This window comes from Apodemus sylvaticus, chromosome 1, assembly GCF_947179515.1.
Source record: "Apodemus sylvaticus chromosome 1, mApoSyl1.1, whole genome shotgun sequence".
Classification (NCBI taxonomy): domain Eukaryota; kingdom Metazoa; phylum Chordata; class Mammalia; order Rodentia; family Muridae; genus Apodemus; species Apodemus sylvaticus.
The window spans coordinates 12,765,954-13,054,311 of NC_067472.1; the positions used below are offsets into that span (position 1 = coordinate 12,765,954).

General features: G+C 39.4%; 1 protein-coding gene across 1 annotated transcript; it reads right to left on the bottom strand.

Annotated features, from left to right (window-relative positions):
- Positions 1 to 46,800: 46,800 nt before the first annotated feature.
- Positions 46,801 to 233,156, bottom strand: Sorcs3 (sortilin related VPS10 domain containing receptor 3). Its single transcript, XM_052182067.1, has 23 exons — positions 233,059 to 233,156; positions 208,846 to 208,910; positions 200,911 to 201,029; positions 171,275 to 171,364; positions 158,945 to 159,124; positions 148,130 to 148,276; positions 146,247 to 146,349; positions 141,252 to 141,328; positions 138,262 to 138,353; positions 129,943 to 130,050; positions 106,583 to 106,700; positions 105,508 to 105,641; positions 96,507 to 96,620; positions 90,720 to 90,891; positions 87,863 to 88,049; positions 82,621 to 82,754; positions 63,934 to 64,057; positions 62,275 to 62,387; positions 58,016 to 58,147; positions 56,133 to 56,232; positions 55,114 to 55,219; positions 49,386 to 49,546; positions 46,801 to 48,610 (listed from the first exon to the last, which is right to left on the bottom strand). The coding sequence occupies exons 1-23, from the start codon at positions 233,154 to 233,156 to the stop codon at positions 48,546 to 48,548; spliced, it is 2,739 nt and encodes a 912-aa protein (XP_052038027.1). The 3' UTR covers positions 46,801 to 48,545.
- Between the last annotated feature and the right edge of the window lie 55,202 nt (positions 233,157 to 288,358).

Here is a 288,358-nt window from a genome sequence, read left to right on the forward strand (position 1 = left end):
TTGATTCTGAGATTAAACTTCATATTTCTAAGAGAGAGTTTGCAAAATATATTTTTAACTTAATGCTTGATATAAATCAGTAAGTAAATAATCAAATACTCCTGAATAATCTGAAATTCAGACTTCAGTACTGAGTATAGAATATTACTTATCTATTTCTTATGTATTATACATTAGGTATAATATAATATTATACATATAAATTTATAATCACACACACACACACACACACACACACACACATATATATATATATATATAAGACTGGGTATATTGAGGGCAGTAATATAATTTATGCACAAAGTATTGATTCTAAACTAACAGAACATAGTAATATAACAATAATATAAAATAGTGTCTTACAGAACATTATTTTTAACATGCATATTTATGCTCCAAGTGCTTCCTCTGTAGCTGTATTTAGAAGAAAGTAAATCAAGCACAAAAATAATTAAAGCTTCCTAACATTTCTAGGATATTTCAAAGGAAATTATACTATAAATAATGTCTCCAGAATCTCCTCATTCTGTTTATTCTGTCACTCTCCAAAACTCCAAACTTTTCCTTTTCACATAATTTCTACAACAAAAGTCCTGAGAGAGAGGGGGGGGGGAGAAAGAGAGAGAGAGAACCATATAGTTCGAATTCAGTTAGTGAAACTCCAAAAACAAGATCTTAGCAGACAAGACTACATAATAAAGGGGAAAAAAGAGACTTGGTTGCATTGGATTATATTTCTTTTTTTTTCCCTCATGACATGTATAATTAGGTGCTTCAATGAGCTTGTTTTGGGCACTGAAATCTGACAACGCACACCAGATGTGTTGTAAATGTGTTGGATGAGGCTCACGTGGGAACTGCGTGAGAGGAAGCTGGCCAAAAAAGCTCATTGAAATTCAAGTTCACAGACATCCAGAAATAGGGACTGAAAATTATTAAAGTCATCCCACTTTTGATTTGTCTTTATCTTCATCTATCAATTCAAGATAAATAAAATTAGTGCTAATATTCTTTGCCAGATGGTCTAGAAAGGACTTCTTGAGTAACAGTAGGTGGCCCTTGATGTCACTGGACTTTTTTGATCTCAGCTCTCCCTGCCCCCATTCCCCATTCAGTTTTTTGTTGTTGTTGTTTTGTTTTGTTTTTTTGTGGATATGCTACTGGTTTTTGATTACTAGATACAGTGATGTCACAAGTATTCAAAGAAACCCAGTGCCTTATGAATTATAACATCTTTCTGTTTTGGTTTTAGGATGCCTCTTAATTTTTGTTTCCATTCTGTGACTGCTTCTTGATTTAATAATCTATGCTTATCAGTATTATTAGAGGCAAATACTGATTATTACTTGGAATTGCAACTATTTAAATTCCAAAGTACTTCAATTAAGTACCAGGCAAAAAAGAATCTTGAGCACCAGTGTACAGCAAAAGTTGTAAATATGCATATTATCTGGAATGACCAACTGTCCTGGGTTCCACTGGTCTATGTAGGTAGAGAGTGCTCATGGGATGAAACAATTCTGAATTGCTAGGACATTTCTAATCAAACTGACATCATCAGGTATTATAGAGTGGGCTATTAATGTTTACTGTGAATAGTCTTATATTTTTTACTTCTGTTTTACATCATTGAATATCTATGAAGAGTGGAAGATAATTTGTAAAATGTTCTGTCTCTGTCTTCATTTCTGGCAGTTACTGAGAATCAGTGTCTTAGTCAGTGTTCTACTGCTATGACGAGACACTGTGACCACAGCAACATTTATAAAGAAAAGCTTTTAATTGGGGCTTGAAGACAATTCCAGAGGATTCGTCTATTACCAGCACTGTGGGAACGATGGTGACACACAGGCAGACATAATGCTGGAAAGGAGCTGAGAGTTCTACAGATGGATCTCCAAGCAGCAGTAGACAGGAGCCACTTAGCCTGGTTTAGGCTTCTGAAGCCTCAAAGTTGCACATTTTCTCCAACAAGATTGCACCTATTTCCAAAACGGACATACCTCCTAATGGGTCCACTCCTTCCTGACCAAACACTCGAATTATGAGCTCATGGGGATCATCCTTATTTCAAATGTCCAAAATTACAAAGTGTGATCTCAAAATGGTTTGATACTGTTGCCAAACATCCTGGTTTCCATTTTTACTAGTAGTGACAGAGATGCACAAGATAGATTCTCATTCACACAGAAGTCATGAGAAAAAGTGATGTAGGAAGCTAATGTGACAACTAGATCAGAAAAAGAATGGTCTGCTTTGCAGAATACAGACTGTGAATTTCAGCATGTGCTGAAAGCACCAGAGCTTTGCTAGATACCAAGAAAGATGAACTCAGCCAGGTTAGGTGCTCTCTAACCCTCACCCCTTCCTGAAGAGGAATAAACATTATTTTTGATTTTGTGACCTTTGGTATGTTTCTCATACTCCAATAGATAGTGCTACATTCATGCACATACAGGCAGAACTAACTAGGGTTAGATGTTAACAAAAAAATCAAAGACAAGGAACAAAGAGAAGAGGGGGAGGAGTTGAATAATGGGTACTTAGGAAGATAATATGTTGAGGAAAATATTGGGAAGGTAAGGAAAACAGGGTAAATGATCATACGTGTGTATATATATATATATATGTACATATGTACACATATACATGTATACATATGCACATATATAATGTGTGCATAAAAATTAAGAATGAAAAATTATTTAAGCAGAAAAAGAAGTACAAAACAACAAGCTTGTCCTAGTGCATTTACTACTTAGCTGTAATAGTACTCAACATAACAAGGATGGATTTTAAAGGATGATTTTAAAGTAGTCAGATAATATAGATATAGACTTCAGACAATTTATTTTTATATATCAGAGAAAAAATAACATGTCAAGCACACAGTGTGCATTGTGTAGTTGTGAATGCATGTATATGTGTAATGATGCATGTGCCCTTGTGACATTGATGTTTTATGTCTTCCTCTATCACTTTCTATCCAATTTTGATAGTGTGTCTTGCTGAAGCTGGAGTTCATTGTTTGAAATAGTCTAGTTTTCCAGCGAGCTCTGTTCTGGGGATCCTTCTCTTTCTGTTATTCTCCTCCCTTGTACTAGATAATAGGTACACGCTTCTGCATCTAGATCTTTATGTGGGAGCTTTAAATCCAAGCTCCGATTCTCTTGTTTGTACAGCCAGCAATTTACCCACAGCCCCGTCTTCTAAAATTACTTTTTATTTACTATAAATCTTTCAGTGATGTACCTTCCATTGAGACTAATAGAAAATGCTAGGCTTTGGTTTCAGATAAACCTGGATTTTCTAACCTGAAAATGATCTACAAGCAGTGAGGCCTTGCAATAATTTCTTAATGTGATTAATCTTTGTCTTTATCAATAGTCATATAGGTCAAGTCAGCTTCATATATGAACATTTTGCGGCCAGCACAGATCCTGAGGCACATATCAAGATCATTAGATGTTAATCCTTCTTTTCCTAAACTTACATTCTGGAATCTTCTTTGGACTCTATGGCTTGTGAACCCTTTTGCCTTCCCCCTGTCCATCTCAAATTTTAGTCTCCATAGTTAAAAAAAAATGGCATTGAGACATGTACTATGTACCTAGTAATTCTCAAACACAATTTTCTCAATGGATACACTTTGATCATGAAATCAGAACCTACATTTCAAATATCTCCAGGACTTCTGCTTTAGTCTCACAAGAAGCATTCAGATGCATTCCTCAACCTGTCTTCACTTTTGAACATTCATGCACTAGCATAACCTCAGAGAAATATAAAAACATCATATGACTGTCTTTATAAAATATTGCCATGAAACACAAACTCCTACCTATAGATAATTCTACTACTTTATAACTAAATATACACCAGATATCGATGACAATGATTGAAACAGACTCGGAAACTATGAATCACACCAGCTAGGCTCACGTCCAGGTTTCGCTTAATCCTGTTGCCTGGGAAGCAAGCAGGTTACCGTTTGTGGATGTCCCTTTTTATCACATGTCCACTGCAGATGCCACACACAAGTCCTTCAAAAGCTGTTTTTTTTTCCCCCAACGGTCACCTTAAGTTAGGGTCACATATCATGATTGGTTTGTTGTTGTTGTTGTTGTTGTTGTTTTATGAACTGAGAAGCAGGGGAAACAGATTTTTCTTATTATTTATGTAGGTGCACCAAAGCTGGGGAGCTACATAAGCCAAATGGAATGGAAAATAATATGCTGAAAAAGAACAAACAAAATGAAAAAGTGAATCAGTATACAATGCATTTCCAAGAAAAATAGTGTGTGGGGTGTGTGTGTGTGTGTGTGTGTGTGTGTGTGTGTGTGTGTGCGTGTGTGTGTGTGTGTGTGTGTGTGTGTGTGTGTCTATATATACAGTAAGAAAAATAGGTAGGAATTTTCTTTCAGTGTGAGCACATCTCTCCGCCTCTACTCCTCCTTTCCCCCCTTTTTAAAATATGGAAACTATATGTCAGTGTTTTACTCTGATTAGAAAAAATATGATTTTCCTAGATACTCTTCCAAGGAAGTTGTAGAATATTATAATACAGTCGCAGTAGAGGATCTTTCCTAACTAGCTCTGAAGACTAGGAGCACCTCAGCAGTTACTCCCTATGAAAACACTAGGATTTAAAATCAAAACTCTTGCAAGGAGAGCTTGGTGACTCTGTGATTAGAGGTTGAAGGAAAGAAAGTTGCCCCCTGCAAACACAAAACTGCTCTCTGCCAGAGAAAAACAGTGGTTTTTAGGCTGTTACTACCTCCATCATCCCCTCTTTTAAGACACATCTTGAGTGCTGAGACCAGGTCAGGACATTTAAAGGACTCTTATTTCCTGCTGAGCCCCCGTTTCTCCTCTTCATCTCCGATCTCACACTGGAGTTTCCAATGAGAGCTAATACTGTTGCAAGCTGGTGGCATCCAAAGACTGCTGAGAATAAATTTCCACATCTTTTACAACCTTAGGGAGTGGTGTGTAATTGTTGTTATAAAGTAAGGCACAGCAATAACCTTGGGAATTTGAAATCACGACAGGAAATTGAAGAGTAAATTCCTCTTAATAAAGCAGTGTGCCACAAGACGCCAAGGAACAAGAATTTAACCCACGAGGCAGTTGTTTAGTAGAGAAGAGAGATCCCCAGCTGTAAGAACTCAACAGGGTAGGCTTGAGATACTTTACCCAATAGGTCCCTGGGCTGTTCCAACAGTGATAACAGTGAGTTCTCAGGGAAGAATTTAGAGAACAAAATTACTACTCTGCCTTAAGTAGATAAGTGAGTATTTTGGAGTGTGAAGGTTTGGGAGGTGACCCTGAGAGGCAGAGTTGAACTTAAGGTTATCTTTTGTCCATTGGTCCGTGATATTGAAGGGTTAGATCATATCATGAAAGCCTCAGATTCCCAGCCTGGTGTCAGAATCTTGGTGATCTTTACTCCTCTTTTCATGCAGGGAGGTATAATGCTTACCTATGGAGTCTACAAGGGAGAAAGTATGATATGTGAAGCTTCAGCTCAACGGCCTTTCATTAATACAGGTACATCAGTATCATAGCCCTGCTGTTTCAGGTGCTTTGTATGCATCCCCTTTGTCCTTAATATTTTCTTTCATTAAAAGCCAAGACTGGCCAACTCATCTAAAGAAAAATATAAGAATAGACTGCAAACAGCAAGGTGTTTCCTGGAAAGAACACCACTGTAAAAGTGTCTTGGATGAGTTTGTTCTAAATGCTTCTTATGTTTTGACTAAAGACATACCAGAATCAGTAGCCATGTCCTAGCTCTCCTGGAACAGGCACTGCTCTCCTGTCTAATCATTCCATCCTGACCATCCATATCACTTATGTCTCCAGTGCAAGGTATTGTTATATATTTTAGATGTTTCTCCTTGTGCAAATGTCATTCTTTTGGGAGCCCCAGTGTCCCTTCCCTCCATTTTACCTTCTATAGTCTCACTCACCCTATATTATCAGAGCCAACAGCAGCTCTTGAATCTGTTCTATATGTCTGAGTCTTAGTTGAGCTGAGTACAAACAAGGTATTGAATTAACCCCCTTAAATTCTTGCTGTACTCAGTGATACCATAACATACCACACAGGCCAATCCTTTATCTTGCCACCCCTCCTGCGAGCATCCAAGGAGCTCATCACCTGCCCCGTAGCAGTGCATGTCATCTAAACTAAATAAACTGGTTTTATTTTTCATCTCATATTTCAGTAATTATAATATGAAAATCTTTTTAAGCTTTCTTCCATCATGGCGTCCCCTTTCTAGATAGCTTGATAGTATCTGTATAACATTTTGTTGTGGTAATAAAATTGTATCCAATAGTAACTTAACCTGTATAGTAAGGCTATAGCAAATATTTTTACACGGAGACCATAGGCCAAGGCTGCAGACAAAATATATGTATATATATATATATATATATATATATATATATATATATATATATATATATATAATGTGTATATATATTATATATGGGTATATGTATTTATGTTATATATCAAATATATACAATAGTTGAACTTAAAATAATTATATGTTCAATACTTAATGAGTATATTCAATACTCGATAAAATAAAATAAGAATATAAACAAATTTAAAATTTGTATGGTGTATAATATTATACATAGATATATACACACATTCAACATATTATATATAATATTATATAGAGATATATGCTCTGCATTGACAGTTCCTGGAGACTGAGAAACTCAAAATCAAGGTAGCACATCCAGTATCTAGTGAGGAGATCCTATTCCTAACTATGCCATTGATGTATCTTTCTCATGTGCCAAGAGTAACAAAGAAGTTCTCTGAAGCCTTTTTCATAAAAGAGTCTGTTGACCTACAAACCTTGACCTACATCTTAACACTGCATTAAAACCATACTGGAGACAGGCTTCATGTGATGATGTGGAGAGGGCTGTGAGCAAACACGGAAACCATAGAACACTTCCTCCCATGAATAGGCAGTCCAGCTAAGGAAACTTTACACATTGTCTCTTTTCATCTAAATCCTACAGATGTGACAGGAAAACACAGATTTCATTAAGTTTTTGATCCATTGGCTTATACCTGTTACCTCATTCTGAGATTCTGACCAATAAAAACCCTGACATAAAAAGGTTGGGTTTTATCCTCCAACTTCTGTATTCGTGTAGTTTATATTCTGAATGCAACAAGAACGATTTCAATTTCATTTACACTGTTTCCTTTTTTCAGTTCAGACCATCATTTATCTGGTGAATATTTTGCGACAACTGATCTTTTCTCTCATGTGTTAGCTCTAGATTCCACATTGTTTATCCACAAAGTAAGGGAGACGCCCCTTCCATGTTGGCCAAGGCTGCAGACAAAATACATTTCTCAGAATGAAGAATGGAAGTCATGTACCAGGAACTTTCTTCCCATTTCTCCCTTGAGAAATCCTCTATTTGTTTTTACACACTGCATCATTACTCTATTATAGATACAACTGTGACCTAATGGGACTTGCTATGGAGTTTTTGTCTTTCCATATGCCTTTTCTACCATATTCTCCTGGGGGCAGTAATCCATCTTATAAACCTGAGGATTTGAATGAGGCCGATGTGTGTGTTTTCAGCATCTACTGTGCACTAACTGAATAACCCTGGGCAATGCGGTTTTTATTTTGATATCAAGATGATAGTATACTTGGCAGAAAAAAATCTTAAGGGAGAGAAGATTCAGTTTGGCTCACAGTTTCATAGGAATCAGTCCATCACAGAAAGGAAGCCAATGTGGAGTAATGCTGTGGAAACGTGTGACAGAGTTTGCAACACAACAAACCAGGAAACAGCCTGAACCGAACCAGTTCCAGGTATAATCTTCAGAGTTCCGCCTGGGTAAGTGACTTCTGCCCACAGAGCCCCACATCTTGATGACTTCAGAGTGCCCCCTGTTAAGCACTACCAGCTAGGGAAAACAATTCAAAATATGATCATCTGGGGATGTTTCAGGGTCAAACCATGGCAGACAGAATGAGGTGCAGAACCTCATTCTGTTCACAACCCACAATTGCAGAAGCTATACTTTCATGGTGGTGACTCATAGGACTAATGTGACTTCTATGCAGCTATAGTAGGGTAAAGCATATGCAGGGCTCACAGAAAACTACTTGAATATACCAAGTGCTGAATAGTATCTGCTGCCTTTACATTTGCAAAAGTTATAACTTTACCAGAGTCAAAATAAGTTCACCTAGCCAGGTCACTGGTGATTCTACTGATCCGTTATTTCTCCTGCATTCCTTTCCTTCATAGCCCTGATCACTAATTGCAATCGTATATTCATGGCTACGATTATTTAATTAAAATTATCTCGTTCATTAAATCATATGATCTACAGGGACAGCATCTATGTCAACTTTTGCTCAGCTTTGCATCTTCAGGACTCTATCTAGCGCCAAACAGGAACTCTATGTGCATTTGGTAAATAAACCAAAGTAATCCCCATGGAATTGTATAACACAGACACACACACACACACACACACACACACACACACACCTGAAACTCATTACTAAAACACCAAGGAAGGCTGATTCCCTGCTTCACCTACTCTCCCACAGGTTCCTCTGAGGAAAAGCTAGCTTTAATTGGAAAAGTAAAGAGAATGTATTGTACTCCTTTACCAAGGGGCATAAAATCGGGAACAACATCGTATCACCTTTTGGATTTTCTCCAGCCTGGGGGGAATGTGACTGTTCACGGAGACACAGATATTGGGCAGAGTAATTCTGAACCCAATGCTGCTTGGAAACAGAGCTTATTTTCAGTGTTGGAAGGCCTGAAAGAGAGCAATGCAGAACTGGGGGGATCTGGTCCTGAGTGAGAGACATAGAGTTGTAATAAGCAGAGGCATTAAAGAGAGATGTGAAGAAGCTGCCCCAGCACAGTGACAGCACCTTTGCCATCACGGGAAGTTGATGCTGGACTTAAATTTAGGTTTAAGTCCAGATCCTAGACTGGGATGGAATCTAATCCCAACTCCATTACTAGTACTTGTATAAACTCCAGTAGGCCATTTGTCCTACAGTGACATCACTATTTTCAGTCCTTACAGTGACATCAGATGTCTCTCAGTGTTGCATCATTGAAATCATATCATTTGCCACATCACATATATGCACATATGTGCACACATATTTGATGCTTCATCAAATAATGAAGCAAGGTCACATGCCCAGGCTTCCATTTTTGGCTTTAAAAAATAAAAGTGAGAAATGCAGTTTAGCAAGAATCTTACTGACTGTAGTGAGCCAAAGAGGGAGGGAAAAAGACGGAAATCAAAAACAAAAGGTTAAACCTCACCACCAACCAAATTATGGTAAGAACAATGATGTTGATCACCCAGATGCCCCAGGACTCCCAGGGACCAAACCATCAACCAAGAGGTACACATGGTTTCAGCCAAAAATGTGGCAGAGGAATACCTTGTTCAGCATCAGTGGGAGGAGTGGTCCTTAGTCAGGTGGAGGCTCAATAGATGCCCCAACAAAGGCAAATTGAGGGGTGGGGGAGGTGGGACTGGGTTGGGTATAGGGGCATATACTTGGAGGCAGGGGTGGGAAGAGGGGTTGGGGTTTTCAGGGAGGGGGGAAACTGGGAAAGGTTTTAGAATTTGAAATGTAAATGAAGATTATTGTCAATAAAAAAGTAATGTAATAACAATTTGATAATGTAGGAGGTGTGAGGGAAGATAATTAATTGGTAAAGTTGCTTCCCATTTAAGTGTTAGAATGGAGTCTAATCCTTCCATCAAAAGCTGGACAAGGCAACACCTGCTTATAATCGCACAGCTCAGAATATAGAGACAATGAGCACTGTGGTGTTTACTGGCAAGCCAGAGTAAGCCATAGGTGAGCCACAGGTGAGAGGTCTTCTCTCAAAGGAATAATGCAGATAGCTACGGAAAAATGACACTAGAGCTGTCCTCTGATCTCACACATGCACACACACACATGCACTCACACACACACACACACACTTCGATGATTAACCTTTCGGGGAAAAAATAGCAAATTAAGTAGATAGTGCTAGGATTTTTGCAGAACCAGATATGTTAGCAGTCCTGGAGAATGCAGAAGGGGAGTGAAGAAGCCCAAAATGGAAAGTGCAGTATAACATCAAAACACTCATTAGAAAGGTGAGGAAATGCACCCAGTCCCTGTCCCTTGCTGTCTGAGACATCCAGCAAGGCATAGAAGAAATGCCATGGCTTCTTTCCCTTCCTCCTGCCTACTACCCTCCTACAGTGCCATCTGCTGTCTGCACCCAGCTTGGAGACAGGGGACCCAGACACCTGGGCAATGCAACTTCAGAGAAATGAGAGATACACAACACTACACTACACTACACTACAATACTAAAAGGATGCAGTAGCAAACAAGAAGCGGGCAGGAGAGAAAGCAGAAGAGGGAAAGCAAGCAGAGGAAGAGTGCAAAGGCTCAGTGAGAGAGGACGCATAGCAGACACTGCTCCATCAGAAGAGGATCCCAGAACAGACACGCGTCTCAGCCCCAAGCCTGGAATGCCTGGACTCACTCAGATGGTCCAGGAGATTGCAGAGGATCCTGGACACACCTCTGGAGAGTTTGATCTTTAAACGAACTCCACATCTCACGTTCGGCATTGAGAGTATCCATACCCTTCTGGCTAATGTCTGCATCTGTGACATATGTGGTAAAGCCTCACTAATTTTGAATAATGAGGCTAATATGATTCAGTAGCGAAACAAAATTACAGTCATTTTGTTAACAAAATGCATTTTTATTACTCTCAAGTAAGGAATATATTATAAACCAAGATATAAATGGATATTATTAACCTAAGCAGAATAAGTTTATGTAAAATTACAACTCACCATAGGCCTACATAACATGATCATTTGTCACAAACATGTAAATCGTTAGGTGCAAGGGAGCTAATTGTTTTGGTTAAGAAATTAAAGGCAGAAATTAAAGGATCTTTGATTTATTGAGTCTTTGGTTTTCACAAAAACTATGTACAGTTTAATGTGTCCCTTAAACATGACCCAGAAGGTTCAAAAGTTTTTTTAAAAATAAAGAAAAAAAACACCCATTTTGCTTCAACAGTTGCTTGGAAAACATACGGTATATAAAATTACTGAAAATTTGAAGCAAAGAAGCTGAAGATCATAGAAATACACATGTGTGGTAAATGCTACTTGCTTTATGCTATTTTAAATGCACTAAAGCAAAGCTGACAGGTGCTATACTAATAAAAACAGATGCTTTATATGAGTGAGGGCTCCTTCAAACTTTAATAATCAAGGGAGAGCCCATCAAACTTCAAGACACCTAGGAAGTATGAATTTAGAAATCATTTCTGAAGTTACAGGTCTGGGTTAGACAGTGTGATTCTGAATTCCTCTGTGGCACCAACACTGCAGGTACAGAGACCACACTTTGGAAATGGTCTAAACTCCTTCTAAACTTCTCAAGAAAATACATCTTGATTTATGTGAAAGGGATTTTATCACAGCATTGAAAACCCATAGCATAGGCTTAAACTTTACTAAGCAGAATGCTCCTCTAATTTCAGCCCTTGTCTATGTTTTTCTATCTATACTTAACCCTCAGCACTTAGTGGTAATCCTTCCTTAAAATAAATCAAGTAGAGAATTCCATAGCCCAACTCTCTGTTGTCACTGGGTCCTTGCAATCTTTTTCAGATTAAAACAAATGCATATCCACACACACAAGCATATACATATATATGGTCATATAACACATATTAAATAATTCTCCCTAGGCATGGTGGTTTGAATATGCTTGACCTAGTGAGTGGTACTATTTGGAGGTATGGCCTTGTTTGCAGTAGGCGTGCCTTATTGGAGTAAGTATGTCACTGTGAGGATGGGCTTTAAAACCCTCATCCCAGCTGCCTGGAAGTCAGTCTTTTCCTATTTGCCTTTGGAACAAGATGTTGATCTCTTAGCTTCTTCAGCACCATGCTTGTCCAGATGCTGCCATGGCCACACCTTGGTGATGATGGACTGAACCTCTGAACCTGTAAGCCAGCCCCAATTAAATGTCATTATAAAAGTTACCTTGTCATGGTGTCTGCTCACTGCAATAAACCCTAACTAAGTCACTAGGTAAATTTATTCTTGTCAGTAATTTCAGTTACTGGTTTTAGCGAAACACTCTTTCACAAACCTAATGTTTTACTGCTCTAAAAGCAGGCAAAAGAACACCTTTCAACTTTTGCGAAATCCACAGCTATTAGAAAGTCTAATAAATATCATGATATTTAAAAGCAAAACAGCAACAACAGAAAACAAAAGCAGCAATAGCTCTTTAGAGTAAGAGTTTCCTGGAAGTGGTTAGCGTGAGGGACATCCAAAACTTTTGTTATTTCTCTATTTCTGTGATAAAATACCATGACCATGGCAATCTGTGGAAGGGAGGCATTATTTGGGCTGATGGTTCCAGAATAGTCTAGTGTGATAGGGGGCCCAACAGCAAGCGCACACGCAGGGCAGAGCAAGAAGCTGAGAGAGCAAAGATCACACCCTCAACAGCCAGCAAGATGCAAAGAGTAAAGTGGACACAAGTCAAACTGTAGCCTCACAAAGGCCACCACGGGAACACGCTTCCTTTAGCAAGCACCAGCACCTCCCCCACTGCCGCCATTTTCAAACACTAGAACCTATGGGACATTCCTATTACAAACTACATCTTGTGAGAAGGCAGAGATACTACCAGCATATTGTGTAATAATGTGAATATGATCCCATTATTCTGCAAAAATGTTCTCTGATAAAGCCAATATTAGGACCAGTATCTTCAGTATTTCTGTATACTTTTAAATAAAACTGCAAAGCTTAGCACCTAAAACTTGAATTCAGATATTGTTTATCTTGTGGACTCCTGTCTTATTAAAATATCATATGTTTATCACAATCACATGTAATGAGTGAAGAATGCACAAGTGCTCCGTGCCTCCTTGTGATATTTCTCTGGTTTCCTGACCCTTGAACTGTTTCCGGATGAGCAACTTCCAAGTTCAGTGTGGAATCCCTTTACCTTGTTTGTCCTGGCTCATGATTTGGGTCCAGATGAGCCTTTGATTCCAAATAAGCCTTAACAGAATCACTGTATCATCTTAGAACAGTCGCAGGGATGTAATGTGGGTTCAGGATCACAGATTTACACAGGATCTTATTGTTCACACAAGGCGATGAGTGTCCCTGTAATGGTTGAAATGCTCAGGAAGTCGCTGTCCAGCTGGAGCAGCTTCCTACGTAGCCCTGGTGAGTTGGCTGCCTTCCAGGTCAGGTAATTGCATCCTGTCTTCTCAAATTTCTTTAGCAGTTTCAATCAGATATGTTAGACTCCACAGCACGGCTACCAGGAAGGAGGTTCAGGATTCCCTTGCATTCAGTATTTCTGTGTACTTTTAAATAAAACTGCAAAGCTTAGCACCTAAAACTTGAATTCAGATATTGTTTATCTTGTGGACTCCTGTCTTATTAAAATATCATATGTTTATCACATGTTATGAGTGAACAATGCTCAAGTGCCCCGTGCCTCCTTGTGATATTTCTCTAACTGGTTTCCCAGTTAGAGACTACATCTGTTAAGCCCAAGAGGAGACTACACCTCAATGAGTCTTTGAGTTTTTGTTTGGTTGGTTTTGCCATGTGAGGGATTTGGGGATTTAACGGACAGCTTTTTTGATGCCAATTTGGGGATAGATGAAAATAAGCACCATTGAATACTTTCAAGGAACCATAAAGCCACCTTCCTCCAGGAGTGGATCTTAAGTATGAAATTATGTTGCAGCAGATAGCACTTAAGTTATTGCATGATCTACTTAAAGTCAGTAAGAGTTGCTAGAAGCCAGATTGGTTGAGTTTAGAATTACATGCCATTACCTCTTTCTATGACTCTAAATGAAAGTCCTTGGGCCACGTAGTAGTGGATGACTAACTAAACTTTGCACCCATGTTTTTACTCTATTAATTGCATTAGAAAGATATTGACTTTATTGTATCTAGCAGTTCCCTGTATGAATGTCTATGGCTGCTTTTTAACCATAAAAGAATTCTGCGCAGAATCACTTCACATCTAAGCAAGGTTGAGGTGTGTTTTGTCACATTACATGTTCTCTGTAAGTCAGGGACTTGGTAAGAGCCGGAAAACCTGCTCCACCTAATACAGACTGGAGTCCCTCGACTGTGTTCAGGTGATCTCTATGCTGCTCCAGAGAGTCCGAGACAGTTTTATTTACATGCTTGGTGCCTTGGCTGAGTTAGAAAAAGTCAGTCACTCTTCATTTAGAGTCCAGGCTTTTTTCGTATAAACTCTACAGCTGGGTAAATGATTGCATAGAGAGTAATCCCTTAGGGAGCCTGAGACAGGAACTGCAGGTTTTCTAAAATGCTGCATCTGAAAAATTCTCTGCTTCATGCTACTTGTTTGGTTTGAACAGTCACAGATTCACTGGGAGGAACAGTAGTTCTACATGTCAATAAAAAGAATGTTAAAGGATTATGAGCCTCTTTAATCCACCGTAATGGCCACATTAACATTGCTCTTATACATGATCGTTTCAAAGAGATCTGAACTTGGCACAAGAGAACACTCTCACAATTAAGTGCCCAGGCTTCGAAAGGAACTCACTACTATCCTTTTTATCATTGACCTTAAAATCCTTTGGGAGACACCTGTTGAAAGGTGCTAACCGGTATAACTCTTATTTCTATTCTCTGAATCAGAGAGTGCCACCAACCACGCACTATCATTTTAAACAAAAGTACTAGAGTTTTGTAGCTGGAATTATTTAATTAATAGAGTACAGCCAAGCCTCTGCACCAAGTCCCAGTGGGTCCAGCACCTACTCCTTCCAAGTGTCCAGTAGAGCAGGACTCTTAAACTTAAATAGTTAACCAAATATATTTATGTATATAAAACTCCTAATTGCCAGTTTACTATGATAAAGTCTTATCCCACTATTTCTAACCTCTCCAAAACACCAAAACACTACCTCAACGTGAATGTATAGGAAATATCTTGCAGCATAGTTTTAACTATTTGAGTGCATTTCACCTCAACATTGCAAAAGACTTTTCAGGAGAAGTAGGCATGGCAATATATTGTTATTTATACAGTCTTGTTGAGAATCATGGGGGAGAGATAGAGGCTGCCAGTTTGCTGAAAGTTTCTAGTTCTTGAGTGATGGTATCTTTCATGGAGTCCATCCCGTACAGGACTTCTTTTACTTTACTGCACATTCATTGAGATCTTATGCTCTTAATTCATATTTCCCTGGTAAAGTTCAGCATTCTTAATCTCACTACTGTGGCAATGCTTTGTTCCAGTGAAGAGACAAATGTTGTCCAGCTACATTCACATTTTCATTGCAAAACACCCAGGCTAGATTCGCTGGTGGTATGCCCAGCTTATCTATTCTACTGGGCACAGAGCCCATAGTATTCAACTAAACAGAATCTCTGTATAGTTGAATACTATGTTGTCGGCTGTGTCTAGCTACATCACAGGCAAAGATGTAAGGTTACTCCAGGTCTTTAATCTCTTGCAAAATCAAAATTCATCGTCTGCATCATCCCCCTGCCCCTCAATTTCTGTATCCACGCATGGTCTCCCCACTTTTGAAAACTCAGACTTCATTTTTCCAACATCTCTTGAAAATACCAAACATGACTTCCATTCACATTTTACTATTCATGAACTCACAGAATTTTACAGGTAGGGCATACATGTGTTACTAAAAATCATCTTATTTATTCTTTTTGCCCACTAAAATATTTTAGCGCCAATCTTCTTCATGTCTGTGGGTTATAAATAAACCTGTTGGTATAAAATGTATAACACACAGATGATGGCTCAAAGAATTAAAGGTAATTGGAAAGCAATTTAACAGGGAAATCACTACTGGTGGGAAACACTGTGGGTTTCACGGTAGGGCTTCACATACATTATTATCTTGATACATCACAATAAATTCAAAAGAATTTAGAATGGACAAAAACATCTACTGGATTCTGCAGTATTAAGTCAACTGCCAAGATTACATTATTAGCAAGTTCCAGAGAAAGGATTGAAACTGAGAATTGACTTCCTCAGTGACAAAGTGTTAGCTCCAGGGTCACACTTCCTTCCGGATAGATTTGTTAAATGCACATTTTTACATGTTGGTATGTATTCATGGATAGTCATTCAGGATAACTCATGGTGTTATTTTATATTTCAGTGTCAAATGTAGCATGCAAAAGTCACAAACATAAAACCTTAGGAAACTGGGTGTGGTGATAACCATTTCATCGCAGAAAAGCTTAGACATGGTATTTGTCCAGGGCCTGGGTACCTTGTTTGAACCTAATACAATAGTATTCGACTACAAAGATAGATAGATCGATCAATAGATAGATACAGATAGGTATAGATAGATATAGATATATAGATATAGATAGATATAGAGATAGATATAGATACAGAGATAGAGATAGATATTGATTAGATACAGAAACAGATAGCTACAGATACAGATATAAATCAAGATAAACATGAGAATAGTGAGGTGTTTGATCTTTGTCTTATAGGCATTGCTAAATTTTAAACAATATATCATACTAATGGATGAGATCAGAGATGAACTTTCAGAAGCAGGAGGAGGCTGAAGACAGACTGTGAAAATTATATGGGTTGAACCTTGCCCTTTCAACTCCTTCTAAGAACAGCCAAGTCTCCTCTTAAACACCAAGTAAACAATGACAATATGAGTCCTTTATGTGGTTAATCTTGACTTGTTTTGATGACTTTAAGAGTCTAATTATTGAACCATCAATGATTAGTTACAAAGACAACTGCGAGTTTTTGGATTTATGCATTAATGCTCACATACATTATCTACTGAGGTGTAAATAGTTCCCAGAGTCTCAAAACTAAGTATCTTAAGTTAGTAAGAACTGAGGACTCCGTTGGCATTCAGAATATTTGGTTAATTTACACATGAATCTATGATCACCTATAATTCTCCCTCTGTTCTTATTGCTATTTCTTGAGTTACCTATATTCAGTTATCAAAGCATAAATAATAATTATAAAGTAATAGTAATTTCTAATATACATGTGTGTGTGCTCAACATGAGCAAATTCAGTAATTTAAGTACAACAATATAAGCTGTATATTACTATTTCTAGCTGACACATTAAAAATGGGCAGAGAAAATAAAATGATTATTCTGCCTTATATATCCATGAGGCATATAATGTGTAATTCATATGTCAACAAGATAACTCTTGAGTTTCTGCACTTCTATCTGACTACTTCCCAAATCTATCCTTTCTTTTTTTTTCTTTTTTTTATTCGATATATTTTTTATTTACATTTCCAATGGTTTTCCCTTTTCTAGTCCCCCACTCCCCAAAAGTCCCATAAGCCCCCTTCTTTCCCCCTGTCCTCCCACCCACCCCTTCCCACTTCCCTGTTCTGGTTTTGCCCTATACTGCTTCACTGAGTCTTTCCAGAACAAGGGGCCACTCCTCCGTTCTTCTTGTACCTCATTTGATGTGTGGATTATGTTTTGGGTATTCCAGTTTTCTAGGTTAATATCCACTTATTAATGATTGCATACCATGAGTCATCTTTTGAGTCTGGGTTACCTCACTTAGTATGATGTTCTCCAGCTCCATCCATTTGCCTAAGAATTTCATGAATCCATTGTTTCTAATGGCTGAATAGTACTCCACTGTGTAGATATACCACATTTTTTGCATCCACTCTTCTGTTGAGGGATAACTGGGTTCTTTCCAGCTTCTGGCAATTATAAATAGGGCTGCTATGAACATAGTGGAGCATGTATCCTTATTACATGCTGGGGAATCCTCTGGGTATATGCCCAGGAGTGGTCCTTTCTAATCCTGGCTCTCAAATTTCTTTTTTTTCCCCCATTTTTATTGGTGGCTTAGCGTTCCCCTATCCTGGGTCATCAAGCCTCTACAGAAACAGGGGGCTCTCCTCCCAGTGATGCCAGATAAGGCAGTCCGCTGCTACGTATTCAGCGGGAGCCATGGGTACCACCATGTGTATTCTTTGGCTGGTGGTTTAATTCCTGAGAACTTCAGGGGTCTGGTTGGTTGATATTGTTGTTCCCACTAGGAGGTTGCAAACCCCTTCAGCTCCTTCTGTCCTTGCCCTAACTTCCCCTACTGGGTTCCCCACAATCAGTCCAATGTTTGGCTGTGTACATCTACATCTATATTGGTTCAGATCTGGCAGTGCTTCTCAGGGGACAGTATACAGAGGTCCTGTCAGAAAGCATTTCTTGGCATCAGCAACAGAGCCTGGGTTTGGGGTTAGCAGATGGGCAGTCGCTAGGTGGCCTTTTCTTCAGTTTTTGCTCCACTCTTTGTCCCTGCACTTCCTTTTGATGGGAGGAATTCTGGATTAGTATTTGTTGAGGTGGGTGGGTGGCCCCATCCCTCAACTGGGGACTGTGCCTATTCACTGCATATAGTCTCTACAGGTTTTATCTTCTCTTTGTTGGGTATTTCAGCTCAAGTCCTCCCAGCTGAGTCCTATGGAACTCTTGGGTCCCTAGCATCTGGAACTTTCTAGTGGCTACTCCTATTTCCCCCTCCCCCACTACTAAATACCTACTTTCAAATTCCTGACCTTCTGTATTTCTCTCCCATCTCCTCCCATATCAGAACTGCCCCACTTCTCTCTCTCTCTCTCTCTCTCTCTCTCTCTCTCTCTCTCTCTCTCTCTCTCTCTCTATCATTCTCTGTCTCTCTCATCTCTCTCTCCCTCTACTTCCAGAGATTATTCTCTTCCCCCTATTGAGTAGTACTGTAGCATCCACACTTTCTATGAAGATGTTTCACTAAGAGGCCTGAGAGAGAAAATATAGAGTTTTGAGTTAAATTTTAATCTTTTGTATGGCCTGCTGCAAATAAAGATATTTGTAAATTATATTTAGGGTACACTGTAAAGACTTTCTACATGACAAATCTAGAATTTAAAGCTACCATGCTTTAAATTCCCAAGTCTAGCATGCCTAGTAACAAAAGGGAAACTTAAAAGCCACTAGGTGGAAAGAATCCAAATTCACTAATCCAAAATGAGACTCATTTCTAAATCCCCACAGGTTTTCTTCCTCTTAGCAGCTGGCTGACAGGAAGAGAGCGCATTCACCCAAGTCCTGCATAAGATTTAATGGGGTAATTAAGAAGTATGTTGAGAATTTGGCTATAACTTGGTTTTGTTTTGCTCTGCAGATTTTGTGTTGGTGGAAACAGTCCGGGCATCCATCATCTGTGTGCTTGGCAGTGACAGTGACAGTCAGTTCTTGGAATGCAGTAAGGGACAATGATACCACTGAGTGTGTAGCCAAGGTTTGGCAGCAATGTATGGAAGCTTTAGGAGCCTTGGCTAGGTTTAGTGTTTTGCCTCAGATATCTGTTAAAAGCAAGTGACAAGAGAAAGTGGTACAATGATTTTCCTCAATCTGCATAGAGTTGAGGTGAATTTCTTTTTTCTTGTTTTGGCTTTTTTTTCTGCATCCATAGACAGACTTGTATTTGTAAGAAAAATTCACACACTACTACTGATCTTATTGAAGAGAGATGTGGTATATTTAGTACATATGAATATTATAAGCCAGGTAAATGTTGGCAGAGTATTTATAGTTCCTTTTCTATGAAAGATCTGTTCATTCCCTAAACTAAATATCCGTACACTACTATGGTTCCATCACAGATTTGTATTTTAGCATCATTCATCAGGATTTAATAGTCATGTTTATATGTCCTCTGTGTGTGTGTTTGTGTGTGTGTGTATGTGTGTACCCGCATGCACACAGATTATGTTTGGTCAGATGTATGCCTCTATATGAAAGCCAAAGAGGGATGTGGGGTTCTCCTTTACCTTTTGTCTTCCTTGATCACTCTCAACCTTATCCCTTAAGACTGGTCCTTTAACTGACACTGGAGCTTCTTATTCTTTCAGACTCTATGGTTCTTTACTCTCCTTACCTCTGGGATTGCAGGTGTGAGTGAAGTCATGTCCAGTTTTAGTGTGGTACATAGGATCCAAACTCAGGTCTTCCTGCTCCTGCAACAAACACCCATCCTCACTGATATTTACTCTTCCTATTTCCCTCTAGTAAAAATTTTAAAGTGCTTATTCACAAAATGTATACCTCTATGTATTTATCATATAGACAGATTGTCATCTGAACAATACAGCTTATTACAACATCTTCATTGCAAAATGTTAGGAAAGGCCAAGAAAAAATAACATGTGGATTAAATAAATTGTGAGAAAGACATTAATTTCTAGCCTCATGGCATAACTAAAAAGAATTATTTCTACACCCATTAAAACCTGAAAGTCTAGGAAAATATGTGAAACAATATTTTGGTACTGGAAAACATAGCACAAAATTGTGATCACTAAGAGAAAGGAAATTAAGCAGTAAGGTCCATGACTGTCCAGTTTTGTGTGCTGAGGACTTGGGGTTATAGCAGGACATTATGTTATGCAGAGATGAGGGGACCGATCAGGAGATCAGACAACCTACACAGCCAGAATGCCAAGGACCAGCCTCAGCTTGGAAAGGGATTTCTGAGAGGAGGGGTATCTGAGAGCAATAGAACCAAGTATGCAAAGTCAAATCATGGATTACAAGCTCAAGGCCTATGTTCTGCTTTCTCTTGCTATGCTAAAATCTCTCTGGTTAGCTAATCCCTTGCAGACCAAAATTCCAGTCTTCTATTTACATATCAATTCAGTTATTACCCCAGGTTCCCTTTTGATTATCCCATGAATCAGAGCCACATGACCCAAATCTCTCGAATCTAAGAAACAGCAAGCATATACATAAAATTTAAGAATCTGCCTGCCTTTGTTAAACACAGACAATAAGCCAGTTAGGGAAGACTCTACCCTGAAATTGTGATTCTTACCAGTCCTGTGCCTGGACTTTAACTTGCTCTGTCCTAGGCTGACCTTGAACTCAGGAATCTCTCTAACTTTATAAGCACAAAAACTTACCTTATTGGGATCTTGCCCTTTGATCACCATTCCCTGAATCTTGTTATCGCCTTCCATACTATCTTTCTAACAAGCTGGCTCATAGTGAAGCTGCTTCTATTCTTTTATATCTATGAATCTTCTTATATAATTCATATTGTATCTTTATATTTTGCATACTTGAGAAATTTTATATTCTTAAACTCATGTTTTCAGAGCTCTTTCCCACAGCCTTAAGAGCTATCCTGCAGGTCCCAGTGTTTACCGTTTTACTGAAACATTAGCCGTACACTAGCCTCACTTATGGAGACCCATACACTACTCACTCTGTTCCAGGAGGAGGAAGCATGTCCTGCCATGGCCAAGCCAGACTCCACACCAGAATTTATAGAATAGAGCACCATCTTTGAAAGGAGAGCTGTATGAAAAATCATCCATAGGAAAACTACATATCCTACATGTCCTAAAAGAATCCATAGGATAACTACATATATGTCCACATATATAATGAAGAATAGAAATAACACAAAATGGCATAACTAAAATCATAAAAGTCAAAATATTTAGTTGAAATATATGTAATCCTTTTTGACAAAGTACAAAATATTATTGAAACAAATATAAGAATATTTTTAAGAACTAAAAGATAACAAATTTGACTACAAATATTAAGATGTTGACTCCAACAGATGCTGAATGAATAAAATGTTATCTGATCATATTGATGCAAGAACACTAAAAATTATATGAACAAGGAAAGGAACTTTTAAAGGCCAAATAATAACAGAGAACAAAGTTGATAATGTTATACTTACAACTATACCATACTATAATTTATACATATCCTCAATTTTAATGTATTTCTCACAATGCCAATTAAACTATATTTATAATTGCCAATATCATATTATAGTCATGATAGCATAAGATAAAGGAATAATGTCTGCAGTAAAGACAGCAGTACCTAGTCAAAATAGTTGAGAAAATGACTAGTGTAGTCCAATTAAGAAATGACACTTTTCACAAAATGGTACTAGAGCAATTTAGTATTCATATAGAAGAAGAGATAAAAATACCTAAGCCTATATTTAAAATTAATATAAAATGTAACTCAAAGTTAATTACAGATCTTAATATGAAGCTATAAATCTTTTCATAATAATTTGGACAACCTTTCTTTCCTTAGGTTCCGTTCTATTGATAAAAAACCAAAGCATAAAGATAAGAGAAAAATGGATATATTATATGAATATATTGAAAAGGCAATCCATAAGTAAGCAGAATTTATGTAAAATATAACTGAAATAGCAGATACAGCATGTGCCTAAGGCATTCTCATAAAACAGTAGTTAGTGAAGTAAACTAGACATTGCTATTCTAAATAGAACTTGAAATTATCTTTAATTAATATTGCTGGATCAACTATATATTGGAAAAGAGGGAAGAAAATTGACTCTACTTTTAAATCACACTCAAATTTTAAAGTAAGGCATGGACTTAACACTATAAAATTTCTAGAGCAAAGTAAGGATAGACATCTTTGCAACTTGAGGTATATAAAGATTGCTAAGATCACAAGGAATGGAGGATGTTGAAAGGCTATCTATAAGTTTAACATCCCTTTTCCTTTGCAAAGTGTCATGGTGCAAATAGCTATAACCTTTCTCCTGCCTCAAAAGATTTCATGCTCCAATGCTCAGGAGGACTGCATACATGTTATCTTACAGACAAAGGGAGACCTTGAAGATTTGATATAGCCTACTCCTATGCTGAATCTCAAGTAGGTAGCTTGCCTTGAATGATATGGATGGGCCCAATAGAATCACATGAACTGTTAAAAGATAAATAAAAAGATAAAAGGAAAAACTGGGGAGAATCCAAATACAAGAATTTAATATTGTTGCATATAATATAAAGAAGCCTATGTATCTAGGAAATACCTCAATAAACTTGATAGAAAAACTTCTGGAAGAAATTCGTCCCAGTGGAATCTTCATTGTTTCCTTGTGAGACCAACCATGTTAAAGGTACCACCCTCAATATCCAGAGAACTGATAGGAACTACATAATGCAGTTATGCAAAATGCAGACACAGAAAGCTAATGTGGGTAATATTGAGAAATCAAATACAGCCATAGAAAAACTTGATTGATAAAAAAATTTACGTTAAACATTCACAATGATGAGCTGGAGTGATGGGTAATGGTTAGGAGTGCTTGATGCTCTTGTACAGGGCTGGGTTTTTGTTTGCTGCACCCTTACCAGGCAGCTCATTACTATTTATAACTCCAGTTCTAGAGCGAGAACACCCTCTTCTGTCCATCATTGATACACATGTGATACAGATTCATAGAGTCAGCCACAGAAACATATAAGGCAAGAATGAACATATCTTAAAAAATACATAAAGAACTTTTAAATTAACATAAGAAAATATTCCATGTTTAAACTGTGTTCAAAGATTAAAAACAGGAGAGGGTATACAGATGCCCAATAAAACCAAGGAAAGATAAATATTCACTTCTAATCTTTAGGATTCAAGTTTAAAACCACTGAAAGTTACTTACTAGGTTTTTGAACACCTAGTAAGATAATTTCACTCCTAGATACCTTAATAGTTAGAAACCTTGTCCCAGGTAGGGCTCTACCCATTGCAAGTAGAGGAGCAAACAATCTGCTTTGGAAAATGATTTGTTGGTTTATCACAGCGGTAAACATGTGGGTACCTACCATATCACTCTGGTAGCATCACTGAGGATTTATTCAAGACAATTGAAAGCATCTAAAGTCTAATCCACTGATGCTTATGGCAAATATTTGTGAGAGTCAAAACCAGAACACCTATTGGCACTTTAAAATTATTATATATATATATGTGTATATATATATATATACATATATATATATATATGTGTGTGTGTGTGTGTGTGTAAAATGGGTTATGGTATCTAATCCACATCCATAAGTGTCTGTCTAATTGAATCCATTATATATATATATATATTATATGTATATATTTATATACATTACAGTCTATCAATATAATGGAATGCTACTCAGAAATTAAAAGGAATTGCCTTCTAAAGCATACAATAAAAACATTTAAATCTCAAGAGTCAAATAATGAGTATTTATTTATATACACAAAACAACACATATTACAAGTACATGTATATACATTTAGACAAGATGTATTTTAGTCTGTAGTGACAGAAGTAAGTCAATGTTTGTCTCTGGATAGAATTGGGGTTGGGTGATGAATCTAAATTGGCCCAAGTAATCTCATAAGAATATTTATTATCTTAATTGTGATGATATTTTCTTAGGTTTAGACAGAGGTCAAAACTTACCAAACTGTAGACTCTAAATATATGTGTAATTTATTTTACCTCAATTATGCCTCCATAAAGTAATATAAACAATTACATGCCCCACAAAGCATGTCTGCCAGTCCCAGAGGCCTGGCTGTTGACCAACTGCTGAGCTTCTCTTATGAGGTGATCTTCACTGAAGAAAGAGAACTCTATGATAACTAAGACTCTATCTCTGAACATTTGAACTACGTGCCTTAAGAGGGAGGAGAAGGAAGAATGTTTCCTGCTGCCCTACCCCTAGGAATGATCCCCTACCCCCAGGAGAATTTGGTCTCTGGAGGAGAATTTCCCTCATCTCACTTAAATCCCCCTTCCTCATCATCACTCCCTTTTACACTCTCTGCAGCCTTCCCAACCTCCACTCCCACCTCAGCCACACCAGGCTTTCCAAAGTCAAAGGGGTTCTCAGTTCATGGGGCTGTGAGAAGACTTCCTGTGGGGAAGCCCTGATGTTCCCATCCATTGTAGCTAAAACCTCCTATAAAATTCTTTAGTAGCTTATAGTATCAACTCCAAAGACATTCCCAGAACTCCTTTGGTTTAAATATGAATCCCTAGTAGAAGACATTTTCTATACAGAGTCACATGATAACTGTATCACCTCTGGGACAGGTAGAATATTATTTTAATTATATCCTTTGACATACATACATATATATATATATATAAACTTTTTTTACAGTCCAGTCATTATCCTCTTCCCTGTTCTCCCTACAACAGTTCTCCATCCCATTCCTCCTCCACCTGTCTCCAAGAGGATGTCCTCACACCCCAACACCCCACCCCAACCTAACAGGACTCCACATTCCCTAGAGCCTCAGGTCTCTCAAGGTTTAGGCCTGCCTTCCCTCACTTAGAACAGACCAAACTGTCCACACCTGTGTATATGTCAGCGGCTTTGGACCAGCTATTCAGAGGCATAGGACCAGCTAATGTGTGCCACCTAGGTGGTGGCTCAGTATCTGAGAGATCTCAGGGGTCCTGGGTAATTGAAACTGCTGGTCTTCCTATGGTATCACCCTCCTCCTCAACTTCTTCTGGACTTTCCCTAACTCAAGCACAGTGGTCTCCAACTTCAGTGCAATGGTTAGGTGTAAGTATCTGCATCTGTCTTAGTCAGCTGCTTGTTATGCCTCTCAGAGGACAGCCATGCTAGGCTCCTATCATGCATTTCCTTTTGCGCTTGAGTTACCTCACTCAGGATATTTTCTAGTTCCATCCATTTACCTGTAAAACTCATGATGTCCTCATTCTTAATAGCTGAATAGTATTCCATTGCATGAATGAACTACATTTTCTTCATTGTCAGACATTCGGGTTGTATCCAGCTTCTAGTTATCACCAATAAGCCCAATATGAACATAGTTAATTATGTGCCCCTGTAGCATAGTGGGGCATCTTTTGAGTATTTGTCCAAAAGTGGTATAGCTGTGTCTTCAGCTAGATCTATTTCCAATTTTCTGAGGAATTTCCAAAGTAGTTGTACAATTTTGCAATCCCACTATCAGTGGAGGGGTGTTCATCTTATCCACATTCTCGCTAATGTGTGTTTTCACCTGAGTTTTTGATCTTAGCCATTCTGATTGGTGTAAGGTGAAATCTCAGGGTCATTTTGATTTGCATTCCCCTGATCACTAAGGACTTTCAATATTTCTTTAAATGCTTCTCTGCCATTCAAGATTCCTCTGTTGTGAATTCTCTGGTTAGCTATCTCTGTATACACCATTATTTGATTAGGTTGCTTGGTTTTTTGGAAGTTAGCTTCTTGATGTCTTTATATATTTTGGATGTTAGCCCTCTATTGAATGTGTAGTTAGTGAAGATCTGTATGTTGCAGATTTGTGAATATCAATGCAAAAATTCTCAATAAAATTCTAGTAAACCAAATCAAAGGATATATCAAAACCACCATTCACCCCCATAAACTAGGCTTTATCCCAGGGATGCAAGGATGGTTCAATATAGGAAAATCCATTAACATGATCCATTATATAAACAAACTCTAAGAAAAAATTAGCATGATCATTTCATTAGCTGTTGACAAAGCATTTGACAAAATACAACACCCCTTCATGGTAAAAGGATTGGAGAGATAAAACCCATACCTAATCATAATAAAAGCAATATACAGCAAACCAACAGCCAATATCAAATTAAATGGAGAGATACTTGAAACAATCCCACTAAAATCAGGGACAAAACAAGCCTGTCCACTCTCCCCATTTCTATTCTATATAGTACTCAAATTTCTATCTAGAGCAGTAAGACAACAAGAAGAGATCAAGGGAATATAAATTGACAAAAAAAAAAAAAAAAAGAAGTCAAAGTATCACTATTTGTAGATGATGTGATAGTATACATAAGTAACCCCAAAAAATCTAACAGAGAACTTCTTCAGCTGATAAACAACTTCAGCAAAGTAGATTGATATAAAATTAACTCAAAACAAATCAGTAGCCTTCCTTTATGCAAATGATAAATGTGCTAAGAAAGAAAATAGGGAAATAACACCCTTCACAATAATCACAAATAATATAAAACATCTTGGGGTAACTCTAACCAAACAAGTGAAATATCTGAATGACAAGTAAAATATCTGAATGACAAGAACGTCAAGTTTCTGAAGAAAGAAACTGAGGAAGACCTCAGAAGATATACATGGATTGGAAGGATTTACAGTAAAAATGGCCATCCTACCAAAAACAACCTACAGATTCAATACAACCCCCTTCAAAATTCCCACACAATTCTTCAAAGACATAAAAAGAGCAATTCTCAGTTTCATATAGAAAAAAAACAGGATAGCTAAAACAATTCTTAACAATAAAAGTACTTCTTGTGGGTGGAATCTCCATCCATAATCTCAAGCTGTACAATAGAGTAATAGTGATAAAAACTGCATGGTATAGGTACAGAGGCAGACAGGTTAAACAATGGAATAGAATTTAAGATCCTGTGAGATTTTAATGCCAAGTCTACTTAACTTTGTAGATCTGTTTCCTGTCTGTGCTTTCCTGTTTGGGGGCCCACTAGGCCTAACTTGATAGTTGGACAGTTCCTTCAAAGAAGAGGAGAATCTTTCACCTGACAGAAGCAGCCAAAGCACAGCTTCACAGACAGTCCTAGCAACAGCCATGTATATGAGCCCTAAGTCTTCCAGAGCTCAGCTGACCAAACCAGTGCCAGTCTGAGGAACAAATAGGAATTTATATCATCAAAATACATTTGCTATATAGGTAAAAATATCACAATGAAGTCTTTTATAATAAATATAATAAACATATGCTAATTACATTTAAAAAGATTTTACTATTGGATGAGGCTATAAAAATGGAAGTTAGTCTTTGTCATTAGCAGCTCCCTCAACAGGTATTTCCAATAAAAGTTGTCATGTGACATCATTTTTGTTAGCCTAAGACAATCTTCACTTTCCAGAAAGAACACTTCATTTTACATTAAGACCTGTCAATTAACCTCCTAGTACTTAAGTCCCAGTTTTTCATTCACTCATTGACTCATTAAGCGGTCAACTGATACTTACAATGTACAAGTCACCTCTGCATGACTGGTAAAAATTATGACTAACTATAAATCTACTAGAATCCAGGGCAATTCTTTTTCTCTGTTTCATTAATAATATGTACTATCTTTCCTAAGTTATGGTTCCACCTCTGTGTCATATAAATTATACCCTTCCTTCACCATGCAAACGAAATACTACAGGAAGCATTATAGTCCAATCAAAAACAAAGGTGAGCAAATTCACTCATGGCTACTAGATCCAAACCCACCCTCGATAGAACTTGAACACATACAGAAATCCTTCCCAACTGTAATCCTTCTCCCTGTTGGGCAGCAGCCTGTCTCAGTGATTTTAATATGCTGACGCAGAACTGTATTTTAGCACTTTAGCAAACATGTTGACATTTGCTGCCTCGAGCAAATTTTATAGAGAATTACAATAGTGGTGACAGGCAATTGCCCAGGATGTTGGTGCATTCCCACAGTCCTCTCTTGGGCACTCAGCCTTTAAGTACAGAAATCAATTTTGTTTATCATCAGAAACTAATTTGCTAAATGCTCAGGAATCTGATCTATACGGATTCTAATTCATTATCTTGTTTTAAAAAAAAGTACCTTCTCCTCCACAGTCTCCTTAGCAAAGTGTTTATAGACATGCAAAACTATCTGCATGTCCATGTGGTCTCCCATAACACCCCTGCATATTGGTCCTAATGTTTTATGCTTGACATTGCAGATTGTGCACTATTTCTAGCTTGAGTCTAAGTTGTGGGGCTAAGATAGTGAATATCACTAGTGAGGTGCCAGCAAACATGGCTATGACATTGTCAGTGCTATCCGCAGTTTGTTTGAAATGTCACAGATCTAGCTCTCCAGGTAAAAGAAGCTAACTCCGAAAAGTTCAGGAATATTGAGAATAGACCAATGCCAAATTATAAAACTCTAGATCAGTCACGACCAGTGCATTTACATCAGGAGGAATGACAAAGTCTATTTTACAGAAAGCATCTCCGTAAGAGCAGATGTTGGAGGGTTGTCTACCAGTGGGTGGAGGAGGAGAGGGTCATATATGTTGACTAGAAGAAAGCCCGATATTCCGAATCTGGTACACCTCTTTGGAGTTATTGTACAAAGTATGAATCAATGTCTTGGCATGAATTTGGTATCTTTGGAGAGATTGATAAAAGCAGATAATCAGGAAAAGCTTTTTAAATAATGAAATGGTAATTACCAAAGGTGAGAACAAGCCACACAAGGAGCTGTATGAGTCTGGCTCTTAATACAACAGAAGAAATTCCCCAAGGAAAGTGGAAAAGGGGAGTTGATGTTCCTTTTTAACGTGTCGGCTGAAGTTCGGAAGCGTTCTAGAAACTGTGTGGCTGCATTGGGCCCCTCCACCAGAATTTGGGAGAAACATTTTCAAGATCTTCCGGGAATGAAATCTGACGCCGGAAGATGAAGGGTAGATGGCGCTCTGTGGTGGCACCATAGCTAGTTAGTTGGAAAGCTTATGTCTGGGGAAACCTTCTGTTCTGGCTGGAAGAAGCTGGGATATTTTCTTCACAAGGCTCCCCCATGGTGCATTGCCGTTTGATTTTCCTCATGGATAATATCTGTTTCTGTCAGCTTGTTTCTTTTTTCCATGTGGGAGGCAAAGAAGTCAACAGCTTTAGCTCTTCTGAGCACCTGCATTCTCCTGAGATTGATGTCACCCAAGTTATCGAACCCGGAAGTTCCACGGCTTACTGGATAGGAAAGGTTTTCTACAGATGGCTAATTTTCATTTCCTGCATGTTGAGTTTCTTAGGCTTCTTCTCAGAGAGCAATCTTAATTTCATGCTTAGAGAGTGTCTTGCTCTTACCCCATGAACATATGGTCCAAGAGGGAATATTTTTTCTGCTCGTTTTTAATTCATAAGAGATACTGCAGCTTGTGGAAGATGGAGTGAGTTCAGAACAGAGACCCCATCTCAGAGCAGCTGCCTCACTTACAGGCACACTGAATGAAAGCAGCCAAGGGTGCCATTCTAGTCTGGATGTTAGCCTAGTCTGGGGAAAGACCCTCTGTAGAGGGTCATTTCCACTTCTGAGCAGAAACAGTGACCTGTTGGTTCAGAAGGAAAAGGGGGGATAGTCACAGTCAAATCTTTTAAAGGCTCTGATCATTCCAAGCACAAGAGGAAGGAACTAGAAGCAAGAAAGAATAGTGTGTAGCAAGCACAGAATATCTGAGCAGAGAGAAGACCGTGGAGTCTCCTAATAGCTCGTGAGGTTCCAGCTGTGCCTCATAAGAACTGTAGGTATCTTTATAACTGTGAAGTTAGAGGTCTTAAAAATAGACTTCACTAAAACAGAAATGCATGCTTGTTAAAATGTACCTGGGTCAAAACCACTGTCTCCTTAGGATTGTAGCTTTAGTACTTTTAACAGATATTTAAGAAATACCTGGTTGTATCAGGTGCAGGAGAATTGGGGCCTTGTCTCTGCTGTCTTTAAATAGCTCCAAATTAACGTTGGAAAAAGAAAATCTTAGTAATCAATGAGGACTCACTGGAAAAGGGGCTGTGGTAGCTTGGAACCATCAGGTAAAGTCACAGTTCAAGCCTCGAACATTTCTGAAGCAGCATGAATTTCTGTCAGCAATTTGATGTCAGGTAAGATATAAACATCTGCTCCGAGGATCCTTATACCTGCGCCATGTTAATAGTTATTGGTCATTGTTTCAGATGGTAGGTAGAGGTCTTTTAGCCTAACAATCATACAGACAGAAATTCTATGGGGCCATGGGAACACAGTATAAATACTTATCCTTTGTTTTGCCCAGTGGGTGATTTTGAGTTGGCTTGGTTAACCCATACAGCAAGCTGTTTTTCTTTTTTTCAAGACAGGGTTTTCTCTGTGTAGTCCCGGATGTCCTGGAACTCACTCTGTAGGCCAGGCTGGCCTCAAACTCAAAGATCCACCCTGCCTTTGCCTCCTGAATGCTAGGTAGTGGTATGTGCTGCCACTACCTGGCAACGTATTTTTTTTCTTAAGAGCTCTGAATCAGGTAACATCATTTTAATTTCACTAATAAGGGCTAACCTGATTTGCATTTGAAAAATAAAAGCTCAGTGTGATGTAGAAAATTTTCACATAACCACAAAGAACTAACTTATTATTATTATTTATATTTTGAGATGAAAGGAAGACAGGGTCTGCTGGCATTAGATTACTTGTCAGGGTCACTAGCTTGAGGTTCCAGATAATATCAGTTCTAATTCCAAGATCTCCACAAGGATACCAGGTGAGAGTAAATAGATGATCTATTATCCAAACTACACCATACCATTGGTGATAGCAATGTAGGCGACAGCATTTTCTCTGCTTACTCCAAAGTAGCCACAGTCTTTGTAAAGTGCAACTGCAAAGAGTAAAATTAAAATAATGTCTGAATGAATCGATGGAGGTTCTCATCTATGAGAGATCAGGTACACAGCTCCATACATCTTCATATACAGAACAATGTGGTATGCGTATGTGCATGTGAAAAAAGAATATGTGTGCAATAGATGTGCACATAGAGATTCAAACAAGAAAGAGAAGAAAAGGAAAAGGAAGGAAGGGAAGAAGGAAACCTATTGGACTGAAAGTCACAGCTGGGAATGGTAAGGCAACGATGTATTACCAGCAAGGACTGAATAGTGTTACATGTCATTGTTTTCTGTAGTAGAGATTTTTGGAAGTTTCAGTTACCAAGAGAGACTCATGCCCATCCTACCGTGCAAGGGCTCCATGGAGCCATTTCTACAGTGATGAAAATACAAAGTTAAATAATGAAGAAGTACTCCAGCTGTGGGGGAACAAAGCGGGGCAGCCTTTTAAAGTATTCACTTAGTTTTGGCTGTGGGGAAGAAGGAACAAAAATATATGCGCCTTCCATTTACACACCAGATGTTCCCATGAACAATCACTTTCAAGAAAGCTCTGCTTGTAAGGAAGATAATTATTGTTGAGTTTGGAGTCTTAATAGCCATGGAATCACACTCCCACAGGAGGGAGATCTGTCTATTGCTGTGACATTTAGTCTCAGGGGACCCCACTGTGTTGGACATCTTATGAACCATAAGAACCCCCTGCTCCAGCTGCTCCATCTCCCAGAAGTCCTTTACTGTGGCTCACTACATAGGGAATATGACTCTCAGCTGCTCATATTAATGAGCTGGACCCTCTGTTCCTTCTGGTATCATACTTAAAATGAACTAGGTGGCTTATATGTGTTATAGCAATAGGCACTTTGAAACACAGGATATGGTTGTAATCTTTGTTTCGTGATCTGATTACAAAGGTCAGGTTTCTTAGGAGCAGAAACCAAGACAAGGATCTGTAGCATGTGGTGCATTTATTATGAGACTGCTCTAGGGGTCAGAATGAAGGCAGAGGGAAGATGGACAAAGAGTTGAGTCAAGATGTCATGTAAAGTCTGCTTTTGGACACTCCAGAGCCTAGACCACTCCACAGTGTTGTCCCATGGTGGGTTGGGATATTATTTTTGAAGAGTTGGAAACTCTCACAGCATGATCTGTGAGACATTAGCAGCCGCCCTCATAAATGCTAGTGTTGAGCACATGGCGGCAGACAGAAGTGCAAACACAGTGAAGGGAGAGGCAGGAAATTGCCTTCCCTCTCAGCTCTTTGTGATAGCTCTAAGCCGGTTTATTAAATTCACTACAGAATACAGCATCTCATTTGATACATATAATGAGTTGGTGAGATAGGCCAGGTGGATGTGAACTCTCTTCAGAACCGACTCCTGTTTTGTAGAGTTGGGAAGGTTTCCTGAGAGACTGAATTACTAGATAAAGAGAGCCAGATTGTGTGAGAAGATAGGAAGCAGAGCGGAGGGCATTTTGACTTTGAGATCTACATGTTTGGGGCTTTATCTCTCTGTCTTACCTAGTAAGGGTGTGCAGGTGATAGAAAGAGTACAGTCAGGACAGGAAGCATAAGACAGCCAAGCAGAGCGGGGTAACAGAAGGCAAGCTGGGCTCACTGGGATGGGCCATTGGGGAAATCACATATAGGATGAGCCCACTTCTCCTTGGGTTAGGATTTGAATGGATAACGGTGGAATGTAACAGATAGCTGCTGTGCTAGTGCAAGTGACACAAATCTGGTGGGACTGTCTATCCAGTATCTGATTGGATTTATGGTCTATTCCATGAGATAGAACCCATGCCCAACACTATGTGGGTGAGCAAGACTGAGACTTGAGAGGTCAGGGACTTAGGAGAAAACCAAATACTACTCTTTTGCTAAAGGGATGTAGCATTGAAATGACTCCTAATGGCATTCTGCTATATTCATAGATCAGTGTCTTGCCATCATTGAAGGAGTTTCCTCCTACAGCAGATGGAAACAAATACAAGGACTTAGAACCAGACAATGTGCAGAGAGTAGGAGACCCTGGAACACTCAGCCTTAAAATGGGATGTCTCCATCAAGTCTTTTCTCTCATGACTAAGAGACCCTGTAGAAGAGGAACCAGAAAGCTTGTAAGAGCTGGAGGGCATGGAAGGCAAAAAAAGAAGAAGAAGAAGAAGCAAGGTCTTTTAAACACATCAGGACCTTACACCCATATGTATTAACAGAGACTGTGGTAGCATACACAGGCCCTGCACAGGACCTGTACCACATAGGAGTCCCAGCACTGAGAATAGAAATGAACGCAGCCTACATCCCTATTGCTGAAGCTATCTCCAGTTGACAAACTGCTTACAAATGAAAAATTATCTTCAATGACATGTAGCTGCGTTTTCAGACAATTCAAGGGCAAGCCCTATGCTCAGCAGAAGATGGACGAGGTTCTTTGTCTCATAATGATTTGCCAGGGCATTTTTGTTTCTCTTTATAAATCCTTTGTGTCCATGCTATAGTTTTTCTTATGTGTTTTGGGAGATTTCTCCGTGTGGACATATGTGTGTATTCTGCATCTGTATGTTTATTGAGCTTTTCCTTTGTCTTCTTTTCTTCTGCTTCTATTTGTTTGTTTTGGCCTCTTCTGGCCTGTTGGTTTTTATTTTATCTAATTTTATTTGAGTATTATTATGTTTTTCAGATGCCTGTTTGTATTATAATGAGAGGGACAAAGATAGAGTACAGATATGGATGGGTGGGGAATAGGGACCATACCAGGATGGTCTGGGGGAGGGGAAACCATCATCAGAATTATCGCAAATAAAACTCTATTTTTGACAAACACATAAAATAAGGACATTAAGAATTAAAAAGAAAGATGCAACAGTTTTCCTGGCTAATATAGTGAAGTCAAGAGGGATGTAGGACACATCTAGAGTATACCGTGTATTGTCCATTTTAGGCAGGGCTGTTACTGGGACAAAGATTCTTGATCCTTTCAATGTGTCTCTCTTCACTCCGTTCCATGTTCTTTTCTGCTACTGGCCCTGCATCTTCTTCTAGTGTACAAATCAGTCTTGGGTCATTCAAAAGCCCCATTCCAACTTAGATAAGGAGAAGTAAAGCCCTTGAATCTCATTATATGTCTTCTATGAAACAACAGAATGGATTTAGAGAATTAAATCAAGTTACAAGAGATTAGCTTATTAAAACATACTCCAAATTTATTTCAGACATTATGCCAACTATCAACAGGGTCCCCAGGAATTCAAAGAGAAAGACAAGGAAATAAATGAGCATATCTTGTTGATAAGATGAAACCACAAAGCCTGACACAAGATGGTTTGAGAAGTCTGAATGATGCATCTGACCCAGTGAAGTCTAAATGATGCATCTGACCCAGTTTAGAAATATGTGAAGTCTTCTTCTCCAACATCCAAACCTATAAACTACAAGGCAGATTACAGGACATAATGATGCTATTTAATAAAAACACAGAATGCTGTATTTGAAAAAAACTCTTCCTTTTACAAGAGGATGACCATATCATTGCAGTACAACAGCCACTATAACCAGAAAGAAACCATATATGCCAATTGTATCTTAGAATCTGAGAAGTCAGACTACCCTGAGAAGAGGGAAGTCAGACTACATTTTTCTCCTTCATGTGGAAATGGGGATAGAAATATAGGTGAGAATTTTCTTATCTTGGGAAAATAATAATAGGCCAATGGTAGTTCTTGTTTAATTGTAGGCTTGACACAACCTAGAGTTATCTGAGAAGAGAAGACTCACTTAAAGAGTTGCTTCGGTCAGATTGGCATGTAGGCATTCTGTAGGGGATTGCTTCCATTGCTAATATACAAAATGGCTCAGTCCACGATGGGCAACAACATTGTTTAGTTGGCTCTATATTACACACACACACACACACACACACACACACACACACACCAAATCAAAACAACAAAAAATATTTTCTCAGTGTGAACGTAGGAGAGACTCCTCAAGAAACATTCTGCCATAGCCTCCATTTTCTGCCTTGAGGCCCTGCTCTAGCTCTCCACAATAATGGACAAATATCTGGTGATTTAAATTATGACCAAAGGTGCAGTCCTTCAGAACTGGTGACAGTAACTGCTTCTTATTTGGTAAAAGAAGCTATCCAGATAATTGTAACCAAGATCTTGAGATAGGCACATGCTGGGTTGCTACATAGATCTCAAGCCCAAAATGATATGTGATCATGGGAAACGTAAGAGCTCACAAGGAAGATAAATGAAGGATGTAAAGACAAGAAAGATACTGACCAAGAATTGCCAGAAAAAAAAAAAAAAAAACAGGATCTAAGCGACAAACACAGAACAAATTCTACTTCAGTCCTCTAGGAAACAATCTGACCAACATTTTAAAACTGAGTTTTTACTTCCAGTGTCTTGAACCATGACTCAATTTATTCATATTGTTTTAAACCATTCAGGCTAGGTAATTTGTTATAGGCACCTTGAAAACCCAATATGCATGTTGCTCCTTGGGGAATGCTTTCCAATAGCAACAGAATTGCAAAATGATGAACTTCTAGGTTCTTCCCCCAGATTAGGTGTCCAAACTCTGAAGAACAAGGCCTACACCAACATTCTAATCTGGAATCTATGTTGGTAGCTTCCATTGTCCCTGGGGCCAGAGATTCCACACAGAAATTTCCACTGTGGGCCCATTAGTCAGTATCCATCTGTACTCAAAAGCAACCTATTAAACCCAGCTAAGGGCATCTTAGAGCCCCAGGGAATGGAGCTCACATAACAAAACTGCACTTCATTCTATAAAGCTCTTTTTATTAAGCAATAGAGCAAGTATTTTCAGTCTTCCCTGAATCAGAATGAAGAGACAAACTTGTTAGTATATCTTCACAGAGGAAGAATTTTTAAAAATGAAAAGAAACCAAATGTAAAATGCTATTGGTACATATACCCAGGGACAAACTGGGGCATTGAGATCCAATGAATCTTAGCAGTTACCCTACAAAATATAATTCAATCTTTTTAACTTTGTGATATATATTCATGTCAGTGGGTAAAAGATAAGGAAAATATTTGAGTGAAAAATGAAAATCTGGGGAATAACTTGGGGAATTGATTCCTAATATACAAATATGTCTTCCCCCTCTGTCAGAGATATCCTGAGCCCTGTTGGGTTTTAACCCCTGTCACTGATGTTTACTTCTCCAAAATAATTGAAAGGAGGAAAGAAAAAAAATATTGATGCTGGAGAAGAACAAAAATGTAAGGGGAGAGAAGAGACCAGTAAGATGAAGGTGGTGGTGGTGGTGGTGGTGGTGGAGGTGGTGGTGGTGGTGGTTGGGGTGATTCCATTTGTAGAAATCAAAAGATCATAAAAGGCACAAAGAAGTTACTTCATCGATTGAGAATAGCAATGCAACCGGGCAGTGGCAGCCCATGCCTTTAATCCCAGCACTTGGGAGACAGAGGCAGGCTGATTTCTGAGTACAAGGCTAGCTTGGTCAACAAGTGAGTTCCAGGACAGCTATGGCTATACAGAGAAACCCTGCCTTAGAGAGAGAGAGAGAGAGAGAGAGAGAGAGAGAGAGAGAGAGAGAGAGAGAGAGAGAGAAGACAGAAAATCAGGTGGTGGGGAAGGTAGACCTTGCTTAGCCTCTGCATTTATTTTATTTTGGGGGGGAGGGTGGATTTTATATTTACTTTACATTTTCTTTTTCTATCAGATATTTTATTTATTTACATTTCAAATGTTATCCCATTTCTCAATTTCCCCACAGATACCCCCATCCTATATCCCTTCCTCGGGCTTTTATGAGGGTAATCCCCTTATCCACCCACCAACTCCCACCTCCACACCCACACATTTCTCTTACACTGGGGCATCAAGCCTTCAAGGGACCAAGGGCTTCTTCTCCTACTTTTCCTACTGATGCCAGACAAGGCTATCCACTGCTACATATACACCTGGAACCATGGGTCCCTTCATGTGTACTCCTTGTTTGGTTTGGTGGTTTAGACCCTGGGAATTCTGGTTGGTTGATATTGTTCTTCTTCCTATGGGGTTGCAAACCCTTTCAGCGCCTTCAGTCCTTTCTTTAACTCTTCCATTGAGGATCTTCCAATGATCAGTTCAATGGTTGGCTGTGAGCATCCACCTCTGTATATCAGGCTCCTGTCAGCATTGACTTATTGGCATCCACAATAGGGTCTGTATTTGGTGACTGTATATTGGATGGATTCCCCGGGTAGAGCAGTTTCTGGATGGCTTTTCCTTCAGAGAAAGGAACACATTATGTTGGCAAGATCTGATGCCTTTAACTATTCAGATTCATCTGCAAAAGCTCTATAAATCATCATGGGCCCAACCTCACATTGCAACTCCCTGATGTTGCCTCTATAAAAATATTGGCTAATCTTTTAATCTTGAAAAAAGAACAGGTGTAAACATAGTGTGATAGACATTTGTCATAATTTCTAAATGTATTTGCTTCCTGATGAACATAAAGGCTCTATGGAGTTGTTGAGTTGGCTTAAGTAAGGTCCTTGTCGCAGAGGGGACTGAAGGGAAACCTTTGGGATGGAGCTTTCCTGTGTATGGGTCCTGTGTTCAGCTATATAGACATGCCAGAAATACAGAAGGATCATGGGATGGAGATAATGTCTGGTTATACTGAGCCTATCCTATTCTAGAACTATCTTTTTTTCCACAAGAACAGAGATAAAGTTGACCTCTGATGAAATTAGAAACCCAAGGCATCTCATTAAAAAAATACAGTAGTTGGAGACCATCTAGATCTACAGTGCTTCAAAAGTTAAATTACTTTTGCAACAATACATTTCTGTCCTGAGATGGCTCAAATGAGGTGGGGTGGAGAGGTTTACATGAAGTCTGACAGCAGAGAAGACAATGCCATAGACAGTAGTTGCATGGCATGTCAATAATCATCCACTAAAAGGAGAGCCTGAAAATGGAAACCTATTCCAGGATCATACCCCTTTCCAAAGCTATTGAGATTTCTTTGAGTCCTCCTGATGCTCCAGGATACTGGGAGAGAGTTGCATATCTCTACCTGTAGCTATAACCCAATACCAGAATCAGGTGTGTGCTAAATCTTAGAGAGGAAACTCATTGCGAAGTTTCCTGATTGTTTAGGGTGTTTCTCAGCACCAGTGATGTTTTCCTCACGCTGCATCCTTCACCTCTGAGTTCATGCAGAATCTCTTGTCATGTTTGATAATCACTTAAAACCTTAATTGGTGGTGTTCTGTTCCAACATTCCTTAACAATGGCAAATTACTTATGGATGAGATGTTCCCAACAAAACTGCTACACAAAAACTTTCTCCACTTTTGTGGAAAGGAATAAAATAAAACAATAGCAGAGAGCAATAGAAGAGCTGCTTCCTTTGCCAAGAATCTTGCATAGTGATTTCCTGTATCTTTAAAATTCATTGTGAAGGACCTAAGTAATTATAGTTTCTTTTCTCTACTTGTACGGTCCAATAGACATCTATTTTGTGGCAGATTTTATGCTACCACAAGCTTTATTTCAAGCCACAGTCTATCTTGACCTATGGATATACCTTTCTTCTAAACTGTGGTTAATAATTATATTGCAGAATAACCTCATTGTGTTTTCATTTCAAGCTTATTAAAAAAACTCATGAACAATATCTGGGAATCCATTAGACCCCCAAAACATTATATACATTAATGTGACCTTTTTTCCTCTTTCTTCATAATTATGAAACCACTATAAACTGATTTTAAAAACTTGAAGCAACACGAAAAATATAAACTCCATGATTGCAAAGTAGATTAACATTGTAAAAAGTATACAGTAATTTTGTATTTTATTTCATATATTAGCTTTCCCACCATTTTCTCAGCATCTCCCCTTGGCATTCCCATGCAACCTTTAGTTGTGAAGTGTTCCGAACTTCAGTACCTCCATCCTCTTGCCAGGGAGATAAGGGAAAGGGATATTATACATGGGGGGGGGATGAAAAAAATCAACATTTTTTAATCCTTATGTGAATGTAATAACCATATTTGAGAGTTCTTCATTAGCTTTTACTACTACCATTCCTCAAAGAAAAAAAGACTAGAGTTTCTCTCTCCTCCCTGTTACATTTTAATACATTATCAAAGAACATTGTTCCATGAGAGAGTTGATGTACAATTAAAGACTGGTTATTTATTGGGATACTTTTTAATTTAATTTCTATGAGACCAGCATTGTAGTGTTTTGTATTTGTATCTGGAATTCTTCCCATAGAACAATGACAGATATTTCCTTTAGTCTCAATGAATATTCAATAGTAATTACAACATCTGTCAAGGGGCTCTTTAGTGGACAACCAGCTTCCAGCATCAATTCTACTTTCATAGCCCTACTCATTTTCTTTGGTGGTACAGAGCAAGAGGATACGTGTTCCTCTGCTTCAGATAATCCAATGTATAGGTAACCTACCTCTGCTCCTAAATGCAGCATCTGATCAGTGTCAAATTTGCTGGTACAGGGCTGGAACGAAGCATTGGCTGGCTCAAACAACCGATATTTATTTTAGTAATTTTCTCTAAGTTAAGAGCCTAAGTTCAATTCGCCAGATGGCTGTTATCACATGGCTGCCACGTGGCACTCAGATCCTGGTTTCTTCTTCTTTGAAAATGTTTATGGCATCTTTATTAATTAACTTATATTTGTAACATAGTGTGTGTATGCATGTACACACCCACACATATGTGTGTATATGTAGTGTATTATGTGTATATGTACATGAGTTCGATGGCACACATATGATGGTCAAAGCACAATTTATACGAGTTTGGTTTTCTCCTTCTACTATATAGGTTCTTGAAATTGAACTTGGGTCTGCCTTCTTGATGGCATGACTTTACCCACTGAGCCACCTCAGTACCTTTCACTTTTTTATCAATATACCATCAATATCAATATCAATTCATTTAAACTTAGTCACCATTTGAAATCCCAATCCTCAACCATTTCCTATTCAGACATGGCAGGTATTGAGAGGTTCAGTGCCTCAACCTTGGGAAACACACTCAGCTCACAACACTAGCTGGACAGCTGTAAAGACTTATGAGCTAACCATCAGTTGGGGAACTCATCTGGAAGTTTATATCATTAGCCACACAAAACCAGAATATATGATTGGAACCCCCTCATCTTGGAGGCAGTTTCTGATGGCATTCTATGAGGAAAATCGTTTTGATCTTCCCTACCAGTTCCCATCCCTCCATGCCTGCTTAAATGCATTCCTCTTTCCAGGCTTCATTCTACAAACATGATTTAATGTCATGACCTCCTGATATCTTTCTGATAATGTCCTTCGTGCTTGAATTAGTCAAGGGATGTGTCTATTTTCCACATCCAAGCACAGGAACAGATACAATATTTAAAATATCTTTTATAAAAACCCCTCAAGCTCTGGTCACTGATCCTGGGAGGGACTCACCACCCTAGAAAGAGGTTCTGGAGGACTTCAAAGCAGAAAGTCAATTCCCACAAACCGTTTTGGGGATGAGAATTAGAAGATCATTCATTGACCTGATCTGAAGGGATAAAAATAATTCAAGTGTACAGGGAAGAAATACAGACATAATTCCTGACTAGACAAACCCTATGGTTTCTAAAGCTGATTTTGCATGCAATTTCCTTGCATATTCTGATTTCCCTTGTTATGCTTTTCCTCAAAGGAGCTATTGCAAGGGCTCCATTCCTCTTCTATGGGGTCCCAGTTTAAGAAATAAATAATATGTTTCTAAAATATATCTTGATAATTAGTGTACCCTCCCCCAGGCCCACAAAATGAGCTAGCAAGAGTAATTACATGTATATGTATAATTACTCCTCTTTATTCTAGAGTATCTAGGTGATTTTTGAAAGAATGGCATTTGCTTGTAGATAGATCCAATATTGAAAGGAGATAGGATATTGGAGTCTTTCCATGTTTCTGTTATCACTGATGGGAATAATGGCTGCCTATTTAAGAAACATTTCATTGCAAGGTGTGAACCCCACCTGTTGGTAGAAACTCTGCCAATAGCAAAGCTCTGCTGGGCTCAGTTCTTAATCTTCCTATCTGTCCTCCCTGTGCTTACTGTCTGGATGAGTCTCCCAACCTGATCAGTAGGCAAGCAACATCCGCTAATTAGGACACACAGGGCATAGCAGAGCATGATGAGCTCATGATGAGCATACAGTGCCTCCAGTTGCCTTGTTACCATTAGAAATAGATTAGAAATCTGGGGAGCATCTGTATTTTCCCCTCACAGAGAAGCGTCTGAAATTGACATGTTGAAATGGGAATGTGTCAAGTAGAGCTTTCTAATTGACAAAGATTAACTAGATTTCTCAGAACCCCACCTTTGAAAAGTTCCAGCTGTCGATAGAAGAAACCCAACAATCTTCTAATTGAAGCATACTATTTTGGAAGGATAGGATGAGAACATCATTTTGGCACTCCAAGACACAGCTGCATTGTTCTGGGAGACAATGAAGTGCTTCCCAGGTAATCCTGCCCAGAAACCAAAAGGTACAAATTGGGACAAAAGAAAGAATGTTGCATTCTCTCTGTTGCCACAACTTCTTTTCCTCCTCTCACCCACCATAGTTGTATGGCTGCCCCCACCAGCCAGTTCCTGGTCACTGCAGCTACAATCATTTGTAAGTGATATGATGACCAAGACACTACATCTTAAGGATATCTTGGGAGGGGTCCAAAAGGTGGAGAATCGGGTCTTTTTTGTGGGACATGGGAAACTTTGGACATAGGTGACACAGATTCAGGAGTCTCTTTCCCAAGGTTTTTGGGATGCAAATCATTGAGGGTCTCAAATTATGTGTTTAATCTCTTATAGCTACAAATACCACCGCTTCCCAGAGACTAAGCAGCAATGACAGACGTGAGTATAACTGTCATTATATATTTCTCTGGTTCTTGATGGCATTTTCAAAAGACTTTTCATTTTCTGTGCATGGCCTGGATCAAGTCCTCCCAAGCAATGGCTTAGACAACACCAGTACTTGACAGTCACTTGATCTGCATTCCAGGCTCCAAAATGGCGCATTCTCACATGTTATTATTTTATTGTACTTTTTCTCAAAATTTGTGAGGAGGAAAAATATAGCAGTGACCAATAGCAAGGCTTTGAGGGATTCCAGCACTGTGTCTCAGAGCATTGCATGAGAAGGCAGTTCCAAGAAGCAAGTTATATTACAAATGCCTGAGCCTGAGGGAGACATCAGGCTGGTTTTGCCCCATTGATATGGCTGACTCTGACACACCCATAAGGTAAGGGTGAGCATATTTCAGAACCTAGGAGCTTTGGAGCTTTTTTAGTGCCATGGATTTCTGCTACCCATGAGGACAGAAACCCATCTCCAGCGCCTCCTATGTAGCATAAGCAAAATAAAACCAATTACATTAGGGGAGAAAGCAATCAAAGAAAGTGACTTTGGGGATGAATGTGTGACCACATATCTTAAACAAAATTCTGGTCATTTTTTGAGAGACATGCCATAATGTTTCTCTAGAAAACTCTGATCATCTTCTTTGTAGCATAGACAAACTGAGAAGCTAGATAACTTTTAAACTGTTATGGACTAGGAGCCAGGGCAATAGGAGCAGTCTTTCCGAACAAGTTCATTATCTATATGTATGTACCCACATGGCAGCTTTCAACCTAAGTACCAATCTTATGAAACAAATACCTTTATCTTCAACTTAAAATAGGAGAATTGGACCATATTTGTCAATTTTTCAAATAATTGGAAAGTGAGCTCTAAGTTCTACAGAGACATTTAGTTTTCATGAGAATTGGAATTTGACCCTGTGGTTTCTTTTCTTCTTCTGTTGTTATTGTTACCGTTGTTGTTATTGTTGTTGTTGTTGTGTTTTGGCTATTGTTGCTTGGGGTTTTTATTTGTTTGTTTTGTTGTTGTTTTGTATCCAACACTCCATTGCCTTTGTTAAATGAATGTATATACCCATGATGCATGGATCAAAAACGCAGTGGGGTTTTCAAAAACATCCTGCTTCTCCAGCATAAAAAGGTAGGGAAAGAGAAGTTAAGGGGTTTAAAGATATAGTAGATATTTAGGAAGTCATAGTTGGGCACCTTGGTAGTGCTGTGAAAACAGACAAGAACACTTAGCAGAATCTGGTATGTGTCAGGACATGCCATGCCTATTTTGTTTGTTGTATCTCTGGCCTTTTCCCCCTGTGAATAGTGCCAACCTCTTCAATAGGCAAGTAGCAAGCATGTGAGACCTGGGGAGGTTGGTCAAGAAGCTTTATTTAAGTTTAGTGGGGAGAAGCAATGGACACAGGCTGTCAAGCAACTGTGTTAACAAGGCAACAGAATAGGGGTGCAAGAAGCTGCTACATGAACACACATGGACTAATAGTCTAATCACTCTAAACACTGTGAATACGGAAGCCATACTAGCATACAACCAGGTTGTCTGGTGATACCTGGTAGTCTGCAGGAGTGAAAATATAATTTTATAATTTTAAGAAGTTATGGAATGATTCTGACTTTCTAGTTTTATAAGAGACATAGAGTTTAGGTCTGCTGCGATATTATGTGTAGAAATAGGAGAGCCACATTCCTCATTGAATCCCAGTTTATCCCTTCCAGAGCTAGTTCTTTTAACACGTCCTTACCTTAAAACATTTAGGAAACTGAAAATGGGCCCTTCAAATTCCTCAAGATCCACATGTCAATAACTAGGCTATGAAGTGGTATGAATGTACGGTTTGGGTGTGTGTTTGCTTGTATATATGTATCCATACATATGTATATCTTATATATGAAACTTATGGCTTGAAATAAGCTGATTATGACCAGAAATCACTTAACTTGTACCTATTAAAGTTCTTTGTATAGAATAATCCACTGATACATTAATTTGCAATGGTTTTACCTCAGATAATACAATTGGGCAACTTTTGATATTTTAGTTTCACCCAAGAAGAAAAGGACAAATTTGGAAGCTATTCTCATGTCTGTAGATTAACGTGCATCAGTAGGCAATATGTAGGACTCCTACTCATACCCTCTCTCTGAGCTAGTTCAGAGGCAGAGAAATCTGTGATTCCCAAATTTCAATGTGCAAAAGGACCTTGAGAGAGTCTGCTGATGGAGTTGACAGCTGGGCCCTGGATCTCAGCATTTCTTCAGACTTAGCTGTTGGGTCTAGACTAGCCTTAGAGAACATAATTCTAATGCAAAGAGATTTTTAGAATGGAGAATGCTATACAGAAATAGGTAAAACCAGCCATAGTTTCTACCCTCTGCCTGTCTCTTAGTCTACTACTGAGAAATCTGAAAGACACAGGCTGGTGGTGATTCCAGAGTCTTTCTTCTTAGCCAGGGATTGGACTGAAAGTCTTGACTGACTCAAATGTTCTACTGTTTTTATTTCATTTTGGTTCCTTGTTAATCTGGTGGAGTAAATTCATTTACCCAGACATAAACAGGAGAACTCAAATCCTCCTTTCTGGTGAGGTGGGATTTTAGATACTTTACACAATTTGAGAAGCTCTACATTTAAAATTCATTAAAGAAGTATACGTAGGTGAAAGTAGTTTCAGTTGTAAACTGATAGACTAAAAAGCCTACTGCTTCTTAAGGAGATTCCTAAGGAATATTTGTGATAGTTGATGAAGAAAAAAAACCTAACTATCTAACTTCACAACTTATGGCCCTGAGCATGTTGTTTGGTGAGAAAATACTGGGTCAGCATGTGTAAGACAATAGGTTCAATCCTCAGGCTGCATAAAAGAAATGCAAAGATGAATATGACTCAAAAAAAAAGCAATGTGAAGAATTGTGCATAATTTCTGAATACAGTGGCATCAAAAGAAAACTACATTTGCCTAATTCCTTGTCTTCAAATACAATTCCAAAATAGTTGATTAGTTTCTAAAACATGATCTAAATCATTGGCCAAATACCTCTGGTTTCTTAGGTTTCTGAGACTCTCAGAAATATATTAGATATTTTACTTACACAAAGGAATATAAACAAACCATCTACATTCCTTAATGTAGGGTATAGTTCACATGCCCTAAGAACCCAAGTGAAGGAGAGAACTACCTACCCATCTAAGACCAAAGGAAAAAAATTGAAGTTGAACTTACACTCCAAACTGCTATCAGGAAGAAGGGGCAGATCAAAGGGCGGACCTATTTCTTCACAGTTATCCTTCCTGTTGTTCACATCTTCTAGTGGTTTGAATGATAATCTCCTCCATAGGTTCATATATTTGAATGCTTGGTCAGCACTTAGTGGAACTATTTGCGAAGGATAAGGAGGTGTAGCCTGGTCAGAGGAAGTGTGGCTTTGAATTTTTCACAAGCCAACTCAATTTCCTGTTATTTCTCCCTCTCTCTCTCCCCTATGCCTATGAACCAGAATATAAGCTTTCTCATTCTGCCTCATTCTTGTGGGTCAGAGGTAAGCTCTTAGTTACTGCTACAGTACCATGCCTGCCTGCCTTCCTGCCTGCTGCCATGCACACTGCCATCCTCCCTGCCTCCAGGGCCATAGAACTGAAAGTCCCCAAATTATGTCAATTCTTTTACAAGCACTCACTGGCATAGTGTCTCTTCACCACAACAAAAAAGTATCTAAATAAGACCTGAGTGGCAGTTCCAGATCAGCCACTCATTGGAAATTGGTATTCAAAGTCTTTGTGGTTGTTAATATCTATGCACAATGACCTGGCCATTCACATTTGAATAACAAACATGGACTCTGATTTAAAGAGAGCATTTAACAGAAGCCCTACCAGGGCTATAGAAAATGAAGAAGGCTAACAAATCACTGCTGTTGTAAGTTGTTCATTCCCTCCTGTACTGGCAATATTTATCCACAGCTTGTTCTATGTAATGTAGTAGTGACCACCAACACAGGAGGAAGGGTATATTCCTTGGGCCTTGATGTTAAACATGGCAATGTGAGCAAAGGTAAAGAGACAAAACAGCTAAACATTCACACCAGGTTTCAGCATGTCTCGTGTGGAATGCTGCAATTTTCTTACAGGGCAGACTCAAAACACCTGAAACCAGCTTGCAGGGAATTCCCACCTAGCCATCAAGGCCTGAGCTCACCCAACCACAATCTAGCCAAAGGCTCATAAACAAAAGATTCACACATATGTATTCCAATAAGCCTTCCCATTTGGGGGGACGAGGGTGGGGTGGCTATGTAATATTATTGCTGTCATATCTTATGGATACTGTATGTAAAAAAATAAAAACATTGAAAGAGAGAATTCTCCGCCAAGTAAACAGCTTTGATGTACAAAAATACATTTATTTTCAACAATTTCAAAACCACTGTCTTTTTTACAGTAGAAATATTCAAATGGAACAGTAAAACCAAGAACAGTATATGTACATATACTGTATATATATATAGATATGACTCATGCACTGTATTCCAGTGTTTAGTACACATATTGCAATTGTCTGCCCCATTTAACCCTTGAAATGAAAAAGAGGGATCTTTAGAAACCCTTCTCATACTGATGTACGCTGCAGTCAGCTAGATTTCTCTATCACATTCTCCCTGTGTCTCACAAAGAGGAATATGAACAGCATCCCATGAAGGTTAACAGGTACAAAATGTGGCCTTTCTTCTCATATATATATATACAGTATATCATTCTTTGAAACAAGTGTGCACAGGCAGAGCCTGAAAATGAAAATGATGCTTGAAGCATGGTGTAAAGTGATCCTACTGAAAAGAATAGGCATGTTAAACAGGGGAAGAGGCTGAGGTGCTAGGAAAGCAAATACAGGTTTGAAAGCCATTCACCCCAGAGGCGAGAGAACTACCTTAAGGGAACTGAAGGCCGACATCTGACTTTAAGGAAGTTGTGTACATCTGACAAGCAAATAGCACAGCTTTGCTAAAATCATTTTGGCTAATATCATTAAAGACTAGACCTCTGGTTGGCCTGCAGAGTTTGCACAGACTCGGGATTCCACAAATGTGACCTCCCTTCCAGCCTCTCTGATTCTTGTCATACCAGAAGCTGCTCATTGGACATACTGCCCAGGGGATGTTCTGAACTCAGAACAGCTGGGCAGCTCACCATGGGCAATGCACATATCCACAAAATCCAATTAGAAAACAGAGTGCCAGGGTCTTTAGATTCCTTGCTGCTTCTTTAGAGAGGGCTGCTTTCTCAGGCTGATAAATATCTTTTTTTTCTCCTTTTTGAGATAAAGTCTTATCTCCCCAACTGAGTCTCAGTTTGAAGTCTCTACTAGTCTTTGTGATTCCTTCCATGTTATCTTAGGAAGAAAAACAACCCTCATGTTCTTCAATGCCACTGAAGTCCTTCCTTTGTCAATTGTCCTGAAGAAGCCCTCCCCCACCCCCTATATATACATAAGCAGAAACCAGCTATGGTGTGGACAGAGACGCAAGAGTTGAGTGTGACAGAGAGCTGGACAGCATCCAGAATCCAACACATCAAGCAGGCTGGGGGGCAGTCAGCTCTGAAGGTGAGTGCGGAAGCCAACACACACACATCTTTCTTTTTTTCTGTTTTCTTTTTTACTAAACATTAAATTATTTCTTAGGAAATAAAAAGCTATTTACATTGTGGTTATATACAATACAACATCTTTAGCCTCAGTTTTGACATGCACGAGGCAGGGCCTCTTTCGGAAAGGTGTGCTTGCCTTTGGCAGCTACGTCCACTTCCCCTCAACCTACGTCCTGCAATTGAACTGGGGAATGGTCTGCGTTGTATGTGTATGTAGTGTGGAGCGTGAGAGGGGCAGGGGAAGATGAAGTTAACAAAAAAACAACTCAAAAAAGACAGAACGACACAAGAAGAACTTTGCTCTACTGATAGCAGAGTAAAGCAAGAAACCCGTGGGAAGATGCATTCTTAATACAAATATAACCACATATTCCTTCATCCCATTATGACCACTGTAGAATGCCTCTTTTTTTTTTCCTCTCAAAGCTAAGCATCTGCCCACTATTTATGAAGGAACCCTTGGTAAACAAAAGATAAAAAAGGACATTTTCATTTTTCCATAATAATAGTAATAGTAGTCATCAAAAATAAAAAGTCAGAAAGGTGATTGCCCATGTGGCTGCTTGGTTAAACACTAGTACAGTTGGGTATCTCCTTTGTGCTCTCACTGCTTGCGATGGTGGCAATGCTTCCTGTAGAAAAAGAGAAAAGACACAGAGAGGAAACTGAAGAAAGTTCCATTAGAGCGGCAAGTCTTTTTACCCACTGCCAAATACCGACCTGCTTAGATTAGGTTGCAATCGGTTTTAATGAAGGAGGGAATCTCAATAGTCCTACCAGTTCGCAAGCTTCTCCTCCACCTCCCAAAATATCATATAGGTAGAAGCAACAGACTGACAGTCATTGTATTCTGTACTCATCATTATGACAATAGCATGTAGCAAGCACTGTGGCGCAGGCCATGCACTAATTAATAAGATCATTTAATGAGGGGAACAATTTCAGAACAGAATTCCAGACAGCATCTGACAGTTAGACAGAATCCTGGTACTATTATTCCCATTTTACAGTTGGGGAATGTGTAGTACAGAGCATTCACAACGTTAACAGATTGGCCAAGTAAAGGTAGTTGATACTACACTCTGCATTCATGTAAGCATTATTAAGGACTGATACAACTTTGGGTTTATGGACTTAAAAAAAGAGAAAAACTCCCAATAGAAGTCAATAATTGAATTTATCTTCCACGGGGACACCCAAGATTCTAATCTTTATTACATTCTAATGGAAAAAATATATAATCTGTCAATTTCATATGGCTAGAGGTGGCAAATGAATTTTAAGAGTATGACACTGTAGCCAAGTCTTTCCCCCAGCCTTGCAGCCCAGCAATGACACACAATGCCAGCAAATAACTGGTAACTGGAGGACAGAGGATGCTGAACATGATGACACAGGCACACATACCTATGACCCGCGTGTCCAGCTCTTTGTCCAGCAGCTCTTCGGGCTCGGTGAAGTCACTGAGTGTGATTTTGGGAGCGTTTTCACTTTGGCTCACTGACCCGATCATCTCCTGCTCCTTGTCATGTTGAACTTGGGCATAGATGTTAATCCAGGGGATTTTCCTACATGAAGTAGGAACAAAAGCAGAGTGAGATAAAAGCACTCCTGATGTAGGCAATAAGATGTCCTGGGGAAGAAGGGGAGGAAAAGGTATTAACAGGAACAGCCAGTGTCAGGGTAAGGCCAGGCCACACAAGCTACCGAGGCCAAGGATATGAGGCCAGCCAAAGATTCCCAGTTAAGATGTTAACCACAGAACTTGTTGTGAAAGGAATGGTGTTGATCGGTTACTCAGTAAAATCGGAAAATATTTACCTGTTATTACCTTTTTCAAGTAGCTGGACTTTGGGTCCAGAGTACAATCTTTCCTTAAGTTGGCATGTGTATAATTGATTCCTATTGCCATGTTTTATGAACAACTCCAAACAACACACTTATAGCCATTGTTACACATTTTATAGTAACAAACTTTGATCAAATATGTGAATATTTTGTTAGTTTCCTTCTCTGCTCGGTGGGAATAACAGTAGCTTCACTGTAAGATTGAAAGTGTATTAAGGGAAGGGTTAAGGGAGACCAGATATCTCCCCTGAAACACATCAAAGGAATAGATTTGAAGACATAAAACAGACAGCTTAGAGTTGGAAGAAGGCAAGTGAATATTAAAATCTTAGTGAGACTGGCTTTTCCCTCTACCCTGCCTCCATGATCTCCTCCCAACTCTCTTTTAGTTTCAGTGGGCTCCTCCCCATGACTGAATGCTAGTGCTCCCCATATGTATGCTTATGTGGACATCTTTCCACCATGCTCTTCAGGAAAATGTGAATTGTGATTTCGTAGATCCAAACTGGATGGATTTGGGATCTTTGTTCTTCCAAGGTCTCAGGAGAGGCTGACACCAGTGCCACTGGGTGCCTATCAATCTAAAAGTTCATCTGTGAGAATCTACAGAAAAGACTCTTCCCCCTAGGGCCTTTTCAAAGATACAATGGTTCCCTCTGCCTTTACAAGGCACCTATGGTTTTCATGGTGATGGTTTAGCCCTGTCCTTCAGAATTTGGATTATGTGCTACTTCTGAAGGGGCCCCTGATCCCTGATCTCTCCTGGATCACTATATAGCTGAGGATGACTTTGAACTGATTAATCCTCATGCTTATATGTCCCAGCACTTAAATTACAGGCATGCATCTTATAGCCAGTTTATGTGATGCTGGAGATTAAACCAAGAGCTTTATGAATGCTGTGCTGGCACTTCTGTCAACTAAGTTGATACTATAGCCAGTGAATCTTCCATTTTGTACATTAACAGATCGTGTGGGTCATCTCACAGATCTAGTACATTTAAGGTATAGTAAGTTGGGTTACACTGATATTGGCCAATAGGAAACATGAGAATATACTTTTTTCATGTATGGAAAGAAAACAAAGACATAGAAATGGAACACAGAGACAAGTAGAGGTAGAGACAATCGTGTGTTTAAAACCTATTTTCAGTTCAAGGTCATCTTCAGCTATATAATGTATAAGGCTGGGATAAACGAAAAAAATGAAGAGAGAAAAGTAAATAGATGATTAGATAGATATATAAATTATAGATAACAGATATGGATAAATAGCTAGGTGATAGAGAATAGATCACAGATAATTGTGTGTGCGCGCGCGTGTGTGTGTGTGTGTGTGTGTGTGTGTGTGTAGAGAGAGAGAGAGAGAGAGGGAAAGATGATAGATATGTGATGAAGGCTAAATTTTATAGATAGATAGATAGATAGATAGATAGATAGATAGATAGATAGATAGATATAGTAAGAGAGACAGAGACAGAGAGAGACAGAGAGAGAAATAGAGAGATATTAGATATTCTGAGTTGAGCCTTTGATTTTATTTTTAGCTAAATACAGATGTAGTCTAATGACTTACATTTTTTCTAATTAGAAAATTATAATTGGTTGTGCATGTTAAGTTCAACTGTGAAATTAATATTCACTATGTCTGGGGACAGTCAAGCCATTCTTGTTCTTACAGGCCTGCATACTTCAGAGCTATAGCTAGAATGTGTTATCTATCCCTCCTGTTTTGCTGAAGGCACCAGTGAGTGTTTGCACTCATTAGGCCTTACAACGACTGCTCACTCTATTTCAATCCCTGAAAATAAGCATGTTTTCATCTTTTATAGATGGCTGGAAGGATCCGACTTTGACATCACAATTTGTAACATTAGAAAAAGCTGTCAAGTTGCTTTTCATTACTTAACTCATCCACTTGTGGAACTTTTGAATATGTCAGTCAAGTCTGAGCTCTGTGTTTCTATAAAAAGATCAATGGATGTGTCTTGGGCCACATATCCATACAGGTTTAAATAAGAAGAATAAAATGAAGAACCCAAGTATCCCTCCCCCAAAAAAGCAAGCAAGCAAACAAAATCCAAGAGCAGTTTATATTCATTTCCTCCAGCTATACAGAAAACAGACTTTGAGCTATAATGAAAATCTTATTTTAAAAAAAGAGAGGTAGAAAGAATTGTAGGGGCTCTCAAATTTTCTTGAATAACCATAGAAAAAGATATACAAGGACAGAAAAATCTTGTTGGGATTTTTCAGAAAGTAAAAGTCACTTCACAATCATTTTGAATTATAGTGCTAAGATGTCTGGAAATAACACTTGCTATCTATGAGGCTGATGTAATGTGAAGGGCAGGGTGATATTTACTTGAAGGATTTTAGGAATCCAACAACACTCTTAAACTTGTTGGGTGGTTTTCAGTACACAAAATGTAGTAAGTACTCAAAATATATTTGTCTAATGAATGGATGTTTAAATGATTTGTTCTGGTAGCCATAAAGAGAAAATTTTGCTTGTATAAACAGTATAGCTAATAATCTAGAAACAAAAATGAAATTGTCCTTATTGCCTTGTCTGAGCTGTTCAGCAGTGTTTGCTAGCCACGTGTAACTATTTGTATTTTCAATTAAGTCAAAATTAAAAACTGACTTCCAGTCATACTAGGGGCTTCCATATCAGTGCAGATTAGGATGCCTGTTCATTATTATAGAATACTCTGTTGAATGGTAATGAATTGGCAAAGAAGTGTGGGAGAAACAGGAAGCAGAGCCTGACCTTTACTTATTTGCTAGGTGGCATACTTTGCACGACTACCATTGGGTTGCTGCAAGATGGGGAAAAAAGAAAAGGCCAGAGAAATAAAAGAAAAGTCATCAGAGTATCGCCCAAAGGCCTGGAGCTTGGGGAGAAAACCATCCAGGAACGTGGACTAGAAGAGAAAAGGTTAACGTTTGGTTTAACAATGTTTAACCAATTTTACCGGCACTAATCTGTCAGAGACAGAAAGTTCTGGTTGATAATTGAGAAATACAAAGTGGACTAATTCTGAGATCTTACTGTATAAGCTTATTCAAGTACGAAACACTACAAAGTTAGAGTTGTCTACAGAAAGAGGTTGTCTGTGTAAGGAGTTTAGGAAGCTTTATATAACTAAAGAAAAGTTCTAAGTTATACGTTGTCTTTGTTTTGATTTGGACATGTATGATAAACAAAAACCTGCTTATTGCAGGACTTTGATTGACTCTCCCCTTTGTTTACTGTAGGACTAAAGGTCAGAACAAGATAGGCTACAGTTTGCTCAATGGATATTCACACCCCAGTCTTTATGTTCACCACAACCCAGAAATTCTGACAAACAATTCCTTGGATGACTGACATTCATTTTTGCTTATAATTTAAGTACATCCATAAAATGGTGTTTTTCTTTTCCTATTAAACATTTTGCTTTAATTATACCCTAAGGGTTTTTCCTCCATTCAAAGCAGCCAGGACCCACCTTGACCCAAAAAGCAAATGAATCACATTCAGGTTTGTAAATCTACTAGCAAAGTAGGTTAAGTCTGTTCTTCCAGTGAGCATGAGAGAGGGTTGAGAAATCCTTGCCCTTGTGAGTACCAATCAGCTTTATATAAAAATAATAAAAGATGTTTCTAAGCAACTGAAATATCCACTGGAGATGAAAAAGTGGGTAGAGAAGAGTAAAGCCACCTACCATCAAACCCTCTACAATCATCAAAGATAATCTTCTCGTCCTGGGAATACTAGCGTATGCCTTAAAAATTCAATGGCTGGAAGAGGTCGAGGAAGAGGGTGACCACATAGGAAGACCAGCAGTCTCAACTAACCTGGACCCTCGAGATCTCTTAGAGAGTGAGCCACCAACCAGGTGACATACTAGCTAGTCCGGGGCCCCTAACACACATATACAGCAGAGTCTGCCTGATCTGGCCTCAGTGAGAAGACACACCTAACCCATGAGAGACTTGAGGCCCCAGGGAATGGGGAGGCCTAGCCAGTGTATGGAAAGGTGTGGAGGGTGGGGACATCCTCTTGGAGACAGGGGAGGAGGAATGGGATGAGGAATTATAGGAGGGCAAAATGGAAGGGTGATAATGACTGGACTATAAAAAAGATTAAAGATAATAAAAAAATCAAATAATAAATTATGTTCTTTTACTTTTCCCAGGATCCCAAAAGTATGTCTATTCTTCATAATGTTTGAGAGGCTATTATGTTACCTGTCAGTTTATGGCTCACAGACATCACTGGAATACAAGGTTGCTAGATATTTGTTATTGGTAATACCTCAGTTTTCTTGGCCACTTAGTATATGGTAGCTACAGGAACCACATTATTATTGTGATATATAAGTATATAATTATCAAACATGATGTGTTTAATTCACACACCAAAACCATGAGATCTGATTGTTTTTCACATCTTACAGATGAGGAAATGAAAGCACAGAGATGTAAATACAGTTGCCCAAGGGCATAAATGCCAGAAGTGAAACTGACTCTGTCTCATTTCAGTGCTTATAATTTGTGTCAGTAAACCTCTCTGGAGCTTTATGTACTTTGAATATTAGTGCATAATTGTTCATTCCAGCTTCATTCATTTTGTTAATAACCCTATTATTCATGGGAGTTTCAAAAATAATTTCTAAATACATGTGTGGCTTTCTTTCCCTGAAAATTCTGTTTTAGAAACAAGAATATATGAGCAATATATAATGTGCAATATTTTTCTTTTCTCTATTTTTTAAAAATTTAATTGTATTCTCATATAGCCCAGGTTAGCTTCAAACTGGTAGCTGGGGATGATCTCAACCTGTTGATATTCCTGCCTCTACCTTTCAAGTGCTAGAATTACAGTCATGTGCCATTTTGTCTGGTATAAGGTGATGGAGACCAAAGCCAGGGCCTTGAGCATGCCAGACAAATACTTTACAAATTGAGCTATCTGCCCATCACTCAACATGCAAATTTACAAAAAAACACTACATAGCTGCAACATGAGGTAAAGAGGCATATGTATACAGACATGAGAGTGCATAACTAATCCTTATTTTCTTAATCCATTAAGCCTACAAAGAGAATACAGCTCTGATTCTATAAACATTCATTCCTTGATCCTCAGTCACTCCTGATTTTTTTTTCCAGTGCCAAGGAGAACTTCAAAGAAAATGAGGATCATATTGTTTATATGAGTTAAGGAACATTGGTCATAGGAAGAGTCAGCTGCAGTGATCCTAGCCTGGAGATAAACCCGACTGACTGTAGCACATACCTTTTAAACTTGTAGATCAGAAACACAGCCAAGCCGACAAATACCACTGAGAGGAGCATAAGCATGGCAGAGCTGCTGTGCCCAGTGCTGGAGTCCACCAGGGGAGCTAGAAGAGAAACAGAGACTGCTCACTCTGATGCTGGAGCTAAGGCCGGAAGCATTGGAGACCAGAGGCTGGCTGTCTTCCCTCATTTAACTGCCACAAGAACTGTTCTGAACCTTCAAGGAAACTTATCTCCTCTGTTATGTCTGGGAATGCCTGCTTGTGAGGGTGCAGTCTCAGTGTGTGTGACTAATTTGAGTGAGTAGGGGTCTTGAATTCTTTGTCTCCTTAGTCTTCTTAACAATATGGCCACTCATTAACAGCCTTTGATTAACCACAAATACAACCTTGAAATGTTTGACTCTCCCTTGACCGCACTCTACTGGTACAAGTTCCCTAGGTGGTGAGTTTTAGATATTCTTGACCAGAAAATTCTGAGATCAGTAAGACCCACTGAACAATCAATCAACTTCTTGGGGCTACATATCAATTCCAAATGCAACATACCAGTTCTATACCTTCTTCCCATGTGAACTCACATACGGTAAAAAGAATGTATCTAAAAGTTTCCTAAGCTGACCTCTAAGAAAAATTCAGAAAATCAAAGACTTTTGAAGAGTCCAAGTATTTACCCATAAAGCCCAACCATCTCAAATATAAAGTCAGAGTTTAAAAAAGAAATAAAGAACTTTTTCTCTAAATATTTTGCAGGTTTTCACTGCAAAGCCCCTTGTAAGAAATTCCTCCAAATTTCTGTAGTACCTTCCAAAATACCCTCAGAGACATGGGGCTTGCTTTTCTCAGTCATTACCACATGTATAGTCTGAGTTATTGCATCATGTACAGAAAAGGTCTGAGAAATTATCTACTCCCTTTTCTGCTTAAAATAATAGCCCATCCATCCTCACATCCCCTGACTCCCACCAAGCACCCACCCATCCATCCTCACATCCCCTGACTCCCACCAAGCACTCACCTAATGTCAGCTGTGTGACATAAACAACAACCTGGACACCTGGCTTTAGTTCAAATTGGACCAAGTTTTGATTAAGTGCATTGAATAGTGTCTCTACAATCTGTAAAACAAAGAGAGAAGTATCATGGATAGATGTGGCCAGTGATAGCACTCCCTCAGGAGTCAACTGGCAAAAAAGGAAAAAGAACCAAGTTCATTCATGGGATAGGGACATCAACTTGATGCTCACATCCTTCAGAGCTGCGTGAAACCCAGAGGTGAAGAGACAGAAGGGGGCATGTCAAAGAAGAAAGAGCAGCTTTCCAATTCTCCCCGTGAAGGAGAGCTCTAACAGACACAGTATTTCACTCAACTTCTAGCTTAGAGCTCTTTCATCCCTGCCTTTATAACCAGAGGCATGTTGTGGGTTCAATGAAAGAATGTCAACTTATCATTAGTTCTTTAATCCGATCAGGTAACATACTGGGTACAGAGACACCTGCAGGGATTAAAGCACATTCAGAGCCTCAGCCCAATCTTGTGTGCATTTCATCCCAGAGACAATGGGAAGCACACATCAAAGTACAGACTGCCTCCTTTTATGGGATAATTTCCTCTTTATTTTTCCCCCAGCAAGTCTCATAACACATAACATTGATTTTATCATTGTGATTCCCACATGAGAGCTGAGACTCCGAGAGTGTTGTCCCCAACTCATATCTGGCTGTACACACCTTAATATCACAGCTGCTCTTCATCACTGTAATTACCTATTTCCCTAAATGAATGGTCAATGTAGCTTCCAAAGGCAGCACATGAGTGCTAATGTCATTTTGTGATAATGGACACTAAGGGAAGGGGTATGTGCACCAGGAAGATGGGCTCTACTTGGTTGACTTCAACATGCATTCCTGTGATGCAAAGAATCTCTTCAGTCCAGAAAAGGAAAATAGCAGTTCTGTCTGAGCCCTGTGGATGGACATAGAGATGGGCGCCATCCAGGCCGGGTGACAACCAGAAGGATGCAGAGTCTCAGCAATTGTTGCTCCACATAGAAGCAATAACATTTAAATCACACAGCCTTTAGGCAGCTCTGTCCCTTTGCATTTCCTCCTCTCCTGACTTAGTATCACAAGAAGATAGGAGTGACACAGTATCACTGGAAATATCCCGGTAGAAACAGAGTTGAGAGAGAGAAGCAGACTAGGGCCCCATTGGCTTCCAGGACTATGTACAGATCTCATGAACCATGTGTCCAAATAATAATGACAGTCAGTTACAACCCGTTTTGGAAATACTGCTCCCTCTGTCAAAGCAAAATGAGGCAATCCATCTCTCTCCAAAGAAATGTATCTGAAAGCAGTTTAGTTTGTTTTCTCTCTGGAAACAGTAGTTAAATTGACCAGCATCTCTAGGGCCCATGCAGCTTAAAGACAAGAAGCCCTCATTTCCATAAACAGATAGAGAAACCCAAGCACACCTTGCCTGTCTCTGTCTCTGTCTCTGTCTCTGTTTTCTCTCTGTGTTTATGTCTCTTCCTTTTACCCTGCCTTTCTCCTTCTTTACCCCTCTCTGAGTCCTTGCTACCCAGAAGCTATTGAAAAGACACATGAGTGAGTTTCAGGGATTCCACCTCCTGTAATAAGAGGACAGTCACACTATTCTGTTTTTATTTATTCTGCTCAGGGTTGTTTAAAATCCTGGATGCTGGTGGAAGAGTCAGTGGGTAACTGGTAAACTTTTCTCTCTCGTTGGCTAAAAACAACTTTGTATAACTCAGAGTCTGGTGTGGTGGCAGGGATTTAATTCAGAGTCTGGTGTGGTGTCAGGGACATTAACTCAAGAGTTTGGTGTGGTGTCAGGGCATTAACTCCAAGTCTGGTGTGGTGGCAAGGGACACTTACTTGTTCTAGATCCCCTTCGTGGCCTTTCCTCCTCTCTGTCAGGTTCTTAGGTGGGAGGATAAAAAGCTCAGCGGACGTGGGTAGACCTGGGAACACAGCCACAAGGATCTGCTCTTCTGGGACACTGGTCACCTGCAAAGCATTCAGAGCAAACAGTGAGGGTTCAGGGGCCAGGCACCCACATTATTAGCCAGGAAAAAAGAGTATTATTCATAGTTATACAGCCTGTATGAACTTTTAAACACACAATATTTCAGTAGCAAACCGCAGTGAGCACCCAGACATCTCTCCTGCTTTCCCCTGGTGCTGCCGGGTAATGAATCATTGGCTCCTCTTCTCCTCTCATTTACATTTATACTGAAACTTTGAGGGTATTCCAAATGATTTCTGAAATAAGTTCCTCTCGTATTTTCTACTTTTTTTTTTTCCATTGAGAGAACTAGAGCAGTGCACATTCAAACTTGATTTGAATATACTGGCTCCAAATGCGGAGCAAGCTGTTATAAACAAACACAGGGCAGAGCAAATTCAAAGTAACAGCCAAAGAGCACTTGTTTTCTCCAGTTACAGGAGGAATGTGTTATGTTTAAGAGTGTTCTTGGTGTGACTGGAGGGGAAGGGGAGCCACGCAGTGGGGCTGGCAACATGAAAAGGTATTGGTACCCTTCATCAATTTGCTTTCCAAAGGAATCTCTTTCAGGCTATAAAAATATTCACATTCTTCAGTCAGCAATTGCAGCGTGTTTAGTCCTAAAGAAATAGTTCAAAATGTTTTAAAACCCTTGCAAAAGAAGAAATGCAATGTTGTGTAGAATAAGAAATAAATGGAAAGATTAAACATTCAAAAATTAAGAAGGCACTGGTATAATCATGTGGAAGAACATCACTGCAGTGTATTTGAAGCTGGTGCTGAGCACTATAAAGTCACATGGCTGTTTAGGATGACTGCAGGCTCATCTATTTTATAAATGTTTTTGGTTACAAGTATATAAAAATATAAAAGTATATAAAATTAAAATGCCAAATGTTAAAATGAGATTATGAGTACATTTTTTTTCTATTCTTGAATGGAAGATTTTATTGATTTCTGTGATTACAAATTTAAAAGAGGCCAACTTCTGACTGAGAAATTGGGGGTGAGTCATCTGAATTTTCCCATGGATTATTCTTTCCAGTGTGCATTGATGGCCTTTCATTCAAAACCCTGTCTGTTCTCTCAACACAAATATGACGGAGGATGTGTGATTCAGCTGAAATATCACCTCTCTCCCAGGAGACTCATGTGACCATCTGCCTACAGTAAACTTTTCCAGATTATTCAAATCAGCACGGCCTCCCTCTCCAGGGATACAGATCATCTCCACTGTTTTCTAAAATTGCATCTAAACGGTGCTGAAAGGTTCTGAAAGGTTTTTTAGAAAACAGTTCTTGCTGTGTGCTTCCCTGGGAATTCCTGAAAATCTTTGAGGATACTTTGCTCTTTCAAAGTTTCTTGGCATGGTAGAAACTCAACAAACCAATGAATGCTTGCTAAATTGAATAGAAGCAAGAGGGTAGATTGTCTCCTATTTTCTCAGCTCTGATTCCCATGTAGAACTAGGCTTAACGATTGGAGTGAACGCTCAGGGATGTTATAAAGAACAAAAGAGAGCCAGGAAGAGAGTCAGAAAAGGCAATCAAGTCTAACAAATCTACCAACCAATAAGGCATTGTGTTGCAGTTCCAGATGTCTCAGTACCCTGCAGGGAGGCATGACCACCAAGTATCCGGAACTCTCTGAGTCCTAGTGCATACATCAGAGAACTGTGTACTGTGCTGAGGATTACATAATGGAGCAAAGGGGTGAACCCATCAGTGACTTGGCTGGTGTGATCCTTGATTCAAGAACAGTTATATCAGGGTGTCTCAGAGGTCATAGTGGGACCCTGAAAGCTGTGCTTCTACATTCATTTAAAGCCATCTGAAGGGCTGCTTGTATATTTAAGGTCTAGGCACCACCTGGCATGACATCTTCTATAGGTTATTTCAAAAGCTGCTAAGTTTTTAGTAGCTAAAGGCACATGGAACATGACCCCATCCTGGATGAAATGGTAAGCTATGTAGGCTATGGCCTAAATACTTGCGCGCTCCCAACAAGTTTTGTTTTAAGCCTCATCACCAATGTGATGATACAGGAAGGAAAGGTTTGGGGAAGGTGATTAGGACAGGAGGGTATGACACTCATGAACAAAGTTCATGCCTTGATTAAAGTAGTCTGAGATAGTCATGCTGCCCTCTTCCCACCATGTGAACACAAAGTGTGAAAATGTCCTTGATCTTCAACTTTCTAATATCTGTAGACTTTCAAGAGTTAAACAGTGGTCATTTATAAGTCCAAGTATCCCAAGCAGAATAGAGAAGCATAATTCAGCTATCCTGTTCATATCTCTATGAAACATCTCTTTAAGTATGAAGGCCCCTTGACATAATGCCTCTAGGAATTCCCCTCTGTGCTCCTCGCTTTCTTATTCTGCTTCCATTCTGTCAGCTCCTTCTCCAAGTCTTTCCCTGTGTCTCTTTTCCATTTTCTTTCAGATATTTTAGCAATCATGATACCCTGCCTCTACTTTCCTCCAAAGCAAGACTAAAGAGTTCCAAAGCATTGGCTCTGACATCTCCCTTCTAGCCTGAACCTCTGCTTGACCCTCAGATCTCCATTTCCAACTGGTCATGTTAATATAGTCATTTCTCATGTCCTCCAAACTCACATGGTTCCCCAACTACACTTTTCCCATATAATGCCCAAGTAGGTAATGAGGAGGACACCTCCTATATATTGTCTGAATTGTAGAGTGTTTCTTTGCCTCTACAATATGTTCTTATTTCTATCATTCATTTCTGAATGAGACTTTGACCCTTTAGCCATGACATTTTTATTGTCCATAGTCAACACAGCCTTTCAATTTGTTTTGATATCATCCCCACACTCTACCCTTCCTACTCTGGCAGCTTTTTTTATTTTTTATTATTATTATTTTTTTGCATTGCCACCACAATAGGTACCTGGAAAATCTATATACTGACAGCATTTTCTGATGTAAAGAAGATACCATACTTTTCACATACTCTGATGCCTACAGTTTAGCTCTTCAGAATCTTCACACTAGGACTTAATCACTCTAGCCAATCATTGCCCACTTTGTCTTCCTGTCAGGCAGAGATTGATCACATCAAACCCTATGTCATTTCTGTAACGTAATGAGCTCTTCCAGCAGGCTATGCTTTGCATGGAGTGTTCGTTCTATCTTAAAGGCACCATCTCTTCCCTTTTAACTGACAGATATCCTTTAAAATATGTTCAAATATCTCACCCAACCCATTCCAATGGTTCAGAAATTATCAATTGAATTTCATATCTGTATCAACCTTGTAATCCCTAGGACAGGGGAGTTATAAATGTCTCAGTGCCTTTTGGAGATGCTGGTTATGCCTCGGTCACAGAACTAAGTGTATATTAGACTTCTCTACTCAACGGACTGTTTCATTCATCTAAATATTCTAGTATATAGATAGCTCTGAGAATGCTTAACAATGTTATATTTTCACCAAAGAGAATATGACCTTGGTTTAAATCTATAGGTCTATTTCCCTGGTGGGTTGCTCTATTTCCTAAACCTCTGGGTTCATCTGTGGTCAGTAGTAGTATTGTGAAGTTAAATGTCTATTCAAAAGTCTGTGATTATAGGCAAAGCGTAGATAAATGCATAAAATTAGTATAGATTCACCAAGTGGTTTATCCATTTTTCCTTAAGAGGGTCAACCCATGTCTCAGAATTTCTTGGAACAACACTGAACCAATTTCAATTTAAACACTAGATTACTCTCTCTTCCATTCTCAGATTTCAGATTTCCTCACTCATTTCTCCTCTTTTTCTCCAGTTTTTCTTTTCTTTCTTTCTTTTCCTTTTTTTCTTTTTCTTTTCTTTTTTTTTTAATTTGTTTTTTTTTGAAACAGAGTTTCTCTGTATATCCCTGGCTGTCCTGGAACTCACTCTGTAGACCAAGATGGCCTTGAACTCAGAAATCCGCTTGCCTCTGTTGGGATTACAGGTGTGCGCCACCACCTCCCGGCACTATTCTCTAGTTTTTCATGCTCTTCTTTTCTGTTTTTATATGGAGAAATAATCCCTACTTGTCCATAGAACAGCAGCTTCAATTTTTGGCACGGCCATCTATTTTTCTTAGCTATAAAATAAGCAATTCAAATACAGCCAACTTACTTTAATCAGAGCTCGCTTGATGACATTACCAATGTCTTGCCTCCACTCAGGGATGTCAGGATTGTGGTAATCCAGATTTGGAGAGAATGACAAGAGCTGTGACTGGAAGTACTCTGCAAGGAGACAGAGTGTCAGAGGAAGCTAGTGGACTGGGGTAAGAGAGTGTTTGATGGGCCCTGGCCCATAGTCATGTTTATTAGGAATCAGTTCCCTTCACGGGCTTTGGATACCTTTCCTTATTTTTAGTCTCTCTTTGGTTTCTGAAAAGAAGGAAGTTTTCCTACCAGGAGTAGTTTTGTGCTCTTTCTCATGTTTCTAACTTCTGTAAAGAATATTGGTTGAAAAACACCAAAAGGAGATCTGAACTCCCTTCTGTGGATATCTCAGAACCAAACTGAAACATAACAACCATGGCTTCCCTGGAATGAAAGCTTTTCACCTCTCTGTCTTTCAGTTCCATTGTTGATTATGCTATAAAAGCCTCACAGGAGAGGAAAGTAGGTTAAACCTTTTCTCTAGGGATGTAAGGTAATGCTTGATTCTTGATTGGTTGGTGAGTAGACAAGCTGTCTTCTTGGTGCTCATCCATGAAAATCAGCATTTCTTATATGCACCAGTTTCAGTGTAACATTTATACTCTGATAAAAATATTTACTTCAGGTCCTAATACGAGGCTCCAGTGACCAACTGGCAGAGAAGTAGGAAAAATATCACCAGGACAATACTGTAGAAATTACCTTCATCAGAAACTCACATATACTTGTATGACTTTCTAGACAATTACAATGATAGTGGCTGTCTGGGAACTTACGGGACGTCTGGAGGAATGGCAGCAAAAGACCATCAATTACATTTAAAAGAAATATAGTAATCAAAACTATTTTTTTAGAACAAGTGACACCCCTGCTCATCACCTTCTCTGCCTTCATTTAAGCTTATATTTATTTTTATTGCTGCACATTCATAGTACATGGTATTATTAAACTTCATAATGACATTTTCATACATGAGTTATCCTTCCCATAGCCCTCTATAGGAACCTCCTTTCTACTGCCTCCTTTTACTCTGCTTTATTCTCCTAGACAGTTTTGCTTTAACTTTCCTGACATATATCCTTATATCGTGTTTATAAAGCTACATAAGCTTATGATTTTAGCCTCATTATAAAGCCTTCACAGACAATGATGCTGGAACTTCCAACAATAAAAAAAAGGAAAACCACATTTTCTCTGTATAGATCATCTCATTACCCAAGATATGAGTTCTATAGAATGGGAGCATTACTCCTCTCACATTGTAGATAGATCATTTGTCCCATTTCACACAGTTAATCCTGCATGCATGTTGTAGATGACTTAGCAGATCATCATATTATGCTCATTCGTCTACTTTAGCTTTCCTTGTCTAACAAGTATCCCAAATATATGGTAATCTAGATGCATCACAAGATTCATACCTGTATAAGGGAGAGCAGATGCCTACCAGTGATCTGTTTATTTTTCAATTTAATGTCTTAATCCAATGAAGTCTACATTTGCAGATGTCAATCATCTCCCTATTTACTTGATGAATTCTAAAGCAATTTATGTTGGTGCCAGGATAGGAAAAGGGAACTCCATGAGCAGAAGAAAACATCACATGACCATGATCAAAACTTACCATGTACTGCTATCTCTTTTGTGTCTTGGATGAGGGCATTCCCAGCAGCTACCTGAACTGTGATGGTGTTGGTTCCCTCTGCAAGGAATGTGAAAGAGATGCTGCTGTCCAAGGTGATGAGGGGCTGAAAGAGAGAACCGACACCCTTCAGTCTTCCCTAGTGTACAGTCTGCCTCTCATTCTTGTAAATCTGAGAATGTCATACATATGCATAGCATGGCAATACCTAAGGGCTTTCACTTAAAAAATAAGAAAAGAACCAACAATTTTATTTAGTTTCTCCAAACTATGCTATTTTTCTGGGAACTAGTACGAATATTAATCAATTTAAAATTCATAAAATTTTAATCCTGAAAAATGAGCAACACTTTGGAGTTGTCATGTCAATTTGTTCTTTCTTCTGGGCAAAATCACATCAACTTTTAAATCCTGTACCCAACGGCTTCTGTTCTATACTCCACTGGGCTTCAGGGACTTTTCCAGAAGTGACCTGTTACTTACTTCAGTATCACCCAATTTAAGTACAGTGTCATTCTTACAACAGAAACACACATAAAGCAATGCAGTGGCCTTAAAATGGATTTTTGCTGAATTATGTTTTAACTTGCAAGGCATTTTTTGCTATATTTTATTAGTTTGAGAATATTCAAGAATTCTGCTGGCAGCCTTAAGATGAAGATGCAGAACTCTCAGCTCCTCCTGCACCATGCCTGTCTGGTTGCTGCCATGTTCCTGCCTTGATGATAATTGACCAAACCTCTGATCCTATCCTTCCCAGGTACTCTACAGACCCAAATTTATGAAATTTCGGTCTCGTTAAAAAACACAAAATGGTGTGATCAGTGGAGCAGCTAGCACTGAAGTCTTCTTGCTGCCATTTGCATCAGGGAGCAGGGAGACTCCACAGCCCTCTGTGCATAGCTCTCCAGGAGAGAATGATATCCCAGCAGTGCTTTCACTTCTGAGCACAGAGAAGTAAGGACACAGGCTTACAGGTACACAGGAGGAATAAACTCCTGGAACAGACAATAATACCAACTAGCACCAGATGGCAAAAGGCAAACATAAGAACCCTACCAACAGAAACCAAGGTCACATGGCAACATCAGAACTCAGTTCTCCCACCATAGCAAGTCCCGGATACCCCAACACATCAGAAAAGCAAGAGTTAGATTTAAAATTGTATCTCATGATGCTGATAGAGGGCTTCAAGAGAGACTTAAATAACTCCCTTAAAGAAATGCAGGAGAACATCGGTCAACAGGTAAAAGCCCTTAAAGAGGAAACACAAAAATCCCTTAAAGAAATACAGGAGATCATGGGTCAACAGGCAGAAGCCCTTAAAGAAGAAAGACAAAAATCCCTTAAAAAATTACAGGAAAATACAAAACAATCACGTGAAGGAACTGAACAAAACCATCCAGGATCTAAAAGTGGAAGTAGAAGTAATAAAGAAATCACAAAGTAAGATATCTCTGGAGGTACAAAACCTTGGAAAGAATTCAGGGGTCATAGATGCAAGCATCAACAACAGAACAGAAGAGATAGAAGAACCTCAGGTGCTGAAGATACCATAGAAAACATTGACTCAACAGTCAAAGAAAATGCAAAATGCATAAAGCTGGTAACCCAAAACATCCAGGAAGACCAAACCTAAGGATTATAGATATAGATGAGAGCAAGGATTTACATCTTAAAGGTCCAGTAAATATCTTCAACAAAATTGTAGAAGAAAACTTCCCTAACCTAGAGAAAGAGATTCCCATGAACATACAAGAAGCCTTCAGAACTCCAAACAGACTGGACAAGACCAGAAAGTCCTCCCGGCACATAATAATCAAAACACTAAATTCACTAAACAAAGAAAGAATATTAAAAGCAGTAAGGGAAAAAGGGCAAGTAACTTATAAAGGCAGACCTATCAGAATCACACCAGAGTTCTCACCAGAGATGATGAAAGCTAGAAGATCCTGGCCAGACCACAAACAGACTCTAAGAGAACACAAATGCCAGCCCAGGCTACTATACCCAGGAAAACTTTCGATCATTAATGGAAACCAAGATATTCCATTGTAAAACCAAATTTACACAGTATCTGTCCACAAATCCAGCCATCAAAGGATAATGGGTGGAAAATGCCAACACAAGGAGGGAAACCACACCCTAGAAAAAGCAAGAAAGTAATCTTCCAACAAACCCAAAAGAACATACCCACACAAACATAAAAATAACATCAAAAATAACAGGAAGCAACAATCACTATTCCCTAATATCTCTTAACAACAATGGACTCAACTCAATAAAAAGTCATAGAATGACAAAATATTTCTCATGTAAATTTTCAGTTTTATCAGAAAATGTTTGTAATTCCCCTTTTAATTAATTTAGTAATGTTTTTTCATGTCTACCATTTTATCTGCATTATTTTTCATGATAATATTCAAATTTAATGTCTTTCTATATACTTTTTCTATTTTATCAGAAATGTTTCCAATGTAAATCTTTGATTTTATCACAAATGTTTCTAATTCCACCTTCAATTAATTTAGAGTTTTTATATGTACCATTTAATATGTAAAATTTTCCATGAAATAGTCAATTTTAACATCTTTGTCTATATATTTCTTGAATTTTCCCAGAAATATTTTCCATATAAATCTTCAATTTTATCTTAAAATGTTTATAAATCCACCTCAGTCAAAAAAAGAGAATATTCAACATGCATATATAATAGATTGTGAATCAGTTTTCTATTTTCTTCCTCCTGATGTAGCCAAATATATGAATTTATGAAGGATAAAAAGAGAAATATAAGTATTTATAGAAGAAAAGGCAGATCCTGAGATGGAAGAGTCAATATTCAGTAGTTTTCTTAAAGCGCATATTCTCGAATGTGCCTGTTCTGTGGAAGGTAATGTATAGAATCTGGAGGCTGAACGAAGGCATATAAGGAAGATAATGACTCAAGCACAGATGAGCAGACTCCTTCTCCTCTCCACACACAGAAACAATAAAATGCAGAATAATAATGTGGCTTGTTGAAGTATGCGCAGAACTGCCCCTTTACAGGGTTAAGTTTGTGATAGCTCTCACAGTGTATATCCATGATAGGATGGATATATTCACACAGAGAGATGCAAAGACTTGAAGATGCAGTTTGTACAGTGTTCCTTCTATAAAACTGAAATTCTTTTCTGATCAACAGATTTGACAGGATTTCTGAGGAATTAATTTGATTTCCTCTGTTTCAAATTCTATAGGCTTCTTTGATGATCAGGCTGGTGGTAGTTGGGTAGAGTTAGAGATACTGCCATAAGCTTCTGATATCTTTTCCCCAAAATGAGGACATCTACTATGGGATAGGGGCCATTTGCTCTACATATGGCTTTATAATATACACAGATGTACCTTTGGAATTGAAAAAAGGATAAAATAGGAGTATCTCTATTATACATACCCTGATAACCAGCTGTTTAAAATCCTGTTTTTTAATATTGTACTTATTTTTATTTTACATGCATATATGTTTTTCTTGCATATATGTCTGTGCACAACATTCAGAGTCCAAAAGAGGGTATCAAATAACCCAGAAATGGAGTTAAAAATGTTTGAGTGCCACCATGTGAGTGCTGGGAATTAAACTCAGGTCCTCTGAAAAAGAACAGCAAATAGTTTTAACTGTATTAAGTCTTATCATTCAAAGAGCATCCCAGAACTTTGGAAGCAAAATGAGACATCAAATTTGATATTGTAATGGTTAAAAGTTGTTTTAAAATGATACTCTGATGCCATGAAGTTTGTATCACTATTGCTTTGTAGTACAGCTTAAGGTCAGAGATGGTGATTCCCCCAGATGTTCCCTGACCTCAAGCTGTACTACAGAACAATAGTGATAAAACCTGCATGGTATTGGTACAGAGACAGGCAGGTAGATCAATGGAATAGAGCTGAAGACCCGGAAATAAACCCACACATCTATGAACACTAGATCTTTGACAAAGAAGCTAAAACCATCTAGTCCAAAAAAAAATGACAGCATTTTCAAGAAATGGTGCTGGTTCAACTGGAGGTCAACACATAGAAGAATGCAAATTGATCCATTCTTATCTCCCTGTGCAAAGCTCAAGTCCAAGTGGATCAACAACCTCTACATAAAACCAGATACACTGAATCTAATAGAAGAGAAAGTGGGGGAAAAGCCTTGAGCAAGCACATGGGTGGAAGGAAAAATTTCCTGATCAGGATACCAATAGTTTATGCTCTAAGATCAGAAATCGACAAATGGAACCTCATAAAACTACAAAGTTTCTGTAAGTCACAGGACACTGTCAATAAAACAAAATGGAAACCAACAGATTGGGAAAAGATCTTTACCAATCCTACATCTGAAAGAGGGATAATATCTAATATATACAAAGAATTCATGAAGTTGACTCCAGAGAACTATATAACCCTACTGGAAAATGGGGAAAAGAGCTAAACAGAATGCTCAACTGAGAAAACTCAAATAGCCGAAAAACACCTAAAGAAATGTTCAACATCCTTGGTCATCAGGGAACTGCAAATCAAAACAACCCTGAGATTCCACCTCACACCAGTCAGAATGGCTAAGATCAAAAACTCAGGTGACAGCAGGTGCCTGGCAAAAATGTGGATAAAGAGGAACACTTCTCTATTGCTGGTGGGATTGCAAGCTGGTGCAACTACTCTGAAAATCAGTCTGGCAGTTCCTCAGAAAATTGGATATAGTACTTCCTGAGGACTCAGCTATACCACTCCTGGGCGTATACTCAGAAGATGCTCCAACAAGTAATAAGGACACATGCTCTACTATGTTCATAGCAGCCACATTTATAATAGCCAGAAGCTGAAAACAACCCATACATCCCTCAACAGAGGAATGGATACAGAATATGTGATACATTCACACAATGGAAAACTACTCAGCTATTGAAAACAATGACTTCATGGAATACAAAGGCAAATGGATGGCTCTAGAAAATATCCTGAGTGAAGTAACTCAATCATAAAAGAACACACATGGTATGCACTCACTGATAAAGTGGATATTAGGCTATGAGAGTGGAATACCCATGATACAATTCACGGGCCACATGAAGCTGTAAAGGAAGGAAGACCAAGAGTGGATACTTCAATCATGCTTAGAATGGGAAACAAAATAATCAAGGGAAGTAGAAGGTGGGACAGACTTGGGGAAAAGAGAAGAGTGGAGGGGAAAGAAGGAAGAATGAAGTATGGGAGGAGAGGGAGATGCACAGAGGGTCAGGAAATTGAACAGAGATATAGCAATGGGGGTGGGTTGGGGAACTGGGGGTGGCAACCAGAAAGTCCCAGATGCCAGGATAACAAAAGCCTCCCAGGACCCCAACGGGATGACATTTGCTGAAATACCTCACAAAGTGGAGGTGGAAACTGTCGAGACCATATCCAGAGGTTAGGCATGGGACCACCCACCCATGTCCAAAATTTTAAGCAAGAATTGCTCCTTTCTAAAGGAAATACAGGGGCCAAGAGTGGAGCAGAGATTAAAGGAAAGTACATTCATAGATTGCCCCACATGGGGATCCATCCCATATGCAGACACCAAACCCAGATACTATTGCTGATGCCAAGAAGTGCTTGCTGACAGGAGTCCGATACAGCTGTCTCCTGCGAGGCTCTGCCAGATCCTGACCAATACACATGTGGATGCTTGAAGCCAACCATCAAACTGAGCACAGGGACACAAATGGAGTAGTTAGGGGAAGGACTAAAGGGGCTGAAGGGGCCTTATCTGGCATCAGTGGGAGGGGAGGCTCTTGGTTCTGTGAAGGCTTCATGCCCCAGTGTAGAGGAATGCTATGGTAGTGAGGGGGGAATGGGTAGGTGGGTAGGGGAGCACCTTCACAGAAACAGGGTGAGGGGGAATGGGATGGGAGGTTTGCAGAGGGGAAACTGGGAAAGGTGATACCACTGAAATGTAAATAAATAAAATATCCAATTAAAAACAATAATCCAACTAATGTTGAAAATGCAAAATAAAGTGGAACTCCCATGCTATTTTGGTAGGAATATAAAACCACTGCAACCATTTTGGGAAAAGTTTAGCTTTTTAGAAATTGTGAGAACCTTTTCTAAAATGGCTGTGCCATTTCACACTTTATAATTTGCAACTGTAGTTCCTGGAATTTAGTTAAGGTAAAACATACATGTGCATCTAATGAAACTCATAGCAGCTATTCACATCAGCTTAAAATGTAGACAGTCTTGAGATTTACCAATGAGAAAATAAAAATTAGCCACAGAATTTTCATAAAACAGATAGAAAACAATATTAATGCATGTCTGTACATAAATACATATAAAAATACAGATTGTGACTTCCAAACCATGAGAGGTGAAAGAGGGCAGTTTTGTTATGTGATTGCACTCTTATGATGTTCTGTATCAGGCAAATCCAATTTATGATGGGGAAGAGTCTGGCATGGGGACTGTCTGAGAACAGATAGGCAACTTGCAGAAGAATGGTAATATGGTATTTCAACAGGTGGGCTACCCAAGTGACTGCTTGTCAGACTGTAAATATGCACTGCAGATTCATGTATTCTATTGTTGATATATTTTATAGTATCCAAGGAAGAAAAACTTTCAAGAAATAGTTAACTATAATCAATGATTTGCAAGCTTAATGTTTTAGGGGAAAATCACACAAGCTTTGATTTACTTAAAAAAAATTAAAGATCTTGAGTAATGGATGGATAGATTTGCAGAGATAAACTTGGGACATTTGCGCAATAAATATTATGATGAATATATGGACATTCCTTGAAAAATTCTGACCATTTCACTACATATCTGAATATTTTTATCATAGGTACTATGTGAAAAAATTTCAGAAGGGATAATAAGAATGCTTTTATTTTTCCAGGTTCTGAAATATTCCCTCAGGTGGTGACTATCTTAACCTGTCCATCTGTCCAGTTTCCTGCCTCTTAGTTCCTCCATTGCTCAGAATCAAGCCTTTACGCCTCTCTTCCTATTTTTCTCAGGAAAGCTTCCTCAGTCCTAAGTTGGACATGCTGCCCTCTTCCCTGCCCAGAAGATTCTTTATATCCAAGACTTATCTGGTTATGGCAATTTTATCAATAGCATCATGTCCTCTGAGAGGGGGCTTATTTCCTCCTGCTCTAGCAAATCTTATCTCATCTTCATCTGGCTGCTTCCCCAAGTTCCAGAGCCAAGAGAGGGTGCAGGGCTGAAGGACAAAGGGAACACACCACAGAGGTGGGTGAGCACAAGCCTCATGCCAGCCAGTCAGGGCACAGAGCCACCGCAAACAAACTCTGATGAATGTGGAAGCTTGGTCTCTGGGCGGCAGCACAGACAGGCATCTATGCTGGATAAATAGCAGGAGCTAATTCTGTTTTCCAAATTGCTTTTGTTTTTCATCACCACTTATGGTGCCATGGTTGAGTTCACCTTCCCCAGAAAGCCGGAGCAGTCAACAGGATCCTTGAGTTCTTCATTGGCCACTGATACAGAATGCTCAATGCTAAATTAAATCAAGTATTTTAAGGTTCATTTACTCAAATCTATTAGGCATGCAGACACATTTATTAAGCCAGACCTCTGTTAATCCCAGCAAATTGGCCATTCAGAGACCCACAAACCCAGCAGGCAACAGATTGACTTCTCGTCTCTGCTTTGTCCGAGCTTCTGGGCCAGCTTACAGTGTAGCCTCTTAGAACAATACTTCCTGCATTGCCTAGACATTGGGTTATACTCCTCACAATGAAGAGTCCTTCACATATGACAGGTCACAAATTATCCAACTGAGCCTGGCAAGAAATAATAAAAGCTCTGAAAAACTAGTTATAAGATTTCCACTTGACTAGTGGACAAGCGAGCAAACTGCAGGGAAATCTCTGGGTGCAGACTACACCAGCAGTCTACACAGCAAGTCATGAGAATGCTGCACGTCATAATTTATCCACGGTTTAAAATGTGCACCTCGATCAAGGCTACCACTGCCAAATTGAACAAACAATGCAATCATGTTTGCCTCACTTAAAACCTTCCATATAGAATGTGTGAAAAGTGCTTATCATATGAAATGAAAAGGCATAATATACAATTGTGGAAATGCCATGCTGAGAATTATGTAAAAAACCTTAAATATGCATAAAGGCAAGAAAGAAATAAAGGAAAATAGTATTTATAGCTGTGCTATGGATTGATAGCGGAAGTTCAGTTAAAAATGATTTAACATGTATGCACAAATACACCAAACACACATACACACACACAACACATAGACACACACACAACACACACACACACGGAGAGGGAGTAAGCAGATAGACAGACTGAGAGTGCAGGTGGAAATATTTCTGTTGAATTATCACACGCTCATGGTAGTTCTGCCTAACTTTATCTCATATCATCCTACCTTAAATATAAATTTTATAACAAAACTCAGACATATTTGGACAGTCTAAGAAGTCCATCTCATCTTTCCACTTTAAAGTGTTTTTCTTCCAACATCTGCTGAAAAGAATGCTCTACTTTGACACAATCAACCCACAGAGGACACAGACATTTGCAAGGATTAACCTTTATACCTTGATTTTTTTTTTCATTTCTGTCTCAACTATGCAAGGCTAGCTTGGCACTCTGTGTCTCCCAGGCCGGCAGCCATCACTCTCTGGGTTGTCCAACTTTACTTGTATGTATATGCTTAGAATGCCTTCCCTTTTCATGCAATCTCCTGGCTGTTAAACTCATATTATCAAAAGAATGTACTTCCTGAAGGTGACAAATGAAATTTATCTTGTGTTTTAGTCTTCACATCTTGTAGGGAAAAAAAAGCTTCTGAAAAGGACTTATGGGGGTCCTGATAAAATTTCATGTACTTCCCAATAGGTTTGTAGGTATGTAAGTCAACAGCTGGATTTCAGGAATGCTTATTATTTTCTATTTATCTGTACATTATACATACAGATCAATTATTTTATGTGTGTTCATATTGCCTTTTCAGATGGGACACAATTTCTTTAAAGGTAGGGGTAACGTTGTATGTGCCTTTTAACCCTGATATTAATAGCATCAAGATAGTACTGGCTATAGAGGTAGTGAATCGATTTATCTGTGTCAATATTTTTATTTCATTCAACCACCTGAGTAAACTTTTCTTCTTCATGTAGTGTGTAATAAACACACACACACACACACACACACACACACACACACACACACACATATACATACATACAGACCAAACTACCTTCTGAGGTTACCAGCCTAAGTGTCCTCTGTTTATTAAATCAATAAAGCTGTTCTGATGATTAAATAAAATAATGGATTGAGAAAATACAGCAGATGTTAGGAATAAATAATTAAAATTAGAAATAGTTCATTTTAAAGAACAGATTGCCAATCAAAGAGAGTCAAACACCTCTGAAGGTGACCACACTTACCAGCACACTCAAAGACACTCATGCCATTGTCAACCAAAAGTGATCATTTAATAAACCATGGGATCATGTGACCCCCTTCCCCACTGATGTGTTTCTATCACAGCGATAACACAAAAATTCTGGAAATTGTGTCTCTTGCAAATGCAGAAAGTTTTTGTAAACATGACCTGTAGAATCATGTCAGACTTTTATCACTATATGTAAATGTATCCGTGTTAAGCAACACCTGATGTTCCCAAATGCCTTGTCATGTTTTGTGTCATTCATGAGTATTCTTTAGCTGATGTTCATGGCAATGGTCAATTGTGGTTACTACTTTTAATGATCAATTGTAGTAACGACTGTTAGTACTTAGATTTGACAGTTAGTAAAACTCAATGAAAGTTAAGTGTTTTGACGAAAGCACTAGAACAAAGAAAAATATATCTGTATTTCAACCCAGGTTTGTCATCTTCTGAAGCTATTTTTATGCTTTTCCCTCTCAGGCATTGTTAGCCTTGTTCTTTGGCAATAAATATTAACTGGTAAGACCTTTCTGTCTGGGGTACTTGTATGTTACACTCAATTCCTTAGCTTGTAGATGGGAATTTTTTTAACCAAAGAAATACTTCCAGTAATCAATTAAAAACTTAAAACTAAATTGCCAGTATGTACTTTAAAATCTCATAATATGTTATAACATCTATATATGGGAGAGAGATTTCAGTACATAATTCCAAAATGTTCACATGTTAAATATTAGTTTCCTGGCTTCTGACAAAGACTATATAAGACAAGGTAACATATCAATATCAGGAAAATGAAAACTAAAATCTTCAATCTCTTTTTCCATTCATTTGTTACATTAAATCAAATACACATAGGCCATTATTATGTACTCCATATTTTAGAATCAGCTCTCAAAAAAAGCCACTGCAGAGACATATTACATTTGCAACATCAGCATCCCATTGGCTGCCAAGCAAATTTCTATGTTGAGACCCATCCAATAACTGGCCTCATAACATACAGTGGATTATCAGTAAAGATGATAAAGCAAATGTACATTAATAGAAAATAATTCCCAAATACAAACTGACTTCTCACTTTCTCAGGGGAAAAAATAAACTTTCCCTCCAATGATTTCCTCATTCCTCTTCTGCGGATATCTCATGATTTTTAAAGAAAAATGACTGCTCAGTAACACCAAGGGGAGAACCATTCCCAGTAATGCAGCATTCTCATGTTGAAGAATGACCTACGCTGCATTGATTTAGGAGTCCTGAGCCTAAGGTCCGTTTCTACAGCTAATCAAGTGTTTCAAACTGGGATGCTGATTGTAGACTGTGAGCGACTTTTCTACTGCACCAAGTGTAGACTTATTTGTTTCCCTAGTTAAAATTATGCAAAAGCATTAATCTCCTATACTAAGAAGTTAAATTAAAGCCACTGGGCAGAAATACTACAAACGGAGATTCCCCTGGGTTTGTGAATCTTTCTCTTATCTTTCACTATCCCATCTAACAGACCAGTTTCAGTGATGTGATACAATGCAAACAGTTGCAATGCAAATAGTGTGTGTCATTCAAATATGTATTATCTTACTTCATACAGGAGGCAGTATGAGAGAGTGAGTGAATAGCATCTCAGGACAAACAATTTGATCAAGCTCAAATATTCAAGATTATCTAAGACATAGCCATCCTAGTTACCTAACTCATGATTCTCAATCACATGTCCAAGCACTCTCTATTGTATCATGCTGCCATCCTCCACAAGATCAGAAGTGGGGCACCTCACAGCCTTACCATTCCAGAATGAGGTCAGCAGTAGACTTCACATCATCATTCCTGGTGTTCAACTACACCGTCATGATTTGGTACAGTTCTTATATTATTTTTAAATTAATACCTTTGTCAAGAGAAGCAATGCCAACTACATAATCTATTTTTAAAGTAAACAACAGTCAGGGAGAGTGAAAACCACAGGGAGGATCCAGTGAGTCATAGGAGCCTTCATGGCTTTGTAAATTTTATAGCCAGGAGCTGACCAGGTTCTCCCATAAATACTGGAGAAATGTGTCTTTGTGCTTCTTTCAGAGAGAGGGGATAAGGGATCATTTATAAGTACATCAGTGCACTGTGGCTTAAAAAAATCTTTCCCTAGAAGAAACTATTAAATCAGAGCCTAACTTGTAAGGGTTTTATCTTAGTCTAACAGCCATAAGAAAAAGAGATACTATCTCAATACAAATCTCCCTCTCTCTGTCTCTCTGTGTGTGTGTCTTTCTCTCTGTGTGTATGTGTGTGTGTGTGTCTGTACTGTGAAACATCTAGGAAGTACAAAATGCAAGATCATAGGATCCCTAAAACAGATGGTTTTCATAGCCAACTCTCCTCTATACCCCAACATGATTACACTACACACAGAATTCATACTCAGGACTTCACCTTCAAGTATAATAAAATATCTGCTGAAATGAAAGTACAATACAAATTGGGAGATTGAAATCTTAAAATAAAAGAAGAAGAAGAAAAAGAAGCTAATGATAATAACACAATAGAAGTCAAACCTGCCTTTAGATGGATTTAGTAGTAAAAGAACACCTGTGAGGAAAAAAAAAATCTCTAAAACTGAGACTAAGTGGCTGAAACACCCAAGATAAAAAACAAAGAGAGCAAAGAGTGGGAGAACCTGAAAGATATAATAAATAAAAACAGAACAAAACAAATCCAAGAATGTGACTCAAGTACAAAAGGTATGGATAGGTGTACTATATATACACATATATATGCATATATATACATATGTATGTCTGTGAGTGTCTGTGTGTGTGTGTGTGTGTGTGTGTAAAATATGATACCAGAAAAAGAAAGAGTAAAACATGTAAGAAATTCTTGGAAGAAATAAATCTTGAGTCTCACTAAATGGTTTTCAGAAAAAAACTACAGTTACTCAAAGGTCAGTGTCCCCTAAATCACATCAATAATGAAGACCCCACACTCAGGAATGTAAGTCTCAAACTATAGGAACCAAAAATATCATTCAAATCCTAAAAGAAGAGATATAGGAAGAAAAATAACCTGATATAAACAACAAAAGTGGTAAGACACATATCTGAAACATCTCAAAGACTATACAGTTATAAAGAATGTGTTATGACATAACTAATGACTTCAGAAAAATAGCAAACTTCCCTAAGAGAAAAAATACTTACTTTGTACCCTGAATAATTATCCTGTAAAAGCAAAGGAGAGAAAGGACTTTCTCAAACTGTAGCAACCTTTTTATCAGTAAACAAGCTCAGCATGAATTGCTAAGGTATTTTATAAGATGAAAGATAATGTCATAAACTCTAAAAAACATATAGAGCATTCACTGAAGAATGAAGATATTTTGTTGTTCCTTTTAATTGTTAAACATAACAAGGAATGTTTTCTTCAAAACAATAACAGTAACAATGCATTTGATCCCATAGCTTAAATTTGTTGAATGATGATTGTGACATGAGAGGCAGGGGAGGATTTATGATTATCTCATTATTATTAAGTATAATTAATAATTATATGAGTCACATGACTCATAGATAAAGCTTTTAAAAGTACATGTGATAAGCTAGAAAAGAGAGAAAATCAAGGGGACATTCATGAACTCAAGAACCCAATCAACGATATACTATTGCATATATAGAAATTACTAAAATTACAGCAGAATACAATTATGTTCAAACCCACATAGAACATTTACCAAGGAAAAGACTATTCTGGACCATCAGATATTTTAAACAAATTGGAAAGACTGGATATCAGGCCATCCTGTTTTAAGACCATAATATGATCAAGTTAAAAATCAGTAATAAAAAGATAACTAGAAAATCTCCAAATACTGGGTGTTAAACAAAATACTTCTAAAATAAATGAGAAATCTGAAAAGAAGCAAGCTCTAAATTAAACAAATAGGAAAATATTACTTGCCACAATGCGTAGAGTTCACCAAAAGCTGCGCCTAGGACAACTCTGCTAACACTGAATGCACTTGTCAGAAAAGAAGACCTAAAACTAGCTAGCTACACTTCTCCCTAGGAAACTACAGAACTAAGAATAACTTGATGCCGAGTAGGCAGAGGGAAGTAATGACATGATCAGTAAGGAAAGCAAAACCACAGAAAACAGAAAACAGGAAACAGACAACAGGAAGTCAATAAGAAAGGCCAATGAAATTGAAGGCTGGCTCTTAGAGAAAACCAGGTTAAGGGAAAACAGAAAGCATGCTCAAGTTGTCAATGTTCCAGATGAGTAAGACCCCACTACAGATCTCATGGCTAGCGAAAGGACAATGAACTGACCCAATGAACGCTTCTATCTCTTCAAACTTAACAAATAAAGGCAACAATCTTAGAAAGACAAAATTTTCCAAACTCACACAAGCAGATACTTGAAATCCAAACAGTCCTTTGGATTTTGCACCTTTGAAGTGAAGCACCAATGACCTTGGAAAACAGAAGACACAAATTCCTGAAGGTTTACGAGTAAATTCTCCCAAACACTGAAAGAAGAAATTATGATGGTTCTTAATGTTTAAAAAAAGATTTCCTGATCATGTTGTCTCCCCTGTCAGGTAAGTTTTCTGTTATAGTTGTTAGCTTAGTATTTTTGTGGCACTCCTATGAGTGTGTGTGTGTAGGGGGGAGGGGTGTCTCAGACTCTTTCATCTGCTCTTGGAATCCTTTGGTTGCCTCAGCCAGGCCTGATATGAGAGTTTGTTACTAGACTTCTTCGTATCTTTTTTATGTCATGTTTGATTCATATCTTTGGGAGGCATGGTATATCTGAAGAAAAACAGGAGGAATGAATCCTGGCAAGATGGATGTGTGTATGTGTGTGGGGAATTGGGAGGAGTGGAGGGAAGGGAAACTATGATGGGATATATTGTATGAAAGAAGAATAAATGTTTAGAATGAAATCGGATTTCCAATAGAATTGAAAACCCAGAAATGAATCCACACACCTATGGTCACTTGATCTTCGACAAAGGAATAGGAAAAGTCCAGTGGAAAAAAGATAGCCTTTTCAACAAATGGTGCTGGTTCAACTGGAAGTCAGGATGCAGAAGAATGTGAATTGATCCATTCTTATCTCCTTGTACTAAACTCAACTCCAAATGGATCAAGGACCTCCACATAAAACCAGACACACTGAAACTCATAGAAAAGAAACTGGGGAAAAACCTTGAGGACATGGGCACAGGGGAAAGTTCCTGAACAGAACACCAATAGCTTATGCTCTAAGATCAAGAATTAACAAATGGGACCTCATAAAATTACAAAGTTTCTGTAAAGCAAAGGATACCATCAAAAGGACAAATGGGCAACCAACAAATTGGGAAAAGATTTTCACCAACCCTACATCTGACAGAGGGCTAATATCCAATATATACAAAGAACTCAAGAAGTTAGACCCCGGGGAACCAAATAACCCTATTAAAAATGGGGTACAGAGCTAAACAACGAATTTTCACCTGAAGAAATTCGGATGGCGGAGAAGAACCTTAAGAAATGCTCAACATCATTAGCAATTAGGGAAATGCAAATCAAAACAACCCTGAGATTTCACCTCACACCAGTCAGAATGGCTAAGGTTAAAAACTCAGGAGACAGCAGGTGTTGGTGAGGATGTAGAGAAAGAGGAACACTCCTCCACTGCTAGTGGGGTTGTAAGATGGTATAACCACTTTGGAAATCAGTCTGGTGATTCCTCAGAAAACTGGACATGACCCTTCCGGAGGACCCTGCTATATCTCTCCTGGGCATATACCCAAAGGATTCCCTGGCATGCAATAAAGACACATGCTCCATTATGTTCGTAGCAGCCTTATTTATAATAGCCAGAAGCTGGAAAGAACCCAGATGTCCCTCAATGGAGGAATGGATACAGAAAATGTGGTATATTTACACAATGGAATACTACTCAGCAATTAAAAACAATGAATTCATGAAATTTTTAGGCAAATGGTTGGATCAGGAAAATATCATCCTAAGTGAGGCAACCCAATCACAAAAGAATACACATGGAATGTAATCTCTGATAAGTGGATATTAATTAGCCCAGAAGCTCTGAATACCCAAGGCACAATTAGCATAACAAATGACTCCCATGAAGAAGTAAGGAGAGGGTCCTGATCCTGGAAAGGCTTGATCTAGCATTGGAGGGAAGTATCAGGACAGAGAAAAAGGAGAGAGGTGATGGGAGAATGAGTGGAGAGAAGAAGGTTTATGGGACATATGGGGAAGGGGGAACTGGGAAAGGGGAACTCATTTGGAATGTAAACAAAGAATATAGAAAATAAAAATATATAATTAAAAAAAAAGATATATATGTTTCAAGATTCAGAATAAACGTTAAGTCTGTCATTTTGTTAAATACCAGTAATGCACAGGTTACATCTTAATTAAAAATCATGTCATCTGTATCATTACTAGTAAAAGTAATTAGCCATAAGTCTGATAAAATATCTGCAAGATCTGTATATGACTAAATTCTGTTGAAAGAAATATAAGCCTAAGTAAATGAAGACAGAGATGATCCATGTCAATGGATAGGAAGACTCAATAGGCTTGGTTTTAGATCTTACCACGTTGACTTATCGATGTGATACAAAACCAGCATAATGTTCTGGCAAGTTAATTTTTAGATCTCAGCAAACTCATTCTAACTTTTATAGAAAAGAAAAATATGTATACATAATATTAATATATTATTAATTGTGCTCAACTTCAGATTTATAACAAACTTATACCAATCAAGATGATGTGGTAAGAGTGAAGAAAGACCAAAGTCAAAGGGAAGGAACACAGAGTCAGAGTTACACACGGTCTTTGCCAAAGAAGCATGGGTAACAAACATGGCAAAGACAGAGCTTTGGCAAGTGTTGCAGAAAATAATAAAAAATTGACCCTCCAACTCTCCATGGTGTCAGACCACGTTCCTGCTATCCTGTCTGCCCACCAACTCTCCAGCTCCCACCTGGCCATCTGTCCAGTGGGAGTCCCAAGCTCCTCTAGCTTCTATACAACACCCCATACACCCCACAATGGATTATTAAAAGAGCTGCATATTCAAGAAAACTAATCCAGTCACAGGCCTTACTCCGTTCAAAGATGGGCTAAAATGGACTATAAGCATAGATATAAAACAAAAAGGTTATTTTTTTCATTAAAAAAAAACCTAGACTATCATGTAAGATAAAATTCAGATGGCCTTGTGTATGCCAGAGGCATTGAAGATAGACATGAAAGTTACAAAGCACCCAACAATTGATAAGACAGATGTTGTTAAATTTCAATGTCTCTGCTTTGAAAGAGACACTATCAAGACAATGAAGAGTGAAATAGACTCAGCCTGTATATCTGAGGAAGGTATAAGAACTGTTATTTAAAATATATAAATATCTCAGAAACAATAAACAGTAAGTTTATAGAACAAGGTTTTTAGAACAGGGAAAAACAACTGGATACATTATCAAATACAATATGAAACTGGTACGTATATTCTCTACATAATATATCATCTGGGAAATGCACAATTTAAATGAGATAGCACCACAGTCCTGGTACAATGATCAAAGTCCAGAAGTTAATGCCACCAAATGCTGGGGAGGCTATAAAGTGAGGGAAGATGTTCTTCATCGCTGGTGGGAATGCAGAGATGATTAGTGATGAGGGTCAGTTCATGATCTTTCAAAGGACCCAGTTTCAATTACCAGCATCCACATATCAGCTCACAAAACAGGTAACTCCAGTTCCATAGAAATTTGATTCAGTCTTCTGGATTCCATGGTCATGAGGCACTCACATAACACACATAGATATATCCAGGCAAGCACTTATATAGCTAAACTTTTAAAAACCTCTTTTAAAACCGAATGAGTTGTCGAGTGATGTAACAACACAGGGATCACTTTAATAGATATTCTTAACTGAAAAATAATTCAACCTGTAAACAAAGCATACCAAGTCTATATGCTAAGGAGTCTAACTATATGATATTGTCAAATGGGAAACTAGATGTCCATGGTGGACATTGAGGAAGAGGGAGAGATGAATAAGTAAATCACAGACAGTTGGAGAGAACACAACTATTTTGTTTCATACATTGTTCAAATCCAAAGAGGACCCCTAATATAAACTCTGTGTTCTGAGTGATGATGTCCTGCTTATAAAGTACAGTAACTATATCAAATGCATTATGTGTGTAAAGAGGAAAGTTATACAGGAAGGAAGGGTGGAGCAGAGTGCATATGAGAAATCTCTGCACATCCCTCTGAATTGTTCTGTGAACCTGAAATGCATTAAAAGTTGAGTTTTGGGCCTACAAGAGGGCTCAGCAGAAGGAAGGGCTTGCTGCCTGATAACTGACTGACTTCAACTGCTGGAATCCACATGGCATGTGGAATGAGGAAAGCAACTCCTGCAAGCTGTCCCCTGAAGTCTACACAAAGATACATGTGTGCATCTACATAAATAAATAAATAAATAAATAAATAAATAAATAAATAAATAAATGTGGTGCTTTTTATCTTAATGTTGATTTTTTAAAACAATAAGGGAGAACATTAATGCAACTGATGATCGCTCAGCCTAATTTTTCAGAGTCTCAACTCTTGACACAGACGTCATCAACAGGTTCTGGGAGTAAGAGCTACTTTAAGCGATCCAGTAATTGATGCTTCTAGTTTCTTACTCTAAGGCACAGCAGACTCATCACCGGGCCTAAGAAGACGAGTGTCTGCAGAACACCAGACAGATGTTGGTGGAGATTCTTTATATATCATCCAACTTTATTCTCCACTCTTACAACTCGGTAATCAGCTCATGTTTGACCAACGTGAATTATCATTCTTGGAGAGAGGTCAAGTAATGTCCTTGCTATACAGCACTTTGGTAGAAATGCCAATAGGAGAAAAATGGAGTCGATGACACTTATTTTTAAAAAAATTAGAAGAAAAAGAGCCTGCAAATGTGTACTCTTTCCCAAAGTACTCTTTGTTTCTAAAAAATGATTTAAATTTCACCACTGAGGTAAGGAACTGACCTTGGGAAGCAGGTGTTATTCATATCTGTGTGTCCTTAGCTTCATTATATTCTAGAACTTCAAGCCCAGTTCCCATAAAATAATTTAGAATCTGGAGCATAGGAATCTAGATCAACTTTAATATTGAAGAGAAAGAGCCAAACCTTTGTGCTATTGCCAAACCACCAGAAGTAGGTAAGGGTCCCGAGCTGACTGGGCCACACAACTGCACTGATGTTGACATCTTTATTTCGTATGGCAACGAATGGAACTCGAAGGTGAACGTGCTCCACCGGACCTGAAGGGACAGAAGGGAGGGAAGACAGTGTTAATTTCCTAGAACAGATGCTCAACTTTCCACAACCTCGACTTTTAATCTCCATCTTCTTTATCATGCCTGTAAGAAAACAGAAAACAAAACAAAACAAAACAAAAAGATCACAAATGCTAAAATGCTGGGCAGTGTGTGTGTGTGTGTGTGTGTGTGTGTGTGTGTCTGTGTGTCTGTGTGTCTGTGTGTCTGTGTGTCTGTGTGTGTCTGTGTGTTCAATTGTAGCAGAAAGTGTAACAGGAAATTCAAATCAAGTTTCTGACTTCTCAGGGACAGGTGAACTGAATTTACATCTAGTAGCCACCTACCAGGAATACTTATGAACCTCCAGGCCAAGGGACAAAGCAGGTTTACTAGACACTTAGTGGTTAAATAGGACGATAAACAGCAGTCTGTTTTATTTCTGAGAATTAGCCCTTTTGTGACTTGTGGTCAATGAATTATATAGAAGATTCTTCCATTACCCTCAGTTGCTAATTGGTTTCCATCTGCTTTAACAATTGGCCATTGTGTCTCATCATCAGAAGGGCATTGTGAGTGCCATTCAGAGGCTTTGCAAGGCTACTTGACAAAGAGAGAAAACATAGCTGCATGAGCATCAGGTTCTAAATTATAGTAAGACCGCTTTTCCTCTTTTCTCAGAAAACATGTAAACATGATTGCACTCGATCCTACACCACCCACTAAAGGAACAACCATAAACACAGCGGAGGTGTCTGTGAGAATCTTCACTTCATCCAAAATAAAAAGAGGAGAAGAAAATGTTGGCAGAGAGTCATTTGTACATTAATTTCACATCTGGAAGATTCTGTTAATTTGTAAGACTTGCTGAGATTCCCTTCCTGTCGTTTGTGACATGTATGTGCACAGATGACAGTATCTTTTGAGAGTTGAGCTAAGCACAGAGTGGATATCACAGAATCTCTCACACATGTGGGACCTAAAATCTTGAGCTCACAAAAGCAAGCAACAGAATACGCGTTGCCAGAGGATGGCAGAGGTGGGTGGGAGGGCCGTAGGTCAAAGGATATGGAATTTCAGTAAAGTAAGAAGAAGAAAAGGTCTAATGTACTATGATGTAAATCACAGTTAATTACTTGTGCTGCATTTGGAAAATCCTTAAAAACTAAAGAGTTTTCACCATTAAAAAAAATGTAAGTTTGAGATGTAATATTTATGATAATCAGCCTGATGGAGCAATCACACAACTTATGTGTGTAGCTTAAAAATTATCATACTGTACATGATTAACATATGATTCCTGTCCATTAAAAAATACAATGAAGAAAAATTGGAAACATCCATTCATCTATAGTTGTAAAATACGTTGTGCCTTCAGCTCTCTGCCCTGATGTCAGACATATGGCAACTCAAGATTCTTTACCAGCACATGCTTTCAACCTTGGCATTTCATATATACACATGGCTGACACTTTATTTTAAACAAGCAAATCTGTATTACTTTTACATGTTCTGCCTGATGTCATCTACAAAAACACAAGGTGCGAGAAAACATTGACAAGCTCTTCAACGCTTTATTTACTCATATTCAAGGGTTAAGTTAATTAAAATCTCACCATGACTGTTGTTCCTCTGGTCAGGGAGAACACACTAGAAAGGGGCTAGCCCAGGAGTGCTAGGAGAAGCATGGCTGTATCAGCACTGGCAGAGTCCCATGCCTGGGTCCAGGCCTCCCATTCTTCCTCTGTTGGGAAGAAGGTTCTTTCAAGCTGGAAGCCATTGGCCCTATTTGTATTCCAGTCTCCAGATGGAAGGGAATTCCTTCCCTAAACTGCCTCATGAGAGCCTTAGGCAGTTCATAGTTTAGCCAAAGTGTACATGGCTATAATCCTAGAAATCCTTTCCCACCTCCTGCCACTTGTAGGTGTTGGAGTGTTCTCTGACACCAAAGGCAACAAAAGTTCCTAAGATTCCTCTTCCTAAGATCATGCCAGACATAAAATAGATGTAGTTTATGTGAATTGGCTAACATGGTCATGTTTATTCCAGTTTCAAGCCAATCAGGTTTGGCTAAAACTAATTACAACAAACAATACCTGTGGCCGCTTTTAGTACAGAGTCCCTGAGCCAGTTCCAGGCTTTAGCACTGGGATAGGTATGGAACAAGGGGAAGAGAGCCAAGTGGATTGGACAGAACATGGCAAACTCTGAAATCCTTCCCGTCACACGGTATCCCTTTTGATAGAAGTCCAATAATCTGTGTGAAATTGGTTATTATGGGTGGCTAACAACTACTTTTGTTAGTTAATGGCCCAAGGTGAGGCCAAGAGCAGTTTCCACTGTACTAACTGTCTGGTAAATGCAGCCGTGATTGATTTGTAGCGAATTATGAGCACAATAAAAGTTTCAAGGAACATTTCCTCTTCCATGCACAAAACCCAGAGTATAAAGTATAAAGCCATCCCTGCTGCTCTCTTTCTTTCTCTCTCTCTCTCTCTGTCTCTCTCTCTCTCTCTCTCTCTCTCTCTCTCTCTCTCTCCCTCCATCTCTCTCATGTGTGTATGTATGTCTATGTAATCATGTGTGCATGTTTTATTTATGTGTTTGTATGTCTATGCATGTGACATTCAGTTATGTGTGTACACGTGAATGAAACATAGTTGTGTGTTCTGACATCAGCTGTGTTCTTTGATTTTTTTCTTTGAGACAGACACTCCTTGAACTTGTCACTCACTGATTTGGCTAGGCAGACTTTCCAAACAGTTTCCTAGATCTACCAGTGTCCATGTGCTCCCTCCCCTCAGTGCTAAGTTACAGATGTATACTATGGCCACAGGCCATATTATAAGGATTCTGGAAATCCAATCTCAGGTCCTAATGTTTGCCCAGGAGACACCTTGCTGACCAACTCTCCTCTCTAACTCAAGCCATTTCATTTGCTGGCTTTACTTTGGATATGTTCTCTGGAAGAAACACTAGCCAAGGACAAAGTCGTGTGCTAACCTCTAAGTATCATCCTAGTGACCTGCCACACCTAGAAGTGGTCTTGGAAGGCCCTAGCATGGACATCATCCAGTTTGATCCCTATAGCTTCCTCGTAATCTAAGAGATAAGATGAGTTCAATTTTTATAAGGGCTAAGGAGATTGGGAAATATTAGACATACAAAGGGTTATGTTCAGAGTCTGAACACTCCAAAACCTGGCCCACGAATAAGCCACATATGGTTCCTATGGGCTCCTAATCCAGTGTTGCTGGCAGACCAAGACTGCAGTGGCTATGTGTGAACTTCACGACTCTGTCTGTTTGTGACCCATCTCCTAAATAAAGTAGCTCTCCTCTTTCAATCAGGTGAACATACCACAAAGGCAGGATTGCACTTGTCTTGATGACTCTCTAAGTGCCTGGAAGAATCCCTTACACACATTAAGAACTCAATAAATATTTCCTGAATGACTTAGTGAGTGGTTGGGTGCTTCTTCATAGTTCAGTTTTATTGGTGCCAGAACCCAGTGAAACCAGGCCTAGACTTAAGCCATTTCAAAACTGGAATTAATGTAGGGGTAATCTGTTACAGGTTGACATGGTAGGAACATCATTTGTCTACAGTTCGGGTTCCTTCCTATACATGTTTAATATATGTTCTCTTTAATAGAAGACAAAATAGCTCACAGTTCGCCAGGAACTTCTTAAGAATGTGCTATTTACATGCAAGATTTTACACAGTGACTAGGTAATTAACAGGAATGGAGTTTTTCTTATTCACCTCAACTCTTTCATAACATGTAATTTTCATTTTATGTGGCATATTGCTAGAAAAACATTATGGGGTATACAGAAGTCCCTGCTGATCCATTTTTATTTGGTAAAATTTCAGTTACTCAGCCAATTATAGACTGAAATTCTTAGATGGGCAATACAAAAGTAAACAAAAATCATAAGTTTTCAATAGCACACTGTTCTGATTATTATGATTATGTGTTGTGCTTTGGCTGACCCAACCATGACATGAGTCATGCATTCATTAAATTTATCAGTTTATATATATATATATATATATATATATGTGTGTGTGTGTGTGTGTGTGTGTGTGTGTGTGTGAGTGTGAGTGTGTGTGTGAGTGTGCGCACATATATATTTATCACAATATATATGTATCATATATAATGCTCAAATTTGCAAATTAGCATTAGAAAATAAATGGCTTATTCAGGGTTTGTTACAACTTGCAGTTTTAAGAATCCTTTGGATCTTGAAATACTTTCCTCATGTATAAGGGAAAGGTTTTTGAATAAAAACCATAGACATCTTTAAACCCATAGATTTTGCGGACACGGTATGTTATATATATGTATATAACATATAGTCAGTATATGCACACATTAACACCCCCTTAGCTCATAATACAGAAGCAGTAGTATTTATGTTTCTGTTAACACCATTCAAATCTCAGGATGGGTGAAACATAAAAACATCCAGAACAAACAAGACAGCCTGGAATCTTAGTGTCTCTTCCCGCCAAGCAGCAGCCAGTATCACTGAAACTATGGCACAATCCAAAATTGTTATTATATCACGTACTGGAAATAACCTTGGATATATGAAGATTTTATTTTTTTTTTAAACATAATACAATTCTTGGAAGCAACTGAAACATGTGCTTTTAAAATCTTCCTTGGACTCTTCCAACCAAAGCAAACATTTAGTTCAATTTATGCATTTTTTTCACTCAAGAATGAACCTAGAACCATCAACTAGATGGCTTCCGTTTTTATTTATTTTTTAGTAATCTCTAAAGCAAAGAAAAAAAGACATTTTATCTACACCCAAGTCTGCATGTGCACACTTATGTGCACCAACCTTTCAGAATGGAGTTACAAAGTGAAGAGCCTTGGTAATGTTACCTATACATTTAAAATAAGTAATCTATTTCTGCGTGGTGAAATTGAATTATAATTGAGCATGCATTTCGGCATTTTGATGTAGACAATTTTTAGGAACCGCAAAGAATTTGGCTTCAGCTCTGAATTGTAGAAAGTGAAGCCTGAATAGATGGAGTTGCAGACTGGAAAAAAATGAGGGGGGGGGAAGAGGAGGCCGCTTATTGCTACTTACAAACCACATGCAGGAAGAGGAAGGCTGTGTCAGAGCCGAGGTTGTTCTCTGCATACGCTGTCACCTGGAAGATGCCCGCACTCTTATACACGTGCCTGATGCCATCCTCAATGGGGCTGAAGTTGGCATAGGACACAGCCACCCCATCCCCAAAGTCAAGCTGGATGTTTGTCCTTTGGAGGTCACCCTGCAAGGGAACAGAAATTGGTCTGGTCCCCTTCACAAGCACCTGATAGACATTTATCTGACACTAATTCGCAAAGTGTCAACATGACCTTGAATGCTTCCAGTGCTGTCTATTTACCACAAGATAATTTCTATGAAGAGGTGTGGGCAAGTGCTGGGGACCTGCATGGCCAACCTTGGGGCTACTTGGTTTAGTATGATTCTGGCTATAGTGTTAAGAAAGAGACTCTCCAATGGGAACTATCCCATTGGATATCCCAAGAGACTATCCACACAGACCTGACCCATCACAACCATGGCTTAACTCTTCTGTGGCATGATAATTACAGCAATAAAGTAAAGCTATTACTTTATTATTACAGAGTTTCAGCAAGCCAAAGAGTTAATCCCTTCAACTTTATATTGTAGAAAGCTTTGATTTGGGTGCAGTACCTATTTCTCTAGACATGTGTATATATGAACATTCAGAGAAAGGTAATGAAGGTTTTAGTAATCAAAAGTATTACTTTCTATTTATAGTAATAGAAAATGTTACTGACCCTACTTTTAAAGTGGGAGTATAATACACACAAAAACACTACACTAAAGCCACATGGCTAGCAGCAAGAAGATCCAAGTTTTGAATCTAGACAGCCTCCTTTCGATACTAATTCCTTTAATTGCCAGACCATAATTTTCATTGTTCTTATTTCTGGATATCTTTTATTAAATGTAAGAATTAGTCACTTAACATTTATGAAACACCATCTTCCAAATATCAATAGGTAGATCATTATTCCCATTCTACAGATGAATACTGCATGCAATCTAAAATTACTTGCTTGTTCTTACCTAGGATTTACGAAAGCCGCTTAAGCAATGCTCTCTCTCTCAAAGTGATTCAGCTCACAGATGTCGCTGCCCTTGGAAGTCCAAGCACAGCTCTGAGATTGCCTCTAACTTGAAATGCATTGGCTCAGCTGAATACACTGCTACCTCAAGCTGACTCTCAAAGCCACAGTTAAGCCTCATGCTTATTATATACCCACACACTGAATCAACACTTCAGATAAATATATAAAGCAGACCATAAAAATAAAGGTCCAGAATGAAGGTTTAAAATGTCTATTAATGAATATGTGGCAAACAGACTATGGGTGGAACTTTCTGAATCTGTGACCCAAAAATCTTTCCTAGAAACCAAACATCAAAAGATTGTGCCTCAAAATTGGGCGCTGACCACAGCTTCTCTTCACACCTCACCTGCCGTGGTAGTGCAGATGTGAATGAAATGCTGATGGGTGCTCTCTTGACCCTCTCATGACGTCGACTACCCTTGAGTTTACAAATGTAAATGAAAGTGGAAATGAACTACCAGCAATTGAAATGGATAAGATCGCGGCTCTTCACATCCATTTGAGAAAGTTTTTATAGCTCTGGTCCTGAAACCTCTCTAGTGGAAATGTGATAATGACCTCCTCTCTGTGAATCTTAAAGTCCTCTAATTCAAGCATCAGTGTGAGCGAAGGCTGAGGTATCTGCCAGGTCAGGATAAGAAGCCCGCACCTTTCCTCCCAGTATGGTTTGGACTTTAAAGACTCTGAGGTGTTGAGACTAGTGAGAGAAAAAAACCTCCTGACTTGCTTTGCTCCCTTCTCAAGATATCAGGAGCCCAGAGCAGTTTGCATATAAATTTACAGGGCATTGTCAATCGGGCAAGCCTTACCAAGTTCTGCCAGGGCAGCAAAGAGTGCTAGGAAAGTCCCTGGTTCGGGCAGAAGTCACATATCACACAGGGAACAAGAAGCAGATGAGTGGACCAGAGTGACAGCACACAGTCCAGTTTGACTGCCTGAATTGCAAGAGTCACTAAGCAATGAGTTAATGAAGCCTCTTGCCGATGGAAAAACCACCCATGCTGTTGTGTTCTGCATAAAGTTAGCTTTCAAATATATTTCAGTCATCTTCACTGTCCTCACATTCATTGGTTCAAGACTCTTTAAAGGCTTGAGGGCTTTTCTATGTAGTGAGGGTAGGGGTTAGAATAAAGCAAGAGAAGCTCTGAAAATCAACAGCTATGATTTGAATGTCATCTCACTATTCATAGTCCATAGGTTGAATCCTTATGGTAATAGATATTTCCAAAGCAGAAACTAAGGAGAAGCCTTTAGGGTGTATCCAGGTAGGTCATAATGGCACAAGTGAGAATCCCAGTTCTAAAGATGTAGAAGCATGGGGAACACATGTTTTAATGCAGTGTGGGCTGCACTGTGACTTCAAGTCAGGCTTGAATGAGTTCCTATGTCAAAAGAGAAAAGGAGAGACTGTCTCAAAAAAGGAGGGGGCGGAGCCTAGGGCTCTAGCTCAGAGCCAAAGTCCTGAGTACAAGGCCAAACATAAAGGATGTGGCAGGGAGGGAAGGGGAGAAATAGAGAGAAGAGGGAAGGATGGAGGAAGAACAGAACGAGTGAGCAAGCAAGCAGTCTCTCCAGAGCCACTGTGGGCGGGGCTCCTTACATGTGACTGGGGGGGTCTGCCTGAGTATTACTCCCTCCCCTTCTTTTCTCACTCTTCAGTGGGACAGCTGGGCAGCTCCTGAGAAGGTGAGATTTCTGTTTCCTTTTTTCCCTGAGATCAAGGAATTGTCAGCATGTGGTTCTGACGGCAGACACCCAAGTAAGTGGTCACCTACCTCCTCCATTAGAATGATGAAGGTTGCATTATGGCCCTGTTCTGCCACCAGGCGCCCATCAGTGGTCACCACATGGAGGCCCCGAGGAGCTTTTCCAGGACACAACTGAGTCTTAGCAGAATACTTATCCCTTAACCCATCTGTGCAGTTGTTGGATACAATCCTCCGGTACCTAAAGAGATTTGACAAAAAAAAAAAAAAGTTTTGACACAATGGTGTAGCTTCTAGTTTGTAGTGTGTGTGTGTATATGTATGTGTGTATAAATATAAGTTTATGTCCACATGCATATGTATAAGCATAAATGTGTTTATGCATGTGTATACATGTATGTACATATGTAAATATGTATGTACATATATATTCATATATATAATGTTTGTGTATATGTATATGTGTATGGGCATGCTTAAGTATATGTGTGTGTATCATGTGTATGCATGGGTATGCTTATGTATGTGTATGTGTGTATATGCATGTGTGTTTGTGTGTATGTATATGTATGTCTGCACACATGTGCATGTGTATGTGTTTATGTGCATGTATATAAGTGTTTATGTGTGAGTTATATGTATATATATATGGGTATCCTTGAGTGTATGTGTACATTTATGTATATGCATGTGTGTGTTTATGTATGTATATGTGTGTATATGTATATGTATGTGTATGTATATGTATGTCTGCACACATATGTACATGTATTTATATGTGTGTATGTGTGTGTATATATATGTATATGTGTATGTATATATGTATGATCATGTCTGTGTATATTTATGCATATGCATGGATATGTATATGTATGTGTGTGTGTGTGTGTGTGTGTGTGTGCATGTGTGTTAGGAGTAGAAGGAGGGCAAGAGAAAAGAAGCAAGCAAAAATAGACACTGTTGCTCATAAAAGGCAAGTCTCAAAACCTACAGCTACTCACAAAGATAAACAATGCTCACGAGCTGCTATCCCCACATCTCAGGAAGGCTAGCTCCTTAAACATTATTATTGATCCCACCTAGTGCACCAGGGATCTGATCAGTGTCTAAACCAGCCCAGAAAAATCAATGTCTGACTCACACACAACAGAGGAGGCGAGCACTGGACAAGAGGAGCAGGGAAAAGCGAGCAAGTGAACCTCTGTCTGTCAGCAAGAGGCTGTTCTGTTTCCCCAAGGCTGCCTTCAACTTTCTCAGTTCCAGGAAGCAGTTAGAACATCAAACTTTAACTCCCCATAATCAGATAGTTTCTCCCTATCTTCTCTCCATACCAGGGTGTCATTAACAGACTGTCTAGTAAAAATAAAAATAAAAATCATAACTTCAATCTTGTACTCACTAGCCTATTTTACAACATATTTTCTCTGTCTTCTAAAACATTATTTCCTCAAAACAAATGTCACATTAGAAGCACAGTCTTTAACTTCTATTCAACTCCACTAAGGTAAGTCAATCTTACTAAAGGGGTTTTCCTGGGAAACATCCCTACAAAACACTGACAACTTCTATGGTAATGTCATCAAATGTGTGGCAATGTCCCGGTAATTGTTTTGACAGATGATCCAAGTGCTTGCTTTGACCTCTGACCTGCCACACAGCCTTCCAGAAAGTCCATGATCTATGCATCATCACTAAAATTGATGTTCTAAGAAAACCACATAAAAATATCCCAGTATTGCCACTCTCTGAAGAGCACTACCAGCTCTACCACCATCATCACCATCAAGTCTTGTTTTCCTTTACCCTCTCAAATAATCAGCAGATCGATGGTATCTCATTCTGAGAAACCTAAAATCACAAAAGTCTAGATGACATCAGTCCTCCATTATATCTGACTTTTCTTTCCTAACACTGCCCCACAACTGGATCACACCCACCCTCTATTCCTTCTTCTGAGATCACATGGCGATGCAAATCAAATGTTGCAGATAGCTCCTGGCTCAAATGAAATTATAATACATCATTATCAACTCTCTACTGAAATATGTCCATATCATTGCTATCCAGTATGGCAGCGGCTCTTCACACATGGCTATCAAGGTTCAATCTATAGTTAGCATAGCATGAAGAAATGATAATAGTTATCTTATATCACATTAAACAAAGTACAATATTACAATTATTTTCACCTTTTAATTGGTTTAATATGAGAAATTAGTTATACACATTATATTGCACTTTTACACATTTATAATATACTGCAGTCCTTTTGATCATCACTGATTTAATTAAATCAAAATATTCTACGGTAATCTTTCTGGGCTATTTCTACTTACAAGATAGTTTTTAGTCATGATTAGCATCTTAGAACTGTTGTATCACAAGGCAAACTTTATGTCAACCTCTTCCTTTTTATATGGCTACCAAGAAAACTCTCCTGGTAATGTATGATATTGGTCAAAGTTGGGAAATCTGAAAGTGTTTATAGATACCTATAGGATATCCTTCAAAGAAAAAAGTGAATAGAATTATTTTTATCTTTTTCTGACTTAGCTATTTTCTGCTTGCATAACTATGATTCTTAAAATTGCATCTAGCTTCAGATGCCATGTGCTTATGTGATATGTCCTAAGAGTATTCATTTCTAATTGCTTCCAAAGGATGTGGAGGTAGAAGCTGCCTTTTGCAGATCATTCCATGTGACCATTGTGTTTTCTTGTTCTCTTACAGTATATCTCCTTACATTCAAAGCATTCAATCTGCATTAAATTATTTAAATCTTTAAAACATATTCTTACAAAAACACTATGGTAAATCATTCAAATGCCCAGCCTAGCATCTAGGAATACCAGCCTCCAATCAAATGTTTACCTAAAAAAGCAATAGTTTAAAAATATTTCAGATGACTCAACATAGCCATCCATGTTTAAGTTTCCTTAGCAGATGGCATACATTTATATAGTACCCACTACGTTCTGCAAGCATCGAAGTAAAGGAGTCTGGAAAACTTGGCTAATACGGTAGAAGAAACACAGGCAGCCATGAGAATGGAGCCCAGAGCACTCAGGGTCTTGCTTCTCTGAAAGTGGTCTGGGACACCTGCCACCTCTCCACCATGTGTGAAAAATTGTTAAAAATGAAGAAATTAACATCAGAAGCAGAATATGACTCACAGAAACCTAGATAACCATAAGACCCATCAAAAAATGAGGAAAGTGTAATGGCGACACCTGCCCATTCTACACGTCTCTACTGGGTCACAGAAGCAGTAAAGAAATGGCTGAAAATGTGATTTTTTTTCCCTTGAGTTGTTTATATAGTGGATTATGTTGATGGATTTCCATATATTCAACCATTCTTGCATCCCTAGGAAGAGGCCTACTTGTTCATGGTAAATTACTGTTTTGATGTGTTCCTGGATTTTATTTGTGAGAATTTTGTGGAGTATTTTTGCACTGATGTTCATAAGTAAAATTGGTCTGAAGTTCTCTTTTTTTTTGTTGGGTCTTTGTGTGGTTTAGGTAGCAGGGTAACTGTGGCTTCATTTAACAAATTAGGTAGTGCTCCTTCCATTTCTATTTTGTGGAATAATTTGAGAAGTATTGGAATTAGGTCTTCTTTGAAGGTCTCATACATTTACACAATGGAATACAATTCAGCTATTAAAAATCATGACTTCTCTGAGGTAGTGTTTGTCTTTGTCACTGAGGTGTGTATCCTATATGAGGCAAAATGCTGGGTTTGTGGAGGGGAGACCTGGAAGGGGGACAACATGTAAAATTTAAATAAGTAAAATAAGAAAGAAAGAAAAAAGAAAGAAAGAGAAAGAAAGAAAGAAAGAAAGAAAGAAAGAAAGAAAGAAAGAAAGAAAGAAAGAAAGAAAGAAAGAAAGAAAGAAGGGAAGGAAGAAAGAAGGGAAGGAAGGAAGAATGATAGATAGATAGATAGATAGATAGATAGATAGATAGATAGATAGATAGATAGATAGAAGGAAAAGAACAAAATAACCCATCTCCAGGAAGACCTCTGCTAAGTATCTGAGGGTAAATAGATGGGCAGTGAGAGGTATCAGACAACTAGACAATGACTGACAGTGTCCTGAGTGTCCTTATCTTCTTCCAGAAGTGGCTAGAATGGGACTTGTGTGATGTGTCAAGTGTTAAAGAATGTGCATTGATCTTCCACTAGGGAGCACTATAGTATCTACACACTACAGTTGAAGCTGGAAAAGTAAGCCAGGTAATGGAGGTTTTAAAAAACAACAACTATAATTTTCTAGAGATCAATTATAAATGGAATTTCTGGCTGATAATTTCTTCTGATGGTTTCTAAATAAGCTATCCTTGACAAAATATTTCCTCAGTTTCCCTCAAAAGCCTTTTGATACAAACTTACCCAATCTATACTTGTTCTTTTTTTTTTTTTCATTGTATTTTTTTTTATATTTTCCATTTTCTTTTTTTTTCTTTTTTTTTTTTACTATTTTTTTATTCGATATAATTTATTTACATTTCAAATGATTTCCCCTTTTCTAGCCCCCCCACTCCCCGGAAGTCCCGCAAACCCCCTTCTCTTCCCCTGTCCTCCCACCCACCCCTTCCCACTTCCCCGTTCTGGTTTTGCTGAATACTGTTTCACTGAGTCTTTCCAGAACCAGGGGCCACTCCTCCTTTCTTCTTGTACCTCATTTGATGTATGGATTATGTTTTGGGTATTCCAGTTTTCTAGGTTAATATCCACTTATTAGTGAGTGCATACCATGAGTCACCTTTTGAGTCTGAGTTACCTCACTTAGTATGATATTCTCTAGCTCCATCCATTTGCCTAAGAATTTCATGAATTCATTGTTTCTAATGGCTGAATAGTACTCCATTGTGTAGATATACCACATTTTTTGCATCCACTCTTCTGTTGAGGGATACCTGGGTTCTTTCCAGCATCTGGCAATTACAAATAGGGCTGCTATGAACATAGTAGAACATGTATCCTTATTACATGGTGGGGAGTCTTCTGGGTATATGCCCAGGAGTGGTATAGCAGGATCTTCTGGAAGTAAGGTGCCCAGTTTTCGGAGGAACCGCCAGACTGATTTCCAGAGTGGTTGTACCAATTTGCAACCCCACCAGCAGTGGAGGAGTGTTCCTCTTTCTCCACACCCTCTCCAACACCTGCTGTCTCCTGAATTTTTAATCTTAGCCATTCTGACTGGTGTAAGATGAAATCTTAGGGTTGTTTTGATTTGCATTTCCCTAATGACTAATGAAGTTGAGCATTTTTTAAGATGCTTCTCTGCCATCCGAAGTTCTTCAGGTGAGAATTCTTTTGCCACCAAAACCTGCTGAGCTGAGATTAATGCCTGAACACGCTCTCTGGAGAAAACAGATTGCTCCAAGTGTTCCCCTGGCCTTGTATCATGACACAGAACTCCACTCCTCCACAAAATAAATATTAAAAAGCACAAAACAAGATGCCTAACAGTCAAATATTCTCTTTAGTGACAGAGAATTACAGACCATTGAAGTCTATTCATTCTGGCACCTGTTCTTGAGGCAAGAAACTTGAAAACCCATCAGCCTTGCTAACTCAGGATCAGCACCTCATGTTCTTTTCAATGAAGGTACATTCCCTTTCATTTCATCATTGTGAATGGACAACAATGAGTTGTGAATGGACAGCAAGGAGTTATGAATGGACAACAGTGAGCTATAAATGGACAATAATGAGTTGTGAACAGACAATAGTGAGTTGTGAATGGGCAACAGTGAGTTGTGAAAGGACTACAATTAGTTGTGAGGGTATAACAAGGAGTTACGAAAGGACAATAAGGACTGGAGGTCCTTCATGCATCGGGCTTACCCAGTACTGTTAAGGTAGCTTTGACCAAGGCTGCAGTCCTTTGAAAGGGAAGCTGGGTTGTACCAGAAAGCTGGGACACACTGGCTTTCTCCATGTCTCTCATAGCCATAGTCACTATCAAGAAAATAAACATGGTAGAATGATATGTGTTAAGAAATGTTAAAACACTCAAAGGCATCCATCCATGAATAGACACAGGTCCCAGTTGCTCCCCAAAGTCATAACTCATTGTTTTAATTAGCCCCAGCGAGGCAAATATGCTTGTCTTAAAAAAAAAATACATGACAAATACAATGGCTTGGAGGTGAGAGCTGGTGGGAGGGGACACTATACATTTAAAACTCATACTTTGAATCACAAAATTAATTAAATAAGTAAATGGCAACCAGAAAGATGTCTTTAAAGGTCACAATACATTTCTACGTAATGATTCAATATGTACTGTCTGAAAATTGATTTCACAGAATTTATATTCATTCTTACATTAAATTCAACTGCTTTCAAGCATGTGAGTGTTTACATGCCCACTGGAATTCAGACTTGTTTTGTTAAGATAGCCTATACATTCTTAAGCATAAAACAAAACCAGACTTCTTTTCCATGCTCCTACAGGATCACAGCCACAACACCCGAGGCCAAATAGCATGTCCCTCCTTCTTGGAATTTTGTAAGGTTTTCAGATGTATAAATGTCAAAATATAAGAGTAATAAAGTGGATGGAGGAGATTAAATTCTTAGAACCAGCCAGAGCTGAGGCTTACTGAGAGCACTCTCTCTTGGTCCATGCTTCCAAAGTACATATCAAGAGAATCCTGAAACAACAACCTCAGTGTCTGATATCAACCCACAGAGTGTCAAGGAAGAATGGGAAAAGGCAAACCACTCTCTGACCTGCATTGATTCATGTTCCTTTTCTTCTTACATCGTCTATGAACTAACAGTTTGTGAAAGTCCATTGAGAACACTGGTAAAATTCCCTGAGCAAATGCAGGACAGAAATGGAAGGAGATAGGTATACAAACGCAACAATGCCTCCATTTTTGTTCATCGTGTGCTATGACGCATCAAACAAATGTGGCAAGACCTGAACTCAACTATTTCTTCATTCCTTTGAGGATATATCTCACACTCTAAACAAACCTAACACAGCATAAAGAAGTATTGACTGATGAAGACTATCCACATAGTAACTTCTAGCTACACATGTAACCCTCTTCCTTTCTGTCCTTCTCTCTCCTCTCTCTCTCTCTCTCTCTCTCTCTCTCTCTCTCTCTCTCTCTCTCTCTCTCTCTGTCTCTCTCTCATGATATGTCATGGGTATGGATCACTACTCATCTTTGTGTTTTGTGGTCTCTTTCTTATTCTCTAATACCTAGGTTATATGAGCCTAGCACTAGTCTACTGCATGCAACTATCACATGTTAGAACTGAAATGGAAATTATATATGTCACTGATTTTTCAACAATTGAATCATCTACCATAAGTGCTATTGAGTAGAATAATTTCATAGGTGCATTAAAACACAATCCCTCTAATGACCCTCCCAATGAATTGTGTCTATTTCTGCAAGAAGGTACTCTTGTCCAAGATACTAGAGGGTTAACTGCAGAAAGTATCTCCAAATGCTCAAGAGGTGATTGCAGTGGGTGCGGGCAGAGTGGGAAGTCAATGGAAATGCAGAATCAAGAGCAGCATTGATACAACCATGGTTTGGTGAAGCTGGGAGAAAGGAAAATGAGAGAGATGTGTCTGCCAGGTGAATCCTTTGACAGGTGTCTGACTCATGAGTACAGAGCACCTGGCTCATAATTCATCTGGACTTAGTATAGCTTGTGATAATCCATGAAGTCTGACTTTGAAAACTGTGGGACTTTTGCAAGATAATTAATGGTTGTTAAAGCCGTTATTAAAATTTAAATTATATGGCATTTTATTCACATAAATTATATTTAAAAGTCATGAATACACAAAACATAATCTACTTCTTTACTGCATTTTAGTATATAACTATAACATTGTATATATGTTATTACATAGGCTAAGTAACATATGAATATTGTTATTTTGTTTATGTTCTCAGGGTCTTTTATATCTATGTATGTGCTTAGTAGGAATACTATAAAAAGCAGAGCTACTGGCCATGTCTGCTCAGTTCTTCATTCATTAGGACAAGGCTGAAATCAGACTTTGTGGGAACATGTGCAGCATTCAGTGTTTGTTCCCAACGAATTAAACATTTGTCAGCACAGCACTGAATGTTGAATTTCAAGCATTATTTATGCATGAAACATTGGACTATGGTATGTGTATACTACTAGAAAATTCCCATATGCCTTTATAAAATGAACCTGTTGACCAGTCCTGCTGACCCTAGAAAATACTGGGAATCTGTGAAGGGAGGATGTTTCTCTTAAGTAACCATGGGGAGGGTAGAAATGGTTTTCAAGGTTCTTGGCGAAATGTAGCCATCTTCAGCAATTCTGTTCAGCTCTGCTACCTGTTAGCGCTGCAGTAATTAAAAAAAGGTGCATCAAGCATGCTGCTCTGCCCCAAAGAGCAAAAGCACCTCATTAATATTTAACAACACTTGCCGAAACTGGCTTCCTCCAAGCTGTGGACTTCTTCATTAATTTCTGCTAAATGCATATTAAACTCTTTCACACTGTCCAGCCTTCCTCCCAGCTCATGAGTCTGCAGAATTTAAACAAACAAACAGCCTGTGTTCCAGCTTCCTCAGAAAAGGTGGGAGCTGATGATTGTGAGATTTGAACAAAATACACTAGAAAGACTGATTGGCTTCAGAGAAGTGTGCTACCAGATTCTGCACACACACAAGCATTTCACTTTGAGATATAATTCATGGTGCTTTATTATAAAAGCAGTTGAATGTCTACCTGCATAGGGAAAAATCTGTCCATTTCTAACAATATCCATATGGTCTAACACCTACCCCCAACCCTCAAGGAAAAGCCTCAGATTGAGAAAGAGAAATGGCAAAGACAGTTCAGAAATTGAAAAGTGTGTGCGTGTGCCTGTGCGTGTGCATGTGACCATAGGAAGGGTAGTGTGCAGCATGGATCCAAGGATCCAATCCCCTCAGCTCTGAACTGTAAAGAAGCATAAGAAGATGAATGACTTGCCAAACATTACACAAGGCTACTCCTGGCATGTAGTGGTGATTAAGACCGCTGATTTGTGTTCAACATTAGCATAGTCCTGAGGGTTCCCACTTAATCAGAAGGTGGACTCTGCCCTGCAAGAACATTCTGAAACTTTAAAAAAGAGATTTATTTTATTGTCAAGTGTTTGTGTGCACACACATGTGAAAATGCACATGAGTACAGTGCCTATGTAGGCATTGGATCCCCTGAAGCTGGAGTTGCATGTGCTTGTGAGCCACACAATGTGCTAGGAAATAATATCAGCTCCTCTGCAAGAACAGTGTGTGTTCTTAACTGCTAAGCTATCTCTCTAGCCCCATTCTGAAAGTCCACCAGTCAGAAAGCTAAGGTCTCTTCCCTATGAGCCTTAGGGTCTGTGTGTATGTCCGCCCAGGCACTGGCCAGCCTCTGACCTCATTCTCCCTCTACTCCTCTACCTTGAAGCTGACATTGCCTGACAGGTGCTTTCATCCCGTTCTAGGGGTGCATTGGGGTGGGCTTGGGATTGGGTGGCTCTTTTTGGGCACAGTGGGAACACTCACAAAACTGAAGCCGCTTCCACAAGAATAACATTCACCATCCACATTGGGTAAAGCATGAACCCAGACACAGTCATAGGAAAAGAGACCATTATATCTTTAGCCAAAAATTCCTCAGAAAACCAGACAACCATGTCTTAAGCATTTCCTTTGATCTAATCCCATTGTGGTTATCTGTCTTATCCTCTCTGCTAACAGATTGCTTATGTATCTGCTCTGTTTAAGTCAGTGTGCTGCTCACTTCCCTAAAGATATGCTTATTTTATTTAGTTAATTGGTATAGCTCCATTACTACTCACAGAGAGAAGCCACCCATAATTACACGTGATCTATTTGTCCAATGATCTCCTTGCTCTAACTACCTTTCCACCTGTGATAAAACCAGCTCTGTCTAACAGAACCCTCAACACTGACAATATTTCATACAGTTATGCTCCATTATGATAACCACTAACCAGGGCAGCTAAGAAATTGCATTTTAATTTAATTTTATTTTAATGCCAACAATCACATGTGACTAGCAGCTACTGTAATGGACTCAGTACTGGATTATAAAACTCAATACTTTATAATATTCTTTTTTTCTATTATGTCATATTCTGGGACAGTAACTCTTATTTATACATTATTTATTGCCCTGCTTATACCTTAGCTTGTGTACTATTGAAAAAATCATACTCATTTATATTCCATATGCATAAAACCAAAGCCCAATTGGACTGTGGGTTCACCTGCATGTGTGGCACCCCGAATCCCTTTCTCTGTCTCTTTTGCCTCTCGACTGGATAAACTCACCCTGTGGATATCAGTCCATAGTGAACATGGAACTATCATGACATTCTAAGTCAGAAATTAGAATATTATTGCCTCTCTATTTATTTCATCTATAAAATGTCTAACTCTTCTAAGAGATAGACAAGAAAAATTAAGATAATTCCTGTAAAAGACTGTTACTCTGCAAGAAAATACCCTATCTGCTGAGCCATCTCCCTCAGCTGTAAAAAAACTATCTTTTTCTTTAGTATGGAATAGAGTTTATTGAGGGCATAAGAAGGGCTTGGGAAGAGAGGAGATAGATAGATAGATAGATAGATAGATAGATAGATAGATAGATGATAGAAAGGGAGGAGAGAGAGAGAGAGACCAAGACAGAGAAACAGAGAAAGAGAGAGAGAGAGAGAGAGAGAGAGAGAGAGAGAGAAGAAGAAGAAGAAGAAGAAGGAGGAGGAGGAGGAGGAGGAGGAGGAGGAGGAGGAGGAGGAGGAGGAGGAGGAGGAGGAGGAGGAATGGAGAGCCTGGCCAGCACTGAAGAGACAAGGGGAAGAGGAGAAAGGGGGAGGGGAGAGAAGGGACAGAAAGTAGGAGAGTAGAATAAGAGAGTAAGAGAGGTGAAAAACTATCTTAAGGTCAATACTGATACTTGAGAAGAATTTCAAACATTAACTCTAAAACCACTGTTAATAATCCTGGCATCGTCATCAAAAATTGCTGCTTCCATACACTGAAACAGCATAAGCACACAATTAGGTCACATGACCTCTGTTGTTGTTGCTATTTGATATGATGACCAATCATCAAGACTTCTCTGCCTTCTTTTTAATATAAGGTATGATTGATAATAGAAATGCAAAAATTTAGTAGCTTATATATACAATTCTATAATGTCTACTTGGAGACTATATACCAATCACAACTCCACTAACAATGGTAAATTTTTTTTATTTGAAATTGTCTTTGAAGTTAATGAAATAGTCTATATTAAGTTTCACTTAGAGCAATCAGCCTAGGTCATTTGGAGATGAGTTTTAATTTTAGAGGAACTTAATGTAGAGATCCTATCCTTCCTCAAACATAAAAGAAATCTCTAGTAATAAGGCCTATGTGGTTTCCTTAGCAACAGATGACATAGAAAGCCACAGATAAGGTTTAGCCACACCTGCATTTGAACCTCGACTCTGCCTCTAGAACTTCTGTAACTACAGCTAGGTAACTTATGAGCAGACTGGTCATTTGCTACTCATTAAGAAGATGATGGTAAAGATACTGACATCACAGTGTCTTGAATATGGGTGAGACCTCTAACAGCACCAATGTAAGAACCACGGAATGCTTTGAAGGGTTCCCTCCTCTTCCCTGTAGCCTGTTTTCTTAGATTCTAATAGCAGTCTCCAAAGAAGGGCTCAAAACTACTTCAAGTATTGTAACTAACATTAAAATAATTGCACAACACCCAAAGGTACGGCTTGGAAAACAGTGCTCACTTGGACAAATCAGCTCAGATTTATGGGATATGAATCCTAGGAGATCACTTAAACTCTGGGTTACAGATCACAACTCCAGCAGCCGCAACAACTACCATATGTTGTAGGCTTATGTTGTAAACAGCTTGGGTAAGCAACTTATCCATATTAATGATCTACCCTCATTCATTTACTAATTCATTTATTTCTCCCTAGGACTTGATGAGATGCATATTATGTATTTTTATCTCTTGGCCAAGGAAAGAAAGGCACAGTAATTAAGAAAATTTCCTTAAATAAAACCTTGTGAATGTAAGTGTTGGGATTTTTATACTGGCCAGTAAATAGAATCAGTTAAGGAAAGAAATGCTACTTTACAGTCTCGAACCCTGCTCGTGAGTCCTCATGGAAGTGGGTAAAAGCCTACTTTGGCTCCAGGAAACACAGTGGAATCTGTAGCGTGACTTGTTCGAAGGGAGTAGCGCTCAGTGGACCCCATCTGGGAAGGACTCGAGGTACGCTGAGATTCATGGTCTGAATACATTGATTGTATTGCGCTTTGAATATGAAATGTCTCATAGGCACATAAGCTTAAACATTTTGTTCCAAGCTAGTAGTGGTGTTTGGCAGGCAGTGGAAACTTTCGGAAGTACATCTTCTATGGAAAAAGTGAGTCACTAGGGGTAGGCTTAAAGAACTTTACAGCCCTGCCTGACTTTCTGTCTGCTTTCTTTTTCCTGCCCTCCTCTTATTTGCAGAGACCCAGTGCATATTACTGCTCAAGATGAGGAGCCCTGATGACAGCTCCTTTATAGTGGCTTCTTTCAGACATTTTGTTACCACAGTGAGAAAAGTAGGGAATACATTACCCACATCATACTTCTAAGGAGACTACTATATCTACTTGATATGATTATATGCTGGTCTGTGGTTCCTAATTAAAAATATTTTTCCCAGCCATAAAATAGTCTTACTTTCAAAATATCTCATAACACAAACGGGACACTGGTGCTAAATGTTAGCCTTCATTTGGTACATCTCACTTTAATGAATCTCACCAAAGTCAGGTTCTGAAAGAATGAAGAACAGATAAGGAAGGGGCATGATCACCCTCCACAAGTGATTTCCAGTTATCCATTAGAATTCTAGGAATTCAGGAATAAGAAGGTGGCATCTAGGCCATAGCTAGATAAGATGGAGATGGGAGGAGCGAGGCTGCTGCACAGAGCTAGAGGCTCTGACCACTGCAGTATACTTTGCTATTCTGCACCAGAAAACACCAAACACACCTCTGCCACTGCCACAATCCTGCCTTGTCTATGAACTGATGTCTGAACACTAGCTGTCCCTTCTAACCCAGGAAAATTGAAACAAGTTATCAAATGGAACTTCTGCTTCTGATTAAGTACAGAGGCAGCATTCATCTACCTGAGACCAGAGGAAGAAATGCTCCCAGAATTGGGACCCTCTTAAGAACAACATTCAATAACATGTCACAGCTCTTTACTGAAGGTTTACTGTGGAGTCGGCACTGGGATTTTAACAGTGAGGGAGGTCAAAAGCTCCTGCATTCATAGCACTCACATTCTACTGGGGAAGGACAGATGATAACAAAACATTCAAAAGCACCATCACTTCATAGGGTGAAAGTTAACAAGACAAAGTAGAGTGGTGTGCTAGAGAGCACCGGGGAATATACACGGAACAAGGCATCTTCAGCAGCTCGAAGGAGCTAAAAATTGTGAAAAACCCGAGTAACTGAAGTGTGTCAGGCATGCTAAAATGTGGGGGAAAACGTTGTAGTCCCCATTCCTTCTCCCAGGAATGAGCTTGAATTAATTAATGACTGCAGTAGGTCGGTCATGTGGCTTTAAGAAAGCAAATGAAGGAAGATGAATTTTAAAAAGTAAATTAGATAGAAAACGACACTAGGCCAAAGGTCTACAACAGTAGAGTACTTTAAGGGAGAGAAAAATCTACCAACTTAAGTACAGGAATAATAAGGTCTGATATATATATATAATCCAGTACCTAGGCCTGCAGACACACATCCTGGATTTTAGGGGCACAGTGGGGAGTTAGGGTGATAATAAGAGCTATAAGAAGGCAGAGATGTGCTTATAGGGGCAGCATTTTTAGAGGGAGAACCTGAAAGTGTTTGCGGATGGCCTGGACTTACAGGCAGGAGAAGAGAGGTCAATCCCTCCTGGGTCTTTTCTCTCAACCACTGTCTAAGTGGCTCTGGGTTTGCTTGAAACTGGAGAAACAGGGCTAGGATTATCTTCTAGCCAAAAGGATTCCTCAACCACATTAACTATGCCACCTCTCTGAGAAAACAAAATGCATGTCATGAAGATTAGACAGACTTATCTCCCAGAGGAGAAAGAAGTCGGCAGCTGGAGGTAAGTAGTTTTCATATTTGGGACTCATCAGCTGTAGGAAAGATTACATATCAGAATTCTTTATATAGAAGTTGCACTTTTCCCATTGCCATTAGAGGCAGAATGGTAGTCTAAAAATGAAAGAATCCAAAGAATGCCAACACAAAGAACTGACCAACCTGTGAGCAGACGGAAATGCTAGTTACCTCTACATGACCATCACAGTGTTATATGTACACAAATTAGTATGTTGACCTATAAATACATGCAAATATTATATGTAAGTTAAAAATGAAAGTCAGAGGAAATGAAGACAGTTTACTCACATATAGGAGTGCAATTTGAAAGAAAATGTATGAAGGTAACTGCCTAAGACAGTAGCTTTTAAACCACATCAGTGTCCTTCCCCCACTCCTCCAGGACTATCTAATATAGCTGAAGAGATAAGAGAAAGGCTGTAGGCAGTGCTGCTCAGACAGCACTGAAATTCCCATCAGTGTGCCCCAGTCCCCACCTCCAGGGGATGCAGACTTAGTGCCTGGTCCAGAAACTAAGGATCATAGATGTACATCCTACATCCTGCACCTGCATCTAACTTTCCTCTACTAATTCCACCAGCCACACCCACAAGCAGATAAATATCTAGTTGTAAGTCAAGATGAAATTTCAAAGGACTCACCATTCGAAGTCCCAGTCCGCACAGACACAGGGTTCTGATACCACCGACCCAGAGTACTCTCTGCCAAGGGCGCACTGAGCGCCTGTCTTGCGTTTCTTGAATATTTTCCTTTCCCCCATGACACAAGGCTCTCCCTTAAAGAGAAAGCCCATAGTGAGACAAGCAATAAAATACACAGGGGGTGAAAATAGCTAGTTGGTCAATAAAAGTACTCTCCTTTAGTATTCAATGTAGAAATCTCATTTCTCAGTAACCAGGTAGGAGTTAAAGGACAAATGTTCTAATCATTTAAGACTCAATGAAAGGATCACCAGGTCCACCTCTCTACACATCTTATCTGCGGTATCTATGCAATTTTGTTTTTTCTCCAACTTTGTGGAAAACACAAGAACTTCAGACTCAACAGACCAGAATGTCATTTTCCAAATGGTTTTGGCAGCTAAAGGAATAAGAAGACAAAGTCTGGTATGCTGTTTTAACTGTTAATATTATTTTCACAGTAAAATTGAGGTGGACCTCATCTGTATAATCTCTCCCTCTCTGTCCTCCCCCTCCACTCTCATAAATTACTATACTAGAGTCCTAAGTCTTAGAAAATGGCAAAAAGACTAAAAGATGGTTAAAAAGTGCCAGGACCCAAGGGTTGAGAAAAATAGAGAAGTTTGCCTATTCTGCATGATGATAAATATCTGCTATCACTAGACCTATGCACCATGCATCTTTTCTCAGTATGTTTTTGCCAGGTGCTTTAGGACCCTTACTCCAAGCTGTCCTGAGACAAACTCTTACCTTCCAAAATGGCAGGGCAGATAAGCACGCTATCTTCCTTCCTAACTGCCTGGCATGCACTTTGCAGGGAAGTTCGGTGACCTAATGAGTACATACAATCCTGGAATGTATGCTATCTATCCCTGTTGGTCCTAGATATTTACAATTATTTCCCTTAGTAGTCACACCCACATGTTCAAGTGACACACTGCCTCCCTTTTCTAAGACAATCAGATCAAAGAAGACTTAAGCCAGATGGCAGCAGTTCTACTGCTAGAGAGGCCAGCACATCCCACGGTAGGGGTACCTGATTGAGCAGGTGCCAAGTCTCAAAGTCCTCCTTGGTACAGCGCCGGCTGAAGATAGACTTGTAGTCCACTTTCACCAACTGCCATTCGGAGCGCAGGCTGAAGTGGCCAAAAACTCTAAGTGTTGAGGGAAAGGATGTAAAAAAACAAGCCCAATGTAAGTGAGTAAGATAGTAGACTCCAGAGGGGGCTATCGAAACAGCCTAGACTCATTTTATCCCTCCACAATGAAGCCCTTAAAAGAATGGTCTCACTATTCAATGTACAGGAGGTTCACATCTCCAGCCAAGTGGCTGTCAATCACAGGAGGTTAGGATCGCTCATTTTTATTGCAAAATTACTGTGTGTGATTTATAGGGAGTGTTAAAACAATTTACCACCCAAGTGAAGCCATTCTTTGCATTTTGTATTCCAGAGATTTTACATTTCTTTGTATGGACTTTGTCCACAGGAGGATGGGTAGTTTGTCCAGGGATGGGAACAGTTTCCTCATCTATAAAAACAATGTGTGTCTGTGTGTGTGTGTGTGTGTGTGTGTGTCTGTGTGTGTCTGTGTGTATGTCTGTGTCTGTGTGTGTGCATGTGTGTGTGTGTGCATGTGTGTGTGTGTGTGTGTTTCAGAGAGAGAATGTATGTATGTGTGTGCTTGTTCAGATGCATGTCTACATATTTGCATATACTGGAAATAGTAAAGTATATTAACCTAGCTATGAGCCTACCAATGCTAAAATCCTGTGACCATCTCTGTGCATTTTAATTGAAACGCTCACTATATGACTCATGTGAATGCTTATTCTCTTTCTGCCTTCCTTGAAAAGTCATAGCGTTCCAATAAAGGAAAGTCATATTTATGTATAGTAATGAAGAATGCCATCTGAGTGGTCCAGATAATCAATACTGACCTTTGTAAAGCCCAGTGGTTGATAGGCCTATAAATATGAATGATCAATCATTCTAGAAAAAATGAAAAAAAAAAACAGACTGACCATCAATTCTCCACTAGGATGGTGTGTCGTGAGATTATACTGTGAGGCATCTATCACTCTGATGGAGAGGAGGTGAGGCCGGTCATGCTGGGAGCTCAGAACAAGTGAAGTCTTTCAAACAAAGAACTGGAGGCCATCCATTTTAGAAGCTCAAGTCACATTGCCAGCCTTGTACTCTCCTCTGCCCTCACTTAGATATTCTTATCCTGATAACCAAGGGACTTCTCCTTGAGATGTTTCCTTTGACTTTCTGGAAGATGAAGATGCTTGCAGAAGAGGGGTAAAGACTACGATAAATTGTAAAATGTGGGAAAAAAATAAGATTGGTTTTGTAGATCATCTAACTTAAAATAAATCTCGGGAAACAGTTTTGAATGTATTATCAGATAAAAATTAAATGAAAAGTTTACAGTCTTATCTAAAAGATTAAACAGACTTTGATGGAGAAACTGAGAGCTATGCTTTATCAAGACTGCTTGTCTTTTTTAAACCTTAGATTGGTTTAGAAGTCTAGAAGCTTTGACCCTAGAATAATACACATATATACTGTATTTTTCCTAAAATTTTTATGTCTTTTACTTTTTTATTCTTGCTAAAACATTAGTTTCTAAACCCAATACAGAGACATTGTGTCATCCATCTAAGGCATTCCCATTATTTAGTTCTGAATCTTTTCAGAGGGTGCAAGTCAACCATTTACTTTTTTTGGGTATATTTTGGGGTTTTTGTTTGTTTGTTTGTTTGTTTGTTTGTTTCTGAGGGAGAGTTTCATGTCCCTCAGACTGACCACAATATACTTAGCCAAGAATGGCCTTGAACTACTATTTTACTGCAACCATCTCCTCATTTTACAATTATATTATATCCCCACCTCTGTGATTATATGAATGTGTCACTACATCAGCTCCATTAAAATTTTGTAAACAACTACCACTTATGAAAAGGTTCTACTTGCTTGGGAAATGCAGATCAAAACAACCCTGAGATTTCACCTTACACCAGTCAGAATGGCTAAGGTCAAAAACTCAGGAGACAGCAGGTGTTGGCGAGGATGTGGAGAAAGAGGAACACTCCTCCACTGCTGGTGTGGCTGTAAGATGGTACAACCACTGTGGAAATCAGTCTGGAGGTTCCTCAGAAAACTGGACATGAGACTTCCAGAGGACCCTGCTATACCTCTCCTGGGCATAGACCCAAAGGATTCCCCGGCATGCAATAAAGACACATGCTCTATTATGTTCATAGCATCCTTATTTATAATAGCCAGAAGCTGGAAAGAACACAGATGCCCCTCAAAGGAGGAATGGATACAGAAAATGTGGTATATTTACACAATGGAATACTACTCAGCAATTAGAAACAATGAATTCACAAAATTTTTAGGCAAATGGTTTGATCTGGAAAATATCATCCTAAGTGAGGTAACCCAATCACAAAAGAATACACATGGAATGCAATCTCTGATAAGTGGATATTAATTAGCCCAGAAGCCCTGAATACCCAAGGCACAAATTGCATAACAAATGACTCCCCTGTAGAAGGTATGGAGAGGGTCCTGATCCTGGAAAGGATTGATCTAGCATGGGAAGGGAATAGAAGGACAGAGAAAAAGGAGGGGGGTGATTGGAGAAGGGATGGAAAGAAGAACGTTTATAGGACATATGGGGAGGGGGGATCCAGGAAAGAGGAAATCATTTGGAATAAATTAAATTAAAAAAAAGAAACTAAAATAATGAAGATGATTTTGACAAATATCTCCTTTTTTGCTCGACTGAGATATCAAAATCTTTCCCCATTTACACCTGATTTGCTGCATTAAGCCTTCCTTGATAGAAACAATCTGAGTATCAGGATCCTAGTCATGTTAAAGCAAATATTTCTCCTTACTTTAAATATTTAGTTCATGGCTCACAATATACACCATGTCAAATTAATCCTATTCATTTCTATAAGAAGATTACTAGGCAGAAAGAAGAAAATACAAAGTACGTGATTTACCTGGATGTCAACAAGGCAGATGACAGGGTCTGCAGAGCAGTTTTGAAGAAAAATTTGAAACGTGAGCCAGCTGCTAGTAAAATGATGTGATTGAACAACACCTAATTAATGTATTGAAATCAAGAGGAGGGAGGTATGGGTAGTCAGCCTGCAAGATTCTGTTGTCTGCTTTTCCTTATTCATCATCCTTGTTAAATGGCTTAAAGATGTGAAAATAATGCTTATCCACAGAAATCTAACTTTCTGGTGACACACAGCTAGAAATAACAACCAAAATGCTTTATGGTAGAATCAGGACCCAGTAGGTTCTGACAGTCTTCAGACAGGAAGAGTTTAATAAGATAAGATGTAATAGGGAGAAAGATCAACTCCCCTTCTGGTACCGGCATCACGACTGGATAACAGATATTAGCTTCAGACAGCTGAATACAATATAATAGCAGCTGTTACAGGGTTTCTATCTATATGCATGTGGCCAATGTAAGTGACTATTTCAACACTATCAATGATCCAGAAATAAATTAACAAGATTGTATGTGTTACCTAGAGCAAAAGAAGCAATACCCAAGATTAGTCTAAATTAGCCAGATCACAAGGAAAAAATCACAGTTACTGTAAGTTGTTACCATTTTAAAAGGACCAAGACTTTGTTAAAGGAATTAACTTCAGCTAACACATAGGCTGCTGTTGAATAATATAAATTTTAAACAAAATCACATATTTATTATGACATATATATTTATTTCTATGTAAATAATATGTTTTATCAGACCATCCAAAGATGTCTGTAGTTGCCAAAGTTAGAGCATTATTGGAAAGGAGTGAGAAATACTATAGGCTGGATTGAATGTGGTCTTCAATGGGACATGAACATGTCCTTATCCTTGAAGCTATGATGAAACTTCATTTGGGAGAAGGAGCTTGCAAACTTAAGTCAACAACAATAAGATGAGAGCGTCTTGGACTGAGATGAACCTTACTGAGATGGACCATAAAAGCAGAGAGATGTCTTCTATAACAGGCAATGAAGACTGGCAATGCAAAGGCCCTATGAGGACAGAAGTATAAATTGGAGGTAGATAGGAAAAAGCTAAGAGATGCCTAAAGTCACCAAAAAGGGAAGCCGGGATGAATACTGTCAAAGTACATGATATAGCTGTATGAAAATTCCCATAGTGTGCATAAGTATGCACCAGTAAAATGTTGTTTTTTTAAAAAAAAAATAGAAATAGACACAAAGAGTGAGTTCTTCTAAAAAATCCTTTGATTTTAGAAACTGGCTTCCAGAATTGTAAAATAACAAATATGTTTGAAGCCATCTTGTCTGCAGTTTGTTACAGAAGCTGTAGGACACTAATGTTGATGTCAATAGGATTCATGGTCCTCGTCCATCTTTGTGCTGAAAATGGTGTCATCCCAGATACATCTTGGGAAAGGGGAGAAGAAATAGGTTGGCATTCTAAGGAGTTCACAAGTTGGAAAGTTTGTAATGTGTGAGGTGACTCTTAGCAGTGATGGTCAAAGGGCAAAGGGTGCAGTAGTTAGTGACCACGAGGCTGCAAGCGGAGCTTTATCATTTCCCAGGGTTGATGCTGAATAAGAACTGACATTGGTCCAAGCATTCAGCCTATCAGAAGGCTAACTACCAAGGTTCTCATGAATACGTCCTGGGTGCCTAAATATCTGTATTTCTCTTATGTCCCTGATGATGACAATGCTGTCCCCAGACCACACTTTGAACAATAGATAATAGGTCTATAGATAATAGATAACAATAGCTCTTCCAAAGAAGACCATGAATTATACAGGAAGCAAAGGGATGCATAGGAGGAACTGGAGGCAGCCAAGGGAAGGAGGGAAATAGTGCCATTGCAGTACAGTTTTAAAAGCAAATATTCTAAAATTACCCTTATATTTTCACAACTCCACATGGGGTCATAGCCCTGAATCTGAGACTCATGAATGAGCTGGCAGCAGCAAAAGGCTTCTGAGTGGGTAATAACTAGAAATTAATTCAGAATCAAAGGTTTAGTGAACCCAAGGTCTTTCTGGCGGCATTTACCCTGCAGCCTTGGTTTGGAACATAAAAGGTGCATTCTTTGTACTGAGCATGTCATCACACTGTGCAGTAGCACCTGGAGCAATGCTGCCCCAAACACCTCAGTCCAGACTGGCAACTATAATCCATCATGAACTGAAGTGTTTTTACTGCACAGAGTTTTCTGACCTTGCAACAGCATAACACATTATTTTAAAAAACAAAAACCAAAGACTTTAATATTCTCCCTACAATCATTTCTCAGCACATCAGTATCATGGTGGTTTATCTGTGGATTATATTTTGATATACTCTGATTTTAGCTATTGCCATTGGGTTTGAGTTACTAAAGAGTTTCATACAAATTTGAAAACTGAATTTTTGCTTAGGTTTGTGACAAAATTTTCAACAGTTTCAGAAATAGGCCTAAATGTACTTATGACATTTAGTTCTATATATTTATGTGAAATAACATCCTCAGCCTTGAGGATTATAAAAGCAGACTACCAAACTCTAGAAAATGCTGAAGGTGTAAAAATGCTCTCTACATCCTACAGTGCAAAAATTTCAGTTAAGATTTAATTCTTCATGTAAAATAAGCACCATATCCGACTCATTAGTAGGCAAATTTGTTTTCATCTTTATAAGTGGTAAAATTATATGTGTATCAAAGAATTGTATTGAAATAAATTTCTTCTTGATTTATTATCAGCAAGCACTTAATTTGTATTCCTACTTTATGTGCCTGTAAACCAGGGCTTCATGAGCATATTTTAGGTGAAAGGGGCCTTCCAGAAGTTCTTCATTTTCAATTTTTATTTTTATACTGTTTACAGTTTGCAATTTTACTCAAGGTTATGTGTTAGTTTTTTAACTAAGTAGAAACTTTTAAAGGTTAGGGGTGGATGTATTTGTATTCTATAGAAAAGAGCAATTCCTAGCAATACTCATTGTTGGCTAAGGAATGGAAAGTGGATGGTGGGGTTGACTGAAGGAGCATGGGGATCTTGCAAGGTGAAGTTAATTTTCAAGATTTTTGCAAAAAGAGCTGGTCCTTGTCATCTTATGAAGCCCCTCCATCTTGGTTGAATTATGAAAATGCCCCAAACTAGATTAATTTGGTTTCCCAAACTAAAGCAATTTTTTTACTTAGACTCCTGCCCTTTCTGTCTGTCCTCACCACTAGTCCAAAGACAACCAGACAGCATGGATTGTGGCCTACACACCCGTCAGGTAGCACATGACCTTCCATTCCTCTGAAACACATAAGAGGGGACTTCTGTCCTGCTGTGTGGTCCTGATCACTCCTCATAGCTCTGCAATACTGTTTCCTGTCTGTCTGTCTGTCTGTCCGTCTGTCTGTTAGTCTATGCATTATATGCTTTCTAAAGAGAACTAAGACAGAGAGAATATAAAGCTGGGGCAGAGAAGTTGGAGGAATTAAGGAAGAAGGAAAACCTGATCAAGTATCTTGTATTAAAAATTGGTTTTCAGTTTTAAAGGTTTTCAAAAGATCTTGCTGCCAAAAGCTAATCTGCTTCACAGCTTTCCTTGAGTCCCAAACCTGAACATTCTTCAGTTTCCAGCTTGGCTAAATTTACTGCTACCAAGAGAACTTCCCATCCTTACATTGTCACAACAAACCATTTTGGAACCCCTTTTTCAGAATTGTAATATTTGTCTCTTTGTTTAAAATGCATTTAAAATTACTGTTGTTATTATTATTTATTAATTAGTATATATTAACATTATTTATTGTTAATATTATTATCATTATATTATTATCATCATATATATCAATCATGTATATCAAGTACATTATTATATGTACTTGTATATGTGCCTGTGTGTGCAAGCAACTTGGAAAAGTTGCTTCTTCTCTTCTACTACATAGGTTTCAAGGAATCAATCTTAGATACTTGGTGGCAAGCTCCTTGACCTGGTTACCATCTCACCAGCTTTTGTTATTTTCTTCCTTTTCTTGACTCAAAGAAACACAATAACTAATATAGTCTTACTCTCATTAAGTTAAATAATGCATGCAAAATATTTAAAATCCTGTAGACAGCAAAGGTACATTTCCATAAACTTTTCTTCTCATTGATAGCATTTCTGTAGACTCATTCAATGTTTAGATCAAGGTCTTTCAATGGTTTTGACTCATAATCTGTTTTCCAGAGTATGCACTATCCCTAAATGTGGGAATCTGTTTTTTTTTCCCTTCACAATGAACATTGAAAAAATTAGACACCTCATTCATAAATATAGATGACTGCCTGGAAAGAGATGCCCTGCTCTTTAGTTCCCCGAGTAAATTCTCCTAACCACAGGAACAAAATAAATGAATCCTCTGAGCCATTTCTCATTATATGGATTTTCAGTGGGAAATCAATTAAATTTTATTACTTCTGTTTTCCTTTTTACCTTGCCATATGCATTTTTTCATATGTTTGTCTCTGTACTTCAGATTCATCCTGGATTCTATGAACCTAAGAGACCAGCGTGATCTTTGTTATAAACTCCTGTCCTGACTAATGTCTATAATACTAACAAGACCCAGGTCACAGACTGTCCTGTACTTTGCTGTCTGTGTTTTGCAGAGACATTAGAAGGACTGATTTTTTTTCCTAATATTCCTTTGCCTTGCGATTAATTAGATGAACTTGAATAAATACCTTACTGAGTTCTTCAACCTTCTTTTAAAAGATGACTCTTGTTCAGTGGACTGAATTCAAAGTGATGGGACACAGAATACGGACCTCTCAAGATAACTTCTGAGATTTTCTTCCAGTCTTGGTGTATATCTCTAGACAAACAATTTGGTCATCTCCTGGTAAACTTCTAGTCAATGGATTTATCTATCTATTATTGTCATCCATCTTTGTATTCACAAGTGCTTCTTTCATACAACAGGTACTAAATTAATATAGTTCTTGGTTGATTAATGAATAGCATTAATCACACAAAATCAATCACATTTTTCAATACTGCTACCATAGCTTTATCTCCTTTTATTTCTGGGTCAAAGAATGTGATTGAGTCCAATGTCCCTTGAGATTTAGAAGAATTAAAGCAATCTTTGGAGGAGCAGGGGTAGAAGCTACTCTATCTTTCATCATCCTAGACTGTGTTAGGGTTTCTATAACAAATGTAGTTTCCTGGGACATTAAATAACACACTTTGTTCAATCCACCATCCAGACAGAGTAAGCTGTTCTGAAGGGAAAAGGGTGATTAATTTGAGGAGGGAGGTGACTCACAAAAAGAAAAGACCTCATTAGAATTCCAAACACACTGGGAGTTAGCTACTCATTAATTAAATGATTTCAAATGGGATCAGGTTATATAATTGCTATAATTTAGGTGGAAACAATGCCACAGTTAATGTAATTAGAGAAGTAGGTTCTATAAAGATGTTTACCTCTTTCCTGGAGAAAAGTTCTGAGTCACCTGCTTCTCCCCTGCATAGACATTTGGTACATTTGGATCTCTGGTTAAAGGGCTTTTATTCATAGTTACAGAAACAGAGAAGTTTTAAGACAGTGGTTGGCCACAAAGGAGAACAAGGAGTTATAAGCAAAAATGCCTAGAAATGTTCAAATAAAAGAATTTCCTTTGAGAAGTAATGGTTGGGAACTTAGCTGGAGTGACTTTTGGAGGACCTCTAAATTGAACTCACTGACTTACAACAGGTTATCTCTTTTTCTTTCAAAAGAAGCTTTGTTTTCTTTATGAATTCTTCTACCCACTAAATCCTACTTTTATTTGCCTGAGTAACATATTAAACAAAACATGAAGGGTAATGCTGACTCTGTAATTTTCATTTTTTAAGTTGACTAAGTTATTTATTCACTTCACATCTTGATTGTAGCTTTCCCTCCCTCCTCTCCTCCCAGTCCCTCCCTCTCACTCCTCCACACCACCATCCACCCCAGCTCCCCTCCTTCCCAGAGAAAAGCAGGCCTCTCACAGATATCATCCAACCCTGGCATATCAAGCCTCAAAAAGACCAGGCGTATCCACTTACACCAATGCTACACAAAGCAGTTAGGAGAAAGGGATCCAAAGGCAGGTGATATCAGAGCCAGCTCCTTCTCCTCTTTTAGGAGTCCCACATGAAGACCTACCTGCACAAGCTACATTTGCACAGAGGGGCTTAGGTCTGTCCCATTCATGCTCCAATAGGCCCTCATGTTAGTTGACTCTAGCTTTTTCTGTAGTGTCTTTGACCCCTCTGTCACCCTCATCTTTCTCCCCTGTCTTCCATAGGATCTCCTAAGCTCCACTCAATGTCCAACAGTGGCTGGGTGAAGCCTCTCTGATGACATTAATGCTAGGCTCTGGTCTGCACATAGAGCAGAATATCATCAATAGTGGGGCAGGCTCCCTTTTATGGCATGGTTGTCAAGCTGGGCTGGTCATTGGTTGGGATCTCCCTCAAATTCTTATCCTTCCCCTACCCCTTACATCCTAAGCTTTCGTGGCTGAGTTGTCATCCCAATCATTCCATTGGAAGTCTTGCCTGGTTACAGGAGATGACTGTTCAAGTTCCATATCTCCCATTGCTAGGAGTCTTAGCTAGGGTCACCTTCATAGATTCCTGGGAGTTTCCATTGTCCTGAGTTTTTAGCTGGTCCCAGAGATTCCCCCCTGTCCAGTCTGGTAGTCTATCAGTTATCCTCTCTCTCCATTCTCCTCCAAATTCATCCTGTTTCCATCACCTACCACCCAGTCTCTTCCTTCCATTTATCCCCAATGTCTAATTTGCTTCCAACTTTCAGTGATATTCAAGCGTGTCAGCTCAGACACTCCTTGTTACTTAGCTTCTTTGGGTCTGTGGTTTGTAGTATGTGGTTTGGGTCTGGACTTTATAACTAATCTCCACTTATAAGTGAATGCACACCATGCTTATCTTTCTGGATCTGGGTAACCTCACTCAGAATGATCTTTTCTAGTTCTATCCATTTGCCTACAAATTTCTGGTGTCCCTTTGTTTTCAATCGCTGAGTAATGATTCATTGTGTAAATGCACCATAATTTCTTTATTCCTTCTTTTGCTGAAGAACATCTAGGTTGTTCCCATTTTCTGGGTATTACAAATAAAGCTGCTAAGAACACAATTGAACATGTGTCCTCATGCTATGGTGGAACTAACTGCTTTGGAGTATATACCCAGGAGTGGTGTAACAGGGTCTGGAGGTAGATTTAGTCCCAATATTCTGAGAAACTGTGAAATTGATTTAGACTTCCTCTGTTATTTACTCAACTGTGTTCTCTATCAGGCTAAAAAATCTTTGTATCAACAGAGATCTAGTCCTCAACTCTGGCTTCTCAGTTAGCACTAGATATATTTTTTGTCCTTTGATGGGACTTCTACAAATCTCCCATATTCACCAGCTACATGTAAATTCCCTTTGATTTCTTGATAAAAACAGTAGTCACTAATCTCATTTCTATCTACAAATTCAATATCTATGTAGGAGACTCCCAAGATAGATACTGCCACATAACCTAGCCACAAACTCCATGCAAAGAATTATTAGCTTGACCCTCTGAACACTAGTTTCCTTCTACTGTTGTGTGTTGTAGGACCTTGTACCTATTATAATTCTATTTCCTTGACTAAGGGAAGCATGACTCCCTTAGCTTGTTTATCCTCTATCTAGGATGGTTTATCAAACTCCTACAGGGATTTATCTAAGTCTCTATAAAGGTGGGAGAACTAGCCTCATAGCTTGCCATGCAAGTATGAAGACATGATTTAGATCACCAGCCCTCATATATATATATAAAAAAAAAACGGGGTATGCTAGAACTCACTTTAATCCCACACTCGGGGAGGCAAAGGATCCCTGGGGCTTGCTGATCAAACTACATAGCATACATGAGACCATGTCTCAAAACAGTATGTGGACATCGAAAGAATTTCCATCAAGAGTTTGTCTTCTGGCTTCCACATGTATTCTTATACACACATACACAAACACACACCAATTATGGTATGATAATTGTGATTATTTATAGTATCTATTTAACTAGATGTCTGACAATTTAAGGGTTCTACAGTATACCAATATATACATATAACCTCTAGTGTGAGAGTTGGAGAACCCTGAATAACCAGCAATATTCAATCAAATAACAATAATTATTCCAACAAAAAGGAAGATTTATCAAACTTTTGGAATATGATAAGCACTTTGTGTATATTTATTCCTGTTTAACAGAAGAGGAAACTGAGATTCAATAAAACTAAAGGAGTTATCCAAGAATGCATCACAGCAAGCAAATGATAGGAGTGAAGTGTACATGTTGCTCGCCATTGTTCACACATATCTCCTAGCACTGTTCTGAAGTGTTTTGTTAGGCATTAGCGGCCATTGGATTGCACAGTGAGGCACCCAGGCTTGGGTAGAGGAAGGAATTCTTACCTCCAGCTCTAAATAGCCTGTTTGCACAAAAAGCAGAAAAATCATGAAATTCATAAACCTGAAAGCAAAATTGTAGGAAGAAAGAAGGAAGGAAGGAAGGAAGGAAGGAAGGAAGGAAGGAAGGGAGGGAGGGAGGGAGGGAGGGAGGGAGGGAGGGAGGGAGGGAGGGAGGAAGGAAGGAAGGAAGGAAGGAAGGAAGGAAGGAAGGAAGGAAGGAAGGAAGGAAGGAAAGAAGGGAGGAAGGAGCAATCTATAGGATGTTTATAATTAGAAAGTCCCAATTATGATCCTATTTGTCTCAAGGTCTAAAACCTATAACGAGTGTAGAATTTCATACTTGAACTTAAACTGGCAGTCACTGTTGGCCTGTGGAAATTGTTAGGATTTTTGTCTAAGTGCTACACAACAGTTACCTGACAACAGCCAGGTAGGCCTGGCCAACTATAAAATCAGATGCTTGCCCCCTCCTCTCTATTACTCTCTTGTCTCTTTCTCTTGCCTTCTTGGGCTCTCCTATCTCTCCATTCCCTTCCTCCCCTCTCTCCAGGTAGCCTCTCCTTCTCTACTCTCTAATTCTCTCTGCTATTCTCTGTCTTTAATATTCCTTTAACTCCTCTTCCCATGCCCTAAAGAATGTCTGTTCTACACTATACCGTCTCGTGTGTGTTATGTACGTGTGTGTGTGTGTGTGTGTGTGTGTGTGTGTGTGTGTGTGTTTGTGTGTGTGTGTGTGTGTGTGTGTGTGTGTGGTCCCTCAGGGGGAAGGGATGCCTCAGCATGGGTCCCCTGAGGCACGTTCCCTTCCCTCACACATTACTGCACACCCCATAGGACATATTCTTTACCCCTTTATCTTTTTATAAACACATCAGGAACCCCTGAGGCATGAAAGCGAACAAACAGGATTATAAAGTACTAGAGTCAGAACAGTCTTAAGAGATAAACTTTTGGCCTAATTCCTTCATATAACAGAAAGAAAATTAGGCCTGGACACCTCATATAGAGAACAAGCTAGAAACCAAGTCTTCTGAAATCTAATTCTTCCCATGATGAAGACTTTTCATTGGAAACTTTTCCATCATTCTGATTGAGTCACAGATATACATTACTACAGCACCAATGGTGTTTGCTTCAAGAGGAGTGCAGAAAGGATATGTGACAGTGTCTAGGGTTTCCAGTAATCCCAGAAGCCTTCAGCTAAGACCTGCTTTTCCAGTATCATTGCTTATTTTTTCCAGCCTCTGGCACTTCAAGAGTGCCCTTAGATTTTCAAACTCTAGCTTTCCTTGCAACTGCAACTGTAAACCATAATCTTTTCTAAGACCAAGGATCTTCTTGGCTATGCGCAGATGCAGTATTCCTCTGTACTGCTTTTCTCTTGACCCTGTTAAATCAAGTAACTCGACCACATACAAGAGTATATTCTGGTCTTAAGTGAAATGAGATTCTTCCCTTGAGACAGCTTAGCTGTTCCCACTGAGCTTCCGCACAGGGTGAAGGTCAGACATTGATAATGTATATGTTGAGCTTCACAGGTGAGCAGAAAGCTGAAGGGTAAGTGTAGACCCCTCCTTTAGAGATACAAAGGAATCTCTGTCATTTTACAGTATAATCGGAGGTATCCAGTTGGTCCAGGCATTCCCTGCCACTCACATATAGATAAGTGTGCCTCAAATTTGAAGTAACACAGTTGGGATACATACAATTTCTCCCTTATTGACATACTGGATTTATTTCTCATTCCTCCAGGTAAATATTTAAACCTGCTGTGTATTCTGGTGAGTCACACACCATCTTCTCCAGCACCTTCATCCAGGACTCAGAATTAGCCATTGCTAGGAAACCACAAATCCCAACACAATCTTGTTAACCAGCCTCGACTTCTTTCACTGCCTGGATGTCATTAATTTGAGAGCAAATTATTAGAAACCTGGAAAACAGTTCTGAAATGCCTACAGATTTATGATGAAGTCATTCCACAAAAGGTCACAGGCAACCCTGCCATAATTAAATCTTTCATTAATTTTTAAAATATACAATAACTTACAAATGCAGCATAAATTAACCAGATGACCTTGAAGAAATTATTTAGAGCACAGTTTCATCAGAAGGTACTATCTAGGGACTTGCTGAATTTGTATTTTATTAGTAGGATTGATCCATTTTTCCATTCTTATCTTTTATTGGCTGCCAACAGAATGTTTATCTGAAATTATGAGTGGTAAGTGACTCCAGGCAATTCTTAACTCAGGGTAGTGATGGTGCATAGGTGAGATTCTCCCTTTCATTAAGTCATAGACTCAAAGGTACAGTGCACATAAACCACAGCATTCAAAGCACTAGTGCAAAAGTAGCTCTTCCTTTTTGCTAGCTTCATGATGCTATATGTACAGTTTGATAAATTATTTTCCTTTTGTTTATTATAAAGATTTGTTCTCATTATATAAACACTTGAAAGATATAAAAAAATCTATAGATGAGACTATAAATCCCCACTGCAAGCACTGTTTTCATTCATATGCAATATTTTTTCCATTCATTTATAATATTGTCCTTTCACATTTTAAGATGCTAGTGAGAAACCACAGTCAGGACTAGAATCTTCAACGGGCAGAAGTATTTTGAGGCCCAGGGTAATGATAAGACACCCTTCTATCTAACTTTCTGTCTGTCTATCTCTTTCTGTTTCTGCCTCCATCTGCCCCTGCCACACCCTACCTACACCCTTACACCACCAGCAGCACCAGCACAGAAACTCAGAAAACAGACACAATATATCCTGGAGATGTTGATCTATCTTCACAGAGGACCGAAGAGGTGTAAGAATATACGCTTCCACTCAATACAGGATTGACTACTGTTAAACCATTGGCTTATTAATAGTTGGCTATCAATATATGTAGTCAAATAAAGCAATAACAAGTGTTCTTACAATAATATTAAGTGTGTGTACTCTTCTCAAAAGGCATGGTTCCCTGTGTGTATTCTTGCCTCTTGCCTGGAGAATCCTGCCTCACCTATTTCTGTGAAGGAAACAGATAAGAACGGGTTTCAAATCAAGGACAATCGGTGTTCTGGGAAGGCCAGCCATCACTGGGCAGCAGCTGCGGGTTTCCAAATATCCAGGCAGCATGCATGGTTGCCGGTGTGCATTCAGGATACCTGATTGTTTTCACATTAGGGTGTAGATGGGATTAGCAGTAAAGGAGGTCAGCGCCTACGAGGGAAATTGTATTGAGCGAGAGTGAGACATGAACTAGATCCTAATAGGAACAGGCAGGGGATCAACAGCACAAACCCTGCAAGTGGACTCTGTGTTGGCTGCTGATACAGTATCAGCGAGATGGCGGAAAGAGTGGGGAATCAAAAGCCTTGAAAATAGAAATGGGGAGAGGTAGAGGGAAGAGCCAAATGAGAAAGAAACTAAAACCATTGGAACTGACACAGCAAAGTAATAAAGCTAAAGAAAATAATTTGAGGAGGAATGAGGGGGCACTTCAGGAGATAGAGAGGCATCAATGATTTAAATACTGTACTAGCATACAAAATTCTAAATAGAAGCATTAAATTAAAATTTTTTAATTAAATATATTTTTTTAAAAAAGCCAAATTTCAAAACAGAAGTTAAAGGGAATTATTGTCCAAGCAACTTGAACTAAGTCCTTTTGTGAGTTAGAATAATTACAGTCCATGATGGTGACTGAGAAACTATAAACCTATAAGACTTGAGTCAGGAGCCAAGGGAAACACGGTGTGGGAAGACAAGGGGGTTGATTAAGGAAGGATCTTAACAAGAAGAAAAAGGGTCCTGAACTCGGAAAAGCCCTGAGAGAAATGCAAAAGGGATAGCTGTTTTTAATTTGTGTCATTATAGTTCCCTTTTTGTGTCAAACCCTGAACCAAATAAGACAGTAGTAGAATCAAAACGTGTGGAAACCCAACACCTGCTCTTAAGCAGTGTCCACTCCAGTCTAACAGCATCACTTCGATGCGTGATTGTGCTCACGGCTGTGAGGGAGGATGTTAAGATTGTTGCAAACCTGCATCTCTCCTACTGAAAAAGCCCTCTCATTCTAACTACAAAGACAATAAATACAAAAAAATGCTGTGTACAAATCACTGTTGCATTGTCAGGATACATTAACAGGACATTAATGGTGACAGTAACTTAGCAACTTCACCTTTAAGTTTGTGTGTGGATCATAAATTTTCTTCCATTAACTGTACTGCAGGCACGTGCACAGGTAAGGTGCTGTTTGCAATAGGACAGAACCAGAAGCAAATATATAGTACCATGGATAGATTAAACATATTCATTTAATGGCAAAATGGCATGTAGCGTGAAGGATCCTTGGACCACATGAACAGGTCCCAAGTTAGGCAATAATTATTGAAATAATTAAGTCATTTATGTTGCCTATATGAATTATATTTTAAAATATATAAAAGCACTATGAGCTCACATTCACAGAAATTACCAGAAAGTGTAAAAATACTTATCACATATCAATATCACATATATAGTTAAGCATAAAACATACGAACGCTTTAGAAATGTCTACAGAAGCAGCAAGTGGAATGGATCTGAGATTGGCAATAAATGTTCAGCTCTGGATCCCAAGTGACAACAAAGTAGGCCTCATGAATTTCAAGTGCTCAGTGAGCAGGACCGTAGGCTGTAAACTCTAGACTTTTCTGTTTTTAAAATGAAGTAAAAAATATATAAAGTAGTTATGAAAGTATAGATGTGAAATCTAAATTCTGAATCTTATCCAAGCCAGGAGAGCAACTTCAGAGGACTGTGCAGTGAAATGACTCTGCTGGAGAGAGAAATGAGAAGGCAAGGGCAGGTTCTGGCTGAGGTGTTTGCCTTGAGATTCTAGCATAGGTTTAGAGTATCCTTATGGAGTCTCAATGCTGCAAAGTCTTTTAGGTGTGCGGCATTTGAACAAGAATGGCGGCCTCTGCTTATAATACCAGAATTTGAGATGCTAAAGCTGAAGCCTTCCCTTGAGTTCAAAGACAACCTTGGCTCCATAGTAACTCCTGGGTCAGGATACTCTGGTGTCAAACATAAGACAAACAGGTAAAGGCAAAGGAATAAAAGAGAAGACTTCTATTTTAATGACAACTAAGATTTTTATGGCAACTCTCTAAGAACCCAGAGGGCATTGTGCTAAATGAAAGTTCCTTCACAGAGAACTTGTTCCTCACAATGCCATTCGCAACAGGTGTCAAAAACCATCAAGCTCATAAAATAGAGAGGAAAAATGACCAATGCCAGGAATTTGGAGGAAGAGATTGGAGAATTCAATAGGTATAAATTTCAAGTTTCGTTAGGCAGGATGATTGATTTCTAGAAGCTCGTGTAATACAACTTCCACACAGAGTACCTAGAGGTAGCAAATGTTATTGCGTATTTTATGTCGAGAGTGTACATCTCAAGTGTTCTTCCCTCAAAATCCACAGAACCTTTTTGTGGGTTACATATCATAATGTATATACAATAAGTATGTGTAAAGTTTGGTATATACTTTATACATTGGTAAAATTTAAAAAAGACATGAGGCAGATTCTCAGTGATTTCTGGAAAGTATGTTTTCAATAGGGTAAGGAGACACATTTGAAGAAACGATTTAAAGGCAGAAACAGTGTCTGATTAATTAGATCTTTTGACACTGAAAAGCCAACTGAGTGATGGTGGGAGGGAACAAAGAATTATTCAGGCCCATGGTTGCAGAACTATCCATCAGACAACAGCAGGCTCAACTGGCTTGAGGTAAAAAGTGCAGCATGGCAGAAGGGCTTGGTGTGTGACTAACGTCGTCATCCATTTTTTAGTGGAGAACAGGAAGAACAAGCGAGGGCCTACCTTAGGGCATGCACTGCAGTCTCTCTGCAGCCAACTAGGCCCCTCTTCTTGCATCCCTTCACCTTCTAATGAGACATCAAATTACAGCTATGAACAGATTCGTACGTAGCCTGATGAAGAAAGAGTCTTCATAATTCAGTCAGTTCTCAAAAACACTGCTGGCCACATGGGCCTCTCTGGGAGAAGCCTCAGAGCACCACAACTCTGTCAAAAGCTGCGATGCTAGTTTTCAGGCAATCGCCTGGACAAAGCTCCCAGTGCACACTTGTTCAGGGTCAAATCACAACCTGAGGGATCCCGCCCCTTTAATTAGCCTGCAAGGTTTTCAATGTTAAAAGGAGTAAAAACATCAAAACATTTTAATTTATGGCACACAAAAAAACTGTTTGAAATTAATTATTTTCCCCCTTAAGTTTTAATTGGCACCCACTGCTTCCCATTGGTCTCTGAGGCGATCATCATGAAATGACCTGAGGCAGCTGAATAGCTGCGAGAGAAACACTAGAGTCAGCAAAGCCTGAATTCTTCGATGTCTGGAGAAATGGTTTTTTTTGATTTCTACTCTAGTTGGCCAAACATTTTCCAGTAGGTAGCCATTATTGGAGGATTAGATTTTGAAGATTAAAGCCACTTATGTGTGAACTTGTGGGTGAATGTATGTGTATTTCTGTATGTGTATATGTATGTATGTGTGTGTGTGTATGTGTCTACATGTATGCAAATATACATGTATGAGTGCATATGCATGTCAAAGCTGGAGAAAAAAAACTCCAGTGGCAATGAGGTGTCAATCCTCAGGTTCCACTTACCTGTTCTGTGTTTTAAGTCAGCATCTCCCTCTTACTTTTCAATACCCAAGTAGCATAGGCCAGCTAGTGACTGAGCCCAAATGTCTCTCCTTTATCATCTTTTCTTACATTGGGATTACCTGTGCACAATACACTGCCTGGCTACTTATGTTGGTTCCGGAAATCAAACCCAGGTCATTGTTCTTGCAATGTAAGTACTTTGCCAACTGAACCATCTATGGAATCCTACAATGGAGGCTGTTTCTTTTCATCCTCACATCCAGGTGAGGAAACTGAACCTCAAGGGGACCTCACATTGGTGGTAAGTACCATCCCTGAGATGAAGTTCTAACATCTGGCGTCAAACTCTACACATAACCCTTTGGAGACTCCATGAAAATCTGTTGGTTAGAATCACTGTTCTCCTTTCAGGTCAGGGCCAGCCCCAGCACATCCCAGTGTGATGCAGAATCCCTGCATCCTAGCATTCAGCACTTGCTTCCCTTGCCCCAAATGGAAGTTATGTCTCTGAATGGCAGGAAGCCTAGTGATAAACTGAAGACTGGGAATCAAGCCACAGTGTGAAAGCTGTGACTGAGGAGTTTCACTGGATTTGCCGATCACTCGAACGACTTACTTTGGGCAAAGTCAAGTCAGGCTCTTCCAGCAAACAACAGAAAATTGAAAAACAGATCAATGGGAACAGCTCTGGTTCATTTCCAGACACGTTATCGGATGCAGTTACTAGACGCTAACAATGCATTTACAGCTTAGAGTTGGGCCTCCACAGCACACTCAGGCTATATATACTTAAGTGTCTGTTTCCCGCTGAGCATGTAGCTGCTGGCTCTTAAGCAGAAAGGAGGTCTTTGCTTCCATTCAAACCTCTGCAGCCTTGGGGTTTGCATAATTTTCTAGGCAAAATGTTATCTCTCCCCTTCACTTTGGCTATTAGTTCTGCTAGTAGAACAATGGATCAGAGATTTATGCCAATTAGAGGGGGATTTGCAAGGGGAGTCAGCAAGACAGTAGAGTCTAGCCAATTTGCTAAAGGCATTTGTAGGCTTCCCTACTAAGCAGCCTCTTTTTGACAAGCTAGGCACATTCTTACCCTTCCTCTTTGCTCAGACTGTATGACCTACCTGCAGTGACGCCTCTGCACAGCCATGAAGCCTTTGTTAATACTCCTCTGTCTTTCACCACCTGTTTGATAACATCCAATGGCAAAAACCAATTGCCTCACATCTTGCCTTTTAATTAAGCCTTAATTCTTTCATGTTTTCATTGTACCCTTTTCACACAGACTGTGACATAAAGTTCTGGGACAGGACTTCTTTGGCTTAGGAAGGGGCGAGCACAGAGGGCCACCCATCAATGCTTACTAAATCATTAGAATCCTGACACTTTCCTAAAAACCCTCATGCTTCTTTGTTGGCAAACCTTAGAGATTTCTTGTCCCTTCCTCCATTTGAGTTCATAGTCTTTGCTCTTACGTTGTCTGTTTTAGACATTTCTTCGAGCTTTGGCATCCTCATCTGCTCAAGGATGATAATCCCTTCTATACTGCAAGGAGTGCTGGGAAAATCCCACAGAATCACATTTGAGAAAATACCCCATGCTGACACCTGACCTAGAGAAGGTGAAAGATGTATGCAAATTGTCTGCAGATCTTTGCTGGATTCTTGCGGATTAGGCTGAAATCTCCTCAGGTACTGTTATTCTGCCTGCTCCTATAAGTGACTGAATTTTATTCAAGGGAAATTCAACTATGCTTGCCTTAGATATCTTTGTATTTTCCTGAGAGGCTGCATAGTGGTCCCTGTAAAAGATTAGCTATATCATAGTGAATTGGTTTCAATTTTTCATATTAGTAAAGAAAATCAAATACAGTATTGAGAATGTGGGAATGAAGCTTTTCCATCTGATTCTTCATCTGAGCAAAAAGAAAACGAGCTCCCTTTAAAGTGTTGTTTTGGAGAGCAAACAACCTTTTGTAGAAGTAGTGGTCCGTAAGGGGCTAAATGCTCTAGAATCCGCCAGCACCTTGTCACCCCCAAGAGCCTCTGCCTGAGACCACAATAGCCAGTCTTGGCATGCCAATCACCCAGTGTATTCTCAGCCTTAAGTAATAAGAATGGTCACATTTCATTGTGAATTAGGCTAGAATAGATGGCTGCTGTCAAGGTTACCAGGGAGACATTGAAATAATAACATTTGAAATGACAATAGAAAAAAGAGCAATAAAGGCAAGCAAACCGAGGCCCTCCAAGCAGCAGAGACGTTCTTGTCTCTCCCTGGCCTACTTCCCAGCAGATCACAGTGCGCGGCTGGACACATCTCACAGGAGCTATTTGGAAGCCATTCTCTATAGGTTCTCATTCGCCAGCTAAACCTTCATGCTATCCTGCTGATGCTTCACTGTTTTCAGACACACCACTCTGCTTGGAGCATAGATAAAACTAGTTTGATCCTAACCCAACTACCAAGCACATTACTCTTAAGCAATGACTAAACCCTAATCCTTGGATGGCAGAATTCCTGGAGTTGTAAAATTGACTAAAATCCCAAAACCAAAACTAAAAACAAAAGGACTCCCAGGGATATGGCTGAGACCAGACATGAAGGTCACAATATAGTTATGATCCTTCCGACTCACAGGATTATCTGGTCACTCATTCATTCATTAATTCACTCACCCAATAAGAATACATGGCTAAAGTTGGTGTTTGTATAAACCTGATAGATACTATCAATACTCAAGAGATAAGATGTAGAAACATCTCCCCTCATAGGAACTTAAATTAATAGAATGCCCCTCTGTACATGTATGTGCCTGTATACATGTGTGAGTGTGTGAGTGTGTGTGTGTGTGTGTGTGTGTGTGTGTGTGTGTGTGTGTTGAACTCCACATGTCCTAATGCTTACTTCCTGGCATAAAAGCCAGGATCTCCTGCTCACAAGGATCCTACATTTACTCTCAGCATCTGCCCCACATAAGAGCTGCTCTATTGACATTTCAGCATGTACACAGGAGTGGTTTGAATAGGAATGACCTCCATAGACTAACATGTTTCAGTGCTTAGCCCATTAGGAGAGACCATGTTGGAGTAGGTGTAGCCTTATTGGAGGAAGTATATCACTCTAAGGGTGGGCTTTGAGGTCTCCTAATGTTCAAGCTCTGCCCAGTATGATACATGGTTTCCTTTAGCTGTCTGCAGATCAAGATGAAGAACTCTCAGCTACCTCTATAGCACCAAATCTGCCATGCTTCTTACCATGATGAAAATGGACTAAAGTTCTGATAGGTAAGCCAGCCCCAATTAAATATTTTCTTTTTTAAGAGTGGTCATGGTGTCTCTTTCCATCAATAAAATTCAAACTAAGGCACAGCCTCACTCCAAGAGGAGGAACTACAAGGCAGTGGCCAAGCTGCTAGTGGGAGGAGAGTCCATTTTCTTCAGTGATATGGTCCTGGTAGGTTGCCTTTTCACCAGTAGACAGCCTCATACCCATAGATACACATGCTGTCCCAACTGGACTCGGTGAACTATGTTTTTAATAATTAAAAGAAACAGTAGAAGACATAAAGATGGGAGGGATGTATGTAGAGAGAGCTTGGAGAAATTTCAGGAGAGGAACAAGGGATGAATATAAGCCAAACATATGATATTCAGGTTTAAATTTCTCAAATAAATAAGTAAACTTTTAAACATTTAAAGCAAGAACCCAAACTTGTATAGTTTTGTTTTGATGAAAGTTTCTAAAACTATCTTAATTTCATGAGGCAAGAATGTTTTTCAATCCCCATCTCTTATATAAAATACTCATGCTGCATATCTGAAGCAAGACAGAAGATGATGTACAGAAGCTTTGCTGAGCACCTCTGCATGGAAGGGAAGGATGACAGAACACTATCTGATGCCTTTGTAAGTGATTTGGCTCTGAGTTCAATCTCCCATCATAACTATGTAACAAGCTCAACTCCACATGAAGAGGGAAAATTATTACCATTTAACATTAGATGTATACAACATTTAAACTGTTGCCTTAAACAGGCTAAAGAATATCAGGCCAAGGACATATTACTGGGTGCATGGTGTTGTTCAAAGCCATGCCCAAGAGAAGTACACAATAAGTTAAAATATATCTCACAATAGAGCAGAATACATCAGGCTATGAGTTAAGAGAACCAAAATAGACAAGCCTCTCGACACCATAAAAATAAATGAAAATACAGAACAGTTGGATTTGGGATGTTTGACCAAGATTTTGGGGCAATGTCAGACTTGAATTGGAAAAGTAACAACATCTGGCTTATATATCATCAGAAAGTAGCTCATAGCATGTAGAATTTAAAACTAGAACCTAAACTTTGTACTGTATCACACTAGAGAAATCCTACAAAGAAAGAAGCCTTCTACTTTGTACCTAACGAGGAACTAAAGGACAGGGAATGATTTTGGAAAGTCATCTCATCTTGATTTAAAAAAATAATGTGAATCCTTGGCGTAGTATTCTGGGTACCAAATCAGAGTTGTTTGCCCATCTTATTTATACAAGTAGGGATAATAGAATGCAGAAATTTCTTTCTGGATTGTCTCTCTGCATATTATTTGGCACATGGTAGGCACTATCAATGTTTTTGCTTGTTTGTTTTGTTTGTTTTGGTTTAGTTTGGTTTGTTTTCTTTTGGTTTGGTTGGGTTTGGTTCTCCCTGAATGAACCCTAGAGGAACTCTTTATCTATACCACATGATACATGTCCCCAGAAAAGCTGCACTGTAGCACAAGTCCAGCTTAAAGATATTTGTCATGAATGTGTCCTCTCTCCTGTCTTAGCTGACATGTAGCAGTTCTATACTGGACTTGGCATCTGGTCTTTCAGCTCTGACAAGAGTGTCAGGCTAGGTCCAAGTTGAACACTAAGCAGATACTCATGTGTGAATGCTAATCTCTCAAACACTTCACAGACTTAACTTCTTATGTTGTTGAGTTTGACATAAGGAACACACATCCCTGTGTTTAAATTGTTAGAAATATCACTAGCCAGTTAGGGTACTAGTCTCTGTGATTCTGTCAGGAGCTCTGTGTTTTGATGGGTTCAAATTTAAACATTTCTATTTCATAGATGAGGAAACTCTGACTGGAAGAAATGATTTCTTGTACTCCCCAGGGAAATGCTGAGTCTATCAATGAAGGGGAAATGAGGTCTCCAGTGTCTTTTCTGCCACAGTAAGGAAGTACTCACGTCATGATGTGGGTCTCTACTCCTGCCTCCACCAATGCCCCATCCACGAAAAGAGGTAGCAATGTGAAACCATATTTGTCCCAGGAATGGCCTTCATCAAAACTCACCCTAATACAGAAACAAATACATGGAAGACACAGCTCAAAACACAGTCACAATCTTTGACAAGAATATTTTAGGTTATTAAAGTTTCCTCTATATCTTGCTATCTGGCTATTTGAATAATCAATACTTAATCCTCAACATCTCCCCATATCATAAGATTTGATCAAAATTTCTCTTCCCAGAACAGGCAGAACTGGCATCAGACCTGTAGAAATATTTTAGCATGTTAGAATTGAAGAAACACACACACACACACATACACATACACACTCACACACACACACACACACACATACACATACACACTCACACACACACACACATACACACACACACATACACACACATAAACATAGACACACACAAGCAGGGTGGCTCAATGGATAGAAAGTCACATTTCAAATACTAAGAATGAAACTGGAGTTTCAATTTACAGCACAATCAGCTCAGCCTTTTGAGTTTCTGACACAGATAAATTGAGAACTGTGGGTATGCCTTGTGGAAAGGAGGTGCATATGTCTTTCAGATCAAACATAAAAAAAAAGCAATTTCCTATTCGTTCAGAAGGGATGTTGGGACTATTCTACCTTTTCAATATCACTTTAAAGGATTGGAGAAATGGCTAGTGTGTGTCTGACCTGCTCTGAAATGTCCTGTTCCATCTTTTGTCCAAGAGTAACATACAGGTCTGGTCCTTTGTGAGTGCCGAGCATGCACTTCTTTAAAGGGTGCTTCTAGTGGAGGGAACTGCAACGATTCCATGTGTCTGCTTCCTTCTATTTCTTGACAATATCAAGTACCTGTCTACATTTTTATTTAAACAGAGAACAGAGCCCAGAGGTGTGTTCTTGGCTTCTTAATCTCCTAGGATCATTTGTCAAGTTCCTAAATCTTTTCTAGGTACAAAATTTAAGATGATTAAACTCTTCAGATATATGGGACTTTCCATATATTAACGGTTTTAAGCTCTCGGGGTTAGAGAATATACTTATTTTAGTCTTTGAATGACTCCTTACACGTCTCATGTGCATCTGGGCTACTTGTTTTGTCATTTATATTATGCATCATTTCATAAAATGTGTCTGACTCTTACTAAACTGTGAACGTTTTGAGGTCGAGGACTGTCCCATTAATCATCATAGCCCTAATACTCATCTGGACTAAAGAAATGATAAATGATAATTCATGGAAAGAAAAGGAATGTGAGAGGCCCTCTTTTATTCTATCCACTCAATTCTTCCAGTATGATTTTATTAACTCCATATATTGGTTGTAGGAATCATCTTTCCTATTAACAGCAAGCCACACCATTCCCTTTTCTATTCACTTTTGAATTTCTCAATTCTGCTGCCCCTCCCTCTCTGGGTTCCTATCTTGTCATTCTTCCCAAGTTTACAAATTCAAAATAGTATTCAGAACAAGATTTTAACTCATCTAGGGTAGCCAGTCTGACCACAGTGTTAGGGTTATGGTATATCTTGATCCACAGCCATAAAGGAAAGTTTGCATGAATTTCTAAGTTGTCAGCATCTATCACTTACATTTTAAGGTCTCTGTTAATTCATCCATTTTTTTAATTTTTAAATTAAGTTGAAAGCTAAGCTAGTTTACACCAAGATGGGAAGAACTTTTCTGTGAAAAGGGCATGATTCTAACTTCCTTGGTCCTGCATTCTACAATTTCCTATAATAATAAAGATACTTGTAGAGTTTCCCATGGCCACTGACTAGTTAGCTGTGTTTAGTAACTCCAGGGGTTAAGGAAAAATATCGTAGGTTTTATGGCTTCTCTTTTCAAGCCTTTTTGTTGATATGACTCTAAGCAGATTGGTTACTGTTTCCATAGAATAATACCAACATGGGATCAAGGCCTCTTCCATTTCTTCATTGAGAATTTCCTCCCAGATAAAGATGAACAAGCAGCAAGTGCAGAACTAACTTCACTGAAGGCCACATGTATCTCAAGATGAGAGGTGCCCTCGTCTTATATGCTTGCAACAGTGCAAAGGGCCAGATATTTTTACTTTACCAAGAGAAGATGAAACCATAAGGCAGAAGATGAGGTCACATTGTACTTTCCAGCATCAAGACTGAAGCTTCAAGACAGAGCTAAGTGCAAATAGAGAGAGAAATTATCAAAAACTGAAGCCCTGCTGTATGGCACAATCTCCATGGAAGGATCTGATTCACAGGCTATAGGAAAGAATGGTGTTAGCAGATACCCGAAGACTCGTCCAGGAAGTCAGGCAGCCTATGCAAGTGGAGTACAAGGATGAAATATACTAGTGGGATCAAGTGCACAGTTTCTAGAGGAAGAGTGACCTTCATTTATGATTGAGGGGATATTGGATACCCACAATTGTGTCATGTAGATGCTTCCTGAGAAGAGTAATTTCTAACAGTTGGCTGTTTTAGGCTGAGACAGTTAAAAGGAATAAAACTCCTGAAAGAAACTCCAGAAAACACAATAAAAATCTTAATGTCCTTTCTATAAGAACTTTGGGCCTAGATTGCCTATCCTTAATGACGGCTGGGACTTTGCAAATATTCAGAGATAACTGCATTGAATGTCATTCCCAAGGGATTTTCATTTTCCTCCCCACATCAATAGCTCATTAATGTCCATGACAAAGAAATTGGGAATCCCATACCAAGTCTATATGCGAAATTGAAATCAGTAAGGCTGCCAATAGTCAAGGAGAAAGTAAAATTCTGAATGACCTCCAAATAATGGCAGTACATGAAAACAGATAGCAAATGATATAAACTCCCCTGATCAAACGATTCACACCTACTATGTGCCTCAGTTAGCTGTGTCCTCAGTCATAAGAGTAAAGCAGTATTTACAAAGAGGGGAGTAAAGGAAAGACACAGCATCAATGCAATTTTTAGTTGACTTGAGGGGTCAAAAATATGCCAATTAATTGATGCAAAGACAAGCTAGAAATGAGGCATGATAATGTAAAGTAGCTGGCGACTAAAAATCCTATTCCAAAGTGGTGGTATAAATGGGTATATAAAATAACAGTAAAGAAAGAGATATGGAAATGTGTAGAGGAGGTATATCACAGAGGGAACGCCTAATGTCGTGTGGACCTGTTCCCCCAACACAAAGATGGTCAGTGGTAATGCAGAGTGGAAAGGAGGAGTAGAATCTGTAAATGAGGCCAGATGCCGTTATAGAGGGCTTTGTCTCCAGATGAAAGGCGAGACATATGATGTGATGCAAACTTTAAAAGACAGATTTTACTTCTCTATGGTGACTACAATGTCAGGACTCGAAGTGATTACAAGTAGATGAGTGACAAGGGCAGACATTGATAATTACAAAAGGCCAAATAAGACATGGGTCTAGAAAAAGGTTACTATAGAGAACAGACACAGCAAGAGGGAGAAGTCAACAGGGTTTGGTGATGGAATATATATAGTCTGAGTAAACATAATAATTAAGTTATGGAAGATATTTTTGCAGTATTTCAATGATCAAAAGAGGAAAGAAGAGAGTACAGGAGACACAAAGATTTGGTTTGCCATTTTCAGTTTTGGTCCTTGTTTAAATGTTTTGTAGCCTTCTGTTTAGACATTAATATTGTCAGGGAGGCCTTTTGGATAGATAGCTATGACTTTCTCATCAGGGATGTGATTTATAAGATAGGTTCAAGCTAAAAGTGGAATATGTAGAGACTGGAGAGATGTCTCATTACTTAAGACCACTGGCTAGTCTTCCATAATACACCAGTTTGATTCCCAGCACCCAAAAGGAGGCTCAAAACCAGCTATGACTCCAGTTGCAAGGAATCTGCTGCCCTCTTCTTGCCTCCTTGAGCACCAGGCACATACATGGTACATAGGCATAAATGCAGGGAAAATACCCATACACAAAACAATGATAGAATAGAATGAAAAAAGATGTCTAATAGGATAAAAAGCTGTACACCTGAAGAAAGGATAAGATTAATCAATGAAATAATGGTTTCAAGCAAAAGCAACCACATTCCTTGTCAATCACAAGTTAAATTATTATCAAACAATAGTGATACTACAAAAGCTGATCATAGTATAAAGCCTAGTACACACCCATAGACTGCAAACTCAGGGAAAGAAATAATCCTTCTGCCATATCTTAAATACTGTGCTCAATTTCAATCAGAGATTACTTTTTTTTATATAAAAGACCTGCCAAACAGTGTGATTTAAGGTGGAAGACAAACTGGTCTAGAAACAGATTATATGAATTTTAGACAGCATGGTTAGCAAAAGAAAGAAAGAAAAAAACCCCAACAGACAGAAGCTGAATTAATTACCATTTCATTTCAACTTATTCTTTTAGCAAGTTTTTTTTACATATTTCAAAGAATATACTAGTAATTCACAATAAAAGCAAGATGATGTCCATGAATGAATTTAGAGGGAATGTAGAATTTCGTTAGAGGTTAGAGAGAATTCATGAACCCATCAGTTTTTAAAGAGAGAATAAGGAAACATAATTTTACATTCCAGTGATGCTACCATAAATAGTCCATAAATAGTGCAGAATGTAAGCTCTCCTGTTTATTGCTCTGCTCAACTGTGTATCCTAGCCCCTGTAGTAGTGCTAGAACTATACAATAAGCACTCAATGATGGGACAAATGGATAAACTGGTAATATTTTCTTGAGTTGCATATTTCTATATTCATGAAAACTTATAATGGCTGAATACAGAAATATCTGAATGTCCTTCCAATTGCACAGTTCTAAAAGTCTATGTATTTTTGACTAGGACATTGGGCAAAAATCCTAAGTCAGTTTATTTCTTCTCAGAGTTAACATTTTCCCCCCAACTAAAGACATGGGAAAAGATGAGAATTCTCTATCTTGAAGACTTACTAACTGGTCTTCACTGTTTTATTTTCCTGGAATGTGGTTTCTCTTAAGGCATCAGATATAATCATACACCAGATATAATGTTATATTATATAGTTCCTGTAGAATCCTTTAATAATCTATGTATTTTTGACTATATAGTATCGACGTGAGGGAAGAACAGAATTTTGGAAAGAAAATAATCAATGTCCTTCCTGAGGTCCAATACAACAGGAGAGGCCAATGGTCGCTGAGAGTCAGCTTTCTTTCCCCTTCTAAGACAGATTGCTTCCTTTTATCTTAGTGTATATGCTGGGGGTATACTGTGCTGGGTGCCTGAAAGTTCTTCAGAACATGCAGAGGCATGCACTGGCTAGAACTTTTGCTCTCATGGAAATGTTTCTCTGAACAAAACAAAGCACTGGTGCTCATAACCATGGATGGATGAACAAAACACCACCAAAGACCAGGTGATGTTTCCCTTTCTGTTTCCAAGAGCATCACATTGAAGGGAGACTGGAACAGTCTGTCGGGGCTCATCAAATTATCATACCTCAACCCACCTCAGCCCACCTGCCAGTTACACACTCTGAGTTTTCACTGGAAAATTGCATTCAGTGGGACTCCATGGCTCATTTCTCTCTAGTATTCCCACGACACAGTGGTAATACTGGATGGAGGGCTTGCCTGAAACCGTACTCAGGCTTTAATCTCTGTGCATCCAAAGTTACAAGGTCACAGATGGATGGGTCAATCTGTAAAGTGTTATGTCTTCATGCCTATTTAACTACATATCATTTCAATTTGTAGGAAATAGCATGCCTTGTTAGCCTAGGTAAAGTTTCCCTAGCTTTTCTTTTATGATTCCTATTTTCTTTGCAAAGCAATTTAGTTAGTATTTAACTATAAGAACATCTATAACATTGGGCAAGGTTGGGTAAGGTGATTCTTTTATCTTGTGCATATATACACATCTGTATGCAAACTAATGTCAATCTGAGGTCCATAAGAAAAGAATCACAAAGACCCAACTACTTAATCTTTCTTGATCTTAAAATATGGGTTTTTAAAAAAACAAAACAAAACAAAACAAAACAAAAACCTTAAGTTTTCAACTTAATGGAACTAGTAAGGAAGGAACTATATTTGAGTTTCAAAAGCTTGAAAGAAGCAAAAATTAGCCAGCCATTTTTATAAGAAAACACTCAAGATAATGACATTATCAAGCCCTTACAAAAATATTTCCATCACCTTCAAAAACAAACAAACAAACAAACAAAACAAAACAAAACAAAAAAGCAAGCAACCAACCAACCAAAACAACAGATACCAATTAGCTTTGAAACTTGGAGGGATGACCTACCAGCCCAACCTTAACACCTTGAAGTTACACTTAGCACCTTCTCAATCCTGCCCTATTTTTCAGTTCCCATCCATTTCTAATCACCCTGTACTTTTCCTGAATTGTAGCCTCAAGTCATACTTTTCGTTTTCTCTAGTTTTCCTCTCATCACTTCTGCTAGTAGCTCCGAGCATCCTTAATCCAAACATCAGCTTCACGCTACCTGCCTCAAGAAGACTGCTGTCTAGTATTACACAGTTAGCATCTAATAACAAACATCCCTTTGGGGTTATCTAAATTCATATATCAACTCTAATCTCTCATCAGGCTGGAACCATGTCACAGACTCTGAATTCCTTATCATGCCTAAAACGTTAACAGTTAACATGCAGGAACTCAAGTGGTCCCTCCAATTAACACCTGTACACTAACACTTTTCAAAGGGTATTCAATGTACTTGTGTTTTAAAAACCATTATATTGGTGATTAAAAAAAAAAACCTACACATGTAGAGTTGAACTGTATAGCTCATTGGAGCAGCTTAGAACAGTGCCTGGAATGTAACACTCCTTCAACAAATCCAGGTTATTATTAAGCAGCAAATGGATGATAATTATATTGGGAATTTTCACGGGCTCACCCTTAGGCTAGTATATCAATTTTCTTGGAAGAAACTTTACATATCTCTAAAGATTATTTTTACAATCTTCTTGTAAAATATGGTATTGTGCTAATGAAGCTCTAACAGACTGACAACATTTTAGCATGCTTCAACCTAAATGTGACAATTCCTTATGGTTTAAAACACAAACTGAAAACAGTCTTTATCGAGGTGGCTTAAGATCAGACTTGGCACCAGGGCATCAGCTGGATTTCAGATATAGCCAGATGTTTTCCACTAAATTCTTACTCTAAAAGTGTTGTCCTTACTGATATTCAAAGCCTAGGTTAAAGCGGGGATTCAGTTTCTGCCCCTGGTGAATGCTACCATTTGCATCTTAGTTGGCCTCACCAACAAATAATTATTTAGCTGAATGTGAACCTTCCCCTTCAAGATATTTGCATATAAGACATTCATCTACCCATTGTCGAAATCCTAAATCATCACTATATCCCCTCAACATTTATTCTTCCTTCACTCTTTGTCTAACTAATGAATTAGCATAAATTTTCTGGTCCCCATTACACTCATTTATTCATCCATCATCATTCGTTCATTCACTCATTCATTCATACATACAGTCATAACTGCTACAAAATCTTCCAACTCCACTTCTACTTTAAATTTAATCTGATAATGGCTTCCCAAGTCACTTAATCCCTTAGTACTTTTTGCTCCATAACTGATTTGATCTGATTAAAGATTTTGATTCTATAATCATCTATCTCCTTAGCATTCACGAAGACATGGTCTCATGGGTTTCTACATCCTTGTCTATTTCTCTTTCATATATTCTAAAGACTGGTGTCACCATGGCTCTTCTTCCCAGAGGAGTTCCTGGTTTCCCCTCATTGTCCAGACTCTCTTACAGTTTTAAGCCTACACAATGGCTTTAACTACTCCCAAGTTATTTATAGTTACAAACCTAGAGTATTATCTCAGTTTACTCCATTGATCACTAGATGCATATACATTACACTCATCTATGATGGAACAGCCATAGAATCATAAACTAAACATTTTTTTAGAACTGAACTCGAGATCTGTTACATGAACCCAAGTATCCCTTCAGAGAAATTTCCATTTCTCATATTTTGCATTCCAAACCAATGCTACCTGGGCTTGTTGATCCTTCTCTTCTTTTCTGTGTACCTGACTACCCATTCCTACCACCTGACCTCATTCATCACATGGCCCCATCTGAATTATCTGGCATACTATTGCTATCTATGAGGTAGACGATATAAAGATATTTAATAAAAATACAGTGTGCTGGTGAGAAAATAGAAGAGAATGTAAAACCATTCAGAATAACTTGTCCCAACCTTCTACATTGAAGAACTGCTCATGGTAGGGAGCCATCCTTACCACAAATGCCTGACTGGCAGAGGTGTGTGTTTCATGGCCACCAGGGCACCACCCCAGTCTAGGAACCAGACATTGTATTCTTCATCAAAGATCTGGAACAACAACAATCACAGCAATGGTTTACATTTGCAGTGCTTAACAGTTTGCAGTCTTTCACACACATTGTTTCATTTAGATTCTGAGCCTTCCAGTGATCCTAGTAGATGGTCTGGAAAGCATTATCTGCATTTGATAGATGAGAAACTAGACTTACAGAGAACAAATGCTCTCCTCATCCCACTGAAATGGCATTTCTAGGACATTTGCCACGAGCCATGTAAACTGATAGACTATAAGAAGGTGAAGTGATATGGTATATGCTCAACTAGGTAACCGTTTCCACCCCCAAAAGATTATGATTTCAAAGAAATTTCCCTATCTTTGCTTCTTTATAAGCTACTTATATGCCCTGTGTTCCTCTGCCTCTATGCCCTTTTAATGTTTATTTTTCTAGGACTCAAAAGGGAATTTTTCCAAAACCCTAAAAAATTGAATATTTAGACCTTGTTACTACCTCCTACATTCTTCTATAAGTTGGAAGGAAACCCAAAGTTGGTGTCCAGGAACCACTTTTACAAATGCACCTTAAATTATGGTTCTTCCAGGGTCTTAAGACAAGTCAGGACCTGAGCTATTTATCCATATCTTATTAACCTGTTCATTCACTGGTACATGTATTCAGTGTTATGCATCTCTATCTTTTTATAGATGGTTATTAAATACCAGCAAAATACAAGGTTGCTCAGATTTAATTCTACATATACCAAAGCTTATGCCATATGATTCTAGCTTGAGCAGGGACAGTATTTAACAAAGAACTCTAGTTCCAGAGTTTATAGTGGAAAGCAGACATTGGGAATTCTGCTGCTGGCTTATGTGGCCTAGATGCAGAACTTAGGATGGTGACTTGGGGGAGGAGGACTAGAAGAGTGTAAGCAGAAGTAGGAAGATGGAGGCTGGAGAGATGGCTCAGCAGTTAAGAACAATGACTGTTCTTCCAGAGGTCCTGAGTTCAATTCCTGGCAACCACATGGTGGCTCACAACCATCTGTAATGATATCCGATGTCCCCTTCTGGTATGTCTGAAGAGAGCAACAGTGTACTCATGTAGATAGAGAGAGAGAGAGAGAGAGAGAGAGAGAGAGAGAGAGAGAGAGAGAGAGAGATAGAATAGAATAGAATAGAATAGAATAGAATAGAATAGAATAGAATAGAATAGAATAGAATAGAATAGAATAGAATAGAATAAATAGGAATAACAATCTCCTGCACTTATGAACACTGTAAAGATGTAAACTTCTGAGTCCTGGAATTCTTTATTTTCATTCTTCACATTTATCTTTCCAGTTAAAAAATAATGCCTTACTAATGGCTAGTCTTAACAGGCAGTGAACTCAAGGCTGCAATTCACATATGACAGAAAGGTAACGTCTACAGTGCTAGTCAGAGGATGGCTCTGTAATGGGAATGCAGGACTGAAGCTAAGGATATGAGGATAAGAAAGTGCTCCTCACAATTTCTTCTTAATATTGTCATCCTGGCCACTGATAAGTCTTCCTTTTGCCAGGCATTGATGTGAAAAGTGGAAGCTCTGCTAGTTTGAGAAAGAGAAGAAGCAAGTCAACATGGTACTAGCACAGGAAAGGATACAGCTGTGGCTACATGGCCGTGTGTGGTACTACTACCTTAGATTCTTAAACAATGATGATTCTTTCTATTAGATGAGTTTTTTTTTCAGATCCTGACATCTTTTGGCCCTTGCAATATGTTATCTTATATTTTGAAGGTTGACACCCATTCATATGCCTGTTCTCTAGCCACAGGATTACAGCCTTTGGAGCAGAATCTGACAAACGCTATTTTTAAAATAGCTGTTGCATCTGTTAACTACCCAGCATTCTTTTATGGTGGTGGTAGTGGCAATGTTGGCAGAGAGGCTGATTGTGATACTGGTGGTGGTGGTGATGCCAGCTTTAATCTGGCCATCCAAACTGGAGCATGACCAGCAAGACACCTAATAGTGAATTCATCTGCAGCAAGATACCTGGTGCCTTTCCTTTCTCTTCCTCAACTCGAAATTTTATCTCTAAGACTTAGTAAGAGAGAATCTATAATTATTGTTTCCCAGTTTCCCTAATAGAACTAACTCTTCATTCTTATTCCCATGATCATAAGACCATTAAAATAATACAATCACCCTGAACTATATTTAGCTTTATGTGAAATTATTTCCTCCATTTAAATTTGAACTCATTAAAGGAAGGAACGTCAAATCTTAAGGCTTTTGCCTGATATCTTGCTGGCATTAAATATGTCTGTGTTGACTGATAAAGTAGTCACATGTGACTACCTACACTAAAGTTACAAAATGCAGTTCACACTCAGCATATACCACATACAGAGTGGCTATGTGGGGACTGTTATCATCATGCCAAGGTCTATTGTTTATAACACTAAACTGATTGTTCCTGTAGATATATGTGTATTAAGCTGTCTTATAGTTACTGATGGCTAAGCCTATATAACTTTTAAATTATCACTGCCTTCCATGGCTTTTCTGGTTTCGACATTCTAATCCTTTCACTTTAAAGATAAAGAAATCGATGGAGGAAGTTGATGAGAGCGGCTTGCCAAGATTCCTTGGCACGCTAATGACAGAAACAGCTTCATCAGTGTATCCCCAGGAAGCAGAACGGCATTAGCATCCAGAGGCTCTTATATACATGTTGCTGAAGGGACTATATAACCAGCCAGCACAAGTCAAGGTCTTCCTTCTCCAGGTCCAGGTCTCCTCCCACTCACCAGGACCCCTCTAAGCTGCCAGTTAAATCCAGTAAACTGGGGAGCTAGTCAAAGATTCTTCAACTACAAAGTCGTAAGGACTCTAAGAATCTACAGGAAGGGGAGATTTTACTCTAACCATCCCCCTTCTTCCTGAATCTTCTGCTCACCTGTCTCCATGTGTTGCCCCCATCAGAGGAGATGAACACACCGATATCCGTATAGGAGAGTTCTGAGCCAATATTACCTGAAACATAAGAAGATCTTTTGAATTTGTCAGGAAGTTTATGTTTTAGGTGTGCTTAGGGTTAGAGGAGAAGCATCAGAGTAAAGGTTCCCTGAAGGATAATTCAGTTACAGTTAATTCTTGAACACTTTTTCTAAAGATCACTTAGAACTAAAAATCCAGCAGGAAAAATAACTCATTATGGGAAAAGCAAGTATACAGTGTGACTCTAATTCATCTTTAGACAGTAGAACTCCGGGACTAGATATTGAAGAACTTAGGAATTATTTCCCCCTGACTACCCAGACGGTTTCAAAATGCTTGGGAGTGTTGTACCATGAAGCTGGCAAAGTGGCTTTTCTGTGTCTGCCTTTCGGGCAGCCAGGCCCATTGCACACTGGACTGGACTATAGGGAGGGAAGCTTAGCTGGGACGGGAGGGCACAGACAGTGTGTGTGCACTGGTAAACAACACACACCAGGGTAATGCTTCAGAGAACTGGTTCAGTTTACTGGAGGGAACAAAGGCTATTTAAAGCTTTTGGGGGTCAGTTGGGGCTATTGCAGTAAGTGTGCCTGGACCAGGGAGCTGGAGTTGCCTTATTTGCATGAGGAGTAATTCCAGGCACCACTGGACATGACCTTATAAAGTCTGTAGCCAAGACAAACATCCTTTTCCCTTACAAGGCAAAAAAAAAAAAAAAAAAAAAAAAAAAAAAAGTACCCTAAACATGTAAGAGCTTATCCTATTGGTTGGTATTTTTTCATTAAACATAGTAGGAAGGGAATGTTAGCTTCCACACATCTGTAACCTAAATAAGAGCACAATAAAAATGCAATAATGAAAATGTTAATTGAGCTCCTGACATTTAATACTTCAAAATGAGAAATTAAAGCCAGGCTCTACAGCCTGTCAAGCTCCCATCAGCATCAAGGAGCACACAGCTAGCCAACTTGTTTTGACACTCGGGTTTCCAAAAATAACCCTAGCACTTGGGGCTCAGGAAGTAGATGTAAAAGGAGAGCGAGAAGCATTGAGAGCCACTGCAGAGATAGAAATCTGTCTGGAAATTCATCCCTTTAGGGCACAGGTATAAGGGAGAACAGCCCAAATGTGTAAAGAAAAAAGGTGGAGAAAGTCATGGTTCCATGGTCCCTACTGATTACACTGTGGTAAAAAGAATATGGTAGTCATATGTGCTGTCAAGAGAATAGAGTACAATAATCCATTAGGTATTTTAATAATGTCTGCAGAGAAAAACAGGAGGGAGTGAAAGAGGAATGAATGGAGAGAGAGGAAGAGAGAGCTCTGCATTCACCATCCCTAGCATGGCCTCTCAGAATCTATTCTCCTGCTTCTTAACCTCATTAGACATTGGTTCTGATATTTTCAACCTCGCTTGAAAAGCCTCCTCTCTACATGGATTTGACAGTTCTGTGATGGTAAGAAGTCCACTTCATAAAGTCTGGTTTCAGAAGTATCTCCCATCATCTGAAGAGCATTCTGAGAAATGAATAGCTAATTATAGGGACCAGAAACTAGGTTCTGGATTGAATAACAGAGTAGATGTTTCCAGCATGATTTTATGCTTGGCTGTGTTCAGTATTTAAGTGACTCCATAGGGAATTCTAATAGCAAGAGCTTGGGTGATGTTGTCAGAGAAGGAAAACCTGACTAAAGGGCTTCCCTAGCTGTCTTAGTCAGAGTTTCTATTCCTGCACAAACATCATGACCAAGAAGCAAGTTGGGGAAGAAAGGGTTTATTCAGCTTACATTTCCACATTGCTGTTGATCACCAAAGGAAGTCAGAACTGGAACTCAACCAGGTCAGGAAGCAGGAGCTGATGCAGAGGCCATGGAGGGTGTTACTTACTGGCTTGCTTCCTCTGCCTTGCTCAGCTTGCTTTCTTATAGAACCCAAGACTACCAGCCCAGAGATTCTACCTAGTTTCTACCCCCACAAGGGGCCCTGCCCCGTTGGTCACTAATTGAGAAAATGCCTTACAGTTGGATCCAGTGGAGACATTTCCTCAGTTGAAGCTCCTTTCTATGTGATAACTCCATCCTGTATCAAGTTGACACACAAAACCAGCCAGTAAGCTAGACAAGTGGAAGGAAGTTTAGGCAGAGTGTTTGCTGAGAGTACTGGAAGGTACCTTAGCTATAACTAACTGAAGAACATCTAGGAATCAGGAAAGAGGGATGAGAGAGGAAAAACAGGGCTCTTTCTTCAACAACTTAGTTTGTAAACAAACAAGATTCTACTGAAATTTGAGGTAGCTTTGCTAAACTTTCTTTTGGCTGTTTCTTATCATTATAACCATTCTCTGCTCCTTAGACCATTGTGAAATAATGAGAAAGAATTCTGGAGCACTCTGGGTTATAAATGCTTTCCCAGATGATGTCAAAAACTATACATAAAGTGATGTCAAAAGAAAACAAAATCATACATAGGCAACTGCATGGGGCATCATGAAGTGTGGGTATTCAGAGGTTATAGGGGGCAGTGCAGGCATGGGTGAGACATGGAAGTGACACAGTTGGTGGCTTGTGAATTGTGTTTGAAGGTTACGGGATTAACCACTTTTCTGCAGTAAGAAGGATGTTGCCTCCCATTTGCCTTCTGTCTCAGAATGTATGAATTGAAGAGAGCTGCCATTGTCTCATCTACCCCATCACCGCATAATCAAGGCAAGGAACATTATTTTCAGACTATACACTACTGTGAGCCATGGAGCTGCAAGTTCTTCCCTAGGAGTAGGAGCCAATGCTCAGGATATTGGGGATGCTAACACTCCTGCTAAAAGTAACCACTAGACTTTCCAGATAGGTCCTCAACAGAGGTGGGAAGGAACCTCAGTGCGCTCATTTATTCACAGCTTGCTTGAGACCAGTCCTCAAGACAATGTGAGAAGAGAGAGTAAATGGGGAGTGTGAGAGACAGAGCCCTGAGCTCTTCAGGCAGAAAGAGGGGATAGGAGTTTGAATGTAAGGTAAGTGTTTAAAGAACACTCTCCAACCCCTTGCACAGCAGTGAAAGCCAGAAAAGTAATGGAAACTGGCCATGCAGAGGCAGAAGCCAGCAGGTTAGCTCAAGAGCTTATTGAACTATGTCGTAGCTCTCCATCTGCTCCATGGCTGGCAACAAGCTTCCAAAGGTTGTGGGCAAGGGAAAGAAATTAGTAAGTTTTGATATATATATGACTAACTATTCATAAATAAATATTTAATGCCTGAATGCCTGCTAAGTCATTAAAGACATAACATTAGACTAATTTGAGTGCATGGGGTCAATACCGTGTCACCTACTCTGAGTACTGTACCCATTCTTATAGATGAATCTTCTCTCTATAGTCATAAGGAAGATAGCAATTACTGTCTTACAAATGGGGATATGAAGTTCTGAAGTTAAAAAGTAAGCCAAACTCCCCATTCTAGTAAGTGTCAGAGCTAAGCTTAGAGAGCAGGATGACAGGGCTCCTGAATTTCATTGCATGTATAATGTAAGCATATAATTATAGGTCCCATTGAAAGAGAAAAACAAACTCTCCTCTTCTCATGCATACACAGCTTTGACATTAAGAATAACGGATGATGGTAGCTATCTTATGCAGAATAGTCGATAGATCTTGAGCATTCGAAAGCATTTGAAATTCATTCCTTCATTTAATCCTATACTTAGCTATGTTAGCTCTATTTTCCCCACTCTGCCAGCTTAAGCACAAAAGTTCAGAGTGGTTGGGTTGAGTAATACCTGGGTATCATTAGAAACATTAAAATGTCTACATTTATCAGTGAGCACTATTGCCAAGTATAGCTTCTGTTCCAGCCTTGGGTCTCCTATAGACTTTGATAAGAGGCAGATAGGCTAATGGCCCCTGACCTTGAATAACTAACTCATGGACTTCCGGTTTACGTATCACTGTCTAAGCAAGAGTCTGCGCTCATCTCAGTCTCTCGTGCTTCTGAGAAGAGTGATGCTAGTCATGCTGGATCCTGTCCACACTGAGTGAAGTGAAGCTACCCATAAAGTCAGCAGGCTCTGCTAGCCTCTCAGTTTATTAAAGTGCTTGATGATTGTTAGGGATTGAAAGTTGGTTGGATTGGAGCTTTGGAGAGGGAAATCCATGTCTACAAGAACAGGGAATCCAGAAGTAACAGTATTGGATTGGTGTGAGAGAACCATATATCCTTAGAAAGTCAATGGGAATTTATGTGCTTTCATTGGGGGCAGGGTGGGGCATATTCTCTGACATCAGAGCTGTAAGTGCTAAGATTAGAATTGTCTTACTTTATGCCCACAATGTATTCCTAAAAACATGCAAATGAAATGCATGCTAATCCAGGCACATTCCCCAGAGACTTTCATTTCATCTGAGAGCTACTGCAACATCACCACTTTTGATTGATGCTCAGTGGACAGTGGCTCCAATGTTGCGACCTGAAGTTTTTCTTCCCCTTTCCCCAGGCTCCCTGCCAAGTCATGTGTAATCAAACCTTTACATGCGCCAGAGACCCTCCTGATTAAAAACAGCTCTGGGCTGAAACCTTCTGTAAAGTATATTCTGTGTAAAGAGAAAAGTGCCCCAACTGATATTTGGAGAGCTGGAAAGTTTGTACTGCATGTTTTCTCAAACTGAGAATTCCCTGTTACAATCTCTCTGGTCAGTCAGTTGACTTTGACAGGAATGCTGACCTTTCACTGGATGCAGAGGACCCCTCTGGGACTTTGGGGCAGGATGAATTAACCTAGAAGCTAAGACTGTCCAAAGCTCTTTGCATCTCAGTTTCTTAAGATGGGCTTTGAAAAGGGAACAATCTTGCTCATTTTCTGGGAAGTTTCCATCTGAAGCTCATGTGAATTCATGACCCACAAGTAGACCACAAACCTTATCCCAGAAGCTGTTAGAGAAAAAGAAATCCAGAGAACATTTCTTACCTGTGGCAACTACAAGTCCGGGAGCCGTGTCCTTGCTGGAGATTCTTCCAGAGGAATATGGGTTTTCAGAGAGTTGCAGATGCAGGTGTAGGGAACAGAACGGCTAAAAGGAAGAAAGAAATATTTTAATTCCAGGAAACTCAAGTCATGCCCTCTCCCTGCAGATGGGCATTTTCTAGGGAAAGATCAGTGTGGATGCTGAACTTCAGACCCATCTGCCTGATGAATACAGCACTTTACATTAGAAGTTGTCACAAGTATTACCCTAGATCTTTCCTCCCTTTTTCTAATTCAGTATCAAATGACTTCTGCCCTCTTCTGCAGTCAATCCAGCCTTCAAGGTCTAGTTCATGGTTAGCTTTAGGAAGCCTGTTAGACCTTACCTTCACAGAGGATGACAAGTGTCCTTCCAGATATGGTAGGAACCATCAAGGTCTGCATATTTAGGGACCACCAGCATAAGAAAATGGAAAAACTACATGACAAAGTCCATGTTCCCAATAAGTTTCTTGCACCATATTCTGTCTGTGTTTGTATGTTTTAAGCCTGTTCATAATTTTACTTAAAACATTTTAAGCCATTATCTGAAATTCACTGAACACTGGACTCTTTTCCATTTACTTTCCTATGCCCATTATAGAAAAAAGTTTGGTGATATATAGAGATAAACGTATAAAATAAAAATAATTATGATGAATCTGGGCGGTAATGGCGCATGCCTTTAATCCCAGAACATGGGAGGCAGAGGCAGGAGGATTTCTGAGTTTGAGGCCAGCCTGGTCTACAGAATGAGTTCCAGGACAGCCAAGGCTATACAGAGAAACCCTGTCTCAAAAACCAAAATAATAATAATAATAATAATAATAATAATGATGATGATGACCAATTGAGATACTGAGAATATTAGATGAAAAAAGTAAGATGAAGTATCACCAAGTTTCAACAGCAAAGAGAGAGAGAGAGAGAGAGACAGAGAGACAGAGACAGAGACAGAGACAGAGACAGAGACAGAGAGACAGAGAGAAAATAAATCAACCAGTGATTCCATGAGCTGCTCTAATGAGTAGGCGGCTATTTGTGTGGGTTTCCTGGTATCCAAACTAAAGCCACAGAAAATACTAAATAAAATAAAGTGTAGAATTGGAGTAAAACTTACAAAGTTAAGTTCTGACTTAGATATGATTATACTAGATTTCTGACAAATCTATTTGTCAGACTTCTGACTTAGATATGATTATACTAGATTTTCACACAATGTTTAGAAGTTGCTTGGCTAATAAATCTCTTTAAATATATGGAAGAAGACAACTTTGTCTCAGGATAAACTCAGCCACATATCTGAAATGTTAGAATGACTTCTGGTATAAACATTCACTAACAGGGACTTGATGGTTGTATTTTTGTTAATTATCTTTACGTCAAGGCACCTTGAAGCAGAAATGTCCTCTTCCACATCATGCCTCCACTGTGTCTGCCTCAACATTCTCACAGTGATAACCTTCTAAAGCTAATAATAGGTTAACTGACAATTCAGTGTAGTCTTGACCCTGCTGTGTTTCCTTGTTTACCATTTAGCACTGAACCATCGATCGGTTAACATAAGAGTTAGCCCTACTGAATCCTATCTAGAACTTTTATTAGCAAGCTCAGGCTCATTTTCCACATCTTTATTTTACCAACAGCTAAGGACATTGTTTCTTATAAATGAAAACGTATGCAATTGGTCTTTCATGCAATCTGAGCAGTAGACTCAGCTTGCAGCCCTGCGATCCTAATATTACTCAGCACCAGACACATTCCAAATAAAGGAAGAGAGCCTTTGATACAATATCCCCAGGGTAGCTACCTGCCCTGTGAACTCTAGATGGGTCTGGATAACTGACCAGTAAACAGTGCACTGGGCTTCCTCTCAGGTCCACATCTGGAGCTTGCAGTAGCCGCCAATCCCTGCCTTTGTTGTAAGTGATGTATGTCTTCACCTGGTCATCCACCTTCTTGTTTGCCAGGAATATCCCCTTGATACCTGCTACCTAGGAAAAAGGTGAGAGATGGAGAACCATGTTGGGCCAAGGTGGTAGCCTTGGAGACACCCTGAAAGAATCATTGGCATCCTACATAGGCTATAGAACAGCAGAAAAGGAGTAACAAATGTTATATTCCCCAAGATTTGCCTTTGTACCCTGTACCAAATCCTTACATGCCCCATTTTATGTTACACACCAGATTTTCTCCATTTTGCCTGCCTTTGTTCTTTGTTCCATAGAATATTATCTTTAGTGTACCATTAATAGTTCTTCTCATAATGACCAAAGACTTTGCCTCTTCCAGAGACAGCTGTGTTAGCTCAAGGTGCTCTAGTAGACAGTCGGGTTTTGAAGTCACCAAGGGAACAGCCTTTATGGCAGCCTGCTAATACTTCTTAGAAATGAGGTAGACATTATGTCACAGATGATCTAACATAGAGAGCTAGTATCAATGCACATCTCTAGCTCACTGTATGACATTGTGCAATTTACATGTCATCTTTTAGGTGACTTTAAAATCAGTTGTTTCTCCCTTTTTCCCTAGTTGACCCACAAAGGTCCTGTGAGTCAATGCAGAGTGCTCTTAACAGAGTTCCTAATGTATTGGGATTTTCATGCCCTATTTTGAATGATTAAAGAACAGCACTGCAAAACAAATAGCCAGAGTTGATTTCTTTATTAAATGCACCCTAGGCTAAATGAAAATTCCACTTGAACTTTTAGTTTATATCCTGGAAAGGAGAAAAGATTCTTAGGATGACAATATCGTGTAACAGAAAGTGATCTGTATAATGGCCAGCATATTCCAAAGCCAAAACTTAAACAACATTTGTGTGTGTGTGTGTGTGTGTGTGCTTGTGTGTGTGTATGTAATAAATAAAATTGTTTGTGTGTGTATGCATGTTTGTATTAAAAAGAAGGTAGAGTATGTGGGGGGTTTTATGAGTGCTTGTGTGCTACATGTATGCATCCAAGTAGAAACACACACACACACACACACACACACACACACAGTTGAATAGCAGGTTTGCTGGATGTGTTTGATTGTCAACTGTATTTAGAGTCCTTATAGAAAGATACCTCTGAGTATACGTTTGAGGGTGTTTCCAAAAAAAGATTTGATGGGGGAGGGAAATTCTATACCAAATGTAGGATGGTGTGATTTCATGGACTGGAGACCCAAACTGAATAAAAATGAGAAGGCTAGCTCAGAGTTATTCATTTATCTCTGCTTCCAGACTGGACCCAATGGGACTAGCCACCTCACCCTTCTGCTGCCATGACTTTCCCATCACCAAACACTGTCCTTCAAGTTGTTTGCCAATATAAATAAGCCTCCCTTCCTCAATTTCCATTTGCCAGGTGTTTGTTAAAGCAACAAGAAAAGTAATTATCACACTGGACAACACTGAGATGTGTCGAAGTTCTAAGTTTCTTTATCCTACATTCTTCAAGGATCCTGGTTCATTGAAATTCACCACAGCTCTGAAGGAACACCAGTGGGAGGAAAGGAGGAGTTTCACTAAGGCAGAATTTTTTTTTCTTCTCATGTCCTAAATGACATCCTTTATTCGATGAACTAAGAGCTTTTTATAGTTCATTTTTGTAGTAACCTGACTGGCCTTGGAAGAGAATGCCAACCCAAATAAGACAAACAAAAATATCTCAAACAAAGGGACAGAGAATGTCAGGAGGAGAATAGAACTATCAGGACTGGACAGCACCAGTGGAAAATGACAATGAGCCGGTGATAGATAGAAGGGATGATTAGACTGTTACCTTGAACTGCAGATAGAGGCAGAGAAGCTGTGTAAAGAGGATGGCACTCAGTGTGCAAGAGGCGTGGGCCCCGGGCTGGACCCCTTCTTTCTCATTAGCTTCAGTCAGCGTATTTCAGGAAGACTCAGGTCCCACACATTCCCAAGCAGCCTGGGTATTTTTTAAGGTTAATTTCATTTATTTACCTGTATGCGTGTGAGAGATTATGTGTGGAGTGTGTACATAAGCCAGAAAAGGGCACCAGATTCCTTGAAGCCAGAATTCTTAGTGCCTGTCTTATTAAGTGACATTGGTATTTGAACCATCATTGTCAAGACTATAAACATCTCTCCAAGCCCCAACTTTATTCACCTTACACCAGTCAGAATGGCTAAGATTAAAAATTCAGGAGACAGCAGGTGTTGGAGAGGGTGTGGAGAAAGAGGAACACTCCTCCACTGCTGGTGGGGTTGCAAATTGGTACAACCACTCTGGAAATCAGTCTGGTGGTTCCTCCGAAAACTGGGCACCTCACTTCCAGAAGATCCTGCTATACCCAGAGGATTCCCCACCATGTAATAAGGATCCATGCTCTACTATGTTCATAGCAGCCCTATTTATAATTGCCAGATGCTGGAAAGAACCCAGGTATCCCTCAACAGAAGAGTGGATGCAAAAAATGTGGTATATCTACACAATGGAGTACTATTCAGCCATTAGAAACAATGAATTCATGAAATTCTTAGGCAAATGGATGGAGCTAGAAAACATCATACTAAGTGAGGTAACCCAGACTCAAAAGGTGACTCATGGTATGCACTCACTAATAAGTGGATATTAACCTAGAAAACTGGAATACCCCAAACATAATTCATACATCAAATGAGGTACAAGAAGAAAGGAGGAGTGGCCCCTTGTTCTGGAAAGACTCAGTGAAGAAGTATAGGGCAAAACCAGAACGGGGAAGTGGGAAGTGGTGGGTGGGAGGACAGGGGGAGAGAAGGAGGCTTATGGGACTTTCAGGGAGTGGGGGGCTAGAAAAGGGGAAATCATTTGAAATGTAAATAAAAAATATATCCAATAAAAAAAAACTTTATTCTTTAAAATCCACTGCAAAACCAGTCAGTGGTGGTGCATGCCTTTAGTCCCAGTATTCAGGGAGATAAAGGCAGTCAAATCTCTGAGTTCAAGGCTAGCTGGTCTACATAGTGAGTTCCAGGACAGTCGGGGCTACACAGAGAATCCATGTCTTAAAAAATAAAAACAAATGAACAAAGAAACAAAAAGAAAATCAATAACAACAAAATCCATTGCAAAAGATGCTGATTAAATCTGGATGTTTTATATTTCCTCTAGAACATGGAATCTTACTTTACATTCTGTAGATCCTCCTAGCAAAAGGGAACATTTTTGGTGTTCTAGCCACCAAGCTCACTCCTAAATCTGTTGCCCTCCTGCAACTCACACTCAGGGCCTTGATGTTGACTTCCTGGTGGAACATAAACAGGTCTGTTTCTGGATCTATGACTCACTGCTGCTGGGGAGAGCCTGGGACATCCTTTCCTGAGAACAGACATGTACAAACACACCAAGGATGAGCATGTTAACCAAACAGAATATGGCTTGTGCCATATCCCACTAAGATAGGAAATTTCTTTGAATAACACAAAAATTCCTGCAGACAAAATCAAGAGAATGGAGACCAAACATTGTAGGAAAGAGTCATTTCTGTGGAAATCTCTGCACTCTGCCCTGAACTTGTCTCTCTTGAAGTTAAGACACAATACAATAGCAGTCTTCCTAACTGTCCTGAAAAACTGAACCACATTCCATTTGTGTGTGAATGGCTCATGATCTGTATGTCATGTCTGGGATGATTCATGGCTTCATGTCTTGTATAATCAATTGGATGATCAGTTTGATCCACTGAACCACTATGCCTTTCAGGCCAAGAACTTTCACTGTTTGGTTGCAACCCAAGTTAGAAATATATTCTTTCAAGATCCCAACATTCATGTCCAAATATATGTGTTTGAAGACATACCTGTGGGCATTTTTATAACAGCATGCCTCATCCACATGAAGTGAAACAGAAGTAAAACATGAGATATGTGGTATTGGTCTTCATCTGAGGAGGAAGCACTTAGAATCCCATTAACTAAAAATATTCTTTATTGCGTTGTTGGGTGAAATCATTAGTGTGCCTGCTGCTGTTGTTCCTGCAAGCCCAGTGAGAAACATGTGGTGGTGCCCATGGGTACAAGTGCCTGTTGCAGCATGGCTTTATTCTTGTGTATAACATGATCATCATCTTAAAGTAAAGGTATCCATGGCAACTAATTGAGACCAACACAACAATAAGTAGGTGAATTGGAATGTTAACAGACTACTGACAAATCCTGGAAGGAGGAGGAAGGAGACACACAAGACTCTGATCTCATCTCAGCCATTATTATCCCCTCCTGCCTTCCCATATGCACAAGCAATCTTAAAAGGAATTACAGTACTTAGGAAGTAGAAGGTTAAGTGAAAGTCTGACTCCATGATGCTCTTTGCATGAGGCCATCACTTATGATGGTGTAGCGCTTTCTGGTGATAACAGCTGTTTGAGAGATCATTCATGTTCCAGGAGGCAAACTTTCACCAATGCTATAAACTCACAGATTCTCCAAGTTGGACTTTGATGGGCTCTTAGTTTTGATGCCCTAACTGGGGTGAAAATAGAATTGGTTTCATCACCCCAGGAAAAGTTAATGCAATAGTATCAGGTTGACAATTCCCTCTGGGAATCAGATTGAGGTGCAGAGGGACATGACTGCAGGTCCCTTGGCAGATCATGGTGACCAGGTGGCATGGTCATCTGTTAACCATATCCCTGGGACCTCAGCAAAAGAAAACTAGGGATATGCTGAGAGAAAGTAATTAGTCTGATCTGCCGTGGGCTGTCCCTTGCATCAGAACTACAGGAATGGTCTGACCAAGGTTATTGCAGGGGAAAAGTCCCTGTGGAGTTTATAAGCAGCCATCCATCTGGACTAAGAATGATCACTGCAGGTTATAAAGGCAAATAGAATGGAGGGCAGGCACTAGAGACAAGTAAGGCAAAGAAATACCAAATAATAGACAGAGAATTGGGACATAGGGGTTCACTCAAAGAGTTACAGTTTATGTGTCCATATAGAGAGAGTTCAGCAGAGTCACTGGAGAAGTGAGAAATGAACATCCCGTGATAGCACACCCAGACTTAAATCAGAATGGTTACATGCATATGAACACATGTACACACACACACACACACACACACACACACACCAAGGGTTGAGGAATGTGTGAAACAATGACAATACTCATACCCTCAAGATGAACTGCCTCTTTAAAATCACATTGATGGCTTCATGAACATACATTTATATTTAATTTGGCAATCCATCCTTTAAATAAAAGGAAATGTTCCTATAAGTATTTGCAGATATCTGAATCACCATCACACAAAAATTAAAGCAACCTAACTGCTCTACAGCTATTGAAGAATAACTACAGCACACTCACAGAATGGATTGCTACTCAGCAATAAAAATGAACGTGTACTGATGTAATTCACTGCATGCTATGCACCAGTTGACTCTCAGTTGCATTCTTCTACAGCAAGGAAGCCTAGACTCCAATGCTGACATCTTATATTATGCCACTAAATGTCACTCTAAAAAAAGGCAAAGCTAGAGCCTAGGAGAAGTCAAGTGGATGTTTCTCAGTAGTAAAGGTTGATACAAGAGTTGAGTACATGCCAAAGAACATTAAAGTCCGGACTCTGGGGAATGGATTCCTTCCACATCTTGATTGTGAACAACTGCATGCACCTACCAAAATCCACAGAATCATATACCAAAGGGTGAATGCCTTATTGCATATATCACTCTTTTATAAAAACTGTAAAGGGCAAAAAGGATAGAAAGAAAATCTTGATGCTTTAGCTAGGCTTATATACATAGATACTATCAGATATAGCATTACAGTATCCTAGTTGTGTGATGTGAACCAAGGCATTCAGTTTATGTGACCCTTAATTTTATATTGAACTTGGGAAACAATGCTCACCAATAAAGAAATAACCAATAATGTATCTGTGATTTAGGTCTGTGAAATTCACCATGGAGGCCACTGGTCATATATGTTATATGGGTATGTAGTTAGCCAGTGAGAGACTATTTTCATTTTATTTAGTTTTAATCAACATGAATATGACTTGTTAATCAATTTGGTTTCTGTCCAAGTTTATTTGTAGGTATGTTACTCTCCTTTACCTATAATAAATATTATGAAATATAACTATAGATTAACTACTTGGGTAAAAATTTACTGCATGATTTGAGGTGAGTTAGAAATATAAAATAATAGTCTGGAGTTTTCAGACAGTATGAAAAAATATAAAGTATTTCATGAGCATTTTTCTTATGAACATATATGAAGCACAATTTGTATATTTTTGCTAAGATTGAATGAATTACTATTATTGACTTCATCTATTCATTCACTTTTTACTTTTAAAATTTTTGTTATAATAATTGGATGTAGTTTGTGGGGTCTCACTATATAGCCCTGGCTAGCCTGGTACTCTGTGTAGAACAGGCTTCCCTTGAACTTGCAAGGGCTGGGACTGAAGGCATAACACCATGCCAGGTATCAAGTTGTGTATTTATTGTCATTTACAGTGTCAGTCTAAGGCACTGCTGCTAATATATTATTGCAGGGAGTTTTGAGTTGAATGCTTAATATTAGGGGAAAGCATCAAAGAAGGTTCACCAGACCAAGAATTCTCGGCTCAACTGTGAGTTCTGGAATGGGTATTTGTGGGTTTTTTTAGGAATATGAAAATAAAACCTACAAGAAGACACTATGAAAAATTGTCAGAATACAAGTAAAGACACTCAAATTACTACATGCAACTGGTTCACTGTCAACACCAGCCTTGTTTTAAAGGAGTATGTTGTTAGCACCTTAAAGAAGACAATAATCATTTGACCATTGAACTCTGCTTTCTCTTCTACACAATTACATCAATGGATATGTTCTACTTTGAAGCTGGAATTAGAGAATAAATTACCAAATAAACTGGCATAGCTGGGGATTACTGCACTAGATTAGTTCTCGAAATTGTATCAGTGCTTTCCGGTTAGAGGAGTTCAGTGGAGCTGATATACCAACTTCTCCAAGGAACCTTAGTGCCAAGGCTTGCTGGGGGACATCCCTCCAGTTATTTCTCTCCTTGTCTTCTCTGCATTGTCAAGCAGCACAAGAGACTCATGAGGAAGATGGAATACTTCACCAGCTGCTTTAGATAGTCAAAGGGGACCCAAGCAACCCAATATCTGCAGTTTCCTAAAAGAATCTTTCTACTCTCAGAGAAGGGAAATAGCTGTGATGCCTTATTACATTATATAGTCACAAATTAACCTGGATGAGCACAGGTATAAATATTTGCTAGTGATGTAAGTGTGAAGAAAAAAAAATGCAAACCTAGTGGGAATGCCCACCTCTGTACTGAGTGCATGCCAAGCCTGGACCAGGAGCTTACAACCCATACCCCACTATTCCGCAATGCCTCACAACCTTCCATGAAAACAGAGCTCCACTTATTGGACTCAAGCTCCCTCATCCCTTTCTCCAGCCGTCTATGGCTGAATCCAAGTCACCTTCAAGTTGCTACAAATATCTCAAGTTAGAGATCAACCATCTCCTGTGTGATCTTACAGCTGAGCAGAATGAGGCTTCCAATGCAAGGTGGACTCTGGTTTCTACCTTCCATGTATCACATAGACCTGTCCAGTAGGTTGCCATTACACATCAGACCTCGTATCACCAGACAAAATGCATTTGCTTAAATTGTGTGTATTTGGCCAAATTATACAAGAACTTTACTGCTTTTCCCAGCTGCATTACTCAAGGGCACTTGAAGTCCAAAAGAATTATATTCTCGTTGCTAACTTTCCATATGGTTCCCAATCTAGTTCTCTGGCTATATAAGAATCTCCAGTGAAGAAGGTTAAATTCTAATGACCCCTAGAGACCAATTAAATTGAGCTTTATCTCCAAACCGCAGAATGTATCTCCAGGTGCAAAACAGCATCATCCATTAAAATCTTCAATATGGTCATGGTCTAGATAATGTCAGGCTCCAATTTATTCACTTATATTAAATGCCATCAAGAATCTGAAATCTAATCAATTATCCAGTTTTCACCCATGTCCCTGACAGGCATTATTTTGTACAATTAGGATGGCTAGCACACTTTATCAAAAATTTAACCTGTCTGTCTATCCCTTGGTTCATTCTATTCTTAACATTTGAGAGGGATTATACTTCTCCAATACTTCCTTCAGAGGGTGTCAATGGGACTGATAAGAAAACATGTCACACTGAGAAAAAAAAACAACTGGGCATATACAGCTGATCATGATCTCCCTTGGTTTAGGATCTACCGGATTAATTCATACTTGCTTGCTACTGTACTTCATTGCTGTTCATAATTTCACTTCTAGGGATGAATGTTTGATTCACTATTTATTCCTAGGACTTTTAAATTGATAAGTTAAAACAAGATCTCAAACATAAACAGACAAAAGGCTATGACCTCCATTTTTTTTTATTCCTCCCTGCTTCAGTTAAGGTCTAGCCTCGTGCAGGTAAAACAGGTAAATTGTTTACTGACCCATTCAAACCCCAGCAGACTAAGAACAAGCTCCCAGGGGGTTTTGTGTAGACTTTGAACACAAAATATGCTCATAATCAACCTTGGCAAAATTGAGTGGAAAGCAGGCTCACAGAGCCTGTGTTAAAGATATTGCCTTAAGTACTATGGTTTTCTTCTCAATAAAATCAGTAACACCATGCATTTTCCCCGGTAACATTGAAAATACAAGACTAACTTCAGTAGTGAGAAAAAATTACATGGATATGGATATATTCTTCATACTGATTCATGCTCTGCTTCAGACCAGCATCTCAAGGTTCTAAATCACTAAGGAGACCCAGGCTCCCCAAATGAAAAGCACAATGGTAAACTCACCCATCATGTCAAGAGCAACAATGGAAAAACAGTGATTTCTTCCTTCTTCCTTTTATCTGTCTGTCTGTCTGTCTGTCTGCCTGCCTGCCTGTCTGCCTACTTACCTATCTATCTAGACAGGTTCTCTCTATGTGACGTAACCTGGACTTGAACTCATGAGCCTCTTACCTCAGCTCTTTGAGTGTTGAGATTAGAGATGGACACCAGGGTTCCCAGTTGGGACTTCTATTTTTTACTGTGAGGTCATCTGCAGCAATGTTTATACTCTTTGATTTGGGTGACAGCACAGGGACATGACTATTCATCCTTAGAGTCTTCTAAATCTTAGGAATATTCCTCCAAACTCTACCCAAGGTTGTAGCTTATTGTTAATAACAAAGGTATATTTCTGTCTCTTGATTAGGTTAAAGGTAAAGAATGTAAGTTTATCAAAGTTGCCTATGCTCCTTAGACTTTGCTGCCAGTCTTTACAAATCTAGGAAGAAACTTGGACATTTCTTCAAATAAGCCTTTGTTGTTAGAGATAATTGTTTTAGGCTTGCACAAGATAAAGGCAGTTGGTATCCCAGCATGCATGGGGGCAGGTAACACAAGCTCTCAGCCCTGGCTAGGTTGCTGCTGACAGAGGGTGGTTGCTAAGAGAGGGAAATTTGGTATAATTTTACAAATGTAATATGTGATAAGTTAAACATGCTCCAATAGATGATCCCTACTTGTGTAGTAATGGGCAGCACTAAGTGGATTTAGTGGAATATTAAAAAATAAATAAACAATTGAGATATGAAGTTGGGAAGGGGATGGGAGAGTAGAGACATTGTAGGAACGAGGTGGTGAATAAGTAGAAAACTCAGATACCAGTGACAGATGCCAGAACTTGGACAAACAGTAACCAGAGGATGTCGCAGGACCATGCACTGAACCTTCTCTTCTGCTTCTATTCCAAAAGCCACATTTACTTTGAAGAGAAGGAAATCCACCAGAGCAAAGCTCATCCAGGTAATCTGAGAGCCTAGCTAGAGCTGAGCGCACTTGACACAACCTGTGTGAGTTTAAGCACCAGCCACTGTTTTCTTTTGACACATAGGTACATAAGGCACAATTTATCCCATCACATCCCTAGGATAATCCAACTTTTTCACCACTTCTCTGTTTAGTAATGTCAAAGGTCATACACTGACTTTAAAGATATAAGGAAACAATACATCTCTAAGGGTCTGTAATTTTTCTCTGGTTTTTATGTGCACTCATGTGGATTCCTAGGGAAAGAGTCCTTTTATCTGGCATTTTATACACATATACGTGTGTGTGTGTGTGTGTATGTGTGTGTGTGTGTGTGTGTGTGTATTATTCATATCAAGGAAATGTTTTCATTATACCATGTTACGACATTTATTCTCTTACAAGTTATTTTTTTAATTTTTCCTTCTTTTCCTCTAAATTATGTTTATAAGCATCATTTTAAAAATAATTTCTGCATGTGCATAACATTGGGTTTTTTTCTAGAAAGTTACATAGCAAGAGGCATGGAGTTTTGAAAGGCTCCTTAAAGCATCATTATGCTGTGTGCCTTTAGTTCTGGCATGCTCGTACATGTGCAAACACTGACCTTACTGAGACAGTGGATCCCTTACACACACCATACCACTCACCTCACATGAACATTACCAGACAAGCACTTGTACCTTTATTTCTCTGGCACTGGGGTACAAAATTGTTATATCCCTTGCCTCAAAATTCAATTGCAAAGTGAAATAGCTGGGGTCAAACACAGGATTATAGTACCCATGCTTATAAAGTCAAAACACATAAGAAGGAAAGGTCAATCCAGGGAGGGGTAATTTTGGCTACATACCTCATATAATTCAATAATGATATTTCCCATTAGACCTCGGCCGCTCTTAATGTTCTCCATAGCCAGGGTAAAGTAGATCCCACGTGTGTCTGAGATGTAGAGGTTGTAGGTGTCATTCTGGTTCCACTCTTGGACAGCTGCAAACACTTGGTTCTCATCTGTACTGATGATGTGCATATCCTATAATGAGACAGATGGCCTGTAAGAAAGTAGAGCGCCGTACCCTTGTTTCCCACTGGGACCTCAGGTAATTCCGGTGACTTGTGAAATGGTTGAGGGAAATCTTGAGTTATAGGCTATGTTAAGCAGTTCTGCGTTGGACCAAGGCTATAAATTGTGAGCATCATGATTTCCATTCCTTGCTAAGTGACAGGAAGATGGCTGTAAGGGGCTTTTGTGGGTACCATTTCCCATGGTTCCAAGGGATTCGCCCCTGCTCATTTTTTAGGTTTATGTCTGGAATTTAGTGTTAGTGCTAACAGAGGCATCTAGCCATCTAGGAGGACACTCAGACATGTGGAGCAGCAGGCCCCATTCCATATTTGGATCTTCACTTATGGTTTTAAATCTTGTAGCTTACTGCTTTCCTTAGGAATGCTCAGTATCACGTGGTGCCAATGAGGCAAGTAGATCCGGCCATATACCTCCAACCTCAGGTAACAAAGCATGGGCATGAGTCAATTAGTTGTATGTCCGGGAGTGCTGTGTGTTATTTCAGTGAAGCTAATGGAGAGCCTGCTGAAAATGAGATTAAAAAAAATATGCTTGTCCAGTAATCACAGTCATCCAGGAACTTGGTGCCCTGGGTCTTACTAAAAACACTGCTGCTACGAGACAAGTCGCTGACGAACATATTGGCCACCACGAATTTCAATTTTCTTCCCAAAGAATGAAAATAAAAGTGCCTAGTACTTGGGCACTATTCTTTCATTCAGTTTTTTGTTTCAATTAAAGGTCAAATAATCCTCTGATAGAGACAGGATGATTATCATCATTTTCTGGAGCAAACTAAGACACATAGAGGCTCACCGAACTGCTCTAAATTACACAGATAGTAAGTGACAGAACCAGACTGGGACTACCTGAGGGTCCGATTGACATAATGGTGAGCTTCATTTGAATGTGTAATTTCCAGATCAGTAAATTTTTCTTTTTGTATCTTTCACTTATTCTTCTCTCACATATTACATCCCAACCTCAATATTCTGTCTCTCTACTCCTCAGTTCCTGTGCTATCTCCCCTCTCCCAGATACACTCCTCCTCTGTTTCCCTTCAGAACAAAAAGCAGGCTGCCCAGGAATGTCAACCGAACATGGTATAACAAGTTATAGTAGACTAGGCACAAACAGTCATATCAGGACAAGTTGTCAATGACTTTACACTAGCAACCAGTACAGTAAAGACTGACTGCAGGTGTCAGTTTGGCCTGTATGAAAACTTGATTCTATAGGCAACTCAGTAGATGTGGCACCATTATATATGTGCCCTGAATAAATCTATATTCTAATGGCTGGCTCCTTATAGGCTAGCTTTACGTACACAGTCCTTGCATTCATTTTAGTTTCTAATCCTGTCCTGTATTATTCCTAAAATCCAATCGAATGGTTCACAATTCAAAACTAGTTTATAAAAACCATACTTCATACACACTAATCACCATAGAATAATGGCACATTCAAGTCCATACCAAAAGGATATACATTTTTCAGGAGGACATGTTGGCATGGTTAAACATCTGTCTAAAGTAATGGCATTAAAATGTATAAATACCGTATGCATGCCATGTAACTGGTCACAGATGGAGAGCCACACTTGTATCTGTAAAGTGCATTGGTAGCAGCAGCATCAGTAACCACAGCAGGTAGGAAATTACTAATCAGGCAAAGTCTACCTTTCCCAGAGCCCATTTCAAGTTGAAAAGAACAACAGGGTCTTTAATGTCAGCACTGTAGTCGGCCCCTCTCCCATTCTATTGAGGAATAGGCCATATGATCTTGGAAACTGGAAGGCAGGCAAACAAATTCTAGACATTTAACTAGAGGCCATTTGTCAGTAGCCTCTAGCCTTGAACGTTCTAGGTCATCTTGACTCAGACTTAACTTGCTCATTGGTGCTTATATATCTTATAGAATTACAGGTTCCTGCTGAACTGCTTTAAAATAGAAAGAAAGTTCACTTCTACAAACCATGGGATGAAATCGTGTTGTGTCGATATGGAATGAATGCCTGAGAACCCAGTAGGAGAGGAAAGAACAGCTGCAGGAAATCCGAATTAAATTCACTTACCCTGATAAAAATGCAATAGAAATGCTTGGGTTTTCCCAGATGTTTTGGTCATAAAAATGAATGAGCTAAGTTATTTTAGACTAAACTAATATAAAGTAAGTGGAGAGAAAACAACTTGGAAATCCATGGAATGGCCAGGGTTAGAGGCAACCCGCGTTACTCTGAGTGTATATTAGGAAAATGCTATCCTGAGCTGTGGCACCTGGTGAGCAGGTCTTCAGCCTCCAGCATAAGAAGCTAAAACATCTGTCACGTATATGATTCAGTATTGCTCTCCCAAGAAGTACTTCATTTGTCAGTCATTCAGATAAAAAATGACATTACTGAGATTTAATCAAGAAACTAACTCTTTAAGCACCATGTTGCTAAGGATATAACTTCAGTGTGATCAAAATGACTTACAGAACCTCATCGAATTTGTCATTATTTCCTCATTGAAGAGATAGGGACTTTGCTATGCTACAGGGTACAATGGTTAATATTGATAGTCAACTCCAAAGCTATAATTACCTGGGAGACAGACCTCTGCACACACCAAAAATAGGTTATGTTGATTATGTTAGTTAACAATAAAAGACCCTGTCACTTTTGACGGTGCCATTCTTTGGGCTGGAATCCTGAGTTGGGTAGGAAGGAGAGAGTAGGCTGAGCACACAGTTTCTACCCTTTGATTCTTGACTCTGAGTTCAATGTGACTAACCACTTCAGTCGCCTCCTATGACTTTCCCACCACAAGGAACTATAATAAAATTATAAACAAAAAAAAATCCCCCTTTCTATTAAGTTACTTCTACCAGGTCACTATCACAGCAAGAGAGATAGTAACTAAGATGTTCGAGCCAGCCTTGAATTCCTGAACTCAAAACATCTTCCTACTTCTGCTTCCTAAATAGCCAGGATAAAAAGTCCTATAGTTACACCTGAATGAGTCTTCTAGGTAATCCTACAGAATCACTATGAAATGTTCTTGCAAGCCTGTACAACTTTTTCAACATTGCAACATCCTCATTGTCACCTATAAAATTCTCATTAAAGAACCCCACAATTGAGTCACAATTTTAATAGTGTCTTAAGTTCACAAAGTCATAAATTGCTTTCTATCACACCGTAGCCATCTTAAGGCTCATAAAGCCGTGGGCCACAGGTAATTCATGTTTGCATATTAACTCTTTCTAAATAGTTCATTTTAAAACAGAAATCAACAAGTAATAACCAGAATATAAAAATGTTAAGAAAAATATAGTATGAGTTAAAAATCAGTCCAACAGGGTTCTGGACTATCAGGAATATATTTTTTTTAATGGAGCTAACTTAATTGAACTAAAAAGCAAGTATTGCTTTTTTGCTTGCATGTAGAAAGAGAGCTGGTGATAGAAGGAGAACACAGAGGAGAGGAAGCATAGGAAGAAAGCATTGAAAGGGAACCTTGCTAATGCTACAACAGGTTGAAAAGCCTCAGAACAAGCACATATGTTATTCAGAAAGCATTGATCAAAAAAACCCCTACCATTTCAATGGTGATTTAAAAAAATCATACTTTTGAAAACACAACAAAAACAAAATCTGGGTCATTTGAAGTAAACACTAATGAAAATACTTCTTCCCTGTCCCTTCCTGTTCTTTGTTTATGTGTGTTTCTTTGTTTGTTTTCAATTATCCTGGGCCTCTTAAAAGTTCCACCTTAAAAGGTGGAATCTCAGTGCTGTTTTGATTTACATTTTCCTGATAACTAAGGATGCTGAACATTTCTTTGGGTGCTTTAGAGCCATTCGAGTTTCCTCAGTTGAGAATTCCCTGTTTAGCTCTGTACCCCATTTTTAATAGGGTTATTTGACTCTCTGGAGACTAACTTCTTGAGTTCTTTGCATACATTGGATATTAGCCCTCTATCAGATGTAGAGTTAGTAAAGATCTTTTCCCAATTTGTTGGTTGCCATTTTGTCTTATTGACTGTCCTTTTCCTATAGAAGCTTTGTAGTTTTATAAGGTTCCATTTGTCAATTCTTTATCTTAGAGCATAAGCTATTGGCGTTCTGTTCAGGAACTTTTCCCCTGTGCCCATGTGTTCACAATTGGTCCTCACTTTCTCCTCTATAAGCTTCAGTGTGTCTGGTTTAAAGTGTAGATCCTTGATCCACTTGGATTTGACCTTTGTACAGGAGATAAGAATGGGCCAATTTGCATTTTTCTGCATGCAGATCTCCAGTTGATCCAACACCATTTGTTAAAAATGCTGTCTTTTTTCCACTGGATGTTTTTAGCTCCTCTGTCAAGTATCAAGTGACTGTACATGTGTGGGTTCTTTTCTGGATCGTCAATTCTATTCCATTGATCTTCCTGCCGGTCTGTATACCAATACCAAACAGTTTTTATCACTATTGCTCTGTAGTAGAACTTGAGGTCAGGGATGGTGATTCCCCCAGAAGATCTTTGACTGTGGAGAATAGTTTTTGCTATCCTGGATTTTTTGTTATTCCAGATGAATTTGAGAATTGCTCTTTCTAGATCTATGAAGAATTGATTTGGGATTTTGATGGGGATTGCATTGAATCTGTAGATTGCTTTTGACAAGATAGCCATTTTCACTATATTGATCCTGCCAATCCATGAACATGGGAGATTTTTCTACCAGTCGGAATGGCTAAGATGAAAAACTCATGGGACAGCAGATGCTGGAGAGGATGTGGGGGAAAAGGAACACTTCTCCATTGTTGGTGGGATTGCAAGCTGGTAAAAACTCTGGAAATCAGTTTGGCAATTCATCAGAAAATTAGACATAGTGCTACCTGCAGATCCAGCTATACCACTCCTGGGAATATACCCAGAAGATGCTCCTACATGTAATAAGGGAATATACCCAGAACATGCTCCACTATGTTCATAGCTGCCTTATTTATAATAACCAGAAGATGGAAAGAACCCAGATGTCCCTCAACAGAGGAATGGATACAGAAACCGTGGTATACAGTATATACACAATGGAGTACTATTCAGCTATTAAAAACAATGAATTCATGAAATTCTTAGGCAAATGGATGGAACTAGAAAGTGTCATCCTGAGCAAGGCAACCCAATCACAAAAGAACACACATGGTATGTACTCACTAATAAGCAGATGTTAGCCCAAAAGCTCAAAATAAACAAGTTACAATTCACCAAGCTCAAGAAGAAGGAGGACTTAAGTGAGGGTGCATTGGTTCCTCTAAGAAAGGGAACAAAATACTCACAGGAGCAATAAGAGAGACAATGTGTGGAGCAGAGCCTGAAGTAAAAGCCACCCAGAGACTGCCCTACCTGGGGATTCATCCAATAAACAGTTAATAAAACCAACACTACTATGGACAAGAAGTGTATACTAAAAGGAGCATGCCATGGTTGTCTCCAGAAGGGCCCTGCCAGAGCCTTACAAATACAGAGGCTGATGCTAACAACCAACTATTAGACTGGGCATGGGGTTTCCAATGGAGGAACTGGAGGGTGTTCTGGAGGAGCTGAAGGGCTTTACAGCCCCATGAGAAGAAAGATGATTTCAGCCACCCAGATGCCCCAGGACTCCCAGGGACTGAATCATTAACCAAGGGGCACACATGGTTCTAGCCAAAAATGTGTCAGAGGAAGGCCTTGTTGGGCATCAGTAGGAGAAATGCTCCTTGGTCAGGTAAAGGCTCAACAGAGGCCCCAACAAAGGGAAACGGAGAGGGGAGAGGGGGAATGTGTAGGGGAGAGGGGCATATACATGGAGGCAGGGGGAGGAGGGGTTGGAGGTCTTAGGGAAGGGGGGGAATTGGGAAAGGTTTTACCACTGGCAATGTAGATGAAGATGATATTCAATAAAAAAACACCTAAATAATTAAGCATTTTTCACACTGAAGGTAGGAAGAATAATAAAAGATTTATAAAGCTACACCAGAAAGGATGTCCCCAAGAAGATGTCCTGGTGGGGATGACAGCACGTTCTTGGATCTTCCCAAACCGAACAGGATGCTACACTAAAGCAGTCAAGTGAAGAGAGTGTGGAACGCTCAGGAATCCAGGTTAAGGGCTCTGCACATATCCTCATACAAGAGATAAGAATAGATAGTCTATACAACAAAGGATTTTGTTTAGCACATATAACCTTTATTTGGCAGGAAGTATAAAGTGTGTGAAGATCGGAACTAAGGAAGTAGGTTCTTAGTGCTGTCTCTATGCATACTAGGAAATCTACTGGGGAGAACACATGGGCAGTGTCTGACTTGTAAAACTGGCCTCTTTATTTTTAGATATCATGCTTTGCATTTGTGATTAGTGATAAAGTCATGACACGTAATTATTTGTTTATTGACTTTCTCTCTCATTAGACACTAACCTACCAGGGAGCAAAACCTCTCATGTTTATTACTTTACCTCTAGTACTTTGCAAAGAATTTGCTGTAGATTACACACAGAACAAAAGTTTACAAAGTAAATAATGGGGTATGAAATGTAAGTAAAGAGAATGAAGAGGCACAGGGAATACAGAGCAGATAATAGCTCATGTGTGCGCTTCTTAACCAACGTGTGCGAGAGGATGCACGCTGAATAGGCAGCTCAGTAAAGGGTGTGGTGAGAGATGGGCTGCAGCTGGTCATGCAGTCATCACCAATAGAAACAAAAATGGATGAAGTCACTCAGAGAACACACAAATTGTAAGAAGAATTTAAGAAGTGTTACTACTAAGATATAGTTAGAAGAAGGGCATATAGAAATGGAAAAAGTATGAGTATGAACTTGGGCAAGGGGCTATACCAACTATTCCAGAGACACAAATGAAAAGAAGGGTAGAGATGTCAGAGCAGGTGACACATAGGTAGTTATTTGTAAGGATGGCTGCAGGGCTTTCAAGGTCCCATGGAGTACATGGATGGGAGGACAGAGGGCATCTAGCAGTGCACGGAAGACAGAATGGGAATGTGCAAACAGATTAGGATTACACATAAATCCTTAAGAATGGTGCCTGTGACCTAGCAGTCCTAGGTAAGGAGACAAAAATTAAATCCTTGTCACTGTTTTTGTAATAATGTTAAGGAAATAGCTTCCCCCTGCCTCATTATTCACAATGGGACTAACTACATCCTATTGACAAATTACTGCATACTCTGACACAGATAAGGAAAAACTATCGCAATCTGATACAATATCTGCAAGCATTTCAGAAGGAACTGCTTTTGTTTTGTTTCATTTTACAAAAGGGCTTAATGTATCCCAGGCTGGCTTCAAACCCAGTAATGGCCAAGGCTGGCTTGGAGCTACAGATCCTCCTGGCTCTACCTCACAAGTGTTTGAATAATACACATATACCATCATGCCTTGCCGAGAATTGCTTTTAAATTTCTTCTCACTTGTTCTTTTTATTCTTATATATTTCAGTTATTTTTTTGTTGCATTGTATGTGGGTGTAATAAGTTTTTTATGTATGTGTGTTCACATGTATGTAGAAGCTTGTGAGTTAAGACAAGAATTTGATTTGAGAGTTTTTCTTCCCCAATCACTCTATACTTATTACTGAGGTAGGGTATTCTGCTAAACCCTGAATACATAGTATAGTTCCATCAACTTGCTTAAGGGGCTCCCCTGACTCTGACTCTTCAATGAGGGATTATATGTGAGCACATATAAGGATACTAAGGATCTGAACTCTCACACTTACATGTGAAGTACTTTATCTACACAAGTTTCTCCCAAACCTCAAGATTTGCTTCTTAAAAAGAAATACAATATAAAAAGGGACCCAGGTGTGTAGCAGAACATTGAGGTGACATGGCCAAGCAACTGAAGGAGAGGTTTTCTTTGAAGCCTAGTGATGCTCAGAAATGCTTCCGGGTCAGGCGGATGGCTGTCCCTCGTTGCACTGTTTGCCCAAGTTCTCAGTTGCAGGCACAAGCTTGAAGATGGGCGAAATTCAAGAAGAGAGGACAATAGAAAAGCCAGATTTAAGTTTGGTCAAGACAGATTATTAGGTGTTTTGTCCACATTTGCTTGTAGGACCACAGTTCAGCTAATCACTTATGAGAACAAGAATGTAAATATAGCCTTGTTACAGAAAAACAGGCCAGACATCTTAGTTATAGCAAGTCTCATGGAAAGCAGTTCTTTGGGGATAAGGCCCTCCCAAACACAAAATGGAGGTGTATTCCTTAACTTTGGCTGCTTTCCAGAATCATAAGACTCAGGCAAAGTTCCTCTAGGATTTATCTCTACAACCCAAATACTGTTAGGGGAAAACGAAACACATTTTTTCCTCTCATAGAAATTGACTTTTAGAATTGCAACTTAAGAAAAAAATTTAGAACCTAAGGGACCAAAACATCTATGTCAGGCTCTACTCTAAGGTGGTACAGTGACAGCCTTAAGCAATATGGAGACCAACGCTGATGGAGACACAGTTCTGCTACAAGCTTAATCTGCACAGCAGGCAGGTTGAGGAGATTGGCATTTTCTCCCGCTCCTTAGAGTTACTGAGCGTGTTACACTTGACACGCCATGAGCCGTTCGTTGACTCCTCACAAGGTTTCAGTGTTGCTATGGCATTTTGCTTTGAGAAGACTCAGGCTCCTGGGTAAGTGCTTGAGCTTAAAGGGCCACTTCAGGTTCTGCTCCAAAGTTCAGTTGTCTCTGCCATTGCTCTTATTGTCTGCCACTAGGCTTTCTGATTGGTGCATAAGTGTCACGCCTACGGGATGAGAGTCCCAACCCAGCAAGGGAACTGCAGAAGCCTGGACAAACTACTCTTCATTTTACTAAATCTGCTCATTATTAATGTCATTCATCTCACCCTCTGCAGAATACTTGAAAGTCAAGGTCTGCATGTTCTGAACAGATAGGCTGCGGACAGAAGCATGAGGGGCAGCGATAAAAGGAAACTTTTCTATCATTTTGTTTTTACCCAACACACCTAACAGCAGCTATGGCACTGCATAGAAAGAGTCATTTCAGTGTCTTAAATGGTAGAAAGAACTAACCTGCCTTCATTCTCTCTGCCCCTAGCTCCTTAGCCGTGATTATGAAAATCTGGGCCAACGCCAGCTAATAAAATGATCAATCACCATCCAGCGGCCTTCACAGCAGTCTCATATTAATGAGAAGCCTATCTGGATGCACTTCTCCAAAGGGGTCGCATGCCTGGTTGGATACACCTCCACAATAAGTCACCATGGGGTTACTAATCATTAATGGACTGCTCTGTGTGGAAATCAATTCAGGGCCTCATTTGTATCCCCACCTGCAGCCACTTGCCTAAGGGACTGAACTATTGCTTTCCTAAGAAGTTTAAAATTTCATAAAATATGTACTCATACAGAGGTAAACATGTTTGTAAAATCCTTACAGTGGAGACGTGGTTTGGAAGGTTCCTGAAACACACCTTTTAGGTAAAGGTAGGGAGACTTGCAAGCTCAGGCCTGGAGATTGGGAACCACAGCAACCTCCTGCAGGAAGATCATGGCTGAACTGTCCCTTCCTCGTTCCTTATACTGGTTTCCTAGCTGGCTTTAGACTACTTGTTGGGTACATCTTGCTGTTAGCATCCTGAACAATTTTCTGACAAAATCTACTCATAGAGAAGCCACAGTGAAATCAGAAGCCAGCCTTCATGTTCTTCCAAAGCTATTTAATATGGGATCTGCCCTTTTCATCAGCCATTCTGCCAAACTCTGCAACCAAACTTCAGCAGGTATATTTTAACTTTGTTAAAGAAGTCACATTTGCTCTTAAAACAAGGCCTTTGCAGGTCCAGTTGGTCCTCTCAATCTCTGGTCTCCAGAGACCAATGTGCAGTCAATTACACATCCTTTGCTTAACAAACACAGCATGTGATTTTTTTGTGATCCCCTAAACAATATTATCATAAGATTCAAAGATGACTTTAAGTATTCAGAAAGGATGTGCATAGGTTATGAAAATGCTATGCCATGCTAGCTATACAAGAGACTTTAGTCATTTTGACATCTGTAGGTAGCATGGTACAAATTCCACTGAGATAATAAGACAATCTTATATTATCTACCACCCTTGTACTTCTGACCTACCTTTGTTTACAGGTCAAATTTTACAGTTTTTAATTATATTATTTTAAATATAACTTTCTCTAGGAAGTTGCCCTCACTTCACATTCAATTCGATGCCGTTTTGTCTAAAAAATGTTCCTTTGACTTCTAGAATATCCCTGTACTTACACTGGCTTGCCTATGGGTGCTTGTCTACCAGACTACAAGCTCTAGTTGATAGGAGATACTTGCATTACATTCACTATTTGATCCATGGCTAGTTCAATTTTTAAAAATGTTTTAGTATACTTTATTAAACTTATATTTATTTGTTGTTAGTGGGTAAGGAATATTTGTTACCATATTTACTATTCTAGCTATAGTTCAATGTTTTTTAGCAAATGCTTTTAAATATGTTATTAAACTTATACTTATTTGATTTCTTTTGTTTTCAAAGAGTTTGATTTTTATAAAGTGTGCAGAGTTCAAAATATTAAATCAAATCGTGTATACAATAGCTAGTTTAGCCACAACCCAATTTTATCCCATTAACACTATGCCCAGTCAAATCTCTCCAATGCCGTAGCGGCTGCAAAAAGGTAACACCACTTCTGAACTTGTCTTCCTCCTATGTGTGACTCAGAACTCAGCGCCCCAAATTATGGCATCACAGAGAAGAGTCAAATCAAAGTCTTCTTGATGAACTCCTGCTCTTCTGTTACCAACTTACTTTTTCCCTGAATCAAATCATAGAAGCCAGACTGTATCCCGTTTGACTGCTGAAAGGAAGAGAATTAGCCCCTTCCAAGGATGAACATCTTTACTGGTTGTCTAGCACAGAGCTGCCATCTTCCAAACCATAGATACATACAAGCAGAAGTTTTGGCACAGCAGGCAGTACTTATGTATATTTGCACTCACATACCCAAGCAATCATATAACAAATATAATCAAAGACAAAGAGAGTATCAACTTGACAGTCAGGGTACAGAGGGTTCGGGGGTGTTTGGTAGAGGCAGGAGGGGGGAATAGAGGTAGGAGGATGAAATTCTATTTCAAGGGGGGAATGTTAGAATTCTATTTCAATTGAAATCATTAAAAATTAATAATTTTTGGCAAAGAGTATAAAGAAGAGAGTTTGAGTTTTATAATTTGAACCCTCCATCATTTAGTAACTTTTAAACAGTTCATTGTTTAATACAAATTGTCCACTTAAATGAAAGAAACATTGAATAAATCAATAAAGAATGAATGAATACACAATAGAAGGAATATACCCATACATGAGCAACTGAAAATAAAATACCAAGGGATGTAAAGTTATTTACCTTCTTACCCCATAATCATCTCATTCTGTGCTCAGATAGCCTACATAGTTTCTTAGCCTCATCTTAGAATCCAATGCCTCGTACAACACGGCAAGTGCATGCCCCAGGATGCAGTCCCATAAAGGGATGTCATCACATCCAGGTCTTGTTCACAATGAACATACAAGATCCGTGTTCACCTTGAAGCTGGTATTCATGTAAAGTGGGACCCATAGAATAAGCTTTATAATCATCCAGAGGAGGAGTTGAAATGTTAGCTCCTGATAATAATTGTTCCAGTAAGTTAGACTGTTTTATCTACTCGGTGAGAGAGTGGATCACAAACAGGTTCCTTGTGTCCATATTTACCCTTAAAATGCAAAGAGAAGCAAGAGCACCACCAGAATTATCTATGTACTTTGAGCGACACATGTAGCAGCTTGGCTCCTGCTGGACAAACTTATCTTCTGTTTGTCAACAGCACTGCTCTTTGAAAGGAGTCTGCTCTGAAGAGACTGGTTCCAAAGCTAGTCTCCCTTTCTCTTTCACGTTTAGGAAATCACACTCATGCCTGCCATGCTTCTGAGAAAGAAATATAGTGCTCACATGCAGTACCATTGACAGTGGCCAGAATCCCTTAGGACTGTTCCAGACTAAATGTCAATGGCAGGCTGCCTTTCTAGCCCTGGATTTGTCTAGAAAGTCTCAAGACAGCAGGTACTATGTGTAATACCTTTGGCAAGGAGTACTTGGGCAGCTTTATCTGGGCAAAGGCTTCTCTTCGATAGGATACGTAGTAGCTGGCTCTTCCACCTATTGTTACCTGGATTGTGGGAGAAACAAGAACAGATCAGATGGGGACACAAGTTAGAAAATACTCTCCTGTCCATAAGCAACCACAATGTGCTCCAAATTACCTTTTCAGGTCTACCTAATGTTAGTTTTGAGTCCCTGATTTCATAATCATGTGTCTTGGTGCTGCTATGGGAAATACACTATTACAATGATAGTCCCTGTGTTTCTATACTTCCAAGATGGGGTGATTCTGTATGCTGTCACTGTGCTTTGCAGATGTAACACACCTAATGTGCATTTTCCACTGAAAACAAAGAGGCTATCAAAATCAGTTTCAATCATGATCTATTTGTCCAGTATCTGTTATTTTTTTTAACAATTTATTAATGCATTACAGCCATAGCACCATGATCATAAGCATTGTTTAGAATCTAAATGATTATCGTGGTTCAAACCATCACGACTGGAAAATTTCATTTCATTTCTGACAGTCACACTTTTCCATTCATATTCATAAATCCATGCGTTGAACAGACGCTTTTTGATCCTTCCCATGTGCAAGCTGATTAAAGGCAGTGAAGGTAAGAAGAAAACTTCAGACACAGAATGTATAAACTTCTGTTTGTTCAGAACTAGAACAGGAATAAGCTTAGCCACCTCACTTGGCAAAAGATGGGTCCTTCATTTGATGACATGGTATCACTCCAAAAGCTGGTCCACAAACCTGGGTTTGTGGAACAGTCCTGCCAATATGGCACAGCTCTGAGGAGGGCTCCTCTCAGTCCAATTATCCTAACTCTGGGGAAATTAATATTCACAGAAGAAGATAACATGGCCTGTTCAGAGAAAATAGCAAGAGGACAATAGCAACCAGGCTGCTGCAGAGGCAATTATTCCAGACACATGCTTCCCTCTCACCAAGCACATGCTGGAGACCGGCCAGGACCCTCATTCCTGGCCAAAGCTGGCAGCCCTCCTCAGCAACTGTCGGGAGCAGTGGGGTGTAATGTCTCCATTGAAAGACACCCATCACCCCTCATTCTGAAGGATGGCCTCCCCATAGCTGTCTTCCTTTTCCTTTACAGATTGGAAGACCCTAAAGTAGGTTCTTCAAGCTGCCAGGTAGAGCAGATGTTAGACTCAGCGTAAGGCAGAACCTAGGGGAAAGCCTCGTCCAGGAGTTAAGGCTGTAAATGAAGAGTGACTGGCTTTCTCCTTCACATTTAGGGCTATTGCAGGTCTCTATTTTCTAATGAGATTTTAATTCTAGAACTTTTATTTTTATTTTTCTGCTGTACTTGTCAAAAATTTACATTGTTTTGTGTTGGCTTAGAGTGGGTGTAGGCATGTTGAGATTGAAGGTTATGGAGAATTCCTACGTTTTAAAATAATCATTAAGTTCATAGACTTGGATTAAAATGTAACTCTTGGGTACGGGAGCACTCTTAGACCTTGCATGAACCAGTGCACTTATTTGTTTGATTTGATTCTGTTTTAATTACAAAATCAAAACATATAAACATACCTGTCATACAATTTTATCAATAGTTTTGAGTTTTAGCATGCTTCAGAATCACCTGGGTGGCCTATTAAAACTCAAACAGCTGAGCCCCATGTCTGATTATATCAAGTTTGCTTAGAGTCAATGAATGGTCTTTTCTTTTCTTTTTTTTTTTTTCCAAACAGATTTTTTTATTCGATATAATTTATTTACATTTCAAATGATTTCCCCTTTTCTAGCCCCCCCCACTCCCCGAAAGTCCCGTAAGCCCCCTTCTCTTCCCCTGTCCTCCCTCCCACCCCTTCCCAGTTCCCTGTTCTGGTTTTGCCAAATACTGTTTCACTGAGTCTTTCCAGAACCAGGGTAATAAGTTTCTTGGTGCTGTCACTATTTAGGGACCAGACTTTGAATACCGGAGAACTAGATCTTTAACAACAATCTGCATACACCACTATGCTCCTCACCTGAACTTTCTGACTGCTATTATTCATAGTGGTGATAATTTTTAATTGATATTAAATTCCTATAATTAAACTTTTTAAATGCCCAATTCAATAGCATTCCATTCATACCACTGTCCAGTTTTCACATCTATTTTGTCCTATGGCATTTTATCAACTCCCAAAGAGGGTCCTCCATATGAAATAATATTTAGGCACTCTAAATACATGCTGTGCTTAAAATCTAGTTCTTTATCAACCCTCACTAAACCTGCCCTTTGGCACACACAACATAGAATGTTCAGACTTCAGTAATGAATATAGATTATGGTTCTTTTGGACCACGGGATGATCTAACATATTAGAGAGGGCTTTAGGAAGACAATATAGCCCAAGTGCTTCCCCTAATACTTATGCTAGTGCAGAATCTCCCACAGATATTAAGATGCCTCCCCCCACTTTGTCTGACTATGTACCTCTTTGTATTTTCAAAAACTCAATAATGCCTAAACCTAAGTACAAGCCTCAAGAGTCCATGGAAAGGTCTTAGTTGCCCTCAGTTACTGTGGTCCTGTCAATCAGCTTCTGAACTTTACCTCTCCCTTTTTCACAGGGCACTCAACAGTTACTACTGTAGCATACATATTCCTAAAGTGCTCCTTCATGTCTTACAACCTTGTTGAGGCTTCCTTCCTTCCCAGACAACACAAGGGCCACAATTTTAGTGTTTTTATTTCTTCTAAAATGTATGTTGAAGTTTAATGCCCAGTGCTATAATATTAAGATGTAGGGTATTTTAGAAGGTGAATAGATATGAACACTTGAGCCAATGAAGAACATCAGAGGCTTATAAAATGATTACAGGTAACTAACTTTAGCCTCTCTCACCCATTTATTCCTTCTGCCAAGTGACAGCATAGTGTACAAGACACAAAATCACAGGCAGAGAAAGTGCCCTTACAGACAATAGACACAGCTCTGCCTTAATATTAGACTTGCCAGCCTCTTGGTCACAATGAAAACTGTGGTTTTGATTTCCATAAGTCACTCAGTTTAAGATATGTTATCTCAATAGCAGAAATAATATGGTACATACATTGGCACTGGAAATGAGCTGTTGGTAAAATATTTATTAAAAAACACACAGAAAGGGCTTCAGAAACTAAAATAAATGCTAGAAAAAGCACATATTGCAATGAATAGAGCCTTAAGGTGAATCAAGGTTCAGAGAAATATTTAGTCTTATAAATGACTTAAGCAGTTGTGATCAGCATGCTGGTGGAAATGAGGACAGGAAATATGATGTCAATAAGATTTCAGATGAAATCAGGAGTAATGTGTTAGATTCTGAAGGAAAGCCTACCTTCAAAGAACTTAAATGAAATGGAAGTATGTTCTAATATGCATGGACAGCACAATTCCAATGTACAGAGTTAGGATACTTGGTGGGAAAAACATCTCAGCGAAAGGTACAGCTGTCAAATGAATTCTAGACACCTTGTAAGATAAGAGAATTAATTTTGAATAGAGTTTGTATTCCACAGGCAAGTGGTACTTTTAGAAAATTCTGATTGTGGTCATGTAAACAGTTAAAAGATGTGCTTGGGCAAGAAGGCCAACAGTATGGTCAAGGAAATGTTTTATAAAGAGTTTGGGAGGAACAGAAGGAAGGCAGATGGCCTTCATTAAGAAGATGGAAGATTGGTCCCTGGGGCATTTGGAGGACTTCCAGAGCTCCTACCCCCATGATAGGCCAAGAAAACCAGGATTTTGAGGACAGAAAGCTTTAAAGGGTTTGGGCTTGCTATCCAGCATCACCTAAGTATCTCTTTCCCAGATTATACTGCAGCCTTTCTGGATAGCCTCGTTGGGCCTTGTGTGTGGTCCTGGCCAAGTCTCTAAAAAGTATAAGGAATGAACCTCAAGGTCATTCCCGTGGTACTAACTCTACAGGCACAGAGTTCAAGGACTACAGGAGCATGACTGCCTCCACCAAGTTTCCCAGAATTAAAAGTCCTAGGGATCAGGAAGAGGATGCTGCCTGCAGGCATGAATCTTCAGTTGAGTCTTAACTAGGATGTGGGTGGCAAGAATATGGCTAGAACACAGAGGCTTCAACTTGAGAAAATCCCAGTGAAGCCATGGGGTTGAGATTCTTCCCAAGACTCCAGGAGCATACCATAAATTATAGAACTACAGTCTAGGAAAACTACAGGTATTCCAGTACAATCCATGAGTGTTGTTGTATGGGCTACACCCAGAAAAGCTATAGGGATGGCTCAACCTCAATCTTCCTAGAAAACAGGACAAACCAAGGTCATTTTCAATCTTCAGAATTAAAGTAGTTGGATTTATTGGACTTTGGATCTACTTTAAATCTGGTACTTTTTTCCTATCACTTGCTTTGGTGGTTTTGCATGGAGACACCTAGGCTATATCTAACCCACTACTCTACTATAATTGTATAAGAACCCAGAGCTAAAGAACAATTTGTCTGAGGTTCAATCACACCATGTATATCTCATCCATGTATGATTTAGATGATATTTAAATGATATTTTGGCTTTGGCCTTTGAGCTTGTTTGTAAGTTAAGACTTTGAAGTCACTAAGTTGGAGCAAGGACATTTTGTAAATAACAAAAACCAAGAATTGGACAGAGAATGCAGCAGTGGACTACTATTGACTAAGTGTTTAAATTCTCTCCAAGATTTCATATTAACACCTGATCTGTAAATGCAGCAAAATTAAGAGGTAGAATCTTTCAGGAAAGACCGAGCCACAAGGATTCCTCCCGCATGGAGGCACAAACATGTTAGGGATGTATGAAACCTCCTTCTTCTCTGTTCTCCTTTGCCTGAAAAGGATAGTGAAGAAGGTCACATTTTGTTGTTGTTGTTGTTGTTGTTGTTGTTTTCTTTTATTGGATATTTTCTTTATTTACATTTCAAATGTTATCCCCTCTCCAGGTGTCCCCTCTAGAACTCTGTATACCATCCTCCCTCCTCCTGCTTCTATGAGGGTACTCCCCCACCCACCCAGTCCTCCCTTCCTGCCCCGGCATTTCCCTACACTGGGGCATTGACCCCTCACAGAACCAAGGGCCTCTCCTCCCACTGATGTCCAAAAAACTGCAGCCAGAGCTATGGGTAGTTCCATGTACTCTTTGGTTGGTGGTCCAGTCCCTGGGAGCTCCAGGGCGTCTGATGGGTTGACACTGTTGTTCCCCCCATGGGGCTGTAAACCCTCCTCTGCTCCTTTAGCCCCTTCTCCAACTCCTCCATCCGGGACCCTGCGCTCAGTCCAATGGTTGACTGCAAGTATCCACCTCTGTATTTGTCAGGCTCTGGCATAGCCTCTCAGGAGACAGCCACATCAGGCTCCCAGCAAACACTTCCCTGCATCTGCAATAGCATCCAAGTTTGGTGACTGTATATGGGATGGATCCCCGGTGGGGCAGTCTCTGGATGGGAAGGCCACATTTTGAAAGCAGGAGATGAAGCTCCTTCTGGCAATGAATTAGCCTCACGCTTAAACTTGCCAGGCCCCAGGCCAGGAAAAATCAAATCTCTATTTTTTTTTTAAATAAACTATCCAAACGTGGTATTTTACTGTAGTAACAGAAATTATTAACACAGCTGATATCCAGGAAGAGTGTGGATATATGATAATGAGTCAACAAGAGTTTGTTGAATACATCAACCACACTCCAGAAGTTCCTCAGCTCTTTTATAAATTATCTTGCTATTCTTCATTGTAGCATTATAAAAGGTATATGAGGCCAAGTGACTGGTTAAAGATGAGATAACTTTGAACCTCAGAAAGCTTCACTCTACAACTGTATCCCTCCTCTACTTAGCTGGAAGAATCGGAACTCTGTTTTACTAATCTCACTATAAAACAGGACATAGCTGTTTGATTCTTACATCCTGTTTTTTCCATCATACTTGTAAAGCTGTGCAACTGACAAGTGTGTGTGTGTGTGTGTTCCTCTGCATTCCTAGACATCCTGTTATGACATTGATGGATCATTTTAAAAGTCAGGTCTTCTTAGCAGACATGAGGTGGCATAAACAAATGCAATTGCAGCTGCCTTTCGGTCCTTGTGAAGAGATACAGGATCCTGCAGTGCAGTTTACCTTGTCACATCTATACTTTCCAGGTCAGGAGCCTGGATCATCCAGAGCTCAGCCAACACATCCAACATGGCATAGTCTCTCAGAGCTGCAGCCAGAAAGTAAACACTGGCTTTCTTGCTCCTCACACTCTGTCTAAACCCTGGCGAATGAACAAGAAATTAACACTAAGAACTGAATAATGAATGTCTGGGATTAATCTGCTTATCCACTAAGACTGTGGGTCTGCCTCTCCACAGTTTCATGACTACAGGTGGGCACACAAAGTTTCTCTCCATTTCTGTCCATGCCTGGATGGACAAAGACTTATTTCCATACAGTATCTTAAGCACCACATCCCCAAGAATGGAACTTCAAAGTGCTATGGAGACAACCTGCTGATGTATTTGCTGTTGCTCCGTTATTATTTGTGCGACTCTCTGGCAATCTCACAGGAAGGAATAAAGTTTAGCCACTATTAATCTATTTTGATGAACTTTTCTCTTCCTTACAAGCAAATTTCCTAGCACTGTAAATCCCAGAGATTATTGCTACTCTCCCCGTCAGTGACACCTTTTATTTTATATTTGATGAATGGCATCCAATTATTTGCTAGGGGCCCATCCTTCATGCTAAACACAGAATTAGCTGGGTCTTTTCCTTACTAATGACTGGCTCGTTAATCTGATTTTCTGAATTTCCATTTTACAGGTTTAATTGGGCTCCTAGCCAGTGTAAATGATTCCTTTGGATAAATGCATCGGTCATTAAATATATCTGTCCCTTTTGAATATTCCCATTCTTGCTGTGGCCAAGCTTAACCTAACATATCTTTTATTTATTTTCACTCATTCTGTTTCTTAATGATAGCCTTCCCTAGTGAACAGAGGGAAAATGTGCATACCAAAATGAAATCAAAGCCAGTGAGTTACTTTTTGACCCTCACTAGGAATTCAGTTGTTGAGCCTCTGGATTTATAAGCAGACACAGCAAATGTGAGAACTGAAACAAATATTTTTGAGTGTTTAACTTTGATGATATTATTTAATAGCCATAATACTTGTTAATGTTATCATTTTAATAATACAACTATTATTAGATATTAGGTTAGAGAGATTAATAGCAGATAACATTTCTGAGCATTTGTTTCAAATACTGTTCATCTTGACATACTAGTTCAGGAATAAAACTGACATGTAATGAAATTATATAGAATACTCCAAAATACAAGCAAGTAAATGGTGACTCTGGAATTGAAACCTGACATTTATGATTTTAAAAGTTATGACAATCCTTGCCATGAGTAAAATCCCACACTTCTCTGTGGAGAAGGGTGGATCCCATATTACTCCACTTGCAGTTCTACAGGCATTATGTCCACCAACAATGCAGATCTTTCTGTGTGGAGTTCCTGCCAACTTCTCAGTCCCTGAAAAAATCAGTGCTTCATTGTTGTCCATGACTGAAAGGTGCTGCTATCAGAAGTTTTGCATAAGAAGAACCACAATGGGAATAAGTTTGGCTTATACAAGAACTGTTGCTCTCATAGAAAAGGACATTTAGAAGCTTTTCCAGTTAGGAGATTGAGCTGGGTTCAATACAATTTGAATAATATAGATGAAGAAAAATGGCCACAATTGTAGATCCATACCAGCTGACCATTACATGGCTCAAGCATTGTTTCTTACTCCCTAAAGAAAGGAAAGGAATCCTCAAACCCTTCAGATGTGCACCTGCCTTTGGCAATCCTCTGCTCATTAATTCCGCTCAGGTTATTCAAAATAAATCTCAATGTTTTTAAGCCTTTATTCCCTTCTCCACTTCACCACAAACAGAATTCTCTCAAAGAACTTTTTCTTTATTTTAAGAACAAAGAGGCAGTATTCTCAATACTGGACCCTAAGAGTCCACCTTTATGCCTGAAGTCCCAGATCCCCAGGAAATCAAGACAGTGAAATCATTACTTCATCTTCAGAGTTTAAGGTCAGCCTGGGCAGTAGAGTGAAACTTTACTTTTTAAAAATTAGTCAATTAACAGCCCAACTTCTCACTTGCTACCATGTCCATATAGATGATAATTGTCATTGCAGAATTCTCATGCTAGAAGGAAATGCCTCAGGTAATGTGAGTTTATTTCCCCAAACTTCTTTGCTAAGGTTCCTCCCAACCTGCCTATCTCAACAATGCAGCACTTGGAACAACTTAACATCCTATCAACAAGCCATTTCCTATGCTAGACTGTTCAGAGTTCAGTGTTTGTCTCACCTGTGTTTGCTTATTTTATAGCCTAGAGACTCTGTAGCATACCTTCTTTTATATTGTTGTGTCTAGAAAGAGTGAATCTATTACCTAACACTGTATCTTATGCTACAGCAGGATCTCCTTCAAACCAGATTTGTACATAAAACCTTTTATTAATACCAAACATAATAGTAACAACGTAGCTTCACCAAGACTAGATTTGGGATGAAAAGCTGAAACTGAAGCCAATATTTCTTCTTCTTTCATGACGTGTATCTATAGGGAAGGAAGAAGTTGGAAGAGGTGAGTAATAAACTTGCCAGTAAAGTCACTTGTCATAAACCAATGATGAAGCAACTACCACCATTGAGAGCCAGGTAACCAGCTTTACTGCTCATCAAAACCATCACCAGACCGCTAACCTACCTCCCTGCTCGTTACAAATGCTGGTGGGGAAGGGGACGATGATGAGCAAGAAAGCCATGGGACAGCGAGCTCATGATTAGACACAATGGCCAGAAGGATTAATATGCTTAACTCTGATCATCTGTATTTCATCAGATATAACAAAGGAACCCAGTTTCCAATTATGTGTGTCTTCAAAGGGAATACTTTCCCCAATTTTAAAGAATACATCACATTAGTTTGTACCCTAGAAATGTATCTGAAAATGGCTTGCTGATTTAATGACCTTGGAAATTAATTTAGATTTTCTCTTCTGAAAGATAAAGATATGATTACTACTTCTGATAAGAAAATATTGGAATAAATTCATCTTCACAGCATGTGTGCAAGAGCACACATGCACTCAAATACAAGCACACACTGAGAGAGAGAGAGAGAGAGAGAGAGAGAGAGAGAGAGAGAGAGAGAGAGAAATACAGAGACAGAGAGAGACAGAGATATATGCTTATATTACTTGTTCAGGAAAACTTACAGAAAAAGATGCCTGTAGCCATATAATACCTTCTGGAGACTGACTATGTAGTAGTTATATATAGTCACCTGATCATTCTGGCCAAGCATTGAGCTATGAAATTCTTCTTATCCTCAGCCAGAATGACATTCCAGGGTGACCAAAAATAGAGAGCATCAATCCTATATGTGTCAAGGATTACCATTAATGAATACAAGTTAGTTCTCATGAACAAATTACCTTGGGGAGGGAGGCATCATGGAGTTCATATTTGCTAATGAGTTGAATGGCCTATAGAAAGTTGGCAGTCCCAAAGTGGCAGAGTTCAGATTTAAATATAGGTTACTATGTCCTGTCAAGGTCAGTTCCATTAGATAGTTCAGAATTAGTCTAAATTTTCTACTCTGAAGCCTCTCCAAAGGATGACTAGTCTAGGACAAATCATAAAGACCCATGCCTAGGATTGACCAATTTCATAGTGGTTTTCCTTCTTGTCCTGCAATTGGAATCTTATTTCTCTCTGAATTGTATGTTCTTTGTTGATAGCATTCTTCCTGCATTAGTAGTTGTGCATTAGGAAGTTGGCCTATCTTCAGGACTATATTGGTTTTGAGAGTATACAATGTGTCTTATTGTTATCTTGGTCCTCCCTTGGCAAGCTATATCCATGTCATAGCATCTGGAATCTTTGCAATGCTCTATGCTCTTAGTTTTTCTTTCTTTTCACTGTTTTCCATTGTTCTTTTATAATTTCATCCAATATATTTTTGTCATATACATTCCCTTCCACTGACTCTTTCCAGATCCTCCATTACCTTCAAATTCAACTTTATATTATTTCTCTCTTAACACACACACACACACACACACACACACAAACACACACAGCACCAACACCACCAACACCAGCACCACTGTCACAATGGAGTATGATTTTACTATTCTGATTCTCATTTGATTCAGCTACAACCCAAAGAGATTTAATTACATCATCATTTTATAGGTAAAGGGCCCAAGGTCCAAACAGACTACTCTGGGTCACTTTGTTGCTTAAACTTGGGGCCGAAGGTAAACCTCAGAACTTCTGACTTTTAGCCCTAGGCTTTTTCCATTTTTCTATACTTCTAAATTCTGTTTCCTGAGTCAAAAAGAAAAAAAGAAAAAGAAAACAGAGGTGAGAGACCATTGCATGGATTGTTATATAAGTGAGTAGTGATTTTACATCAACTATTCCTTTGAGTGGTTGAGAACAATTCAACATAAAAATCAGGATCTGTAAGAAAGTTCACCTTTCTGTGGGAAACAGAACAGCTGATGGCAAGATGATCTCAACCAACCAGTGCAGAATACACAAATCAATTAATGCTGTGAGCAAACTCACACTATCTTTTGAACTTTCTCATATTTGTGGACCACATGACAGACAACACAACTTCATTGTGTTATATGTATCATTTATCAACAGGCAAGGGCATGTTCAGCACCTCTGTGCCAAGACTGGGTCAATTATGTCATGGAGGCAGTGACATAAAGGTGTCCACCATCCTTTGGGAAGGCTAGAGTACTACACAAGGCGTACCAACAACAATGAAAATGCATTGACAGTACCATCCCCAGTGCTACCCTTGGCAAGCTGAGGCTAATTTCTATAATATTCCCTGCACAGAACATCCATTGTCAAGTGAACTTAGTCTAATGTACCTTTCTCCAATTAGAGTGGACTAGTTGTTGGATACTGTGGGCACCACATCTGTCATACTGATGTTTGCAGAAACATCAAGGGAGAAGAAAACACAAGGCAGCATGTGACAGAACAAGCAGAGGGCTGGGTTGACTTTAAATAACTATGTTTGGCCTGAAAGGGCTTGTGGATATAGACGCCCTTTTAAATCATCATCGACAGTGTTTCACATATAAGTGCTCACACATATGCATGCATGCACCCAAACCCCAATACACATATACTTATACACACGATCATATGTAATATACAAAAAGGTGTGGTTTATAATCCTTCAGGCTTGGAAGAACCGTTCCCTAATAATGAAGGGCATTTTTGCTTGCTGAATGAGGTGATGAGTATAAGGCAGACGAGAGATGCCAGACAGGTGAGATGCTCTAAGTGACAAACAGAGAGGGGAACAAAGAAAAAGATGGGGAGAAAGGTATGATATGACCTGGAGAGGGAAAACAGAAGAGGAAGGAAACAGGAAAATCTAGAGATGCACATGAATGGATGTAACTCAGGAAGGTTATTAATCACTCACTGATTTGAAATGAGGTGCTTTGGAGTTAAAGAAAGAAATAGCACACATGTGTAGATTGTATTTGTTAAGCTGCATGTATTCGTGTGATTGCCTGGGAAAGATTCCTTGTAGCTCATGGTTTCAGAGGGTTTAGTCGTTTATAGTTTGCCTCTGTATTTCTGAGCCTATAGGTGGGGAAGAACATCATGATGTCAGAAAAAATATAACAGATTTGATTCACTTCAAGATAGCCAATATGAGGAGTAGAAGAGGGAAGGGAAGATGGGGAAAGCAAGGGAGAAAGGAGGCGGGGCATGTCTACCACAAGCAAAGGACCCTCTTCCTTCAGCTAGGTCTCAATCCTAAAGTTCTCAGTGTCTTCCTAACAGTACCACCAGCTAGGGGCTAAGTCTTCGATATACACCTCTTCTGGAATGCCACCTGATGTTCACAATGTATTGCTGTATGGTGTGTGATAATAAACACCACTTCATTTCTAATCTATAACTGACTTAGTTATGATTTCTATTGCTGGGCTGAAACACCATGGCCAGAAAGCAAGTTGGAGATGAAAGGGTTTATTTGGATTATACTTCCATATTAGTCTTTATCATTGAAGGAAGTCAGGGCAGGAGCTCAAACAGGGCAGGAAGCTGGAGGCAAATGCAGAATCAGAGGCAGTGGACTGGGTGCTGCTTAATAACTTTCTCCTTCTGACTTGCTCAGTCTGTTTTCTTAACAAAATCCCAGGACCAGAAGCCCAGGGATGGCCCTCCCCCACCAATCGACAATTTTAACAAGGCGTTATACACCTGCCTACAACCTGATCTGCTATAGGTATTTTCTTGATTGAGATTCTCTCCTTTCTGATGACTTTAGCTTGTATCAAGTTGACTTAAAACTAGCCAACACAGCATCGTTAATGAGATGCATATAATATTTAATAATTTTACTAAATTTACTGGTTTTTTTTCCACTTATAAATAGTAAATGAAGTCCTGTTCCAAAAAACTGCCCAGAGTTACAGTTGGGGAGCCAGAACTTCTGTATTTGTATACTTTGGAGTAACGTGCCTATTTTCTTGTGAAAATTAACAAAAGAGAAAAAGGGCTGTTGCTGATGCAGGCTGAGAACTCAAAATCATTTTCCTTATGCACATTGCTTTCTGGTCCACAGCTTCTACAGTGTGGAGATAATCTTCAATGTAGTACCTTCAGGTTCTATACTGCCAGTTTCTAATTTGTTCATTCAACGATTCCAGGGCAGTTTAAAAACCTTTCCTCATTTAATTTTGTGATTACAATATAATTCCTTCATTCCCCGTTCTCTTTCACCCTCCAACTCATGACCTTATTTTTCATTATTGTTGTTACAAATAAGTATGTATCTGTACACACACACACAGATACACACAGACCCACACACACCACAATATATGTATATAACCTGCTCAGTATAATGTTATATTTTAAAGCATTTACTCTATGGTGAACTTATGCATGTTTATTTATATCCTTACATAGTTTCTAATCCAATTTGCCTCAGATAAAAACATCTAAAGGTTGTGCTAGTTTGTCATTTAAATGGCAGGACCGGGCAGTGGTTGTAAGAGAAGGCTCTCAGGCCAAATGAACCATGTCAGTGTTCTATGCCACAGCTTATAAGTAGTTTGTTTGAACCTGGGAAGTGGTGTGTCTTCTTTGTAACTTTTAATGAAACAGGAATGGACCATATGGTGCCAGGACAATTGCATTCATTCACAAAAGGCCTAGCTCACTCTCTCCATTATGTTGGAATTCTCTAAGATGTCAGAATATTCTGTGGTGAAGAAAATCATCCAGGATCTAAAACCAATAGAAGGCCCAGGGAAGGAAGCTGAGGATTATAGTGTTTCTAAGAGAGGATAATCACCTCAGCTTGTCTCTGACAGTTCAGGGAAGAAGGAATGTGTCCCTGCATCCTTTCCCTCTCACACAGAGAACACCTAAGAAGCAATTACACAGCACTATGAAATACTAAGCACAACCCCAGTCAGAGACCTCAGAGTATTTTTTCTGTGTTACATCCTGGCAGCCAGGAACCCTCCACTTTGATCCCAGAGAACTGGACAAAAGGCTCGGGAGGGCAGACTCTGCTCTAATTACCACAGCATGTTATGCCAAACTGTGCACTTCTCCCTCCCCCACCCCCCCCCAGAAGAGGGTGCAAGCAATCTTCTTTGACCATGAGAAGCAGGAAGGCTTAAAAGCCAAGGGGATGCAGTTCAGCTCAGGTCCCTGTGAAGTATGCCCTTGGCTAGAGGAAAACAAGGAGAAGATGAAGATGCAGATTAAAGGATCAAATAGCTCTGAAATGTCAAAAAACAGAGGAAAAGCGAGGCCTGTTGTTTTGGTTGTTGTAGTTGTTGCTGTTGTTGTTTCGAATGGAGGCTTGCATTATAGCTTCAAATCTAGAAGCATGGCATGGAGTAGAGTTGAGAGAGTATGAGGGTGGGGAGCCGAGGGGGTGGGAAGGAGTGGCTGACAAACAGGAAGCCTGTCCCCAGTGCCTCCTCTTCCCCGGGCCACCCACCAGGCTAGGTTCCAGCACCGGTGCTGTGTCTCAGAGCTCTGCCCTCCCCAGGCTGCTCCTGAGCTCTGAGTCTTAAATCCAGCAGGTCTGTCCGCTAGCACTCCTCCCCAGGATGGCAGGACTAATCAGACTCATCCTTTAAACATCTTCATCCTATTACTTTCATAATCAGCATCTAATGTCCTGGTTCGATAGATGTGGGGCCAGCGAGGCCCAGCACTTGAACAGCTGCTGTGGCTCTGGAGCGATGCTCTGCGCCATTGATCACAAGGACAAAAATCAATCCTGGCTAAGAAGAAAGAAGTTAAAAATAAATTGCGGGGATTGATTTCTGTTCAGACCTCCCGACTCCCAATTTAGGAAGGGGAAGGAAGAGTGCACGTGCCCGTGGATCCTTCTGTCATGAAATCAGTTCCCACATCCCAGGCTTGAGTGCAAACTCTGGCGATATTTTCTCTGTTTCTCTTTTAATGGATGCTCCGTGCTATTTGGTTTTGCTTCTTAATAACTATCAGAGGTAAGAATTAACTTAAATCATGAACTCCTGTTGAAAGAGAAGTCAGAGGATCAGAGAGGTGGCTCACTTAAGAGAGGGTAAAAGAGGAAGAGAATCTCCAGGATCCAAATAAAAAAATGGGTGTGACAGTGAGTGAGTGAAATCTCAGTACCAGGAAGACTGAGATCATAGCTTCCCTGAAGCTTGTTGTCTGACTGGTCTAGCTGAATTAGGGAGCACTGCGTTAAGTGACAGACCTTATCTCAGAAAATAGGATGGAGACTGACATCAATATCACACACACACACATATGAGTACACAACACACATACACACACAACACACACATGCACGCACACATACACACGCACAGACATGCACACATGCAACACACAACACACAGGCACACACATATAGAGGAGTTGAGGGAGATAAACCATGGAACATTATGCATGCCTGTAATCCCAGTGCTGAGGAAGCTAAAACTAGAACACTCTCAATTTGAGTTCAGCTTGAGCTATGTAGTGAAAAAAAAAATCCAAAACAACAACCAAAAGAAAAAAAGCAAGCGTTGTCTAGCTTTCTACCACATCCCCAGTATGTGGCTACTATGCTTTGTGGATGGTAACAACTTCAGAAATAGTTGTTGATAGTAGGAGTAAACAAATGAATAGATTCCATTTCTGTCTCTCGCCATTACGTAGATTGGTTCATGGATTTATCAGACTATGCAATTATTGTTCTTTTGTTTGTGTGCTATTCCTCTCTCCCTAGATTATAAACTGTCCTATGGCAGGTACTATGTTTTCCTTATTTGCATATTTATTTCTATATGTGTGATCTCCAGGGAGCATAACCTTATTTACTTTTGGACTTTTTTATTTCATATTTACTTTGTTATTTCTTTTTATGTGTGTTCCCCAAGAAGCTATGCTGGGGAATGAAGAAAAAAGACAAATTCAGCAATTCTGTGTAAGATTTAGCAACTATGCAAATATACTTTCTTCACATAATTCTTATACTGAAGGTATGAGACATGGAAATCCCCCTGAGTAATACGCCCTTCCTTTGTGACTAAAAGGGACAACCTATATGGTGAGCAGATCTTTGGAATTTTAGAGTGAGTAATTCTCAGAAGGTCCTGTCTGGAGTCAAATGGTAAAACATCTCTCATCTCGTAAAACAAGTGAGCTTTACAGAGGATTCATGGTGACCCAAGGTCACAGAAGTTAATGGTAAAAATGCAATCACTTCAAGGAGTACTGTCCCTCAGTTGCCTGTCTTACCAAAGCATACCCATTTCCTCTATTGGAAGGTTCTCTGCCTTGCACACTGTGCCTAAGTTGGCCTGTCAAGTAATTCCCCTACTGTGCATATCCTTCGTCTAGTCTGTCACAGAAACAGTGCTTTCTTACGGTTTTAAGGATTTCTCAAAAGCCACACAGAGAGTTGAATGGCTTCCCCAGTCATTTGCCATCAAACAAAGATGAGTTCTCAATAAATGACTGTAAAATACATGTATGAATGAGAGAGTGAAGAAATTTAAGTACCAATGGGAACCAATCCGAACCAATGAGATCCAGTCAGGCTGTCTGTTTAATCACTGGTTCTTCCATAGTGAAACTTCACAAGCCTCTGTTCTCATTGATAATGAGCAGAATCAGAGTTGCAGTCCTAAAAGCTGCTTGCAGAAATCCAAAATGTTTGCTCACCACATTAGGTAGGTTTGGAGTTAAGAGCAAAGTGATTAAAAATTTTAAAAGCTGAAACTCTGAAATTAATAGACATATATATCCTAGTTAGAAGGGTAATGGAAAGAGCACAGACTTAATAGCCTACTTCTCAGTCAACAACCCAGCTGCCTTCATTTTCACCATGCTGGTTTTTACAATGGCATAATTATCTTTAATAGGAAAAGGCTACAGACAAGAAATTCTCCTGGGAGCTGGGAATAGAGGAGTAGGTGTCCAGGATTTGCAGAAACTTGGCAGGGAAGTGAAATGGGGACACTTAGCCAAGACACAAGTATAGGTTCCTCTGAGTAGTCTAAGGAGATCCAAAGAAAAATGCATCCCAGCTTTAAAATGTAGCATGAAAAGTATCCAGTGAGCAAAAAGAGAAAGAGCAGAAATGTTGATGTGAAGGATGCTTTGCCACTGTTACTGCATTGCCACTTTGTGTGCCTGGGATGGGCATGTGAAGATTATCTAAAACACAGGAATGACCTCATTGTACTGAATGCCATTAAGCTTTTATTTGGTTGATGATACAATAAATTTCTAATATGAAAAAATACTTTCACTTTTTAACAGAGTCTAGTCCACTCAACAGGGAGTGATGAGACTTTCCTCCCCTAGTAACTAGAGAAATTGGACAACATCCACCTATTCTGCTGGTAAAGCCTCCCAGAGAAGTACCTAAGACCTATTCAGTGGTAATGAGAAAAAAATGAAACATGTCTTCATCATGTTTTAGAAGCTCAAGCATCTCTGAGATCAGGTTTAGCCTCTCATTTCCTTGACATTACATGACAAAGTGGGATTATATACACCACAGACTCTTGGTTACCCCCACTGGAAAGTAAATAATATAATATCCATCACATAAGAGCTTGTGAACATTAAAAATATTTTAAATAACATCAAACAAAATACACATATCAGATACACATTTGGCATTAAGTGAATATGAGGTCCTTGTTTTCTAATGGTTGGGAAAGATTTGTGTGGTTAAGAAAAAAGGAGCATCGTAAAGAGTCATGCTTCCAAACATTAAAATAGGGAAGTCTCCCAACTCTGTGAGAGAATGCATACTGTCTGGCCAGTCTCCACTTTGAACTGATGAAGGAAAAAACTATGTGTTGTTTTACACATCCTGCCTAACTTCGACCAGGACTCAGGGGCTGTCTCTAATGACAAGAAGCTCTATACTTAGCCACCATGAGTGGCATCTTAGCATGAGTAGCATTGTCCAATCATTATATAGATAATCCTTCCTTCTCTTGAGTATGGAAAGTTACGCTAGTTTCCCCAACTAAACACAATAAATCACTCTACTAGATACCTATTCACAATTGATCAGGGCCCATTTAATAGATGTTAATTCACGTCTGGCATTGTAAACCTGGCCAATTACCTGTAGCTGCAGTGGTCATAAATTCAATATGAAAACCATTTTCTTATAGCATTTTTTTTCTGATTAGAGTCTAAGATCCCACAGAAAAGTGTGGCTCATCCTCACCAAAGAAGATTCTATTTTGAAACTGACAAAAGCTACTGAAAATGCAGAACTGGTCGAAGTGAAGCAATCAAATGAGTATAGGGAGCCCAGATCCAACTGGTACATCTACAATGCAACCTCTGCACCAGGTCTCAGAGAACACTGTGGAAGCAGGGGCAGAAAGATTGTAAGAATCAAAGGATCCCACCACCAGCTGTAAGATGGTGTCTTCTAGAACTGACAAGGACACTACACCTGTGAAGCCTCCTATAGGGTTACCTAAAACAGACATGCATAATGACCACACAAGTTGACATGCCAATATGAGTGGGGAAAACCTCACAAGGCCCCACCCCTAGAGGAAGAGCTATAGGCAAGTAATGGCTGCTGAGAGAAAGAAAGTCAGTCTTCTCCAGAAAAAACTACAACATGGTTATAACCAAAGAAGAGATTATGGATTCTAGAGGTGGGGCAAGAGAAGAGCTTGGAGGGGAAAGTTATGGAGACACAGTTCTCATCTATGAAATTCTTTTTTAAAAAAAATAAAAGGAGCAGTATTTTCCAGTTCCATCTATTTGCCTACAAAACTCATGATGTCCTAGTTCTTAATAGATGAGTAGTATTCCATTGTGTAAATGAACCACATTTACTGTATCCATTCATCTGTTGTGGGACATCTGGGCTGTTTCCAGCTTCTGGCTATCACAAACAAGGCCACTATGAACATAGTGAAACATGCCCCCCTGCGGCATTTGACTTAGTTCATGTTGAAAGAGTGGGTGGGATGGCATCCTCAAGGTAGGAGGTAAACATGGAAAGAGAACCAAGAACACTGGAAAGGCCGAAGCAGTAAGAAGGAGAGTGGAGGAAGAGCCTTCTATATAGCAAGTATGATGATACCAAGAAGAATCTGAAAAGTATATATTGTTTAGAATGGAGGAAGTGTTGGGAGAAGCATGCTCCAGGACAGGCTGGGCAGTCAAGCATTTTGCAGATAGGCTGGCCAAGTTAATCATGGAGAGCCATTGTAAGTATATAATTCACAGGCATCTTTGATAAACTCAGCCAAAGCAATTTCAGTGGAGTGGTAGAAGCAGTCCCAGGTGGGTTTCAGAGAGGGAAATGGGAAAACAGGAAGATGAATACAGATGGTGCTCTGTCAATTGGTGGCAAATGAAATATGAGACTTGTATAAAGAGGAGTGTGGAGGTCGGAGAGAGTTCTGCCTTGCTTTGTTATTTAAGAATGGTAGATATTTGAAAATGTGTGACTACTGAAGGAAGTTCCAAAATAGGCATTAGTGACTTAAAAATACAGAAGAAACTGAGATGGATTGATAGTCTAAGACTCTGGGAGAGAGGAAGAGAGGAGTTTAGTATTTGAATTGAAAAACTTGTGAACTGAGAGATTGTTTCTGGCGTAGTTCGCTTTACTCATTATTCTGGCTACATACTTGTTTCCATAGAAATATCTGAGTCTCCCAAGGAGAAGTGAAGCCTGAGTAAGAACAGTCACATAAGTAGTTTTTAATTTCATTTGGTGAGAAATGATCCAGGAATAGAAACCATGCAATTAGGAATCAAGAAACAGAGAGGAAGAAAAAGCCATTCCAGGCAAATCACTAACTTGCTATCAAAATGGCTCGGTACCACCGGGATCCTACCAAAGAAAACTTCCAGCACGTGAAGCTTAGAGTTGTCCACCTGGGATGGGAGGGAAAGATGCTAAGACAGTATCTGCTGACTCTTAAGAAGATGTATTGTCAAAGTTTCTAGATATCCTCAAGGTTTGTGACTGCCCCAGAACGGTGAAGAGGTCTCTTGTTGAGGATATAAATTGGGGATAAATGAGCCACAGAACAAAAAGCAAGAGACTTGCAGGGTAGCTAAGTGAAGCTGCTGGCAGGCCTCCCTTATTCACAGCTGGTGATGGAGGTCAGCATGAGCCATGAGGGTGAGCAGTGAATGCTGTAAGATGTCCTACAGGTTCCCTGAGCACCATCTTTACATGAGCACAGCAGCACTCTGCATTTATTACAAAGAGCATCTTAAGTATTAGCAGCAACTCTTAATGTTAACCAAGCCACCAAATTTAATACATGCCTTGTCCCAAACGCAGGACAACTGAGGAACTGTCCTTGGTGCTGGATATGGAAAACATATGTACGTAAGATTCTGGAGTGTTTCAAGTATGTACACCGAGCATATCTTTATTGGATTGCTTATGAAGACTGTCTCTATCTTTTTAATTTCCCTTAAAACCTCCGTGTTGTAATTGTGTCCCTAATGATGAAATTGCTATTTATTTAACATCCAAAAAGCTTTCCCATTAAAGCTGAATTAACATCATTTAAAATATCACCAAATAGTTTTCTTTGAATAATTACACTCTATTAATTACTGCCACAGGGCTTTTTTTTCCTATCAGAAAGAGAACAATTAGAGAAATTGTAGCTACACCATAGAGAGATCTCCATGTCCCATGATGATGTATAAAGTAGTCTCTTCAATAAAATATCAAAACCTTGATGAACCATGACCAGTTGTTACACGTCTTAAAAGATAATTAAAGCTCAGAACATATCTTGTCTCCTGAAATCATGAGAGACTGATTTCTTTTATGGCAGCACAGTGGAAGTAACGTATGAAGGTTTCATCCTGCACATATGTTGAACCATGAGTTGATCCCATGAATAATTTAAAAATGAATTTGGCAAAGAGATTGAGTAATTTTTCATTTGACAGTCTTTAAGAAAAACCTTTCAAAGAGTGTGTATATACACAAAAGAGTAAGGCTGAGTTTAGTGTGTGGATTAGTGATGATTCTCGGCTTTTGTAGGGCTTTGTAGTTTTCAAAGCACTTCAAATGCTTATTATCAGCTCCCTTGATCCTCACAACAACCTTCCAATTTGCACAGGGCAAGTAGCATGATTCCATTCTACAGAGAGAGAAAATGAGTTCTCTGAGAGTCTATGTAACTTGTCAGTGTTCCCTGGTTGGTATGGAACAGATTCCTGATTACAGAGCAGGTCTTAAACACCAAAGTTCCTTCCCTCACATCAGACCCCTGGCTCCTTGAGTCATAAATGCTTGTAGGGCAGGGACAATGTCTTTTGCCTCTGTCATGTCCCATTGCACTTAGCATATTTTATGGGGCTCAGTAGAGATCTCTTACCTTTGAACACTCATTAATGGCCAGTACTTATGAGACATCTCACCATACCTTATAACAGAGCTACATTTTTTCTGTATATGCATGAAATTTGTAATATTTAACAGCAACTGATTGGCTTGATTGTGGAACCATAGTCATTTAAGAAGTGGTCTGTCCATTGCCCCATCCTCATCACAAGGGGGCTTTCCTCTGGACTACATCCAGAATATTGCTTGGAGTTGAAAGGAGTAATCGGTACTAAATGAACCTAAACCATAATGTCTGTCCCCATGAAAATTTCTTAACAGCTTACAAAAGATCCAGGACACTAATGCCTATTAGGCAGGGTGTTGGGCAACTTGGCTACACTTCTACCGTGCTGATTCTTTTTCATTTTTTTGAACATAATCATGCCACTTGCTCTGTACAAATTGTTAATTCTTCCCAGAAAGCTGTGCTTTACTGGGAAAGAATCTGCCTGAAAGGCAGTGCTCCACATAGATAAACGAAACAACCTGTCCTCCATAGGTAAGAGGGGAAATTCAAGTGGATTCCTGCTCTCTGAGCCAAGTTGGTTGACAATCCTGTCATTTATCCTTATAGGATAGCTTTCTAGTGGTTATGCTAGAGAATAGTTAGTTCAGCAACAATCATCCTAAAATTCCTCCCAGAAAGGATTCATGCCGTGACTACTAGGGGCTTCGACAATCAAGAACATGGCTTTGCAGTGCTTCTTGTATCTTCTGTAGATCACCCTCCCCTTTCCTCTAGCCTCCCCTGCCTCTGTCAATCAATGTCCTGCCCCCAACTACAATTAGATCAACTGTTACAGGGACTCCTGTAACATGTGAATGAAAACCCATGGTTCCTCTCTTGCTTTACCTGACTAATTTGACTAGCATAATATCCAGACTGTCATTTTTAATGGCTGAATAGTATTCCACCATGGTTATGCATTGCATTTTCTAATATTTATGAGTTAATAGACATGTTCGATCACTGTAACCGTGTAACACTTTGGATTCCTGTAACCATGTAGCACTTTGGATTGTAGTTAACCATGCTGGTGTTTTTGACATACTGATTGCATTTCAATTGGATATACACCTGGTATTTGTTTGACACTCCGGTTTTCCAAAGATAGAAAGCTGCCAGAAACAGCATTTGTTCCCCCCTCCCATGTGTGGGGAAGCTGATGGAATAGAATGAGTCTTCAGATGAGGTCCTTTTTCTGTTTGTTGGTTGGTTGGTTTGCTGTTGTTCTTTTCATCAGTTCTGTGTTTCTGCTAGCATTATAGACAGACTTAAAGTAGCAATACTAGAAAAATTAAGTGGAAAATTTACTTAAGTACTTTATGCTAAACTTACTTTTATCTACTTGATACATTGTATTTTTAAAACATCTACCTCTACAAAGCCCTACTTTCAACATCAACCTCCTCAGGAACAGCAAATGCCCTTCCATAAAAAACAGAGTCCTCAAGGCCAGCATACCTTGGAAACAGTAGACTCATGTGAGCTACTTTATACAGTTTTCTCCCTTTATCAATGAATTTTTCTTGTAGGGTACCGTGGGACTAGCAGATTAGTCTCCATCCTGGTATGCTGGGATGTTGTTGAGCATCTATAAGCTTAAACCATGAAGACTTTATCAGTTGGTTGGTTTTCTTCTTCTGAGGCATCTTTATACATAGAACAGAAAGGACCCTCACTGCCCTTGGTTTAGAAGCAGATCTTGGTCACCAAAGTACAATCTCACCTTGGGCATAATAAAGCCTGTCCTGACCCTTATTACATCTTTCCAGTTTATATTCCCAGAAACCTGAAAAGTTTCAGAAAAATCACTTGAGGTGTTTCATCTTTATTATTAAGCATACTTATAAAATGATTTAAAATCACCTTTAAAACAATGAAGCTATCAAAAATGTCCAATGGCAGAGTCAGATGTGGACACACACATCTGTAATTCCTACCCTCAGAAGACTGAGGCAGGAGAATAGTCAGTTCAATGCTTAGGAGCTAATGGAGTTGGTATCAGGTTACTTCTGAGATTTCTTGGTAGAAAGAAGGTAAGCACCATTATCTGGGTTTGATGAAAGAAAAAATGGAAGGTTCCCTTCCCAGAAGGTCAAAGCACCTTGGGTAGAGAGGGTCCAGTCACTTGGGTCCAGTGGCTATGCCTAATGCCATGTTGTCCTCTCTGTGTGTCTTTTTTCTCTTCCACCATCTTGTGGAGATGTCTGCCTCCAGACAGGAATCCTGCACTGATACTCATCCAGGAGAAGGTGAAGGGTTCACCATCTTGCCAAGAGCAGCAACATGTGTTTCCTACTAATGCAGCCTTCATCACACTGCATTATAATTGCTTAGCTGCCTGAGCTCCCCACTGGGCTGAATACATTTTAATATATTTAAATGAATGAATGGAAGACAAGCACTGAATAACACACTGGGTAATTCCTGGACAGTGGTTTTACAGAAAGACAAAGGTGTTCTACACAGAGGCATTTCTTATGCAGTGAGCAATTGCCAATTACCTTAAGTTGTCTTATATTGTTAGCTACAGAAACAAGATTTCCTTGCATAAAAAAGATAACTAGCTACACTCCCCGAAAATAAGAACCACATCTTATCTTCTTAGTTCAGTTCAGATCAACAAACATGTATTAAGTACCAGTCATTATGCAAAATGCAGGAGAAGCAAGGATGAGTAAGACTGAATCAGGGTTCTCATAGTTTACAGACCTGAAGGAGGAGATACAATAGAAAGGGTTAAAGAGTGGGCTGTAAAGCCTGATCCAAAATTGACTAAGGATGCCAAGGAAGCTAAAGGACTTGCTACCTAATGCTGAATTTTAAGACTGAGTTTGTCTACCAAAGGGGCATCCCAAATATAAAGAAAGTATACAAGAAAGACACTCACAGCAAAAAGTGTCTTGGTGTATGCATGGACACAAAAAGGGTCCATGTTTATTGAAGGGCTAATTAAAGCAAGGTTAGGTTTGTGGGTAGCAATAGTGAGTAAGGGATTCTTATGAGGCTGATTCATATGAGAGCCCTAACTCCAGAGGTTCTTGCAGACAATGCTAAGGAATTGGATTTCACCCTGCAGGTGATTAACAGCCACCAAGGCTCAGGACATTGATTTCTATTCTAAATAAAGGACTTTGGAAGGAGTTTGTGAAGGCACTAGGGATTTGGGGTACTGATCTGAGAGCAATGAAACCAGTTAGTAAACTACAGCAACATTTCAGAAACATATGATAAGGATTTATAAATGGTTTTAAATAGCCAAGTAATTATAATGCACCCCTTTCCCCTCATAAATCATCCTACAGCAGCAAGCCAAACAAGAGCAATGAAGATTCCAGACTTAATGAAAATTTAACCATGAAATACAATATATTTGAGAAGGAAGCCACATTTATTGTCTTATGAGAAATAGTACTTAGGGAAAAAATTGTTGAATCACAGGGTGGAATAAGAAGTAATATTCTCAATAAACTGAGATAGAACCCTAATCTTTCACAAGCATCCTAGATTTTTGATATTTTATTGGTAACCTGAAGGACTCAGATCATTAAAAAAATAAGCAATAATTTAAAATATAGAAATGCAGGTCTGAAAGAAGGAGAGAGGATAGTTAAGAGTACCGGCTGCTCTTCTCGAGGACCAGGGATTATTTTCCATCACCCACATAGCCATGGTGGCTTACAATCATCTTTATTTCTAATTCTAAGGGCTCTTAAATATTTTTCTAGCCTCCATGGATACCAGGCACAGAAGAGATATGCAGATATACATGCAGACAAAAATAACTATTGCCAGTTAGCAGGATGGAAATCAAGGAATGATTTCAAAGGCTGTTCTCTTATCTACAAATATATGTGCACATGTATTCACACCTATATTTTCATAAAAACATGCACCTGCAAACATATATGCATGTGTGTGCCTGTGCATGCATGCACATGCACACGCACACACACACACACATGCAGAAAGAGGGAAAAAGAGACAGAGACAGAGAGAGTAACAGAGAGAGAGAGAGACAGAAACCTACATAATTAGATCACTTCAATAAGAAAAGAGTTTTAAACAGGAGTAAAAAAGACAAGGGAAGACAACACAAGGAGGACGTGAAAGATGGGACTTGTTATTTTTGTTTTCAGAACAGGAGCAGGAAAAGAATATAAAATATAATTTGGTTAAGCTCAGAAAAGGAGCTAAAAAAGGAAAAGGAAACAGAATGACCCTCTAAACTACTAAATACAAATTCAAGCATACTGTAAAACTGTTTTTATCTCATTTTGCTTAAATTGGGGACAGGATGGAATGCTGTCTTCCTTTTGTCAATTCGTCTCACACATTCTGGGCCCTACAGGAAGAGCGCCCAAACCATGGAAATCAAGTAAAATATGTCTTTCAAACGGGCTTTTCAGATGATTAAAAAAAATGGAAAAAAATGAATCATTTGAATGAAAGAGACACATTCCCAGGGATCAAGCAGTATGATGACCCCAAAGCACACACAAACACATAACTGGTCTACAAATATGATAAAAAGTGCCTAGGGGTTAGCAAAAATAAACAAAACAATTCCCCATCCCTATATGAAAGCCAGGGGGCGTGAAACAAGAAATCTCAAAGATGAGGATCTTAGACTGCCCTGACCCAGCCTCAAAACTCAACAAAAGCCAGGTAGGTTCACAGGGAACGAGGTCAGCCCCTGAAATGTGGACACCAAGAAAGTGATATTCAGTCACACGGGGAAAGTTAAGAGTACACCTGCATTCAAGAACTGGCTGTTCTGAAAATCTTCAACCAAGAACAAACTTCAGACAACAGAAAGCTAAGGGTGGAGCTTTCCCAAAAATCTGATGAGTACAGGTGACTGTAAACACCAAATAAGACCAAGATCAAAACCAATGCACAACCAGTGGGACCCAGGAGAATGTGAGTGTGCTGAATGACTCAGTCAGCTATTATAATTTGGAAAGGGAGTCATGGGAAGCCACCACAAATCCCATTTCTCACTTTATCTACACTGTTTCACAAAATATTTACATTACCAGTCTTGTGCTAACACAGTAAGACAAACGCTCAAAAATCTTGTGACCAATTTAAGGTGAGTGTTGGAAGACTTGACGAGAAGGAAAACAGAGATACATGCAGCATCCTGGATTCAGCATCATTCACAAAAAGAAATCAATAGATAGTCATCCCAAAATAGAAGATCGTGTATTCTGCAAATAGCTACATTCCCGAACTATGCAGTTAGAATTAAAATTAAAATATTCCATACTATGAAAGTAACAGATGGGAGAGTAAGAAAGGCAGACAATAATAATGAGAGTTTAAGTTGTCATAACTACACCCCAAGCACACACTAGCCTAAGTAAGGCTTACACACCATTTCTTTAGAGGCAGGTGGTAGAACTCCTTTCAGGGGAAGGGATGGTTAAGTTCCAATAGAAAACCACTTGCCCCATGGACTACTCTGCGTGTAGCTTGATCGCAGATTACTGTCACTCTTTTACATGGCATCGATCTTAACAAATGGATAGCTTCAAGTAAACAGTATTTAACCTGTGTTTATTTGGTGATTAAAGAAATTCAGTATTTTTTTTCAATTTTATGGTCCTTTGCCTTGTGGATAGGTAGTTTGTATGGTGTGTGTGTGTGTGTGTGTGTGTGTGTGTGTGTGTGTGTGTAAGTTTATAGCCCTTTACCCTATGGGCAGGGTTTTTGCTTTTGTTGTTGTTTTCCAAGTTTATGGCCCTTTGCCTTATGACTAAGAGTCAATCAAGTGATAGAGCACCTTTCTATCTTTCTGACACCATCTTTCAGCTCTTAATTGTTGCCTCACTGGCTGGTTCCTTCTCACCTTCCAAAATGTAAAACACTGGTGTGTGCCAGGAGCCAGTGTCTGTATCTTTCCTCTTTTCTGTCTGTTCTTGTTTGATATTTTTATGGTTTCCAAATATTATCAACATACTATATTCTAATTTATATATTTAATCATGACAGCCCCACTGCCTCTATTCCAGAATCTCTGATTTCCTACCCAACATCTCCATGCAGGACTCAAAGAAGCCCAGCCTGACACACTTAGTTGTTTGCTTTCTAAGTCTCTGTCCTTGGTCATCAAGTCCTAGTTAAAACAGCAATGGAGTATATTCATTAATACCCCATCATCTAGTTCCTGCCATTTTGTTTTGCTTTATTTTGTTTATCCACAGCATCAACCCTCATGTGGCAGACTTTATAGAGGAATGACCTTCTCACAGTAAAGGATACAGGCATAGCACATGTTCACAGACTACCTCTGTTCTATCATCGTGGTGTTTCACAGAAGCTACAGTCAAGCACAGTCCTATGGTGGACCATGGAATAGGTGCTACCATTAACTTCTTGTTTTATAAAAGTCAAATGAATCTACCTGAGAAACTACTGTACTCCAAACTAATGCTCCTGTTACCCTCCATACCCCACAGTGCGTGTGCATGCATGCATGTGTATATGTGTGACTGCATGTATGTGTCCTACTAGAATTAGCTCCACTAATTCAAGAGATTTCTGTATTCCTTGTCTTTGCCTCAGCAGCTAGGAAGAATCACACATGGACCTGACAAAGAATACAACCTTACTGAAAAATGCAGCCTCTCGTTTTTAAGCAAAATAAAGCAGTTTTTTGTGTTTGTTTTTGTTACAGAATACATTATGAAACACATGCAGAGGAGAGATATTCTAAATTTGAAGTCATACTTCCAAGAAACAGTTTAACTACATTTATCACAATATACAGTACTGCCATTAAGAAAATGACAGTCAGTCTGACAAAAATCATAAAATCTCATGATCCCATGTTAAACTTTTTCAGCAAAGGTAAAGAAAAGTTAAGTCACATTTGTGGGGGCTGTAGCTATGGGAGTCTGATGAACTGGATATTCCAAACCACAGATACAGCTAACTGAGTATGCGGATTCCTTCAGCTCAGCAATAGTGAACACTATTTGAGTTTCTGTCCTGAGTGGACTGGTATTGGGCATTACATCAGCTGTGTCAGCACAAGCTGATCTTGTGTTTCTGATGCACAGTATCCACCCTGGGGTGTTGAGAGAGCTATTAACCAAGGGCACCTATCATGTGATGGAGATCACAGCCCACTAAGCTTAAGGCATCAGGATGTGGAGACAGCAAACTCACAGGACTACTCAGGCAGTAAATTCTAAAGACAAATATGCATCAGGTCATAGGCAGAAATTTGAGGAACAGCAAGTGTACTGGTTAGTGTTGTATGTTTTGGATCATGTGTTTTCAATCAACACCTACGGATGAGATAATGAGGGACCTGTGGATAGACCACAAGCCAGAGAATCAATCCTGAGATGTTGACTTCTTCCACACTCTCTTTCAAGTTGGTTTTGAGTGGCAGACTCCTTCTGGGTTTCCATCAACACAACAAATACTCACTGAACACTCTACTTGCATTGAAAATTTGTCTGCCCAAGTGTGAGAGACAAAAGAAGAATTTAAAATATTGTTCTTACCCCTGAAGTATAATATTCGATTTGGAAAGGAGAAGAATCTGTTCACATCTGGCAAGGGATGGCTCTAATAAGCCATGAGCTAGAAAAATGTAACCTTGAGCCATAAGGTGAGGGCAAGGTGCATCCTCACAGAGGAGATGCGATTGATCTGGACTGAAACATTCAGGAGCAAATTCAGGGTAGTGTCAAAGTTCAAGCTTCCTTTGGGAAACCATTTGTCAAACAACTGAGAGTAAATAAAAGAAATGGAGATTGGGAAACTAAAGATTGACATCAAATGTCAAGCTTGATATATCAGCCTATCATATATTTACAACTATCTATGTGTCCGGCTATCAGTCTTCTATGAATCTATGTATCCATCTATGAATCTGCCTCTCTACCTACTTATCCATCTATCTATCTATCTGTCTGTCTGTCTGTTTATCGTCTATCATCTATCTATCTATCGTCTATCATTTACCTACCTGTCTCTCTTTCCCTCTTCCTTTGGTATGGTACCCTTTGCTTTCCCAAATATTCCACCAACTTTGTACCTCCTTGAACTACACACCAGACACTGAAAACTCAACACATAAAGATTCCATTTAGTTTCCTCTAACAGTCAATTTCTTGAAGGAAAGGACTTGAGACTTGGACATTCTAAAAAGTTATCAGCCCTGGAAGGGGAATGGACAATTCAGTAAGTTTTAGCCTTTTCCTGAAAGTGGATCCTGGCAATGTCTACTTCATTGCAGGATTTCATGTCTAAATCGGAAAAGCCACTTTGGACAGAAATAGAGCAGGACTTTGATAAATTACTTAAAGTCAAAGCCCATTAGACATTTGACTCTAAATAACCTCAAACACCAAAGCCTAATTATCTCGACAGCTCTGTTATCCTGAAATGGCAATCCGACTGAAGAATTCCCTAGTAAGTAAAATCTCCAGGACAGACACTAACCCATAAAACCTTCAGAGAGCAAGAGAAGTCTGAAGTATCCCGAAGGCCTAGAACCACACAGTTGGAGAAGGGGAGTGTCTCTGCTCCACATCTTTGCATTCCCAGAATGCCCTCCTCACTTGTAGCAGTCATCCAACCTGACTTGTCTCCCTTCAACTGTGGACTGTGCAAATAACACTCACCTGGATGAAGATATATTCATCCTGGACTACCAAGGAGCTGACATCAATGGAGCGGGCAAAGGGACCGCTCCGAGTTGTCTCAGCACATTCTTGGATTCTGCAGGTGAGGTAGTGGGCATCTGGAAGAAAGGGGCAGAGTGACATTTAGCAGCAAGGTAAATGGCCAGCCAAGACACTTGCAGCACACAAAGTTGGACATTATGGGGAATCTCAGACTAATATTTTTCAAATGATAATGAGATTTTACTTTCTTGTACACAAAAATTGAAGACACTACCCCTGAAATGAGCATAATACTTAGGTTCACCAAGACAGTAGAGAAAGAGTAAATCTCATTTATGACTGGTAAAAGAATAAATCCATTTAGCTTTTAGAAGAAAACATTTGAAGAAGCTTTCAGAAATTTACATGCACATATTTTTTGCCAGTAATTTTAATTCAAGGAACTCATATAGTTTCACAAAGAGGAAAGGCAAGAATGTTCATTGTGACATTATTCACAGCAATGTAAAGTTGAAACTAGGCTAAATGTCCATGAATTAATGAACATTTGAAACAGCTAAGATATGTACACATGACAGAGTATCATGCCATTATTACAAGATTTGGCAGGTACATATGCATCAGCAAACTCTCCATGATGCATTGCTTTACCATGTTTTGAAACTATATTTCCCATTATGTGCATATGACTCACTGATAAGTTTAAACTTTGTCTTTATATACACAGGTCTGTGCTACAATTACACAGATAAATTTTAAAGGCCTTATATAAAGATTAGATATGAGTTCTTTAGGAATGAGATGAACTTGTTATTATAAAATATTTTATTACTGCCTGTGATTTTTGCATAATATACATCTTTATTATGTTTGCAACAAGAATAGATTCACTTACTACTTACATAAAACTTGTATAATTATTTGTAAGAAAAAAATCTACATTTATAGTCACAGTTATAGCTAAACCACAACAACCAAAACTCTGATTTTAAGTGCAGAACTAGAGAGTCATCCTGGAAAACAATTTCTTGTTCCTTCAGGAAAAAACAAGTGAGTCTTTGTGAAGAAATTACCCTACAAATTGCTATAAACACAGTTATTGTTTGTTTTATGAAATTAAGAAATAAATGGTCAAAATTAAAAGTAGATTGCTTTAAAACTATGAGAAGCTTATTTTTCCATCATATTTAATTTCCCATCAATGTTAAAATTACAAATTGTCTTGTTTGCTAGTTTGTTGTTTTAAAATATCAACAATCCATAAGCATACCCTGGCCCAGTAGTTCAGTCCTATAATCTCAGATATTCAGGCAGGGAAGACAGAAGATGACAAACTCAAGGCTGCCCTAGGCCTTCATGAGACCCTTTCTCAAAATAATTAGCTCTAGTTCATTATAGGCATCCTAGTTTTAGACCTTTTGGATTTCTAAATACTACTAACTTATATTTAATGCAAAATATTCTGATTTTTAAGCTTTTTTTTAACCGGCTATTTAAATTTCAAATATAGTACAGGACAAGGCTGTATGGCTAAGCAAACAGGACCAGAGTCCAAAGGAGACCCAAGAATGACTTATGCACAAACTGTGCTCTTTCATTTATCCAGGCCTACCTCACAAGGGAGAGATGGTTTTAACCCCTAGACCCTGACCATGCAGTTAGATCGGTCTTTCTAGTGCTTTTGAGTATGCACTGTATGTGCCCTCTCTTGTTTTTGTTCATAAATGAAGCCACTTCTTGCTGAGAGAAGAGGGAAAGGCAGGGATCCAGGCTGTGCTTTGGAGCACAGTGTCTGCCCACCGGGGATATGTTTGGATGTGTGCGTGAGCTTACTAATTTGCTCCTTGACTAAAGCACCATAATGCAGCAAAAAGCTGCAGTAAACACAGGTAAAGAAATCACAAACACCGGCATGAAAACCTGTGTCCTTGTCAGTCCCTGTCTCTGAAAGCTCTTCACACTGCTAATCAAAGGTACACGTGGGAGGGACATGGAAAGGCTCATTCTTCCCTGGTTATTTACTATGCTTTATGCATTTGAACACTCTGAAAGAAGAATCAAGTCTTTCCAAGGCCACCCCAAACAAAATCAACACCTACTCAAACCTTGGCCCGTGACAAGTGGGAACTGGTGCCAAACTTATCCTACAGCTTGGCTCTGGCTCTGCTCGCCAGTGCAGCATGGGATGACAGGTTCCATTTAACAAAACAGTAGTCCTTCCGTGAGCTGCTGAAATCCACTTCCCATTAAGCAACCTTGCAGTCTTTAGCCAGACTCGTGATCTGGAAGTCTCACTGCTTTGGTTTTTTCCAAAACTCAGAGTTACAGTAATGAGTGCTGTTCTGGCCACTTCCCGATAGGAACTAGTGGGAGGGGACAGGGAATTACCTAGCTTTCCAGGCTACCAATCAGAAATGAGGGACTGTCACCAGAAGACCTTTGGGTGTCAAAGCTGAGTCCGTTCAGGCTCCATATTTCTAATAGATCTCAAGTTGTGAGTATAACAACAGTCCCTCAAAATGAGGATAAATATGACTATATATAAAATTCTATGATGGAACCCAAAAGAATATTTATCATATACATTGAAATCCCAAAACAAGCTGCTAATAACCTAGCCTTTTTGCTTGTTTGGTTTTGGTAAAACCAGGTACCAGACACAGGAAGAGACTCAGATCAAGACTAACCATCACAGTGTGGTTCTTGAAGACAGGGTATTAATTGTAACAACAACATCTCATCTGGGAGGGATTAACTAAATAGTAAGATTGTCACTAGGATTCACTATATTATGTGTAAAATACTTAGCATATTGCTGAATACGATTTAAAAATCCACTAAGTGCCATTTACACTGTGAAGGAAAAGGAAAGAACCTTAAGTTGAGAGCAACTCTCATATTCTCAATTAGTGCCACCTAGCACTGGCATGGGTGTCAGGAAGGAAAAGTTTGTGTTGAGGCGTAAAGTCATATTCCAAGTTTGTACTGCTCCGGACACCCTGTTAGTGCCAGGCTAATGCACAAAGAATATACCCAAGATCGAAAATAATAAGTGAGAAAAAAAGAGGGAGTGACTTTTGAGGTTTAGTGTGAGGACCGAAAACTAAGCTGTGTGAAGAGGGAATCATTGAAAATGAGAAAACGCCACACGGACGAGCATACTGCTGGAAGTCTGACCACATGTGGCCATTATCACTGAGATGGAATCTCCTGTTCTTCATTTGAAATGTCCCCAAGTAAAGAGAAAAACTACAGAGAGGCTAAACTTTAGAAGCCCTCATTTAGATCACCATGTGAGAACCCCAGGTAGTTATCTTTCAACTGGAGGATGCTTATGACTAACATGCTTCCAAATGTAAAAACACGTTTGTCAAGCATTGGTAAGAGCTAGTGTGGTAACTGCTCCATTTACAAAACGAAAGGTCACAGTCAAAAAGGATGTCCATGGTATCATAAATAGAGGGACCTCTGAAATATCTGGCCTGCTTTCCAAGTAGCTGTACTGTTTTAGGGGGATGCTTAGAAAAAGGCTTTGCTATCTCAGGCGGAGACGGCCTCTGGGCATCCTCACTACAGTACACAGTTTCTTGTGGTGTGAAGGGCTGCCTTAGTTGGGCTGCCACATTTCTTTTGTATTCGACTACAGTACATAGGAAGCTGCAGGTGTCAGACATTCCATGCTATTCTAGGAAACAGAAAATGGGAGTTCAGTTTTCTCAAGTGATTCCCAGGCCAATGACAGAGGCAACATATTCACAAATGAATGCGTCTTGAGATTTGTGCTCAAGCATCCTGGAATTTGGACAGAGAGACAGTCTAACACCCTCAGAGCCTCGTTCGGTTCTGAGGGGGCTGCATTCATGCCAGGAGCTGAACGGGGCTCAAGAAAGATGCTTTTAACTGGCCATATTCGGCAAGGCAAGCTTCTCTCCATACGGACAAACTCCACAGTCCAGCTCGGGCTTCACCAGGCTTTACCAAAAGAGCTGTGCCCCTCTACCTGCAGAACTATTGCATCTTCTCTCTTCATCTGGCTTTATAAAACCAGAGTAAGTGGTCCTTAAACAAAATTGAATTCTATTAAAAGCCTATACATTTTCGTGATGCTGAATTATATAGCAAATTGTGATTACGATTTGCCTTTGAGACTACTAAATATTCAAACTTCCTAGACATGGAACCTCTTGCCACCTCAGAGAAAAGAACTTCCCATGATTCGTTCAACTTCCATCCCTCTGGGCAACATACATATTGTCAGAAGTTGAAAAGTGAATTAAAATTTTGAACAAAAAGCTAATTCAGCTCTTTGGGTCTGTTCTTGAGAAATACCCAGGAGCTGTTTATTTTAAATAACAATATTACTCTTGGATGCAAACACATAAAAATAAGCAGATTCAAGGGGACTCTGCAAACTTCCTTAGCTTCTCTAATACTGTTTGTCCTTGACTAGAAAGTAGAGCTAACCTATTTACATGAAGTGCAAATCAAAGGATGTGGCATTGATCAAATAGCCTAACCTAACACTAGAGGCACAGTGGATACCAAAATACAAACAAAAACAGGGAGTTCCTATCCCTTCAATTGTGCTTAAGACTTTCAAGCTTTAGTGAAGCCTCTGCTAAAAGAAACTTCCAGCAATCTCTCCTGTCATATGGCACAGGAGACAGTCTGGCAAAGTTACAGGCATTCAAACCTGGGTTGACTTCATTGAGAGCTACGTCTAATTCACATGAAATAATCAATCCTAGATTATGCTGGTGGAGGTGGTGCTGATGTTGGTGGTGCTGACAATGGTAATGATGATGATGGTGGTGATGGGGACTCAGGAGGTGATGATGGTGGGGATCATGCTGATAAAAATAACAAGAACAACATTTTGGAGTCCTCATTATCCGTTTTAAAAATATTTTAGGACCATGTGGATTAACTTATTAAATCTTTCAGTATTACAATAAGAAACTGTCACTCTCAATACACCATCCCAGGATTATTAATGTCTTCATTAAGTTGCCAGCTGATTGAAAGATTTCCCTATGTCCCACAGCTGAGACATGAGGATAATGACAGAGCTTGGGTGTGAACCCGAGGAATTTTGATAAGATTTTGTAATCCTAAATACTATACATTCAGAACAAATCAGGAGAATGAGAACCCAGATTCCAGTTCAGACCCAGGCACTTTATCACATGTTGAAAACTTAGAAAACAATGCAATCCGAGGAAGCCCTACTTGCTCCTTTTCTTACAAATCTAAACTTTCTGAAACAAAGATGGCTTTGTACCCTTAATATACAAAATGGAGTTTTACTGTACCTGCTCTAACTGAGGCAAAGGCTCTCAGTCTACAGACCCACAAACTAAGTTCCTTTCCCCTTCATCTTGGCCTCTGAGTTTCTAAAAAGTGATGGAACTAAAAGCTAAGATATTTTAAGAGTCAGTGAGCTATGTTCCTAGTGTTTGGAGTTTAGTAATGACTTAATGAGCCCAGTCTATTTGATTATTTGTGTCTGCATGGGATGTTCTTAAGAATTACTGAGATAATAATTTCTGCATTTGCTTCTCCCTCATACCTCTTTCCAAGTCAAAGGAAGTCACCATCTTCCTTTCCTTTCTGCCCTATATGTCCCTATACAAATGAAACCACTGATACACTTTGGCATCTTTTAGATAGGTGCATTGAGGCTGTAACCCAACTGCCTAACCCAATGTCCCCAATCCAATAGGTCAATGCCCTTATTCCATAGCATCAGCTAGGGTTACCTCTTCAGATGGAGGAATGTTAGAGTATTAGTGAAAGCCCAATAGGAAAAGGTCCCTCTGGTCAAGACTCTCTGGCCTGGGTGAGACCTAATATTCTTGTTAACCCTGATTGGTCTCCTGAATGAGGAACCACACCTAGGAAGGCAGGCTCACCTTAAGCCATGCTAAATGGATGGGAAGAATCATTTTGTGTCCCCACAAGACCCCCTAAGACCAAGCTTGTTCTTGGTAACTGTCAGTGAGCAAGAGCCCAGGATGACGTGAAGCCCTCTGTGCCATTGCTAGGTTCTCTGTGCCATCGCTAGGTTTGTTGTTTGGTTGATTGCTGAGCTGAACTCTGCTTTATTGTTAATTTTACTCAACAATAAGATCTGTGTTAACCTATTGATTAAAACTATATAAAATAATAGATGAGGTATCAAAGAAAGGCCAAGAACTCTAAGCAAGGTCAACTAATTTCTAAATGAGGCAGAACGCACACTCAGTGCGTCCTCATGTACTCTGTAGATACAACAGGTCAAAGCAGGATGTGCTTACATGTGTTACACTTTGCGTGGCTTTCACATTATTCTGCTGCTATTTGGCCATCCAAGAACCCTCTGAGGTGAACAGGAAACAGAGAATATTCTGTTCCAGCCGACACTGCAGCACAGAGATGTTAAGATTCTTTTTCTCCTGTTCTTACAGGCAGGGGCTTGTTCTGTTGTGTTTCTATTAGATTGCTTGTGTCTGTTTCTAACCTAAAAGATTCTATATATTAGAATAAAATAGATTTTCATCTAAGTTTATTTTAGTTTTCCACTGAAAATATAGCCCTATAAATATGTTAAATTCTAGGAAGCTAAGTATTATAGTTGTTATCAAGGCATTTTAGGATTTTTTTATGAGTTATTTATGTGCACTATATATGAGGAATGTCCTTAGAGGCCAGAAGAAAGAATTTGATCCCAAGGAACTGGAGTTACAGAATGTTGTGAGCTGTAATATGGGTGCTAGAAATCTAACTCTGGACCTTTGGAAGAGCAGAAGTGCTCATAAGAGCTCAAACATCTCTCTAGGCTCAGTTGCTACAATTCCTATAGCAACTGGCTTGACACAAATTCAGTGAGATATATGCAGCCATACAAGTTACAAAGAACTTTGTGGTTTGTCTGTCTTGATCTTTTTCAGGTATTGTCAATGTGACGATATCTCCTGTGAGTGCATGAGTGTAAATAGCCAAGTCACATACTGAAGACAGCATTTTATAACATTCTATCTTATCCTTAAGTTCTTGAAGGCTTTCTGCTTCCTCTTTCATAGTGGGACTTGTGAGTTCCCAAAGCTCCACTTCTTATTGAGGAATTAATGACAGCTGATAGATGCTTGGGGAAGGGATTCATTCACTTTGGGGGTGTGGTCATTGGTAGATTGCCCATGCACCGCCCCCTACACACACATGAGCAGCATCAAATTGACTTGGTGGGTTTTAAAAACAAATTAAGGAGGCATGAAATTAGGAGGGGGATCTGTTAAGAAGGATCTTGAGGGAGCTCAAGAGGGAATAGACAATATAGATATAATATTGTATACTTGCATGACCTTCTAAGCAAATAAATTAAGAAACTACCCAAAAGTTATATACTTGAACTCTTAGGGATCCACTGTTAGAATAAATCCTCTTGTTTGCACAAATAATACAAGTCTTACCACTGTATCTGCAAGGTCAAGAACAAAATCTAGCACATTGTAGGTTATATTTAAGTCTCTGGCCAATAGAAGGACAACGTTTTTGCAAATAACTGCTGCTAAGTTTTCCAAGAAGCCTATCCATCGAAAGGGTTCATTTGTTAAAACAAGTGGTCCCTGTGGTTTACCATGTGGACATAAAATGCCTGGATGAGCTATGGAGGCCAGTGTTTGAATTACACCAAAGATGCTCCGGAAATCACTAATGGGGGCAGCAAACTACATCCCACTCACTCACATCCCCAGAAAATTCATTCCTTGGGGGTTATGTCAATAACAGTCTCCCTTGGGCCTGGAAGTCTATCTATACTGGGAAATAGAGCTGGATAAAGCAGTAATAGACCTTAAGGCTTTTCATCTTCCCAAGCCATTAAAATGCAAATCAGGGCTGGAGAGAGACCTCTAGGCAGGTCTCTGGGCATAGTGTGATCTCACCAGCACTCACATCCATCTGCTGTCCTCACTTCCATGTGCACCAGGTCTGCCTCCTTATCCAGTCCCGACACCGACCTGGGGGAGAAAGGGAGAGACAGGCTGAGACAGGCCAAGCACAGGGAACAGCAGGGCGAGAGACATCTGGGCTATACATATCTGGGTTGTTATTTGGTACTCTAAGGTCCATCCTGCAGCTGACACAGTACAACCAGTGGCAGCCGCAGAAGTATGATTGGTTTCATAGAGGGCCACCTGCAATGGTCATGATGCAGGATTCCTACAGCTGTGTCAGTGAGCCTTTCAAAAGACAGAGTTCATGACATGGGAATGCCAGTCTGCATCTCCTGTCCTTGAGCCATGCCTGCCACATTGTACCTTCTAAAAGAATTTTGTGAGCCTCTCTCCCCACCATCTGTCTTCTTAGTCGTGACTTTCTCCCCTTGTCCTAGGAACTGAACTAGAGCTCTGAGCATGCTCACCGATAGGCAGGCGTTCGCCCACTGAGCTGTGTCCTCAACTCAAGACACCTCTAAATATTCATATTATTGCTCTATCCATGTCTTACACATAGAACACAACCTCTTTTTCCTTTCCTGTTTTGGTGCTTTCAAGGTTTGTCTCCATTAACTGAGCATGTCTACTTTCTTTTTCTTCCTTTGTTTACAAACAACTGTTTGGCAGCAAACACTTAAAATATGGAATCTGGGACAAAACTCTCCTGGTTACTAGGTTGAGAGACACTTGAGACTTCCTTGCCATCATCTTAAGGAGGATAACCTCAGAGTCTATACAGAAGACATTCTTTTTTTTTAATTTTTTTTATTCGGTATATTTTTTATTTACATTTCAAATGATTTCCCCTTTCCTAGCCCCCCACTCCCAAAAAGTCCCATAAGCCCCCTTCTCTCCCCCTGTCCTCCCACCCACCCCTTCCCACTTCCCCGTTCTGGTTTTGCTGAATACTGCTTCATTGAGTCTTTCCAGAACAAGGGGCCACTCTTCCTTTCTTCTTGTACCTCATTTGATGTGTAGATTATGTTTTGGGTAATCCAGGTTTCTAGGTTGATATCCACTTATTAGTGAGTGCATACCATGATTCATCTTTTGAGTCTGGGTTACCTCACTTAGTATGATGTTCTCTAGGTCCATCCATTTGCCTAAGCATTTCATGAATTCATTGTTTCTAATGGCTGAATAGTACTCCATTGGGTAGATATACCACATTTTTTGCATCCACTCCAGAAGATATTCTTTACACATCCTTCTGAAGGCCACCCAGACAATGGTCTCCTCTCCTGACACAGATATCCAGGCCAATGTGAGATGCAGAAATCCAGCTGCGAGTGCCAACAAACACACTGAAACATCCGTGCACCAAAGAGCACAGAATCAAGGTCTCTAGTACACCCTGATTCACAGGATTTGTAGGACATCACCATCACAGACGGCACTTCTAGAAAGAGTCACTGTTGAAGTTGCCAGTGGCCATATTCTCTCACAGCCAGGTGACCCCCAGTTTAATCCATCTCAATACAAGTTTTCTGATTTTCCATGCTTCTGTGTGTAAGAGAAGCAAGTTAAGAAGAGCATTTATTAAAGAACAGATGCCTAGACAGTAAGAGAAGTAGAAAACATGGCCAACAGACCTCAAGCTCCAAACTCAATCTCCACGTCACAAGTCCCTGTGTTTTCCAATAGCCCTCAGCTGTAACTATATTAGAGATGAATTAGATGACTGACAACTAGGTAAAGGGCTGAAGAGAGTGAAAAATGAAGTGAAAGCCTTTATGGCTAGTGTTCTTAGTTTATGACACCAGGGTGGAAATGATGCAAATTAGAAAAAGATCAATTACTTTTGTTAATTCAGATAAAACAATCCTGTCTTAGAGGACCAAACGCTGGATGACCTTTTCTTCAGTCTCTGATCCACTGTTTGTCCCTGTATTTCCTTTAGACAAGAAGAATTCCAGGTTAATATTTTTAAGCTGGATGGGTGGTCCCATCCCTCAACCAGGGGCCATGCCTAACCTCTGGGCATGGTCTCTGCAGGTTCTCTCTCCTTTGTTGGGTATTTCAGCTAATTTTATCCTAATTGGGTCCTGGGAGCCTCTTGATTTCCTGGCATCTGAGACTTTCTGGTGGCTACCCCCAGTTTTCTATCCCCCATTGCTATACACCTCTGTTTAATTCCCCCCTCTGTACATCTCCCCATTTTCTCTTACACCTGATCCCGCCCCCCTTTTTGTCTTGTCCCTCCTCACTTCATCCCAAGTCCAGCCCACCCTCTACCTCCCATGATTATTTTGTTTTCCCTTCTAAGTAGTACGGAAGCATCCACACTTATCCCATATGCAGCAAGCAGGAATTTGAATAGAGGTGTGTAGCAATCGAGGATGGGGAACTGGGGGTAGGCACTAGAAACTCACAGATGCCAGGGACCCAATAGGTTCCCAGGACTCAACAGAGAGTACATTAGCTGAAATATTCAATAAAGGGGAGATAGAATCTGTAGAGACCATATCCAGCACATAGGCATGGCCTCTGGCTAAGGGATGGGGCCACCCACCTTTCTCAAAAACAATAATCCAGAATTGTTCCTGTCTAAAGGAAATGCAAGGACAAAGAGTGGAACAGAGACTGAAGAATGAAGCCATCCAGAGACAGCCACTCCTAGGGATCCATTCCATCTACATGGATACCTTACCCAGACACTAATGCTGATGCCAAGAATTACTTGCTGACAAGAGCCTGGTATAGCTGTCCCATGAGAGGCTGTATTGGCCAGAGCTTGACCAATACAGATGCAGATGCATGCAGCCAACCATCAGACAGAGCCAGGGGACCCCAATGGAAGAGTTAAGGGAAAGACTGAAGGAGCTGAAGGGGTTTGCAACCCCAAAGGAAGAACAACAATATCAAACAACCAGACCCCACCCCCGGGGTCTCAGGGACTAAACCACCAACCAAAGAGTACACATGGAGAAACCCAAGGCTACAGCTGTATGTGTAGCAGAAGATGGCCTTATCTGGCATCAATGGGAGGGGAAGCCTTAGGTCCTGGAAAAGCTTGATGCCCCAGAGTAGAGAAATGCCAAGGAGGTGAGTCAGGAATGGAGGTGGGGGTGGGGGAGCACCCTCATAGAAGCAGGGATGAGGGGGATGAGATAGGAGGTTTTCAGAGGGAAAACCAGGAAGGGGGATAACATTTGAAATGTAAATAAATAAAATAACCAATGTTTTTTTTTAAAGGCCAAACTGTCATTAGCTAAAATATTTACTTCTATAAATTACTTATTTTTCCCAAAAATCTAAACAACCCAGGCAGTACTTCAAGGGGTGTTTTCCCCAACGATTGCTGATACATTACTTTTTGTTTTGTTTGTCCCATTTGTTCCTAACAGCAAATCTTGAATCTAAGTGCACGAGCTATCATTATTCATTACTTGACTGGAAGAGAAACTGAGGCATGGAGAACTTAGTCATCTTAGATCACGTAAGACCCAGTCAGGAGTTGAAAGGTGGCCTGCCTTTTCCTTATAGGACAGTTCCAATGGCCTGTTTCCCTCTATCTATTCTAGGCCACTTCTCCCTGTGACAAGCCCATCCACCCTCATCCCTCCAGCAGCCCCTCCTTCTCTGTTAACAAAACAGGCCATGTTGTGTTTTAGCCAGAACCTTGGCCTCCATAGTCCTACTAGCTCAAGAGCACCACCAGTAGAGGTGAGAACATAACAGACATCTGCCTAGATCTGTGAAGCCAAAATCAATGGTGGCAGATGATGTTTTTAAAGCACCCAAAGGACTTCTACAAGTAACCATGCTGTAAAATCCCACATCCATAAATGAAGTTCTTTGGAACTATCTTAGCTGTGACCCCCCAGATCCAAATCCAGCACTAAATGCCAATGGCTGCTTTAGCCTTAAAGTCATCATTAGCTTCAGGGTTCTCAATTTAGCAGCGTCAGCTCCTGCACTACATAGTTCTCTGTCATGGGGTCCGAGCTGTGCATCACAGACTTGTTGAACATTTCTACCATTTACATATAGAGGCATCTATCATTGTGACAACCAAGAAGTGATTCTAGATTTTGTGAACCATTTTTTCCAGTGAGAGACAAAACTACTCCCAGTAGAAAGGAACTGCTGTCACTAGATACTCCCAGTTGTTCCCTGGACTTTGTGCCATGCCTACTCATAGGCTGAAGAACTAAGTCCTTGGGTCTGCCTTTCCTCACCTAATGCAAATAGTAACAGTGCTATGAAGCCTGTGAACTATGATTGTTCTGGAACATGCCCTGTCATGGGGAAATTAACAGACACTAAACAGATACAGTCAGGTAAAACAGATACAGTCAGATAAGTCAGCCTTAAAGTCCCAAGCCCCATTTCTGGAAACACTGTGTAATCAGTATGTTAATAAAACAAGACAAAACAAACAAACAAACAAACAACAGCAAAACCAAGCAAACATGCCTGATAATGTCTGTGAGGCATGGGGCAGGTGGGAGAGCCAGGGATGCCTGTATGGGGGAAGGCACAAGATAACACTGACAAATGCTAATGAGTACAGAGAATGCCTAGTATCAGGCATTGTGTTTGGTATTCATAAGCATTATCTTAATTAATCGTCGAAATGAGTTTTTAAAGAAAGTACCATTCATCTAATTTTCCTCTGTGGCAAAGAGGATAATAAGGGAGATTAACTGATGTGCCTGGAGCCACAGGATGATAACAATTCACAGATCCTAAAAGCACACACGAGGTGGGCACTGTCTTACATGGAAACTCTGGTCTCATTTAATCCTTGGGCCTACTCTCTTTGTTGGGAATCAGTCCTTTCCTCTAGGTAAAGAAGGTCCAATCATGCACTGAGAGTTTATGTCACTTGCCTCCGGTTATGTAGCAACCTAGCAGCAAGAGTGGGACTTGGACCAGGCAGGTGGGTTTGAGCCAGGGCTTAGCTTCTCACATGAACTGCTGCTTCTACCTAAGGGAGACTAGGATCTGAGTCCAGCCACTTCTTTAGAGTCAAGGTTCTAGCCAACATATCCCTGCTCCCATATATAAATTCTACATAAAGCAGCATTGCACTAATATCCTCTATACGTCTAGAAACCAAATGTTTCTAGAAACCAAAGACGTGGAGTAATGCATGCTGGTGATATTCCATAAGAAAGGAATGGTAGAAATAAAAGAGCAAGTAGGTCAATGTCAGTGATCGAGAAATAGAGAGTAGAGATTTTTTTAAGTGAGAGATGAAAAAGTTGATGGAAAGCAGATTTGTAAATTGTCCTGACTCTTGATGTCTGAGGATGGAGAGTTCTTCAATAGACAAGAGGAGCTTCCGGGATGCTATGGGCAACGGGAGATGGATGAGAAGCAGGTCCACACGGATATGGCAACCAGGTGAACAGAGAATCCTAGGATTTCGTCTACCATCAGTATCCAAATTCCTTGACATTCTGAGACTTAACATTAGAGCAGAGCAAGCCCCCAGGCCAAGGCCAATATCCAGAAGAGAAGAGACCACAAGGAAATAACACTCTGCCCTCATCAGGTTTATGTCACATGACAAGAAAAACAGCTTGAAGGAAGATTTCGACCTATAGTTTCAATCTGCTGAAACTGCTCCATTGCCATACACCTATGAGACAGCATCATCGAGGAAGAAACATAGTAGTGAAATTCTTCTTTTTTTTAAGATTTATTTATTATTATATGTAACTACACTGTAGCTGTCTTCAGATGCATCAGAAGAGGGCATCAGATCTCATTACAGATGGTTGTGAGCCACCATGTAGTTGCTGGGATTTGAACTCAGGACCTTCAGAAGAGCAGTCAATGCTCTTCACCACTGAGCCATCTCTCCAGCCCCATCCATGTGTTCTTTTTCTTTTTCCGAGACAGGGTTTCTCTGTGTCCTGGAACTTACTCTGTAGACCAGGCTGGCCTCGAACTCAGAGATCCACCTGTCTCTGCCTCCCAGAGTGCTGGGATTACAGGCGTGCGCTACCACCGCCCAGCTTGTGAAATTCTTCTTAGCTCTTAGTGCCTAGGAAACAGATGGAAATGCGCCAATACAAGGCATGTTCTAGTGAACTTCTTTCTCCACATCTTAATAATCTATCCAACTATCAATGCCTTAATCACCAATCAAACACCCATCTGCAGCCAACTAAGCCCATTCACTCAAGAGCCTGCAGAGATTCTTTTCAGAAATGACCCAAATCAAACCACACTCCCTGTCAGTAGTAACTGCAGCAGGGCAAAGATACAAGCATCTCACTGAAACGGCACGGAAGAAAACTTAGCACATCTCTCCAGAGCATCAGGGGGCAAACAACGGAAGCTGTGCCAGACACATTACTGCTATCATACTAAAAACAAGCCATCAATAGTAGCTGTGTTTAACTATGTCATTTTTCTGGTTTTAATTAAGACACTCTAAAACAAAATTTCATGGAACAAAATAGAATTAGGATATTACAATCATATACAATCTGTGAAAAAAAGTCCTTTATGAGTAGTTTTCAATTCCTTAACCATGAATTATTCTGCTAAGGGGCTCAACTGAAATATAACATGCACAACTGGATACAATTAAATCTTTGTGAGCAGTCCTCATCAGTCTTCATGTAGAAGGGTTTGTCCCTTTGTTGACAACCCCCTAGAACATTATACATGTATGTGTCATAAAATAGGAGGACCAAAACACTAGCTTCCTAGAGTCACAGAGATTACATCAGCTAAGCACACTTACATCACTTACATGAGGAATATTCCATATTAGCTATTATTCTTTTATGTGAAGAACAAAATGGACTAACCTGCCCTCTAGCCTTCTGTCTTTTCTCCCTTTTTCCCAGTCTTACATTTGTTGACTGCCTAATTATCAGTCTTCTAGGCAGCAGATAAAAAAAAAAAAATATCTCTACCAGGTGTTGAGTTGAGGCAAGCTTTCCCTGTTTATATTTTTTAACTGATCACAAATCTTCAGAAAATGACTTTTGATGAGAGCTCTTCTAATAATAGAATGACATTCTTTTCCTTGGATTAAAAGATCATTGCAATAGGTTGAAATCACCTTTGTATCCCTATCAGGCATGTTCCTTGACCTCAGAGTTTACTGTTGAATAATCCATCAGGGTATTTAATCACAGTGTATGTCACAGGGAAAATCATCAGTAAATATTTGTTGAATGGCTAATTAAAACAATTTCAGCCAGACAACCTCCCTAAGACCCTGCCTTAAGCATCCTTTGTCTCTAGATAAACTACAGACAACCAGCGGTAGCCCTCCATGCTCCAGGGATTTGTTCACCTTGTATTGCTCACTTTATTCTAAAAAAGGGGAGATTTCAAAAACAAAAACAAAAACCTAGGCAGAGCTGCACAATGTGTGAGGCGGTTAGAGGTATTTGTCATTAATCTGATAACAATTGATGAGCCCAGTAATGATATCGAAGATCATGTAAAACACTGAAGGGAGAGATGGGGATTATTCTCCCAAATTAGAAGTCTTTTCAAGTAACGATAAAAGGCCAAGAACACAGGAACCAGAGAAACCAGCAAGTCACAGCCAAACCTCCAGGGGAGACACTGAGCCCAGCCCCTAGACGCTACACTCAGACGCCACTGATTGAAGCCTGACAAGAAGGTCAGAAGCTGCCAGTTTATTTTTAGCAACAGCACCCTCTGTGAGAACAGTCTTCACGTCCACTCCCATAAAGTAGGTCAGGCAGGAACATCTCAGGATCCATGACAGCTCACCTCGCCAGGACAGTCCCGGGAGAGCTGGACACAGCAACCTTTGAAACATCACGGTCTAATCCAGCCCCTTCATTGCACAGATCAGAAAGCAGCCTTTGTGAGCATCCAGAGACACAGCGAGTTTGTGTCGAGTGGCCCTGTATTCCAATGCGGAGCTCTAGCCCGAGCCTCTTTATAGCGCACGTGAATGTCAGGGAGCAGGGGTGGGGCCGAGAGCCTAGGCTTTTCCGTTTCCTGTCTGTGAGGGTATGAATTGCAGAGCACAGATTTCCCAAGAAATCATAGAAATGAACACAAAGCCAAAAATACCAATAAGGTCAGAATACCCATGCTTTAGTGACTGAGCAGTTAGACAGTTTAATTACAAAATATTTTATGAATAGTAACTTAACTGATAAATTAGAGTTTCATAAGCAAACAGGGGTCACTATAATGTTTTGACATGTGTGCACCATGTACAATTATTTAAATTAAGTTAATTATTATATGTCTAAATGCATCCACCCATCCCTCACACACACACTTTTTTTTTTTTTGCTTTGTGATTAGGCATTTGAAACTATTTTCTATTTTGTAATGTATATTATTAGAGAGTTGTCACCGACCAGGCCTGAGTTTATCTCTCCAATGCATACCACAGCTGCCTTCCTCAAGCTCTCTAGCCGGAATACAAATTGTACAATATGCTGCGTAGTTGCATTTATGGTTTATCTCAGTGCCTACTTCTCGTGGAGGCTCTTTGCATTGACTTTATATTAGAATTTCCTGAGGGAACTGTGTGAAAAATGTTAAACACCAAAGCCCTACCCTGGGGAATCCTGGTTTAGTTAAACTGGTGCAATAGCCTTCCCTTCCTGAATCTCACAGCAATTGTAGCAATATAATGCACTGGTGTTCTGAGCATTCAAAACAGGGTGCTCTGGCATATCTAGCACTTCTGACCCAGGTGGTTGAGATAGGGTCCAAGAATTTTTCATTCTTAGGAAGTACATATAAGATGAAGTAATGAAATGAGGACTCATCCTTTCAGGAGCACTGATCTGGGGTAACACAAGGGCCAGGAACTTGGCATATGAACCCCAAGAGTTAAGAATCACACAATTAGAGGCCAAACCTCAGAGTTATGAAGACCTCTCCCTTCCTTGTATCAGTGATGCAGGTAAGAGCATTCATTCTGTTGTCAACCAGACTGCGGTCACTCACTGTGGGATCATGGACACTGTGCCACAACTTCTCCATGCCTCAACTGTTTGATTAAACAGTGGGGAGATGGAAATGATGATGATGATGATAATGATGATGATGATGATGATGATGATGTTGATGATGATGATGGGATAGAGCAATGGCCCAGGTGCTAAAGTGGCCCCATACCACCTACTTAAGCATAGTATGTTCCCAAGAATCTATGTTAAAAGCTGGATGTGGTGACATATGCTTGCAATCCCAGGGCTGGGAAGGGAGGGACCCTTGGATCCTTGGGACTCACTAGACTGCCAGTCTACTCTAATCCTGTTTCTAAACCCAAACAAACAAGAAAAGACAAACAAGGTGGGCAACTCACAAGGAATGACCCAAGGTATCTCTCTCGTCTCTACAGACTACACACATGTGCCCATACCAACACTCACAGGGGAACCCTACTGTCACACATGAAAAAAAAAACTTTATGTAAAATAAATATGTAAAATACTAAGAAGTTTGAGAAATGCATTGACACCTTTCACTGTGCAGTGCTCACTAAGAACTGTTCGTACCATAACAACTGCAATTAATACATTAATGGGCCAAAATATCTACAGTTTAAAACATATTATAACAATCTTTAAACAAACCTAGGGGTCAACGATGCAATTTTCCTTGGTTTGTTTGTTTGTTTTCCAGATGGGCAACAGAGAGTCTCAGAAGCATAAGGACACATCCATTGGTAAGACATGAAAATCAGAAGGATCCCTGGGTTCGAACACAACCTTGCTTTACTGACAGCTTGATGCACCTCTTATTTTTCTCCTTCATCATACTCTTCTCAAAGACAGCCTCTACACCTCATTAAATGATGTTTTTCGTTTATGTTATGCACAAGACCATATCTCATTCTGCATTTACTAAGTATCTACCGAGTGGATGAATAGACATGAATACTAACAACATACAACATGTTTCAAATAAATGTTGAAAGCAATTCTGTAACACAACAGATTTCATTCATTTAATCTGTAAACAATTAAGTAGCTAAAGCCTTCATTTTATGTCAATAGTTTGCTACCCCCCCCCCCATTTATACTCTAAGCAATATTGGGTCAGTGAAACATAGTCCCCTATGATTTCCGTGATCAGACTGTGAAAATGTCAGGGCAATAATACCTCAGGGGTCTCCTGCAGCTGGCGTGGATACCTTGAGGTTACAACTGGTCACCTGCTTTGACCAGTCTCTAGATTAACAGAGTTTTAGGGGCTGACTCTCACACCCATTTCTGTATAACATGCATCTGCCCTCTGGCTATTCCAAAGAACTGTGAGCTAGAATCACTCACAATCTACAACAAATAGATTCTCTCCCTGGACTTTGGCATCAGATTGGCAGATTTCAACAATGTAACAGGACACTTAGAGAAATTTGTCTTGAAATTTTAAAATTTAGAAAAGAAAAGATTTTTTTATATTGTTTTAATTAGGAGGAAAGGGGAATACTCTATATTTTTCTCTATTTCATAAATAGATTGTCCTGGGTTATAACTGTATTTCATATCTTGAATACTAATATTCTCCCTCTCTTCTCTCTCTGTCTCTCTCTCTCCCCCTTCCCTCCCTCCCTCTTTCTCTGACTCCCTCCCTTCTTTTCCAATCTCCCCTCTCCTTCCCTCCATAGTGTGACCTCTCTCCTTCTTTCCTTGCAGGCAAGCATCCAATAGGACCATATCTCCTATGAAGTCGGTCAGTGTATCTACAAGGCCTTCTCATGACCCTTGGGTATCTATCTATTGTTCCTTTAATGTTCTTCTCTCTGATCAAGGGATGCTCAACAGATCTATATTTCTGTACTTTCTAAATGTTTGGCTGCGGCTCATTACTGTCTGAAATATACTAAACTGGAATTAAAAATCAATTATTGATTTCAGGTCCTTTGGGTAAATGCCCAAGACTGATAGGTATGGGTCATACTTTAGATTTATTTGTTTATGTTGTTGTTTGGTATTTTGGTTTTTGGTGTTTTTTTTTTTTCTGAGAAACCTCCATATAGATGGTAGACTAATTTATAATACACTAGCAAGGTATATAAAGGTCCCCTTTACCTACATCCACACAAACAATATGTTGTTTGTTTCTTAATGACTGACATACTTACAGAAGATGTAAACTCAATATGGTTTTCTAATACCTAGAGACCTTAAATGTTTTTAACAGATATGAATAAACATCACTATTACCGTAACTATATAGCAAAGTTATGAGACCAACTTAGGTGCCTGACAATAGAAGAATGGATAAGAAAAGTGTGGAATTCTTGGGCCATAAAGAAGAAAGTTCTATGGTTTCTGGAAAAGTGAGTATAACTGGACCCAAACATTATGAAAATTCAGCCACTCTTAGAAAAATAGGATAATGCTCTCTCATTTGTGATTCCTAGATTTAATTTAGAAACACACAATCATACATACATATAATATACATGATAATATACATAATATATATCATATATTATATGATATAGTATATATAATTGTGTGTTAAATGAAAATATAAGTAAAATTATATGGGTAGCAAAAGATACAGAAAAAAAGGAAAAATAGGAAAAGGAGGAGGGTAGGAGAGACTGGTTAAGGGATGTGTGTCTGATGTGTAATATATACCTTTAAGAAAAAATTAAGTCTGGAGAGATGGCTCAGCCATTAAAGGCTAGGCTTACAACCAAAGATATTTGAAAACAGTTAAATAACTAAATTTTTCATAAAACAGCAGATTGAAATAAAAAAATCAGCTTATATACCATGGAAATCTCATTTTTTTAAAAAAAAATAAGGCTAACTATTTTTATTAACCATTTGTCTAAGGTTATAAGAAGTCAAAGGTTTATTTTGGGTTACATAATGTAAATCCTACCAGAGAAGCAGTTAGAAAAAAATAATCATGATCTAATCGAATTTAATGTAACATCTTTTCAAGTTCTAGATGATTAGAAAGAAATCCTTCAGCCCAGTGAAGTACATTCAGGACCTATCACACACATTGAGAGGCCATTTCCAATGACAAGCAAGATCAACTCTGCTGAACCGCAGTGAACCAGAAGCAGGGACATGATATATGTGGCCTATTGTTAGAAACTGAGCCTTGATCCCTGGGAGCTCAGGACTGGGCTATGCAGTATCAAATCCATAAGAACTTGCCTATGGACAACTAGAACACTTTGTTATTAGGAATCTAGCCAGCTAGCTTTTTACAGAGCACCTACTATGGCTGAGTGCTCTGTGTGATCCAAACGACACATCTGTTTACACATAGGGCAGTTACAATCTAAGTCACTCCTGGGAGTAGCTCCATTTTTCCCAGTAAAACTGTGTTCAATGGCACAATCTATAAAGACCTGTGCTTCACAGATGACCTACTCATTCATTACACAGACCACTTTCAATTACATAGGCCAAAACCATTGCAACATTCCCTGAACTTAAGCAAAGAACAGGCAGAGTATTTGTTTCTAGCCCTTGGAGTGTCCTGTCTCCAATCTCATGATCTAATGCCTGAGCATGTCCTGTTTCTTTATAAGGTACTTATGGAGTAACGTGTTAGGAGAATGCTGAGAGAGTAAAGTAGACCAGGAAGGTGTCAGAGAAAATAGGGATTTGGGGTTAGAATGTGTGTGATTGGGAAGAACAACAGGGGGGCATGATGTACTAAGGCACTATTGCTGGGAAATGGTGTGCTAAATAAGGGTATCTGGAGGAAAAAGTACAAGAAGTCACCCCAGGACCAAAATAACAATTATCTTGGGTAAACAGCAGTAGCCACTGTGTCAGAAATTTAGGAAAATATATTTTTAAACTTTTTTTTTTACTACAGATGCATAGATAGCAAATTTTCAGTACACATCCATATATAGACATGTATGCAAATACATACATACTTAGTTTATGGGAGTTACACTTAAAATACATAAAATACTACAACCTGCAGTCCGTGTGACTCCTAAGTGGCAATAACTTATGGATGTTCTGAAAGACATCATTTATCATGCAGCCCTCCCTGCTTAGTACTTAGTCAATGCCCACAGCCACTTACCTGGGTGAACCAAAGAATAAGCACACAAACTCAGGAGTAAGCCAGTGTCCATTGAAATGTCTTAAACTCTTCCATTCAAGACTAAGGGAGGCATTTACATTGGCAATGATGTCTGAATTTGGATGGGAAAGAGGTACCACTCTGTGATCTCTATCACCACAACCCTGCATCCCTTCAAGGCAGATCATATCACCTGGACAATCTGGCCCTCTTTGGATACTTGCATTTATGCAATACCAAAAAAAAAAAAAAAAAAAAAAAAGGAAACCAGGGATAGAGAATGTTAAGAAGAGATAAAGTAGGTTCCAGATGTCTAGAAGCTCACACTCATATAGGAAATGGCACTAGAAGACTACATACCATTTGAAAATTATGGCATGCACCTCAACATGTGGCAATGCTGTTGGGTTGTCACAAAGGGTTAGCTCTTCAAACGTGAGTTACAGATATGTTCAAAGAGTCAGAAAGCACAAGTTGGAGGAGACCAAGAATCCTTTCCATCCTTTGTCTCTGAAGTCTGTAACCTCATAGCTCAGGAGAAATGAGACTTCCGTATTGCCAGTCTTTATGCCTAATCATTGTGAATTCCCCCACTCTGGTCTCATCCTTGCCTTCATCAACTGAATGCATTAAAGAGAAGAGAGACTTCCTGCTGGTGAAGACTGGAAGTCTCACTACCCATCACTTCATCAAGGACCAGAAGACATCAAATAAGACCTAGGTAGTTAACAGAGTTATTGACAGATGATGTCAGTACTTGGTTGTTTGTAGATCACAGCCACATCCTTGTCTAATTTCCAGAGATATTGTCATTCTCATTTCCTAGATGTATTCATGCAGGAAGCTAAGTTCCTGCAGATGCTTCACTGGGTTAACACAGAGCTGGAGAGCTCACACCAGGCTCTGAGGACCACGCCTACTACCCTCGGGGCAGAGCATTGAGGCTGCCTCTCAGATAAACCGCAAGGCCACGTGTAATTAGATCCAAGATTATGTGGTACTGGATGGAAGTGCAAAAAGTACTCAGAGAGTTAATTAAAAAGGCAAAGGGCATTAAGGAGACAGCCTGGGATTGTGGAAAGGACAGTTTGTGGAAGTTCTACAGAAGAAAGAGCAAAGAACCAGGTGTATTTATAGACTAATAATGTGCAAAGAGGGGAAAATGTGTCGCCTTGGGCAATTCTCATCAAGTTAATGGATGTTGCCAATTACTATGGTAACATTTTTAATTGTATCTCAGCTCTAAAGAGAATAAAACCAGAATTTCACAGTCTTTGCCTCGGGACTCTTAGGGGGCTGCATTCTGGTGTAATATAATGGTGTAGACATACTAGCCTGGAGTCTACACTGACAGAACCCTTACAACAGTCTCACATTAAGACTGGGGATGATTTTCAAAAGGATGTCTGACACATATGAGTCCATTTATATAAATGTATCTGGATGACATCAGACAACTGTATTAGGGAGCAGAGGTTGTAACCACAGGGAAGCCCATGAAAAAGATAGTAAACATTGTTCCACATCTCGTGACAATATAATATTGTTTCATTATCTTATGAGTCATCCTATGATCAAACAATGCCTTTGTTGGCCATCTTATTTACAACCTGCTGTAATTGATTTGATTATTTAAACGACGCCCCCTCCACTCTAAATTGAAGGAAGAAGTTTGCTGGATGTGTCCACCTTGATAATACCATCTGTTGCTAACAACAGTGGCATTCAGTTATATTTTGGATCAAAGGTTCAACATTCCATCAAGGGATGTGTAGTTTTGTGTGCATATTACCAACATAGGACTAAAGGCTGAAACGAGAAAATGGCTTCTTTAGGTCCCCATTGCTAATGAATGATAGCTCCAGATTCAAACCCAAAGCAGATAGATTTGGCTTCATAGTTCACCCTGTGGAGCATCTGCAGACTGTTAGTCATCCTGAGGAAAGGAGGATGGAGGGGAGTGTCAATCAGCCACTCTGTGCCAGCACCCAAGTCCCTTTGTAGCATCTACCACTAAGAAGGAACCTACGGAGGATGCATCTCCAACCCACAAACTGGAAACACAGGAACAGAAGTCCGCTTTAACAAAGAAATTAAGTGATCTGTTTAGCATTCTGGGGGTCATGGAGAGAAGAGGAAGGATTCAAATAATAACAATTTAACTTCATGGCAACCTCATAGCTCCTCAGAGGTACACTCTTAATTTACACTAAACCCAGAAAACACAAGACACTTAGGAAAAGAAAATAAAGCTATATTGTTCTCTGATATTACACACAATCCCTTTAAGGACAGCATGGAATCACTGTGGCAAACCTGATTGTTCAATGATACTTTCCTTTACACCAAACTCCATTCATCTCCCAACCCATAGTCTCTCTGATTTCTGTATCAAATGGTCTCACCTCCTCCCTCCACCTCTTGTACAGGCCCCGAATAGGTTTGCTCTTGTAGTCTAATATCCTAGGTCACATAATCAACTACCAGGAGGCTATAGAAGTACCTAACCTATTAGCCAATGGAACCTAAAGACTAACAACTAAAAGCATAAAGAGAGCCCCTTCATAACAAGCTAAAACAGTTTGAGAGGAAAGGCATAGCAAGCCACTGGTAAGCCGCTATAACCACTAAGCATGTTCAACTCACTGGACACCATTTTCCCTTCATTCTTTAAGGAGAAAAGAAATGGTTAAAGTATTCGCCAAGGCCTGGAAGCAATCACTGCGTATGACTCAGATATGGAATCTGCAGAAAGCTCAAGTCTAAGCTTCTCAGTTTAGAAGGTCAACCCTGTTTTGAAGGCAGCATGGATCCCCTCCTGCTGCTTCTTCACTTCTGCTATAGGTCCAGTACAGATAGATAGGGGGGTACTGGCAAATGGTGATGGGATAAGCAAGGATACTATACTCAGAGAAACCTGGATCAAAATACCAGTCATAGTAACAACGAACAACAGCTACAGACGCTACAGAAGCTTCTAGTACCCTCGCCTCTCAAAGATTTAAGGTACTCACTTCTGAAGAGAGAACAATACCAGTGGTTATTGCACAGGGTTGTTGTATAAATGAAACTAGGTAGCAAGATGAACTGCTATCATAGGCTAAAAAGCACCAAACATATTGTGGTCATGTTGTTCAGATCTCCCCCCCTTCCCAGAGCTTTCGGCTTTTGACCCTGACTGTATCACGTAGCCTTCATTTCATTTTATTGACATGTTGCTTTGTTTTATTGAGATGGGGTCTCTCTATGTAGCCTTGGCTAGTCTGAAAGTCACTGTGTAGATCAGGCTAGCCTCAAACTCACAGAGATCCACCTGCCTCTGCTTCTCAAACTCACAGAGATCCACCTGCCTCTGCTTCTGGAGTACTGAGTAGTATAGGAGCACACGCTATCACACCTGGATATTCTTACATTTTATAAGCATAAGACACTGATATATATATATATATATATATATATATATATATATATATATATATATATATATATATATATGTGTGTGTGTGTGTGTGTGTGTGTGTGTGTGTGTGTGTGTGTGTGAGTATGTGTATGTATATATATATATATATATATATATATACACACACACATATTTACATACATATATATATACACACACATATATACATATACATATATATCAGTGTCATACATATACATGTATATGTATATATGTGAGTGTATATGTGTATATATGTATATATGTATACATATGCATATATATGTGTGTGGATATATATATATATATTAAATTGCTAAGGGAAAAAAGGTCAAATAGAAAGCTCATATTCATAGATTGAGCTTATTAACCTATCCTTTATATAAGATTTCCACCCTAAACCCTAAACCCCAGCCTACTTCAGAGGCAAGTTGAAAAACCCCTACATACTTAGAAATTGGACTAAAGATGAACATGCACAGCCCAGGCACACAGCACCAGCCTCCTGTGAAATGACACTTGCACCTGCAGCCGTTGGCTTGGGAACGGCTACCTAGGGGAAGAGCAAGAGGTCAGACCCTCGGGGAAAATTAAAATGAAAGTGAACCAGATGTGCCAGAATCCACCCATGGGAGCCATTCCGCCGAGTCCCAGGCCAGAGCAAGATCACTTAATAGGCTCTTTTTCATCTTTAATTTCTCTGATTCAGAAAGTTTACAAGATCAATTGCTAAGAGAGCTAATGGGAGGAGATGAGACAGCAAGATGCAGAGGGCCCAGAGTCAGCTAATTCCTTAGCTTCTAACTGGAGTCCACAGGGACCCACTTATATAACGTCTGAGCACTCCTTCTCCTGCTCAGTCACCCCTCCCTTGCCAAACCCCTCTAAATAAAGAATTTGAATTGCAAGCCAGCAAGAATAGCATATAAACCTCAAGCCTGCAAAGTACTTGCCAGCAAGCCCAGGAAATCACAGTTCTGCAAGGGTAGAGCTTGAGTCCAGAGTCCTGCCCCTTCAGTCTTCACACCAAGGGACCCAGGGCCCTCACATCTTCAAAGACTGTCCAAAGCAAATCCATCCCATGATCAAATCAACAGGCTCCCCATCTGTGTGGGTTGGAATCACATTTCAACTTCTTTCTTAAACCTAAGCCCTGGCTTCCTCACCTATAGATGAGGGGAAATACAAAGTCTTTCACCTCTGATCCCACACCGTTCACTGATCATTACACTTCTGCATCAGATTAAATATTATGGGAATTTGTGGATTCAGGACCAAGGACTGAGAGAAGCTGAAGAAACACTATGAATTTTTTGTGTGGAGAGGGGAAACAGGGCCTGGCATGGGATTAATTTTCACCAGTGTCTGTGACTGCTGCATCCCTTAAGAGAGGTGATGGGGTTTTTCCTTTGTCCAGTCCCTTTTACTCATGGTTTAAGATCAACAGCCTCCTCCATGCCTGCTTCACAGAACACCACAGGAAGAAGACCAAATGATTTCTGAAACAGCATGGAAGAGGAAAATCTGCCTCGCATGCAGTAGACTTCCATTCTCCAAATGGAAACACAGCCCAGAAGGAGAATAGCTCACATCAATTGCCCTGGACGATGTGTCCCCCAGGATGCCTCAATTTCCATAACAGGACACTTGCTTTTCCTAGACATCATTGTGTGCATATTTTCTTTAATGATGAAAGAATTAAACTGAACTTTTTCTGCACAGCTGGCTCTGGGGGATTCTGGAAAGCCTGGGAAGGAAGTTTTCAATTTGCTCACTTGCGGAGAATGAATTCTGCCTCATATAACTCTTGACAAATTGCCATTTTTAAAGGGTTTGTTAATTTCCAATGAGCAAATGGCACATCAGATATCTTGTTTATTCAACAGATGCTCCTGAACTAAACAAATGGTTCTTGTTTAACAAACATGGAAACATCTTGTCAGCTCTGCTGAGATCATCGTATTTGACTATCAAGGGAGGATCCCGTGGTTCATGGAGAAAACACAAGGTGTCTCCTCCCATACAGAGTTCTCAAAGGACACATTAGTTCCATTGAAAGTATAAATGTACTCCTTGTTCCTAGGCTGGGAAAGAGCTCGCGGGCACAGGGTCTAAGTTTACAGACACCACACAGTTCTGACTTGATATGTGTTTGGTGAGGTAAATTTCCTAAAAATTGAGTTTGAAGTACACCTCAAAGGAGACATCATCTGAGACAGAATGGTGGTACGGTCGTGAACGAACGCCAGCTCAGATCCTGGATCTGCCACTTACTGTGCAAACTTGAACTGGTTGTTTAATCACACTCAACGTTAGCTTCCTTGACAAAAATATAGGTTTCCTAAAAGTCATGACAGGCAACGATGCTTATGATAGTAATGTACATTCATCCTCCTAATCCAGGTTATTTCAGGGGATTTAACATGGCACTGAACAAGCTTCAGAAACAGAGATGTATGGCCTGGGGAGGAGCCTGATTCTACATCGTCTGTTATTTGCAACGAGTAAAGGTGACATGTTTAATGATGTGACGGTTCAATGACTCCAGTTGGAAGTGTAACCCAACCAGACAGTGGAGCCCTTCTAAGTCTCAAAAAATCAGAGTAATGTCAATGACTTTGAGCCACTAAGCTAAAGATATGGCTAGACTGAAGGAAGCTCTGGACATCTGGTCTCAGAAAGGTGCAGAAAGAAAGAAGACAGCTTTCCTGGGAGCACGTAAGAACACACACACACACACACACACACACACACAGAGAGAGAGAGAGAGAGAGAGAGAGAGAGAGAGAGAGAGAGAGAGAGAGAGAGAGAGAGAGAGAATGGCCAACCTCTGTCAAGTCTGAATACATGAGGATCAATGCATCTGCTGATGGTTACAACATAAAACTATCTATTAATTATAGGAGGAACAGCATCCCAAAGCTTCCCTGCCTGGACTGTCTCAAAGAACTCCCTTGGAACAACACACAACTCACCAGAGAATTAATTTGCTTCACATTTGGAAAAGCTACAAAGTAAAGTCAACCCCAGCTGAACATGTCAGGGTTATACAAAGCCTGAAGGAGCTGAAGACTTATCTCAGCTAGCTGAAAAGGCTATAGAGGGACCCCCAGGCATGATTAGTTTTATGATGGAATCCTTGCAGCTGCCCTTTGAGGAAGACATCATTGTTATCAGCATTAAACAGGGCAGCTCAGAAAATCTGCTCACAATATTAGGGATTTAATAGGTGTTTGGAAGGGCAGGTATCCCCTTGAATTTGCTCTTAGCCACTCTGAAATGAGTGAGAAGGGATCCTGGGAATTTAAGAAAAGAGCTTCTTTTTTAAAAGGCATAACTTAAAAGATAATAAACAGATTCTCTGGGTTTATTCAGAGTTGCATGATGCCTTCCCACCTTGCCCTGTCAAGAAGAAGCCTGGCTGAGGTCCTAGTGATGGACTGTCTCAAGGAATGTGGCAACATTATAGGATATCAGTGGAGATAAGAGGCTTAGTAGATAACTGTGAGTTTGGAAGGCTGCCTCAGGAATGTGGCACAAGCAGGATGCCCATGCCATGATCAAGGGGTTGGATATCCATCTGGAGGCTAGTATTTTTCAGTTGTGACTCTGAAAAAAAAATCTATGCTAGACATGATTCACATATAAGGTGACTGACTCTGAGCTGGGGAGATGGACAGTTGGCTGATGTATAAAAAGCTGAATAAAAATCTACAGTACCCATTTTTTTAATAGTCAAAAACTAGATGGTAATACTGAGCTTCTGTGACCCAAGAACTGAGGGCAGGCAGAAAAAGAGAGATTCTAGAAGTTAATTGGCCAGCAAGCCTAGTCAAAGTGATGCACAACCAGTTTAGTATAAAAAAAAAAAGTGTGTTAAAATAACAAAGGTTGGATAGAATCAGGGGAAGATAGTCAAGATCTACCTTGGGACGTCATATGACTCTGTACCTATGTGCATCTATACTTATACATGTAAGTGTCCACATTCTCACTAGCAAGTTCATATACCACCTATACAACACCAAGATTCACACACAATATGCATACAAACACACACACACACACACACATACACACACATGAACTTGTGCATATGCATACAAGTACACACCCCTCACAAAAACACAGATGGTTGAGTTTGAGAAAAATCTCAAAGAATCTTTAATGAAACAGCATTGCAATGACTTCCATCCACCTGGCTGCTTCCAGTTCTTTTTAGACATATCTCACTGTGGTCAAGAACAGAGGCAGAAGAGGTTGCAGACACACTTGTGGCCATTCCATTGATTTCTGTTCATTTTGAAATGCAGGCATGTAAGAATGACATAATTTTTGACAACCTTGAATTGCCTCGAAATTAGAAGAAGCATTTTACAGATGATAACTCATCAACATATAAGCTCATAATTATTGGCACACATTTTTCATGACGCATTCCACAAGTAATCATGACTCACTGGTGTGTTGTTATACTATCTATTTGAAATTTTGGCAGTTTTCTCTTGTGAGCAGTGGAAATTTTTAAACAAAGATTGACCTCTTTCAATCTGAGTTTTAGAAATGAGTAAGGAAACAAAGAAGTCCTTTGGGTGGTAGGAAACCTGAGAGTGAAAGGGGGAACTTAAGAAATTGCACTAAGCATGGAGAAGGTGTGTCTGGAGTGAGGCTTTTGTATGAGTAGTAAATTCAGCATAGGAATCAAGGGTACACAGAGACTGAGAATCATGGAAGACATGAGTGCTGTCCATGTGATTTGGTATTTCTAAATCAGAGATTTATGCTAACATGACAAAAAGACAATCTGAGATATCTCTGGAAACCATTTGACCAATTAAGGAAAGGAGATAATGCTGGTTTTATGCAGTTTGGGAATGATGATGAATCCTGTCAAAGACGGCACAGGTTTGGAGGCATCTAAGAGACACCACATAAGAGTGTCCTACTGTATCTGAGTGTGTGTGCGCACTTGTGTGTGTATGTGCCTGTGTGTGTATGTATGTGTGTGATTGTAAGAGTGGACAGGAATGTGTGTGTGAGTGTGCAGGAGAGTGTTACTGTGATAGCATGTGTATTATGCAAGTGTCCGTGAGAGAGAGTATTCTGTGACTTGTGTGAATGTGTGTGTGTGTGTGTGTGTGTGTGTGTGTGTGTGTTCTGGAAAGTTGAAGCAGGGCATAGAGCTCAGAAATATGTACAGAAACTCTAATCAGTGGTGAGGGTGAGTGTGGCTTCCGGGGAAAGCATCCCTTTACAAACAAAGAATAAATGATAAAAATCATATTGGAAACCACACACCAGTGAAGGTTAAAGCAAAAAGATTTTGGAAAGAGGTAGAAACAATCTTAACAACGGCTAAAATTGCGTGGGATGAGTAATGAGAAATGATCATAAAATCTGGGCATCAGACATGATTAAAGTCAAGGGTATAAGTCATAAACAATAGCCAGACCATTGTGAGTTCAATGGTGGTTCAAAGGATAGCATCATATCCTTTATAAGCAATTTTACAAAAATTCAGAAATGAAGATATAGTAACAATTAGGAATGATGCTTATAAAGCAGTTTTGTTTCTTAAAATGTGAATTGGCAGATAAAATTGTGTCTATCATGAACATCTTGATGTTTTGAAACTAAGATGAATTATGTGTAGAAACAGACATACAGATGATACACAGACAGACAGATAGATGATTGATAAAGAGATAAAGATAGGTCAGAGATACAGAGATAGACGGATAGATATTATAGAAGATGATAGATAGATAGATAGATAGATAGATAGATAGATAGATAGATAGATAGATAGATAGATAGATAGACAGATGACAGACAAGATAAGAGAGAATGAAGTGATTCCTAAAGAGTGGACAGAGACAGAATCAATTGAAATTTAAGCTCACAAAATCATAAAGACATTCTTCCAGCACAACAGAAAAATACAGAGAAGGCGAGTGAGCCGAGCAGATGAAGAAGGAATCAAAGTCATGTTTATGTACACATTGTAGGTTGTTTCCTTTGCGATATGGGAGGTTCCAGTGCTGCTTGAAGGAAGATGTAGGGTAGAATTGGGGTCAGAAGGAAGAAGTAAAGTCGTCATCACAAAGACTAGAAAAAAGATAACCAACTAGGGGGTCATGTTAGAGACCTGAAACAAAGGCTACTTGGCTAATCAAGAGGAAGTGGATGGGAGCAGGTGATGGGTTATTCCAGTTCTTTCCTCCAGAATGCCACAACATGCAACAAGTGTCTAGGACAAGCACGGCAGGCAATATGTACTAGCTAATGTACTGCCATCCCCATCCCATCCGCCAGTGTGATTGTTCACCATTCATTCATCGCTATGTATTCAACTAGCTTCTAGCAAGAATATCTAAAGCAAACCTTCCTACCTGGAATGATAAAGAAAGAATCAACAAATAGACATTCAAGGGCAGATGCATCATTGGGGCTAGCATGGGGCTGGCACTTGCTACTGTTAAGACATGTCCTTCATGCAAACTGCTCACAAAATGTCAGCCACGGATTGTTCCAGTGGATGAGTCCGTGAATGAATATTATTTTTACAAAACCCTTTCTGAGTATTGGCTTTTTATAAAGCATAAAGTTTACCCAGGGGGCCATCCATAACAGCAGTTAAACAGAGCACTCCAATGCATTGCATTTCTAGGGTCTTAGGAAATGGAAATCCTTTAAGTACCTTTACTCTGCTTCCCGGGAGCTATCTTTCAAAGTTTAAATTGTTTATTTTTCAGTTTCCTAACTTTCTAAATTCCATTTATAAATCAAAGTAGCTTTTGAGCAATTTGATGGGAGTGAAATGGATTAAGAAAGAACAAACATCAAATAATATGTATTTGGTCATTTCAAGTTATTGGATTTTTCTTCCTCTTTCCTTTCTTTCTTTGTTTCTTTCTTTCTTTTTCTTTCTTCCTTCCTTCTTTTTTTTAATAAGGATGCTCTGTCTGAGTCGAGCCTGATCTTTTTACTTTATCCTTGTAACTAGCAGAGCAGAAAAGGGCAGCGTTTGATTCTTTTAAAATTAACCCCTATAGTTCTATTATTATTGTGACAATTTCTACTTTTCTAGTTCAAGGCTAACAACCATCTAAAGTTCTTTCTAGAAAACTTCCTTCTCCTTGGTAAACACTTGAGTCCAAGCTGGAAAACACACGCCGAGCATTACACAGCTTGAATTTCAGAAGAATGTACATTCTCCCAGTTGAGCTAAGAGCACAGAGCACTGAAAGGCTCTCAGAAATCACTTCATAGAGCTCTCTCTTTTTGTTTATTTTGCTCGCTCTTTTGGACTCTTCAGTGTTGGGGTTCCCAGCTCAAGGCCACACACATGCCAGGCAAGAACTCCAGTCAGCTTAATTATAACCTCTGATACCTAAATCTGGTTTTCAAACCTCGTGTGATGAATTAATTTTCTGACCTCCCTATTTTAACAGATGCAATGAAATACAAGTCTTTCAAGCTGCTATACAAGTCTCTAAACACGATGGATATGCTGACCTATGCTCTTTTCAGAGACCAACGGCAGTGTGTTGCCCAGTGCCAGTTCCCTGGTCCACTGATGACATTGTGAATGGGGCCAGTGCTTGTATGCATTTCTCAGTCTCTAGGTAAGGCAGCTATGTACACAGGAAGAAGGCACAGACCACAGTTATTTTCCTAGTAGGAACGTTGGGTTTGAACACAAATCTACAATGTCAGCTCCACCTGTTGCATTACCTTACACTCACTTGCAGAGACTGAAAGGTGAATTGCCCGTGAGGACTCCTCTGTGCTGGGTAAGGCTCCTTGTTGACATCACTCATGAAGCCCAACATTCTAGGGTCTGCATCTCTTAATTTTACATGTAACATGGAATACTAATGATATTGACTTGCTCCAGCTACAGTTGGTAATTACAGTGTTATTTGCCTCACAATGGCACTGATTTGGATACTTTTTCTTTCTCTGCTGCACTCTAAGTGTTAAAAGCATGAAAGGACCATGCTTTCTTTGTCTACCATTGTGTCCCAGTGTCTACTAGAGTGTCTGCCTTCTAGTAGACTGACAGTATATTCTTTGAAAGACCTAATGAGTGGAGAGAAGTAACAGTCTGGGGCCACCTTCAGGCACCTTAGAAACTTGGCTGCATGCCCAGAGCTCTGGTCCTGAGGAGAACAACAGAAAGGCTATAGATCAGAGATTGGACCCATGGGCCACTGGACAGCATTTGGGATTTTCTACAAGGCATCTCAGCAAATCAAGCCTTGCTCCTTCTCCAGGTTCTTTGCACATAACCCTTTGTCAATACAGTAGGAAAATAGTCCTTTCTTCCTTCCTTTCTCCTTCCTGCTCTGGCTGTATTTATGGAAACTGTGTAAGGAAATGTACACAAAGATAATCTGGGAGAATTTCTGCCTAGAGAAAGCTCATAATCTAGTTAGAGATAAGTACACTGAGCAGTAAATGAGAGATCATCAGCCCTAACCACGGAGACAACATGAGCTGTAGGAGGTTCAGCCTTGATTTTAGCCCCTCGCAATCAGCCTCTCGCTTGCTCCGGCTTCCTCAGCATGCAACAAAAAGGCTATCACTCCCTTCTCATCGCCTCCAAACGATAATGATGCTCATTTCTGACTCCAAGCCTTCAATCTCCACTACAGCTATGAGTATCTATCTCCTCCTGTAAGGTCTCACTATGCCAGACGAGGCTTCTCTTTATTGCTCTGGTTTTATGTATCACACAGTATACAATGGGGCACTGGGCAACTGAAGATCAGGTCTCCTAGACCAACTATAAGTTTATTGATAGAAATGACTGTGGCTGGTGCATATTTGCTGTCTCCACGATGATACTCTAGTCTCAGGGTACAAATGTTGGTGAAAGCACATTGGGAGGTCAAGACATATTGGTCAGTTTACAGGGTCTACTTCCATTTGTCACACGAGGAAGCAAAGTCTGGACAGTGGATTCAACTGGGTAGAGTTGGGAAATGGCCCATCTTATCTCCGAGGTGGTAACATGCAAAGTTTTGCAGGTCTTTTTATTTGTCTTTTATGAAACCAGGACAGAAAAGATGGTTGGAAATGATAGAGAACATAGAGTTTCTAGTAACTGCAACATGACAGGACAGGCATAATGATTATGACTGAATCACATTGCATCTCAGGACTCAGTTTCCTTACCAGTGAGATGAGGGTTCTGGGCCTATTTCTCCAAGACCCCTAACTCTAAACACCCATGTATCCCTTAGAAAGCAGCATATGCCTTAGGTAGCCAAGGTCGATGTCTTTTGGAGAAATGGCCGTTGATTTCCTGTGAGCAGCTGGAAGGAAATGGTCTTATTCCTTCCACAGTCTCATCAATCAGCTCAGTCCACGGGATGTTTAATATGGAATCACTTAATTTAATAGTCATTTTGACATAAGGAATTGTTTTCTTAAAGCTCGAACTGGCTGTAAAACCTCAAGTGATATTTTATGGCCGCCATATAATAAAATCATTTAGCAATTAGTGATTAATGGCATACAACAGCACGTTTCTCCACAGCTACCTCCCTGGCTGCTCTTTCTCTCTGGTTTCATTCACTTCCCAGTTCAAAATCATGTCCTCGGGTGACAAGCTTCTTTATAGAGCTATGGTAGGTTTCTGAGCCTAAAAGATTGTCACTTCCATCAAAAAGTGTCTCATGGGGCCGGGCACAGTGGTAGCACTGAAAGAAAGAACTTAAATAGGTATAATGCATGGCATGGAAGGCTGTAAAGACAAAACACAGGGCTTTGTTGAATGCCTACAATGACCGTTCCAGTACCCAAAGAATGGAGTTTTGACTGGCTAAGTTTTTATTCTTTCTAATGCCAACATTAGCCATTAGTGGGAAGTGCATATACACTGTTTCAACTTGACAGTCTCTGCCCCCTCCTGCCCATTACCTTTCTGCCCATTTCTTTGCTTTCTGCTTCTGTTCTCTCATGGAGCATTAGACAGTTGTCTGGCCAACCCACCCACACACACTAGTGATTAAACTTGACAACAGCATTTTTGAAATAAAAAAGACCAGCCCACTATTTTCTACTTCACAAGCATGCCCTGCTATTTTCTAGGGTTTGCATAATGCCACACCCCCATGAGATAAATTATTATCACCATCTCCATTTTATAAATGAAGACACAGAGCCGTGGGGGGGAAGAAGGGCGGTCTAAGTTCAACCTGAAGCACAACGGTAATGCAAGCCTGAACAATCAGTGGCCAGTCCCATGTACTGGGCCACGCCATCATTCCACATGCTTATGTGTGCAGAAGGTGGTGAAGTCACTGAAAAAGAATGACAGTGTACATATCGCACTGTATTCCAGGAGTTCACTGCTCATGGTTGATATGAGGGTGGATGATCAAGCTATGGGATATTTCTGAAGTTAGTGTCACTGACTGAGTAAATTCACATTCCTCCCCTGATGACTGCCCCCAATGTATTGCAGGTCTTTCTGGAAACATAAAGAACTGAGCCCTTAGTTCAAGATTTTCTCTGGAGGACACTTCAGGAACAGGCTTCCATGAGGTCTACCATTATCCCTTAAAAACAGCTCTATGTTTTCTTTTATCCAGTGCTTCCCCCTTGCCCTTCAAATATACAGTCATTCCCATGAGTCCTCAGTAAATGCCCTTTACATACGATTTTCTACTCCAAAGTCTATTTGTCAAAAAAAAAAAAAAAAAAAAAAAACAGCACTACAATTTCTCATTCCATCCCCCAAAACACACAGATAAAAAAAATCTACTCAGGGAACTTTCTTTAGTGGCTTCTTACACTAGAGAAAATTACACCTTAGTCCAGAGCACACTTTCTAAGAACCATGTAAACAGTATGCTGAATTGAAGTCTTTGTTTAAAAATTTATCTATAAAGTCTATAAATCTGTGGTCACCTTGTCTTGTTGACTTAATTCCCAGTAGAACACACGTTTAAATTTTACAAATTCTAATATCAACATCCTGGAATCAGAGGAGGAATTGAACTTATTTTTTCTGTAAGATCTTTCACATTTTTAATTGTAGATAGAGTGCATTTTCTAGAATTTCTCAGACTACCTGTCTCTCCTTTTGACATCCATCACCTTAGACTGTAGGTCTCTGAACTGGCCCCTGTTGGCCCCAGCTCCTTCTCCTGAGATTTACATTTGTTCCCGTGGTATGAATTTCCACAAAAGGTCAGTCCTGAGCGTGGTCCACCCCCAAGCAGAAAACCCCTCAGTGGTTCATGTCTCAATGAAAACATGTTCAGTCTGACAATGAAAAGTCCATGGTCATTATTTTAATCTTCCCCAGGCTTTTCTGCTTCCTTTTCCCATGGGAAGTCACCATGAATTTGTGGACAGACTGACATGCTAACAGCCTCCTGAATGCACCTCATGCGCTCTCTTTCTGAGGCTCCACTCCTTCCTCCTTCACTTGAAATGTCTACCACTACGCATCACATCAGAGAACCCACAAGCATTCAGACTCTCTGTTCCAGAAACCAAAACCTTTCAAGTCACTCATACGCCAGCTTTACGTGGACACTACTTTAATACTACCTTTCCTGGCCCTGCTTTCTCAGGTTGTACCTTGTTCTCAGAACTGATCATTCTTTCTCCCTAGGATCTGTCCACCAGTCTCAACCCCTCTGTTCTGCTGTATCATCTGTACGGTTTTGGTTGTATAATAAACCACACTCAATTGTGCAATAGTTTAAAGCAACCATTGGTCATTTTGCTGTCCCTGGAATCAAAGAGCCAGCTGAGGGGCTGGCTTCTGTTGACTGAGCATGAGGGATGCTCTGCTTCATTCACTGAGTGTAGAAGAGCTTGATCTTCACAGTGGGAAAAGATTAATTATGCTCTGTGGGTTTACTATGAAGCTTGGGGTATGGCAGTCATGGCTACAAAGTTCCAGACAATAGTCACATGCTCAACCCTCACATTCTAAATTTACCCAGTAAAAGGCACATGGATATATCCTAACCTACAGGATAAAGGAAGTGACTACTGTACACAGTGGAAGACATCAAAAACTTGGGCTGGATAATCATAAGCAATGGGCTGGATAATTTTAAATGGAATTGGAGACTGGAGCATCAATCCATCTAGAAGATCACAAGATCTGTGGTCCTTTAAATTTCTTTGTATGCATGCACTTTTCAGAGTGAAAGCTCAAAACAGTCTCTTAAATGGAATTCCTAGTAACTACATCTAAACATATCAAGATGAAATCAATAACCTTCTTCATGCCATGGGGTTCAAAACAACTACAGATTTTCTTTTAATAACGCCTTGCATTTTATTGATACAGAACATTTTAATAACCCTCTGAAACTTGCAGAGCACACACACATACATACCTCATTTGGCAAGAGTATATGCAATTTTTTAAATTGCCTTGAGGTGACAATGTCTTTATTGTCTTTATTGAATCTATAGTAAAATGTCTTTTACTAGAGATTTCAGGAGCTTCCAGAAAGGAAAGGGATTGTAGTTGTTCGGATCCAGTCTGTATTAGCCAAGCAGGAAAAACTGATACCCTACCAACCTGTATCCCTCATTTTCAAAATGACCTTCTAGCCAGTTTCTCTGGCTGTCCAAATTAAAATCTGCTAAGAAATGGACCCCTATTTCCTGAAACTCATGTCTAATCATAGAGAATTTGGAATATCTAGGTAGGGCTGAACAATCTACATTTACAAAAGTAATTCAGGATGATACGCTATAGGTTCTTCCTTGAACATCACCTGGGAATCAAGGTTGGGGTTGACAATTGAAGGAATGGAAGACATTTCTCCCAACACCATCTGACAAAAGATCAACAACTACGCTGCAAACGATGAGACTCGTGGGATGAGAGCAGAAACTGAGTTTCTAGGTGAAACACCTAGGCCTGGGAAGCTTACAAACGAGGTATCAGAAATCTTGAGAAACTTTCCCCCTGTACTGATGTCCTCAAGGGTCTTCCCCAGTTTCTTTTCTATTAGCTTCAGAGTGTCTGGCTTTATGTGGAGGTCCTTGATCCATTTGGAGTTGAGCTTTGTACAAGGAGACAAGGATGGATCAATTCCCATTCTTCTGCATGCTGACCTCCAGTTGAACCAGCACCATATGTTGAAAAGGCTATTTTTTTTCTATTGGATGTTTTCAGCCCCTTTGTCAAGGATCAAGTGGCCATAGGTGTGTGGGTTCATTTCTGGATCTTCAATCCTGTTCCATTGATCCGCCTGCCTGTCACTGTACCAATACCATACAGTTTTTAACACTATTGCTCTGTAGTATTGCTTGAAATCAGGGATACTGATACCCCCAGAATTTCTTTTATTGTTGAGAATAGTTTTAGCTATCCTGGGTTTTTGTTATTCCAGATGAATTTGAGGATTGCTCTTTCTAACTCTGTGAAGAATTAAGTTGGGATTTTGATGGGTATTGCATTGAATCTGTATATTGCTTTTGGCAAAATGGCCATTTTAACTATATTAATCCTGCTGATCCATGAGCAGGGGAGGTTTTTCCATTTTTTGAGGTCTTCTTCAATTTCCTTCTTCACAGTCTTGAAGCTCTTGTCATACAGATCTTTCACATGTTTGGTAAGAGTCATCCCAAGGTACTTTATACTGTTTGTGGCTATTGTGAAGGGGGTCATTTCCCTAATTTCTTTCTCGGCCTGTTTATCCTTTGAGTATAGGAAGGCTACTGATTTGCTTGAGTTGATTTTATAACCTTCCACTTTGCTGAAGTTGTTTATCAGCTGTAGGAGTTCTCTAGTGGAATTTTTTTGATCACTTAGGTAGACTATCATGTTGTCTGCAAATAATGATAGTTTGACTTCTTCCTTTCCAATTTGTATCCCTTTGACCTCCTTATGTTGTCGAATTTCCGGAGCTAGTACCTCAAGTACAATATTGAAAAGAAAGTTCCCTGAGTATGTTCATAGCAGCCTTATTTATAATTGCCAGAAGCTGGAAAGAACCCAGGTATCCCTCAACAGAAGAGTGGATGCAAAAAATGTGGTATATATACACAATGGAGTACTATTAAGCCATTAGAAACAATGAATTCATGAAATTCTTAGGCAAATGGATGGAGCTGGAGAACATCATACTAAGTGAGGTAATCCAGACTCAAAAGATGAATCATGGTATGCACTCACTAATAAGTGGATATTAACCTAGAAAACTGGAATACCCAAAACATAATCCACACATCAAATGAGGTACAAGAAGAACGGAGGAGTGGCCCCTTGTTCTGGAAAGACTCAGTGAAGCAGTAGAGGGCAAAACCAGAACAGGGAAGTGGGAAAGGTTGGATGGGAAAACAGGGGGAGGGAAGGGGGCTGATGGGACTTTCTGGAGTGGGGGTCTAGAAAAGGGGAAATCATTTGAAATGTAAATAAAAAATATATCGAAAAAAAAAAGAAATTTTGAGAAAACATTGAGTAACCCTATTGTGTAAGTATGATGAGAAAAAAAAAAAAGAAGCAGCTTTGCCACTACCCACAGGATTTTCTCTTCCTAATTTGGGTTCCTCTCAGCTCTGGATTAGTCCTAATAAATATGCCCACATGCTGAAACCAAAATAAAAGAATCCCAAAGAAAAGAAGAAAATAATTCTTCCCATTCATAAAATGCGTATGCTCAATTTCTTCTAGGGGAAGACAGTCGAAAGGCATTAACTCCAATCTTTTGCTCAGCAGTAAACCACCCATTTCTACCAGTTCTGCATTCAGAGATTTAATCAACCTCAAGCTAACCATGTGCAGGGGAAAAGTACATCTGTATTCATTATGTATTAGTTCTATCATCATTATTAATGCTGATAACATTATTCTCTAAAACAATAGTGTTCTATTATATTGTCATTATCCTAGATATTAGAAGTAACCTAGAAATTATTTGGTATTCCACCAAAACTGGTATTATTATCTACTAATACTTGTACTAATATTTTTTAGTATAGAAAATATTAATAAAGATATTATAAGTAAGCATTATGATATTTTATATACAGGATCATTGCATCCAAAGATTCTAAAAGAAAACTGTATTTCAAAGTTACTTCCTTAAATGACACTTACCAAATGGAGATAATGATATTAAGAGATGTATGAAGTATGATCTCTCATTCCCAGAACTACTTGGAAAAGAACATAGCCATCCCACTTAAACAAGAAAACCAGTGTCTTAGGTCTCCTCTTTAGCAATTACTGCATATACTGATGCCTTTTTATAGATCACACTGGTTACATGTCTGACCTTTTCAATGTTTCCATCTCAGTGCATCTTTCCAAACTGCTGAGTGGGCAGAGCAAGGATTCCCCAGGGGATCTCTCGCTCTCCCTTCTCTCTGACTCCATTGTAATAGTGCTGCCCAAATTACTTGACAGCTCTCTACAATACTGCGAAGTAAAAGGTTGGAGAATGCCTGGTTATGACAGGACCCATCATCAGGGAAATGGGAAAGACAAGGAAAGGCCTTAATCTATCGTTCGTGTTTTTTTCCTAAAGATCAGATGAGGATGAGATGCCCAAAGGTGAAGAGTATTTCCTGATTTAGGGAGCAGAACCATGGGTTTCATAACAAAGATGAACAGGATAGCATTATTTTGAGTTACTAGATTAGAAAATAGACAAGTAGGTATAGCAGAAGAAAAGCATTACAGTTGAGAAGCAGTGTGCTGATAGAAGACAATGTCAAGCAACTCGATGGAACCTCCTAATTCAGGAGTCCACTTCTGACTAAGACAAACTAGGGTTGCCGAGCGAGCCACTGCACCCACCACTGCTGCCTCTCGTGCTCCTTTGCTGACTTCTGCTGATCGGTGTTCAGTTTTCCAAAAGCCTGTCCATGTGACTGTAAGCAGATGGTCTTGCCAAACCACAGTGTTCCAGTGATAGAGCCATGGGTCCTGGGTGCTGTCCTTATATCACCCTCACAGTGAATTGAGTCTGGGCAAGCATTTACACCATCAAAGTGGAACTAGATATTTCAGCATGGTGCACGGAGCATTGAGGATAGAATGTGAGGAACACCTACCCATAGATGCCATCCACAGAATGAACTGCCTCCCCATATTTCACCAACTTTTCAACTACTTCTTTTCACATACCTCTATTTTATTAGTTCTTGATGTATTTCATGCATTTTATTTTGATATTACCCACTTCTTTTCCCCAACCCCTTCCAGAAACTCCCATATTATCTTTGTCTTTAATGAGATGTCTTCTGTCTTTAAAGGAAATCTTATGCTGAACAGATTTATAACATGAATTAAGAATATGAGTAATTGTGGCTGAAGAAAAGAATGGGGTCTCAGGAGCTATTCATTGCAGACCCCACGGGCTTCTCTGAGCGGCACATTGTCTCAGGAACAATTTATCAGACCCTGGAAAGAGCTTCCAAGAGCACTGCTGGGGTAATCATTAGAGCAGAGAGTCTCCCACAGTCCTTTCCACCTCAAATTTAATATAACCCTTCCATAAAAATGGGAATGTATCAGTTCAATTGACTATTCTGTCATCACCCAAATCCTCTGCATGGATACCATGCATGCATAAAGCTGATTAGGTTTAAGTGCAACTTTTTTTTTAAAAAAAGCATAATAACAATGTGTTCTAACTATAATTTTCAGAAAATTTATTTTCTGGTGTACAAAACCAGAAGACAAACTAATTGAAGTGCTGTGTTAAAATGATTGCCTTTAATAAAATTTTTTAATGCTAGTGTTTCAACATGGACCAAAAAATGTATCATTTTAAAGTAAATGTGCATGAGATATATACTTTTCATTTATCATATATTTCTTTAACTATGTGTGGAGAGAGAGAGAGAGAGAGAGAGAGAGAGAGAGAGAGAGAGAGAGAGATACAGAGGCAGAGACAGAGACAGGACTCACATTTCCCATGTTGGCATAAGAGTTATGTGATCAAGGGAATGTACCCAGCTTTCTATGAATTATACAGATTAGAAATCTCATCCTCATGCCCTATAATTGCAAGTGTTTTATCTGTGAAACCACCTAACCAGCCTGAAATACATACTTGTAGAGTTTACAGTTTTCTAACACTTTGATGGAGAACAGAACTTGGGATTAGAATGTCTTAGAAGATTAACATTTATCATGAGAAAAACAAATAATCAGCATCTTCCACTGACAGAGATGCACAGAGAAAGCACACGAGAAACTCTAGAAAGCAGCAAATACTAATAAATCTTCATAAAACATGAATAGCATGCCATTCCTCTGCCTGAGAGATGAATATTCTCCATTAGCCAGGGAAACAAGTCCATAGCATTCCCTAGCATTTAAGACACAGCACAATCTGCATTCGGTCGACTTCCTCCGCTGTATGTCTCAGTGTTCCTCAGCAATAATTCTCTCCCCTCCCCCTCCAATAAACTGATTCTCCAGGTAAGAGTAAGGAAAGAATAAAATATCTTTCCTTTTGGAGAATATTTGGCAGTGTCTTCAGAAATAATCAATTTGTCACAACTGGAACTTAGAAGCTCATGACATGGGATCTGGCTAAGTATATTTAATGCATAAGATATTTAATCCATCTCAAAATGTTCTAAACACAGAAGGTAGGAAGCCCTTGGCCAGTCAGTCTACAAACTGCTCTCTGTGATAGTCATTTTTCTGGTCTCGGTAACAAATTATCTCAAAGGAATAATCTTGGGGGATCTGCCACTTATTTTGGCGCACACTTTCAGGGGTTTTCAGTACAGGAAGAGAGGGAATGTATGGCAGTCACATCAGCTGCATCCACGGTGGCTAGAGTTGGGAACTTGAAGTATGAAAATATCAGAAATCAGAAAGCTCAGGCAAGAACTGCAAAAGGTTATTATCTGCTTCCCCAATGCCTACTCCCTAAGACCCACATCTTCTAGCTAGACCATAGTTCCCAAAATTCAACAACCCCCCCAAAACAGTGCCACCAGCTATAGACCAGTTGTTCAAATCCATAGGCCTGTGGAAATGGAAAGGGAATGTGATCTAATTACATTATAATGGTAAAAAATAAAAATAATTATTTAAACCAAATAAAATTGTTAAAATAATTATAAAACCTTTTTGATTATAAAACAAAACCATTTTTGTTGAATTTTTGAATTACCTTGAAATTACAATCAAATTTTTACTTCAATATTAAAATATTTTCCCCTCATCCAAGAGAAAGAATTAGGGCTCTATGCCTATAATTTTAAGATTTGAGGAAAAGATTCTCCCTGACAGAAATCATGTTCATCATAAACAGTAATATACACCATAAACACAGCTTGGCTTCAGAGCACAGGGTAAAGCATTGGGAACCTCAGAAGTCCATTACCTCTGGCAACAGCTTCCCCTACAAAAAGCTACCAGAGGCAAACAGCAAAATGCATTGCTACGTAATTAATTGGGAAGATATTCCTTGTACTGTATTTTATTTAACAAAATTGAAATGCTATAATTCATTAACATATACACCAATATGACTATGTATTAAATTATTAAATTGTTGTATGGTCATAGCAAGAAATGCTTGATTATTAGTAGAAGCTTTCCACCGTAATGTAGATGATGGCTCAGCCTATTTGTCATGTATTGTCTATCATATACTACTAAATGTAAAAAATAACATCAATTAATACACCTAAGGAAAGAGGTCAAAGCACAATCTAAAAGGAAGATATCAGGAGACATTTTGAGGGAAGAAATGAAAACATTTGAGAACATGATTCTCTCAATGAAAACAATAAATTAAAATTATAAAATGATTAATAGCTGAGGAATAAATTTTGGACAATAGTGAAAGAAAAGGAGAAACCGTACATTAAAGAACCCGTGGTAAAGCAAGACCTAGGACAGACGGCCACAGAGGAAAAAATACAAGAGGTAATAAATACATGAAAATAATCCAAACTCACCAGTCTAATAAGAAATGCAAATTAAAACAAATAAAATCAATTATCGCATATTAAATGTAATTATTTTTTAAAATTTGTTTCCATGAGAAGCAATAAAAGAATGTCTTTGTTAGTGTAAAATCTGGATATATATATATATATATATATATATATATATATATATATATATATATATAGTTTTAATAACCCATTATGAAAAATAATAATAAGTGCTAAGATAATTACTTTGAGGTTTTTCAAAACATTATAATGATTTCTTTAAGAGTAAAATTGCAGAAACAAGATCAATATGACAAATAAGTATTAAATTGTTATTTAGTCCCCAATTAAACACAATGAAAATTTTAAATCATGTTTAAGAAGAATAGAAGGTTGTGAAGGAATATTTTTAATTTTACTCTAACAAGATAAAAAAAATCTATAAACAGCAATAGGACAACTCTAGTAGAAACTTAAATATTGTTTATACTATACTATACAAGGAAGGATAGGAAGACATATATGAATTTTTTCTTCTATTTTGGAAACAGTGTTACTAAAAATTGCCTTTTTTAATTTTCCTACTGTTCTCGGAATCTCTACAAAAGCTTTATTATGCCTAAAACAAGAAAAAGATAAAGTTTTTACGGTGATTCATGTGTGACTTTTAAAAACTACTTTCTCTAGTGCTAGTGTTTGCCCTTCATTTCTGCGGCAGGAATTTTCTTAATAGATCTTTCTGCAAAATTCTTTGATTTTTTTTCCAAGCTTCTCCATACTGCACACTCCATTACAGACCAAATTGTGTCACGCAAGTACACATGCCCAAGCCTTACCCTGATGCGATAGCATTTCCAGGTGGGGCACGGAATGCTGATTGTATATGGAGGGTGGGCCCCACTGGAGGCAACAAACTCATTTAGAAGAAGAGCATTCAGCTTACACGCTTTCTCTACTACCTGAAAAAACTTAGAGAAGGTACCTCTCTGTGAGCTAGAAGAGTGTGCCTCCAAAGACAGCCATGTTGGCGCTCTGTAGACTTCAGTCTGTAGAACTGTGGAAGGGAGATATTTGTGTGCTGTTTAAGTCTCACAGTGTATTATGTGTCCTATGACATGTTGTTAGAGTTGACTGACTTAACATGTGGCTCTAGACCAAGTGAGAGTAAACGCTCGGATGTCCTTAGAGAGAAAAGGAGTAGTTTCTCTCCTTCACAGTGAGTTTGAGATGCTCAGCTTCTTAACTTTCTCTTCTCTCTCTATTTCCTTCTGGACCTGTTCCCTACTCAAGGAACTGCTGAACAATTCTTTGCCACTGACATTTTCAGCTTCTCCATGTAGCCTGCAAGCAATGCAGTAGCAATGCGATTCCAGGAAAACTACAATCATCAAAGGCACTGCTCTTTGTGGGGGTGTTTCTGCTCTATTCCTCAGGATACCAGCAGACTACGGTTTGTATCTTTTGAGCACTGCATTTTTGTTTAGTTCTTGTATAGCCAAGATTCCAGTAGCCACATAGCACGGGTGGCTTCCATCAGCAAAGTAAAAACTAGTTTCTGCTTGCAAGCTGAGCTCTCCTATCTCCCTTCCTGACCTTGCATGTATTATTTTGAATATAATGTATTTTTAAATTGCTGCACCATTTAAAATATGTAGGGAGAGCTGAATTAAATATTATTTGTGGCATACCCTGCTCTGAAACGGGCCTCTAAATCTGATCCCGTGTATCAGGTCGATGCCTAAATCCCATTACTTGAGATTGCAAATGACTATGTTTGCAAAATTGTGGAGGCACATTTGGAGACAGCATCAAAAATTCAGCCTATAATGTTAACTTTGTTTGAAAAGATCTTGATTTTTTCCAGGAAGCAGTCTCAAGGCATCCTGCCCATTCCTTAACTCTGTCTCTGTCAGGGATAATACATTAATGGCTTAAGGATGACTCGGCTGCTGGTTCTTCAGGACTCATAATCTACCCTCAAAATGAGTTCTCAGCTAAATAGAAGGAGACTAGTTTTGAAACAACACATTCTAAAACAGTGTTTCTCAACCTTCCTAATGCTGTGACCCTTTGATACACTTCCTCAGGACATAGTGACCCCCAACCATAAAATCATTCTGCTGTAACGTCAATACTGTAAGCTTGATACTGTTATGAATCATAGTGTAAATATCTGATAAACAGGATATCTGATATGTTACCCCGAAAGAGGTCAGGACCCACAGGCTGAGAACTGTTCTAGAACCATATGCCAGAACAGTAAGATCAATAGAGTTCAAGTTTGGACGACAGGTTTCAGTATTCATTCCAGCCACGTTCTCTTAAGACATTTATTCTCTAGTTTCACTTGTGGATTCTCTTCCATTTTTTTTTTCATCACAGATGTCATCTGACTGAAATGGGTGTCCGTAACATGGATAAATGAGATTCTTGTGCCTTAACTGAAATTAGTACTTCTGTAAGTGGGATGTGTGTATGTGCGTGTGTGCGCGCACATATTTGTGTATATTTGTGTGTGTGTATACATATATGTGTCTGTATATATGTATATATGATGTGTGTGTATATGCACACACAATTTAAAATATCAGAACATTTCAATTATGCTGTCGAATGCAAAAGAATATAAGATAGAAGACAGTCTTACTATGGTAAATGAGTCATTCCGACTGAGCAGAGAGTTCTCAAGTCTTTCAACTAAATTTCAAACACAACAGAGTCAGGGAATCAGATGATTAGAACACCCACACATAGAGATACTTCTGTGTGGTAAAACCAGAGCTAAAGACTTGGCAGAGAAACATCAAGTTTGATATCAAAGGACATAGTGCCAGATACAAGTCGTGTATGACTGCATGGGAGAGTATGTGAGCATCAGTCTACAGTTACAGCCTAAAATGCGCACTCAAAAAAATGCTAGCCATTTGTGTACAGCAAATCACCAAAGCAGATGCTAAAACCAATAAATATTCAGCTGACTATTTCAGTGGCTCAGGATTGGGAACCCATGCACAGCGTGCTCCCAATGAGTTTCTCTCAAAGTATTAGCCAGGATTTCTGTCTAGTATAAAAACTTGGTTAGTGAGGGATCTACTTTCAAGCTCGTTTGCATGTCTTAAACTAGCATTTAGCTTTGAGCTAGCATTAAACTATTCAGCCGGCAGCCTGGCTCCTTACTAACTGGGAAACATCCTTCAGTTGGTGTATACCCTTCCTCAGAGTACCAACTAACATCATGATTCCCCATGAGGATGCACCCATAAAAATCGCACTCCTCTTGTGCTCTGCAATCTCCTTAGAGAAGTCTCAACACCTCTTCCATGTTCTGCTCACTAGAAAGTCACTCAATGAAGCCTTCATTCAAGGGGAGGAATGACAAAATACCAGAAGGCAAAAATGAATGTATAGAGGCATACAGAAGGCTACCTGTCACAGGGAGGATGTAAGTTGCTGTAAATGAGCTCATATTGTTATACAACATAAGTGAATTGTAAAAAATAAGACAAACAACAACAGTAAAAATGTGTGGTTTGAGTAATAATTGAAGGACAAGCTTTAAAATACTAAAAATCTGTTTTTTACCATGTTGTTGTCCCTCCTCTAGAGCACACTTCACGAGGACTCCTGTATGCACATGGCAGGAGGGGACTGTTTTGATTTCCTAGTCTTCTCATTTCCCATTTAAGAAGACACCCACAGAGGGTGAACAACCAGGAAAAGTGCAGGCCACAGAGATGAAGCCCTGAGCTGCGAGTGCTAACGATGGATGGGTAGAAAACAAAAGAAAACAAACAAATCAACAAACAAAAATGATCCTTCCACTGCAGAATGGGCCTATTTATTCAGCATCTTCCATGAGAATCACTCACTCATGGCTCAGTGGAATTAAACAACAGAAAATGAAAGCCCAGCAGGCAAACTTTCCACCTGGCTGTAACACGCCCATAACACTAAAAGCAACTGAGAAAAGCGTATAGAGAATGTTAAGTTATTTCTCTTCGTGTGCTCTTGTAAATTCCCATTTCTGGAGCACTTGGAGAGATGTAGAGGGAGCATTGTGCAGACTCGGAGATTCCAGGATGGACAGGTATCAAATGAATAAAAGGACAACCCGTAAACATGGAGCTTTTGAGTAAGTTGTCTCTCCTCTTGAAGTATGACTGAGGGCTACGTCATCTGCATCAAAAGGTCCCTAGGTGAGCTCTTTTGATATCATTAGATAATATGTTGTAATTATTGAGGCATTTATTATGAATGCTAATGAATATTATGTCCCATAACCTGCACTATCCTACAGCTCTGAGGGCTCAACCAATGTGGAAATTCACAAAGCACGTTCTCGAACATTCCAATAGTCACTTCTGTGGCACTTTGGGTAGAAATCACCTCAATACAAAATGCATTCTCTGCTCTGAGATTTCTTTCTAAGCTTCTGCTTTCATTGGCTGAAAGAGGCATGAATTAAGCCACATTCATAAAAATCTACACCTCAGTTATTTGCAAATGCCTAAATCATAAGTAGCAATATTTAGAGAATATTTCTTATGGACCATGCAATCATCCTGCGTCTAAAAACTAAAAATTAGCTGGGCAATGCTCATACATGCCTTTAATCCCAGCACTTGGGAGGCAGAGGCAGGCAGATTTCTGAGTTTGAGGCTAGCTCGGTCTACTGAGTGAGTTCCAGGACAACCAGGGCCCTGTCTCAAAAAGCCAAGAACAAAAAAACAAAAAAAACAAAAAAATAAAAAAAAAAACAAAAAAACCCCAAAAAAACAAAACAAAAAAAAAAAAAACAAAACAAACAAACAGACAATACCCTAAAAGTTAAAAGTCTCCTTGTCTTGTACTTCAGTGTCTGTTTATAGCATGTCTCCTCTCACCAGTATGTCCTAGCACCCTCAATACCATACCCAGGAGCCTCACTCCTGAGGAAGTAGTAGCTTTAGAATATCTCCTTATTTGGCTTTATTTTTACTACTTCATAAGAATGTTAATGAAGAGTGGTAAAAATAACATTGGGCTTATGGTATGGATTCTAGGTCATAAGTAGATCCCTTGAACTGTTATCAAATTCCCATGAGCACACAACCTCATCATACAAAGGATTCACAATTATGTACTAGCAAAACAATGAATGGTGTATGGGTCATCCTCTAAAAATGGTTAATAAACACAGTACTTAATAGTACTTCTTGGTGACTTTAAGTTACAGTTATACTGCACAAATTAAATATCTGAGGTAGAGATGTGAAACCATCAAGTCTCTCCATAATCAAATATTGTCCTTTCAGTAACCCTGTGCAACTGCAAGACAAACCCTTTTCTCACTGCACGTAAGTAAAAAACTTTTTACTTTTTAACTTTGCCTTTTTAACCAGAGAAATACATACTTTTAATTTTCTCAGAGGGGTAAAAGATATGCCTATTACTTACACCGACCATGTTCCTTCCACACAAGTGGCTAAAAGCCACAGATAACCTTGATTCTATCTTTGATGGGGGAAAAATACAGAAAACTATGAGCTCGTCCTCCTTGACTCTTATGACACCTAAAAGAATAATCACAGCAATTACACATCAGAAGAAGAGAAGTGATAATTACAAAAGCGAAACGCTCGGCTATCACTTGGCTCGCTGGCACGGGTACTAACTTTTATATTTCCCCATGGGGGCATATATGAAATAAGCACAGAGTGGAAGAGAGATGAAACACAATTATCAGGACCTGGGAATTTATTCTCTCTGTTCCACAGAAGAAGGGAGCAGAGGGGAAGCAGCTGGAATGTTCTGCTGTGACTCTTTGCAAAAGATAGGGAAAAGTTCTTCTTCATCCCCCATCCCTGCATTTCTTGGAGACAGGATAAATTTTGGGTCAAAAATTTTGTGAGTTAGTCAGTGTCCCTATCGCTCCATTGGGGCTCCTAGCTGGCTACAAGAGGTGGCCTCTTCAGGGTCGATATCCCCAATGCTGTGAGTCACAGCTAAGGTTACCCCCATTGATTCTTGGGCTCCTCCCTTATCCCAGGTGTCTGTCTCTTTCTGGAGATGCTCCCACCTCCTCAACCCCATCAGTTTCATATTTCCATTCATTCTCATGACCATCTGCCATCCGTCCTGTCCCTCCCCACACCAGATCTGGAACCCCATTCCCCTCCCATTTCCTTTCTCATACACTCTCCCACCTAGTACCCTGCCTCCATCTACCTCTTATAACTAATTTATTCCTCCTTCTAAGTGAGATTCAAGCATCCTCACTTGTGCCTTCCTTCTTGTTTAGCTTCCTTGGGTCTGTGGAGTGTAGCATGAGTATCCTGTATTTTATGGCTAATATCCACTTATGTATGACTACATACACTGCATGTTTGTCTACATTCCCTTCAGGAATGATAGGATGGCTCATGTCACATCCCCTGTTTTTTCCCTCCTTGGCCAACTGCTTTACCATCTCTAGTTTATTCCAGAAACAGCCGAAGGATTTTTCCCCTCTTTTCCTGAATAATTGCATACTGAGAAATTGGCCCATTTCCATAATGCTAGAGTATCCGTGGAACAAATATTTCCTTTTTCTGCCTTAGTCTGCTGCAAAAGATTAATAGTTTCAAAGATAGACCAAATAATAGTTATAATAAGAGTTAAGGATGAAATAACTCTTGGTCTGCAAAAGACAAAATCAGTAAGGATAGGCCAAGTGTGGAGTCAAGAGCTCTTCTGTCACCACTGAACTGTGCACAGTGGGACTTGGGTTGCCATTGTATGCACGGGCAACTATTGTTTTTAATTCTGGGCATAGTTTTGTGGATGCAAAGGGGACCTGTTCATTTGTAGCTCTGTTACTGTGACTGTGCACATGTCCAGGGTAGTTGTCAGCATCACCCCCACCACCTCCAACTCATCTCGGTGTTATGGGGTGCAAATGTCAGGCACATGAGTTTTGAAGGAAAATTGGCAGATGTTTAAAATAAGTTGTGAATAGATACTACTTTCAAGTGCTTTAGTTTTGTTTTCACTTTTAATTAAGCATAAGATTTAATGTATTATATATGTTGCTCTAGGCTTTCTCATTCCTATTTCTTTATCTATTACTTCTGCTGAAGTAAGCAAGATCGAAAAATCTCATGATTACAGGGAACTGTATAAGACTAATGGACACTGAATTTGCTTTAATATGGTAAAATAGTATACATGATTAAAGGAACATTCCTGAATAAAAACACTTCTGATTAGGCAGAAGGCCTAATTTCCTGTTCAAAACAGGAATTCACTAATAGCACCATTTTACAATATATGCCCCATGGAGAGAGTTCTAAGGTACTTATCAGAGGTGACATAAGAAAAGATTCTACTTTTCAGGTTTGACATGCTTCTTTAGAGACTTCCCTATCTTAACACAGATCACAAGTTTGGAAACATAAAATTGAACAGCTGTGACCTAAAGTTTCTTGACCATAGAAATTTCTATGAAAAGAGAAAAAATTTTAGAAATTGTTTTTTATAGTATGTCTTTGGGAAATAGTGCTCTGTAGCTCAGGCCCATAAAATACGTACAAATCCAAAATGAGGAGAGCTTGGCAATATGTCGAAGAACACCTGCTGACAAGCCTTCCCTATCTCAGTGCTTTGCAATGTTGACATATGCAAGAACTGCCCAGGAATCATGTTCCAATTCCATAACTCATGATTCTGCATGTCTAAACAAGTCAATGCTGTTGGCCCATGAACTTCTCTGTGAGCAGCAAAGAGCTCAAAGGCACGTGTTTCCCACAGCTGCAGGTGCCCAGAAGGATCAGGCCTCTCCATCATCTCATGCGGTTTTTCTTTATCCTAGAGGTGCAGAAGACACAAAGGGTGCTTACCAGTAAAACCTGTTGGGCGTGATGCGTTCATGCATGAGTTGCCATCGTCTGCCGAAGTCCATGGAGCTATAAAGCTGAAAAACAGTGAAGCAAGGAGCATGTTGAGTAAGATGACGGCCAAGTGGGAAGAACAGCGCAGGTGTCCCCCATTATCTAATGGCAGGAACACAGTACCAGCAAAGGAGATAACACAATTTACTCATAAAAATGCAAGAATCATATTGTGCCTTCTTGATCTACCTGTTAATTGACTAATGCTTTTGATCTGAGTATAAATGTTTTTCTGATGGCTATCACTGATTCTTCATAACTAAAACATCAAAGGCAATTCATAAATTTTTGCATTAAGCAATTGATCCATTCTCACACTCAGGTCTCAGCCTGAAGAACGTGGCAACATGTAACAGTCATATTTTGTACTCTTAGGAGAAAGGTTCATGTGTGTAAAAATGTTCATCTATTGCTACCTAAGCTAATGTTCTATGCGATGTGTTATAATACTCTTTGACTTCTTTGTTTATGATTTATATAATATAGGTATTGTGAAATGGAAGTCTTTAATGCCCTCAGAAAGACTAGAATGATGACAACCCCACACCTTGGCAAGATGGCAGGAATAACCCTCTTCCAAAAGAGAAAACTGCCCTCTTCCAAGCAAGACCATCGCAAATGTGGCCTCCTCCACACACCAAACAAACAAGCGAACAAACAAATAAAATAAACTTTTTAATTATTTCAGCCTATATATCTCTCTTCTTTATCATTTCTTATTTTCACTTGACACTTATTGTGAAGTAAACCCACTATATCTTTCAGATTTATCTACTTCTAGTTGTATTTATATCCCTTGATTATATACAAAGTGTCCGTGGAATACCCATTGCATTAACAGTAATTAAAAAAACAGAAACAAGCAGGTCATAATATATAGCAACGTGTAGAAAAAACAAAAACCTCACTGATCTCCAGGGCATTGGAAAAACATCAAAAAGCATCTCATGCCTGACTAACATAGTCAGACTCCATATCCACCTTTTTTAAGGATGTAATCATACTCTATAACAACCTTTGAGCAACTGACCATGAGTCACTTTCAATAACATAAGCAAATTAAAGTACAAAGACTGATTCTATATGACAGCGAATAGTGATAGTGATAGTATTAGTAATTCTACCATTTTGTTCTTTCAAATATAGACTCATATAGCTTAAATAAAAGTAAAGCAGTAATTACCAACATCAAACCCTACTTATGACCAATGTCTGACCCATCAAAATAGACATGATCATTCTGTTCATGATTCCACTACTGCATTTACTATCTGCCTCATGTCACTAATGGTTGGCATGCTTCTTCTTCTGAAAAGTGATATTTCACAAGGGTGACATTTATATGCTTTAGTCACCTGTGTGTGAGGGAGAGTGGCTTTAGGCTGCCCAGCACCTCACACATGAGCCCTATTTTCAGAAACTCAGCCTTGAAGAAGTTGAATTTTAGTTGAAAGATCCAGGACTGAAATTTTCAAATGATGCCACAATTCTCCTTCTGATAATTTTCTATCTAGTCTGTCATGATAATTATATCGTATTTGGGAAGTTTTGTACACAAAATCTACTGGTGGGAAAATCAGAGGAATCTCCTATAGAAATAGGAGACTGTGCAGTAACATCCCCAAATATCATCCCCTCTAGCTATTACCTGTAAGGTTTTGTGCTCCAGAACCTCACTATCAGGTCATGTGACCATGTTGCAAGTCCATTATCTCACATGACTTATGATAATCTAAAAATATTTATGGCATTCCGAAAAATAACTTAGCCAATTGATGCTTTTATGCTTTATCAGGCTGATATTTATTGAAAAGTGGCACCATGAAAAATTTCAATTTTCTCCTGGCAGAATTAGTTACTTCCATAAACTTATAAAGACATATAGATTGAGACTATTGATAAGTACTTTGGGTTTTCAAAATATTAGTCATGGGTGTATGCTATCAGATCCATTTTACATCTGAAGGCATCATTTGATGCAGAAGGTGACTGTGGCAATGTCACACAAAACCAGCATGACTCTCCCAGTTTTATGGATCTTAAGTCTCTGCCATCCCACACCAACTCTACAGCAGTTCTCACAGTGTTTATGCAAATCGTGCACTCTCTCCATGACACTGTGGTAATTCCTATCTCTCTAATTCTCTATATAGGGAAAATAGGTATAACTAGTACCCGTGGTTCTTATCCTTCATGTGTCAACTTAGAGAATAAAGAAACGCTGACTTTAAACTATTAACTTAGGTGACATTCAACGACAAATCTTATTATTTTTATTAAAAAATAATTATTATATGCATTATATATTTATGGGTGCAATGGGACACGTGTATGTATGTTTAGGTTGTGAAATGATCGAATTATGTTCAATAAATCCACCATAGTAACTGTAGTTACCACTTGTAATGTTAAAACACTTAAACTCTCCCTTTCTAGAAATGATAAAACCTTCAATGCATTGATCACATGCCTATTCTGGGAAACAGAGCACTAGAAGGTACTTTTCCTGTGCAGATAACTTTTCCCACTAGTCAGTTTTCCCACACGCCCTACCTTCTGGACTCTGGAGGCCATCTGTTCTTGACTATTATTTGAGGCCAGCTTAAGATTCTATAAATCTGTGAGATTGTGTGGACTTTGATTTCCTGCTCTTCACATCTAATTCTTTAGAAAGAAAAATATGCATCAACAATTGTTGTTCCTGGCATAAAAGGGATCAGTTCCTCACAGAGATTCAGGAATGCCCTCCAATCTTCCTCGAATCACTGATGCATAATCATGTTTGTGAATGCCTGCATATATCCGGGGTTGACTGTCATTAAGAGGCAAAGCAGGTACACCAGCTCTTCTGAAACAGCACAGTGAGCAGGCTACACACATGCCACAAGCTGTCTTCTCAGTTCTTGTATGAAAACAGTCAAATGGGACCTTTCCTACTACTATAAATTATATGCCTACTCCTAAGGTCTATATGTCATTGTTTGGACCATCATAAATATTGCTTAGCAAGAGTTATAGAGAAATAAAATGGTGCACAATGCCAGTTCAGCATTTGCCCAGGTTCAACTTGGGTACTAAGGACAAAGCCACTGATTTTGACTTTCCCATTCTTGTACAAGGAAGTATTAGATCTGGTTGCAGTTCCCTGTGAACTATATTGTGCCCATAATAGAACATCAATGCTGGAACCTCTTCTAGGTTGCCAGACTTTCAGATGTATTTGTAAAGCTCTTAACCTTCAACATGTTCTATGACAAGGTATAGTCATAGTATTGTCTCACGGATATGCCATGTGCCTTGTGATAGGGGAAATTGGTATTGAAACACATGTACACATAAACACACAGACACACATACACACACAAAAAAAGGGGGGGAGAGGGAGAGAGAGAGATAGGTGGAAAGATAGAGACTTGATGCATTGACAGAAATGGAACAATGAGATTTCAAGAATAAACAAATCTTCAGTTGGTCCTTTAGAGGCATCTGGCATGAATAGGTAAGAAGCTAGACAGAGATTTATGAAGCAGAATGGACAATAATAACAAAAACCAAAATATGACTAATACCTTGACCCTGGCTTATAGAAGCACTCTTAGACTGAAGAAAGGATATGATGGCTATTGCTGGCTAAATGGAGGTAGAGTTTTTCCTCCCACCTATCTTCTGGCCCATCTTTTAATTAATTATCTATTTCTGTTTGTTTCTCTGCAGTATCTATATACTGGAAATGTGATGAGCCAGACCAGTAATTGGGAAGAAGCTATCAATATACTTTATTGCAAGAATTGACTTTTCTAAGTATGTCTTTAAGAAATAACTTACTTTCCTTCCCCTACAGTTACAGGAGGGCCTGATGCTCAGACTGAAGATGCATGTTTCCCATTTCAATGTAGGAGACTCCTGAATCAGGTCTGACATGAAGTTTAACCTTTCTCAGGCTTGAATTTAGCCACAGCAAAGAGATGACTGTGTCATGTCTTCAAATGTTGATAAGCCAGGCAGAATCCAAGAGGCTTACACTGGTATGCTGAGTCTCTACCCTTTGGGGAGGTTATCAGACCTTCTACCATGGAGGGTCATGTTGGAAGGAATGTACTCTGTAGGGACCATTCTGTGGAGAAGCATAGCTCTTCTCATAACAGATCTTCCTACTACAGAAATGTGTCTGGTTCTGCTTTCTCAGCTCTTCAACTTAACTGATGAGGAAAAAATTAAATTGAATTTTCTGCCCATGGGCAGATTTGGATGAATAGAAAGAACAGGCTCACATTCATTAAAGGCCCAGGCTTAGCTACCTTCTGTCTCAATGTAAAGTGAGTTGCTGAGCCTGAAATGTATTTTTATTCTAACACGAGCTAGGTCTTTGTAGCCTCTTCATTCAGAGACTTGCTCATCTTCTCCATTTAATCATTCATGTACTTCCTCATGTATTCACAGAAAGCTTGTGAAACAACTCTCATACTGTAAGCTCTGAGCTAAGAACTGGGGTTACAATGATGAAAAACATGATGGCTGTTGGAAGATAGAATTACATATAATTATATCACCCTGAATGTGTGTCATTGCAGGCTCTGACAAATTATGGAACACTAAGATTTTTGTCTTTATATCATCTACACTTTAAAAATTATTATGAACCTAAATGACTTTTATAATTAAACTGTAACATTCAAAAGGAGATCAAATGGTGGTTTTGCAAAAGGAAGTGTAAAAGGAATATTAATGTTATGAAAACACTCATATTATGCTGTTCAAACACAAAAGAATAAAAGATGTTGACTTAACTCTTAAAATCTGAAATATGCTAGAAGAAACGAGCCAAATTAGCAATGGTCATCTCTAAATTACAGGATAATGAATTGTGTATATGTGTAGATGTGTGTGAGTATGTGAGTTTGATGTTTGTGTATGTGTGTATGTGTGTGTGTGTGTAATTAAACATTTACATCATTTCAGTTATTTGTTTACAGATGAATATTATACATCAGCAGTTATGTAAGTACATTATATGCATATTTTATATGGAAGTATTTTTGTTATAATGGACATATTTCTATATTTTTATTCTTGGAAGGACAAGAATTAAAACCATTTTTAAAAAATGGGATAGCTACCATTAGACAAAATAGTAGGATACCTCTCACAAAATTGCATTTCACATAAATTTCAATGCATGGTGGTGCATTCTTACTTGGACAAGCAATGGGTCAGCTCATAGGATGTTTATATAGCCTATATGGTTTAAACTCAATGTTCTTTATGCAACATTAAAATACAAGGTGTTTTGAAAATACTAAACATCCCTACATCAGACAGATTTTTGTAAAGTGCTACATATATGAAGCCATATTTTGCTCTGTATTCTGATTCATACCACCCTTTAACAATGACATCATTCTCAGACATGACCAGGGAAGTAACCAGATTTTCCCCTTTCCCTAATTTTGATATATATCATTCCTTCTGGTGGTTTCCTAACAAACACATAGCAACAATAGCAATAGCACATACACACACACACACACACACACACACACACACCACACACACACTTCAGAATGAGTCATCACAACAGCTGAAAATACAGAAGAACAAGCACTTGTCCTTATTGATTCAGTTATTAGCTCCCTAATTACATCAGCCTGCCAGGGAAAGGCATCTGAGAGCTCATGGACTAAAGAGGTAATTTAATCAATAGAACATTCTGTAGGGAGAGCAACAGGTTAGACTTGAAATTTAAGTTCAATAAAATAATGCAAGATTATTAGAGGCATCAGGCCTCAGTGTGAGCTGACACAGAGACATAGTGAAGTCCTCTATGTCCAGTGCCTGAAAAGGTTGTTTTATGTAGAAATAGGATCTTTGCAGATGCAATGAGGTAAAATTGAGATCGTTAGGGTGGGCCCGAATCCATGGGACTAGTGTCTTCCAATGTGAAAAGACAGTAACAGAAGGAGGACAACAGAAAAACACTAGGATGGGGGTGATTGTTACTGGAAGACAGCCAGTCCGACAGAAGCAGCTGCAAGCCAAGTATGGCCTCTGGTGGCTGACAAACCCCTCCACTAGGGAAACCATCGAAGGAATCCTCCAATGCTTTGGACAGCATTTGAACTGTATCAAATGTCTTGATTTTATAATTCTACACTCCAGAGATATGAGATAACAATTCTCTGTTGTTCTAACATAGTAGCTTGAGGTATTTTGTTGTCTCAGTTGAAGGAAAGTACTAAAGGTATTGCATACCAAGGGAGTAGGCATCTGGAAGAAAAGCAGCTCTTGATGCATCTATCTGCCACCCTTTATTTTGATGGAGGCATTAATTATATGGAAAAGTCTTTTTTAGAGTCAGATCATTGTCCCTGTAACTGAAAAACATATACTATTTGCCTACATGTCTCTGCTCTATGCATTTTTTTTCAGAAAACCTAAACCCCAAATATATTTTGTAAGAATTATGGATGATAATAATCATATGTAAATAACAAATACAGTCAGAAGAGGTAAGAGAATATGTCTTTTAGAGGAGAATTTGGTGTTCGGACAGATTCCCTTCAGACAGTCTATCTTCAACTAAGAAGGAAAGGATGTATTGGAAAATGCCTAGATAGAAATTCTTGATAACGAAAAGTCTAGATATGATGTTTATATGCCCACAAGATTCTAAGTCATTTAATTCATGCAGAGTGACTTATCAAAAATATTGTCTCTGAATAAAGATAGGCAGGCTAGGTGTGTAGTTCAGTGGTAGATATTCCCTAAAATGCACAAGATCATGGGTTATATTCCCATGCATGTCATACACGCATATACATGCACACATGTGCATGCACACACACATTCACATACACACACACACACACACACCACATTTTCTACTCTAACCAAAATGGTCTCTGCCTTTTTCTTTGAAGGCAGAAAGGTGAGTGTGGAAGTGCTTAGCTGAGCAATGTGTGACTGCAGGGACTGTGACAATGATTGTAATAAAACAGAGAGAATTCAGGACTAGACAGTGCTAGAGACTTTTTTCCATATGCACCTCTGTATGGAGCCTCCAACAGTCTCTAAAGGATCTCTGGCTTCATTATTATAGAGGACAAACAACATCCAATGCTCCTTCAAGTTCCAGAGAATAGACTACAGCCTTTGTCCTCAGCCTTTGGGAGACATTTTTCCTATAAAGACATTTATCTAAAAGAGGCATATGGTATTCCCTTAGCCACATCACTCAACAGAGGATATTGTTTTCCTTTCCTTCCTGAAGATTTCTACCCATGTGGATTATTCTTTTATTTCCCCCTGATGGATTCCTTCAATAACTCTTTAACAAACACAAACCATGCATCCATTAAGAGCTACCCACCATATTTTGATTTGGGGATACAACTGTAAATGTCTACCTTCAAGAGTCTTACGTTCACTTGAATATGCAGGACTAAAAGACCCTGAACCCCATGGTGCAGCTCCTGAGAACTGTATGAGAACAGTATTGCAGTTTGTACTTGTCAGACACAGGCATGTCTCCCTGGCATGGAACACAGAGAATCTTCCTCAAGAGGAAGATTTTCTCATTTATATTGAAACTCTTGGCCCTCTAAGACTGTCTTCTATTCCCCTGCTTCTGATAAAGGGAAAAATGGTTTCTTTTTCCTTTTGACTTTCAGGGGCAAATGCAACAACTCTCATCAGAAGACCCTGCACACAAGGATGGTAAGAAGCAGGGAGCCCATAGGGAGAGAGCCCCGTCTAATACTGGACGTATCTGCACTTCAGCTTATCAAAAGCAGAATGAGTATCACTAGGTTCTATCTTGTTTCAAAGGAGTCTAAAAACTCAGATTTTTCTGTGAAATCTTCATTTTAATAACCATTTTTGGCAAAAAATCAAAAGCTCAAATATCTAATATAATTCAGAAATGAGATGTGATTTGACCTGGATGGGCAGGTCCTGCCTCAGAGGGACTAGGGCCATTGCCACCACTTACTTGCTTCAAGAAGCATGGTTGGAATATACCATTATCAATCAATCTTAATTTTATAAAAATGCTAGTAACAGTTTATGTGTCTCTCATGAAATATTAGATTCATACTTTGGTATTTGAAATCCAAGCTTAATTGAGTATCTCACTTTTTTCCTGAGAATCTCCTCCACAAACTTTGTTTTATCCAGTTTCTAAGTCTCTAGATTGTAAAATGCATTCCATTTAATAATGTATACTGTTCTTTAACTTTGGAATCATTTTTGACTGAGATAACTGAAAATTTTGGAACTAAATTAAATTGCTACCTGTAGTCAGTGAATTGAGAACATTTTGCTCAACCATCTATTCAGTATTATCAGAGCACCTAATACGTGTAAGGCTCAAAGTCATGCGATTCAACATGTGATGACAGTCATGAGTGATAGAATGTCTGTCACCCCTAGAGAGTCAAAATCTAGGCAGGAAGAGAGATGTGTCAGCAGTTGAGTGAAGCACAGAGTTTCACGTAGCTCCAGGAGCCATGCTCAGCTTTGCCCCCTGGGATGGCTCAAAGCCCAGCATCATGGATGAGTAGGTTTTGGCTTGAAGAGTAAGTTCCACCTCATCCTTGTAGATAACCAAGATGAAATATCTTATCATTACAAGAGATGCTGGATATAAAACAGAACCATGATGTCATCCTCTGCAAGAATACAATTTACTTGGCCCAGATCAGCAAGGGCCAGAGCTCAATGAAGATAAAGCAGAGATAGAAAGAGATCCAAAGGAGGTGGTGGATAAGACTCAAGAGGAAAGGAAGGAGACATCACCATCAAAATGTACTGGAAGAGTATAACAGACTAGAAGCTTGACATTTCAGAGTAAAAACAACCAAAATTAGGGGTAGAGTGATGTAAGCAGGTAGGTACTTATCTATCAGAAGCCCAAAAAAGCAAATTATAATCTTGAAGTCATGGAAATAAATGCTTCTAGGGGAAACTTCATGAGATTTGCCTATGAAAGAATTTTTTGGCTGGGCTCAGGGGAGGCAGGGTATTTATAAATAAAGCAAACAATATCAGATTGAAGACTTCTTAAAGCTCTTTATCAAAACATACCTAACCCCTGAAGGCAGTAAAGTGTTCCATTACAAGTCTGACATTTGATCTTGAGCTGTTTGAAAGAGCAAATAGGCCCAGCCATGTCTTGTAGTCTTTTCTAAGACATGTATGTTCTTAGAATTAATGACAATGATCTTCACATGGCCTGGACCATCTAGAGAAATATTCTACACCGATGACATACCTACTCCAGCTCTTCCCTCTCAGAAGGGCAATTTTTCAGTACTACATTGAGGAAAAATGTCTGATAAACAACTAGGGACTGGGTGCCCTCTCTGGAGGCAATACATATGCTTCAGACTATCTCTCTTAGTATGACATAAGACTCTAGAAGAGACAAACACAATCTACGATTCTTAGGTCTACAAATTCCCCTAGAAGCTACATCCTACTGGATAGCCATGGAGGACCAGAGAAACATCAGTTTTAACAAATTAAAGAGGTTTCAGAGATGGGCCAAACAGGTGCTTTGACATGTACTGTCTGGTGGTTATGACACCTTGATACAAGCTAGAGTCATTAGAGAGGAAGGAACCTCAGTTCAGGAAGTGTCTCCACAAGATCCAGCTGTAAGGTATTTTCTCAACTAATGATCAGTGAGGGAGGGTCCAGCCCATTGTGGGTGGTGCCATCCTTGGGCTGGTGGTCCTGAATTTTGTAAGAAAGCAGGCTGAGCAAGCCATGAGGAAGCAAGGCAGTAAGCAGCGCCCATCCATGGCCTCTGTATCAGCTCCTGCCTCTCGGTTCCTGCCCTGTTTGTGTTTCTGCCCTGACATCCTTTGGTAATGAACAGCAATGTGGAAGTGTGAGCAGAAGAAATCCTTTCCTCCCCAGCTTGCTTTTTGGTCGCTTAGTTTCATCACAGCCATAGAATCTCTGACTAAGACAGACAGAGAACATGGGTTACCTGCTCACACCTAGCTAGTATTTTAAGTGAAATTCAAAATCGAGGGCCCAACTCCATCTCAGTGTTCACTTTTCTAACTATTGTGACTTTTTTTGTTAGTCGCATGATATTAAAAGAAAAACAAGTTCATATAACCTTGAAGAAATAATAGTTCATTTGAGTATGCTATGAATGGCTGACATTGAATCTTCAGTTTAGCTAGTGCCTCTATTTACAAATCATTTTCACAATTCCTTTCATCCTCTTTTATGCTGAAGAGTATTTTCTAGGCTAATAGTCATGTAAGACAATCTTGTAAACAATTTATGTAGCACTTACTAAAATCCATGCTTTTGTCTCCACGGCCCTGTTCCCTTGACCATTTCCCTCTGCAATCAGAGCCCATTCATTTTCAGATATTACGATTCAGAATTGGTTCATATTAAGCCATACCCTTTGAGCAGAAAGGCTTGTTTCTCAGTGAGGTGAGCTGACTGTACTGGTGTGGCTCCTGCTCGCCTCCCTGCCTTTCGCCTGTGTTTTCTCTCTTCTTAATAGGCTTCACATCACAGCCTATTGTTAACATGCATTTTCCTGCCCTCTTTCCCAGCCCTTGGCATGGTCCAATTTGGCTTAAACTCTATTCCAAGGTCAGTTTTTTGTTTTCTTGTTTGGTTTTGTTTCTTCTCAGAGGTCTAGATCTACAGAATTCTGAGCTGAGAAGATCTTAAGTTTTGGTTTACATGTTTAATTTAAACTACTATCTCTCGCAAAACACTGAGAGCCACCCTTCAGTTCAGAAGAAATGAAGACTACTGTTCTTGCTTCAGGAAACACAAGTCTCTGTGGAAATATGGGCATTAACATTGCTTAGGATTTTAGGAGTAATGATGTGTCGGAGGAGAATGTAAATTTATTCAAAATACAAAATTCTTTGAGTTTTTAAAAAGTTTTCTTTGAAATTAAAATACAATCACACCATTTTTCCTCTCTCCCTCTTCTCTCCAATTGCTCCCATGAGCCCCTACAAACACCTCCCTCTCTCGAATTCATGTCGGATTGCTTCTTTTTTTATTGTAGTATTATATATATATATATAATATATATATATATATATATATATATATATATAATCCATAAATTTAAGAAGAATAGTGTACATTTCAAGATCACTTTTTCAGAGACAAAACAAAGGACAGAAACAACCTGTACCCTGCACCTTTGCACCCTGGTCCCTTGGACCCCTGGGCTCCTGCACCCCTGCACCCCTGTATCCATGTACCGCTGCACCCTTGCACCCCTGCGCCCCTGCGCCCCTACGCCCCTATGCCCCTGCACCAGGAATTTGTCCTGTATCTACCTTTCAGTATATGTTCTCTAGTTCATCTAGCCCAGTATACTCATTCCGTGTGTTGCTATTTTCTGTCCATATATCCTCATGGGAGCCATTAAAGTTCCATGGAGATATAAATTTGGTCAAGACTCCCAAGGACAATTCCAGAAAATCTAGTCCCAAATAAGGCACGCAAAGCACTCCCACCCGCCAACAGCAATGAGCGAGGCGTTTTGACAAAGAAAACTAAACAGAAAACTCAGAAGTTCTCCCTAAGAGGAAAATTGTAGGCACGCGGGACAGAGAACTAAGCGAGCAATCAAAGGGTTTACCGTGGTTTTTGAGCGTGTAAAGTGGTTGAGCTGGGCAGTAGCCAAGCTTTCTTCCCCACAGTATCAAATGGCAGAAATAAGACCAAAAACTGACATTCAGATTGAAGAAAACATTGGCTTTATGTAAGAAATAATATTACATGATAAGATCTCTCCATGGCCAGGAGGAGCTGTTTCCCCTCCCAGCAGGGTCTCCTGGGAGTTATGTGATTCATTTGAGCAGAAGACAGATGAACACTTTGATTAAGGCAATATTATCTGGAAATTAAAGTGTCAGATGAGGTTTAAACTTGATGAGATCGCTGGTCCCTTCAGGTAGGGCTGTGAGTCTTTGATTCTCCATCCAAGAGCAATGATCTTAGGCAGAGAACCCAGGGAGGTACTCACACTAATGTTTCCCTAACATGGTGAAAGATGCTTTATAAAGGAACCTGAATGTAGTGGAAAGGAAAAAGATAGCACACCACAACACCTGTGGGTAGATTTATCCTCCATGTAACTGAGTCCTTTCTTTATCAGGGGGGTTTTAACATCTCCCTGGGGGTGCTGAATTTTTTCCTCACTTTGAATCTAGGTTGTCTTTATTCCTTGTTTTGGCTTCAGACTGTACCGGGACTGGCACTGTCCCAGCTCTGTGTAGTCTGTAATAGCTATGGAAATGTTTTATCACCCCCAGGTAGACACACTTATGCTATTCTGTTGGAGGAAAAGACCAGGTAGAAGAGAAGCCAGCAAAGATCAAATCCAATTGAGATGATAAAGATCTCCCAGCCAACCTTACAGTTTCGTGCAATGAACTCACTATGCTGCCTTGTATATGTGTGTGTGTGTGTGTGTGTGTGTGAGAGAGAGAGAGAGAGAGAGAGAGAGAGAGAGAGAGAGAGAGAGCTCTGTGTAAGACTCTATACCTGTGTGTCTGTTTATGTGAGCATGCTGAGGCACATTTGTATGTGGGAATAAATGCACATGTGTATACATACTTGTAAAGGCCAAAGGTCAACCTTGCATGTTATTTCTCAGGTTCTACCTACCTTAATTTTCTTTGTTGAGGTAAAGTCTCTCGCTTGCCTGGGTTTGTGCATTTCTACCTCACCAGGTCTCAGATTATAAGCATATGTTATCATGTCCATCTTCTTCACATCCCTTCTGGAGAGCAAATCGAGGTTTGTACACTTGCAAGGTGTTGCAAGATATTTCCTATCCATTCACATTGAGGCATTGAGAGTCCAGTGATTGGAGGGGAGAGAGGAGGAGGAAATAAGAGAGGGTAGGGGTGGAGAGAGAGAGAGAGAGAGAGAGAGAGAGAGAGAGAGAGAGAGAGAGAGGACTAGGTAGAGGAGTGGAGCAGGAAAGGAGGCGCGGATATCCAGATGGCTTCAGATATATTTCTGGTGTTTTGGAGAGCTTAGAAATATTGGCATAAGATCTTATCATTGTAAACTGACTTTATGAAATTGGGAGTTTCTTATACATAAATATATTTGGTTAACTATTCAAGTTTAAGAGTCATGCTTTACCGGATACTTGGAAGGAGTGGTGCAGAGGCCTGGTGGGGAGGTACTCTTTTATAATTATTTAACTCCACAGCAAGGCAGACATTTTACGCACTGAGCTATCGCCTAAGCCCTGGAAGAGGTCTGTAATTCCTAAGTTTTCTCATGTGAGTAAGGTAAAAGGATGGTTTCAGAATCACAGCTCCTGGACTTCAGAAGAATCCAGGTACTTCATAACCATGTGTAACTCAGTCACAGTCTAGAAGTTCCAACTCAGTGGGTCAGACCTAGAGCCTAGATGTCTGCAACTTGTTCAAGAAAATTATTGAGGAAGTTTAGAGATTTCTGAACAAGTTCATGTCATGCCAGATGGACAGGGCCAGCTAAACATTTCAAGTTCTTAGAGATGAGAAGGTCACACATTCATTTTAGGGCCCACTCCAGTAGTGGCTCTCAACCTTCCTAATGCTACAACCCTTTAATACGGTTTGTTCCTCATTTTGTGTTGACTCTCAACTTTAAAATTATTTCATTGCTATTTCATAACTGTAAGTTTATTACTGTTATGAACTGTAGTTCAAATATCTAGGCCTTCTGATGGTCTTAGATGACCCCTGTGAAGATTTGACCCCCAAAGGGTCACCACCCACAGGCTGAGAAACATTGAGGCAAAGATTTGACTGTGAACTAAAGATCTCTGACTCCTAGAAACCTACTCCACATCTATCAGAGGACTTTGATCAAAGCATCAGACTGTCTGTTCCACTTGAAACCACTCTGTTCAACTACCACCATCAGAATGCAGAGACAGCAAAAATACAGCCTCAGCTAAAATCAAGAGCAACAGCTGGGCTATCTGCCTTGAAAGAACAGTTCATTTATTACACAGATAATTAGGCTTCCCTCTAAAGGCAACGGTGATCAGCTTTGTGCATCAGTGCAGAGGCCTGGCAAGATCTGCTTGGTGGCTCCAAATGGTGCTTAATCCATGGATGCTAAAATGAGGTGAGGGCAGGAAGACAGCCTCTGCTATGAGCTTCTTCTGCTCGAGACTGTAATGTCTCATCCATGGCCCTCAACTCAGGGTCTCCTGAAGTTTCCAGTAACAATGATGCCCTGGACCCACAAAATAAATAAATTAATATTAAAATTAAAACCAAGACTCTTTGGGAGCAGACTACCCAGTCAGGCATAAGTTTTCGACCAGCCCCCCAGGTGATAAAAATACAAAGGAAAGGTTTAATATCAAGCAAAGGTGGTCAAACTGACCCATGAATCAGTTTTGTAAAGAAAACACTGATTAAAGTTCTGCCAGACATTTCCCTTCAGAGATGAGTTGTGAAGATCATCTCTCCATTCAAATGTAAACTAGCTGCAGTTCAGTCTTTGGCCAGCTACTGTTCTTCACGGATGATCTTTAGCAGTGGTTAAGAGCTCTGAGCGTTTCCTGGCTTGGTTTCATATTCCTTTGACTTTACTTCCCAGACTGAGCTCCTAACATACATAGTACTATGAAGAACATATGTACAGGAAATGTGGCCATGGTGCCAGGCAAGTCTAGTGAAGTGTAGCATCTTTGCTTAACCCTCCCAACCCTGGTCAGCAGACCTTCAATTATATTCATTTTATGGAAAAAATAATAAATCTCGGGAGAAGATCAAGTCACTTATTTTAATATACAAAGAGAGCATGGAGTCAGATTTAACCTAATTTTCTGTGTTCATGGCCTATGTGCTCATAGGTGACATCTACACAGGATTCCCTCACGACTGATTTCTGCTAGCTCTGGAACTCAGTCTCTGCAAAGGTGGCATGAGTGTTGATGTAATATAAAAAGGCATTGCTTCTAAAGGAAATGCGGGGTAAGCCTCTGTGAGTCTCTAGAGACAACATTTCATTGAACAATCGGTGCAGGACCCTGTTTCAGGCGTGTTCCTGCTTAAAGATGCCTTACTTAGTATTCTTTGTTGATTCGCAAGCACTGAACTTGTGGCAAAGAGCACTATAGGCTCCAGGAAAGCTTGTATAGCACGCCCACTTTCTCCATATCAGAGCCTTGTGTGCTTAGGAATATCACATAGCCCCTCTGTGCTATGCCTAAGGATCACTTTAAGTAAGAAAACATTTCCAATAGCAGAAACATGAACATGTAGCAAAATAGACTACAGTGAGGACACTGTCTGCAGCACAGAGAGGGCTGGGACCAGGAAGCAGACTGTGCCCTTGCTGAACTGCATGGAAAGTCTAGACATCAGGTGCCCCACACTTCCTTCACTGTCTGTGGATGCCCATGACTTCCGGGATTTACAGGGAAGCTTCAGCAAGTCAACAACTTGACAACTAGAGGATCCGTGAGGAGTGAGGTCCAGCTGTGGAATGCCATGCAGGAAGATCCATGAGTACCAAGGCAGGGTAGGTCACAGAGCTTCAGGGGAACTCTTGCTGAGGCAGCCAGGGCAGACCTCTCTAAAGAAGTAATATCTAAACAGAAACTGGTGAAATGAACGGGTGTCATGTGAGCATCTGAGTAAAAAACAAAAGAAAGAAAGCCATCTGTGAGAAGGCATGATTCAAATGTAAGGGTCTAGGATTCTCCGAAGAATGATACCCAGATGCAAATAGTGTGTAAAAGCAAGGAGCATTTTATTCTGCAGAAGTCCAGCATGCTGGGATCTCCCATTCCAAGATGGAGACACCCTACCCCACGCCACCCCACCCCCATGAGCTCACAAGCCCACCTTAAAGCACATTAAGGGAATTCTGAGGAGGAGTAGATAACTTCTATCTTAATCATTGGTTATATCTCTAGGGACATTCCAGAACCATTGCTGTGACATGAGGGGCTAGAAACTGTTGCTGGGGAAGTCTCAAAACTGCTGCTGACCCACTGTCCTTGCCTCAGGCCAGGTGGCATGGCAGCTTCTAAGGCCTGGACTTGCCTGGACTTGCCCAGTTCTTGGAAACAGAGATTTAGTCCTCGTCTCCTGAACTGCCAATTGGAAGCCTGTCATGGAGTCAGCCTAGTCTGTCTCATTAGCAGGAGACATATATAGAAATAAATTAGGAGAAAATCAAGAGTGATTTTCCTCAGGATCCTTCAGGGCCAAACCTGCTAAGATCTATTTGGGGAGACTGTATGATCTGGATAAAAATACAAAGATCACTGATGGCTCACTTGGAGCAGAAAGTGGGAGAACTGTAGGGCTCACGGGGACAGGAGCAGCAATGCCTGCATGCATTCTGGAAGGGGACATGCAACATGTGCTGGGATGCCCGAGACTAGCTCAGGGATAGACTGTAAGCGCTGTAGGAAACTCCAGTAAGAGTTTAGCTTACTAAACCAATAGAATAGCTGTGAGGTGTGAGGGAAACAGGAGTCACAGGGCCTTAGGAACGTTGGATCTCATCAACAGGAAGAAAAGAGAACTGTCCACACTTGGGCTATGTCTCATAAATTGAACCAGGGAAGACTGTTGTATTGAAGACAGAGTTGATAGAAACTGACAACCTAAGGAGGAATTGAAGGTTTGAAGCTTGCAGAAAGGAGCATTGTTGCTCTAATTCAATTCTGAGCTGGAACGAGTCTGTGTGATCATTAAGAATTGCAGGTAGTTAGCTAAGCAGCCAGCTCAGAGGAGAAAGCACGTGCTGCACAAGCATGAAGATCTGAGTTAAGATTCCTAGACTCTAAGGATGGACAGACAGATACAGAGGCATGAGTATGTAGTCCCAGTGTTCCTAGAAGATGTATGGCAGAGACAGAAGAATCCGCAGAAGCGAAGGGGCCAGTCACCCTGGCATGTGCAGCAGCCAACCAAAATATGAAACCCTAGGTCTGGAGAGATGGCTCAGAGGTTAAGAGCACTGACTGTTCTTCCAAAGTTCCTGAGTTCAAATCCCAGCAACCACATGGTGGCTCACAACTATCTATAACGAAATCTGATGCCCTCTTCTGGTGTGTCTGAAGACAGCTACCGTGTACTTACATTAAATAAATAAATAAATAAATAAATAAATAAATAAATAAATAAATCTTTTAAAAAAAGAAAGAAAGAAATGAAACCCTGATTCATACAATGTAAAGACAAGGAGTAACACTCCAGATTTTGTGACACACCTTGCACATACAAAGATTTACAAAATAAATAAAAAGTAAAACAATTGTGTAGAGTAATATAATCTTCTGAATGCATGTATGTGCTACTTAGAAAGGAATTACAAAGAAATGTTAGGTCTCAACCAGTGTTTATAAATAACCTACTCTGTGTGCTCTGCGGGGTCCTGAGGAAGAAACACAGACTCCCAGAGTCTGAACTCTTCTGTTTGGGACTGGGGGGCAAAGACACAGGTAACTATTAAAGGAAGAAATGTTGATACACATTCCAAAGCCCCAAAAATGTCAAAAGTAATGCTGAAGGCTTTCAGATAAATAATTCTGGAGTGGAATTAAAAAACTTTTCACATCTTTGACAAACCTCTCTGATTTCTAGACCTGGAGAGGAGAATTGTGCTCTATTTGGAAAGATAAATGCTTTCAACTTATGTAGTTCAGGGGCTTCCAGAACCACCTGGGAGAACAGGCATAGAAGAATCCTGAGTGGTCAGCACTAAGTGCCACATAAATGACCCTTTGCCCAAAGAACAGCCGGTATTGGGAGATCTGGGACTCACAGATTCTCTAATTGCCTGCAGAGCTGCATTCTGAATTCACCTGTTTTGTTTTATTATTATTATTATTATTTTAAACAGTGAAACCAAGAAGCTATTCTGTTCAAGAGATGCCAGCAAAGCTTAAAGCTAAAAGCCATCCCACAAGGGAATCACCCCCCACAAACAAAGTACACATTCCTCCAAGGTTTGAGCAAGAAAATCAAATAGCCCTCTTGAGGAATTTCACTGTTGAAGGGAAGGCACTTTTCCCCTCTGAGTTTGATGCTACCTCTGTCTCTGGTCCCAAGTTCTGAAAGAGAGGAATCTGAAAAGTGAGGCACATTCCTTTTCCCCGGTCTCCTCAGTGCCGCTGCTACAGTGGAACATTTTCAGAAAGAATTTCTTCTAGAAATCCAAGAGGAAAATAAACAAAGAAAACATTTTTAAAAAAAAACAAACCTGTAAAAGCGTTGCACTCACACAGCAAGAGTCCTTGACCCCGCAGTAGTTATGCTCCGTGCTCACAGGGGCCATTTCCTTGCCTCTTATGTCTGAAAACTATACTTGCAAGAATCCCTACAAAGATGCTATTGCACAAGCACTCACACACATAGCTTCTCACTACCTCCCTGGTGTCTGGAGTGAAAATTCAAACCCAGTGGCTCTCTAGGAGAATGGGTAGAGATTCAGGTTCACTCCCCAACACAGCAGCAGACAAAGCAGAAATCATAAAATATAGGTGAGCCAAAAGACCCAAGTCTCTTCATTTCCCTGCCCAATCTTCCATCCCCAGCTCATGGAATCATTGTCCTTCGTGGTTGGGAAGATTCAGAAGATCAATTCTGAAGTCCCCTCTGATAGCTTTGACTCGGCCATTTTTCCTTCTGATGTTTTCCACTCAGAGAACTGCAAAGCCTACTTGGAATCCCAGCTCACTACTTCTATAGACACAAGAATAACCCTGAGTGCAAAACACTTTCAGGAAGAGCTGTGGGGTCATGCAGGCACAGAGTCTTAAATGATCCTTGCTGGAGGTTACACTCTATTTGACCACATTTAACATACACAGTGTGCACCTCATGAAGAGGATGAGTCCTTCCTCTGTCTTGTCTCTTGTAGTTTTGTTGTTGTTGGCTGTTTGTCGGTTTGCTTGTTTCTTTTTGACTTGTAACATTATTACACTGAGTATACTAAGCTGACAGTATTTTCATGACAGAGACAAATTAGCAGGATAAAAATAGTTATGCAGGGAAAGGGGAGGCTGGGCCAAGGCCAGGGAATGAACCTTCCCTTCCCTGGCCAACTGGGTTCTATGGTTTGATAATTTCTTGTTATTTGCCTCCCTCCCATCTAACTCCAATCTAGACTAGGAAACTTTGAATTTGTTTTCTATTTCCTCCTTACTGCACTGCTCCATCACCACAGAGATGCCTTTGACTGTTTTCTAACACCTCTCCCCCATCCTCAGGCGAGGGACACCCGTTCCTATTGGACCCAACATTTGGACGTGCTCACTCTCTGTGGCATGATTTATAGACAAGCAGCCCCAATTACAATTTCTCTTACTCCTCACATTGACTAAACTGCTGAAAACACAGAATTGCCAAGATGGCACGGTCCAGAGCGCCTGACTCAAACAGCTTTCTGCCCACAGCCCCAGGCAGAAAGAGCTGCATTGCCAAAAACAATGAGTCAATCCATCAGTGCCAAAAAGAGGAAGATCAGAGCTGCCATGCTAACTCAGAAAGTTGGCCCCCACCACAGCACTGCCCTCTCTAACCAACAGTTGCTCTCTCTGCTCCTCTTGCTGTAAGCTCGGAGGCAGTTGATACTATGGGCCAAAGGAGTTCAGGAATTGAAGCCAGCATTCAGGAATTGGGAGATTAAAAACAAATCTGCATATGCACTTTCTGCTTCCAATTCTTGTTTATGCATGGTAATAAAAAAATAAAATCAGTAACTAAGATGAAAATAAATAGACTTATTTATCTACTAGCTCTGAATTTACTCAGGGTGTGGAGTTCAGACTGGTAAACATTTCACCAGACAGGAAAGTCTGGGAGAGTTGCTTACCCTGGGCATAACTAAGGTCTCCTACTAAGTGTCTGCACAGAAATGGGGATGACATAAAGAAAGGAAGTCATCTCATTGGTTGGTAGAAGAAGGATATCTTAGTTATGGTTTCTATTGCTGTGAAGAGACACCAAGGCCACAGCCACACTTTATAAAGGAAAGAATTTCTTTGAGTTCTTTGAGGTTTAGTCCATTAATACCAGAAAGCATGGCAGGATGCAGGCAGGCAGGGTGCGGAAGAGGGAGCTGAGAGTTCTACATCTTGATCCACACTAGAAGTGCTGACTATAAGCCCCACCGAGCATAGCTTGAGAATATGAGACCTCAAAGCCTACCCCCACAGTGACACACTTCCTCCAACAAGGCCACACTTCCTCCAACAAGGACACACCTCCTAATAGTGCCACTCCCTATGGGCCAAGCATTCAAATACATGGGTCTGTGGGAGCCATTCCTATTGAAACCACCACAGGAACCTGCTAGAATCCAGGCTGTAATGACTTGGAGAAAGGTAAAGTGCTTGCCTATCGAGTCCTGTGACCTGAGTTTGATACCAAGTCCCACATAAAAATGCAAAAAAGGTAGTCCATGCATGAAATCCTGAAGCTGAGGAGGCAGTGACAGAAGGGTTTTTAGGGTTCACTAGCCAGCCAACCAAGCACAACCAGTGACGCCTAGATACCAGAGAGACTGTATCTGCAAAAGGTGGACAATGTCTGAGGAAGAATACCAAAGTTGACCTATAAACTCCATACAAGTACATACATGCATGGTGCCTGCAAACACACACACACACACACACACACACACACACAGAAAAACCTGACAACAAGAACAAAAAAGGCTGCTCTCAACTTACCAAGCATGTAGTGATTTTATTTTTCAGATCCTTCCTCTCCTAAAGTCCTCATATACCTTAGACCTAATGATCCTCATGGATCCTTAGAAGCAGAGGTCCAAATGTTCTATCACAAGTTCCATTTTTGAAAGAGGTGTCCAGAGAGAGTTGTTGAATTTCAGGCTTACTCGGTTTCCATTCACCTTAAGCAAACTCACAATGCATCCTTTTCTGACCTCTCAGTATACTCCAGAATGGTATGCTGCCAACATTCACAAGAACTCATCACTGATGATAGGAATAGTATGTGTTGATACTATTTCAATTATTAAAATTAAGGATAGCTTTGCAAAAACTAATAGATTTACCTCAGGGGGATTTTAACTTAAAGTTTACTACTTGCATTGATAAAACAGAGACCTCAATACCTTCTTATTGCTCCTAATATTATTAAATATTGCATAAATGTCATATACTTGTTACACTTGATGAATTAATGCTGAGAGGTATGAGTAGCTAAAGCCAATGCCTTGTATAAGCTTCCCTCCTTTCTTATGTAATATTCAGATTCTAACAAATGTGAAGCCACAAGTGCCTAGTGCTATATTATGATAAAAAAAACAGTGCAATTATTACAAAACTCCGTGTTCCATATATATCTTTTCTCCTCACAAGCCTCTAGTGACCATTGATCTCTTTACCAAATCCAAAGTCATGCATTCCCAACATGTTCCAGAGTTAGAATCATACAGTAGGCAGCCTTTTTACATTGCCTTCACCGAGCAGTAAAATTTAAGTTAATTCTAGGTATTTTCTGAGAAAAAGTGCTCCTTTGCTTGGATTCTGGCGCCAGAAGCTTGCAACCATGAGACTAACTAGTAGCTTACAAGACATCTCCCTGACACTCCTCTTTCTTAAATGCAGTCTCTGAAACAGAGACAATTGCGGACAATGTGAAAACATGTGGACAATGAGAAAAACCAGACAAGTCTATGAGTTTCATGATACAGGGGTAAAGCCACAGAGACAGATTTCATTTCATCTAATGAGTATTTATAGATAGGTCAAGTGAACCAACGAAAGTACCTATTCTAGAGAACATTATCATGATTATGAGTTATCAGAGTCAGTCATTATTGAAATTAGAATGTGTCACAGTTCAAGCAGGGAAAGAAGAGAAAGTGCTTGAATTCTAAAGCAGTCCAGAAAAAAATAACTGATCAATTGGTGAGGTAATTCACCCCAGTGCTGCTCCTCTCTTCTTCTCTCCGTTACCTGCCTCCTCATCATGCCTTCCTTCTATCTCTTTCCCTTCCATCATAGGATGAATCACCAAGAAGTTCCTTGTAAAACTCTAGTTTCTTCCACTTCAAAGCCACTAGAATTATAAACCAATGAATTACTGTTCATTGTAAATTATCTAACCTCTGGGTCAACAAACTGGCTTGGCAGGTAAAGGCCCATGCTATGAAGCCTAACAACCTTAGTTCAAACCTAGGAACCAATGTTGGAAGAAGAGTATCAAATCTGACAAATTACCTTCTGACCATTCATGCACAAATAGACAAATAAATTCAATACAGTTTTTATATAAATAAATTATCCAGGCCTAGACATCATTACAAAATTATAAAACTGACTTGAGATCCAAGTTTTTGGGTGACTAAAGGGAGATAATGGAAGAGTGGCAGCTAGTCCTGAAAGGACAAAAGTGTGAAAGTGGAACAAGGAGAGAGAGATGGAAAGAGGAAGAGCAGCAAATGTTGAGCAGAAAGAGAACAACTCCAACATGTCTAGAACATGGAGAGAAGCATGTGGCAGAGTCTATCTGAGAACGCTACAAACTAATTCGCTGTCCTAGCCAAAGAACATCTTGTTCTGAATTGTAATGGTGGGCCACATCACAAGGCAGAATACCCCTTATGATGTGAAGCAAAGGTCCTAGTCTCCTTACTGTTTCATTTGTAAGATGTGTGAGACTAGAAATAACTTCTGAAAAAGGGTCTGACCATTAGCATCGTGGGAAGGTTAAGGAGGAGGGACAGGGAGGATCATTTGAGAAATTGGGAGGAAACTGCAAGTGCCAAGTAATGGTAAAACCAGAAGACTAGCAATATGATAGAAGAAAAGTGAAACAGTAACAGGGTAGCAGGATAGAATGTCCTCAACCCAGGCAGTGAGAAAGAGCGAAAACTCAAGATGGAAATAGGAAAAATAAACAGATGACTGATATACCCAGGGAAGAGGAGAACAAAAATAAGACAACAAAATAAACAAACACAAAACAAGTTAAAGTTTGGCAAAGAGCCTGGAGTATTGTTTTGTTATTTCCTCTAAGCTCCCAACAAACCTAAGTTGGAGAAGTAGAGGGTCATTTCAGTGTTTGTAATTATGTATTACAGGAGAATATGAAGAGGCAGCTATGACATCACCTAGAATCTCCTGAGGAAATCAGTTAAGTTTATCTTGTTATGTCAGTATTGATTCATTTTTTCATTACTGTTTCCATAGTTAAAAGAAACAGTGTGTATATGTGTACATGTATAGAGAACCTTACATGTCATAAAATTTAGTGGAAGAAAGCGCTGAATTCATGTTTGTGCACACAAAAGCATAAAATGTGCATCATTACCCTGCCTATGCCCATGGTTTCTGTTTTGTGAAATTCCTATTGCTCTGGGGACACTACATATGGTTTCACCATTTAAGATCAATTCTCCTGTCCCTGGAATTGGGTCAATGTGTGATCCAGACCTACCTTGAGTTCAGAGATCTTACTGGCTAACTGAAACTGGACATATGACATCATGGCATGAGAAATAATCAGAGTTTTACATACTGTAAAAGGAAAGGACCTTTCTTCCACTGGAATGACTGAGAGAGCTAGACAAAGGCTTGAACTTGAGGACATCTATCTTGCTTATTATTAAAGGGAAAAATCTACAAAGAATATGAGAGCAGGAGAGGGGGAGGGAGGGAGAGAGAAAAAGGAGGAGGAGGAAGAGGAGAAGGAGAAGAGGAAGAATAAGAGAAGGAAGAAGAGGAAGAAGTAGAGGAGGAAGAGGAAGAGGAGAAGGAGGAGGAGGAAGAGGAAGAAGAGGAAGAGGAAGAGGAAGAGGAAGAGGAAGAAGAAGCAGAAGCAGAAGCAGAAGAAGAAGAAGAAGAAGAAGAAGAAGAAGAAGAAGAAGAAGAAGAAGAAGAAGAAGAAGAAGAAGAAGAAGAAAATACTGCAAAACTTATATATGATCCAGGTGAAATAATCTCAGTTCCTAATTCCAATTTGTTCTATTAAGTAATCTTTATTTGATTATGACATTTACCTTAGACTAAAAATCTATAATTTAATCTTTAGTTTCTGCCAATCTGGACAGAGTTTTCTATCACTCCAACACATGAATTGCTTACATAGCATATCAGGTGAAAATCCACAATACATGAACTAAGTCAAAGAGAGCAATGCACTTTACAGTCAATAGGTCACAGAGGATAGCCCATGTTGGAAGCAGGTCCACTATGCTTATTTTGCTTCTGCCACTGAATGTGGCAGGATGGGGAGGAAGTATTGAAGATATGAAAATAAATTCAGAGAAGGTACTTGTTATCAGAGACTCCATCATTTCAAGCAGGAATTGAGTGTATGGCTAGACTAAATAAACAAATAAACAAACAAGAGTGATGAAATTCAAGAAGATGAAGGAGAAAACCTAGCAGAAAAGGATCCAACTTCATGAAGCAAAAGCAACATAGGATAAATGGTGGCACTTTAAAATGCAACATTTATTGAACATCATTCTAGGAACTAGAGTATTTTATATTTACTATGCCTATACTTTCTTCCTAATAATAATAATGATGATAATAATTCTAAGCACAGAGACCATAACAATGTCTCCCATTCTCCTAGATTGCACTGTATAATCTAAAAGTCTATGCTTTAAACATATGTTTACACTGATAGAAAAGTTGCATGCTGGCTGATCTGCCCAGGCTCTGCTGTTAATTATACCTTGTTCATGTGCCTGTATCTGAAAGGAAGCCAATTTTTGTTCTCATTTTGTGAAACCCCTATTTCTCTGGGGACCCTACATCTAGTTTCTTTGTTCTTTAAGAATTTCATACAATGCATTTGATCATTGTCACCACTCCATAACTACTCCTAGATGAAAGCCCCTTTCCATAACCATTATCAAGTACAATTTGTACTGTTCATACTTGAATGTGTGGCCTTCAACTGGAGCCTAATTAGCCTGGGGCATACTCTTTAAAAGTATTAATTCTTCTTCCCAGAATCTACAAATTGCCAAAGCCCCTTAGTGAGGGGTAGAACATTGTGCTGACCTCCTATCATGATGCAGGAACTTGGTTTGGCCTGAACCTGTGCAGGTTTGGTACATACTGTCTTGACAGCTGTGAGTTCATGACTGCAAATACCATACTGTGTCCAGAAAAGGCTTGCCTTGCAGTCACCTACCACCTCTGGTCCCAACTACCACAATAATACTTGACCCTTGGAGGGAAGGTTTGCTAGATTACCCATTTAGGGCTGAACGTTCTACATACTCTTATTACTTGTACCTTGAATAGTTGTGAGTCTCTGTGCTGATCACCATCTACTGAAAAACTGAAGCTCAGATAATTTTTATTCCATCACACCAGCTGAAGTGGGAAAACAGTTTCCTATTCTTGAACACACCAGTTCATCAGAACCAAACCCTTTCAGGCAGGAAGTTTTAACCATGACCGTAGGAACGTGTTGTACCTCATACAGACTCATGTATGGTTGCTGTGTAGTTATTGCACATGGAGACTGGCAGAAGCAGAGTCTCCATCCAAGGAATGGGGCACACACCTTAACTAGAACAAAACAATTCCCCAAATTACCCTGATAATTCTCCAAAGTGGCAGTAGAAAATGAGAGGACAAGGGGAAGCTAATCTTTAAATGAGACAGTGTAGTGTTTCTCGCACTGAATTGTAGTCATGGTTAAGAATTCTGCTTCTCCAGGGAGGACTCTGTTCCTCTGATTCCAAAAGTCAAATTAGTTAAACATGTATCCCACAGGCAGTTGTCAAAACTAATAATATGGCACATGTTGTCTTAGGAAATCACTTTCAACAACTTCTTTTTTCCTATGGTTCAAAATACAATGTATTTTGTGAGTTTTAATCAGGCTGACTCTACCTTCCCCAGGGATATCATGAACATAAAGAGAAAGCAAACTTTTCCAGGGGTGATAAGAGTGTGGGGTGGCACACTGAAGTATTGCTGTCAGGGTCAGGGTCCACTTTCCAGCCCACACGACAGGACCCTCAGTGGCTTCATTTTTTATAAGAATTACTCATGTAAAAGAAAATACCAAACAGCCACTGACAGTTTAAAAAGCAGTTGTAATTATAGAAGTAACAACTGTATTTTGTCCAACTGTTAGTGGCTACAGCTGGGCCCTTTTTGCGCTATAGTTACCTCTGTACTATAGCTCAACAATTTGAAAAATGCTGAAAATATTTTCTGTTGATAAAATATGTACACAAAAACCATTATATTCGGTATATAAAATAACCAAGTTACAAAGTATACAATAAAAAACCAACAGGAAATAAACAACCCTGTTATCCTGATCAAAAGCTTATGGCACGTGAGATCAGCGTCTAGGTAGAAGGTACTATTGTTGCTTTGCTAAATAGACAAGCTGTCAAATTGCCTTGTAAATATTTATGCTTAAATCTGCAGCACTGGGCTGCTCTCAGCTTTGGTTAAAGGAGATTTTTTTGTGCAATGAGCAGCCGTCGATATAGAGATGCATGCCTGGTCAAAGTGAAAAGTAAGAGACTGACTGTTCAGCACTAAATGGGACATGAAATTAATACCCCACCACTACCATCAAGGCTCAGGGAACATCACAGAAGAAGAACAAATGTATGAACAGGAAGGTGGGGAAGGGTGCTTTGAAATACTGCCTTTGACTTGGTACAGCTACCACACTGATAAATCATATCACCTGCACAAGATCAATCCAAAACCTGTGGCAGACACAGAGTAGATATTCCCCAGGTCCCTCTGCTTTCTAAAGAGCTACTGGCAGTGGGTATTGCTAAAGGGGAAAGAATCATTCTCCTTTTGAGGATGTGGACACATAAGTTTCTCATGCTGCAGTAGCTAGCCTCACATGCATGAAATTCAAAGAAAAATTAAGAAAGTGGTCCCATCATCCAGTATAAAAATTGCCAAGTCTAGATGAACTGCTATCTATACCTTAACTTCCTATCCTGTGGGTAACACCTTCTCATATCTGAGTTTCCTAGAATAGTTCAAATCCACTAGATTCAAAGTGGCTGCCCGAAGAACTTCTAACACACCCTAAATCACATTTTAATCCCATCCTCGTGCTAATTGACATTTACCTTTCTATTCCTCATACCCCAACCAATTTATGGTACTATGCCAATTAATAAATAGATAAGGACTGACAATAAGAACAATAAGGTAATGAACAGAAGCAATGCCCAAATTCCCAGAAAATCCTCTACATATAAATATGTGATAAATATAAACATTCTTCCCCTTTATCATTTTATTACCTCTTTTCTTTTACCCCAGCCCACACACACATAAGGTCAAGAAGTTGACTTTCAAGGCTAAGTTTCTAACTCTACATTTACTAGCTGCTAAGTGAAGCTAAACTGTGGACATTCAGCCTAGGTGTTCTCTGTGACTTCACACTGAATAAAAAAAGACAGCTCCTTTGGGCTCTCTTTCATAAGAGAGTAGTACACATGGTAAGTAACAACTTTGTCGTTCAGTAGACCCTTACTTTTTCCATTTATCCATTTCTGATTCCTTTTAGACCAAAAAGCAAAAGGTTTATTTTTTTCTATTTCATGTTCCTTGCTTTAACAAATATCTCAACTGCATATGTTTACATCTCCAGACAATCTCCAAAAATATTGTGGAATACTGCCTGCTTCTCCGATTCATTACATGTTTCTCTAATTTATTAAAATGGCACTGCATTGTATAAACCTGTTTTAATACAATTTTCCCCACAGAAGACTGTTTTTCTAAGCTCTGTGTTTTCAATGTGGTTTTAGTTCATTAATTTTCATGGCTGAGCAGCATCCTGTTATGTCAATACAACAGAACTCATCCATTCTCCCATCAGTGGACATTTGGATTGTCTCCAGGTTTAGCTCTGACAAATAATTAAGTGTGAGCGTGCATGTATACGGCTTCTGGCAAGTGTTTTCCCAGGGTCTATATCCAAGATTCTTATTTGGCATCAAAGACACTGTCAGCTTGATTCTAAAGGGGTTCAATTTCATTCTGCTTCCCAGGCATTAGAGGGCTCCCACGGACCCCCAACCACACCCACACTATAATGTCCTCAACTCTACTAGCCAGGTAGGAAGTACAAGGAATCCTATCATCATCTTAATTTCCATTGCATTGATTTCTAGATAGGTTGAGCATTTCTTCAACTCTTTTTTTTTAAGTCCATTTGAGTTGTTGTGTTAATGATCACAAGCCACGTATCTTATAGGCAGTATAAAAAATACAGTATAAAAAGGTGTGTCCTAGTTATAGAGTCTAAGCCATTCAAGATTGAAGTGTTGACAGATTTGCTACCCAATATGGATCCTTTTGATTCCCAAAAGGAACCTTCTATCTTTATATTTTTATGTAGGGAGGGGTGACCTTTGGCTTTCTCAGCTTCTTATAAGAATATGAAACTCATTCATTAGAGCCCCATCATTGTGAAGTAATTGCCTCCCCCAAACTCTAACGCCACCAAATTGGGCATTTGACTTCAGAACAGGAATTTTCTAAAAAATAAAAAACAGAAAAAATACACAGACCACAGGCTTTCCATGGGCATTTCCTCTGAAACTGTATGCATATTCATTCATTTTCTTACTATCTTCACTCTATACAATTATTCTATGTTTTACGTAAATCCTTTTCTCTCCATAGGGATAAGCATCACAAGAATTCTATACAAGTGGGTAGCTTATTCTTTCACATATCATATTGTTATTTTTAATGAGCAACTATTCCTAATTATTATCACTATTAATATACATATATTCACTCATGGTTAGTAATTTTGGCTTCTTAATGGAGAAACTCTTTGCTGTTGCAAGACATGAAAAGTAGCTTCCAAAATTGACTTTTTTTTTTTTTTTTTTTTTTTTTGTTTTTTTTTTTTTTTTTTTTTTTTTTTTTTTTTTTTATTGTATATATTTTTTTTTTATTTGATATAATTTATTTACATTTCAAATGATTTCCCCTTTTCTAGCCCCCCCCCACTCCCCGAAAGTCCCGTAAGCCCCCTTCTCTTCCCCTGTCCTCCCTCCCACCCCTTCCCAGTTCCCCGTTCTGGTTTTGCCAAATACTGTTTCACTGAGTCTTTCCAGAACCAGGGACCACTCCTGCTTTCTTCTTGTATCTCATTTGATGTGTGGATTATGTTTTGGGTATTCCAGTTTTCTAGGTTAATAACCACTTATTAGTGAGTGCATACCATGATTCACCTTTTGAGTCTGGGTTACCTCACTTAGTATGATGTTCTCTAGCTCCATCCATTTGCCTAAGAATTTCATGAATTCATTGTTTCTAATGGCTGAATAGTACTCCATTGTGTAGATATACCACATTTTTTGTATCCACTCTTCTGTTGAGGGATACCTGGGTTCTTTCCAGCATCTGGCAATTATAAATAGGGCTGCTATGAACATAGTAGAGCATGTATCCTTATTACATGGTGGGGAATCCTCTGGGTATATGCCCAGGAGTGGTATAGCAGGATCTTCTGGAAGTGAGGTGCCCAGTTTTCGGAGGAACCGCCAGACTGCTTTCCAGAGTGGTTGTACCAATTTGCAACCCCACCAGCAGTGGAGGAGTGTTCCTCTTTCTCCGCACCCTCTCCAACACCTGCTGTCTCCTGAATTTTTAATCTTAGCCATTCTGACTGGTGTAAGATGAAATCTTAGGGTTGTTTTGATTTGCATTTCCCTAATGACTAATGAAGTGGAGCATTTTTTAAGATGCTTCTCCGCCATCCGAAGTTCTTCAGGTGAGAATTCTTTGTTTAACTCTGTACCCCATTTTTTAATAGGGTTGTTCGGTTTTCTGGAGTCTAACTTCTTGAGTTCTTTATATATATTGGATATTAGCCCTCTATCTGATGTAGGATTGGTGAAGATCTTTTCCCAATTTGTTGGTTGCCGATCTGTCCTCTTGATGGTGTCCTTTGCCTTACAGAAACTCTGTAACCTTATGAGGTCCCATTTGTCAATTCTTGCTCTTAGAGCATACGCTATTGGTGTTCTGTTCAGAAACTTTCTCCCTGTACCGATGTCCTCAAGGGTCTTCCCCAGTTTCTTTTCTATTAGCTTCAGAGTGTCTGGCTTTATGTGGAGGTCCTTGATCCATTTGGATTTGAGCTTAGTACAAGGAGACAAGGATGGATCAATTCGCATTCTTCTGCATGCTGACCTCCAGTTGAACCAGCACCATTTGTTGAAAAGGCTATCTTTTTTCCATTGGATGTTTTCAGCCTCTTTGTCGAGGATCAAGTGGCCATAGGTGTGTGGGTTCATTTCTGGATCTTCAATCCTGTTCCATTGATCCTCCTGCCTGTCACTGTACCAATACCATGCAGTTTTTAACACTATTGCTCTGTAGTATTGCTTGAGGTCAGGGATACTGATTCCCCCAGATTTTCTTTTGTTGCTGAGAATAGTTTTAGCTATCCTGGGTTTTTTGTTGTTCCAGATGAATTTGATAATTGCTCTTTCTAACTCTGTGAAGAATTGAGTTGGGATTTTGATGGGTATTGCATTGAATCTGTATAGTGCTTTAGGCAAAATGGCCATTTTAACTATATTGATTCTACCGATCCATGAGCATGGGAGGTTTTCCCATTTTTTGAGGTCTTCTTCCATTTCCTTCTTCAGAGTCTTGAAGTTCTTGCCATACAGATCTTTCGCATGTTTGGTAAGAGTCACCCCAAGATACTTTATACTGTTTGTGGCTATTGTGAAGGGGGTCATTTCCCTAATTTCTTTCTCAGCCTGTTTATCCTTTGAGTATAGGAAGGCCACTGATTTGCTTGAGTTGATTTTGTAACCTGCCACTTTGCTGAAGTTGTTTATCAGCTGTAGGAGCTCTCTAGTGGAGTTCTTTGGGTCACTTAGGTAGACGATCATGTCGTCTGCAAATAATGATAGTTTGACTTCCTCCTTTCCAATTTGTATCCCTTTGACCTCCTTATGTTGTCGAATTGCCCGAGCTAGTACCTCAAGTACAATATTGAAAAGATAAGGAGAAAGGGGGCAGCCTTGTCTGGTCCCTGATTTCAGTGGGATTGCTTCAAGTTTCTCTCCGTTTAGTTTGATGACTTTTTTTATTCTTTTTTTCTTTATTGATATATTTTTATTTACATTTCAAATGATATCCCCTTTTCTGGGTCTCCACTCCCCGCAAGTCCCACAAGCCCTCTTCCCTTCCCCTGTTCCTCCATCTACCCCTTCCCACTTCCCTGTTCTGGTATTCCCCTATAGTGTTGCACTGAGTCTTTCCAGAACCAAGGACCACTCTTCCATTTTTTTTTGGACCTCATTTAATATGTGGATTATGTCTCGGGTATTCAAAGTTTCTAGGCTAATATTCACTTATCAGTGAGTGCATACCATGATTGATCTTTTGAGACTGTGTTACCTCACTTAGTATGATGTTCTCCAGCTCCATCCATTTGTCTAAGAATTTCATGAATTCATTGCTTCTAATGGCTGAATAGTACTCCATTGTGTAAATATACCACATTTTTTGTATCCATTCCTCTGTTGAGGGATACCTGGGTTCTTTCTAGCTGCTGGCTACTACAAATAGGGCTTCTATGAACATAGTGGAGCATGTGTCCTTATTGCATGCTGAAGAATCCTCTAGATATATGCCCAGGAGTGGTATAGCAGGGTCCTCAGGAAGTGTCATGCCCAGTTTTCTCAGGAACTGCCAGACTGATTTCCAAAGGGGTTGCACCATCTTGCAATCGCACCAGCAGTGGAGGAGTGTCCACTCCTCCGTCAACCAACAGATTGGGAAAGGATCTTCACCAACCAACATCAACCAACAGATTGGGAAAGGATCTTCACCAACCCTAAATCCGACAGAGGGCTAATATCTAATATATACAAAGAACTCAAGAAGGTAGACCCCAGAGAACCAAATAACCCCATTAAAAAGTGGGGTATGGAGCTAAACAAACAATTTTCACATGAAGAACTTCGGAGGGCTGAGAAGCACCTTTAGAAATGTTCAACATCATTAATCATTAATCATTAGGGAAATGCAAATCAAAACAACGCTGAGATTTCACCTCACACCAGTCAGAATGGCTAAGGTCAAAAACTCAGAAGACAGCAGGTGCTGGTGAGGATGTGGAGAAAGAGGAACAAAATTGACTTTTTAAAGGTTAATGTTTTGTTTACAAAGCCAAGTCTGAAAAGTACACAAATTTTGTTTTTGCAAATGTTTAAAAAGCTCACATCCAGTTTTGTTTCTTTGATTTGTATAACTTGCTGCACCAGCACAAGTGCTGCCCAAAGTTAGGCTAGTCTAACATGATTCTATCAGGTTGTTACGCACATTTTAATGAGTTTGTTCTAGACTCTCTATTCTAAATCATTGCCAATTGACTCCATCTCTGTTTATGGCATTCATGTGTTTATAAATAAACAAAATAAATGAAACACAGAACAAAACTAATCATTTTTATGTAATACAGCCCAGGACCCAAATTCTTGTCTCCTTGGGGTGAACTTGTCTTTGCATGCATTAGAAAAATCACCTGACTAAAACAGATGGAGATACTCACAGCCAGCCATTGGACTGAGCCCAGGGACCCCAATGGAAGAATTAGAGGAAGGGTTGAAGGAGCCAATGGGAATTGTAATCCCATAGGAAGAGCAATAGTATCAATTAACTGGACCACTCAGAGATCCCATGGATTAAACAACAAACCAAAGAGTATACATGGGTAGTATAGCATAGTCCTTGGGTTCCATATGTAGCAGAGGACTGCTTCATCTGGCATCAGTGGGAGGGGAGGCACTTGGTCCTGTGTAGGTTTGATGCCCCCAGAGAAGGGGGTTGCTAGAGGTGGGAGTGGGTGGGTGGGTGTGGGAGAATCCTCTTAGAGGCAAAGGGGAGGGGAATGGGGTGCTGGTATGTGGAGGGCAGAGTGGGAAGGGGGATAACATTTGAAATGTAAACAAATAAAATGATTAATAAATAAACAAATAAAAAAAGACTGTAAAAACAAAAGGAAAAAGAAAAGAAAGTCACGGTAGTAAGTCTCCAGTCCTCATTATAAAGAATTGTATTGTAATTATCCTGAAGATAGTTGATGCTTTTATGCTATTGAGGATCCCAATAAATACCTATGGTGTATTTCTCCATTCAGATCTGTATTCTTAAATGTCATTAATAAAATCTTAAGCTAGTATCCACATGAATAATGTTTGTTTCATCTGTTCATGTTAGGTATTGGAATAAGATATACCACATAAATAATATTTTTATTCTGTTTTCTGACTCATTATTTCTGGGAAATAAAAATCCATTTGATTGTGCCTTAAAGGTTCTTAAAATCAAGCACCCATTTCTCAGTTGGCTAAAGGTTTTCTTGCTTCTTCATTTGTTTGTTTTTCTTGTGTTTTGTAAGCCATCAATGAGCACTGACTCTCATTTGCTAGTTTTTATGAGCCTGTATGATCTTTTTGTGGTATTTCCCCTTCAACCTTTTCTGTAGCAAACTTAATTTGCTGATGATTCTAACACTAAAATGTCTTGTGTGAATTCTGGAAATAAATCAGTTTCCACTATAATGCATTCCCCTTTGTATACACCACTGGATTTAGTTCCTCTTATTTCACATCATGAAGTAGGTGTTTTACCATCTCTGTTAACATAGTATTTTAGTCCTTGTACAGCAGAACTTGATCTTAGGCAGTTAACTCTAAAACTCAATGATTCAGTCATTAGATATGCTCTCCTGTCTGGATACTCAAAAGTTAACAATGCTTGATGATGCCCCGATTGAGAGCATTTGATAGCATCTAATAGATACTTTGCTCATGGCTTAGTAAGATCAATTTAATTCTGTTTGGCTGGTGGACCATGGAAATCAAACTTGTAAATGTCTGTGTGCATAGGGAAGAAGGGAGGGGCAAGATTTCCAACTTTAAATGCTTGAGGATGAAGGGGAGGAGCGTGAGTGAGAACTGAAATGCTGGTTGGGGGAATGACTACAGGGTTACAGTTCAGCAGGAACGAATACCATAATATCCTCTCTACAGAAACTTACAGCAATTTCAAATGCAATTTGTTTGTCCAAGATCATTTCCACATCTCTTTATTCTTCTTTGTCAGAGCCCTTGTTGTCAACTATTCTATACTAAATTTCGGGACAAGAGAAATACACAAGGAAAATCCTCACAAAATAAATATGTGGTTATTTAAATGAGAGTGGGCCTCATAGGTTGCTCCATGTTTGAATACTTGGTCCTGAGTTGCTAGAATGGTTTAGGAAGCAATAGGAGGTGTGGCTTTTTGTGTCAATGTGTGTCAATGAGACTGGGTTTTGAGGCTTCAAAAGACTCGCACTACTCCTAGTGTATTTTTCCTGGTTCCTTCTTGCTGAACAAGATGTTAGCTTTCAGCTGCTGCTGTCACCTTACCATTGCTTTGCAACCATGAACTCTAATCCTTTGAAATCCTAAGCTCCAAATTAAACACTTTCTTTTATAAGTTGTCTCGGTCATAGTGTCTTTATCACAGCAATAGGAAAATAATTAAGATTCCATCTGGTGTCAAAGAATTCATTTATATTTCCTCCTCAGCCTGGTTTTCCTGTACTTTGAACATGAATGTTTCTGTGACCTAATCCAGTTTCTCTACATCCTTCTCTAAGAGCAGTCAACAGATTCTAAGACCATAGAGAACTCAAATGAACCAAGGAATATCTAGCCCTAGGAAAACGCTGTCTTGGACAGCTCAGAAACAAAGGCTATCAGGCTCATTCCTTTTGTACCATGGAAGTGTGAGCGTTCAACAGACAATTTCTCCGATATTAATAAACTCCGTTCTGGAAACTCAGTGAACTCCCTGAGACCTTACTTCAGAATCTTTCTCCTTTTGCGTTTCACTGCCTTGAGATGAGACCCTCCCTAAATATCCCATCTAACAAACAGCCCTCTAATTATGGCATTTCCTATTTACTTGTTTGTGTGTTTCTTTTTTGAGACGGGTTTTCTCTCTGTAGCCTTGGCTGTCCTGGAACTTGCTCTGTAGACAAGATGGCCTTAAACTCATGTTGATACACTGCCTCTGCTTCCCAAACTCTGGAATTAGAGGTGTGTATCAGTGCTGCCTGGGTTCTATTTAATGTTCTTGATTTATCCTCCTATCATCATAGTCAAAAATTCATTATATTAGACCAACTATAATAATATTTGCAAATTTTAATCACACACACACACACATGTTGTATTAGCCTGGTTTGACAAACAATCATCTCTGTTGGAGCAATTTCATCTTTAGTTTCATGATGTACATAACAATGTCTTCCTGAGACATTGTCAGTTCTCAATAAACAGTGAGGGGAATTGAAAGAAAGGGGATGAGGGATATGGCTCAGCAGATAAAATGCTTCCTACACAAGGCTGGGGTCCTGGGTTGGAAGCCCCAGTACCCATGTGAAAATGCAGACAGGATAACATGTGACTGTGATCACAGCACTAGTGGTATAGGACAGAGACAGGTGTGTTGAAATGGTGAACTTCACATTCAGTGATGACCAGGTCTCATAAAGTAGCATGGAAAACAATACAGGAATGCACACAGCATTAACCTTGTCTTCTACACATGCACACACCACAGATAAAAAGAAAGGGCAAAGAGAATGGGAGGGAGAGGAGGAGAAAGAGGGAAGAAGGGAGGGAAGGAAGAAGGGATGGAGGGAAGAAGGGAGGTTAGCCTGAGTCTCTTACTGGGAAATACTGATCACCTCTCTTGTCATGGGCATAGACACTATATCCCTAAAAATTTTCAACAAATTACTGCAGCTCAATCATTTATATGTTTCTCTGGTCCCAAACCAACATTAAGAGACACATCATATAGATAAGAAGTGTGTTCACCTAAGATACCCCAGTCTGCTCAGCTATAAAAAGGATTATAGTGTTGATGTGCAGAGAATCATGGAGAAGCTTGCATATCACAGTGTTTACTGAAAGAAGCCAGACAGGCAAAATAAGCACAAACCACCTAATCCCATATGCATAAAACACAGACTACTTCACGGTGATAAGCATGATGCTAGTTTTAGTCTGTGCTGAAGTAATAGGGGCATGGAGAGAAAGGAGACCTGGAATATTTGGCAAAAGTGGTAGAAATGATCTATATCTTGGTGCTGACTTTAAAAGTGCATGAGGTGGTCAGGATTTGCTGAGCTGTCCAGTTTAAATGAATAAGGTTTGTT

What these genes read in the sequence shown, in the direction of transcription:
- Sorcs3 (XM_052182067.1), bottom strand. Translation starts at nt 233,156, where the DNA reads ATGTTGGGCTTCATGAGTGATGTCAACAAGGAGCCTTACCCAGCACAG. An exon ending in GCGGACTGGGACTTCGAATG is followed by an intron (nt 96,621 to 105,507) that starts GTGAGTCCTTTG and finishes TTTTCTTGATAG; the next exon opens with TGACTATGGCTATGAGAGAC. An exon ending in CCTCTTCCTGCATGTGGTTT is followed by an intron (nt 82,755 to 87,862) that starts GTAAGTAGCAAT and finishes CTGTCCCTTCAG; the next exon opens with GTCCGGTGGAGCACGTTCAC.